At 41.1% G+C, this 288,358-nt stretch overlaps 11 protein-coding genes across 19 annotated transcripts in view; 4 read left to right on the plus strand and 7 right to left on the minus strand.

The window, feature by feature from the left end:
* Nucleotides 1-5,506: 5,506 nt before the first annotated feature.
* On the minus strand, nucleotides 5,507-6,727 carry LOC308086953 (N-acetyllactosaminide beta-1,3-N-acetylglucosaminyltransferase 3-like; the record flags this gene model as incomplete). Its single annotated transcript, XM_080430595.1, has 1 exon — nucleotides 5,507-6,727. One exon carries the CDS (start codon nucleotides 6,725-6,727, stop codon nucleotides 5,507-5,509), a length of 1,221 nt encoding a protein of 406 aa, XP_080286721.1.
* A 5,651-nt stretch (nucleotides 6,728-12,378) lies between these two features.
* On the minus strand, nucleotides 12,379-24,655 carry LOC308087687 (N-acetyllactosaminide beta-1,3-N-acetylglucosaminyltransferase 3-like). The gene is made up of 3 exons (XM_080431754.1): nucleotides 24,534-24,655; nucleotides 20,156-20,214; nucleotides 12,379-15,106 (listed from the first exon to the last, which is right to left on the minus strand). The coding sequence occupies exon 3, from the start codon at nucleotides 15,094-15,096 to the stop codon at nucleotides 13,924-13,926; it is 1,173 nt and encodes a 390-aa protein (XP_080287880.1). The 5' UTR covers nucleotides 15,097-15,106; nucleotides 20,156-20,214; nucleotides 24,534-24,655; the 3' UTR covers nucleotides 12,379-13,923.
* A 38,850-nt stretch (nucleotides 24,656-63,505) lies between these two features.
* LOC308087684 (N-acetyllactosaminide beta-1,3-N-acetylglucosaminyltransferase 3-like) lies at nucleotides 63,506-74,390 on the plus strand. Its single transcript, XM_080431750.1, has 2 exons — nucleotides 63,506-63,608; nucleotides 73,178-74,390. The coding sequence occupies exon 2, from the start codon at nucleotides 73,188-73,190 to the stop codon at nucleotides 74,385-74,387; it is 1,200 nt and encodes a 399-aa protein (XP_080287876.1). The 5' UTR covers nucleotides 63,506-63,608; nucleotides 73,178-73,187; the 3' UTR covers nucleotides 74,388-74,390.
* A 2,878-nt stretch (nucleotides 74,391-77,268) lies between these two features.
* LOC308087685 (N-acetyllactosaminide beta-1,3-N-acetylglucosaminyltransferase 3-like) lies at nucleotides 77,269-86,065 on the plus strand. 2 transcript variants are annotated; one of them, XM_080431751.1, is made up of 3 exons: nucleotides 77,269-77,668; nucleotides 79,574-79,664; nucleotides 81,753-86,065. In XM_080431751.1, exon 3 carries the CDS (start codon nucleotides 81,763-81,765, stop codon nucleotides 82,945-82,947), a length of 1,185 nt encoding a protein of 394 aa, XP_080287877.1. In that variant the 5' UTR covers nucleotides 77,269-77,668; nucleotides 79,574-79,664; nucleotides 81,753-81,762; the 3' UTR covers nucleotides 82,948-86,065. The 2 variants fall into 2 exon arrangements, with proteins under 2 accessions (XP_080287877.1, XP_080287878.1); XM_080431752.1 differs by having other exon boundaries at nucleotides 79,574-79,653; nucleotides 81,755-86,065.
* A 12,365-nt stretch (nucleotides 86,066-98,430) lies between these two features.
* LOC308087682 (low-density lipoprotein receptor-related protein 8-like) lies at nucleotides 98,431-139,755 on the minus strand. The gene is made up of 14 exons (XM_080431743.1): nucleotides 139,637-139,755; nucleotides 138,698-138,829; nucleotides 132,401-132,808; nucleotides 127,606-127,725; nucleotides 126,515-126,640; nucleotides 116,500-116,713; nucleotides 110,539-110,754; nucleotides 105,616-105,734; nucleotides 104,248-104,387; nucleotides 103,140-103,281; nucleotides 102,566-102,688; nucleotides 100,559-100,639; nucleotides 99,950-100,107; nucleotides 98,431-99,214 (listed from the first exon to the last, which is right to left on the minus strand). The coding sequence occupies exons 1-14, from the start codon at nucleotides 139,701-139,703 to the stop codon at nucleotides 99,176-99,178; spliced, it is 2,085 nt and encodes a 694-aa protein (XP_080287869.1). The 5' UTR covers nucleotides 139,704-139,755; the 3' UTR covers nucleotides 98,431-99,175.
* Nucleotides 139,756-141,951: 2,196 nt separating this feature from the next.
* Nucleotides 141,952-147,340, minus strand: ndufa7 (NADH:ubiquinone oxidoreductase subunit A7). The gene is made up of 4 exons (XM_080430356.1): nucleotides 147,244-147,340; nucleotides 145,587-145,636; nucleotides 143,996-144,133; nucleotides 141,952-142,149 (listed from the first exon to the last, which is right to left on the minus strand). Exons 1-4 carry the CDS (start codon nucleotides 147,292-147,294, stop codon nucleotides 142,059-142,061), a joined length of 330 nt encoding a protein of 109 aa, XP_080286482.1. The 5' UTR covers nucleotides 147,295-147,340; the 3' UTR covers nucleotides 141,952-142,058.
* A 3,074-nt stretch (nucleotides 147,341-150,414) lies between these two features.
* Nucleotides 150,415-152,124, plus strand: LOC308086954 (polypeptide N-acetylgalactosaminyltransferase 1-like; the record flags this gene model as incomplete). The annotated part of the gene is made up of 1 exon (XM_080430596.1): nucleotides 150,415-152,124. The coding sequence occupies one exon, from the start codon at nucleotides 150,415-150,417 to the stop codon at nucleotides 152,122-152,124; it is 1,710 nt and encodes a 569-aa protein (XP_080286722.1).
* A 1,188-nt stretch (nucleotides 152,125-153,312) lies between these two features.
* On the minus strand, nucleotides 153,313-205,775 carry kank3 (KN motif and ankyrin repeat domains 3). 2 transcript variants are annotated; one of them, XM_080431741.1, is made up of 15 exons: nucleotides 205,654-205,775; nucleotides 183,202-183,305; nucleotides 178,861-178,948; nucleotides 177,829-177,934; nucleotides 176,820-177,342; nucleotides 176,125-176,409; nucleotides 174,583-175,813; nucleotides 171,085-171,187; nucleotides 170,711-170,941; nucleotides 169,924-170,014; nucleotides 167,927-168,146; nucleotides 166,464-166,606; nucleotides 162,675-162,875; nucleotides 157,088-157,189; nucleotides 153,313-154,886 (listed from the first exon to the last, which is right to left on the minus strand). In XM_080431741.1, the coding sequence occupies exons 3-15, from the start codon at nucleotides 178,895-178,897 to the stop codon at nucleotides 154,824-154,826; spliced, it is 3,336 nt and encodes a 1,111-aa protein (XP_080287867.1). In that variant the 5' UTR covers nucleotides 178,898-178,948; nucleotides 183,202-183,305; nucleotides 205,654-205,775; the 3' UTR covers nucleotides 153,313-154,823. The 2 variants fall into 2 exon arrangements, with proteins under 2 accessions (XP_080287867.1, XP_080287868.1); XM_080431742.1 differs by lacking the exon at nucleotides 205,654-205,775 and adding an exon at nucleotides 188,316-188,417.
* Nucleotides 205,776-228,208: 22,433 nt separating this feature from the next.
* On the plus strand, nucleotides 228,209-233,503 carry LOC308087833 (angiopoietin-related protein 4-like). The gene is made up of 7 exons (XM_080432028.1): nucleotides 228,209-228,695; nucleotides 229,355-229,465; nucleotides 229,745-229,835; nucleotides 231,520-231,633; nucleotides 231,784-231,879; nucleotides 232,169-232,450; nucleotides 232,878-233,503. The coding sequence occupies exons 1-7, from the start codon at nucleotides 228,240-228,242 to the stop codon at nucleotides 233,048-233,050; spliced, it is 1,323 nt and encodes a 440-aa protein (XP_080288154.1). The 5' UTR covers nucleotides 228,209-228,239; the 3' UTR covers nucleotides 233,051-233,503.
* A 1,125-nt stretch (nucleotides 233,504-234,628) lies between these two features.
* On the minus strand, nucleotides 234,629-262,549 carry LOC308086550 (dipeptidyl peptidase 9-like). 2 transcript variants are annotated; one of them, XM_080430138.1, is made up of 21 exons: nucleotides 262,379-262,549; nucleotides 258,672-258,765; nucleotides 256,686-256,948; nucleotides 254,852-254,964; nucleotides 254,171-254,344; nucleotides 252,996-253,164; nucleotides 251,566-251,676; nucleotides 250,403-250,531; nucleotides 249,644-249,705; nucleotides 248,950-249,050; nucleotides 248,638-248,815; nucleotides 247,268-247,427; nucleotides 246,664-246,743; nucleotides 246,177-246,347; nucleotides 242,767-242,902; nucleotides 241,926-242,071; nucleotides 240,303-240,449; nucleotides 239,815-239,967; nucleotides 238,701-238,843; nucleotides 237,873-237,984; nucleotides 234,629-236,348 (listed from the first exon to the last, which is right to left on the minus strand). In XM_080430138.1, exons 2-21 carry the CDS (start codon nucleotides 258,728-258,730, stop codon nucleotides 236,256-236,258), a joined length of 2,700 nt encoding a protein of 899 aa, XP_080286264.1. In that variant the 5' UTR covers nucleotides 258,731-258,765; nucleotides 262,379-262,549; the 3' UTR covers nucleotides 234,629-236,255. The 2 variants fall into 2 exon arrangements, with proteins under 2 accessions (XP_080286264.1, XP_080286263.1); XM_080430137.1 differs by having other exon boundaries at nucleotides 242,752-242,902.
* A 2,170-nt stretch (nucleotides 262,550-264,719) lies between these two features.
* dazap1 (DAZ associated protein 1) overlaps nucleotides 264,720-288,358 on the minus strand; it is a 31,154-nt gene continuing 7,515 nt past the window's right edge. For 2 of the 6 annotated variants that reach the window (XM_080431749.1, XM_080431744.1), the window contains 6 exons: nucleotides 283,558-283,640; nucleotides 278,547-278,694; nucleotides 277,668-277,700; nucleotides 276,491-276,643; nucleotides 273,582-273,773; nucleotides 265,558-267,026 (listed from right to left, as the gene is read on the minus strand). In XM_080431749.1, the coding sequence (XP_080287875.1) occupies nucleotides 266,710-267,026; nucleotides 273,582-273,773; nucleotides 276,491-276,643; nucleotides 277,668-277,700; nucleotides 278,547-278,694; nucleotides 283,558-283,640 (926 nt within the window). In that variant the 3' untranslated portion in view covers nucleotides 265,558-266,709. Of the gene's footprint in view, nucleotides 267,027-273,581; nucleotides 273,774-276,490; nucleotides 276,644-277,667; nucleotides 277,701-278,546; nucleotides 278,695-283,557; nucleotides 283,641-288,358 lie in introns of all 6 variants that reach the window. The other 4 variants (XM_080431746.1, XM_080431748.1, XM_080431747.1 and 1 more) reach the window with 4 other exon arrangements.

Below are 288,358 nucleotides of genomic sequence, written 5' to 3' on the forward strand. Positions count from 1 at the left end.
TACATTTTACTATTTCTCATCCTACGTCTACTTTAGAAAAAGTTGCAACCTAATAATTAGACTCATTTATATTAGCTAATTTACATTTGGCTAAATGCTTAAGCCTGGTGACCTTTGGTTTTTCACAGTCAGTGACCACCCTCTGTTCTCCTTATCAAAGTAGTTCAGTTCTTGGAGCTTCATCAGGTGATGTACTCATCACACCTTTCAATGTAAATGTGAGAACTAGATTAGTCTTTTGTTAGGCAAACTCAGTCACTTTTTGCTGGCAAAGTAGACTTTGAGTGAGACATCAATTTATTTAACCTAGTTGCTTATTATTAAACCAATGTGTTATAACAAAAGAATCTGGTAGTAATATTATCATGTGTAATAACTACTTTTAGTCCTGGATATACCACACTGCTTTTAGTATTTGGGCATCAGACAGACTCATGAAATCCCCTGTAACATGGCCTAAAATGGAATGTCCTTGTACCATACACTAGAATAAGTGCATATATTTAATTGATTGTGTATTTGTTTTTTTTCGGGTAACACACATATGTTCAATTGAACACACACACACACACACACACACACACACACACACACACACACACACACACACACACACACACACACACACACACACACACACACACACACACACACACACACACAAATTACAACATGCATAATATAACATAAAAATGCAAAAATTTGTGATCCTTTTGTATACTTTCAAGGGTCAAATGAATATTGTACTTCAATTCATTCATGTAACAAATACGATCTAAAACTAGAAGTCCCTTTTTGAATCCTCTCTTCTATGCAATTATTAATTGCAGCATCTGCATTTTAGAGATTGCAGTAGTTTATATAGTTTAAAATCTTACATTACCAAAGCTGACGGTTTGCTTTAACCCATGAAGTCCATGCCAAGCACTTTCACTGAACAAGGGCAGCAGCGATGCATGTGCCATTTTCAAGTGTCATAAATAGAATGCGTCATTTGTCTACTTTGGAGCAACATACTGTACATGTATGTTAATTTTTAACTGAGCATGAACCTTCAGGGTTCATTTATTACAATTTGACAAGGCAGTGCACACAGTATAAAACACCTATAACGCCAACCTGGGCATTTTTATGAAGTAGGCACTGGAGAATTGGGCCTTTGAAGTGGGCCCTGTGCAAATCTATATGTATCTTTGTCATATCGCTTAATTATTAGCTATGTGTACATTTATTTTATTAACCACGGCACTTAAACCCCAGCATCCGTATTCTGGGGAAAACCTTCTACACCAATCTACAAGCTTACAACACATTGCGCTGCAACTCGTATTTTTGTTTGATTGATTGATGTACTTTATTTAGTAAGACATGAGAAACAGTACATGGAAGTACAATTCACAATACAAGGTCTACTAAATTGGATAACTCGTAAAGCACTAAGCTTGTTTAAAATGAGTTCCCACGCACACAAATCATGATGACAATTAAGAGACAGACAGATATACAATTCAATTCAATTCAAAGGGCTTTATTGGCATGAGAAAACATACGTTTACATTGCCAAAGCAGAATATACACTACTACAGAACGTCATACAATCAGTTTACAGGTTACTGGTATGAGACATAAGAAATATGTACAAAAGAAAAGAAGAAGAGTGGGGGGGGGGTTAGTTTAAGACTTTGACAGGGGCCAGTTTGGAATTGCAGCCTCCTGAAGGTGTTTCTTTAGGGCAGTTTTGAAAGTGAGTAGGGTTTTGCACTCCTTTACTTCTTTTGGTAGGGCATTCCACATTTTTGTTGCATAGCATGAGAAAGAGTTCATTCCCTTTGTTGTGCCAAATCTGGGTTGAACATGATCCGTGGAGCTGCCTCTGGTATTGTGATTGTGGACTTCATTTACGTTTTTGAAGTATTTTGAAGCTTTTAGATCGGCTATTTTCAGCGAAGGTATTTAATATAGAGCGAATACGAAAAAGTCACTAGTATAGAGCCCTGAGGGACTCCGCTCAACAACGTACAGTATGGAGTTTAAGTGGTTAAGCATCCTTATCTCCAGATTACACTGGAATTGAGTTTTGATGACATCTTGGCTCTATGACAAAGGTTCCCTCTTATCTTTGTCTAACTATGCTCTGATGTTCTACATTATTTGTTGGACACTATTTTAGTAAAACATGAAACATTTAATGCACATACACGTATGAGGATATGATGTTTGGTATTAGGCCACTTAAGAAGCAGTGCCATCTTCCCATCTATTAGAGAGTTACGCCAACTCTGTTCACTTCTTCGGGCCAGGTCTTCTACATACACATACATTGGCAAATAGTGACAAATCCCTAAACCGGAAGTTCATGGAATGCATTGAAGTCGACGGCTCCTTGTCACTATTTCCAGCTACATGAACCACGTGACCGACGCTGTTTCTGACCCCTCATTGGCGCAACTCTCTAATAGAAGGCTCTGTTAAGAAGTAAGTGGTGTGGGGGATTGATTGATTGAATACTTTATTAGACAGAAATGTAAACAGCACACGGTACAGTCAGACATTTGAGCTAAAAAGATAACACAAAAAAGTCCTCGGGACTTGTTTCCATTGTGGTCCTATAATGACTCAAATGAATAGTGCCTACCCCATACCATTCTCCCAACCATTCACAGGCAATTCATTCTGGGATGTGTGAATGACCCAGTTTAGCAGTAGTTAGTGAGGTGGTCTAATAATTACCTATGGAAACGGTTATATGACTCTTTTTCTTCTAACACAATAGCGAACACAGCTGCTAATGTACACGTTTTGTTAGTAAAGTATTAACAAAAAATATCGAATCAAGAATATAATTTTTCCAAATATGTATTTTGAGCTGAAGATTTCAATTCAACAAAAAAACGTTCATTTATAACGTTTAGTTATTAGGTAAATAAACAAAAACAGTAGACAAAAAATATATATATGAATATCAAATATCTAATTACTGTATCAAGCAACTTTAAAATTATGTTTGAAAATGAAATATCCCTTTAACAATCTGAAGTAAATATGCTATTAACAAGCGTAGATAATATTAAGTTAATAATAATATTAAGTTAAACCCCCCACTTAATAAATATTGCCTAAATATTTTATAAAATATAAAGAAGAAAAATGTTTTGGCACACAAGGCTTTCACAGATTCAGTTCTGCATGTAATATTAAGACACTCGAGTGGTTCAACCCCACAGGCAACGACCTTTGACCTCAATGTCAGAGGTTCAAATTTGGATTGTGAGTTGTTGATGTCAAAGCTCTCTCTCTCTCTCTCTCTCTCTCTCTCTCTCTCTTATTTTTTTTGTGTAGACACACTTCCCCTCCAATACACTAGCTGCCAGACTCGTCTTTTCATCCTGACTATGAAGAGTTTCAATGGGAGAGCATAATGCAACAGTGATTCATGCTACTGTTGCTGTATCTCCTCAGTTCCTATCCCTGCTGAATAACCACAACATACCAGTAGGGGGTGTTAGTGCAGCGGCAAAGAGCACAATCCACTGCGTTTTATATGGATCCACTTGCCAGTCTTGCACTCATGAAAGAAAACTGAAGGGCCTGTATGTACAGGTATATGTGAAAAATCTATAAAAAACTTGAATGATAAAAAAGGATACTTTCAGGTCACACATATACTGTACATTAGGCTGTTAGCCGGCATCAAACATATCCATCCATTTACAAGACAGTGAAGAGGCAGTTAAAATATCATTTGCCTAAACACTATGACACACATTATTAGGGATGTCAATGATATTTGTACAGTACCAACAGATGTTTCTCTTCTCCATAAACATTACATTTCAAACATATTTCACAGATAGGCTATTGAAGGTAGTTTTGTAACTACACCATGTTTGTGATCAAACCTTAGGGCTCAAACCTTAGGGCTGTGAATCTTCTGCTATCTCATGCACGATTCGATTCATGGGGTCATGATTCGATAAAAAAACGATCCTCATTTAAAAATGATTCACAATCAGTTTTATCAGTTGAATACCAAAATTCACAACAGTCATCTTGTTTTCATCTGGACTTTAACAACCAAGTGTAGCCTAGTTATTACAGCTCAAACAAAAAATGATATTGTACCAGAGAGGTTCGCTTGTAAAAATTCTTGGCTTTGATGGAATCTTAGATTAGGTGTAGTTCTATTTAATGCAGCAACACAACAAAATTGCCTTGATGCAAGCAACATTAACGAGTGTCAAGCGTCAGCTGGACAGTGACACACACACCTCAGTTGTGCTGAACTGAAAGTGATTGGAGTCAGTTTAATTTTTCCCCTAAAGCCCTTGAATATGACTGAAGATATGATAATGTTTACTGTGATTATGGTAAGATTTCATATCACAAACACCATGGAGTAAGAACTCCTGTAACTTTTACAATTTGGAAAAAAAATATCGATTGGGAATTGTTGATAATAGGAATCGTGATTTTTACATTTTTTTCCAACACCCCTAGTTATCATGATGTGTACTTTGTTTCTTTATATGAACTATGCCTTGTGCCGTAACATAGCCTAATCACTTCAGTTAAGTTCAACATTTAAGTTGTAGTAATATTTCTACATGATAACAAGTCCACAGTACGATATTTATCACAATATTTAAAATCAATAGATAGAATAAATTATGTTCCAAATGTTCACTTATTATGACGTGCTCATAATAGGAATGCTAGGGTTAATGTGATTAATGACATGCACTCAAATTTTTTGAGGCTTTGTGCCACTTTAGCTTATGTCTCTTATTGGTACAGAGCTGGCAGCACTGTTTGATACAGCTAATTTAGCTGTTAAAGCCGTACTTGGTAAGTCCCAAAATAACAATTTTTAGCAACCTCTGCTGGTCACTACCGTCATTGCAGGTCTTTAGCGGATTCTTGCATTACCCAGAATTCCATTTGTTTTCACCGGAAGGTGGAAGCGTTTCAAAAAGCGTTATTTTTGTTGTTTTATACTATCTGCGGATCGTTTCTCTTAGCCAGTGGAGCTTTAGTTACCGTGAGCTGTGTTTTATTTTGCTGTAGTTTTTCCATCTTCAAATCCTATAATGCCATAAAAACAGCGTGAAATTCCCTTTTGTTACTAGCACGGCAGGAAACCCTGCCCAACGATGATGTCACTGGTGCTTACCAGTGACATCATCAGTTTCTGAACTGTCCACAGCCCTCTTCTGAGACACAGACCAAGTAGAAAGAAATGCTACCATATTATCATGAGCATTAGTGAGGACCAATTATATGAAGATATGTAGGTAGAAAATGGGTGAAGTCGTCCTTTAATTTAATGCAAAGAATGCGCACGCACGCACGCACGCACGCACGCACGCACGCACGCACGCACGCACGCACGCACGCACGCACGCACGCACGCACACACACACACACACACACACACACACACACACACACACACACACACACACACACAGTACCATTCACTACAGCATAATTTACATTTCAAGAACACTTAAACTGTGAAATCAGAGGACCCACCACATTTTAGGTGAGGGTCACGTACTTGGTGCCACATGACATATATCTGAGGCGGCATGAACCTGTGTGCCAGCAGGATGTCCCTGTAAAAGCAGGGGTGATATGGATCGACAAGTTTCGAGGGAAAGTGCAACCCGAAAGTGTTAATTCCCATATGGTTAGCAGGTTTGAGCCCTGCTTCGGCCAAACACATCCCCATGTACACATCATCGATGGGATGAAGAGTAATGCTCTTGGACATGTTGTATATGACCGAGGCCGTGTATCCTGATAGGAGGAACCCCCCACCACCACAGTACGGAGGGTACGAGTTTGACTCCTGCACCTGAACAGGCACAAAGTATTTGCTCGATGGCGTCCGGAAAGGGACTGCACCCCTGATCAGGTATCCAACCAAAAGGTGTCTGCTGTTGCCCTCCTTGTCATCCATGGTGCCCAGGAGGTACTCCACCATGTTGTCTGTGTTGGCGAAGATGTCGTCATCCCCGTTGAAGAGGAATTGGACATGTGGACAGTTCCTGTCCATCCACTCCAGGAAGAGGACCTGCTTCAGAGTGAGGTTGAAGAGGGAGTCGTTGAAGTCCCACTGCACGATGTCTCCGTGCTCGTGTTGTTCCAGTTCTAGCATCTGATTCAGCCTCTGACGATCAAACCCACTGCCCGTTGTTCCAACAAGGAACACCCTACGGATCTGCTTGGCCCTCTCTGACCTCTCCTGTCCCCAGGTCTTACGCAGAACCTCTCGTCGCTCGTAGTTCTCTGGAGAGCTCTTAATGACAAGCAGGAGGAAGACGTCCCTGGATCGTTCCGGCCCCCCACATTTGTCAGGGACATCCAGCAGCAGTGGGAAATGACGGCAGTGACGGTAGTTTAGGAAGTCTTGGATGTGAGCGGGAAGAGAGGAGAAGCCCGATAGGTCACTGGCCATGGACGTGTTCCTCTGGCAGGTTGACCAGGAAGGTTGAGAGGACGTTCTGTTGTTGGCTGCCGTTGTGTTCTCGCCTGCCGCTTTGTTCTCGCCTGCAGATATGTTCTCTGATGCCGCCTTCCTCGGACCGGCTGTCATTTCTCCAGTTTCCACATCGTTAGGAGGATGGTGGACGCCGTCCTCTTTCTTGAGAATGAGGACCAAGCACAACGCCCCGAGCAGCACCAAGGCCATGCGCTCCACCCTGCAACACAGCTTCCATCTCATCCTTGACACTCTACAATGGGATGGGACAGACAAAACAATGTTCTACTGGCAAACACCACGCAGACCACAGAAAATAGATACATCTATGATTGGAGATTACTGACACGTTTCCACATGCAGTTGTCTCAATTGACAAAGAACGATCACACATGAAGGCATTGACATCGGAAATGTTAATACGAGCTGTTCACTCTATAGTCTATACAACATTTGACTAACTTACTGTAGCATATGGCATGTGGCAGATAGCCATAGGGAAACTGGCATTTAACCAAACATTCATAAACTTTTGTGTGCATTCTCTTTTACCCCATAAAGCATAATACCTCACCTGTACACAGGGCTACATGTTCAACAGCATGGCTTTCACTGGCTATCATCTGTTATCATGTATGAGCAAAGATCACATGTTGTGTCAAGACGTTTTAGTGGCTGCTGAAATGGAAACTCAGAGCCAATTAGAGGGTGGCAACCAATCAATTCATCAGTCATATCTGGGACGTTATTCTCGTGTACTGTACACATGGGTAACTTGTACACTGCGTACACTATGTACACTGTGTGTATGCCAAACTGTCAGATGTCAGATGATGTTTGGATGAGCTTTCATACACATTACTCACATCAGTCTACGCCACACATCTCAGCATGCAGGCACTACCCAACCCATTTCTAACAGCCGAAAGGTGAATGTACTAAGCCTGAATGCTTTGGGGAAAATATCCAATTGCGACCAACATTGTGATTGCGAATCTATTTATTTTATTATTATTGTCTCCGCCAGGCCGAAAGGCATGGCGAGAGAGTATGTTTTACCCCCTGCCCGTCCGTGTGTCCATCCGTCCGTGTGTCCGTCCGTCCTGTCCGTCCGTTACCAGCTAATCTATGCACCGTTGGCCCGGCCACTGCGAAACTGTGCACGCACACTCCCTGGATGCCAATTCAGAACCTCTGGCCGAAATCTGGCCTGTTATAGCGCCACCAGGAGGCCGATATGTGCAAAACACATTTATTGATACTACTCCTACAGATTTTGTCCAAACATCACACAAATCGGTACACAGTATCTCTATAGTCATGTGATCAACACGGATTTATCTGATTTCCCATATTCCATCCTGATTGCCTAAGATTGGCTTCCAAAGTTTGCAGGATTGGTCCGTTTGCCTCAAATCATGAACGCAGCTTGCGATTTCCGTGAAATTTCACACGCACATTTCTATTAGGCCGAGGAAGAAATGCCACCCTTTTCACATTGGCCTGTTATAGCGCCACCAGTAGGTCTAATTTAGCAAAACACATTTTTGGAACAAAATGCCTCAAATCGTGAATGCAGTGTCCGGTTGCAGTGAAAAGCCCTTGAACAAATGGCACCCTTTTCACATTGGCTTATTATAGCACCACCAGGAGGCCACAATAACGTACCTGACCTGGCGGAGACCTGTGCTCCGAGGAGCACTTTTTATAGTTATTATTATTATTATTATTATTTTAAGTCAAGTTCCAACTGTATTTACTGTTTACACAGTATAACTACCAGGGGTCATCAATGTGTCCATGGCAAATCTTTGATCAAAATAATGATAGTAATAATAATGTTTTTTCCATTATAATGTTCTTATTTTTTTCCTGTATTGTGTGATCAAAGTACTGACTGTACTGATAAGACCCAATTATTGAAACCCCAAACACAGAATAGACCATGCTGCATTGATGCCTATGTACAGTATAGCCATTACACGGTGGCTGACTTGCCAGTCTCCATATTTTCTTCATAATAGGTAGGACACTGATTGAATTAATACAGAAATAATATAATAATAAAATGTGCAGTATATTGGCATAGACTCTATGGCACATTCCACTAGTCCACTAGTTTTATACATGTAGGGCTATGTGTATCTGGTAATATTATTGACTGCTCATTTTGTATGTCCATGCCTGCCAAAAAATAAAGTTGGACGAAAATGACGACTAACTTCTATGACATTAGATACTGACAACATAAACTCATATTTAAAGGACAATAGTGTTATTTAACCCATTGATATAAGTATGTATATATGAAATTAAAAATACATTACCAAGGCTGACTTCTGTACAGAAACAGTTTGGTTCCACCACCCACAGTGTTTCCTGTTTGTTATGGACTGTTTCAAGGACAGACTGACACATAATTCTTACAAAGCATGTGCCATTTGCCAAGTGCCAGAAACAATGTATGAAGTCACTTGTCCACTTTGAAGCAAGAGTCATTTGTGTTAATTTTCAACAGACGGTTATCTGTTTAGCATGACACACGTTACAACAATCTGTTATCAGTAATGGAAGGTGTGCTGTATGTATAGAATATGGCCGTAAACGTTTTCTCAGTCTAGTGCGGTGGTTCCCAAACCTTTTAGCTCAAGACCCAAAAGTTACATTTGGTGTCTCACAACACGCTGCGATGCTATGCATTGTGAGCTTTTTTATGGAATTGTTTTTATTTATTTTTTTCTGAAATTCTTTTGAAATGTTTTTGAAGATTTTACAAAAACTTTTGAAATAACAATTTCATAAAATGTGTCCGTGTTTGTTTTGGGAAACACTAGTGTAGTGCACTCTACAGCCAACCAAGGAGCCAGCCAACAAGTGCCCTTACTCCCTGTGTGCCAGTGATGCACTGAAGATGGGGAGGCAGAGAGAATCAGGGACCTTGGAGGATATTTGTTCAACTAAAAGATAAAGTGAAATAATGTATTAACTTATTAACTTTATTAACTCAAATTGTGATCGTGGAGCTGGCAGAGGTCAGGTTCAGGGGTCATCAACATGTCTGTACATGGACAAACATGTCCGTGGCAAGACTTTTTTCCTCTCTTTTTTTCCCCTGAAAATTATCGCCTATACTTTTTCATTGCGATGTAAAAATCGAAATATTCACAATTTAATGTGTTCGAATACTTTTGGTGACTCATAAAGTGTCGGGATGACATGCTCATTAATATGTTGCAGGAGATTTGTGGTATTGTATGTGGTACACGTACATGATGATTGCATCACATGAGGACAACAAGATGTAATGTTTGCTGATACTGTAGCTTCCTTAATTCCGGCATGTCAAAACGTGCATTCAATCCTTTGTGGGACAGTATTTTTTATTTTTTAAGACAATGGATGATGGAATAGAGTGTATGAGGTGTGTCAGACAATGAAACAATTAATAAGTCAACGGTATGTGAGTGACCACAGTGAAAAATGGTGCAGGAAAAGAGCAAAAACGGATGGCATGTCATCTGTTGAGAAGGAGCACCAAGGCAAAGGAGGGTAGAACCAGACAAGTAAAGTCAGTTGAGTGTTTCAAAGTGTCCAATAATACCAATAACAACTATAATAACACTCCACAATCATAATCCATGGAAACCCTTGATCCACAGCCTCACCATCAGACCTCCTTTCTTCCTCACCTCTGATCAAAGTTAGGCACCTTTGTATCAGTATTGTGACACTGCATTCCTTTCAATCCTGTCACGCCCTTATTCAATTCAATTTAAACTTTATTCCAGACACACAGGGGGTCGATAGAGTACATACGAATCTTCAACATCACACAACAAATTAAACAATAAATAAAAAAACATAAAATCTTAAATAGAGGCTGACTCTCCAGTGTTTACGCAGCCTGGACGAGTACCCAGGATTGACTATAACCTCAATAATACTGTTCAGGGACTCAACCAGGCGAGACATGAATCCATAGAGTGCCTTAATAGAGCCTCACATGTGTGGATTCCACACGTTACAAACAAGTGAAGTGACTGGCACTATGCCATCTAGGGACCTTAAAGGGATAGTTCACCCAAAAAATGACTTATTTTCTATCAATTACACACACCATGAAACCTTGAATTCATGGAGATTTTTTTGTTTGTTGTTTTTTCCTAAGCCAATAATTTGATGACCAGCTGAAAGATGCTAATGTCTCCGGTAGGAGACTCAAAGTTGACACTTCCAGTGACAGTTTCAACTGCTGAACAGTGAAAAGCAGACCCCCTGATTGTCCCGGTCATTTTCTGATTTCTCATACTCTCTGCTTATGGGCCGAAGTCCAGACTGATACCGTGGAGGAACGTGTGAGTGAATCCACGTCATCAGTCTGGCAATGCCAGATTATCATTGTAGGCAACTTAATGTACATAATTATATGTTTTGACTTTCAAGTCTTTTTAACCACAACTATTAAAGATGACAAACAAAAAACTAGTTTAGCTGGTAGAACTTGATCTCCTCCTGTCCTCAAGTAACACTGTCCTCTGAAAAGCCATCTGTCTATATACTGTAATAACCATATTAAGTATAATACACACCCACTCACCTTTGCAGCTAAATGGCCCTTTTGCTCCAGCAATGTAAGATGGAACTGATAAGACCCAATTATTTAAATCCCAAACATGGAATATACTTGGACCATGCCACATTTGATGCCTGTCTCAGGACTTCCCCCTAGCTGCCAGTATATACAGTGGATGACTTCCCCGTCTCCAGGTTTTCTAAAGTGTGTATATATAGCTAACCACTTAAACCCTGACATCCCAATTTTGGGCATGCCATTATAGGCAAAAAAGAAAAGAAAATTATTGTGATGTGTTGTGAGCTTGTAGATTACTGATCACTTGTTTTGCATGTCCGTGGCAAAAATAAAATATTAATGGAAATGTCAATCACTAGCTTGGATGGTGAGGTCAGGTGAGGTAAAAATTTCTGAGCCCTGTACAAATCAGTCTCCCTGGAGCCCCTTCCCATCTCTGTACTGTACTGTACTAATAATAAGCCTGCAGATTGTAGTCTGCCACATTCTAGTCTTTTTACACAATGTGATGGTTTGTACTTGTTTTTTGCAGTGCAGAAAGCAAGCCTGCTTAGACTGCAAACAATCTAGCCTATACTGACACCAGTATTAGCTGAAATTAATTCAACTATTTACTGTATGAGCAAGCTCTACTTTCCTCTGCAAGAAAAGTGTCATAAGCTATTTTCCATCATTGTTTCTCATTCTTTACTTCAATTAAAGTTTTGGCTGTAATCTTGGGGAAGGGCATGTTTATGAGAAAGACGTGTCATCTAGCCCGCGCAGGCAGCATTTAACCCAGGGGTGGGCAACTTTGATGATGGAGAGGGCCACTATATTTCCACACTCACTCCAGAGGGCCACATTGCACATATACTGTCGGGTATTTTAACTTTTTTCGTAAATTAATGCTGTACTTTGCCATACTATGTCACACAAAAGTAGCAAAAATATATTTGCTATTTGCTATTTATGAATTGGAATCCTGCTTTTTTTGGGCTATTTTTTTATTGGAATCCTGAAAAGTAACATTTTTATTTAATTTCAAATGCATTTAGTTATACTTATGTTAACTTTATGAACTTAAATACAAATACTGGTGGACGAACAGTGAAAATACTTTGATCTAATCTCCCTTGTAGAAAATCTGCTTTTCTTACTATGGGGAGAAAATGGTCTTATGGACCCCCGAGGCAGCGGACTCATGTCCCTTATGTTGTGGGAGTGTTTTAAATCTGTCGCTAGTATTCGTTTCCCTGAAAGAATCAGGCGGTTTTGATACTGAACATGATATTTTTATTAGAACACTCAGTCAGAGAGAATTTACATTTTGTACATAAATGTGCAAATGTCTGTGCCTGTGGGTCCGGTGAGTGAGCTTGTGTACCGTGTCCGTGTACCTCCCGCTCAACCCGGTCCTCCAAACTGGGGAAAGTATTTTTTGCCTGACGGTGGAGCGCATGCACCGTGTGCATCCCGCTCGACCCGGCAGCCCCGTCCGGCGAAAGAGCACGGGGGGGCGACATTGTCCACTGTCGCCCCCTGCTTTTGTGCCAGCTATGTCGGCTTCCGCCTTCCCTGCTCGCTCTTGTGAGTGGCCTTGCGGCCCCTCTCCTGAGGCGCGACTCTGGCTTGGGGGCGATCAGCGGCCAGTGTAGGCACCTTTTATACAGTCTATGGTAGGCACTCGTTGGAGAGTCTTGTTGGGGGCGTTCTTCGCCTGTTTGAAGACGTAGGTCATGGACCCGCTCATCATGAGCGAGGAATTCAGGGTGCGTACCCCGGCGCCCATTACTGCATAGGGCCTCCACGGTATAAATACCGTCATCTAGACATAAGTCCAGTCAATCAAAGTATTGCCCGGAGTGTATCAAGTAATGCTTCTATGTTCACGCCAGAGGGCGCTCTCCCATATGCGAAACTTGAAGCGACCTATTGAATATAAAACCATAATTCTTGATACTCTAACAGTTCAGGTCCATAGGACAGGAAAAGGTAGAACAAATTAAATACAACACATAGATAGATAGACGGACAGGGGTCCAGTCCAATGCCAAACTTCCTGAACTGGCATTGTGGGCTAATGATCCTGATGGTGGCGCTACAGCAAGCGTCTGCATTTTACAACTTTTTTTTACATTTTACATTCATAGCAAAGCAGTATCACCTTGCAACTTTCCCCAAAATGTAGGCCCAAGTGAGTAGAAATGTGCTTCAAGCCGACAGGAATCGATGTACTCTCTCATGGTCCAAGGCTAAAAATAAGTTCCACTAAGCAGTACCATTCATTAGAGTGTATTATATTGTACAAGTGTGAAACATAATTGGAAGGTCCAGACAAGAACAAGTTCCTTAAGTTGGTTTATTGGATAAAAACAGAGCACAGAGTACATAAGTCAGCCTTGCTGCTACAGTACATGATGTGGCCGGTGGAAGGGGCCGCGCAACAGAGGCGAGGTTTCTTTGTCTTCACAGTATTTATATCTAGACTTCACGTGTGTGTGTGTGTGTGTGTGTGTGTGTGTGTGTGTGTGTGTGTGTGTGTGTGTGTGTGTGTGTGTGTGTGTGTGTGTGTGTGTGTGTGTGTGTGTGTGTGTGTGTGTGTGTGTGTGTGTGTGTGTGTGTGTGTGTGTGTGTGTGTGTGTGTGTGTGTGTGTGTGTGTGTGTGTGTGCGTGCGCGCGCGCGCTACATGTAACATAAATAGAGGAATGGTACGGGGGGGGGTTGGATGAACTCCAGATGTTTGTAAGTGAGCCTGAGCCAGTTATTAATTGTACCTGTCTCAATGTTCTACTCTGGCTGGAAAGTATTTTCTGTACATCGTGAGGCCTTCAGCTAAAGACAGTGTGTGTCACCAGTGTCCAGATACTACAAGAGCAACCCACATTTTAGGTTAGGGTCACGAATTCGGTGCCACATGACATATATATCAGCCGGCATGAACCTGTGTACCAGCAGAAATTCTCTGTAAAAGCAGGGGTGATAGGGATCGGTTCCTTCCGGGACCTTCAGCCCGAAAGTCTTAATACCCATGTGGTGAGCAGGCTTGAGGCCTGCTTTTGCCAAACACATTCCAAAGTACACATCATCGATGGGGTGAACGGTAATGCTCTTGGACATGTTGTATATGACGGAGGCCGTGTATCCTGACAGGAGAAACCCCCCACCACCACAGTAATTAACGTAAGTGTCTGACTCCTGTATCTGAACAGGGACAAAGTATTTACTCGCTGGCGTCCGGATGACACCCACGGCATCCATCAGGTATCCAATGAAGAGGTGCTTGCTGTTGCCCTCGCCAACGCCCTGGAGGTACTCCACCATGTTGTCTGTGTTGGAGAAGACGTCATCGTCCCCGTTGAAGAGGAATTGGACATGTGGACAGTTCCTGTCCATCCACTCCATGAAGAGGAGCTGCTTCAGAGTGAGGTTGAAGAAGGAGTCGTTGAAGTCCCACTGCACAATGTCTCCGTGCTCGTGTTGTTCCAGTTCTAGCATCTGATTCAGCCTCTGCTGCTCGTACCCACTGCCTGTTGTTCCCGCGAGGAACACCGTACGGATCTGCTTGCCACTCTCTAACCTCTCCTCTCCCCAGGTCTTACGCAGGACCTCTCGTCGCTCGTAGTTCCCCGGAGAGCTCTTAATGACAAGCAGGAGGAAGACGTCTTTGGATCGTTTCGCCCCCCCGCATTTTTCAGGGACATCCAGCAGCAGTGGGAAGTGACGGCAGTGTCGGTAGTACAGGAAGTCTTGGATGTGAGGGAGAAGATCGGAGAAGCCCGTCATGCTGTCGGCAATGGTTGTGTTCCTTTGGCAGGGTGACCAGGAAGGTTGAGAGGACGTTGTGTTGTCAGCTGCCGTTATGTTCTCGACTGCTATCTCGACTGTCTGAGGAAGACTGACAGTCTCCTGTTCTTCTGTTTCCATATCGTCAGGAGGAAGGTGGATGGAGTCCACGTTCCAGAGAAGGATGACAAAGCATAACGCCCCAACCACCACCAAGGCTATCCGCCCCACCCTGGAACTTCTCATTCTTCTCATCCTTGACACTCTGCAAAGGGACAGATAAAACACATCTTTTAAATATTGACAAACACCACGCTGACCACAGACATTTTTCAATGATAATCAGAGAGTTGTTTTGACTCTGCTCTGATCAAGCCTTTCGGTGCTTAATGTTAACAGGCCAAGTCAATGTCATTGACAAAATGTAGGAGCTGCCTTTGCCATCGCCTCAACACCTGACCCACTTCCTCGGTGCTCTATTTATGTCTTATCAGTCGAACAGTGACATGAAAGCCTGCAAGGCCACATGCAGCACTCTCCACTGTCTGTCCTTCAGATCTGGATACTGGCCTACAGGCCAGTGTTTCCCAACCTGGGGTCTGGGCCCCCCTTGGCGGTGCACCAAAGATCACAGGAGGGGCGTGAGGCCGTGTCTGTTTGGAGGTAATCTCTCAAGACAGATTCAGAGCTTCTTCTTTTTTGGGCCGATGGGTTCCCAGATTGGTTTGGAGGTAGTCTAACTTTTTAAACATGTTGCACACAATTTTTTCCAGAATAATCTACAAAAAGTATATCCAATCTTCAAGCTCACAACGTGTTCGTACGAGAAGTATAGAGCTTAAAGGAGTACTTCACCTAAAAAATTACTTCTTCTCAGCTTTTGTCCCATGTAAGAAAGGGGGGCTCCAAGGAAAAAAGGTTGGTAACCATGCACTGGCCAAGGACATTAAGACCTGAGGACACGATTCTACAAATGTCTGTGTGGTTCTCAAACTTTTTAATGTCAAGGACACCCAAAATTATATGTATTTGGCCACGGACCCCCATCTCAAAATAATTTGTTCCAGGGACCCCCAGAAGCAAAGATTTGGTTTAAAAATGTTCGCTTTAAAATATATATAAGATGTGCACACATTTTCACGATTTTTTAAAAATAGCCGATCTACAAGCTCATAGCGCGGCACGAAGTGACTGTAACTTATTCTTATCTAAACAGATAGCCTAACCTGTCAGAAGCCACTACAATACAGGGCGGCTACTGGTGTACACACCACTTTTATGACCGGTATGTTATAAAAGTTGGAAATGTTTGAACACAGATAGACCTTTATTGAACGTCGTGGGGAAATGCAGGTGTCGTAGCAGTATACCAGCAGTAATGAGTCATGGGTGTACAGTACATGTCGTGCACCCCCGTAGGGACATGCACGCAGTGGTGTAAAGTACATGTACTTGAGTACATGTACTTTACACTTTACTTTACTTAAGTACAATTCTGAGGTATTTGTACTTTACTTGAGCATTTCCAATTTCCAATACTTTTACTTTTACGCCACTGCATCTCAGAGGCAAATATTATACTTTTACTCCAATAAAATTATTTGAAAACTTTAGTTACTATGTAGATTTTGATTATCATTTCAAAACATTCATTAACCACTTCAGCCCTATATACATTTCGGCGATTTGAAAATAGCCGATCTACATGCTCCCAATGCGTAGTGATTGGGAGCTTGTACAGTAGATCTGCTATTTTCAAAAGATTTTTATGCATTTGAAAACTTGAAATGGGACATTCTGCTTAATGAGTACTTTTACTTTTGGTACTTTAAGTACATTATGATGCTAATACTTTTGTACCTTTACTCAAGTACATTTTGGATTCTGGACTTTTACTTGTAACAGTATTTCTATATTGCAGCATTGATACTTTAACTTTTACTTTAAGTAAGAAATGTGAGTACTTCTTCCACCACTGCATGCATGTGAGGGGTGTGGTGGGTGGTGGGGGGGGAGGAGAGGGCATGGTAGATTGCCAGTATGTCCACTTCTTAACTCTAAATATGTCCACTTCTTAACTCTAAATGGGGTCCTGTGACCCCCTGGAGTCCTTGAGGGGGCTCCAGGGGGTCCCCAGCAAAACGAGGAACAGTTTAAACATTTGAATCCCTAATTTATATTTTGGCTATCAAAACATATCTACAAGCTCATAGATCTTAAGTGAGCTTATAGATCTGCTATAAAAAAATAAAATAAAAAAAAGTCTGTTATAGGGGTTCTTGGCACAACATCTTTTTCAAATGGGGGACCACGGCCAAATCATTTTCAATTTGGGGGTCCTGGACAAATTTTTTTTTTAGAACAACGGCACTAGACTTCACCACTGCTTTCAATACTAAGGCTAAGATTGTCTGTCCTGATGAAGGTCTAACGACCGAAACGTCCAAATAAAGAGCTACATTTTTTTTGCAAGTTTCTGACAGTGTGCGGGTCCTCTTCTTTGGTTTAACCATCAGAGATCTCCTTCTGAATACTAAGGCCACAACATGGGCCTGTAATGTGACGCTCACACCTTTCTGAGCTTCCACTGGCTGTTTTACAGGTTAATGGGGCCAAGTTCCTATTTACAGTTAACAGCTTGTTAACTGGTTTGTTCAGTTTCTCCAGTTTCTAAATGCGAAACTATCCTATAATATTCCTGTTTTCTTTCATCTAAATTCTGCTCTGTAATGTTTTTGTTGCGGTTTATTTTTTTGTCTGCCTGTCTGTCTAATCTTATAATATGCACACTGCCAGAAGGCCACAGAAGTACCTCCACTAAATTTCACGTCACGTTTTATAAATGTTTAAATATTTAACTTCAATTTTATAATGGAAGTCAATGGGACTGTGAATGCTGAGTACAAGATCCATAGGAGCCAAAACTGCAAACTCAGAGTCCTGAGTTTCAATTTAAGCCCATGACCATGATCCAAGGGGATTGAACTCTGATCTTTTACCGGATGCCAGATGTGATTGATTGATGTACTTTATTTAGTAAGACATGAGAACATCAGTACATGGAAGTACAAATTCACAATACAAGGTCTACTAAACTAGGAGACTCATTAAGCACTGAGCTTGTTTAAGATGAGATCCCCATGCACACAAATACACACTACTATAGGGGCCGGGCAAAAGGCGTGGCCAAGCTTAGGCGGAAGTATTTCCGTTGGCCATATTAGGTGAGCTCCATAACAGTGTAATATCAGTGTTGCCATATTTTGCGAGAGAAATAAGCAACTAGGTCTATGAAAACAAGCCCAAAAGAAGTGGCTTAGTGACATCGGCTACTTGAAAATAGCCGATCTACAAGCTCACGTGAGCTTGTACATAGGCTATTAAAAAAACCTCTTGCAATAAAATAAAGAATATTTGGAATATTTTTTTAAACATTCTAACACAAATGCTCCCTGGCACAAAACGTTTTCATGAAAAGATTTGAGAACCACTGGTTTAATAAAAATAAAAATAAAAATTAAAGCCTAAATAAGCAAGTACCTAAATAAGCCTAAATAAGCAAGTACACTTTATAAATAAGCCACACAAAACTACTAATTTTACAAGCAACTTTACAGAAAAAGAAGCCCAAAGTCGCTTATAATAAGCCGACATGGCAACGCTGATGCTCGCCTTGCCCTAGCCTCCAACAGATATTAGTTTATATTTTTGATTGTGTGCTGTCATGCTCGTTTGAGCTTATATGTGTTTGGGAATGTTGTTGAAGGTTATGTTATTTCGTCAGCTGACACCCAAGCCATACTACATTTATTTGATATCTCCGACGTCCGAACACTTGCTGACAGACAGACAAGAGTCCCTTGTTTACTCAGCCACCGTGACTGTGAGCCACCCACGTTAGACAACGTTGCTCAGACTGGACACATAGAGAAACAATTTAGCTGTTAGCTCAATCTCATTGTATTTAAGATACCCAAGCCAAGCCATACGACGTTTCTTTGATATCTCCGACATCTGATCTCCAAAGCTTTTCTTCCAGGTTGGAAATGTATGCAATTTAACTTTTTTAATTTAACGTCTGAAACCTTGGCATTGCATCCGATAATGCAGCACTGTCCTACCATTGCTAAATTAGAGCAACAGACAAGTTGGAGATAGATATGTACACCGTCTACTTGCTGGACAACAAACACAGGACTACAGACTACACTACACTACTCTACACTTGTGGCAGCTGTCAATCTACTCACTCACTATGGCGGCGAAAGTGGGCTGATTTAACGGCGTCTCGACCCTGCGACGTCGCTATGCCCGGCCCCTATACAGAATGTCATACAATCAGCTTACAGGTTACTGGTATGAAGAGTGAAAAAAAATGTACAAGAGAAGAAAAATAAATAGGGGGGGGGGGGGGTAGGGGGGTAGGTTAAGACTTAGTCATTGTCTATTGTAGTAATGTTGTTTAACACAAAAGGTGACTGATTAGGTGGTAGGTTCTGTCTGCTCCCTCTGTGGATACTTACAATGGCAGCTAAAGGATTTTTGGGGCCAGTCTTTTAGATCTAAACCTGTAAAAAGCATTTAGAGCTAAACCTGTAATAATCACATTTTAGCCATGACATTTGTATGTGAATTCCGAGATTCAAATAATTTCCTAGTTTAGGTTTATTTGTGTGTGTGTGTGTGTGTGTGTGTGTGTGTGTGTGTGTGTGTGTGTGTGTGTGTGTGTGTGTGTGTGTGTGTGTGTGTGTGTGTGTGTGTGTGTGTGTGTGTGTGTGTGTGTGTGTGTGTGTTGCTTAGGTGCTAGGGTGTGCTTAGACTAGCATCTGCCCTCCCAAAAGTGTGTGCACCAGTGTTAATTTTGACAGCAAATTTTGATTAGGTTTTAGTCATAGTCCAAATCTATTTAGTTTTAGTCGTATTTTAGTAATCTGAAATGTTTTGGTTTTAGTCTAGTTTTAGTTCACTAAATATAAGATTTTAGTCAACTAAATCTACAGTTGATTTAGTCGACTAAAATGGATTTTGGTGGGCCGCATTGGCATCATAATATCGTATTTAAATACTTAGTTAGCTGCGTGCCGAAAATAGCCGATCTACAAGCTCACAAGGCGTCACAGGCGTCTTGCGAAGCTTGTAGATTGGCTATTTTTGGTCTGAGCATTAAAATGACTTGTCTTAGTTCTACTGGATATCTTCTCCACATTTTAGTGTAGTTTTTATTTGTTGATGAAATGGTCGTAGCTTAGTTTTTGTTTAGTTTTTGTCAGTGAAAAAAGTTGTAGCAGTTTCATTAAAACAGCATTATAATTACCTTGGGACATTAACAGGGACAGTTTCCTGGCCGTCATCTACTTGTCATGGACTGTTTCACTGAATAAGGACAAGAGACATTTGTGTTAATTCAGATCCGTCCAGCATGACTATCATTATAGAACAATATGTTGTTGTGAAGAATTGACATCACCATAATAAGAATTTTCAAGGTAATATAGGCCTACATCAATATACTATGACCTCAATTTCATATGAAATGATGATGATGATGATGATTATTATTATGGAATCTCTGGTTTATGTCCAGCTTAAAGGAGTAGTTCACCCCCAAAATGACTCAATTAAACACCCCATATGAAGCCTTGAATTCAAAGACATTTATTTTGTTTTTGTCTCATTCCTAAGCCAATGATTTGCAGAGTCTCCAGCAGACACCCAGTCATCGAATTATTGGCTTAGAAATGCGACAAAAAAACATTCCATGAATTCAAGGCTTCATGGGGTGTGTAATTGATAGAAAATAAATCATTTTGTGGGTGAACTACTCCTTTAAGGATTTCTCGCAGAATAATGGTTATGTGATGAGCTCTGTCCCGATCGGGTCCCTAACACTATAACTGCTGCCCCACAGATGTTAAACGACATCGTACAAGCTCACTGTGCAGCATTGTTTATTGATTGACACTTTCAACCACACCATTGTACTCAACAGGCTCCATAACATTGTCTTCCGGCGACCCCAAGGGGTCTTTGAGGGGTTTCCAGGGGGTCCTCAGCTAAAATAGCGACACTTGAAACATTTTAACACTATTTAATTATTATTATCTACAAGCTTGTAGATGCTATTTTTGAAAAATGTATACATTTAAATTTATAAATTTGAAAAACCTTAGTAGCTATTTAAAAAAGAAGAAAACACGTTGGACAAGTGGGTCCCTGGCACAATATCTCTCTTTCACTCTCTGCAGGCTGCTTTTCATGATCTAAACTCGGACAAAACAAAAGCCATGCATTTTTGTAAGACAGGCTCACTCACTGCCATGCGGCTGCTATGTATACGCCTCTGAGTGTACTACTGAACAGGCGCCCTTAACCTTTAAATACCTAAATACCTCTAAATACCACACAAATTGAACAAACTTCAGGACTCTCTGAAACTGGTTTGATTAGTCTCGATTGAGGCATTTAGGGTGCTTCTAGAGGACACACTATAGTACTACTTAGTGACTGCACCTGTTTCATGTAACCCTATTGTTATTGTTTTTCATTATTGTTGCTGTCAGGCAGAAAACAGCTAACGCTTTTTCATAAATCAGTGCTATTGAACTGGGCGTCCTTGAAAAAAATAGCTTGCTCTCAATGGGCTTCCCGGAATAGATAAAGGAAAAAGAAAGAAAGAAAGAATCTGGTTAGATGACAAGCTTACTTTTAAAATAAGCATTGATAATCTGTGTAAAAACGTAGGTTGATGTGATGTTGCACATCACTGTGTCTGCATCTGTATGACAGGGCACGGCTGACTTCATTATTCCATTGTAGATGCTTCATTGGCATTTTTTAAAATGTGTATACTGTAAAGCCATCATTGCAAAACTCCCTCGCTATTTAAATTGCCAAGTCAAATTCAGGTGTCAGGTTCCCTTTTAACAAAGTCCAATTTAGGCAGTGGTAGAAAAAGTACTAAAATGTTTTACTTAGGTAAAAGTATCAATACTGCAATACTGCTTTTGCTAAAAGTCTGTATAATCAAAATTGTAAAAGTACAAAAGTATTGGCATCAAAATATACTTAAATTACCAAAAGTAAAAGTATTCATTATGCAGAATGTCCCGTTTCAAAAGTTAACATATGTCTAAAATGTATTTTAAAAAATCTTTTGAAAATAGCAGATCTACAAGCTCACAACACGTAGCATCTTTAAATACTAGTCTACCTCGCAAGTTTAAATAGGGCTGAAGTGGTTAACGTATGTTTTGTATTAATAATAATCAAAATCAAAAGTAACTAGAAAATGTGCTCCTCGGAGCACAGGTCTCCGCCAGTACTGTTCCTGATTAATCCTGTCTTACCTGTCTTACCTCACTTCAAAAAATAAAAATAGATTTTTTGAAGTGACACCTATTTATAGGTTTGTATTTCGTCATGCGTCTCGCTAGCCAATCAAAAGCATTGGTGACAACATATTGTCACGTGTCACGTGAAGCTTGACCAATGTTAGCTTGGCTGAGACGGACGGACACACGGAAGGACAAGAACGAAAACATACTCTCCACCTCTGGCGGAGACAACTAGTAACTAAAGTTTTCAAATAAATAAGTAGAAGTAAAAGTACTGTAAATCGGAAATACTCCAGTAAAGTAAAAATGCTTCAAAATTGTACTTAGTTACTTTCCACCATTGAATTTGGGAGGATATGGCTTTTGGTTCTAATGCTCTGTGATCCAAAAATCAGCTCCAGAAAGACATTACTGGAGCCTTAATCCCAATATGGTGATTATATAAAGCTCTACTTCAGATGTTAAAAACTGAGGCCTGCAGCTGTTTTACCTGAGTTCATAGAACATTTGTGTTTTTGCTTTGTTTTATAGTATATTGACCAGATCAGAATGTTTGTAAACAAATGTGTAGAGTGGTATTCTACACAATATAAAACTAGAAAATGTGCTCCTCGGAGCACAGGTCTCCGCCAGTACTGTTCCTGATTAATCCTGTCTTACCTATTTATATTACATATTGTCACGTGTCACTTGACCAATGTTATCTTGGCTGATGGAAGCTCACTTCAAAAAATGCAATTGATTTTTTGAAGCACATGACCCTGTTATCTCCCCGAAAATAAGATTTAGGTTGTGATGACGTCATGATGATTCAGCCTATGTCGCAATTGACTAATCGCTGCTTCATGCATCACTGGCCCTTGTAAAAGAGATAACCATCTCAATGGGACCCACCTTAGATAAAGGAGAAATAAAATAAGATCCTCATTCCAGATCCTGTCCACTTACAGTATATACTTACACATCCTCATATTTTGTTAATCAGTCCTACATTCCTTCGCCCCTCAGCCCAGAGCTATTGCTCTCAATAGCTCTGGGGAGTGTGGTAACTCTCTAGTTACCACACTCCCATAGACTTAAACTAAACACTAAGAGTGTTCATAAAACCTAACTATCAATATTCAACGTCTGTGACGTGTTGTGAGCTTGTAGATCTGCTATTTTCGCTGCGTGACAGCCTTGTGAGTGATGGAACATAATTTAGGCATAACGCTGCCACTAGGCGACCAATAGTTCCAACTTCCAATAGTTCCAAACACTGATTCCTCATAATGGGTGTTGATGAAGCATGTGCCATACACAAAGCACGCGGTCGCAGCGTGGCGAGATGAGAGAGTGTTGCAACTCTCTCTTTCAACGGGTCTGGGCTGACTCAGCCTTTCCACATTCCACTTAACTGTCCATCATTACCTCTCAATGTAATCATACAATCACATTCTGTCTTCACTATTTCCCTTTGTATCACATTACCCAGCATTATCTTCTCTTCCTTGAGATGAGTAATAAGTATCAAGTCTCCCCTCGCAGCTCTGTCTGTGGTTATTTCCTACACTCTGACTTTTGCCAAATTCTGGGTTTTGAGGGTTGTATCTGACATTGTATCTGCCTGGATTTAAGACATTGTGTCTGCCTGGATTTAAAATAAACACTTGTTTGCCTGAACTCGCATCCTGCCTTTGTACTATGTTATTACGGTAAGAAATGTCTATGTAGTCTGAATAAAAATATGGAGCACATGTAAAAAAAACTAAACAAATGGGTGATCCATTTTTAAATTAATATAGATAATCGGAGCATGATGTGCTAATTGCTGGGTATAGTCTGGCTTCCCTTTTTTTTTTACAACCTTCCACTTTCATACAGCTTTGTATAAAAGAGGAAAGGTTTGGCCCATTGTAGTACACACACTGAACCATGTTCCCGTCCTGTTTACAGTATGTACCTGCGTGTGTATGTACCCAAACTACAAAACTTATCTTATGAGGAATCAGCTGTCAGCCTGACTGAACTACTGACTACTACCATTATTATTATTATTATGTTGATGTTTTCTCATTTATACACTGTAACTGTATGGACATTCATTCATTATTGCTATGTGAAAACCAAAACAAAATGAAAATGCACACACAGCTAATGTACTGTATACAGTGTAAGCCAAACAAAGAATGAGTAGCTGAACAGCAAGATAAACAGACTTTTAAATCTTATTTTCAAAATTTGTATTTGCTATAAAATGTATGGTTAAACACCACTGATACCTGACTAATATAACCTAATTTCATAAAATAATCACAAATGATGAAAAAAAGATTACCTTTAGGACTGACAATGATTAAATAAATGGATGTACTGTACCTTATTTGATGATGCAGTCAAACTCTTGGTATTGCTGTTGAGTCTAAAATGTCAGAATAATGCTAGAATTAGTATTGACCACAGTTGTGCTCCTCTCAACTCTTGTTGGGAATGACCCCTACTATTGGTTACAGTAGGCTTAAAACCTGTTTGTTTAAACAGGTTTTGACAACCTGTTTGCCGGACCATTACAGAGCTTAGTGTAGTGTAGTGTAGTTTCTGTAGCAGGAACTAAATTAGCATTGTTAAAGGATTATTGAAATTCTGGACATTTTACATGTTGTCCCTATACAGAACTGTAGATATTCTCAGTTTTTCAAAATTTCAAACATTTTTCAAAATAATTACATGAAATAAAAGAAATCAGATTAAAAGGAATTCCACAAATGTAACTTTTAAGAAGAAGTGAAAATAGCCAATCTACAAGCTCACAACGTGTTGCGGATCTGCTATTTTCACTAGTTAGGCCTTTAGGCCTGGCAGAGACAATAAAGCAATTAGAAAGATCACAATTCTGTGGAACATAAGCTGCCATTGGTTTCTGAAATACAGGTAAAAGGCTAAATAGCCTATAATGAATAGTCTGTACTCACAATTAAAAATTATTGTCTCCTTCGTAGCCTTTTCCACTGGTATTCTGCTGTTTATTTGTTTTTTATATGTATGATGTAGGCTGCTACTGATGAACTGGTCCCTCTGCCTGAGTGCAGGTGCTCTCTCTCAGGGCGTTGCTTAGTAGCGTCTCACGCCCAAGAGAGCCTGTTACACTGGAATTGGTTACCTAATGCCTACAGAAGTCGGGGACTACAGAGGTCACTGTTCATTTACAGTGGTGGAAAAAGTATTCAAATTTTTTTACTTAAGTAAAAGTATCAATACTGCAATGTAGAAGTACTCTGTTACAAGTAAAAGTCCAGAATTCTAAATTTACTTCAGTATAAGTACAAAAGTATTGGTATAAAAAATGTAATTAAAGTACCAAAAGTAGAAAGTACTCATTATGCAGAAGGTCCCATTTCGCAAGTTTTCAAATGCAACGCATTGTGAGCTTGTAGATCTGCTATTTTCAAATGATCGAAATGCATATAGGGCTGAAGTGGTTAATAATGTATGTTTTGTAATAATATTCTAAATCTACAAAGTAACTAGTAACTCAAGTTTTCAAATTATTGTAGTGGAGTAAAAGTACAATATTTGCCTCTGAGATGTAGTGGAGTAGAAAATAACAGAAAATTGGAAATACTCAAGTAAAGTAAGAAATACCTCAAAATTTTACTTACAGTACTTGAGTAAATGTACTTAACTATAGTTAATTTACACCACTGTTTATTTATGTATGACATTGTATTTTCCACTCCTCAACATAGTGCCACAAGAGAGGCCATGCACCAGTTTCAATCAGTAGAGCATGAGATCATGAGACTAATTTAAAGCTCCACTTGTTTTGGTTGTGAGGTTGGTTAATTAATGTGAACCATCAGGATGAATAGGTTTCAGAACAGGGATGTCTGAAATGGAATGGAGGGACCCCAAAACCTCAGAAACTCTGTATAATTATTCTTAATTCTACCCAATAATGGAGAATACTGACACTTTTATTCATTTATTTTAGCCATTACTGTCCGTTACTGTGTAACTTTTTTGCAAATAGATAAACGATTAGAGATAAACAATCTTTCAGTATCTCAAATGCAGTCTTGTAGTTATGTGTGACCATGTGACCATCATAAAAATGGGTATAGCGGTATTAGATTTTGTCTATGCATCTAATAAAGTAGCCTACAATCTAATCAAATCAATGTAATGACCACTGAAATAACTGACAATGGCTTTCAATATCAGAAATTTAACTTGAAAGGTGCGATCAGCGGGTACAAATCTCTGCCAGGAGGCATGCCCCAATATTAGTTACACTGTCTCATGCAGTAATGTCGAACTGGTCTCTCTCTCTCTCTCTCTCTCTCTCTCTCTCTCTCTCTCTCTCTCTCTCTCTCTCTCTCTCTCTCTCTCTCTCTCTCTCTCCCTCCCTCTCTCTGCTGTCTCTCTCTCTGTCCTGTTCCTCTCAATTGCTCTCCCTTCTGGTATGTTTCCTGAGTAAAGTCTACTTTAAGTTTAGTTCTTGTTTCTTGAGTTTTGCTTGTAGTGATCTCTCTCCCTCTATGTGATGTGCGTCAGTGGGATGTTGAAGAGACAGAGATATATTTCTATTCTCCACCAATATGAACAACAGTAGCCTACTTCCCTTTTTTTTTTGACATGCACAGATTATCAACTTGGAGCAAGTTTGGCATGGTGGCATTTCATTGTGGGTTCTTGGCTTGTAGTGCTTATCCCATACACCGGGGAGAAAGCTTGCATCCGAATGGGTAATTCCCCTCAATAGCCCAGCAGACACATAATATAGCCTGAGGGACGGTGGGTTTGAGATTTTGAATTCCCAAAAAAGGAGTGTATCTAGTGTGTTCCCTAAGGCCTATATGTTCCCTCGAAACTAACCCTAAAGGTGTCTCCCCACCAAACCGATGTCGGCGATGGTAAGCGTTGGAAATACCTTGTTGCAGAAAATCTGCTTAAGTGTAGATGTAATACAGAGGTAGAGCTCGCTGTAAATTTATTTTGTCAGAATACAATGCATACCCATGGTATAATAAATATTGCTACAGCTGCATGTGTGCTCAAAATGTACAGTGTAGGTACAAGGTGGGACTGTGCATACGCATGTGCGTGTGTGGCTCGTCTAAGTCGTCTTATTCAAACACCAGCTGCCAGCTGTCATAATTCTTGTCTGAAACAAAACTACGTGTATATGCCGTATCTTTAACTTATCAATCTCATAAGCACTTACTACTGCACTGAATTTCTTTAAGGCGAAAAAGGTCTGTAAAATCACTGAAGCAACCGGTGGTATATTCTATTTATTATGCTATATTGGTCATTAGTTGAAGCAAAATGATAATGCCGCATGGGCATTGTGCTACCGCTTGCTGCAGTCACGCAGTGTTTATTGTTTTAATTAACATTAAATACAAAATATATGATACACAAAATAGTATAAATACATATAACCTCGTGCCAATGCCCTAAGCACCATGCAGTGCAGTAGTTATCTTTATAATTTCTCAAATGATTTAAGTATGCACATGTGTTTGTTGTCGAAAAACGACATCAAGCCATAGACAATTCTTTAGCACCATAGCTCCTTGTGTCTGTGTCGGCTCTCAGGTGCATTCAGCAACTTCTTTTTACACCTTCCAACCAACTGATCTCCCGACTTCATTCGACTGCCAGTCTGTAGTAGTAATTTGTATCTGTATAGTAATTGTCTGTTTGGCCCCTAGTCCCAGCCTAACCCTAAACTGAGGGAAAATACTGTAGATATGACCCCCACAAAAATAACAAGGTTGTCGTTGACTGATTTGCTAAATATTCTTGAATTGAGTTCCTTGGTTGCGTGCTCAAGAAATATGACACTGATCTGTCTAGTAGTGTGCAAGATCTGTCTTGAGAGATTAGCTGCAGACAAACAGACAGACAGACAGACACCTGGAGGAGATAATGGTAACATAAACACATTATTTGTCTTCCAACACAGTCCCCTAGTGAATAACAACTTATATAAAAGGACAATAAAACAATAACAAGGGAGCACGGTGGCGGTAGCGCTGTCGCCTCACTACTAGAAGGTCCTGGGTTTGATTCCTGACGCTGTGGGCGCTGGGGGCGTGTTCTCCCCTCCGCGTCATCAGTGCCCATAGTTGGCGAAATGGCCTTTCTGTGTGGAGTTTGCATGTTTTCCCTATGTCCCCTAGGGCAGTGTCTATCAACCTTTTTTGTGCCAAGGCACACCTGGCATAGCCAAAAAATCCCAGGGCACACCTAGATATACGGTATATATAATTATATATATATATACGGTATATCTATATACACACACTAGGGGTGTGCCGATTTTCACATTTCACGAAACGATACGATACGATATTGGGCACACAACTTCGATACGATTTCGATACGATACGCACTTTTTTATCATGAAAATATATGGGGGAGAAAAAAAGCAAATGCAAACAAATATTTCTGTTTTTGCATTATTCAGACATGCAAACTTGTAGCTTTTCAGCTTCCACTAGCCGTTTTGAATCCAAATAGGGCAATAGTGTGACACCTGACCCGAAAAAAAAACAGCATGTTGTCACCCTTTTCACCTCGGGGCTGTTTGCATGCCTGATTATTATTATTGTTTAAAAAAAAAAAAAAAAAAAAACTTTTTTTTTTTTTTTTTTTCAAAATGATTTTTTTTCAAACCTCCTTCAAACGGCGCGGCACACCTCAGCAGTAGCCCCGGCCCAAAATTGGGACGTTTGCCAGGGTTGATATACACTGCCCTAGGGTATGTACAGTCACAAAAAAACATGCAGGAATCCAAGGAACTGGTTGGAATAACGTGTTCCTTCCACTACGTCCTACCGGGGAAACTCCCCCCTGTCAGGTGATAAGAAGCGGCCTGCTAACTCCTCGTGCACTGAAGGAAGCATGAGCTCAGTTCGGGGCTCTCCCCAGAGGTAAAGTAGCGCCCAGGATTACAAGCTTAGGCATTGGTACTGGGTCAAAATGGGTTACAAAATCGTGGGATAAAAACGTAAATAAAAAAAATAAAACTATAGCAATTACATAACATGCCCTCTACGTGCATGTACTAAGTATTCATAGCTTTTACTTACTGTAACCACGGGTTAATCAAAGAAATTGTGAAAGAACGGGTGACAATGTCAGGTAATAACGATCCCAATGCTATGTGTTCATGTCCTGTTTGAATAGTGGAAGAATAGAACAGGATATGGAGTGACGAATAAGGGTATTGTCTACTAACTGATATAATGTGGGACCGAGACAGAAGAGAGAGAATTGGATGGGATGCTGATGTGCTGGCTTGCTGTATTACCTAACTGCATCCTCCTATAATTTGACAAACTGGTGGTGTAGTGGTGAGGCCAAAATTGGTTCTGCCCGGTTCTTCTCAGTGGCTGGAGAAGTTCATCTGAATTTGCACACAGCCATTGACCATTACCATGTGCACGGAACAGCGAAGCCCGTTTTTCGATTTCATCAAATCTCAGCTGTTTATTAGCTTTTTTGTGTCAAAAAATTGTCGACATGGTTACGGCTGCCCAGCAGTGGGATCGCCCCGGGAGTTATGGCACGAATGATGTTGCACACACAGAACGTGCTTCGACCAACGTACGTGTGACTGTGTGTGTGTGTGTGTGTGGAGGTGGCTTCGCGACGCGACGTGTGCGCGCAGGGGGTGGGGGGTGAGGTTCGCGCCGCAACGGGACACGTGCGGGGGGGGGGGGGGGGGTTGGAAATTAAGAACTTTATTGCTGGTGGTCCTTGGCCATGCATTCAGAAAGGTAGTAAAATATATTTTGTTAAAGAAAAATAATAATAATTTTACATTTTAAAATGTTACTTTTACTTTTATTTGCTACTCTTGTTTCTTGCTTGTGAATAATTAACTTAAGTCGAATCTAACATTTCAAAAGGTCAAGTGTCCTCTTACGATGTAAACATCCAGTCGCTGCTAATGCGCATATAATTAGTTTCCAGCATACACGCGTGTACAACGTATTCATTGATTTTGCAAGTTTAGACTGTGGTATTGTACTTGGAGGTGAACTTGCAACTTGCTACTGAAGTTTATCCTGGGTGTAGCCTGTGATAAGTGAGTAACAAGTAAGAAAAAAAACAAATCTTAACCCATGGAATTGTGCATGAATCTATGATGGACCCACCGACACAATAGTGGTGGTCCCCAGGTTGCTCTTAGTCAGGATGGTGGTCCCTGGGTCAAAATCAGTTGAAAACCCCTGCCTTAGGTAATACCCAACATAGTGGCAGCTTGAGTGTCCGCCCTGACTGGGAGGTCGGGTCATACCAAAGACCAAAAATGGTTGGATTGGGGTAAGTCCCTGTAACATACTAGCGTCATGCCCAAATATATATTTTGGGTGGCCCACCGGCCGTTTGGCGGCCCGTAAATCGCGCGGCCGTTCTGGAATTTTCCCGAATTTCCCAGTGGCCAGCACGTCCCTGATTTTGTATCTGTATAGTAATTGTCTGTTTGGTGGGGAGCCACCTTAACCCTGACCCCAAGTCCCAGCCTAACCCTAAACTGAGGGAACATACTGTAGATATGACCCGCACAAAAATAACAAGGTTGTCGTTGACTGATTTGCTAAATATTCGGGAATTGAGTTCCTTGGTTGCGTGCACAAGAAATATGACATTGATCTGTCAGTGTAACATAAACACATTATTTGTCCTCCAACACAGTCCCCTAGGCCTAGTGAATAACAACTTATATAAAAGGACAATAATTGGGGTAAGTCCCTGTAACATACTAGCGTCATGCCCAGGGCCAGATACCCTGTGGGCCACATGGCTCAGCAAGGTTTACTTACTTACCTTAGGCAACGCTGACAATCCTTCCTCAGCCACCAGTAGCCTGCAGGGGACACTACAATGTAATCTGGTTTTATGTAATCAGACATCTGAATATTTCTGTAACCAAGTACTAAATACAATACTTACCTCAGGTAATGCTGGCAATCCTTCCAAGTACTAAATTACTATACCTTAGGTAATGCTGGCAATCCTTCCTCAGCCACGAGTAGCCTGCATGGGACGCTACAATAGCCTGATTTTATATAATCAGACACCTGAATATTTCTGTAACCAAGTACTAAATACAAGCAGCAGACATAATCCTAATTAACACGCTCCCGAAGGCCCATTTATAATGGCTTGCAGTGCCACTTCCTCATGTTCTGGGTGCGCAACTATAACAAACAAAAGCATCCATGAGAGCATGCAGTGCAGCCGATCCGCACGAATACAAAGTACAAAGGCGAGGGGGTGCTCCTGGTAGCTACTGTACTGTACCACTATCACCCACTGTGTGAACACATGGTAACACAAGACCCAACACATTCCCAGAGATGATAACAACGTAAATAAAGGGCAATAAATCGATATCAAATACAGAATATTCCCCCAATGCTACGATAGCATATTATGCACACTCACCTGTCCTGTCACCGGTGCTTGGCTGAAAGTAAACTCCTCTGACCTTCAGAAATATAATATTTAATCAGACACCTGAATTTTTCAAGTAACAGACATAATCATCATACCGGAAATGGCACGTCACTTCCAACCGCAAGAACAAACCTCCTCAAACGTACAGTTTTCAAGATTCAATAACGTCATAATAAAATTACAAAAGACTGACCATACTGTATGTCTATAACACACTGTATTTGACCTTTTTTTTATTTACATTTTTGTGGCCTTCTGATTTTGAATGCAATGATAATAGACAATTATAATGTATATTGTTTCTACTGCTACTACATACCTACAGTAGGTATATCTGATTGCACTATTTTAACTGCATGCTTTATGTCATGGATTGTACTGTAAATGGTACTGTATTGTCTTATGTGCTTTTGTGGGCTCCAGGAAGCTTAGCCGTTGCCAAGGCTTCAGCTAAACCATTTAATGAAAAATAAACAATGCAGAGGTCATAAAAACAGTTCACAGTGTGTGAAGTGATTAGGTATTAATTGCTACGAGCTGATTATCCCGTGTTGCATTGAAATTCATGACCAATCGAACTCACAATCGACTCACAATGTCAAAGGATTCTTTGTGAAAAATACTTGTTAGGTGTTTTGTGTGTGTGTGTGTGTGTGTGTGTGTGTGTGTCTGCGTGTGCGTGTGCATGCGTTATTTTTAGATGTGCGTGTAGACTCGCAAGATAAGCAATGTGTCTGCACACTATTCTGGAGGCACTTGTGGTGAAAATGTGTTAGTTCAGTTTATAAAAAGTTGGTTGAAAGTCTTTTTATAGTAAAACAGATTGTCTTTTTCAATAGCAATACTTTTGGTCTTGCTGTAAAAAGAGCCAGCAGTGTGTTTTTGCCTAAGAAAGCTGGCTAAGTTAGATGCAGACAGGTCCGTGATTATTTTGTTATATATCATTTACTATTGAGTCTTTGTTACTTTTTCTATTGACTGTTGCTAAGCTTATCTCAATCTGAAACAAAAAAATACATTAACTAAGTGATCAAGGTTTGCAGCACTATCACAGGTATTCAACATGCGTTGTGAGCCTGATGAGACTGATTTGCATGTTCCAGCATTAAGTGGCTCATTTGTGTGACTGATTGTGATGTGGTTGTGGTAGAACAGGTTTGGGGTGTAACACACCAACACATTCATCCTTTTTTGTGGTCAAAACTAAATCCAGGCAAACGTGTCATGCGTGTCAGATTCATATTTGTTTTGTGGAGTGAATTAACTCCCAACAATGCTTGGCTTTCTCTCCCCTAAATCCATAGCCACTTATTTTGAAGATAAATATCTGATAATACTGGCTTCAGCATGAATCTCTAATCACTATTGGCGCTTTGGCCTATAGTTTCTGTGGTATATCACCCATCCCTACTGAGGTAGCCTATTGCTCAGCATGCCTACTAACTGTTAACAAATACTTATTAGTAAGTGATTTACTAATAGCTTGTTCATAATCCATTAAATATGTATAAGGCATAGTTATAAATCATTAGCATAGAGTTAACAAGTCAGTTAACTAACAGTTTGTGAGTCTATTAACTATCTTTAACTAGCTATCTATAACTATAAGGCATATTTATAACTCCTTAAGTAGCTATTAACAAATGCTTAACAAGGCATTAATAATTCATTAACTAACAGTTTATGAATGATCTATTACTTTTGTACTTTTACTCAAGTAAATTTTTTATTCTGGACTTTTACTTGTAACATATTTCTTCTACATTGCAGTATTGATACTTTTATTTAAGTAAGAGTACTTTTACCATTACTGAGACTCACCTGTTCAAACAGGCTTTCACATAACTCTTTGTGATTATAGCTCTGTGTGCTGAGCACACACAATTCTGTATTGTGTCATCTTTTAACTATTTTGGTTGATATATGGCGATGGCTTTATTCTTGAGCTTGTGAAGCGCTTTGTGACTGTAAGGTCTGTGAAAGGTGCTCTACAAGACATTGTACAGTACTTACAACAAAACGAATAAGACGATAAAAAATACACTAACAATAAAACAAATATATATTCTAAAGTGTGGATTGTTTCTCAATGGGAATCAGTATTGGAAGTATTGGTAACACTTCCTCATAACATTGCAAATTCCTACACGTTATCAACACTTAATTAACACTTAACTAACACTTAACTAACGCTTAACGCATACATTCATTCATCATGAATTTATCATGAATTCATCATTAATTCCTGTTAATTAATGTCGAGGTCACTATGACTTAACCAAAGTTAATATCATTATTTAAGGACCACATGTGGTGGGTCTGTATATCTGCTTTTTTCGGTGGATTCTGTGCCCAATAATCATATTCTTTGAGACACACATCCAGGTTTTTGCCGGGCCAAACAAGAGAATCACGTGACGTTGATCCCCTTCCCCTATTCGCTCATACTAGGACATGACGTATGTGTAGGCAGAAGAATGGCTTAGAAGGGGTGCGTGTCTGATCAAATTAATAGGTATTAAATATCTAAACATTGAATCTAGCAAAGACATGAATCATTCTGCTTTAAGATCTCTGCTCTCTGGCTCAACAAACACACCCACGTCACTTATCATGACTAACCTGGAAAAAGACAATGGAACACTCAGGGGCTTTGAATCTGATGAGGATGCAGAAGTTACAGTTAAAAGAAGATCCGGGAGCTCCACTGTGTTTCTCCAGATTATAGTTCTATAACTCATTCACTGCAGGCTTATTTCAAACTTGTTGATCCCTGTACCAGGATTAGGCTATATATTTTACCTTTTCAATTGGTCACAGAATGTTTGTCTTCAGTGTGATTGATCCCCTGATGGTTGCTAATCACTGAGTCACCTCAGGTGTGGTTTCACAAATGTCAACGAGGTCATTGTGACCTCGTTGACATTTGTTTTAGATGTTTGAAAGTGGCATGTCTCACTCAGAAATACAGTGTTTACAATGGTAGGAAAAATGTGATTTTTCGGTGGGTCGGCCGGAGTCCGCCGGGCGCCAGCAGGCTGCTAGAGACACGAGGTCCACAGGCAGCGTCACGGCACGCACGGCACAGAGCCGGCTCCGACCTCCGCGGGCCCCGGGCTAGGGTGGCCGTCCGGGGCCCCCCCGCGAACGGGGGGACTGACCGGCCGGCTCCCCGCCCGGGGGCGAAGCGACGGCAGGGGTGACGGCTTCCCGGGCTCCGAGCCCCCCGAAGGAGGCCGGACCGGGCATCTCGTCTGCACTTGAGACGACGAAGGCCCCGGGGGGCCTGCGACGCTCCAGCCGCGGACGGCCCCCGCGGTCGGCCTCGCCTTGAGCCCCATCACGGGCCATGGAAGTTGGAATCCGCTAAGGAGTGTGTAACAACTCACCTGCCGAATCAACTAGCCCTGAAAATGGATGGCGCTGGAGCGATAGACCCATACACGGCCGTCGTTGGCCACGGAATGCCGCGGAAAAAGAGCAGATCGACAAGCCGAAAAAAGTTGAGATTTTCGGCCGTTTATTTTTTAACATTGAAGTGGATGGAGCATTAACTTTTTGAAAATCGTTTTCTCCTAGTTCCTTTGAGATAAAAAAAATAAAAAAATAAAATAAAGAATTAAAAATCTTATTTTGAAAAAAAAAATAAAATAATCGGTGACGTCAAAAGACGTCATTGGCACTAATGGCACACTGAAAACGGCCGTCAAAAGACGTCATTGGCACTCAATGAGTTTTTAGTGAAGTGTCTTCACTGCCCTGTCTGTTTGTCCAATATTGAGAGCACCAGGATTCTGCAGAAGCTGGCTGAACCGACATTTGAATTCTCGGGATACAGTTGAACAATTAATGTTTAGCTTTGCTTGTCCCTGGCTGACAATGGTTGAACGTGTGTGAACAGGTGACTGGACGGCATAGGTCCCTGGTTCATTTCAGCAAAACAAGAATGTGACAATTTCCACCAATAATGACATGCCCAAATCAGATGCCAGGTTGAAAGTGATTAATGTCTCAATGCTTAATGTTTTATGTAAAGCACATTGAACCAACGTCTTAAGGATGCTATTATACAGCTTGGTTACAAATGTAAACTGCTTGTGTTCATATTTGGAAGCCTCAGTAATGCAGAAGGAGCGAGTGCATTCTCCGGCAGCGGCAGCAGCCGCGGAACTGCCGCGGAACTTCCGGTGGAGGAGCGGCAGCTCCCGGCAGTGACTGCCGGCGGTGGAGCGGCAGCTGCCGGCGGAGCAGCGGAACTGCCGCGGAACTGCCGGTGGAGGAGCGGCAGTCGCGGAACTGCCGGTGGAGGAGCCGCAGTCAACTTCTTTTTTCCGCCGATAAAGTATAGTTTTGGACCATGACGGAGGCGCGCCGACTCAGTAGACCTTGAGGCCAAGGAGTCGCGCCCGAGCGCCTCCAGGCGCGAGTGCCCGCGACGACCGGCCGATGGTCTACTAGTCGACTAAGCGCCGTCCGAGTTATGTACCGATAGGCACAGAATCGTAAATAATATTGGTGGGGACTGCGTTACACAAACGCAGCACACTCCCAAAGCTGGCGCCGCCGGCAGCTCCGCGGAAGCTCCGCGGCAGCTCCGCGGCAGCTGCCGCTGCCGGAAAATGCACTCGCTGTCCCTCCAGTAATGTCTATAAATTAGTTGTGAGAGGCCTGCAGATTGCAGGAATACCCAAGCCGAGATCTAAGGCGTTGGCTAAATTCTGTTCAGTGTCTGCGATAATTGGCAGTCGCCATATACAGAGGAGGCGATGCTTCCTGTATCCGTGATCTGTATCCTGAAATACTTGTTGTTGAGTTTCCCAAGCATGTGCATACTATTCTTTGAGTTCAAGCATTTCTTGTTAAATGTGAACGCAAATAAAGATGTTAAACGTGTGTGTGTTGTGTTAATCCATAAGCCATAACTATTGGCTGCTTATGTTTTCATTAAGGTGATGGTTTCCTATAACTGAAAATAGATAGCTGTCTAGACTAGAGTGTGGGCACATTTAATAATAATAATAATAATAATAACTTGAATTTATATAGCACCTTTCAAAAACCCAAGGACGCATTTGACGTGCACACACCGTTGGCTCTGGCTGTTAAGCTGGCAGGGGGCCGTAGACTCCCGCCCTGAGAGCAGGAATGAAGATTGACCGGGAGATCGAGAGCTTTGCCTTCTGTCTCAGCTGTCTTTTCATCACAAGTTGTAATGAGCTGTAGGGGGTGCTATGGGGCCGGCGACCCCTTAGTTCTGGCGCTATGGGGGGGGCTGGGGGCCTGGGAGCTCCACATGCACGTGCGAGCACGCACCGTCAGCTGCGGTCTTTAACACCTTAAAGTTTAAACAATAGCCTCTCAAGGTTCGCGCCGTCAGCGGCAAGCCGTTCTCAATAGCGTCTACCTGGCTGCTTTGCATAACATTAGGCTACTCGAGAAAAGCCATGGACTTGAATGGAATGTGTACATTCCTCTCACAATGAGAGACACAAGTAAGACGTGCGAACGCTGGAAGCGAACGCTGCTCGAAAATATTGTGTATTTACGGACTTGTAATCCGTGTGTGTGTGTGTGTGTGTGTGTGTGTGTGTGTGTGTGTTTTGCAGGCTGTGTCTAAATTCCTGCACTCTGGCGCCCTCTGGCCCTCTACTAGGCAGTGCATGAACACAGACGGAGACACACACACACAACCCAAGCAGAGTTACATAGTAAGCTCCACTTGGTCGCGCCTCCTTCCGCGTTCGCAAACAGTCTCTGCACTGCAGAGTGTGAAGGGGATCGCTTAGAAGAGGACCCAGTTCTCTGAGACAAGACAAAGACAAGTTGTCTGATTATTTTAAGTAGGCCTACTTATGTGTGGGTGAGTCTATGTAAAGGGCTTTTATATAAAACTAAAAGGAAAATAAAATAATTAATTAATTGAAACAAAAATAAAAACAACAAATTAACAATGCAACTAAATAATAAGATATAATTACATTAAAAATCACATGTTGAATACAGTATTTCAACTAGCACTGAGCTGATTGGCTATGTGCACATGCGTGCACGTGCGCGTGCACGTGACGTCAGAAAATATAGCCCCACTAGTTCAAAAATCCACAGCTCATCTCACAACGGTGCAGAAAATAAAGAACAATAGCTCTCCCACTGCTCTTATTCTCTGACTGATCTCTCTTTCCTTATCCTCTCATTCATCCACTCGAAAACTAGACCCCGAGATACTGAAAACTCCTTCACTTAAAGGGATACTTCACTTTCGGGCCGGGGAAACATTTAAAAAATATATTAAAAATAAATGAAAAAAGTAATGGAAAATTCATGGCCCCCTCACGCATTAGAGTGTCCTATTAATGTGTGAGGGGGCCTTTATTTTGCCATAACTTCTTCCATTTTTTTTAAATATATATTTTTAATGTTTATTTTATGTGAAAGTGAAGTATCCCTTTAAGTCCTCCAGGTTCTCTACTTGACTTAAATCTTTGTCTGGTCTAATATATATATATATATATATATATATATATATATATATATATATATATATATATCTCACTCTCACTCTCACTCTCACGTTCCTTCCCGGTATCAGTCTGGACTTCGGGAGCGAGTATGAGAAATCAGAAAATGATTTTGATACTTTTCACTGTTGCACGGACAGCTGTTGAAACGCAGTCACTGATTGGCCCCATCGCTCCCTATGGGCCGAAGTCCAGACTGATGCCGGAGAGGAACATGAGAGTTAATCCACGTTTTCAGTCTGGCCAATGCAAGGCTAGATTTTACCTGCCCCCCCCCCTCCCCTACCAATAGCCTATAATTTAATAATAAATAAGGCTATTTCACAAACACAAATAAGTAGGACATTGTGTAAATTACAAAAGCCAAATTACAATTTACAATTTTGGCATTTAGCAGACTTACTGATTTACAGTAAGCAATCTACGATCATAGATAAACCAACAACCTATCATCAGTCTAAACATTATAATTAAATAATAATAAAAAATTAATAATATGTACATTGAAACTATACACACTATTAGGATGCCAGGTTAACAATGACCTGGCATCTGTCTAAGTAAAATGCTATCTAATTTACATTTTAACGTTCGCATATGAATGCATGGTCGTCAAGGCTAGAACATTTAAAACAAAACTATTGTATATTAATACAAATTGATTTGAATTGGGCGTTATAAGTAGATAGAAAGGTGTTTTATTATCTCCTGAGAGCAGGGACGCTGGAAGTAGTTTAGAGCAAGGGGAGCTGTGGAAGGTGGGGGTCTTGCACATTTCTTTTTGTTTATTTATTTTTTGTTTCCCACACAACGCCGTAACAATGAGCTGCAGACAGTGCACAAGCAGGCTGCATAGTTACTAGTTATTTACCATGCAGCACAGCACGTACACACACACACACACACACACACACACACACACACACACACACACACACACACACACACACACACACACACACACACACACACACACACACACACACACACACACACACACACACATACTACAAAGACAGTGTTCATGTGATTAAAAAACAAACACACACATCTATTTTATTCCCCAAAGTTGAATACATTATTGTTTTAATACATGTGTGTGTGTGTGTGTGTGTGTGTGTGTGTGTGTGTGTGTGTGTGTGTGTGTGTGTGTGTGTGTGTGTGTGTGTGTGTGTGTGTGTGTGTGTGTGTGTGTGTGTGTGTGTGTGTGTGTGTGTGTGTGTGTGTGTGTGTGTGTGTGTGTGTGTGTGTATATATACTTAAAAATATATATGTAACATAGTTCAATAGGTTGTAGTTAAAATCCCACTAAATGGGGAAACTACGCCACCTGCTGTTTTACATGCCTGCACCAAGCTTCATATTTGCAAGGGACTATGAGTAATCCTCAGTGCAATGGAGGATTCTCATGAGAAGTATTAATGTCTCTGTATGTCTGTGGACAAAACTAATGTTAACTATCTTGAAAAGCACTTAAAAGTTAATCTGGGTTAACTGACTGAATAACTATATTAGACTAGTTCTGTCACGTTTTTATTGGGTCAATCATTCATTTTGTGTATGTTTTGTTACTTGTAAAAAACGTCCCCAGTACAACTTGTACTGGGGACGTTTTTTACAAGTAACAAAACATACACAAAATGTACAAGTAGCTGACAGATTGTGTTGTTGTCTATCCAGACAGACAAGTGCTTTTGGTGTCCACATGTGCTGACATACTGTCTCCTATGTCCATTTATTGTCAATGCAGGTATGTTGTCAAAGAGTGTTGTAATTTCATTGTGCAAATGGTGCAATTCATGTTTGATGCAAATTCATGTGATTTGATAAATAAGCTAAAATAAAATAAAAATGGTAACAGTTCATGGTAAAATATACTACATGTATTGTATATGTTTGTATGTTATATTAAGAGGACAGTCTTGTTTTCTTTTGTTGTATTTATGTAAACTGTTTAAAAATCCACTATACGATCAGTAGATCAGTAAGAATACTGTGTATAGTATACTATGGTTAATCCTCAGTGCAATGGAGGATTCTCAATTTCTCATGAGAGACAGACAAGTGCTTTTGGTGTCCACACGTGCTGACATACACTGTCCATTTATTGTCAATGCAGAATAAACACCCTGCTGCTGAGCTGTTACCAGCACCTGAACTCCGAGTGTGTTTAATTCAGAGAGGAGACATCTAACATCGGTCACATATATATATATTATTATTTTTTACAAAAAAAGAATCTTCAAAAAAAAATTCCTCTTCCCCACCACCAGGGGGTGCTGCAGCACCATGAAATTAATTCTGCACTTATCTAGGGATGAATGCAGCACTCCTTAAATTATCTGGAATGCAACCTTCTAACAATACAGGTCGAGTTAATTGCATATTGAAACGGATTTGAAATGTCAAACATATCAAGCCTCGCCTCTGACGTTTTTAAATATAGTTCATCATGCAAAGCGTGTGTTCCGCCCTCAGATAACCCCTGCTCGCACACGCACACAGCTGACTCACTAATCAATGCACATGCAGCACATTCATTAATTTGTTGATCAACTCCGACAATGACTTCAAATGAAAGACATCCTGTTTCTTCAAATTACAGAATAATCGGCCGATTTTTGCAAAACCAAATATTTTGACTGTAAATCGGTACATAGTAGTCATTAAACGAAACAGGTCTCTCAGATTTTTCATATTCCATCCTGATTGGCTAAGATTGGCTTCCAAAGTTTGCGGGAGTGCTCCGTTTTGAACAAAATGCCTCAAATCATGAACACAGCGTGCGATGTCCGTGAAATTTTGCACACACATTCCCACTAGGCCGAGGAAGAAATGACACTTGAACATTTTCAAATCAGCCTCATGTGACGCTATAACAGTCCAATTCACGTTTTTATCTATAACTGCACCGATCTACGTAAAACTTCGTATGCACATTCCCTACAGGCCAAGGAAAAAACGTTGCCCTGCATTTTTCCCATCTGCCTTTTATAGCGCCACCAGGAGGCCGACTTATGTAAAAAATATATATATATCACTCCCTCAGATTTTATCCAAATTTCACGCAAATCGGTACACATGATCTCTATAGTCATGTGATCAAGACGGATGTGTTAGATGTTTCATATTCCATCCTGATTGGCTAGGATTGACATCTAAAGTTTGCAGGAGTGGCCCGTTTTTAACAAAATACCGCAAATCATGAACGCAGCGTCCGATTGCGGAGACACCTTGCACACACATTCGCACAACATTGAGGAGTTTCAGTTTCATTTCCAATCTTATCCAATCAGGATAGAGAACTCAATCAGGATATAGATTAAACAAGTGAAATTGGAAGTGATGACACTAAGAAATGAGCAGGCAAAATTGGAACTGGAACACTATAAAAATGAAGCTTAAAAATTGGTACTTTCTCCTGATTGGCTGTGATTTTGACACCTACCGGAAAATGTATTTTCTGTTTATTAAAGAGCTGGGGAGACTCCTGTTACTGAACAAACACTCTATAGCAATGATTACTATCAGAATATAGTGCTTTAACCTTTTAACAAAATACTTTTTGTTTTAACCCAAAAATATCACTTACCCTACCTTTAAAGCCCCACCCAAGAGGCCGATTTTTGCACAATTATTTATTTCATATTACTCCTACAAATTGTGTCCAAACATCACGCAAATCGGTACACATTATCTCTATAGTCAAGTGATCAACATAGATCTGTCCGATTTTTCATATTCCATCCTGATGGTAATTCCAAACATTGCTGGCCCACAATAACCTACCTGACCTGGCGGAGACCTGTGCTCCGAGCAGCACTTTTTCTAGTTTTGTAATGTGAAATCACTGGGCCACGGAAGCCAACACGGAAGTACAATTTTGTTAGATTTTGTTGTAACTTGTGTTTGTCAGGTTAGTGTTTAATTTACGATGATTAGGTTTATTTCCCTGAGTTGCTCTGTGTCATATTATGATATATTTTTTAAGTTTATTTAAGTTCATGTAAATATATAGTAAGTTCTAAATAAAAACGGGTTTCACTCCCACTTTATGTTGCGTCCCTTTTCCCCTAGACGGGGACGTAATAACATAATAGCCATTCTGAGTTTTATTAGCCTTTGGTCATGAGGTTAAACTGTAAACAAAGTTCTTATTCTCTTCATTACGTGTGAGAGTCGGCTATTTACTTTCTAAACGTTTAATCGTGTGAGGGACGCGCTTGCACTGACCTACAATTTGTCATGCGGTGCGTTGCGCCGCTTTGTCAGCTTGTAGATTTGGGGACGTGAAGCTTTTGAAGAGTGGTGATGTATTTAGTCAGTTTCTGGCCTTTTATGGTCTTAAATGGGATGCGTGGAGCACTGCAAATGACTCCACGTGAACGCGCCTCTGACTGTCAGACAAAAATGAGGAAGACAGGCAATACACACATATCAGAGATTTACACGCCGGTTGAGACGCACGTCCGTTTGTGCTTATATAAAAATAGAAATAGAAAATACGCACCCCTTTAGTCACTTTATTTAGGCACTATTTACGAACAGCTTCGTGAATCAGGCCCAAATATGTATATTTTTCAATTCTTAAAAAATAAAAAAAACTTAAATCTTGGCTTGGTGTGCACCCCCCCAGCTTAATGACTCCCTATAGGCAATTGCCTACTCTGCCTTGTGGCTGGGACGGTTCTGATTGTAGCCGCCTGCAAGTGCTCTTTTAGAGCGGTTTTGAAGGAGATTCACACTTTTTTAAGACGATGGGAAGGGGCGGAGTGAGGACTGGGCATATAATTATATACTCAACAGCCCACAGAGACTGTATGGTATAATACTCAATAGTAGTAAGTAGCAAGTAGCAAATACTACCAAAGTTCTTTGGTAGAAGGCTAGGGTAGCTGTTCAACTACTGAACATAGGGGAGGACGGGGTAAGATGAACCGGGTAAGTTGAACCACCCCCTGTATCTTTAAAACTATACACATGAGTTGTCATGTGACCTTAAAATCATTTCCACCTGGCTGTGAAGTTGAGAGACACATGGGCAAAGCATATTTGCCCATATTTCTACACAAAAAAAAATGTTTTTTGCTGGTCAAAGTTATTTTTTTACTTTTCTGGTATAATGATATTTATTTTAAAGCAAATGTACCCAGGTCTAAACTTATATATCATGCATGTTGGTGATATTCCAAAGTATAAAACCATGTGAATCATTTAGCCTGAAAGATTAGCCTGAAGCATTAAGCCAGCCAGGTTAGGTCAAAATGGTGGCCATGGGGCAAGATGAACCAAATGCCTTGGGGTAAATTGAGCCAATTATCCTAATATCAATCACTATTCATATTTTTTATTATGTCTTTGCTTCTCAAATTATGCTGTATGACCTTTCATTTGGATGAATACACTCATTTAAGAGAAGTTTTCAATATTGTATTAACAATTGCAAATATTAAAAGGTTCTGAATAACAAACTTTATTTAATCGGTTTTATATTGTTTAAATACCATTAAGAAAATAAAGACTATTTGCAAAAGGTAAATGTGTTATTAAATTATTGTTGATACGTGAATACATTATTTGTTCAAGTTTAAACTTGAAAATGCAAAATATCATATGGGTAAATTTACCCCTTGACTAGAATCAACTTACCCCTTACCTGGGGCAAGTTGAACCACATGACCACTTTTTTTTGAGAACCCATATTTTTACAACCATTTGTCATAGATGCACAGATTGCACACTCATTATTGTGGGATCGCTAAAGCGATCACACTAATGTTATTGCCACTATTTATTATTATTCCGCCCGTTTTTTGGCCCCTAACTAGTCCTTCATACTTTTAGCTACAAACTCCGTTCCAACTCTTCAACGTTTGGCCTACTCAGGAAATGTCGGCTACCATTTGAATTTTTGAAATAATTTGTACTTTTAGAGATATTTAACTTTTTACTGCAAAAAAAATCCCATTCATTTCAATGGGGAAATTCATACTTTTAGCTAGAAACTCCGTTCCAACTCTATAACGTTCAGCCTACTTAGGACATATTGGCTACCATTTGAATTTTTGAAATAATTTGTACTTTTAGAGATATTTCACTTTTTACTGCTAAAAAAATCCCATTCATTTCAATGGGGAAATCCTATTTAGCTACAGTGGAGCCTAGCAACTGCTTATTAGACCCTAGCAACACCATATTAGACCATAGCAACCACCTATCATACCCTAGCAACCACCGATTAGACCCTAGCAACCACCGTTTTACCCTAGCAACCACTAGTTTTACCATAGTAACCGCATATTAGACCATATAGACTGCATATTAGACCTTAGCACCCCCTTATTAGACCCTAGCAACCACCTGTTTTACCCTAGCAACCACCAATTAGACCGTAGCAACCACCTATTAGAACCTAGCAACCGGCTATCAGACCCTAGCAACTACAGTTTTACCCTAGAAAACTACATTTTACACTATTCAACACCGACAAACCTTTAGAACCGTAGACCTTTAAAACCTTTAGAACCTTTCAAACCTTTTGAACCTTTCAAACCTTTAGAACCTTTCAAACCTTTCAAACCTTTCAAACCTTTCAGACCTTTCAGACCTTTCAAACCTTTCAAACCTTTCAGACCTTTCAAACCTTTCAGACCTTTCAAACCTTTCAAACCTTTCGAACCTTTCAGACCTTTCAAACTTTTATAACTTTAAACCTTTCAAACCTTTAACACTACTAACAATATCAATACTCAATACCATCAACATTCTTGGCGATCCCACACTGTTTCTTCAGGAACAGTACTTTCTAGTTTCAATTGATAGAGACACACGGGGACTACAAATTTCACGCCCACTTTTGAGACAGCGCCGCTACTCGAGGTCCGTTAGAACGATGAACTGCAGCTGCCAATGCATTCCCTATGAGAGGATATGAAAGTTAGCCTACTTTTAAAATTATCCTGCATTAACTGAAGACGATATTGATTTAAATAAAAATATGTTTCCAAATGTATGGAGTGTCTTTGTCAACATATCTTCTTGTTTTCTTAATAGTTGATGTGTTTCACATTTCATTTGCCACTTTAACGAGTTACCCATAATGTTAACACAGCAGAGGGTAGACAGCAGACAGACAAGTTGTCTCATTTCAGTGACATCACTGTCTTTACGAGCGCCGAGCGCCAACCAGTGGCGTACCCACTGTAGAGGCAGGAGAGGCGGTCGCCTGCCCAACTAAGATCTCGCCTCCCCTAAAAAAAAAAGAATAACCCGAAAATGTGTCATTGCGTGCTTAATGTCCTCAAAGTCACGCATCCAACAAGCTTTGAACTGAGCAGATTGGACCTTCTGTTCCAGAGATAATGACCAAAACCAGTTTTCTGGGTATTGAAAACCTCAAGGGATGCGTCCGTGACGTATATACCATGCGACCACTTAAACTCTGGATCTCCGATGCTAGCGGTTTTGACATACTGATGGAGTATATTGTGGGTAGTATATCGAGATGAAAGATATGGGACATTAAAAAGGACAAATTAAACAAATGGGACAGATTATTAGAACACAAAAATAATCGCTACAGCCTCAGTAGTTAACCAGTGAAATGACGGTATTTTACAATGCCTCTCATAGAGATTGCATTGAGAGCTGCAGTTCATCGTTCTAACGACCCCGAGTGTCAAAAGTGGGCGTGGATTTGTAGGCCTTCCGCTTCCGGCGGTGTGTCTCTATAGAAGACATCTTCAAGTTTAAGTAGATGTTTAGATTTTACTTCCATCTCATTTTTCCTTGCCTAGAGGTCAACATAAGTAAAAAGTGGTTCATCTTACTCCGTTCTCCCCTACAGCCATGTTGTTGGTTGTTGTATGGTTCCAAAATTGAAGGAGTATGAATAAGAATGGCAACAACTAGATTGACCCATAAAAACTGACGTCAGCAGGCTTTCCTTGGTTTCTGCTCCAGTTACACACCAGCCTGATCCGATCTAGAACCTGTCTACTAGGCCTATCCGATAATTTGCACACACACATACGCTCTAGACCCAGACCAGATCAGCAACCTGCAAAGTAAATGAGTTCCAGTCTAATCACATAACAACAACTGCAAATGCACGCACACGACGCCATCTGAAAAACATCAGGGTTTGCAAACAGAAAAAGTTGTTTTTTTTGCACCTCAGCCCGGAGGGCTGAGGTGCAAAAAAAAGAATATTGAATATTGAATATTGATAAAAAAAAAGATATTGATGGGTGTGTGATGTTCTGTTCTATTGAGGTTGCAACGTATGCCATATCTTCATAGTTTTTAGTTTTCTGGCATGTGACACCGTCAAAGAGAGAGGGGAAGGGGGCAAGACCGGGGAATTCAGAGAATCGGAGGGGCGTTTCAGAAGAAAGATAAGGAGCTTGGTGACAGTCTCGTGTATATAGCCAGGTGATCAGAGATCTCCATCAACTGATATGTCTGGAGAAATCTAAATTCATTCATGGGCTTGGACAGAGACAACCAGCGCAAACAAACCTGGTCCTGTGATGCTGAAGCCAGAGCTGAGGTATAATGATTGTGAAAAAGTGGATTTGGTTCATCGCAGCCACAGGATTTAAGGCCCATAGAGCCAGTGATGAATATATATTTTTTTATAATATTAGTGATACTGTCTCTATGACTTCTTCCACCTTCATTATAAGCCTGCAATCCTGTGGCTGCAATGAACCAAATCCACTTTTTCACAAGAACCATTATCTCCATTAACCATTAACCATTAATCTATACAACCTTTTCAGAAGATCAAATCATTCTAGTTAGAATGCGTGCAAAGCCAGTGAGTGTGACAGATTCACTGGTCTTCATCAAATCTTGTCAAATCAAATGTTTTTGAAGCTTATCTATGAAAATCCTGGTGGTTTTTGGCACTCTGCTTTTCTCTAAAGCATTAATATGGATTTCTACCCCCTAAACTGGCCTTACGACCGCCCTCTCTGTGAAAACAGGTGTGGCACGTGACATGAAATGCAGGTATTGTGTTAATGTCATCTGGGACACGCCAATCAAATCCTTTTCAAAGGATGGATAAACACCTAACACGCATGCATATTATGCATGCCTAAAGTCAGCCGCCGATTGGGCAACATGCCAGCGTGGGACAGCCAGACTATCAGGGAAGGTAAATTATCTTGCATATTATCAGGAAGTAAATAGAACAGACGCGTGTGAAAGAGTAGTCGGCGCCTCACGGCTTCTCGCACGCGTGCGTGCGTGCGTACGTGCGTGTGTTCCGCTGGAAACAACAGATGCATTGCTTTACATCATTCCAGATTTTATGCTCACAACACGGATGCGACGCGTTGTGAGCTTTGATCGGCTCAATGAACCGTGCAGAGTTTTCCTTCTAGGTGCAGTGGCCAATGTAACGACATGACAGCATACCATGCTGTCATGTTTGCACAGAAGAACACAATATTTATTCTACCACTGCCTACATTGTAACATTATGGCAAAACTAGGTTGCTATATTTACATTGCAATTCATTTATAACTTTATAAAAAATAAACATAAAAAGTTATATTAAAATTGTTGTGCTCTGATAAGGCATAATTGAAATAAGTCTAATATGCCTCTTGCCATAGTGATACAGGTGTGTGAGGGAGTTTGGACGTGTGAACTGCAACTTTAAGTACATCTTGTCAATAGAATTACCATCTCTCTTTTTCGTCTCGTACTGTCTATACCGGGATTAACTCGTTTACCTTTTCTTTTCTTTTTTTAAATTTAGAGCAGAATTAATTCCTTTTAACCCCTTTTTCTCCCCAATTTAGTCGTTATGCCGATGAATTCCTCCCCACACACGTTTCTGTTTTGTCACTGCTGTTGTATCCTACTGACTCACCTGCCAGTGAGGAGCCCCCACCGGGAGGACGTTGAGCCTTCGTCCTTCGTCCCGCCCAACACTCCCGGCTTCCCTCCCCCGAACACGGGCCAATTGTGTTCGCATAGACGCCCGGCTGCACCGCGGCGGATTCAATTTCAAACCCCTAACCTCCGTGGTGGTGGGCAGGGACTTTACCACTGCGCCAGCCGAGCGTCTATCTCCTGTTTCTATTCACCTGTTTCCTAGGCTGTGTGTTTTCCACTTCCTGTCGGATGTCATTGGATATCATTAGTCATCTGACCAGTTTCATTGGATTTCATTGGATCAAATCGACAGGAAGTGGAACACACACAGGAAGTGAAAAGCCGAGGAAACAGGTGAATAGTGTGAGGCAGTTTGATGTACACCCCCTGGACATGACACTGGTATGTCGCAGGGACTTACCCACAATCCAACACTTGATGCTGAGTGCCAAGCAGGGAGGCATTGGGTCCCATTTTTTAGAGTCTTTGGTATGACCCGGCCGGGGAATGAACCCCGACCTCCCAATCTCAGGGCGGACACACTAACCGCAAGCTGGTCCTCTTTCTGTCTAGACTAGGATTAACTTGTTTAGCAGTTTTCTGAAAAGTGGTCCATGGCTCACCTGTGCTTCACTATGATCGAATTGGTTTGGTTGCTCCTCCCTGTATCAGCTGTACCTCATGCAGTCTTTAGGGCCTTGGTCGCTAAAGAGGAGCTGTCTCCAGTTCTCATGAACTCTCTCCAGCACCCTAGCAGACAACATCAGCCTTTTGTGTTTCTCTTAGTTTGTAGTTGTGTTTTCAGTTCAGTTATGATGGGTCTGGTTGTAAGTATGGTTTTGCCGTTTTTGGTTTACTAGTTTAGTTTTAGTTTAGTTTTGGTAGTTTATGGGAGTCTGGTGAGACTACGGGCAAGCACATAGTGCTTGACTATTTCTGCCTTGTGACCAGAGGTGGACAGTAACGGAGTAAATTTACTTGAGTACTGTGCTTAAGTACATATTCTGAGGATCTGTAGTTTACTTGAGTATTAGATTTCTTTGATACTTATTACTCTTACTCGTGTACATTTTCAAGAAAAATATTTTACTTTTACTCAAGTAAATTTCAAGGAAGGCTGAAAAGTACAAGTTACTTTTAGGTTTGCTGGTTGTTGTTTTTCCCCCTAAAATGCAAAGGAACCCTATCCAATGTTCCCTGTAGCGTGCGCCCACGCCCACACGGCCGAACGATTCGCGCACAGAAAAAAACAACCACTCAGTCTGTGTCAGTGCAGCCAGGACGGGGGGGGGGGGGTGTGTGTGTGTGTGTAAGTGTGTGTGTGTGTGTGTGTGTGTGTGTGTGTGTGTGTGTGTGTGTGTGTGTGTGTGTGTGTGTGTATTGCCTCGTTTAAAAAAAAGAATCCAGCAAACAGCCCAAACAAAGTAGTCCATTGAAGTAGATAGGGACAACTCTTGTTGTCGAGGTAAGCACAACATTTTAGATCCCTTTAGAGCAGGGGTTTTTAACAGGTGGTCTGTGGACCACTTGTGGTCCCTGAAGGTATTACATGTGGTCCCTGACCATGTTGCAATATGTTTCTTTCTTCTTGTTCCATGGAACAGTGCATATTATCGACCTGGTGACCTATGATGACATGTCAATGTTGTCAGTTTCTGGGAAGTAAAGTTTCTGGGAGGTCAAGAAATTCCACAGAAAAGGGAGTTAGAATCTCAAAAAGGGGAAGTCAGGCATGCAAACAGCCCCGAGGTGAAAAAGGTGACAACATGTTGTTTTCTTTCGGGTCAGGTGTCACACAATTGCCCTATTTGGGTTCAAAAAGGTGACTGTAGCTGAAAAGTGACACTTTTGCATGTCTCGGAAGTGTAACGGATTGCCTGATGGAGTCATCATTATTAGGAAATTTGGCCATATAATTGCATGTCTGTGTAGTCCATGGACCACTGGTTGAGAAACAGTGGGATGTATCATCATGGGATGTATGCATACAGTAGCAAGTGTTAGCAAAGCACTAATCTTAGCTCTAATCTCATCCAACACAACAGTGGTCCCCAGGTTGATTCTTAATCAGGGTGGTGGTCCCTGGTTCACAATCAGTTGAAAACCCCTGCTTTAGAGAGTTTAAAACTATAAATCTCACTGGAGTTTAGGCTAGCACTAGTATTTAGCACATAGCAGTGACATATGGTACTTTTTTGCCTTGAATATTCTTGAAAGGCAAAGAGTGACATGCTTTATTTTTTGCCTTGACAACAATGCATGCGCCTTGAATGGGGAAATGTTTTTATTTTATTAGGACTCATAGAATCACAAAATGTCCCTGGGCTGGGACCCATTCAAATGACCACTCGTGGGTCCTGACACCCACTATCTACATTGAAAACCTAACATCACTGCTACGGCTTAGATGAGGAGTTATTTTGTTGCATTGGCATTGCTGAGGTTTTAGACATTTTAGTTTGTTCAAGACAGTATATTTAAATGTATTTGTGGTTATTTGGTTATTTTATGCTGCACCACTAGGCTATAAAGATATTAATTTAGATTACCCAATGTGCCCAATATTGCCTCGTTTTAAAAAAAGAATCCAGCAAACAGCCCAAACAAAGTAGTCCATTGAAGTAGATAGGGACAACTCTTGTTGTCGAGGTAAGCACAACATTTTAGATCCCTTTAGAGCAGGGGTTTTCAACAGGTGGTCCGTGGACCACTTGTGGTCCCTGAAGGTATTGCATGTGGTCCCTGACCTTGTTGCAATATGTTTCTTTCTTCTTGTTCCATGGAACAGTGCATATTATCGACCTGGTGACCTATGATGACATGTCAATGTTGTCAGTTTCTGGGAAGTCAAGTTTCTGGGAGGTCAAGAAATTCCACAGAAAAGGGAGTTAGAATCTCAAAAAGGGGAAGTGTACCGCATTGCCTGATGGAGTCATCATTATTAGGAAATGTGGCCATATAATTGCATGTGTCTGTGTAGTCCATGGACCACTGGTTGAGAAATATATATTTTAGTTTATTCAAGACAGTATATTTAAATGTAATATTTTGTGGTTATTTGGTTATTTTGTGCTGCACCACTAGGCTATAAAGATATTCATTTAGATTACTCGTTTTGAACCAATGCTGCACTAATTTGGCTTGTGATTTAAAAAAAGCCATATAAAAATTACAGCAATTCATTGATGTGAAAAATAAGAATGTACTTTTACTTTTACTTGTACTTAAGTATTTTTAAAAGCATTTACTCTTGAATACGTAAGTACATTTAAAAGCAAGGACTTTTTTACTCTTACTTGAGTAATATTTTGACTGAGCTACTTTTACTTGTAGCGGAGTAAATTTAACCAGGAGTACTCTGTACTCTTGCTCAAGTACTGGGGTCGAGTACTCTGTCCACCTCTGCTTGTGACACTCTCTTATAAATCAAAGTTATAACACAGGCTTGATGAGGGAGGAGAAAGAAAGAGCAATTTATGTGTGCTGTTACATGTCATCACATTGTAAATAGTTTATTCATGTTAGGCTACTGCCTAAATACCATGCATTCTCTCTTCTACTTGAAACGTAATACAAATGTGGTCACAAAAAAAGGAGAGTTATGAACAGAGTGACATCTGAGTTTAATTTCTTAGTACTGATACAGCTCCATCTATGACAGTGTGTGTGTGAGTGTCAGCGTGTGCATCTGTCTGTCTTGCAGTTGTTGCAAACAAACATGGAGCAACTTTCTTGTGCATGCTCGAAGTATGTTTTAGACTCGAGACATGAGAGACTGGGAGATGAGACGTAGGCATTTTGAGGTCGGCAATAAATCTCTCAGAGAGAGAGAGGTGTACATTTCAAGTCGTGTAGGCCTACTTTGATTGACTGATGATAGAGGCATAACCGTCATTTAGGAATCAGACTTTTCAGATTACATAGACATTTGAATGATAGAAAAACGTTCAGTTTTATGCATGTTATTTATCTTATGAAACTGGGGACAGTGTCATGCGCACATTACAGTATTACATATTTTAAGTGTGTACAGTGCCCCATCAGAACATAACACATGTTGCTTAATAATAAGCCATCCCTATTACTTACACACACAGCAAGTCAAGACCAGTTTCTTCTTTATAAAACGATATAGAATATAGTATACATGAATGCATTAAAGGTAGATAGTGGAGTAGAAGTATAAAGTATAAAACAATGGAAATAACGTAAAACTGCCTCAGAATTGTACTTAAGTGGTAGTATTTAGTTACTTTCCACCAGCTGTTTTACACCAAAGACCCAGGTGATGAAAATGAACAGCCGAACCAGCAGCACCATCCTGATTAACCTTTTCATTCATTCATATTATAGGCCCCTGTCAACTGAAGTATAGTAGAGCACTTTTCACGGACATTGACAGTCACAAAGTGCTTCACAAGCTCAAGAGCGGAAGAACATCAAGAATCAGCCAATATGGGTTAAAGGAAATCACAATACAGGACATATCACATCCCTGGGATGAGGATCTGAGAGACCTTAGACCTAGATGAGAGTGCGAGCATTTGACCACATCACACCCACTCTCCTCCGTTCATTTCACTGGCTCTACATCACCTTCCGGACTGAATACAAGATCTCCCTTCTGACTCATCAGTGCGTGCATCTACGGCAATCCCCCCCCCCCCCCCACACCTCAAAGAACTTCTCAGGTCACATAAATTTGCAGGTGCCTGACCATGAAGCGCTCTGTATGTGATTACAAGAACCTTGAAATGGATTCTACAATTGACTGGGAGCCAGTGCAAGGAGTCCAGAATGGGGTCATGTGACATGAGCTCCTGCTGGTCAGTAGCCTGGCAGCAGCATTCTGGACTAGTTGTAAGCACTACAGAGAGCAAAAAGATGCAAGGAGCTCAACTACAGACAGGCAGTAGGGGGCGGGTGAGTGGGCTTGGGAGGGACGGATATAGCCCTTTCAAAACATAGTTACAAGGTGCTGTACAATAAAAACAATAAATGGTGTAGAGACACCGTCGGAAGAATGGACTAGGCCAGATCGGTTCATGTTCAAGTTCCTCTTTATTGTCATTCATAATAACTTTACATCAGAGATGCACAGCAGAGCAAAATTGCGTTGCAATGGCTCTCGTTAAAAACAGCAAAATTCAAGACATCAGCTAAAATAGAATAGAATAAATTGAACTTGTAACACCAGAAAAGAAGATCTGTGGAAAACTGCTGGAGAGGAATGAGTTGAACAACCAAAAATTAACGCAGAGCTTACAGTAGATCAGTCACCTAAAAAAACATGCAACGCACTCAGCAGTCGTGGCGTCATTCAAAGAAGTGAAATATTTTCCAGTAAGCCTACAGTATGTGTGCTATGTTGGTGAGCGGGTAATTCCAGGTTAAAGCCAGTTGACCTTGTATTTGGATCATTGTTCAAAGATCTGATAACCTGAGGGGGGGGGGAATGCACTCTCTGTGGTGGCTTTGTGGGGGTGGAATGAAACCCTCTGGGGAATTCTTACTGTTGAGCAGCTAATGTGATAATTATGACTAATAAGAAGAATATGTGAAATGAATGCCCTGAAATGCCCCAGTTGTTGTGCCGCACGCACGCACGCACGCACGCACACACACACACACACACACACACACACACACACACACACACACACACACACGATGTACAAAGTCAATCTGGGAACCCATCGTCAACTAAAAAGGAAAAACAGCTTATCTGTTCTTGAGAGATGACTTACAAGTAAACACTGGTAAAAGGTGCTGTAGATCAGTGGTTCTTAAAGTGGGGCTTTGTTATAGAGAGGTCCTCTCTTTTGCATAATGTATTTTTGCACATGTAGGCCACATTGTACCCTTATTGATTGATTGGATTATTGATATTTGTACAGCATGTTTGCACTTTGGTAATTGTCACAGCATAATTCGCACAATTATCTTTTGAACAGTTAATAAATGATTTTAAGAATGTATTGGAATTTGACTGAACTTGTCCTAACGTTTGTCCCCTGTCTAGCTGAATTGGCCACTCAGCCCTGACAAGTTCCACCTGTAGAGAGAGATACAAAACATTTGGTGGTGAATCATGATGGGCAAGTGCAGTACATCTAAGTGCAATATATTTATGGGCAAGTGCAATACTAAGTGTAATATGTTTGAGTGCAATGTAGAAGGAAACTACAATATATGTTAAGTTTGATAGATTGAATGCTTAACTGAATTGCTGTTTTTTGTGTGATTGGGCTGGACCATAGTATAGAATGGTAGAGGGGGCTTTGATGTGCTTTTTTGGAATTGATAAGTATATTGTTTGTTGTACTATTAGTAATGTGAAGGAGGAATCACTACTTGAGTGTAGTTCATTGAGATTTGTAATATACTTTTATGTGGGTTAAAGGTATAATTTGATGTATGTATTGTATGTTCTAGATCTAGAATACACCCCTTGACATGGTGGAGTCCAGGGTCATTAGCTCAGCTGTGTATAGAATGCTGCTAGTTGATGTCAGATAGAGCTGTGGCTGGAGAACTGGACACTATGCCATGCGTGCTGCAGAGTTTGCCTATTTTGGGGGTCCTTTTTGGTTGATTTGTGTTGGTGAATAAACATAGGACCACAATGTAAAGAAGTCCCCAGGACTTTTTTGTGTTGTCCCTTTTAGTTCCATTTTTGACTAATAAAGTATTAAATCTATCAATCAAAAACACACCTTTTGGATGCACAGTACCATGTCTCTGTACTAATTTCCAGCTGCTAATTGGGCCAGCCTTAACGGGGTCCACTCTCCAACAAAATGAAAACAGTCTAAGCACTTATATTTATTTTAAGCTCTTCGAAAATAGCCAATCTACAAGCTCACAATGCATCGTGATGCAACACGTTGTGAGCTTGTAAATCCATGCCATTTTCCGTTTTGATAAATTGTGAAAATGTGTAATCATTTTGAAAGGTTTTAACGCAAATCTGTTATGAGAGTCTCTGGCACAAAACAAATTCTGATGGGGTAGATTGCATAGATATTAGAAACCTAGATACCTCATTGGCCTCTGCAGTTCATTGGGGCGACTGGTATCGCAATACACGGCGGCTCTTCCGTCTTCCGCAGGGAACCTGTCACTCAAAGTGACTACTGGCCAATCACAGCGCTCACAGTGCGTTGACTACTGGCCAATCACAGTGCGTCTTTTCCGGGACTTGTCAGTGCAATGGTTCTCAACCAGTGGTCCGGGAACCACCAGTGGTCCTTGAGGGGGTTCCAGGTGGTACCCAGCTAAATGATGGAGAGTTGATAACCAAATGGACCCTTATAGATCTTTAAATCTTGAGTATAACATTTCACACTGTCAAGAGTCAAATTGTTAAACATCTGCATTACTTACTAAACAAGTACACAATTAGAGAACGTAAACAATTGTTATTTTGACAACATCTTATCGAACGATAACATATTCTACGTTTTGGGTGTGAGAGGCTAAAGCTTATCAAACGGTGTTCCGTGACTCAAATGCTGAATAAATAATGGACCTTGATATGAAAAAGGACCATGTCTCTTATTTGAATTTCACAAATAGAGTGTGGAGTTTGCCAAGTTCCAACTAACTAGATGCTGCGCACAGCTGCTGCCTCTCAAAGGGTTAAGAGCTGGGTTACAAAAAGACCCGCCCCCACCTGCCTCTGATTGGCCTACCGAACTTCCGCTTCTGTGACGCACACGACAGCCCTGCGGAAGCAGGAAGCGCGCCCGAGATACGAACGCTTCAGAGCCGAAGGAGGCGTCTACCTTTATATGTCTATGGGTACAGGTTCATTTCAGGTTCATAGCAGGTGAAAGGTTTTAACGCAAATCTGTTATGGGAGTCTCTGGCACAAAACAAATTCTGATGGGGTAGTTTGCACTACACCTGACCCCTCCACATCACAACACCTGTGTTGCTGGAAGTACACGACCCCTCGGGTGGGTACAGATTCATTTCAGGTTCATTGCAGGTTCATTGCACAACCTACATATTTTATGAGACCAGTCAGTCGCTCATGTCAAGGGATTCCTTTTAAGAATCAAGAGGGCTTATTTATCTATTACTCAATAGCAATTACATAACAGCAAGACAAGGATAACGATATTACTTGTTAAATAAATAAAGATGAGAATAGCACAGGTTAAGAAAGATGGGTAAGGGTGAAAACCCTTTAGAAGCGATGGGGAGTGTGTAGAATATGGAGGAAATAGTTTAGTAGACAAATATCGAATGTGAACTGCTATGAACCAATCAGCTTCTTGTGCATAAATGATTACCTCCACAGCTTTTTTCTTTTCTTTTTTTAATAACTTTAATTCATCTTATAATGGAAGTGAGTAGAGGTTGGATCGGGTGGAAACCTTGCCCAAATATGGAGTTATACATCATAATAGAGACTTTACGTCATAGACTGGACAGATGAAGTCAGAGATCCACATGGAAGCCACACTGTTATTAGACGTTTATTTGTTTATTTGTGTTTCAAAACATCTGACACAATTTCACCAAATGTATTGTTAATATACAGGTTCATACTGTCACATACTATTAATAATATTTTTATCTAATCGTTTAATTGATTATTTTTTTTGGTTTTTTTATCTGCTTTTAGGATTTGTTTTCAAAAACAAATGATTTTAAGGTTATATTTATGCTGAAATATTGAGAATCTGAGTATCTGGAATGCATCGTTCTAGTTTGAGAATGACTTGTTCTTGTGGTCAAGGGATCACGCACTGCAGCTCGCTGCTCTAGCTGACTGTAATCACGCACAGCTGATTAAAGTGCATGTTCCAATGAAAGCGGTTTTGCTCTTGAGTTAGCACATACCCCGTTAATGTGTGGCTGACCTGCTCGAGGTGCCTTCAATGACATAAAAAACACGGTGAAGCAGAATTCTGCTTCTACAGACCGACATCGTGGAATAAACTCCCATTACACCTAAGACAGGCAGCCTCTGTCGACAGCTTTAAAGCACAGCTCAAGACCTACTTCTTCACTCTTGCTTTTAGCTGATTTTTTGGTTGATTTTTAAATCTCTGTGTTGTTGTCCATGTCCTCACTGTATTGCCTGATTCACTGCCCTTTGCTATTATTTTAATGTTGTTTTATGCTTCTGCTTTTCTTTTTTGCTTTATTGTTAAATTAGTTGTAACTGTAATAGTATTATTGCTCTGTAAAGCACTTTGAGCTGCATGTCATGTCATGAAAGGTGCTATACAAATAAAGTGTATTATTATTATTATTATTATTACATTTTGACTTGGTTCCATAGATAAATATTGTGGAATCGCAACGCCTCGCATTGCGATTCCATTAATACAAAGTTATTAAAAGTCCTTAAATTGTCACTTTAGAAATGTGCAGATACCCTGTATGCACTTATATTGTATGTTTTTCTTTTTACTGAGTGAGAAAACAATGTTGCACATTAAGCTAATCATCTGGGGGCCCCCAAACTCTTTTGGGGGCCCCCTGGGGGTTCCAACCCACAGGTTGAGAACCACTGGCCTATTGAACTGGAATGGAATCTCACATTCCTGAAACTATTGTTTCATTTACTTTATTCACTCCTTATCAAAGTGGGGTGTTTACCTCTCAATGGCTGTGTGTGTGTGTGTGTGTGTGTGTGTGTGTGTGTGTGTGTGTGTGTGTGTGTGTGTGTGTGTGTGTGTGTGTGTGTGTGTGTGTGTGTGTGTGTGTGTGTGTGTGTGTGTGTGTGTGTGTGTGTGTGTGTGTGTGTGTGTGTGTGTGTGTGTGTGTGTGTGTGTGTGTGTGTGTGTGTGCGTGCACCTGTTTCTCTCAGTGGGTCTAAAGTTTCATCAGTGAACTTTTCCACCAGATGCCTCACCGCATTGTCCCAGCCTTAAAGGAAATACTAAACTATTGCTTTATTAGGGTTAGTCATGTTTTACAGTGCTCTCTCTACGACGGCCACTATCTTGATATTAAGAGTCTAAATTTCAACATAATCACATTAGGCTGTGTTTTTGGAAAGTTATTAATGTGGTAGAATGTGGTAGTGATCAAATGTCAGTGCTTTGGCATTCACTAATACCATGCCTGCCCCTCCCCGGCAAGTTCCAAAACTGTACAGCTGTATTTTTGAAAGGGCAGTTACAGAACATTTATAATTACGTTGGCAGCATACTTTATAAACACGTCACTGAACTCTAGTCATGGGAACACAGCTGCTACTGTACAGCTTCATTCAATTTGAGTACTGTTTATTGATATGTCTACACAGGTGATAAGAAAAACTGTTGTCACATTTATAATTTACATTCAAACATACAAGATCTGATAAAGTCCTGAAGTGCTTAGCGCTACTGTACTTTAGTTGTAAAGTCCTTGTTGCTTTGTGCTGCTATACTGTACTTTTTTCAAATCAAGTTATAAATAGATATAGATAACACAAGTTCAGGAGTGAAAACTCCCTCTATGTAACCCTGACACTCCTCGTTCACAATCAGCACCATATACACAGTGTACATGCACCTGTTTGTCCTGCTTCACAACCTCCACTTTCCTCTAATCTCCTTTCTCTTCAACACGCTCTCACTCTCCATTCCTCTCAAAGTAGAGGCTACAACTGACTTCTCCAGGGCTACCAGCTCCTGAGTCTCTGGAACAAAGCAAAGAGAGCACATCATCCTACTTTTGGTCCAATTGCATTGGTTACCATTGAAATACAGATGTTTTTTGTTGTTTTGTTTTTTTTACTTTATGTTTAGAAAACCATATTCTAAATAGACTAGCCAGCAATTCATACATCAATACATCTCTGATCTGCTAACTCCACTTTCTGCTCCCATGTTACTTAGGTCATCCGCTCAGCAACTCCTTTCAGTTCCCCATTGTCCCCAAACACGATTTCTGTCAGTTGTGCCATGTCACTCATCCCACATTAAGTCCTTCCCCACCACAACCGACAATTTAAAATCAACTCTAAAGACCCACCTTTTTTCCCATGCTTTTGGCTCAGTCTGAGGTTGGCCGTGGTTTTATGCTTCGTCACGCTTCGTGTTTTTTAATCAGCTTTAATCAGTTTTTTGTTTTGTTCAGTTTCTCTTTACTTAAAAAATGTGCCACTGTGTGTCTGATTTTATAATTCTGTGATTGTGATTTCTGTGTTCTACATTTTATGGCTTTTGTGTACCGTGATTTATTGCAGTGCTATATAAGTAAAGATGACTTGACTCACCCTTCATCCTTCACTTCACCTGCATTTGCACCTTCCATTCACACGTTAAAGGTTTCATGACGTTCAGTTTTACCACACATTAAAAGTCTTTGTCATGGTCCTTCAAACGTGTATAGAAAGTTTTAACAAAAAAAATCACTCCATTGATCCATGGCAGGCGTTTTTCTCTCACATTTCTAAAGCCTTTTCAACTGCATCTGTTAGGTGTGGCATACAGTATATTAAGGTGTAGTGGAGTAGAAGTAAAAAATACTGAGAATTAGTACAGTACTTGAGTAAACTTTACATCGCTGACAGAGGGTAGGTCTCAGGCAATGATATTTGTGTATAAACTCTTCCCAACTGTCCTCACTCAAAGGCTGTTGAGTTGCCCAACGTCACACAGAGAAATGCCTGTTGAACTATAGTGAGAAGGCTGTCTTCAACAGAATTCTTACTACTCATGTAATGGAATGCATTCACACATTGTGTACTTAGATAAGTGATAACGAGGCTTTTGGGAATTCTAATGGAGAGAGAACATTACAACACATTTTATTCACAAACAGATCAGCCATAAAGAAAACAGTGTTGTAATGTCAGTCAATGTTACATTATCGAAGCGTGCCGTGTAACAAAATGACATTTCTGATTTGTTATGGTTGGAAATGTCATTTTAGATTTTAGCGTTGGCTATTCAAAAATAGCAGATACACAAGCTCACCTCTTGCCGCGCTGCGAGCTTGTACATCTGCTATTGTTTTTTTTTTAACATTTTCGTTTCGTTTCAAAACTCCGGTCATCAAATTTAGGACTTAGGAATGCGACAAAAACAAAAAAATATGCGATTTACGGTAACTGGTAGGGTGTTGGTGGAATAAGCACAACTCAGTCAAGCCAAAACCATCTGCTAGCAGCACTCATATGGGAGAGACACCCATTATTCCTCAGAGATGGATCGTGAAATATGAGTGTAATTATGATGGAAAACATCACTAATGATGTCATCAACTCCTGCATGACAACAGCTAGGGAGGGTGGTAGTAGCTTAGTGGGTAGAGTAGAGAGGCCGTCTGGTAATCAGAAGGTCGCTGGTTCTTCTTCCCCTGCCCACCCAGTCTATGTGTCAAAGCGTCCCTGAGCAAGACACTTAACCAGTGGTGGAAAAAGTATTCAATTTTTTTACTTAAATAAAACTATCAATACTGCAAAGTAAAAATACCCTGTTACAAGTAAAAGTCCGGAATTCAAAATGTACTTGAGTAAAGGTACAAAAGTATTGGTATCGAAATGAACTTAAAGTAACAAAAGTAGAAAGTACTCATTATGCAGAATGTCCCATTTCACAAGTTTTTTTATGTATAAATTGTATAAGAATCTTTTGAAAATAGCAGATCTACAAGCTCACAATGCATCGCGATGCAATGCAACTTGTAGATTGACTATTTTCAAATGGCCGAAATGTAGATTTTCGAAAATCAAAATGTAGAGTGACAAATACCCCAACAACAACTAAAAAGCAGACTAAATCATCATCATCAATGGATTATTTGTGTTGGGATTACAATAATAATATCAACATTTCAAACAAGTTGTTTGAACGAATATGTGCATCAGTAGGCCTAACAAATCAGATAATAAGAATGCACAGTTATTTAGAGTCTGCATCTGCACCCAGAATCACAGTTATTACAGGTGTAGGTAAACCATACTGGAAACTTGTTTTGCAATATCGGTATCGGTCAATTTCACCATGCAATTAATCTATATTGACTATTGATATATTGTACATTTATGTATACATTTATTTACTGATAGAATATACATACATTAGATCAGTCAGATCAATGTCTAGTGTGTGCGTGCGTGCCTGCGTGAATAAATATTCATGTTTGTTCAGAAATAATCTCTCAAGACAGATTCAGCTCAGCAGCTGCAAATCTTTTTTTTTTTTTTGCAGATGGGTTCCCAGATTGGTTCAGTAATTTATTAATTTTTTATTTAACCAGTAAAATCACATTGAGACCGTAGTCTCTTTTACGAGCGTGCACTGGCCAAGAGAAGAGGCAAATAAATGTTACACAGCTCTGCCAGTAACAACAATACAGGACATGACAAAGACAAACATATGACATCTGTAATACCAAAAACCTACTACCAAGGGAGGCTCAGAGAGAGTCTAAATAGCACCAAATACAGACTATTAAAAGGCTAATATAAACAATACATCATGAAACTACTAAGCTAATATAAAACTAAGATCACAGCATTTGCACCTCGTCAAAGCAGGAGCAATGGCTGGAGAGTGTGCCCATGGCAATCCTCTTAAAAGTCACTAGGGGATCAGAGAAGCCAGTTTTAATCTGGTCTGTAGATCATTCCACGACCAGGGACCAAATCTGTGTCTATCTGTGTCAGCCAATTTCTCTGTCCTTGCCATTGGCACCTGCAGCACCGGCAGCTTGTTGTGTGAACATAGACAACAGACAGAAGGTCCAAAGGTCACCCCCCGCTGTGTATAAGCGCCTAAAGGCCGCACCAGCCCTGCAATGAAGATGAGGGCCCCATGCCACTTGCATATTTGACACAGTATACACACACTCCTTGGAAAGTACTTCAGTATTACCGAAACTCAACCGAAAGGTGTTTAAAGAGAGAGAGAGAGAGAGATTGATTGATTGAATATTTTATTAGGCAAAAAATGTAAAACAGCACAGTTACATTTAAAATACTTTGTCTAACAGGTCCGTTCATAAAAGTCCTTGTTTCCAATGAGGGCCTTGGTATTTAATTCATAGGCATATATAGTTAGCCTGGTAAACCCCCTCCCTCCGGAAATCTCATTTGCATTTGATTTCAGGGAGGTCTGGGATTGCGCAGGGAGTAAGCATGCCCGAACACTGCGTGTTCGAACCAATCAGCGGCTGCTAGGGGCGGGATCATCCAATCAGCTGCCTAGTAGCTTGAAAAAAAGAAAAACTGTCTGTCATCGATTCTGCGACCGAAGTCTCAGATGGGAAGTAGGCTGTGAAACAAATGTGTGTCGCAAGCTTCTTCCATTTGACGGTGTCAGGTTAATATATAGTGGCACCACAGTTCAAATATCATTACAAAATAAACAGCCAAAAAAAATAAATAACACTATGTACAACAAAAAAAAAAAAAAAGAGGGGGAAAAAAAATATGTACAAGAACAGGGGGGGGAGGGTCTGCTGTCTAACGGGAAAATGGTACTACCTCCACCTTTGGCCTCCTGAAAGGTGATTTTTTTAAGGCTCTTTTAAATGAGCCCAGCGAACTGCATTTTTTGAGGGATGGAGTTAGACTATTCCAATCCTGGGTGGCAGTGCTGTAGAAGGAGAATTTGCCCATGTTTGATTTATGGGTGGGTGGTACCAAATTGTTGTTAACGCTCCCTCTGGTATTGTGACTGTGGGTGTCGCTAACCTTTTGGAGGTATTTACTCAGATATGCGGGAATAGGGGGCATATCGGGCAAATTTGCATTTACAATTTTGAAGGCCAGTCCCATTTTTAGTTGTTTAACCCTGTCTTCCACCCTGAGCCAGCCTAGGCTGGCAAAATGGGTGGGAGAAAGGTGGGTCATGGGCCCCAATCCGAGGAGTAGCCGAATCAGTTTGTTTTGGGAGGTTTGAAGCAGTCTTCAGTGACACTGAGGTGTTGGAGTACCAGGAGGTGCAAGCATAGTCAAAAAGTGGTTGAATCAGGGCCCCAGAGAGGGTCCTGAGGGCCTGAGGGTTGACAAAAGAGGAAACTCTGCCCATAAATTTGGTTCTCTGGTTTACTCTTTTGACCACCTTTGTAGCCATGCTTTCACCTGTCAGGTATTTGTCAAGAACACAACCCAAATAGGTAATCTCTTCTTTGCTAGAGATAATTGTGTCATCGACTTTGACCTTGAAATCATTTACATCCATCTGTCTGAGGGAATGTTTGGTCCCAAAGAGAATGGATTCAGTTTTCCCAAGGTGTAGTGACAGTTTGTTATCGGTAAGCCAAGTACGGATTTTTGAGAGTTTGGAGCTGAGCGCCTCCTCAACTTGCAACTTGTCCTCTCCCGAGATCAGGAGTGCCGAGTCATCAGCGAACAGGAACAATTTGCAGTTACAGGCAGCACTCATGTTGAGAGAGAAATGTAATTTACGTCGTTGCCATTCACTTGGCTGTTGCTTGTGCATGTGTCATCATGTTATAACTTTGATGTACCGTGAATCTAATAAACCGGTTTATGCACATATCTAGGCGAGCTCTGGCTCCACATGCACACAATCATTAGGCTGACTTTATATCTATGCACTTACAGAGGAACAACACTTTCTGGACCACTAAACATTGTTAACAGTAAGGACGAGTTTCTTTACAACTATTTAACGGGCTATAATCTAGTTTAATCTGTCAGGAGAAGAGGCAGATTATGTTCCAATTAATTTGGAAAGGTGATGATGAGATGACGACAATTAATGAGGCTATTATGACTGTAGCTTATAATGATCTCTACAATCACACAATGTCAAAACAACATAATGTCAGTGTATTTCTTAAGACTCATTATTAATTGTATACAGCCGGAATTGACTTCTTCAAAATATACCTATATAGCCTATACCGTCTGATATTTAAAATATATATTATTTTGCAATTACAAATATTAAGGACAGGACAGTACGTAAGACTTCATGACATTTATGGAAAATAGAAGAAGCATAAATTAAGTTGTCAGTGTATGATGTAAAATTACACTAGATATGCATGGCCATGTAGCCTAGTTCCCGTTTTCTGCAGAAATGACAGCTCTAAGAAAGTTCAACTTGAGCCTCCAGTCCAGTCACGTAGGCAGTGGTGGAAAAAGTACGGAAATATTTTACTTAAGTAAAAGTATCAATACTGCAATGTAGAAATACTATGTTACAAGTAAAAGTCTGGTAATCAAAATTTACTTGATAGTAATAGTCTGTGAAAGCCATGCTGTTAAACAAGTCCACACGAACTGTAAAATAACTTCCTTGCAGTCTGTTTCGACAAACAGGTCTACTTCAGAAGAAGACCTGTCTGTCAAAGCATGAACAAACTATTGACTGGGATTAAGTTACTTTTACATCGTGTGTATTTTTACCTGCTTTGGTCACTTTATAGTAGATGTATCATGTACGAGCTCTTTTTCTTTTAAAAGTGAATGCACATGCACACAGGTTTACAGATGTTTGGTTAAAATGCCAGTTTCACCATCAAACGCCAACCCATTAAGACCGGGAACGCATCTGTCATTTTAAGATGTCTTTGGGCTATTTTTCGGAAACATTGTGAACATTTTGGGCAAATCTTTGAATATATATATATTTAAAGTGAACATTTGTAACTCAAATCTTTGCTTCTGGGGATTCTCCAAATGTCTTCTAAATCCTAACCCGTTTTTTTGATAATGTATTTGGCCGTGGACCCCCATCTCAAAATATTTTGTTCCAGGGACCCCCAGAAGGTGTAATAGAGTTAAAAAATGTTCGCTTAAAAATATATATTCAAAGATTTGCCAAAATGTTCACTATTTTTCAAAAAATAGCAGATCTACAAGCTTGTAGCGATATGAGCTTGTATATCTGCTATTTTTGAATAGCCAAAGAAATTTAAAAAAATGACACCGATGCGTTCCCGGGGGCCTGTTCCTCGAAAGGTGAATTAAATAAGCCTGGATTTAAGTCAAATCCAGGCTTGACAAAGTCGGGTCCGTATAGCCTGGTTTATTCGGTTCCTGGAACGCCAAGCCAGGCTGAAAAGGAGCGACTTGTCAAGCCAGGCTGTGTCGAGCCAGGATAATGAAGCCAGGCTTCACTTATTTCTATAAAAGACCATGAAAGTCGATAGCAGAATCCTTGAACTTGACCAATCATGGAGCCCAAAACCAGAGCGGCGTTCTTCTCTGTGGCTGAACAGCAGCACTGCAGCAGCTCATGGAATCTTACAAGGAAGTAAAATTTATAATAAGCAAGAAAGGAAACACGGCCGCAATAAATATAGATCCAGGGAGAAAGCGTGGCAAAGTATTGCCGACAAATTAAATGCACAAGTTGTCCAAAAATATGAATTAATTTATATACAAATCCATAAATATATAATTCAGTTAGGTTTAAACATAAGGAGTTTAAGTGAATGTTGGAATTATAATTATAAACACTTAGAATAATTTTCTAATTTCAAATTTCTAAAATCGAAGATCTACAAGGGAAAAGCTTGCCTTTTGGCGGCCGGGGGTCCACGGTCCACGGGGGTCAACGGGGGTCCGGGAGTATACGGGGGGCCGGGCCCCCGTGTACTCCCGGACCCCCGTTGACCCCCAACAGAGGTCTGGGGTATACGGGGGTCCACGGGGGCGGGGGTCCACGGGGGTCCGGAGGTCCATGGGGGTCCGGGGGTCCATGGGGGTCCGGGGGTCCGGAGGTCCATGGGGGTCCGGGGGTCCACGGGGGTCCGGAGGTACACAGGGGGCCGGGGGTACACGGGGGCGGGGGTCCATGGGGGGCCGGGGACCCCCGGCCGCCATAAGACAAAAACATTTCGGGCTTGTAGATCTTTGATTTTCGCATAAGAATTGAATAAGTGTAGAAAAACTCATTGGTTTATGATTGGAGTCATTGGACTAACAGCTACAGCTATTTCACAAAACTTGAAGAACAAGGCACTGGATTAATAAAGCTTGGTTAGCCTGCTCCTGACCAGGCTAACTTCACAGCTAAATTGCCATGGTAACTAAGCTAGGCTTGCTTCAATTCTCTTTTGAGGAATCGGATAAGGCTAAACTTAGCCAGGGTGAACTGGCTAAACTAATCTTCAAGATAGTTCACCTTTTGAGGAACCGACTCAGCTCTAATCCTGGCTAAATTAAGCCAGGATAGGTGGTAAAGCCAGGCTTTAGCTCTAATTCACCTTTTGAGGAACAGGCCCCAGGTCCCTTAATTATTGAAATTGCTTCCACATCAACCAGCTCATAATAGTCACACACATCCACAAAACATTATAAGGCTGGACCCACAAACGACATTAATCACTACAGGAAAGGTGAAGAATATTTACTATCATGTTCACACATATTTGTCAGTATTATCATATGTATATATTGTATTTTTTTTCTTATTATTATCATGTACTCAATATTACTATCATGTAGGCCTAAGGTTATTTTTATTATTTTCCCTCTATAAAAAGCTCTCCCTAAAACTAAATAGTACAAAAAGTAAACAATATAGATTGGACTAGAGAGCATATTGAACTACTGCAGGAAGGGTGATTAATCACTATTGGTAGCAGTAGGATCAATATGTATTTGTTAGTATTACAATTAATTATTCGTTATCAGCTTTTATTTGTTATTATTTCCATCAAATGGCAATATTTATTGTGCTTAGCTGGGATCTATTTGCTCTCTGTTTCTAACCCACAGGATATGGGGAGGAAATGTAGCCTAGCTTTAATTAAAACTGCTTAGGACTAAGATATGATTCTTCTTTTTCTAATCAATGACAACAAATATACATGATATTAGATTTAATTATTTTAGTTTTAATTTATTTTTTCAATTCATTTTTCTTTCTTTCTCTTTCTACATTTAAAGTCAATATAATGGGGAATTACAATACTTTTGCTAAATAAAGTCTTCCAATCGCGAAACATATACGTTTTGTCTTGCCCAATTAGTTATACGCCCTTATAGGGAAGGAATTTTTATTTGATTTATTAATTAACCTTGTACTGTCAACTTTAAGGGACTTTAAAATATAAGCTGTTTTCACTCACTTCCCTGTAATGTATAAGAACGATCATGTGCATACAAAAAAATAAAAAAAGGGGCTTTGGGCAATTTGGTTCTCAATGAAATAACTGTTTATTTAACTCTTTAATTTAAGATAGATGACGGCAGAAGTGGGGGGGTTTAAAATGGGGGGCAACACTCATGACATTAGATTACAGCATGGGGTCTTCCACTCAAATTTGGGCCACCTTTTTGGCACGCCCAAGATTCCTAAAAATAGACATGGAATCACTTAAGCAAACTAGTAGAGTTTGCTACCTATGGGAGTGATTGAGGGGTGTTTTACTGTTTTTCTGGATGCACGTTTTATTGTTTGTCACATGGTTGTTGACTCAAAATGTAATTGACTGCAAAATTGTCAAAGAAACAAAGTAGCTCAATAGGTATGCTGGTGGTGCTTAGGATAGCAAGAAATCTCTTTGACAGTTACCAATGAAACCTCAAAAAATGATTTCATATAATGTAAATGGACTTAACAACTTTATTAAACGAAAAAAGATTTTACAACAACTAAAAAAAGAAGGAGGGGACATAGCTTTCCTACAGGAAACCCACTTAAATCAGTTTGAACATGATAAACTAGGTAAAATGATATCAGGTCAAGTTTTCCACTCATCACACAGCTCATCAAGAAGAGGAGTAGCAATTTTAATATGGCCTCACTGTGCACTTCAGGTAGAACATGTGTCATCGGATAAAGAAGGGAGATATGTTATGGTTATTGGAAAAATTGACAATATTATGGTTTCCTTGATAAATGTGTATAATCCCCCAGAAGAAGGAACAGACCTAGTAAAAAAAGTATTGGACATAATAGCTTCCCAAAGTAAAGGAATAACTATAACAGCAGGAGATCTAAATCTTATTATGGATGCTAAATCTGATTCACAGGGTAATAAACGGCACAGCGGTGAACCCGCTGCTAGAATACTGAGAAGAGCAACAACAGAGATTGGAATTGTAGACGTTTGGAGAACTTTAAACCCTACAGTGAGGGACTATAAATATTCAAGATTGGACTACTTTTTTATTTCTAAAAATGACATGTTCAGAGTACAAAATTGTAAGATACATCAGATCACCCTTTCAGATCATTCCTTGATATCATTAACAATAGACATTGGAAGAAAAAAAAAATAGAACTTTGTGGAGACTTAACAATTCTTTACTACAAATGACAGATTTTTAAAACTAAAATAAAAACGGTAATCGAAGATACTTAGAAATTAATGATACAGGAGAAGTCAACCCAGTAATCATTTGGGAAGGCTTGAAAGCTGTCACCACAGGGGAAATTATTTACTTCTCATCACGGAAGAAAAAGGAAAGGGAGAAAAAAGTTGTAAACCTGGAGCTAAAAATAAATAACTTAGAACGACAGCATAAAACAAAAGGGGAGCGAAATGATATGATGAAAAAAAAGAATTAGATGGTCTGTTGACTGAGAGAGTGGAACGAGATCTGGTTTTCATTAAACAAAAATATTACGATGGAGGATCAAAATCATTAAAAATACTCTCTTACAAATTGAAAAAACAACAGACAAAATCGAATATTGCATGTATTAAGAATAATGTTACAAACAAGCTGTTAACAGGTAAACAGGAGATCGCAGAAGAATTCGCTGAATACTATAAACGGCTGTATAACAAAGAAGAAGAAAAAAACTCAAGAACAGTTAAGAGACTATTTACAACGTTTACATTTGCCACAATTGACTGAATCACAGGATGAAAGCCTCACCGAGTCAATCAGTATGGATGAAATATCTAAAGGGATCCAGGGATTAAAGACAGACAAGAGCCCAGGCAGTGATGGTTTCACGGGAGAATTTTTCAAAGAGTTTAAAGTACAACTTGCTCCTATTCTACACAATGCTTTCAACTAGGCCTTAACACATGGGATATTGGCAGATACAGTACATGGTGTAATTCGATAATAACAGTAATACACAAGGAGGGTAAAGACCCATCGCAGGTCGAAGGATATAGGCCTATAACTCTACTAAATGTGGATCAAAAACTGCTGAGCAGTATAATAGCAAACAGGCTAGCAAAAATCATGCCTGACATTATAAATCTAGACCAGACAGGATTTATCACAAACAGACAACTATCAGATAATGTTAGACGTACACTGAATATAATACAGCATATACAAAAAAAAGATGAACAGGCTCTTATACTTACCCTCGAGGCAGAAAAAGCTTTTGATAGAGTGTCTTGGACCTTTATTTTTTAGACCTGTAGAAGCTTTGGCTTTAGCAACATTTTTATCTCATCTCACAGTATCAGGATGCTGCAGACTATACAGTACATCAAAAGCTCAGGTCAGAGTTAATGGAACATTATCAAGCCCGTTGGAGATTAGAAGAGGCACAAAACAAGGGGACCCGCTCTCTCCACTAATCTACACTTTTATGTATTGAACCATTAGCAGCAAGTATTAGGAGAAACGAGGAAATAGAGGGGGTAGACCTGACAAAATTAGAAAGCACTCTTCCAGCATTAATGAAGAGCATTAAAGAATATAGCACAGTATCAGGATACAAATTGAACACGCAAAAATGTGAATCAGTTTGGGAGCACCTGTACCTGCAGAGTTTAAAAAGGAATACCCATGGAAATGGGACAGAGAAAAGGTTAAATATCTTGGAATAGAAGTACCTAGGAACATTTTTGTATAAATTTTACTACGATAAATTAGAAACTAAAATAAAACAAGACTTGAACAGATGGAGCCTAGTCCCTTTGTCACTAATGGGAAGGATCGATACTATAAGAATGAATGTACTTCCTAGATTTTTATTTCTGTTTAATGCACTTCCTCTGTATGTGAGCCCAACTGTTTTCAAGAGTTGGGACCGAATGCTACTTAAATTTACCTGGGATAGTAAAAAAACCAAGGGTCAAGATGAAAACACTAAAATTGGCAAAAAGGAAGGGGGGGCTGGCTCTCCCTAGCTTGCAGAATTATTACTATGCAGCTCAAATACAGACAATACAAACATGGCTAAATGAGGAGATACAGGTAAAATGGAGGTCTATAGAATTAGCTGAATGTAAAGATATGGAGAAGCTCCTCCCTTTCCTTACAAAAATTCCAAAACAAAATATAGAAAACATATGGCTTAGAAATACACTTACAGTTTGGGACAGAGTCAGGAATGACCTTAAGATTCATAATGAAATGCTGCTACTAAGAGAAATGAAGGAAGATCCTGATTTCGCTCCAAATAAAGATGACCGTACTTTCAAGACTTGGAATCAAAAGGGATTGAGGATATTTGGGTAATTTATAGATAATAAAGGAATTAAAAGATTCGAGTCACTGTTAAAAGAGACGATCTACCACACTCTCATTTTTTTTAGATATCTACAAGTTAGAAGCTACATCGAGAAAAGCACCAGACAAAAGAAAAGTATTACAGATTTTCATCCCATGACACAGTTCCTGGTTAAAAATTATAAGTGTGCGAGTGCCAAGCACCAAATCTCGGCTTTATATAACATCTTGGAAAGGCAGAACAAACCAGAAGAATTGAGAGAAAAAATAAGATGGCAAGAAGAACTAGATTTAAACTTGTCTGAAATTGAATGGGGAAATATAAGCATATCCTTACACAAGACAACAGCATCTCAGTTCTGGCGAGATATTTTCTTACACCAGTCCAATTAGCAAAATTAAAAGAATTAGCAACACCAAAATGTTGGAGAGACTGTGGAGAAAACCATGCCAACTACAGCCATATCTTCTGGTTTTGTCCTGTCTTGAAAAAGTACTGGGACAACATTGGTACGGAAATAACACGAGTTCTGAAAATTAAGGTAAATATCAGTCATGAATATATCCTGTTGGGTAAAATACCAAAGGGGATAGACAGAACTGAAGACAAGTACCTTATTAAAATATTAAGATTAACGGCCATCAAACTTATAACTAAAAACTGGCTTCAGAAACTAAGCCCTAGTGTACAGAAATGGAGGGAACTAATGGAACAAATAAAAGTAATGGAGCAGTTAACATATAAAATCTGAGGAAATCTTAGTAGTACGCTGTGGGCTAAATGGGAGCGCTACATGGAAAGTGTGGGTGTGGACGGGGGGGTGACCATAATGCAAGCTATGAGGACTTAGCACCTCAGCCTACCTAAAAGCATATAGAATACCATTGGAAATATATAAGGAAGAGTCAACAACCAAATGGGGGGAGCACTTTTAACACGGTACTGGTTTATTATCAGGCACTTGATGAAGGACTGACTTAATTAATGATCGTTTTGCTCTGATGTTTTTAGTTGGAGAAAAAGAGTGGTAAAGAATATGAACTTGAACATGGGTTAGTCTCTATGTGCCTCCGTACCTTGTTTCTGTTTTTTTGTTTTAGTTTTTCTCCAGTTTTTTGTCGTGTTTGTTTTTCTCGTTTTAGTTTATTTTTTCCCTGTTTACTGTCTACTCTGTGTTAATTTGGTGCCTTATTTGTTCTAGTTCTTTTTGTTTTGTTTTGCCCTGCTTTGTCCCAATGTAGTATTTTGTGTTGTCTTTGTAGTCACATGACTACTCACTGTAGTGCCCATATGAAAAAATAATAAAGTATAAAAAAGATTTAAAAAAAGGCTGGACCCAAGGGAACAATCATGAAAGAAGGTCCGCACATTGTAAATAAGAGACATCCAATGTAGTATCCAGGTGCAGGACAAACATTAACATTAAGAAAACAATAACATTTGCACTCGACATATGCTTCCACTGTTTATTGCAAGTTCAGCACATTGTAGCTTCCTTGTAGTGTAAAACCAAATCTCCATGTTCATTATGACATGACGTCAATAAAGATATATTTTGGAACTGATAAATGCAAGGCTTCTTCTCTGCCAAAACAATAATAAAAAATGGTCATCATCAAGCCACTGTTAAAAAAAAACATAATCTAGACCAGTGGTTCTCAAAGTGGGGTTTAAGGACCCTCAGGGTTCCTTGGGGGGGTTCCAAATTGACCCTTACATGTCTGTAACTCTGAGAGTGTACAAATGGAACCAAATGGACCTGTAAGGGTCCATTTGGTTACAGGTCCATGTGGTTCCATTTGTACACACTCAAGAGTTATGGGGGTCCTTGAAACTAAAACACCTAACTAATGAAGAAATACAGGCCCATAGCAACACCTCTCATTTTGATTCATTCAGCAGCATACCTGTATTACTACACCAACTGGAAAACCGGGAGGGACATTCTGGCAGAGTAATGGTTTGACTGGTAGATACTGGTAACTGATTTTAATCCTACTTAAACGACAGGGACTGAGAGACTACTTTGTGCCTATGAGGCCATTACAAATTTGAGCTGACAAAAATGACATGTCGAGTTCCCCAAGGCTCCATTCTGGGGTCTTTATCGTTCAACATCTATACATGTTTCAGTCTCATCAATGTCAAATTATGGAAAACAACAAAATACACAGCCACATTAAGATAATGACAAAGTCAGCTTACTATAACCGTAAGAATATATCAAGGACTTATGTTTGATTTGAGGAAAAACTTGACTGCAATGCTCAGTTGTTGAAGACTTTTATGTTAGACATTAGTTTTTGTATTACAGTATATATTGGAAGACCAGACAGACACACTGATACATGCTGTACGTTTCCCTTACATTTTATTTGTTTGTCACTTTGAATTGCCTTGTGGAAATTTACAATACAAATTAACTTGCCAAAGATTTTGTATTGAAACACGTAACACTGTTGATCCCTCACTGTGGCCATTTCATTTTCATATTAGCCTGCTATCAGATCAGTGCATACAGTGAATGGCTGTTAGTAAACTGGTATTTACATGTACAGTACTGCATTTTGACATTACAAATTTAACGTACAATGTCAAAGCACAGTACATGGCTGCATTACGTGGCTGCAGTGAGAACAGTTATGAGCGTGTTATTGGGTTGATGCATGGAATGCCTTCATGTGTGATGGTCCTCTGTCAGTCAACACAACCGCATATGGGAAAGTATCAATCTCCGATCACAGATTTATTATATATTTTTTTGCAGAACAGCCTTTTCTGTGGTGAGTGTGGTGTGACATTGTTTTGTCTGTCCCATTGTAGAGAGTCAAGGATGAGAAGGAAGCTGTGTTGCAGGGTGGCGCGGATAGCCTTGGTGCTGCTTGGGACGTTATGCATGATCCTCCTTTTCAAGAAAGAAGACACCGTCCAGGGCGTCCAACATCTTGCCATGTATGTCCAGGTGGAAATGGGACAACAGCCGACAGCCGCTCCGACAAGCATGGAAGCTGACAGCAGAACGACAGCCGGCCATAGGACCTCCTCTCAACCTTCCTGGCCAACCTGCGAGAGGAACAAGTCCATGGCCGACAACGTGACAGGCTTCTCCTCTCTTCCCGGTCACATCCAAGACTTCCTGTACTACCGACACTGCCGTCACTTCCCACTGCTGCTGGATGTCCCTAGCAAATGCGGGGGGGCCAAACGATCCAAGGATGTCTTCTTCTTGCTCGCCATTAAGAGCTCTCCCGGAAACTACGAGCGACGAGAAGTCCTACGTAAGACCTGGGGAGAGGAGAGGTTAGAGAGGGGCAAGAAGATCCGTAGGGTGTTCCTCTTGGGAACAACGGGCAGTGGGTTTGATCGTCAGAGGCTGAATCGGATGCTAGAATTGGAACAACGCGAGCACAGAGACATCGTGCAGTGGGACTTCAACGACTCCTTCTTCAACCTCACTCTGAAGCAGTTCCTCTTCATGGAGTGGATGGACAGGAACTGTCCACATGTCCAATTCATCCTCAACGGGGATGACGACATCTTTGCCAACACAGACAACATGGTGGAGTACCTCCTGTTCACCATGGATGACAACAAGGAAGACAACAGCAAGCACCTCTACGTTGGGAACCTAGTCTCGGGCGTGGGTCCCATCCGGATGCCAGTGAGCAAATATTACATCCCTGTTCAGGTGCAGGAGTCAGAATCGTACCCTCCGTACTGTAGTGGTGGGGGGTTCCTCCTGTCAGGATACACGGCCTCTGTCATATACAACATGTCCAAGACCATTACCTTTCTCCCCATTGACGATGTGTACATGGGAATGTGTTTGGCCAAAGCAGGGCTCAAACCTGCATCCCATATGGGTGTTAAGACTGCAGGACTACACGTCCCCGCACGAAGTCTAGATCCATATCACCCCTGCTTTTACAGGGAGACTCTACTGGTACACAGGTTCATGCCACCTCAGATATATGTCATGTGGCACGAAGCACGTGACCCTAACATAAAATGTGGGTCGGATTTCCCCAATTAGGTGTTCCTTAGTCCCACATGGTCAGACCCATGTCCATGTTTTACCAGTGAAAAACTCAGGTAAGCCTCTGATTGGCTGGGCTTTAATGGAAGTCTGTTGTTGGTCCATGGTTTGTCTTAAGAGGTCTGTGGTTGGTCAATTCATAGTTCTATCACTTTCTTTTCGGTCCTTCACCACTCTTCCATAGTTGTGCCCCAGATGTTAGATGTTATAATGTCCATCTAATAATCTGGCTGCTGCGAGACTAGTTGTTCCTTAAATGTAAGTGCAGTCGTTCTCAAAGTGGAGTCTGGGGACCCCCAGGGGTCCTTTAGGGGGTTCCAGGGGGTCCCCAGCTATGAGCCTCTGTGGCCTAATGCATAAGAGACTGGGTAAAGTTTTTTCACTCCCAACTCGTCACATATTGCAGCCCTGTAAAATCATCACTATAGAGTACTATTTGTAGCACAACAAACATTTGGTTACTGTGAGGTTAGGCATAGTGTTTTCTGAGGTTAAGGGTTGGGCAAAGAGAGTGTGTGTGTGTGTGTGTGTGTGTGTGTGTGTGTGTGTGTGTGTGTGTGTGTGTGTGTGTGTGTGTGTGTGTGTGTGTGTGTGTGTGTGTGTGTGTGTGTGTGTGTGTGTGTGTGTGTGTGTGTGTGTGTGCGTGTGTGTGCGCGTGCGTGCGCTTATGTGTGCGTTAGACCAGGGGTTTTCAACTGATTATGAACCAGGGACCACCACCCTGACTGAGAATCAACCTGGGGACCACATCACAAACATCACCCGACAAGCCCTGAAATGGAACCCCCAAGGGAAAAGGAAACGAGGTCGCCCCTGGAACAGTTGGAGAAGAAGTGTCGAGGCAGAAATATCAGAGAATGGGCTCAACAGGGAGATCTAGAAAGAACCTCTAAAAACCGAGTGAAATGGAGAACATTTGTCAACGGCCTATGCACCCTGGAGGAGCAAAGGGCAAAAGTCAAGTAAGTCAAAGTCAAGTTCAGTGGCCATCTTGGATTATGCAAATTGCCCAAATGGAAACTTTGGGCAACCAAGCCAAAATTGTTCTAGGACACCATATGAATACAAATCACCCCCCAAAATACGTCATAGGAAACAACTATTTCGGTTTAGTATTGAACACATGGGAGCATCAAAATTTTCATTTTGTTTGTGACATACAGTATGCAGGGTACACTTGCCTCTCAGAATAGTGTACAAATAATGATCATAGAATAACCCTATAGCATCACTTTTCTGGGCACTAGAAAAAAGTGCCCTTTGGGCGTTTTCCCTTTTATGCCCATATTTGGAGTTATGTGTCAGGCATGGCCAAATATGGAGTCTGGGCCTATCTAGGACATCATTTTGTTGACATCAGCATACTCCATATATGGGGATTTGCAGATTTCCCACTTTCCGCATCACAAACTTTGTGTTAGGAAGATTATGTCTGTTGTAACAATGCTTCTTGGCAATACCTTTAAGACCGTTGGAAAGCGTGAAAAATATTCTCTGCCATTGCCAAATAGATAGGTGCAACATATGCTTCAAGTTCTTGGCAACTCCATTCCTAAACTTAACCATGTTTCAGGAATTGCACAATAACATTAAGCCCTGTCTTACATTCTGTGTGCTGTTATGGGGACTTATTGGAACTGATGGCTCCTGCCTGCCTCTAAATCGGCCCATAGATTAGCTACCAGGTACATCTGCGTGACTGTGGGACTTATGACATGGAGGCACCAGCAGGGGGAGCCCGTAACAACATATTTGTAGCCATAATTTCATTCTGGGATGGTGGAGGAGCCAATTAGGCTCTAATGTTATTCTCGCCTCCCTCTGTGTGTGAAACATGTCATTAATTTAACTGCTAAAGTGTATGAGAGAGCAATTATTAAAAAGAACATTGTGGGAGAGGACAGATGCATAACAGCTACTGTAAGATGAGCTGTGAAATGGTGGTTGCATTCGATTGATAAAAATCTATTCTCATTAGTATCACATTATGGTCACACTAACGAACAAATACACCATGTCCTTTTCTTAATTTGTGTTAGTAGGCTATTCATGTTGTTTCCACTGAAAAAAAATTATGAGTTACATCAATTGACAATTTTTATACATTTTCAGAAGAGATTTGTTGAATTTTGGATGGATTATTAAACTTAAGGATGTTTTTGTTGCAAGTAGTTCAATGTTCAATAGAAAAATATCCCCCCCCCTAACGTTTTCTATTAAGTCTCATAAAATCACATAGGATTCTATATTTAACAAATATGATATTTTGAGAACAAGCTTGGCCGAAACCTCCTCGGGTCAGACCTGCCAACCCTTCTGTTCTCACCAGGAGACTCCTGTTATTTGACCCCATCTCCTGGACGTCTCCTGTTCTTCAATTTCTCCTGTTCTTATCCTGTTTTGGGGGATTCCAGCCTTTTTGTGTGGCCCCTCACTGATATGCAGCCATGGCCATTCATGTTAATTTGCTAGTTCCTTGAGTTATTGATATGCAAATCACAATGTCAGTCTCTCTCTCTCTCTCTCTCTCTCTCTCTCTCTCTCTCTCTCTCTCTCTCTCTCTCTCTCTCTCTCTCTCTCTCTCTCTCTCTCTCTCTCTCTCTCTCTCTCTCTCTCTCTCTCTCTCTCTCTCTCTCTCTCTCTCTCTCTCTCTCTCTCTCTCTCTCTCTCTCTCTCTCTCTCTCTCTCTCTCTCTCTCTCTCTCTCTCTCTCTCTCTCTCTCTCTCTCTCTCTCTCTCTCTCCCTCCCCCCCCCCCCCCTTCTCTTTTTCTGAGAGAATGGGAATGTTACTCTTTTACTGTCTGGATAAACTCCAGTCCAATGCAATTTTAAAGAGATAGTCATTTTTAAGTAATTAGTGGTTATTATTAAATATGGCTCTTTTATTGCTATGTTTAACTTTTTAATGGATCCTATGTAAGTAAAGGCTGATAAAAGTGTCAAACTCCCAAAATCCACTAGAATACTGGAAATTACATCTAGATGTCAGGTACAAATGTGCAATATGCAGCGTCACGTACATTTCGTGCAAAAAAATAAACACAGAGAAGAAAACACCGACCTCTGCTGTCACATTAATCGACAGGTCACCAACTTGAGTGTAACTTGTATCTTGTGAGTCGGAGGGCTACCAAAGCAACGCCCCGTCAGTACGTAGTTAGGCTTCAGTACAGCAGCCTGCTCATGGCTCCACATGCACACACTCATTATGCTGAGCACTTTATATCTATACACTTACAGAGGAACAACACCTTCTGGACCGCTAAACATTGTTAACGGTAAGGACGAGTTTCTTTGCAATTTAACGGGCTCTGCGGAAGAGGCAGATTATGTTCCAATTAATTTGGAAAGGTGATGATGAGATGACGACAATTAATGAGGCTATTCTGACTGTATAGCTTATAATGATCTCTACAATCACACAATGTCAAAACAACATAATGTCAGTGTATTTCTTAAGACTGAATTGTATACAGCCGGAATTTACTTCTTCAAAATATACCTATATAGCCTATACCGTCTAATATTTAAAATATATATTATTTAGCAATTACAAATATTAAGGACAGGACAGTAGTAAGACTTCATGACATTTATGGAAAATAAAGAAGCATAAATTAAGTTGTTATCAGTGCATGATCATGTAAAATTACACTAGGATATGGCCATGTAGCCTAGTTCCCGTTTTCTACAGAAATGACAGCTCCAAGAAAGTTCAACTTCAGCCTCCAGCCATGATATGGTGGAAAAAGTACTCAAATATTTTACTTAAGTAAAAGTATCAATACTGCAATACTCTGTTACAAGTAAAAGTCCAGTAATCAAAATTTACTTGAGTTAAAGTACAGATTATTGGTATCAAAATATACAAAGTACCAAAAGTAGAAACTAAAGTACTCATTATGCAGAAATTGCAGAATGTCCCGTTTCACAAGGTATATGTATACAATGTATTAAAATATTTTGAAAAATAACAGATCTGCAAGATCATGGTGTGAGCTGTAGATCGGCTATTTTCAAATAGCCAAAGTTTAAATTATAGGACTGATCGAAGTGGGTAATATGATTTGTAATAATTAATTAAATCTATAACTAAAGTTTTGCCTCTGAGATGTAGCGGAGTAGAAGTAAAAATATTGAAAATTGGAAACACTCCAGTAAAGTAAAAATTCCACAAAATTGTACTTAAGTGCAGCACTTGAGTAAATGTACTTAGTTACTTTACACCACTGCATGTAGGTAGTAGGCTATAATAACTATAATGTCCACTAATGTCCAATCACACTTACACTAATAATATGATGTGAGCTAGCCTATTTAATGCTGGGCATATGGCTGGATCTCGTTAAGAATAGATATTATTTCAATGACGATTGTAAGAACTATCAGTGGTTTGTGTGAATGACAAATGCTCAAGAGTATTATGTAGGGGAGTAGGCAACATAAATGTAATGAAAAAAAATCCTATTTGACATTTTAGACGCCCATGTGGTTTCCTACACCCATAGCTGTCATCATCGCCACTCCTAAACTTATAAAAAAAACAAAAATAAAAGTAATTTGGCATGAAATTAGGTGTAAAAAACAAAAAAAACATCACCTTATGTTCAATAAATCACAGCTTTACATGATTTCTTTGTTGTTTCCCCCCAGATATCATCTACAGACATGTAATAGTTCTTATGCAGAACAGCCTACAGAAAATGAAATTGAGGTTCTGCTGTCCATGTACTAATAGTGAAACTAACAATCCATTACAAGCAGGAACTAGCCTTTTGTGGGCGAAACCAAACTGCCAGTAAATCTTGTATTTGATAAAGTGTGTGTGTGTGTGTGTGTGTGTGTGTGTGTGTGTGTGTGTGTGTGTGTGTGTGTGTGTGTGTGTATATACACACACACACACACATACATACACATACACACATATATATATACTGTATATATATATATATATATATATATATATATATATATACACACACACTTTGTGACATTTTGGCTGTCAACTCTGGATTGGGGAGTGCCTGCATGCTGATGTGTGACGTAGTCAGATGTGTGTAGGCTAATGTGTATGAAAGCTCATCCAAACATCAAATGACGTCTGACAGTGTGTCATATACAGTGTGTACACAGTAACACCTTAGTCTAATGTACACTGGAATAACGCCAAGTTTCTTCCCCAGACATGACTGCATTTGATTTGTCGCCACCCTCCCATTGGCTCTGATTCCACCAGCACAAAGAAAACCCGCCGTTTGTTCAGGTGATAACAAGATAATAGTCTCTTTTTCTTTTAAAAGTGAATGCACATGCACACAGATTTACGGATGTTTGGTTAAAATGCCAGTTTCACCGTCCAACCCATTAAGACCGGGAACGCATCTGTCATTTTAAGATGTCTTTGGGCTATTCAAAAATAGCAGATATACATGCTCATAGCACGGCAACGAGTGCCGCACTATGAGCTTGTAGATATGCTATTTTTGAACATTTTGATCAATTCTTTGAATATTTATATATTTAAAGCGAACATTTGTAACTCAAATGTTTGCTTCTAGGGATTCTCCAAATGTCTTCTAAATCCTAACCGTTTTTTTGAAAATGTATTTGGCAGTGGACCCCTATCTCAAAATATTTTGTTCCAGGGACCCCCAGAAGTTGTAACAGAGTTAAAAATGTTCGCTTAAAAATATATGTTCAAAGATTTGGAAAATTGTTCACTATTTTTCCAAAAATAGCACATCTACAAGCTCGTAGCGCTATGAGCTTGTATATCTGCTATTTTTGAATAGCCAAAGAAATCAAAAAAATTACACAGATGCAGTCTTAATGGGTTAAGTTAGAATAGAATCAATGGATGCTTATTGAAATTGCTTCCACATCAACCAGCTCATAATAGTCACACACATCCACAAAACATTTAAGGCTGGACCCAAAGAGAACAATCATGAAAGAAGGTCCGCACATTGTAAATAAGAGACATCCAATGCAGTATCCAGGTGCAGGACAAACATTAACATTAAGAAAACAATAACATTTGCACTCGACATACTGTATGCTTCCACTGTTTATTGCCAGTTCAGCACATTGTAGCTTCCTTGTAGCGTAAAACCAAATCTCCATGTTCATTATGACGTGACGTCTAGAAAGATATATTTTGGAACTGAGAAATGCAAGGCTTCTTCTGACATCATCGCCAAATCAATAATAAAGAATGGTCATCATCAAGCCACTGTTAAAAAAATAATAATCTAGACCAGTGGTTCTCAAAGTGGGGTTCAAGGACCCTCAGGGTTCCTTGAGGGGGTTCCAAATTGACCCTTACAGGTCTGTAACTCTGAGAGTGTACAAATGGTCAATGTCCATTTGTACATACTCAAGAGGTATGGGGGTCCTTGAAACTAAAACGTTTGAGAACCACTGATCTAGACACCTCACTAATGAAGAAATACAGGCCCATAGCAACACCTCTCATTTTGATTCATTCAGCAGCAAACATGTATTACTACACCAACTGGAAAACCGGGAGGGGCACAGTACTGGTTTGACTGGTACAGTAGATACTGGTAACTGATTTTAATCCTACTTAAACGACAGGGACTACTTTGTGACAAAAATGACATGTCGAGTTCCCCAAGGCTCCATTCTGGGGTCTTTATCGTTCAACATCTATACATGTTTCAGTCTCATCAATGTCAAATTATGGAAAACAACAAAATACACAGCCACATTAAGATAATGACAAAGTCCGCTTACTATAACCGTAAGAATATATCAAGGACTTATGTTTGATTTGAGGAAAAACTTGACTGCAATGCTCAGTTGTTGAAGACTTTTATGTTAGACATTAGTTTTTGAATTACAGTATATATTGGAAGACCAGACAGACACACTGATACATGCTGTACGTTTCCCTTACATTTTATTTGTTTGTCACTTTGAATTGCCTTGTGGAAATTTACAATACAAATTAACTTACCACAGGTTTTGTATAGAAACACGTAACACTGTTGATCCCTCACTGTGGCCATTTCATTTTCATTTTAGCCTGCTATCAGATCAGTGCATACAGTGAATGGCTGTTAGTAAACTGGTATTTACATGTACAGTACTGCATTTTGACATTACAAATTTAACGTACAATGTCAAAGCACAGTACATGGCTGCATTACGTGGCTGCAGTGAGAACAGTTATGAGCGTGTTATTGGGTTGATTCATGTGTGATGGTCCTCTGTCAGTCAACACAACCGCATATGGGAAAGTATCAATCTCCGATCACAGATTTTTTCTCCTTCTTTTTAGCAGAACAGCCTTTTCTGTGGTGAGTGTGGTGTGACATTGTTTTGTCTGTCCCATTGTACAGAGTCGAGGATGAGAAGGAATAGCAGGGTGGAGCGGATAGCCTTGCTGCTGCTTGGGACGTTATGCTTGATCCTCCTTTTCAAGAAAGAAGACACCGTCCAGGGCGTCCACCATCTTGCCAAGTATGTCCAGGGACAACAGCCGACAGCCGCTCCGACAAGGATGGAAGCTGACAGCAGAACGACAGAAGGCCATAGGACCTCCTCTCAACCTTCCTGGCCAACCTGCGAGAGGAACAAGTCCATGGCCGACAACGTGACAGGCTTCTCCTCTCTTCCCGGTCACATCCAAGACTTCCTGTACTACCGACACTGCCGTCACTTCCCACTGCTGCTGGATGTCCCTGACAAATGCGGGGGGGCCAAACGATCCGAGGATGTCTTCTTCTTGCTCGCCATTAAGAGCTCTCCCGGAAACTACGAGCGACGAGAAGTCCTACGTAAGACCTGGGGAGAGGAGAGGTCAGTGAGGGGCAAGAAGATCCGTAGGGTGTTCCTCTTGGGAACAACGGGCAGGGGGTACGAGCATAAGAGATTGAATCGGATGCTAGAATTGGAACAACGCGAGCACGGAGACATCGTGCAGTGGGACTTCAACGATTCCTTCTTCAACCTCACTCTGAAGCAGTTCGTCTTCCTGGAGTGGATGGACAGGAACTGTCCACATGTCCAATTCATCCTCAACGGGGATGACGACATCTTTGCCAACACAGACAACATGGTGGAGTACCTCCTGGGCACCATGGATGACAACAAGGAAGGCAATAGCAAGCACCTCTTCGTTGGGCACCTAATCTATGGCGTGGGTCCCATCCGGACGCCAGCGAGCAAATATTACATCCCTGTTCAGGTGCAGGAGTCAGAATCGTACCCTCCGTACTGTGGTGGTGGGGGGTTCCTTCTGTCAGGATACACGGCCTCGGTCATATACAACATGTCCAAGACCATTACCTTTCTCCCCATTGACGATGTGTACATGGGAATGTGTTTGGCCAAAGCAGGGCTCAAACCTGCTTCCCATATGGGTGTTAAGACTGCAGGACTACACGTCCCCGCACGAAGTCTAGATCCATATCACCCCTGCTTTTACAGGGAGACTCTACTGGTACACAGGTTCATGCCACCTCAGATATATGTCATGTGGCACGAAGCACGTGACCCTAACATAAAATGTGGGTTGGATTTCTCCTATTAGGTGTTCCTTAGTCCCACATGGTCAGACCCTCTGTTTTATATCATCAATTCCAGTGACAGAGGGTCAGAATCACAAGTCAACATGTCCAGGTTTTACCAGTGAAAAACTCAGTTAAGCCTCTGATTGGCTGGGCTTTAATGGAAGTCTGTTGTTGGTCCATGGTTTGTCTAAAGAGGTCTGTGGTTGGTCAATTCATATTTCTATCACTTTCTTTTCGGTCCTTCACCACTCTTCCATAGTTGTGCCCCAGATGTTAGATGTTATAATGTCCATTTAATAATCTGTCTACTGCGAGACTAGTTGTTCCTTAAATGTAAATGATGATGAAGTGCAGTCGTTCTCAAAGTGGAGTCTGGGGACCCCCAGGGGTCCTTTAGGGGGTTCCAGGGGGTCCCCAGCTATGAGCCTCTGTGGCCTAATGCATAAGAGACTGGGTAACGCTTTTTCACTCCCAACTCGTCACATATTGCAGCCCTGTAATGTTTCCTCTCCAAATCATCAGAGTACTATTTGTAGCACTATCATTGGATAGTGCTTCAAATTATTTGTAGCACTATCATTGGATAGTGCTTCAAATTATATGTTGCACTATCATTGGATAGCGCTTCAAATTATATGTAGCACTATCATTGGATAGCGCTTCAAAAAACATCCAAAACTGGTTGAACAGTGAGCTGTGTGGCTCAGTGTGTGAAGACATTAGCTCCTGGTTCCCAATATCACAGGTTCAAATCCTTGGAATTTATAATTTTTTTACTCCAAAGCATGTCCCGAGTCACGACAAACATTTGGTTGCTGTGAGGTTAGGCAAAGTGTTTTGTGAGGTTAAGGGTTAGGCATTCGTTTTGTCAACATGCGACAGGCAACCTGTCATGTCAAACTTTAACGTGTAGGGCCAGTAATAGACCTGTAAAATATGACAGGCTGGAGACTGGGGCCTCTGAAATTAATAATGTGGAGAATCACTGCTGTAGTGAATGAATGGTACTGCTGGATGGCACTTATTGTTATCCTTGAACCATGAGCCGTGTGTGCGTGTGTGTGTGCGTGCGCGCGCGCGTGCGTGTGTGTTTATGTGTGCGTTAGACGAATGGTAATGCTCTCTTACAATCTGTTCGTGTGTGGTGAAGTACTGTAGTCTTAGCATCAAGTTAACCACATGAAGCCTAGTGTCCCTATTCTGGGACAAACATTTGGCAAAATTACCGATCTATACGCTCACAATGCATTGCGATGCATTGTGAGCTTGTAGATCAGATATTTTCCAAAGATATTTGATGGACAGGGGAAAAAAGTAGTTCCCAGTGGACTCTGGTCAATGAAGTATATAGGGTTTAAGTGAAATAAGAATGATTGCTCAGGGAGCAATTTAAAATTATGTTGTACCTTGATAGTTTACATGTTACGTTTAGTTTTTGTGCTTATATTTTAAGAATGAGCACAGGGCCTTTTCATATACTATCTTAATGTGCCTTAGAATGATCGACTACATGGTCAGTTTTGTGTGCACACGTTTTTTACTGTGAGAGGATGTTTTCTTTTTTTCAAATACTGTAAGAAGATAACTACAAATCTGTAGAAGGAAAATGGAATGCGTAACTAGGTTCGCTTCAAGCATAGACAATAACCATGATAACATCATGTAATTATAAAACTATCTTGAATCTCTGTAAAATCTTCGTTTTAATTTAAGTTGAAATGTATCATATATGTGTAATATATATTTGTAATGTATATTTCTGTATGGGGTGGTTTATGGAGCAGGGAATATCTGCTGGTACAAATATTATTGTCATCCATACTAATGAGGGTTTAGGTGAATGCTATTCTAACTGTGCATAGTTACTGTCTTGTAACTGAATAGTCACATGTTTGATCCTCGCAAATGTCCTTCAACATTCAAGTTTCAAGTCCTTTATTGTCATAATACACACAGAAAAAAGGTTGCACTGTACAATGCATTTCGGCTCCTCTTTCTATTACAACTAGAGTGAAATTACATCTAAAATTTTAATACATAACATTTTTCTAAAAACCTGCATATATATTCACTATACTGTACGTTGCTCTGGACAACTGTGTATGAGAGTTCAAAAGGTCAAAGGTCAAATAAATTCACATGAGGGAAATGAGTGAACATTCGGCCAAAATAGCCGACCAACCAGCCCACAGCGCGTCGCATTGGAGTGTGGCAGTGCTACTACATTCAGATGTTATTTAATTATTTTATGGGTAATTTCTGCTGTAGACTGAAAGAACGAGCCCAATCGATGGTCTTGAAGGGCGGATCCAAACCCAGCCGCAGGGATTCCTGCGGCGCTTCCTATTGCTTCACCAATCTATGTCCGCGCCTCCCCTCCCCCCCTCGGCCTGTGCACGGAGCACGCTGATGTCACAAAATTTAGAGCGACGCCCCTCTGCACTATGATTGGTTAGGAGATAACAAGGTCCTAAGACCAGCGTTCCTGCATGGTTCGCCCAGCCTTTTTTTTCTTAAAAAAAAAAAAAAAAAAGGCATGGGTTTCCGAGGCTATTTCTGCTGTGATTTCACAACAGAGTGCAGTGAGACAGAAAGCAGACAGAGCATAGTTGACATGCAACATGGGTCATGAGCCCAATTTTAACCTCTTAAACTCCTTTTAGTTTTTAGAACAGTGTATAAAGAAAGCAATGCTTCCTGAACGAGTGCCGTGAGACAAGTCGAGGTGTGCCTTATTGCAATATACTGTACCCAGCTATACAAAAAGTTAATGAAATGATGAACTTATCATATTAACTCTTGTATAGAAACAAGATACAGCATGTATCATGTATATTTGATTGTGTAAACATGTCAGTACCATTCTTGTGCCTGTGTACATATATACCTTTACACTTCATGCACCTTATTGTTATTATTTTATTTAACAGTCCGCTCCTTTATACCTGGTGTAAACGTGTGATGGGACAACTTGAAATGGGATTTGAAATGACAACTATTTTGATATTTACAGAATCATCTATGTTAACTATTTAAATTATTCTACATTTACATTTTGTATTCTGCATTTTCCCCAAAGAATTGTTGGATTTATTATGAGTCTGAACTGTTTTTGTTATTAAACATGCAATATCATTTTAAAAATGTTGTGTCTTTTTATGTGCGAGGTTTGATCTATCCAATATCTACATATTAGACAGGGAAATCCTCAGTGTTAATTTTAGGGGCAAAGAGGGTGGGGGGACGAGGGGAGGACGTCTATTCTAGTTTCATAGAAACCCCCCCCCAATCTCTGCCACACAAACACACTTTTGATAACGGTTGTGTGGCAGAGGGAGACTTCACCATGCCAGTCTAATTAAGGAGGGGTTTCCTAGACAGTTTCAGCGTGTCACGAGTCCCATAACAGACACTTGAATGTCTCCTCCGGAACCCAAACTTACAATACAATAATACTTTATGAATGAATCACTTCAGCCCTATTTCAAAAGTAGTGAAAATAGCCATTGCGACATGTTTATGAGATTGTAGACGTGTTCTTTTTGCTTCTTCTTTTCTTATGTAGTCCATTTGAAATTTCAAAAACCTAAATAGTTGTTTCCTATGACGTTTTTTGTTTTGAACTATTTTAGCTTGGTTGTTCAAAGTTGCCATTTGGGCAATTTGCATATTATAGAGCTGTACCGGCTAGTTCCAGCATACCTGCTTGGTTACATGTCAATAGTGAAGTGACGAGTGACCATATCTGCTGTCTTCTTGGATGAGAAAGTGTGAGATAGACCTTGTCCTGACTAGGACACCATATGAATACAAATCACCCCCCAAAAAACGTCATAGGAAACAACTATTTAGGTTTAGTATTGAACACATGGGAGCATCAACTGTTCAGATCTTTATTTTATAATTGTTTTGGGAAAAGAAAAATTCTCTCGTGACCCATAACACGGATCTGCGACCCAAAATGGGTCACAACCCTATGTTTGGGAAACACTGCTTTAAGGAAATAGGCCAGCATATCTGGGAAGGAAATAGGTACACATCAGGAAGTCATTTACAGTGTAAACTTGTGATGTGACAATAATGTTAAGCTTTGAAACGAGAAGTGAGATTAAGCTGTGTTGAAACAAGTGAGATTAAGCCGTGTAGGAAAAAGCGGAGTCAGCAGGAAGAACCTTTACTGAAATGGAAATCCAGGATGTCAAGGTTGTATGAATAGATTTTTTAAAATGGGGGGAGGGGGGATCAATCAATCAATATATATCTATTAGTGCTGTTAAACGATTACATTTATTAATTGCGATTAATCGCATGATTTTTCATAGTTAATCATGCAATTAATCACAAATAAGCCATCAGTATTTTATCTGTTTACAATGTACCTTAGAGGGATATTTTTCAAGTCTTTTAGGCTATACCCCAATCAACCTGAGTGGAAAAATATGCGCTTTATGCAAAAGTATGTTATTTATTATAGGAAATAAATTAAAAAACCCTAGCCTGGCTCCAGCCCGAATCGCTAGCCACGCCCATAAAAGAAAATTGAGTGAAAGGAAATGAAAATTCAGGCTGAGTGTCAGGCTAAAAGAAACCATCAAATGGTACCAACAGGCTGCAGCAGATGGGTATAATGATCTGCACAATTTACTTAGTAATAGGTAGTGCCCACCTTTATGCTTACCGGTATAAAGGTTAACTAAAATAAACTCCTTTATTTAAAAAATCTCAATCTCTCATGATCATATGCCCCTGTCATTAAGTAAGTACCAATGCTACCTGTTGGGTTGCACCCTAGTCTACACTGTTCCATTGCAACTGTTGTTTATTGTAAAAGATCTTCCATTGCAAAAGACTCCCATTGTATTCCAGGATTTATTAATATGCCAATCTTCTAGAATCAACATGCACGTGTATATCCGCGCGCACGCACGCACGCACGCACACACACACACACACACACACACAACCTTTTTCTCACTGTTTGGACCTGCTACCCCAATTCAAAAACGTCTCCAACCCCACCCTGGTCACTTTGTAACTCTGAGAGTATACAGATCAAATGTAACCAAAATGTGTAATGGGATTTGTTTTACAGTCCTAATCCTTATTTATCCAAGGAAGGCAGACTTGACCTCATCTATGATTAATTAACCACACCCTGCGTCTTGCTCATTCAGCTGCATTACAGTCACGTCTGGGAGCTGACCACTGGGTTCCCACTTTATTACGGAATAATAACTGGCTTGTTGTGGATGGACAGTATTTGTTTAGTGACATTTGTTTAGTAACATTTCGTGATTCATTGCAAAAGTTTTGCACCATCAGCCCCGAAGCCGATTCCACAAATGCCTTCCAAATCAGTTGTTCACTTTTTCATGTCAAGGACCCCGAAATTGCACGAAGTGACGCGCTGTGAGCTTGTATATCTGCTATTTTTGAGAACCACTGTTCAAAATCCTAAGAGTTTTCTGAAAGAAATATGCTATATACATAGCTAAAATCTAAAATGACAAAGATGCTTTCCCGGCTTTAATGGGTTAACCACAGAACAGTCCTCCCATTGATTTTGTATTATTTGAATCAATTGACAACATTAAAATAACAAGAGATCCATGTTTTTGTTCTTCCTTTTCAGTGAGTCTGATTTCAGTGCGTTTTTAGCCACACTAACGGCAGGAATCGAACCCTCTATCACACAGACGCACATAGTATGATAAGATGTCTTCAGTAGTTCATATTATTGTCTCCGCCAGGCCGAAAGGTAGGGCGAGAGTATGTTTTACCCCCTGTCTGTCCGTCAGTGTGTCCGTGTCCCCGTCCGTCCGTCCGTCCTTCTGTCTGTGACCAGCTAATCTCCGCCACAGTTGGCCCGGTGGCTGTGAAACTGCGCACACACACACATTTTTCAGATCAGCCCGTCATAGCGCCACCATGAGGCCGACTTTTGCGAAACCCATTTTTCGATATTACTCCTACAGATTTTGTCAAAAAAACACGCAAATTGGTACACAGTATCTCTATAGTCAAGTGATCAACACGGATCTGTCTGCAGGATTGGTCCGTTTTTAACAAAATGCCTCGAATCATGATCGCAGCATGCGATTTCCGTGAAATTTCACACGCACATTCCCACTCGGCCAGGAAGAAATGCCACCCTTTTCACATTGGCCTGTTATAGCGCCACCAGCAGGTCTAATTTAGCATATGGAACAAAATGCCTCAAATCATGAATGCAGTGGCCGATTGAAAGGTCTAAGAAGAAATGGCACCCATTTCACATATTTTCGTAATATAGCGCCACCAGGAGGCCACAATAACCTACCTGACATGGCGGAGACCTGTGCTCCGAGGAGCACTTTTTCTAGTTTTAAAATAGCACAATTTGAATTGATGCTGAAATGTTTAGGGCCTAAGCATTGAGGGCAGTTAGCATTTCAGTCTGGAGCATTATTAGCATATTAAAGGAGCTACACCATGAATTTAAAAAAAATATTTGATATTTAATATCATATGGTGTATGTCCCTCAAACCTTTTTCAAAAGGTTTGAGCCTAAATCATCACTCAGATATACTCATCCCAAGTCAATTGTCTCTGGCTTATACAGCACTTTCAGCTGCAATACCAAAACGTCCTATTGTGCAGGGGGGGGCTACTGAGCAATTATGTCTGTTAATAAAGAAAAATATTAAAAAACATTAAAAAAAAAAAAAAAAAGGAAAAATTCTGCATAAAAAGAAGCACCTAAGAAAAATACAAAATCGAAAAAAAAACACTTTGAACATTTTTGAACAATTCCACCAAGTGTTTGAAGTGTTTTCACCCACTTCCGGGGGGCGGAGCCAAAATCTGAGCCCGAAGTATTTGTTCGTAGACCCCCACTTAGGGGGGGTAGAAAAAGTTTCGGAGCGATTCGGGCACTTTTCATTTAACATTGGGTTTGCCATCATTAATGTTTGTGACATCATAAACATTTCCATTCTGAGATCGCCTGTTCAGACACGCCCATTCTGGAAATCCATGAAATGAGAAGGAATGACTGAATTAAAAAAAAAACTTTTTGGGGTACAAGAGACACTGGGGACCCCAAAAAATACAAAAAAACAAGAAAAAAGTGATTTTCATGGTGTAGACCCTTTAATGCATGCCTGTACAGCTGGAAGGACAGGATGGTTGTAGTTGGCGAATGGCTAGTGGAGATACAGTAAGCTTGCACCCAGTTGGCTAGTTCCAGTTCATAGCCTCATATCTTGAGAAAGTCCAATTTCATTATTGCAGTAGCCTACCTACACAAACACTTTGATTTTCATTTGGGTTTTAATAACTAATCTCTCTGTTATAAATATAATAATGTCCATCATGCGAGTTTGATTGATTGATTGAATACTTTATTAGACAGAAAAGTAAACAGCACAAGGTACAGTCAGACATTTGGACACAAAAAGAGCCCTGGGGACTTCTTTCCATAGTTTTTCGATTGTTTCCTAAAGTCAGTTTCATGAATTCCCCAGTAAACCATTAGCAGCTAAACCATCAGTGTGGTGTTTCCTGTAAGCTAAACACCACTAACTGACTAACCTCACAGACCTGTGCCGTGGGAGGAAGTTGTTGTCATGGCAGCACCGCAGTTATGACACACAGAATACAGAAAAGGAGATACAGCTAATAAATAAATATATTTATACATTTATCATAATAATAATAAAACCGGTTGTAACACACAGGGATTAGGAATAAAAGTATCAGAAACCAAAGGGTATAGGTCTCTGCACTTCGACTGCCCGGGATTTGAATTGTATTTATATTTATTAACAAATAAAAATATAAATGTAGTCACGGTGCACTTCAAATGTTCTACTTTTGCTGGGGACCCCCTGGAACCCACTTCCAGGGGGTCCAGAGAACCACCGACAAACAATCTAACCGAAGCAGTGTGGGTAAAAAAGAAGAACATAGTCAGTCCACAGTAGATATTGAGAAATAGTACATCTTGTACAATACATAGTCTAGTGGTGTGATGGTGGAAGGGGGGGTGCTACCACCACATACAAGCAGGAAGTCAAGTGCCCCCAGTGGTTTTCTTGACTTCTCTATTTAAAAACGACATCCTCTTTTCACAAACACCTGTTTCTGTTCATTGCACCTCCTGTTGTACCAACCCACACTTAATGCAATCATCATAACCATCGTGGCTCCAGTCCAGACTTGTTGCACAATGAAACTTGTTGCACAATGCAGTGGTTCCCAAACAGTGTTCCAAGGCCTAATGGTATGCTGTGAGACCAGTCCATGTGTGCCTTGAGATTTTGTGACAACCATTGTGATTTTGAATACTTTAGTAGACAGAAATGTAAACAGCAAGAGGTACAGTTAGACCTTTGAGCTAGAAGGATAACACGAAATAGTCCTGGGGACTTGTTTCCATTGTGCTCCTATGTATTCAATTCATCAACATAGCATAAAAATAACACCAAAATACAATATTATCAACAAATATGAAACACTATATGTACAAAATACTGTCCATCACTGTGATGTGACAATAAACCTGATTCTGAAGTAGAAAAAGTAAAAAATATATGAAAAAAGTGCCTGTGCTCCTTGGAGCACAGGTCTCCGCCAGGTCAGGTACGTTATTGTGGCCTCCTGGTGGCGCTACAATAGGCCAATGTGAAAAGGGTGTCATTTCTTCTTGGGCTTTTCACGGCAATCAGACACTGCATTCATGATTTGAGGCATTTTGTCCCAAAAATTTGTTTTGCTAAATTAGACCTTCTGGTGGCACTATAACAGGCCAATGTGAAAAGGGTGGCATTTCTTCCTCGGCCTAGTGGGAATATGCGTGCAAAATGTCACTGAAATTGCATGCTGCGTTCATGATTTGAGGAATTTTGTTCAAAACGAACCAATCCTGCAAACTTTGGAAGATGGAATATGGGAAATCGGACAGAATTTGTGTGATGTTTGGACAAAATCTGTAGGAGTAGTATAAAAAATGTGTTTTGCACAAATCGGCCTACTGGTGGCGCTATAACAGGCCAATCTGAAAAATTCGGGCCAGAGGTTCTGAATTGGCATCCAGGGAGTGTGTGTGCACAGTTTCGCAGTGACCGGGCCAACGGTGCCGGAAATTAGCTGGTCACAGACAGAAGGACACACACGCGGACACACGGACAAGGAGCAAAACATACTCGCCATGCCTTTTGGCCTGGTGGAGACAATAAAAAGCTGTAGCCAGAAAAGGGAGTTTCCCTCCCCTTTTGGCCTCCTGAAAGAAGAATTGTCAGGTCCGTTTTGAAGGTCCCTGGACCCACATTTGTTAAGGGATGGTGTCCGGGCATAACGCACTTGGTGGCAGTGAAGTAGAAAGAGAACTTACCCATGTTTGTTCTATAGGTGGGTGGTACCAGATCGTTGTCGCTCCCTCTAGTATTGTGGCTGTGGGTGTCACTCACTTTGGTGAGGTACTGAGGGTATTAACTGTGCACACACACTCCCTGAATGCCAATTCAGAACCTCTGCCCCAATTTTTTCACATGGGCCAGTTATAGCGCCACCAGGAGAACGCTTTTTGCAAAACTCATTTTTTGACAGTACTCCTACAGATTTTGTCCAAAAATCTGTACAAAGTATCTCTATAGATATTATACCAAACGGGTCTTTCCGATTTTTCATATTCCATCCTGATCGGCTAAAAATTGGCTTCTAAAGTTTGCAGTACTCCGTACAGCATGCAATTTCCATTACATTTTGCACGCACATTCCCACTAGGCCGAGGAAGAAATGCCACTTGAAAATTTTGCCCTGCATTTTTCCCATTTGCCTTTTTGTAGCGCCACCAGGAGGCCGACTTATGTAAAACAGCTTTTGATATTAAGCATCCAAATGTCACGAAAATCGGTACACATCTCTATAGTCATGTGATCAAGATGGATCTGTTTGATTTTTCCTATTCCATTCTGATTGGCTAAAATTTACATCTAAAGTTTGAAGGAGTGGCCCGTTTTCAACAAAATGCCGCAAATCATGAACGCAACGTCCGATTGCGGTGAAACTTTGCACGCACATTCGCACTACGTTGAGGAACCAATGCCACCCTTTTAACATTGCCCTATTATAGCGCCACCAGGAGGCCGATTTTTGCAACACTTTTCTTTTTTATATTACTCCTACAAATTGTGTCCAAACATCATGCAAATCGGTACACAATATCTCTATAGTCAAGTGATCAAGACGGTTCCGTCCGATTTTTCATATTCCATCCTGATTGGCGAATTCAGAACATTGCTGGCCCACACTAACCTACCTGGCCTGGCGGAGACCTGTGCTCCGAGGAGCACTTTTTCTAGTTGTCTTTGTTTTTTGATTCTTCATTCACTGTAAAGGAATGTGTTACAACCACAAATAATAATGATAATACATAGAATTTATATAGCACTTTTCTGAGAACTCAATGTCGCTTTACAAAACAGCAACACAATAAAAACAACGTTATTAGGAAAAACTAGTTAAAAGATTAAACGCTATAGAAGTAAAGGTACAAAAAGGGGGATTAGGATTAGGTAGGGAATGCAAGTCTGAAAACGTGTTTTTTTTTGGGTGGTTTTAAACATGTGGGGGCAGGGATCCAATATTGAGGAACCGGTTTTTATCACACTGTCAGAGCTGGTATGTGGACTTCACGTCTGCGATACAATTACAGTACCGAACAGAAGGTTCTCAAACATTCAAATTTCAAGGACCATCATAACTCTGAGTGTACAAATGGAACCAAATGGAACCGTTCCGTTTGTAAACTCTCAGAGTTACAGACCTGTAAGGGTCCATTTGGAACCCCCTATAGGTATCGTTAAAGGAAACCGTTAAGGAATCGGACCGTTAAGAGGGAATCGTTAAGAAACCGGAATCGTTAAAATCCTAAAGGATCCCGACCCTATAGCTAGGGATAGTTATTCAAGTTCAATTGTAATTTGCGGACAGCTGCTTTTTTTTAGGTCAGTTTTGAATGTGGATAGGGAATCATGTAAGACATGGTCACAGCTGCACACACATAATACTATATGCACACACACAGCTTGTGTGAGCTTGTAGATCGGCTATTTTCTATTAGCCCAAGTATATTAAACGGTGTGTGTATGTTTTGTATTAGTAATCTAACATCTCCAACTAACTAGCAACTAAGCTATCAAATAATCATACTGGAGTAAAAAGTACAATAATTGTGAGAGATGTAAAAGAGTAGTACTATATAAAGTGTCAAACATGTTAAATACTCAAGTAAAGCGCCTTGAAATTCTACTCAAGTACAGTACTTGAGTAAATGTACATATTTACTTTCCACCACTTGTCACTTTACACTTACAGTAACTGGACCATGCGTGAAGGCATGCCAATCCCTTTTTCACAATAGGAAATAACACACTAGTCAGCAGGACAGAAGGCAGGAAACTGAAACTGAACTGAACCATCTAGGAAAACACTAGTCACACCTGGCAAATCTCCCAGATACCTCAACCAGTGCAAAAACGTCCTGTTTTGCTTGTCAATATGATAATGTGGAGTCAAAAATAAAAGACCCAAAAGAGAAGCACACAACGTGTCGCTTCGCGTCGTGTTGTGAGCTTGTAGATCTGCTATTTACAGACCTGTAAGGGTCCATTTGAAACCCCCTATAGGTATCGTTAAAGGAAACCGTTAAATACTTTTGAAAAACGTTGGAATTGTTTTTAACTCTTTCACTGCCAGGAATTAATTCATTAATTCATCCGTCTAAGGTCACCTTGCCAGCGAAAACGCCGGTTTTACTGTACCTTTGAAAAATCATGGAACATTGTCCGTGACCGTGACCTCCGTCCTAACGGAGATCGGCTCGTTACACGCACGGGGTCCGGTAGTATAGGGGGAAGAAATTGGCCGGTCGCTATCCTCCATTCCAGACCTATGGCCGTTTGAATGTGGCCTGAAAACAACAGAAAACAGAGAAAAAAATATGTTTATAAATCCTTTAACATGAAAGGTGCCTAGATTAAAAAAAAAAAAAAGTCGTCATAAGTCGTCCTTGGCAGTGAATTGATGAAAAGTTGTGATCGAACATCAAACATTGTTATTAAACTTTAAAAAAAATCTTTTGAAATAATAAATATGTTTTAAATGTAGGGAAAAAATATATATATATTTACTCACGGCCCATAAAAATTGGTCCGCAACACAAAGATGGGTCCCGACCTACTGTTTGGTAAACAGTGATCTGGAGAGACGGCATGGCATGCCCCATCTCCTTTCCCCAGGGAGGCATCTGGATCAGCAGGCCAGGAAATCAGCACACTGGTCTAATCTCATTGGTTTGCTTCCTGTGTTAAACTATGCAGCTGTGTAGACTGTGTATGTATGTTATAGCTCCAAAAAGCAGACACTTCCTTGGTCTACTGGGAGTGTGCATGCAGAGTTTGACGGCGATCAGTCCAGCGGTGTCCGAGATTGGCTGTACATACACACACACAGACAGAAAACAACGGTAGTCTTTGCCTCCTGGCCTGACGGCCTGGCAAAAAAACAAAATTTTGGTCATGTGACAAAGTGACACCACGACCATAAGATTAAGACACAAAGTTGATTTTTAGGTTTTCAAGTAGGACGGAGGAACTACGTCCTCCCGGTGGGGGCTCCTCACTGGCAGGTGAGCAGGGTGGGGTAAAACAGCAGTGTCAACACAGAAAAATGTGTGGGAGGGCCAATTGGCATAACAACTAAATTGGGGGTTAATTGGCTACTCTATAACAAATTTCAAAAGAGCACAACATAGAATCATCATCAAATATAAAAATTGGGGGTTAATTGGCTACTATATAACAAATTTCAAAAGAGCACAACATAGAATCATCATCAAATATACGTGTACAGTTCAAATACAAATCAGCGTTTCAGGGACATGGATGGACAGGGACATGTATGAGGAAAGAAGCTGCTACTCATGGTGGAAGATATGGGTGCGGTCTGAAACCATCTTCAGAACCTGTCTGATGATACTGTAGTTTCATCAATGCTGCCTGATTACCATATTTTTCGGTGCACTTTGTGTTAAGCGGGTAATCTGGGCTTTCAAGACGGTGGTGGAAGTACTAAGGATATTACGTCCACTCTAAGATACCAGTGCCAGGAGGTAGAAGCAATTAAGCAGGTAAACTGCATGGGGAGAGGGAAAGGGTTTGTATGGCGATGTAGGCGGACTCACTAATGCCAAACGCGCTAGTCACACACACACACACACACACACACACACACACACACACACACACACACACACATCTAATCTTTCACTGAAGACACTCAAGACAACAATTCAACTATGAACCATGGTGGTACAGTGGTAAGATACAGATATTTGAAAACTTGAGACTGCAGACGTAGTTGGTTCAAATCCAACTTTTGTAAGATCGACATTTTTTATGTATAGTTGTAAACCCCACTCTGTATCTAAATGCTAAGTGCTATATACTGTAGCATCGTCAACACCCATAAAGAAATGTCATGTCAGTACCATGTCAGTATCATTGTCAGTACCATGATATTGTACTGACATACAGTTAATAATATACACCTTCGGCCGGCCGGAGACAATAAGTTACATATTATACATTGGACAGCCAGGGTGGGGAGTTTGACGTCAATCAGTCGGATGGCTCTTGAGATATGCAGAGGACGGAGACGCACACACACACACACACACACACACACACACACACACACACACACACACACACACACACACACACACACACACACACACACACACACACGTCATATTGTTGACCTAAGATGTGAAACTTGCTCAACTGTTGCTCTCCATATAATCCATCCTGGAGAAGAGTGTCAGGTAAATACACTTGGATGTGGAAGGAAAATGTTAGTCGTTAATTGGTATCCTGTCAGAGCTGAGTTAAGCAGGATCAAAGACCAGGAAGGTAAATAAAGGAATATGTTAGGTATGGTTTGTAAAGCTCATCCCTCACGGTCATGCTCTTCATTGTGGTCATACTTTTTGTGTCAATGCATGTACTTACTGTACATTGACATAAATAACTCTACTCACACTACCGTTTCTCAATGGGGGCGGGGGTGTACAAAGAAGTCTGGGGGGTCCTGGAAGCAATGTTTTTTAAAGGGGGCCAGTGCAACACTTTTCTTTCATTAACTCTGCAGTCAAATGAGCTAGGGTTCCTGGGATGATGATGGAATTTGGAAATCGATGACATTTACAATAAACAATAAAAATAAAGCTTACATTATAATTGGATGTGGGGGGCAGTAAGGGACCTGGATATTGAATAGGGGGCACTGGCCCAAAAAAAGGTTGAGTAACACCGACTTACACTGTATTCTATAAAATCACTTTTATCTTATCACAAGTAAGACGCGTGAACGCGGGAAGCGAACGCAGCTCGAAAATAACAATAAGAAGAATCGAAAGGAATGAGCAATTGTAGAGAAGTGGGTGGTACCGTTTTTGTCTTTTTTAAATTGTTATGTTTTTTTGTTTTTTTTTGGTAATGTTTTTTGTCTTTGTAGTTTTTGAAATGTGTTTGGTTTAGGCATGTTGCAGGCTGTTGTGCAAAGTGCATTGTAATCAGAGCATTGTCTACATTCCTGCGTTCTTCATGGCCAGGCGGATTTCAGCCACACTGTAGTGCACTCTGGCGGCTGCACACAGACAGTGCACGCACACAATACTGCACACACACAGAGCCACACACACACAAGCCGAGCACGGTTTCATAGTAAGCTCCACTTCGCGCGGAGGCGCGCCTCCTTCCGCTGCGTTCGCAATAATTGTATCTAAACCATTTTGTTTCCCAAATTAAAACAGTTGAGATGATACAGGAAATATAACTGGATGACTTAAACACTCATGCATTTTGACAATGTTATTGCTTTATTTGATTCATCTTAATCATGTCACCTTTTCAAGGACTTTAGCTACAGCACAATTCTTTTTACAGCTGCAGAACACCCAAAATGAACACAAAAATAAATAAAACAGATCTTCAAAAATAAATAAACTAAAAACTCAGCAGTTTCAAGTACATTTGTACCATGATTCTCTGGCAAATATAGCTCTGATACATCTTTATCAACATGATATAGACATTTTTTAAGTCAAAACAAGACAACAAAACAAAAGACTCCAACCAACCAAACCAACCAAGATATTAGTATGTATAAAGCATTACCAACACACCACATTCATACCAAATCTTCAAGTACAATCAAAGACTTAAATCTAACCATTATGTACAGTACAGTACAATATGTCCTGCACACTATCAACAGTACAAAAGGCATTTTGTTTGTGCTGTCTGGTTGATCTGCCCTCACTGACAGTCAATCTGATAGAAAATACTGATTTCTGAGTAATATTGATGCTCTGGGCTGCTAAAATACTTCACCAGTTTTGTCTGCAGTTATTTTGTGATCACAATTGTACAGTAAGTGTAATTGCACTTTTTCCCCCCCATCAGCAGGTTGACTACATTCAGCTACAGTGAAATTAAATATAATATGCAATATTGCAGGTATACAAGTATTCCACAATCCACCGAAATGGGATTGCGCAAACTAAAATACTGCTTTAGTGCTAAACTGAAAATAACGACACAAATGTTTCTTGAGATCAATTTACAAAACAGACCATAAACTTTAAACACAAAGAGCACTTGTTCCCAAAGTACCAGGACACTCAGGAGTTACAGCACCACTCCTTTCCTCTTAACCGACATCTTGTTAGCGTAATATTACGCCTGGATATCTGCCATGTGCTGGACAACAGTCCTGAGCACATCGTCAACTATCTCTGTGAAAATTTTAACCATTACCCCAATAGGAATACAACCCCTAACCCTGGCAGTGTTACTGCCTTGCTCTACCATTAACCGCTTAAACCTTAAACCCTTTTTCTTTTTAAATCAGGGATCCCCCCAAAGCTTCATGAACATTTCCCCCCAAAAAAAATTTCTTTAAATAGTGAAAATAGCAGATCTACAAACGCACAACGCAGCGCATCGCGAGCATGTAGATCTGCTATTTTCACTATTTCTGAAATAGTAAAAGTAGTAACTTTGTTTTTGCCACCCCCTACATTTTTTCTGAAATGACGCCTCTGACCAGAACGATAAGGGTGATGTTCCTGTCAATGGTCAGGCTGCCTCTGGACGCGGACACAGCTTGATGACAAACAGCTAGAGGACACACACACTGGCTCAGGAACGACACTCCAAGTCCAGCTTGAGCAGAGTTTCCTGGAGGGAGGACACGGTGCCATCAAGTTCAACCACTTAAACCCTATTAATACACCAGCCGTTCCCAACCTGTGGGCCGTCAGGATACACCAAGTGGGACCCCAAATAATGTATTGGCAAAACACTACGATTTTAAAGTTAATATAACAATATAAAACCAATTACAAAAATAAATAAAAAAGAGTCATGGTATTTTTTCTTTAAAACCTACAAATAAATAATAACTTACAATTACAATTTAGGCATTTAGCAGACGCTCTTAATCCAGAGCAATTTAAAGTATACTACGGTATTTCCATTGATCTGAGCCGGAACACAATCGATTTATGTCGTAAAAAAAAAGTACGGCACGTTGTTTTTCAGATGTTTTTTAGTTTTAGATTTTAATAGATTATGAAAGCGTAGATTAAAAACTTTTGAATGATATGTCATACACTGAAATCTGAAAACATTTGAAGAAGATACACTTATTTGAATGTTATAGCACTTAAATTAATGTCATAGCAGTTACAAGTTTAAGAACAAATTGTAACAATTTGGTGATCCTAAAATTAATGTTTGTATTGTTCAACATTTAAACTTAAAATATGGGCTTTTATCATTCAGATTGTTAACGTACGGATGGATGCACGTAATTGAGTGTGTGTGTGTGTGTGTGTGTGTGTGTGTGTGTGTGTGTGTGTGTGTGTGTGTGTGTGTGTGTGTGTGTGTGTGTGTGTGAGTGTGTGTGTGTACCTTGACAGGACATGTGTCCAGGCCCCTGACGGTGCCCTGGATGAGCGGGTCCTGGGACTCCTTGAGGTAGAAGCTCTGCAGGGTGAGGCTCCTGGAGGGAGTGCATTCACCTCTCCATCTCCACAGAACCATTCCCAGCAGCACCACACTCAGAAGCACTGACAACAATACAACAAAATGTTATAGAAATCAGTCATAATCAAGTATCTGAATTCACTCATTTGAATTCACATATTCAAATGTTGTCAACCAAAGAGCAGGGCCAAGTTGAATGCAAACATGATTATTGCATTTTGACGAAAATGATGCATAAAACTTTAAAGCTACAGTCCATACGTTTTATGCTCATTATATCCCTCTCAAGATTTCCAAACTACAATAAAGATGGAGTCGCATCTTCTTGCGTCCAATCCGGTCTGCTTCAAAAAACTTTATTGACATTGTCAACCAGTATGTTTCCTACCTGACACCAGGGTCTAAATGTTTCAATGGAAGAGTAGGAAGACCACCTCCAACCACTGACTCCAGATGTACTTTTCTCTTGTAGAATCAGCCTAAGGTCTTAATACAGGCTATTATTATGTTGGAAAATAAAGCAGTCAAACGCACCGACAAGAGAGAAGACTCCAGCAAATATTGGATCAGAGAACGATGACGCAGGTATGGTGTGGGAGACGACAGCACCAGAACCTGAAACACAATCACTTCATGTTGTTAGAATCTTCATCACCACACATGCGAAAAGTAGGGCTTGAGAAGCACATTTTCATTGATTTTATTTATTTTGACATATAAACAAATCAATGCAAAAATATTTGTTGTAATTGATTAGTCTTTTTAACCACTCATTAAAACCAGGAAAGCATCTGTGTCATTTTAGATTTTTGATTTGGCTATTCAAAAATATCAGATATACAAGCTCACTTTGTGCCGTGCTATGAGCTTGTACATCAGCTATTTTTAAAAAATCTTGAAAGTGTGAGAACTACTGATTTAGAAGGCATTTGTAGAATCTGCCTCAGGTCTTAATGGGTTAAACCATGGGTTTTCAACTGATTATGAACCAGGGACCACCACCCTGACTGAGAATCAACCTGGGGACCACTGTTGTGTTGGGAGGGGGGATATGGGCGTGGTGTGGGGGGAAAAGCTTGAAATTAAATAATGACTGTTAAGGCCTTAATTGAATTTGTTAATTCAAGGTGAATTAAATCAAGCCCTTAACAAACGTCATTATTTAACTGAGATATGCTAGTGTCCAGAGCTCAGAAAAGATTGAGAACCATTGATCCATTCCTTTCCCATGGTTGGTTGCCCCTATTCTGTTCTCTTAACCTTCCATATTAAACTCATGTTAACTGATTCATAGCAACATATGTATGAGCAAGCACATGCAATTGATATGGGCACATTTCCTACTAATGATGACTCAACCAGGTAAACCAAAACCGGTACAGTTTCCCTTGAAATTCTAACTCCCATTTCTGTGGAAGTTCTTGACATCCGACTTCCAAGTAATTGACAACATTGATGCGTCATCATACATCATACCGTTTCTCAACTAGTGGTCGATAAAATAAAATATAATACAAATCTTCACTTTCCTACATTACTAAATGCATGGTCAAGGACCACATGCAATACCTTCACGGACCACCAGTGGTCCACGGACCACCAGTTGAAAACCCATGGGTTAAACGATATTTTATATTTTGTCCTACAACAGTCACCAAAAACAGCAAAAATCTACACCGCCTCTGAACGCGTTGAGATCAGCAATTTTGGAAAATAGATTTGAATGAAATATCGATACTTTTTTATAATGAATTACTCTGATTAACTGTTGCACCCCTAGCGATAAGCCACAGCTGTTCAGGGTTACAAACCAGATGTTCACAAAGGTTGAAATGCCCAGGGCAGCTGTGTTATAGTTCATCTGAACTGAACAGATAATCACATTGTAAATATGAGTAAATACCTTTATTGATCCCGTGGGGGAAAATTCAGTTGCCAATGGTAGTACAGCAGTAAGATACAGAGCAGATACGGGAAGAGAAAAAAAAGGAACAGGTGCAGACAAGCCTCCAACTTAGAGCAATTGATTATGGTTCAACAGGTAAACAAGCCATCGACCAACACTGCTAAGTTGCAGAGAAATATGCCTGGGAAGCATTAGTGAAGGAGCACATAAAACAAGGACACGGTCACAGCGATATGACAGGTTCAGAAGGTAACAATTACAGCAGACATTCTCCTGTCCCTCAGACTTCCTATCATGGTTTTCATTAAAGAAATACCTAATGGAGTACACAGCCAAAACAGTCAGAGTAGACTGCCAAAACAGACAGAGTTGGCGACAGAGAAGGGACTGTCCCCAACTCATACGTAGCTATCCTCGCATGAATAGAGATTATTAATCCTTCAGAACACATCCATCATTGCCAGTTTGTACAACCAACACCCTCTCAGCAGCCACTGCAGGCTGTTTTTCTGGTTTGGAAATCTAATTTTAGCCTTTATCTCCAACTGTAGGTGTAGAGGGGACGGATTATCTGACGCATTGTCAGGCCATGCCGCGTGCTACAGCCATGAGAATGATTCCGCTTGAGAACTCACCATCATGTGCATTCTGTCTGCTTTTTGATGTGACATTGAGCGTGACGCGGGGACTTCCAGAGGCTAGGTGAGGAACGCACTCATGTTGACATGGTGCCACGGTGTCTCCGGAAACAGCTGGCCCTGAGGAACGCAGAGCACACTTTCACTACAATTATACATTTATGAATACAATTAGGCTCATTTCTGAAATATGATCATTGGGACTGACTGTCCACACTTTTGTTATTTGTGTCGGATTAGAATTTGTGTATTCAGACATTGCCGAAAATAGCTCATCTACAAGGTTGTTTGTAGATCGGCTATTTACGCCAGCTACATACAATGAAGTATAAATCAAGCTTCAGTGTCCCGATTGAAGCATCTTTAGAATTAAGATTTGAATCGCATTTCAAAGTACCTTGAAATGTGGTTCAAATCCATGTATTTGTTTACTGTTCAGACTTGATAAAAAACAATCTGGGCAAGAATTGGATTTGGGCTGCCAGTGTGAACATATACACATAATCCTGATTATTAAGAACAATTTTTTTATTTATTTTTTATAAAACCCTCCAACAGCGCTGAGTAGTACCGTTTGGCTGCAGCACAGGGTGTATGAGGACCAGACCCACTGGGGAAGTGGCGTGGGACAAGAGGACTCTAAGATGGCGGCCGTTGTGTTTATCTGCGCTGCAGATGGAGTCCGTGGCCTCGTCGCTCCAGTACACAAACCCCTGCGACAGGAAGGAAGAGTTTGTTTGATTGATTGATTGAATACTGTATTAACGGTTTAAGGTACAGCGGTACAGTTATACAATAATGCTAAAAGGATAACACAAAAGTCCCTGATGGCTTGTGGTTCAATTCATCAAGACTTAGACATACAATACTATACAATAAATCATCAATACGACGATCAGTTAAAGTATAATTACAGAAAAACAGTGGGGGGTGATCTCTTTTGGCCAGCTAGAAGACTTGTCTAGGTCTAGTTGTAAATTGTAAGCTTTTATGCTGGTTTTGAAGGAGGGTAGGGAGTCGCACTTTTTGATGGCTGTTGGTAAGGCATTCCACATTTTAGTGGCATAATAGTAGAATTAATTCCTCCCCATGTTTGTGCCAAATCTGGGGGAGAATGAGATCAGAGGAGCTCCCTCTGGTGTAGTGCCCGTGGGCGTTACTCACTCTTTTGAAGTAGTTGGTGACAGTGACAGAAGACAAACCATAACTCCATCTGTGACCTCTTTAGCTGTAGCTTCAGGACTAAGTCACATACCGTTGCCATCCAGAATTTAACATGGAAGCACGTTCCCGATGAGCAGCGGAAAACACCAATTTAAAAAGAAACGTTTTTTCCACAGTGGAATATCACGTTTTTACAACATACATCTGTAGGAACTTTTGACTACCTTTACATTTTTTATACGATGTTGGGAAATATACCGTTTCGCCCCAGCACCCCTTCTTCTGGATGGAAATGCTATATGACGAGTCCCGGAGCTACAGCGAAAGAGGAGGTCACAGATGGGGAACAAGCCTTTCTACAAGGGAAATTAACCACTTCTACACCAAATCCTTTTACCAAAAATTGCCGACCTACAAGCTCACAACGCTATTTTGCGCTTAACGTTCGTCCCAGAACGGGGACGCTAGGGTTCAATGATAAAGTTCTACTGTGTTTGAAATGGTCCATACAGTACCTCAAACACAGCCAGTCCAGAGGGTCGGTCCAGGTAGCCGTTGGACTCCACCACGGTCTTCCTGTGTCGGCCCGTCAGGCTGATTCTGGAGATGGTCCGGGTCCCAGCGTCAGCCCAGTACAACAGCTGCCGAGGCACATCTTAGAAGGACAAAAACACAACATTAATCACACATAAACAGACTCTAAGTCTGTCTATTAACTCTCTCAGTGCCAAGAACGAGTTATCCCGAGTTTAAAAAATAATAATATATATATAAACATATGTCACAGGGAAAATGGCATTCCAGGGAAATTGACAGGGGAGCGCTTGTTTTATAGGCACGGGGCGGTGCTGCGAGGCGGGGCTTTGATGCGAGGACGACGACCAGAACAACAACATACTAACCAGGAAGCTACGCTAGGGGAACGCTGAAAATAAAATGGATAATATGAGAGAAATACTCAAGTAAAGTACGAATACCTCAAAATTGTACTTGAGTAAATCTACTTTGTTACTTTGCACCACTAGTACAAGCCTCAGTGGCGCACTTCGATAATCATTGGACTCCCCACCCACTACCACTGGGAGCCGGGGTTTGACTCCAGCTTGGGACATTACTTTTTCAAACAACCGCGGACTACTTTTTTTTCGCTGATAAAGTATAGTTTTCGACCATGACGGAAGGCGCTCCGACTTAGCAGACCTTGAGGCAGAGGAGTCGCGCCCGAGCGCCTCCAGGCGCGAGTGCCCGCGACGACCTGCCGATGGTCTGCTAGTCGACTTAAGCGCCGTCCGAGTTATGTACCGATAGGCACAGAATCGTAAATGATGTTGTGTGGGGACTGCGTTTGCCCCAAGTGCCACTCACTGCACTAACATAGCCCACCAGGCCCGCCCCCTGGAGTGTGTGTGTGTGTGTGTGTGTGTGTGTGTGTGTGTGTGTGTGTATGTGTGTGTACACGCGCGCGTGTGCGCATGCGTGTGTGCGTGCTGGTTTGTGCATGCGTGCGTGTGTGGTGTGGGGCTCATGTCTGGCTTGCATTGCCCTCTAGCGTTGATTCTACAGAATTGCATGAGGGGCATGAAAACAAGCGTACCCCTTTCAATTTCCCTGGAATGCCATTTTCCCTGTAACATATATATATATATATATATATACATTCTTTTTTTTCCTTTTTTTTGTAAAATAATTTTCAGAACCTGAGATATCGTGATCCGAAGATTTGCTGCTCCATTCACTTCTTGTTTAACTTATTATAATGTTTTTACTGAGAGTGTTAAAATACATCATATAATGCCGTGCTATGGGCCATTTTATGGAAGTGAACCCTTGCTATTATCATTTAATAATACAGTATGTAGAAATAAAGAATTGACAGAGCCTACCCAGAGAGAGTGCGACAGGGTTACGGATCAGGGCCGTGACCAGGGCCATCCTGTCTTGACCATCCAGGCTCGCTCTCTCGATCTTCGGAGAGCTGCCGCTCTCTGTCCAGAAGAGAAGCCTACAGTAGGAGAAGAACAGTGATTTTGAAAAATTACAGTAAATAGTGGGAACGTGTCTAAGGTTAAAAGAGAAACCATCTCTTATGGAATAGATTTGAGTACGGTTAGGCTTTTGAAAGCAGGGTCACTATTTCAAATACCGCCCACTAGATATCCCGGTGGGTAAAATCATTGGTCACTCGACCCACACTAATTTTGGCAATGCTTCTCACCTGGAAGAACCATGATTGTACAATCCTTGTCACTTGTTGACCATCAAATTAGAGGTCAAAAATAAATGTCACACCCAGTTTACTGAACACTTTGCATAACATGTCACACATACTTGCTGCCAAGGTATGACTGGAAGGAAGGAGCGGCTGGAATTAAATATTGTTCTTTAAAAGTGCTTTAAAAACATCTGCCACGTTGCACAATGATTTAACCCGTCAGGTGGCATGCAGTGTTATGTTTGGAGTGTTAACATGGGAGAGACATCTGTGGAACGAGGATGTACTGGTTTTAATGTCTTCTGAGAAGAAAAAAAAAGGTTGTTAGCTTTCTTTTGTAATCTACCCCTATATACTTCCGCTTGATGCAGTACGCACCACTTTGTCCAGCTGTCCTCTCAGCTGACACGTTGGCAAACAACAGTTATTACATAGATGAGGACACTCCATGAAACTGCACTGTACTACTGTCTGGTACTGTACTGTCTGGTACTGGATATACAGTACCAGACCATTGGTGTGCTTTCTTTGGTATAGTAGTGGTGTTGTCTGCCCTTATTTGTTTGTCTGTCCGTTCGAGTTTCCCCAGACATATCTCGTGAACCGTCCAGTGCCAAGTGGGAAGTGAGTCGGATCGGCGGTTTCCCAGAAGCGATGCACAATGGATCCCTAAATATGATGATCAAGATCATGCAACATCATATTCTGACCTCCAAGTAATATGATAATGGATACCGCTCTGGTACTCTGGTAAAACGGGTACGAGTACAATGGGTATTGTGTAACCGGAGGGCCATGCATTCCCAATGGCCATCGGCCAAGTAGGATATTATAATAAGTTGACCTCTTGCATAGATGTCAGAGGCCTCTAATTAAAAGAGAGTACAGGCACAATGAAACTGCATCATCAACAGAACTGTTTGTTCAATATGAAAACTGATAAGGCTCTAGTACGCTGGAGAGATGTTACGTACTCTACCAGGCATTCAAACATTTTAATGATACCAGATGTCAAAGCAACAGGTCTGCAGTCACTCAGACAGCTTGGGTTGGGTTTCTGAGGCACAGGCACAATCCCAACTGACGTAAAACATGCCGGGACCTTCTGCTCTGCAAGGGACCAGTTAAATATCTCAAGTAAACATAGGGGCAAGCTCATATGCATAATAGATCGTGGCGTGAAGCCTTCTTACTGTCTTACCTCATGCTCCCAGATTAACCACTTAAACCTTATTTTGTTGAACGGGGTCCCCCAGGAGTCTGTGCTTGGCACAGAATCTCTTCGCGGGAAAATAGACGATGTACAAGCTCACACAACGTGAAGGGTTCAGAGCTTGTAGATCGTCTATTTTTGTCAAATGTTCACCCATTATGATATGCCCAGAATAGGAACGCTATAAAGGCTACGGTTCATGTGGTTAAGCCCTATGGCCCTATGGCGTCACCATGTGACGAGTTGTGAGCTTGTAGATTTGCAAATTTTGACATTAGCAAATTTCCGCCTACAATGACATGACCAAAATAGGGACACCAGGTGTCATTCCTGGTAGAATAGCATTTTCTAGAACCAGAAAATGTGACCATATCACCCCTGTTCTGGCCTCACTGCACTGGCCACCTGTGGCATTAAGAACTGATTTTAAAATATTGTTGTTTGCATTTAAATCACGGAACGGCCATATTGTGCGGTGGTGATGAAGATTCTAACAACTTGAAGTGATTGTGTTGCAGGTTCTGGTGCGGTCGTCTCCCACACCATACCTGCCTATATCCCTTCTGTCCCCTTTACATCCCTCCCTGCAACCTTAGATTGGCAGATCAGCCGTTACTCACAGCCCCCATGTCTAGGCTTGTAACAGAAGCGGATAGAGCAGTGGTTTTTGACCTTTTCATTTTCGAATTAGCCTCTCAGACCCAAAACGTAGAATATTTTAGATAAAGATAAAGATTTGGTCAAAATAACAATTAGTTATAGATAGATAGACTCGATAGATGGTAATGAAGAGCCTATGATACACTGAGCAGTTTTCACCTACAGTATGCAGCCTTTGTAGGCTGTGTCCTTCAGAGGATGCAGCCACTGAATTGGGACACAGCTAAGGTGTCACAGTGATACATCCTGCAATTAGATGGACATGATCTGCCTGAGAGGTCAAGACATCTCAACACATGACTTTACTCCATTAAGACCTGAGGCCGATTCTACAAATGCCTTTTAATAGCAATGTACAAGCTTGCAGCGCTGTGAGCTTGTATATCTGCTTGAATAGCCAATGGTAAAATCTAAAATGACACTGATGCTTTCCCGGTTTTAATGGGTTAAGTAACTTTTGTATTGTCAAACTCCAGAGCACTACAGTAGTTCTTGAAGGGGTTTCCAGGGGGTCCCCAGCAAAATGAGGAACAGGAACAGAGATTGTTAGTAGGCCTATTGCACATGGTACCTGTCCACACAATTGCATCAGGTGAAGACAAGACAGCTAAAGGAAATGATTGCTAATAGCTGCCTCAATTCTGTGAAAATAGCAAAATGTGCTTTAAAAAAAGGTAATATTACCAGAATCACATAGGCCTAGCCCTAAATATATAATAATGGACTCCTGATGTGCCATATTGTCTACTCTATTCCACAGCACTACACATTTTAAACCAAGCCACTTATCAAATTTAAAAAAGAAAAAATTGGGGGGGGAAGCCGATCTACAAGCTGGATTATTATTATCCAAATGAATCAATCACAACACATGTCACACAGCATGTTGTGAGCTTGTAGATCAGTAATTTTCTTATCTTTTTAGCCTATAATGGCATGCCCAAAATTGGGATGTCAGGGTTAAAGTGGTAGCTATACTTTCGAATACCTGGAGACTGAAGTTATCCACTGTATAATGGCAGGTGGCAGTCCTGAGACAGGTATTAAATGTGGCATGGTCTAAGTATGTTCCATGTTTGGGATTTCAATAATTGACAACTATAGTAACGCTCTAGGTCTAGGACCTCCTCCAACCTAAAAGTTAGCAAACGTCTGATCAAAGTTAGGTGCCTGCCTTCACATTAAACTATTGTGACACTGCATTCAATTAAAATCCTGGCATGCCCTTCAATAATCACTCATCATGTACACATCTTTTTGTCTCTCAAGTTTCGTCGTTCCAGTGGCATTTTATCCTTGACGTTTCCGTGAGAAGCATTTAACGAGAATTATACAACAGGTAGTTCCGACCAAGCAATCTGATTGGTTGAAATAGCTATCTAGCCGTGCTTCAAACCAGCATGATAGCACAGGCCTAATCACATTATAAATCACTCCGCACTGCAGTCCGCACCTGATTAGACCATATATGGCACAGCTGTGCTGTGATGTCACACTGTCCCACGGTAGGAAAACAAACAGACAGTAAGTAGCCTGACCCACCGCCACCACCGGTGAACAAACAGCTATGCCAAAATGGACTATGTATGCGAAAATAGCCGATCTACAAGTTCACAACGCGTCGCCATCGCGACGCGTTGTCAGCTTGTAGATCAGCTATTTTGGCCACGTGACACGGTCGTACGATGGAGCATATAGCTTACTGGAATCAGCTGTGTTGATGAGACGGTGACTCAGAGCGCTGCTACAGGGACTATTTAATGTCTCAGTCAAATAAACTCTTCTCTTTACAGGGAAACGGATAATAGCGAAACATTTTTTATTATGAATTGCCCCACAATATGAATACATTTGGATGTGTTTTGTTGGTAACTGTTGTATAATCGCAATATTACACTCGAGAGTGTGCTTTACCTACATTATTGTCACTTCAGTGATGCTTGCGGAACTCGGCTCCGCCTCGTTCCTGACCGCATCACTGGCGTGCCAATAATGACGGTAAAGCACACCCTCTCGTGTAATATTGCTTAAGCATTTAACATGTAATTATTATGTCTAATAAATCAAAACAAATCAAGTGTAGCTTGTAGGGTGCGTCTTTTTTCCATTGTTACATGTGCATGCAAGCATTTCTCATCAACGGAGAATACCTGATCACCTTAATGGAATCCACTAGCTACCGTACCTTGCCAAACCAAACCAAACCAAATAGTTTAGCTGGTAGAACTTGAGCAATCTCTATATTAGCCATATGATGTACAGTATAATACGCACGCACTCACCTTTGCAGCTAAGTGGCCCTTTTGAAGCACTGTCTGTACTGATGAGACTCAATTATTATTATCCAAAATAATTAGGATTTCATTTGTTGGTCGTGTGGCTCAGTGGCTCAGTAGTTAATGCAGACATATTGTTTTAAAATGTGCAGCACATTGGAATAGACCCTATGAGTGCATTAGTATACATTTAGGGCTAGGCCACTGTGTTTTTGGTAAGATGATTATTTTGCATGTCCGTGGCAAAAATGAAATATTAATGAAAATGTCCATCACAAGCCGCCATGGTGATGACCCCTGCACACAATCTTTTCATATGGGGGTCTGTGGGTCAAAATGCATACAGATTTGGGGGTCCTTGACATGAAAATGTTTGAGTGCCACTGCCCCAGAAGATGAACACCTGAATTCATCTATACCCCCCGAGCAGGGGTTTCATACCTACCCCAGCAGGGGTTCCACGGCCACAGCTGTGGGTCTGTCCAGGCCTCCGATGAGCAGCCGCTGTGCCGAGCCGTCCAGATGGCCCACGTTAACAGAACCAGTCTCTCTGTTGGTCCAGTAGAGAAGCTGGTGGATCCAGTCCACAGCCAGAGCTGACACAGAGCCTGGACTTTTCAGGACCGGGACCGGCACCGGAGGTTTCCTGTCCATGGACACCCTGGAAGACAGCAGAGTTCAAGTTAGGAATGCACTACCCATAGCAGGAATTGTGTGGCGAGAGGCAGTGGTGGAAAGAGTACTTTTACATTGTTTAACTTAAGTAAAAGTATCAATACTGCCACAGGTAAAAGTCCGGAATTCAAAATGTATTTGAGTAAAAGAACAAAAGTATTGGTATCAAAATATACTTAAAGAACAAAAGTACTCATTGTGCAGAAAGTTTTCAAAATATCTGATCTACAAGCTCACACTGCGTCGCATCATGACGCATTGTGAGCTTGTAGATTGGCTATTTTCAAATGGCGAAATGTATAGGGCTGAAGTGGGTAATGTATGTTTTGTAATAATAATCAAAATCTACAAACTGACGAGTAACTAAAGTTTTCAAATAATTGTAGTGGAGTAAAAGTATAATATTTGCTTCTGAGATGTAGTGGAGTAGAAGTAAAAGTATTGAAAATTGGAGTCAGCTAAACTTTCTTTTGTAAGTCGTCACACAGAGACATGTGTCGGGCACCAGTTTGTATTTGTCGCTGGCTTCTTTTGAAAATGGCTTGTAGAAGGGGCACGGTGGCGCAGTCGGTAGCGCTGTCGCCTCACAGCTAGAAGGTCCTGGGTTCGATTCCCGCCGGGGACGCTGTGGGCGCTGGGGGCGTGTCTTCTCCTCCGCGTCATCAGCGCCCATACCCTAGGTGGGGTTGGCGAAAGGGCCTACTCTGTGTGGAGTTTGCATGTTCTCCCCGTGTCTCCTAGGGTAGTTAATAACCTCACAAAAACATGTAGTAATCCTGGTCACTATACTGCCTCCCCCTGGTCAGCCGGGGCGCCTGATGGAGGGGAAGGGAACTGGTTGGAATAACGTGTTCCTTCCACGCGCTACGTCCAACCAGGGAAACTCCCCCCTGTCAGGTGACAAGAAGGTCAGTTGGCTCTCATGCATTGAAGGAGGCATGAGCTCGGCCCTGGCCTCCCTAGGCTGGTGGGGGGAGTGTAGTGCCCAGGATCACTTAGCAAATTGGCACCGGGTGAAAAAAAGGGTTACAAAATCGAGGGATAAAAATTATTAGAAAATGGCTTGTAGCCTTTCTCTTAGTCGCTGCTAGACATACCAAAGACTAAAAAAGGGTAGCCAATGCTTCCCAGCTTTGCACTCAGCATCAAGGGTTGGACTGGGGGTAAGTCCCTGTGACATACTAGTGTCATGTCCAGGAGATGTACATCAAGGTGTACATCAAGATACCTCACGATGCCTCACGATGCCTCACGCAACAGAAACAGGAGATAGGCTCCTGACCTACAGTATGGGCCACATATGGCTCTGGGACCATTAGCTCCCAAGGCAGTTTACTTATCGTCACCGTCGGGTGGAAACCTTGCATGTCCAAAACCGGTCCTTTTTTATAGTCATTATTTTCTTGTAGAGTCTACTGAAGAAAGCCGAATTTAAACGGTTAAGCAATTACATACCCATATCATCAAACACTTGTCACTTCATATGTGATATGTGTCCTGTCTCAACACAGCTTTGTGAAATGCATGCCCAATGCAGAATTACAGGAAACGCTCCTATATAAAGTCATGAGTCATATGAGCGCTTGAACAACACTTATCCAAGTCACTGTCACTGACAAGAATTAAACAAATTATTTGAGATCCCGTGTTGATGAACATTACATACAAAATGTCTTACATTAAATGTAGTCCCCATACAAAAAACAAGCAAGATTACAAAAGCACACAGTATAAACATTACAAAAGGGTACAAAACAGGAGAGAAAAACAGTGGGGGGAAAAAGGCCTAGTTTTGACCTCACAAAACAGTCTTTATGGGTATGTGATGTTAATGGTAATGGTTGTTGATAGTAATATAAAAAAAGCCTTAGTTAAAAACACTTAAACCCTATAAATGTAGTTGACCGGGGTCCCCCAGGGCTCTATACTAGGTCTGCTAGTATTTCCCTAGTGCACACCAAATCGATTCGCCGACAACAGACGATTTACAAGCTCACATACGTGTGTCCCGTGTAGAACTTGAAGATCAGCTATTGTCATCAAAGGGTTCAAGTGGTTATAGCTCAGTACTTCAAGGCTTTATCCCATTGTTTCAGTAAGTACAGTAAATATTTGATGTTGGCGTACAACTCAGTCTAGACGCATTCAATACAGCTCTACCGTGCTATGGCAACGATAAGGAAGTACAGGGCTGTATAGACATGGCAAACAAACAACAAATGTAGCAACCACAACGTCACAACTTCTTAGTTTTCCATCTGTTCAGTTATGTGCATTCAAGTTTAAGTTCTCTGTGCTTGCCAAACTACAGCCAGCACCAGGCAGTAAAATAGATTGATCCTGTCAGAAATTGCAAAAGTAAATATGATGTCTTACTTATGGTGTTTGTTGCATATTGTAGTGGTAGATCTCAGCTCAACATTGGAATAAAAAGTGCTCATGGCCTTGAAAAGCTTGGTTACCACTGGACTAAAGTAACACCTGCATTTACAGAAGTGAGAAATGAGTGTAATATGTAAGGGAAAACAGAAGAGCAACTCTTCCTCGGGTGACTGAGAATGTTAATGCAGGATATGATCAGACTGTGTCAGCAAGAACAGTCTGTTGAGAATAGAGAAGGATGTTATTACAGTAGGGTTGCAAATAAAGGCTAATGGAATTTTGAGAGTTAAGAGGCACTGGACCACAGAGATGTGGAATAAAGTCATAATGGTCCTTCACCACATTCTCCACAAGTTCGGTATTTTCTTATCATGGTTTGTCTCCGGTTCTTTGCAATTCAACACATACTTATTCTGGGTGGTCACCTTATCCATTGAAGAACCATTTTTATTCTGATGGGAGTGGTCTCTTCCAGGATGACAATGGCCCAATCCACTTGGCACAAGATGTCACTGAATGGTTTGATTTGATTAGTATTGAAATGATGTGATGTGATTGATATACTATGGCCACGTCACAGTCACCAGATCTCAACCCAACTGAACACCTACGGGACATTTAGGACTGCCACCGTTTCCCAAACAGTGGGTCGGGAAAATAGCCGATCTACAAGCTCACAACGCGTTTCGCAGAAATGCGTTGTGAGCTTGTAGATCGGCTAATTTCACTAGTTTGGATCCCGGGGAGACATCAAATTTCTCTTTTTGGTCACAGGCTAAACATTTTGGGAACCACTGTATAGACAGTGCTCTCTCCACCACATCGTGAAAACAGCAAATGAGGGAATATATGCAAATGAGGGAACGGTGTTCCATGGGGTGTCCACCTGTCAGGGTAGTGCAGGGGTAAACGTCCTAGCCACCACAGCGGGGTCTAGGAGCCCTTACCCCTTATGGCAAAACGTTCTAGGCATTTTTTACTATTGAAAAACAATCGTTCAACTAGCCGATCTACAAGCTCACAACGGCAACGCGTCAATGTAGATCGCCTATTTTAAAATGTTTTTCAAAATAGTAAAAAATGCCAAAAAAGTTTAGGCATAAGGGGTAAGGCAGAGCGCAAGATCCTCCACAATGCATCAGGCAGAGAGGATTATCTCTATCGCTGCACTAGCAACTCTACAGGTTGGTCAGGGCACCTGTTCTGTCGCTCGCTGCACTAGCAACTGTACAGGTTGGTCAGGGCACCTGTTCAGCATGGAGGGGAACCTATTTTAATAGTGTGTTCTTCCGAAGGGTTTACGTTGCATTCCTTCTGGTGAGGCTCCGTGAAAAGAAGGGACTGGCCAGTGGCCACGTCACGTGTATTGGAGATGACACGTGTTCATCCACACCCTCCCTCCCTAACGACCTAACCAGTAGGAGGAGTCAGTAGTGAGTGACAAGGGACTACAATGATCTGTTTGAAAATCTGGAGACTCCTGTCCAGGACAGGCTTCAGACACACCTCCTACAGGAGACTTGGCTCTGAACCCATTTGATTTGGCGTTGCTGCATGCCCTTGCAGACATCGACCGTGAGTAGGATTCGAACCCACGACCTTCCTCAAGAAAGCCGTATAATCTGACCACTACACTAGGGCAGGGGACTACAATACAAGGGGAAATAGACATTGGGAGACAAAGGGATCTAAGCCAAGAGATCTAAGACAAGGCGCAGTGAAGCTGTTCTGGCGGCTAGACATTTTATGTTGATTTTGACATTAATGTGTCACCCATATGACATAAATAGTGCAGGCAAGTCAAGTTTACCTGCAAGAATGTGGATGTGTCAGTATGAGGGAGAGCACAGTCGTGTGTGTGTGTGTGTGTGTGTGTGTGTGTGTGTGTGTGTGTGTGTGTATGCGTGGAGGGATGGGCAGGTATTTTGAAGTCTAAAAAACACGTCAGAGTGGCTAAATTTGGCCCATATATTGATGTGGTTTGATGTACTTTATTTAATTTGGTAAGAGATAGAGACAGAGAAACAGATTGAGAGATTGAAAGAGGAAACGCTTTGACCTATTTAGAGAAACAAAAGCACAAGGCACGAGACACACGAGACACGAGACACAAAAGCACAAGGCACGAGAAAAAAGCTTGCAACATGTTGCATCGTGATACGTTTTGAGCTGTAAATTAATCTGCACCACTTACACCACTGCTCTATATAGGCTCTTGAGTAGTATGGTAGTATTTTGTGAAAATTATGTGTTGCTTCATCTGACTGAAAGGTGACCATGGGGTGGTGATTAGAGAGGAGTGGTTAGGGGTTAAATAAATTAGCCATTGTTAACGCCCATTACCAGGGCATGAGAAGTGAGAAATTCTTCCAAAAGCTATTTTCTCTGATTTGGGTATTCTGGGTTAGCAAGTTTAAAATGGGCATATCTTCTTCAAATATTGCAAGATTCAGATTTCAATGAATGACATGTCATTTGAAAGCTTACATTCTGTACTTTCATAATCTGTAAAAAGCTGAAAAACATATACATATATTCTGTTACAAGTAGTACAAGTCCTGTATTCAAAATGTACTTGAGTAAAAGTACAAAAGTATTGGCATCAAAATATACTTAAAGTACCAAAAGTACACATTGTGCAGAATGTCCGATTTCACAAGAAAATGAAAATGTATAAAAAATATTTTGAAAATAGCCGATCTACACAAGATCTACATGCTCACATGCGCGACGCATTGTGAGCATGTAGATCTGCTATTTTCTTTTTGTTTTAAATATAATTTTTATCCCACGATTTTTGTAACCCATTTTTCACCCAGTGCCAATGCCTAAGCTGTAATCCTGGGCGCTACTCTCCCTCTGCCAGCCTGGGGAGAGCCCCGAACTGAGCTCATACAAGGAGAACATGCAAACTCCACACAGAAAGGCCCTTTCGCCAACCCCACCTAGGGTATGGGCACTGATGAGAACACGCCCACAGAGGGAATCGAACCCAGGACCTTCTAGCTGTGAGGCGACAGCGCTATCGACTGCGCGTGTAGATCTGCTATTTTCAAATAGCCGAAATATATACAGGGCTGAAGTGGTTTGTGTTTGTAATAATAATCAAAATCTACAAAGTAACTAGTAACGCAAGTTTTCATATAATTTTAGTGGTAAAAGTACAATATATACATATACTTTTTTAGATGTAGTGGAGTAGAAGTAAAAGTATTGAAATTTGTAAATACTGAAGAAAGTAAAAATAACTAAAAATGTACAAAAGTACAGTTACTTTAAACCACTGGCAAAACGTGTGACAGATATAAGGTTGATCATATTAGCATTAGTCCTAACTGTATTCCTTTACCTATAAATAGAGCCTCGTCCTCGCGGGGCCAAGTAAAGTGTTGGGTTGCCAGTCAGAGCAGCCATGGGCCCTGGGTCTCGGAGGTGGTTGCCAGTCAGAGCAGCCATGGGCCCTGGGTCCCTGAGGTGCAAGTCAAGGTCTCTGTACTCTGAACCAGTGGTGCTAATTCTCCCAACACCCACAGAACTGCTGAAAACCAGCTGGGCCACATCTCCTGGGAACACACAATACAAAAGACAATCAATATGGATGGATTTACCGTATCAAATTTACTTTTATTAGTGTTGGTTGCCAACACTATTGTGTTTGTTCACCTAGAGAAATCCCCAAAACTTGGCACACTACTCCTCCCACAGTTTTCACAACACACACACACACACACACACACACACACAAGTCATTATGTCGTATAATTGAATTTATATTAATTTATTAGTGAATTAAATGTTCCCATTGATATGAATGGGAATAGGGGACAGCTCACATTCAAGTATTTTACGTTTTTTATCGGAGTGGTTCACAGTCCAGTGGCCTATGCAGAAAAAAATATATTACACCAGTCGCCCTCATGGTGGCGCTATAACAGCCCAATTCACGTTTTAGTCTATAACTCTTGAACTATAGGTCGTAGAATCAAAATGTTCCTTGGATTCCTTGGATGATGACTCAACTCCCCATATAGGCCACAAAAAAATAAAAAGATTTTCCACCATTTTGAATTTTATTCAAAACACCTTTTGCTCCTCCTCCTACAGGTTTTGTCCAAATCTCACAAACATTGGCAGACATGATCTCTGGACCCATGTGATAAAAAAGGCATCAAACTGATTTTTGATAGTCCATATACCATTCAGCTGTAGTTGGCTTTTCTGACAAACAACAAATTTGAATCGCATTTCTAACACCATTTCTCACAGTGGACTCCCGAAGCGGACTTGGGCCAACCACACTTCCTTTCCAGTTATCAATTACAACAGTTTGTGGGACAATTATTCAAATTAGAAATACTGCATTGCGGTTGTATACCTGTGCCTGCCAGTTGCAGTTTGCATGAATCTTTGACTTTGAATCAGTTCATCCTTGAACTGAATTGCATGACGTTTTTGCCAAATGTCATGCAATTCCCTCGAGGCGTTCCTGAGATATCGCGTTCACAGTGTTGGGGAGACATAGAAAGTAACCTCACATATTATTATTAAATAATTTATCTTGATCCAGATTTCCTATCTATGGTCCTAAAATCTACTGTACATGTGACTTGGATGAAAAATGGTCTTAAAGAGCTCCGATAACACAAATACCACCACTAGAGCAAAGGTACAAAGGAGATGTAAACCAGTTTCAAATTAAAAAATGTTACCCAGTGCACCTCAGCACGCCTATTCTGGACATGCCATAATGGGTATCAAACTCGTATTGTGACGCGTTGTGAGCTTATTTAGCTCATTAAAACCAGGAAAGAATCTGTGTAATTTTAGATTTTAGCTTTGGCTATTCAAAAATAGAAGATATACAAGCTCACAGTGCATCACTTCGTGCTGCGCTGTGAGGTGCTATTTTTGGAAAAAAAATTAAAGTGTGAGAATTACTTATTTATAAGGCATTTGTAGAATCGGCCTCATGTCTTAAAGGGTTAGAGGGAAAAAGGAGGGGGCCAAGTTCAGACCCTTGGGAGATTAAGAAGACAACAAAGTATAGGTTTTAAGTGGTTAACCCTTCTTTTTGTAACACACAATTTTGAACCTGAACCACAAATGAACAGAACAGCTCACGTAAGAATCAGTTAACAGGCATGTGAATGAGGCTGGCTGGATCCTCAGAGGAGCAAACATCCTTCCAACACTAGTCATCACAGTAGAGTCACCTCTTGGCATCTAGTTTAAGGGCGGTAAACTGGCACCCTCAGCTGGCAACTACTGAGCGCAGTGTCTTTTCCAAGTTCCACACAGGCACTAATGAAATCTCTGCAATATTCCACAATGTGTTTATGCATATAGAATGCTGCTGTGAGCCTTTTAACTAAAACCAGAAGAAATGAACATACTGCTCTCATTTTAACTTCCCTACATTTGTTACCCGTCCGCTTTAACCACTTACCACTCATTTAGACAGACCTACACGTTGTTATACCTTTCAAGCTGGGAACGCCTCTGTGTCATTTTAATTGTTGCTATATATATATATATTGCTGTTGTCGGGCAGAAACCTCCTATCTCCATATTCTAACTTTGTGTTTTTTTTGTAAATTAATGCCCTAATTGATCATACTACAGCGTCACACAAAAACATCAAAAGTAGCAGATCCACAAGCTCGTTTTGAGATTGTAGATCTGCTACTTTTTCTATTTTAGAATTTGAATCCTGAAAAGTAACACTTTTGGACATTTTTGGAAGTTTACACAGACGATATATAGCAACATATTACTTTTTCTCAGAAAACTTAAATAGGATTTAAAAGTTTTTAGAATTGGCCTCAGGTCTAAATGGGTTAAACCCTATTATATACTTAGTTGACGGAGTTCCCCAGGGCTCTATAATAGGCCCACTTGTGTTTTCACTCTAGACTGAATATCTTCTCCAAAAATGGCCGATCTACAAGATTGTCCATTTGTTGCTGAATATTCACCCCAGAATAGGCTCCCTAGTGTTCGTGTGGTTAAAGCCTTCCAGTGCTCATGTTTAACATTACGTTTCAGCGCTCTACTGCCTGTATAGTAGGGGTGTGCCGATATATCGTCCCGCGATATATCGCGATACGTTTTCGTGACGATATGTATCGTTTTTTTTTTACAATAATAATAATCAGGCATGCAAACAGCCCCGAGGTGAAAAGGGTGACAACATGTTTTTTTTTCGGGTCAGGTGTCACACTATTGCCCTATTTGGATTCAAAACGGCTATTGTAGCTGAAAAGCTACAAGTTCGCATATCTGAATAATGCAAAAACAGAATTATTTGTTTGTATTTGCTTTTTTTCTCCCCCATATATTTTTCATAATAAAAAAAGTGCGTATCGTATCGAAATCGTATCGAAGTCGTGAGCCAAATATCGTATCGTATCGTTTGGTGAAAATCGGCACACCCCTACTGTATAGTTATGTGATCACGGTATGTGATTAAAAGATGTAGCATTCAGTGAAATGGTGTTGAATAACATCATCAACACCATGGGAAAAGCTCTTCCTCTTCCACTCCTTCAGATGAACACAATGGTTGTACCTTAATTCAATAAGCACTGCACCTGTACCAACAGTACAGTATGCCTGTGATGATACCATCATTTAAAACGATGGGGAAATAATTTATGCTCTCTTCATGTACATTCCCTAATCCTAATCTAACAATGTACAGTACACACTTTAGTCAAAACACATTGGTCGCTGGGGCGTGTTCTCTCCTCCGCGTCATCAGTGCCCATACCCTAGGTGGGGTTGGTGAAAGGGCCTTTCTGTGTGGAGTCTGCATGTCCTCCCCATAGTACCCTCACAAAAAAACATGCAGTAATCATGGTCTCTAATATACTGCCTCCCCCTGGTCAGCTGGGGCGCCTGATGGAGGGGAAAGGAACTGGTTGGAATAACATGCTCTACGTCCTACCGGGGAAACTCCCCCTGAAAAGAAGCGGCCTGCTCACTCCTCATGCATTGAAGGAAGCATGAGCTCAGTTCGGGGCTCTCCCGAGGCTGGCAGAGGGAGAGTAGCGCCCAGGATTACATGCTTAGGCAATTGGCACTGGGTGAAAAAAATGGGTTACAAGATTGTGGGATAAAAATGCAATTAAAAAAGAAAAACGCATTGGTCCTACTCACTAAAGTACATGACATACACCGGATAGCTTTTTAACTCTCTGCTGCTCCTAGTTGCTTACACTAGAGTGCTGCCTGCCTCACGGTAAGACCAACAAACTGTACATTCCCTTGTCAAGACAAATCAAACAAAATGGTGTGCTAACACTGAAAGTTGTTTCTAAATGGAGAGTTGATTCTTTTAGGTAGTGTATGTTTCAGATAACCTGGATTTATATACTGGGCGGTACTTGTTTTATGCATACAATTCACAAGTGTGAGGTCAGATTAAGCAAAGCATGAACTCTAGTTAACAAATGACAGGGTAAATAGTCAAATAAGTAGAGATGCAGTGAGAACAATTGCCTGAATGAAACTATGATACCAGGTAAATAATGGCCCTAGAATCTGTCTAAACAATATGCTACATTCGTGGTCAGAAAAAAACAAATCCATTTTTTTTTTTAAAGTGACTAAATCTGATTCTTGATTTTCTACATGCATTCACCAAACAGGTTATTTATCATGCTTATATTATCTTGCATATCCCCACCTGTCTTTCAACTACTAATTCAGGGCAAGTCATTCTACCTGCCCTGGGAAGTCTACATTCCTCCTGATGCTGATGCTGGTAAAGCTAGCACAGCGAGTTATGGCTGATTCACCTTCACCTACATTCACATTACATTTAACCTTTGCTTTTATGAAATTTCCGAGACGATTAGGGTTTTTAACATTGATTTAAAACGTTTCTATCGTTTCTATATCTTCTTTAGGTTATGTAAGATTAAGTTTAAACCTAGACAAAACCTGCCAAACCTTAGACACACAGCATTGAGGCCTACACAATGTCATAGCTTATAGTATACATACTACAACGTGACGTCCATCATCACCAGCAGCTCAGCTTTTACATTTGTTTTTTCAACGCAAATGCCATCACATAATTAAATACCCTGTTGAAATGTCAGTAAAAATAGATACCGCCCAAGCTTAACACACATACCAGCTGAACCAGTTGAACTGGGTATACGCTATTTTAATGACATCACGTGCATACGTGCGTCCAACCAGCATTATGAAATACTGTATAAATGTTTTGTTTGATGTTAGATACATTTTAGTTAGGTTTCCGAGTGCATAAGTAGTTTTAGTTAGAAGTTTAGTTAGAAATTTGTTTTTGTTTTGTAACATTTTCAAGGAATGCCTTTTTTTGTAGAATCTGAGAGGTAGGATAATAGAAAAACTAAAAGCAACGCTGATTACGGCAAAAACTATTCTGAAACTCACTTTTCAGCGGTAGACCTTTTTGAGTGTGTGTAACACACTCCTATAAACAGTCTGCAAAAAAAGGGAGGAGTTAGGGCATTATAAGGCATTAAATGGGAGGAGTAAGGGGCGTGCACTCACGTTCATATTTATACCCCTTGGAAAGGGGGCGTGTCTTTAAAAAAAGACAAGGCCCAGGCAGAGCCCGTCCATCGATTGGTTGTGATATTGCCCTGACAACCAACAACAACCAATAAAACCCACGACTGTCCCTTCGGGCTATATAATCTATCCTACTGACGGTCTCGTGTGAGCTTGTAGATCGCCTATTTTCTAAAGATTTTTATACATTTGAAAATGTGTGAAGCGGGACATTCTGCATCATAAGTACTTTTTACTTTTGGTACTTTAAGTGCATTTTTATACCAATACTGTTGTACATTTTTACTCAAGTAAATTTTGAATTCCTGACTTTTACTTGTAACAGAGTATTTCTACATTGCAGTATTGGTACTTTCACTTAAGTAAAAAAATGTAGTACTTTTTCCACCACTGCTCATAGTCAGAGATGGGAAGTAACGGAGTACAAGGATAAGGATAATTCCTTTTAACAGGTCGTTCATGAAAGTCCTTGCGGTCTTGTTTCCAATGAGAACCTGTGAGCAATTGGGGTTAAAGGAGAATTCCGGACAAATTAAGTGTTATCTTTCATGTCTCGTTACTCACCTAGCGACGTAAAAAGTGGCGTTCTTTTTTTCCATATATTCCCCTGTCGTCATTTTTTAAACACCCTCCGTTGTTATAATGGGAGCGCGAGGGTTAGTGAAGTTCGTCTATTATAACCGATGCAATGTTATTTTTTTCTCTACTACGATTCATTGTATTGTCTCATGATAGTCAAACATGCGCTGAAAATTCCTGCGAGCCTGCCGTTAATGGCGAACGATTTAACACTGGTTGCTTGTTTCCAGAATCTGGCAACACGAGTTGCCAGGTTCTGGAAAGAAACAAGCATCCAGTGTTAAATCGTTCGCCATTAACGGCAGGCTCGCAGGAATTTTCAGCGCATGTTTGACTATCATGAGACTCTACAATGAATCGTAGTAGAGAAAAAAATAACATTGCATCGGTTATAATAGACGAACTTCACTAACCCTCGCGCTCCCATTATAACAACGGAGGGTGTTTAAAAAATGACGACAGGGGAATATATGGAAAAAAAGAACGCCACTTTTTACGTCGCTAGGTGAGTAACGAGACATGAAAGATAACACTTAATTTGTCCGGAATTCTCCTTTAAGAGTCTTGCTCAGGGACAAATTTCATATCATCGGCACATATGCTGGGATAGCCTGGAATCGAACCTGGGGCAACCAGGGCCTCTGGTTCCCTAGGCGGGCTCACTAACCACTCAGCTATGGCCGCCACAAGTACTTTGTTACTGTAGAATGCATGCATATATTCGTGGTGCAACGTCAGTTACGCGAGTGACACACACCTACTTCCTGTAAATAGACTAAAAGATAAAACTAGTGTTCACTAATCATATACATATATTAGGCCTACAAGATATTAGGCCTTATTTTTGAAATCTTGTGTTTTTCATGTTTCATTTTGAAGTGTGTTGTGTTGATTCCGCTGGTCTGTTAACTGACCTCACGGTGAGGTCAGTTTACAGACCAGGCCAAAGTTCATATTTACGATATATGAAACCATGCTCCTTGACTTAAACCAGTGGTTCTCTAACTTTTTTGTGTCAAGGACCCCCAAAATGAATTGTATTTGGCTGCGGACCCCCCATCTCAAAACATTTTGTGCCAGGCACGAAGTTACACGCTATGAGCTTGTAGATCTGCTATTTTTTTAATAGCCAAGGTGTAAAATATATGGTTAAAGTGGTTAAAATGATTGTGACGCTATATTAACTAATATATAGCTGAATTATGTTAAAACTGCATTCATTTGATAAACCCGACCGACTACTTTACAATAGGGTCCACTATGTTTTTTTGTTTTTACAGCTGTACTCAGTGCTGGCCCTGAGGAATTTGGTGCCCTAGGCAGCATTTTACCTGGTACAAGAAATGTAATGTAACGTGCTGTACGGCACGTTGTTGCCATTCACATGGCACGTGGCCGTTGCATGTTGCATGCATGCATGCGCATGCAATTTTCCACTTTACTGTACCGTGAAACGAATAAACCGGTTTCTGCACATACGTAGGGATGAATGCATTTATCTGGAATGCATCCTTCTAACACAGATCGAGTTATTTGCATATGGCATAACATGTCAAGCCTCTGACGTGTTTACATATAGTTCATCATGCAATGCGTGTGTGTTCCGCCCTCAGATTTATCTTATGGAGGCCATCACCCCTGCCCGCACACACGTGTTAAAGTCTATGTAAATATATATTAAGTTCTAAATAAAAACGGGTTTCACCCCCACTTTATGTTGCATCTCTTTTTCCCCTAGACGGGGGCGTAACAATATAATATCCATTCCAAGTTTTATTAGCCTTTGGTCGTGAGGTGAAACTGTAAACAAACTTCTTATTCTCTTCATTACACGCGAGAGTCGGCTATTTACTTTATGAACGTTTCATTGTGTGAGGGACTCGCTTGCGCTGATCTACAATGGCTGCGGTTACATGGACATAATGTATTCATTCAGAATGAACTCATTCCGAATAGAGATTCATAATCTGTTCCACTCACCTGTTTACATGGAACCTGAATAAAAGTATTCCTCGTTTACATGACCCAAAGCATTCATTCGGAATATAACTTTTGACATGCGCAAAGTGGTTCCCTCCTACGCCCGGGCATGGACCAGGGGCCGCCCAGCTCCACTACCCGGAACGGAGCTTCCCCTGGTGGGCATGGGAGGAGGCAATAGCCCCCTTGTGCCTCCGTGGAGGAGGTATGTCGGTCGTAGGCAGGCCGGAAAGCAACGCACCTACTCCTGGCCAGGCAGCGTTGTATGCGGTTATGCATGGCTGTGTATGGAAGACATGCAATAATATCCTGCTATATTGTAACCTTGTCAATCACTAGAAAAACTATCCGACGTTCATCTACAGTACTGCTGATGATTGTAGAGTGGGCAATTAGACTGGAGCAAGCGTCAGATAAATTATATAAGTTGTAGTAGTAACTACTACAAACTATTCAAATCAAAACACAATGGTTTTTGCTAGTCAAAAATACACCCTTTGCCATGCACTTATTGCCATGCATATAGGCTCACATGTACACGTTTTGTCATTCATATTTATTGATGTTATTCACATTTTTAATGCTATTCATAATTATGCAATGTAATGTTTTCATATTGGTCAAGGTGCGCTGTCACAATGTTTCTGCATTACATCTGCATGTTTTTATAGTGTGTGCGTGTCCATGCGTGTTGCGCACGTGCACGAAAATGCGCGTGCACGTGAATGCGCATGCATGTACGCTCCCCCACTTCTAAAAGCAGCACTACTGAACACACACACTCTCACATTGGATATGTTATCCAATTAATTATTGTTTCTCATCCTAGCTACCTGTTCAGTAAGTCAGTAATGAACTCCATTACCCTGGCTGGAGAGACGGGTGTTGGGTTGCACAATCTGGTGGGGTGTGAAGTTCCATTAACTGCCGTCTATTGTTTTCCTTAAATACCAACAACAAAACTGCATGCTAGGCTACTACAGCGATAAAATGTATGCAAATCACCCAGGAAGGCATTCAGTTACACTGCTTAGCGGGCACGCAACCTCGCGGGTGGGTGCGTCGTGCGTGCCACTGGTCAAAAAGGGTGTACGTGTACATGATTCACCAGGACCCTGGATGGCTTGATTCTAGGCTTAAATGAATTGATATAAATATTTTTGGAAATGTCAATGGGAAAAATGCATTGAGTATTTTGAAGTGGAACCAGAAAATGGCCGCCACTGCTATGCCCTATAGCCGCGCATCCATAACACTAAACCACTGCCCTAACCCTTCCACTCCCTCTGCACTTTCTGTGAAACAAGCAGATGTACAAGCTATCCAGTTAACACAACATCAGGAAGGCAGCTGGTCCTGACGGCGTCTCACCCGGACCTGGGAGATGTCAGCTACAGCTTATCAACCAGCTCCTGTATACACTGTGAGATTCAACACAACACTGCAATTAAGCGAGTCCCATTCTGTTTTATAGTAGCCACCGCTGTGCCAGTTCCCAAGAAGGGCGAGATACGATAAGATAAACCTGTATTGATCCCCGGAGGGAAATGCAGGTGTCATAAGCAGCAACAGCAGTAAGAGTAAAATTAACTCTCATTGAGCCAAGATTCTGGCACTAGACATCTGCACTCGGTCTCTCAACCATATGTACAATCTATCAATAAATGCAAATGTACAGTCTATCAACAGTGAATATATGAATGAATATATCGGCAATTAATATATGAATGAGTACAATATACAAGGAGTGTATGGATGGATATATTCACATATCAACAGCCTATCAACATTTAATACATGAACACTGTCACAACAATTAGGGTTGTGATTATCATGTGCTGCCAATCGATCCGTCACACAGGTAATCTAATCGATCAGCATAATAGACAGACAGTCAGACAAACAGATGGACAGACAGATGGGCATTAATGTGTTGTGTGAGAAAGACCCCTTAACCCATTTAGACCTAAGGCCAATTTTAAAAACACCTTCTAAATCTATTAATTATTTTATATATCTTTTAATCTTTTAATATTATTAAAAGAGGGGGAAAAGGCAGGTTGGTGCCTTGCATGCTTTCCTCTGCCATTGGTGAGTGAATGTGTGTGTGAATGGGTGAATGTGAAATACATTGTAAAGAGCTTTGAAGAAAAGCACTATATAAATGCAGTCCATTTACCATTATAAATGCAGTCCATTTAACTTGTAGGTGTAACAGGTCAAGTGCTTCAGTTCCTCACCTTTGACCTTGCATTCCCCAGTGTTAGGGATCAGCTGGTAGCCCTCGTGGCAATCGCAGGTGAGACTGCCGTTGACTTCAACACAAAGCTGACTGCACACGTCAGTGTCAAGGCAAAGGTCATTTTCTGGGGGAGGGAAAAAGTGTTAATGCTGTTTGTTTTTTACTGATTTGCATTAGAATATGGTCACACATCTGCATTAGAAGCGCTGTAGTAGCCAACGCATGCTGAGGCATCAGACGCATCAATTTCCCATGTTGTCTTGTGGTTCGTGGGCAGTGCCGGTTTTCTGGTGTGTAGTTCGTTTGACCGACAGAGTGGTTGGCTCACTTAAAGACGACTACAATGGACCACAATGGAAACAAGCCCCCCAGGGGCATTTAGTGCCATCCTTTTAGCTTAACCTTTGACTGTACTGCCTGTACTGTTAAAAGGAGTAGTTCACCCAAAGAAATTACATATTTTCTATCAATTACACCCCATGAAGCCTTGAATTCATGGCGATTTATTTAGTTTTTGTCGCATTCCTAAGACAATAATTTGATGACCAGTGGAGTACTCAATTGGCCAGCAGTCACTTTGAGTGGCAGCTTGCCTTCTCTAAAATGCCGGCCGCGATACAGGTCACTCCAACGAACTGCAGAGGCCAATGAGCTATCTAGGTTTCTATATCTATGGAACTACTCCTTTAACAATCCTGATAATAAAGCATTCAATCAATCAATCAAAAGCCTGCCAAATGGGGTCAACCCTGGTCCCCGACGCTGGACACAGGTATTTAAATTATTTGAACATGATCCTCGTGAATCTATACCTGAACCTGAATCCATAGCATTTCCATACAGAATTATTCTGTAAGGCAATGCTATGCTATGTCACCGAGTCTCAGAGCCATGGCGAAGCGGTAGGTCACTGACGGGGCTAGTTCAATCCTATCGTTCTATTGTGACAACATGCAGTCAAGGACATGTGTTCTGCGTCCCAAGAGCTCACTTTGTAGGCCATGTAAAAACTGTATTTCCAACACCTTTGACAATTACCTAGTAGGTTTGAAGTGTGTAACAGCTGACCAGGCATGGCCTGCCACTCACCTTCACACTGGCTGTCCCCAATCAGGCGCATGTCACCGGGGCAGGTACACAGAAAGCCCAGCTTCTGGTCCACGCAGACATGGGAGCAGCCTCCATTGTTCACCAGACACTCGTTCTGATCTGACAAAACATTTCACAGGATACGATTGCTATGGTCATATTAGTTAAAGCAATAAAAGTAAAAGCATTCCTACTGTACCAGGAAAAGAAAGCCAAACGGTTGATGCATTCTACAATCTAGCATTGCTTTATTATAAAACACTTGATTTTTTTTACGCCGCGCTGTTATATAGATGTAATCTGAACATTCTTGGCTCAGTTTTTACAAATGTTTGCCCTAAAATATAGTCAAGATATGCTTGAATCTTAAAACCAATTTGAATGAATTCTTTGAGTCCAAATTGTATGGAAATTGTGTTGTATGTTGTATACTTCCAAATATTGACTATGTTTCCCTTTTGGGTTTGGGTAGGATAAGTGTTCATATAGGCTTAAAAATGAACCAGTGGGACCTTATCTCAGTTTGGTACATCGCAGAATCTTAAAAAAAGCACACTTCAAGGATTAAGAAAATGCAGTTAGTAAGAGAAAGTATTTATATGTGATCAGTTCGGCTCTGTTTTTTTGGTGCTGTTTTTGTCCTGTAGCCTAATAGAGTCAAGATGTGCTTGAATCTTAATAATATCACTTTCATTAATTCCTTGGGTCCAAATTGTATGGGATTTTTTTTATTTTGTCTCTGGTTGTGTCCTTCAAAAGTTGTGTTTTTTCTTTTTCTTCCATTTGTGTGTTCAGAATTATGTGTAATAAAGGGTTAAAAAGTAACCCCATGGGACATTATTTCAGCCTGCTACCTGGCAGAATCTTAAAATACACACTTCAAGGACGTGGAAAACATTCACCCTATGCGTGTGGACCCCACTTTCCATCTAGACTAAAATGGGACATTTTGCATTACGAGTACTTTTACTTTTGGTACTTTAACTATATTTAGATGCCAATACTTTTGTACTTTTACTCAAGTAAATTTTTAATACCGGAATTTTATTTGTAACAGAGTATTTCTACATTGTGGTATTGGTACTTTTACTTAAGCACAAAATGTGAGTACTTCTTCCACCACTGTGTAAATCTGTAAGTGAGCTTGTAAATCCAAGTACAAATAAACATTTAGTGAAAGCCAAGAGTTGGCCAAGAGAAAGACAAATTCTATGGAATTTAAATCCACTGTCGGCTAATGCGTCATCTTTTGTTATGAAGCGTCTTTGGCATTTCTTTGGTGCTGCTTTCATCACCTTTCCACACCCGTTTCTTAAATAGGGCGTCAAGGTGTAACACTAGTTAAACCTTGTTCAAATACAACTGACGTAATGTGTCACTGTCTTTAATAATTAATAAGTCAAAGCACATTGCAATGTGCATTGGACTGTCACGATCATGACATTTTAGTTGACATGAAATAAATTAGATTAATGATGTAATTGTTTTAATTTGGCATTGAACACTGGAACATATGAATAAAAGTTCCATTTGTGTTTGCCTTTAAGCTTGTAAACTGACAATTGACTATGGCAGATATGACCAAAAAACTAAATTCTCCAGCGTAGAATAGTGGACCCTTTTGTATTAATTCTTCATTAAAGCAGCACTATGTAGTTTGGGGTATCAGTGGTTACTTTGTGAGCCCATACTGCCCAAAATGCTAGGGTTCAGGTGTGGTTACGTGGTTTAATGCAGACACCATTAAAACATATGAGACAGCATATCTGGTCAATTAATTCTACATTAATCCAGACATTAGTAAAACTAGTGATTACAGCACAGCAGAGAACAGAATGTTCGACGCGGTATCCAGTTACCTAATGCCCCGCACTTTCCCTTGACTACAATGGGCACTGCTGAATGTATTCTTTAGTGTTTGCACACCTCATGTGAATGATTATCAAACATGAAACAAGAGCACGATAAGACTGCCATTCGACAGCAACTACAATGCGAGTGTGATTGTGCAGGACAAGACGTGAGTTTTTACTTGAGTAAAAGTACAAAAGTATTGGCATCAAAATGTACTTCAAGTACCAAAAGTAAAAGTACTAAAATATTTGAAAATAGCCGATCTACAAGCTCACAACACGTCGCATCGCGACGCGTTGTGAGCTTGTAGATCGGCTATTTTCAAATAGCCTAGATATAAAATAGGCTTAAAGTGGTTAATGTATGTTTTATAATATCATAATTTATATCTGAAAAGTAACTAGTAACTAAAGTTTTCAAGTAATTGTAGTGGAGTAAAAGTACAATGTTTGCCTCTGAGATGTAGTGGAGTAGAAGTAAAAGTATTGGAAATTGGAAATACTCAAGTAAAGTGCAAATACCTCAAAATTGCACTTAAGTACAGTACTTGAGTAAATGTACTTAGTTACTTTCCACCACTGGTTAGGGGTTCCATTTCCTGCGTAGCTCAAAGGTAACATGGCAACAACACCTTACAGCAGTTGTATACAAGTAGATACATCGTTGGCCGCTGCTGTTCATTGGAGCGATTTTGCCAACGCGCCGCCCACCACATTTGCAGAGGCAAGCTGTGCGTCCTAATACGTGTATGTCTATGGAATCAGATCTAATCACAATTCAAATCCTGATAATTCCCATTAAGGCCTGAGGCCGATTCTGCAAATGCCTTCTAAAATCAGTAGTTCTAGATCTTTCAAAGATGTTCAAAAATAGCAGATGTACAAGCTCGCAGCACGGAACGAAGTGACGCGCTGTGAGCTTGTAGATCTGCCATTTTTAAATAGCAAACGCTAAAATCAAAAATGACACGGATGCTTTTCCTTTTTTTTTGTTAATAAAATACTATAAATTCTTTTTATTAGGTTATATTAACTCTCTCAGTGCCAAAAACGAGTTATCCCGAGTTTTTTCTGAATGCCCTCAGTGCCAAGAACGAGTTATCCCGAGTTTAAAAAAAATAATATATATATATATATATATATATATATATATATATATATATATATTTATTTTTTGGAAAATAATTTTCAGAACCCAAGATATCGTGATCCAAAGATTTGCTGCTCCATTCACTTCTTGTTTAACTTATTATTTTGTTTTACTTTAAAAAAATTGCTGGCACAGTATGAACATATTTTTTTATTTCATCGGCAATGAGAGAGTTAAAAATGTGGGTTTTATTACCAAAATATCTTATGTAGATAGCAGTAAAAGTTACATCTCCAGGCACTGCACATGACTCAGGCATGTTTTGTACTGGAGTTATGGCAAGTTGACCAGACCAATATGGCGGTGACTTTATGATCTATCTAGCGGCCAATGTAGAATCTACATGATATCATACAGAATATCTAAGAATATCTCAGCCAGAGTTAACCCCTATATTCTTTGCTGCTGAGCGGGGTACCCCACGTTCACCGCCGAATAGGGACGCTAGGGTTCAAGTGGTTAAGGGTTCCAATTCCTTTGTAGCCGATTCTAAAAAACGCCTTCTAAAATCGTACATTCTTACATTTTCTGAAAAACCTATGTTGCTATACATCGTCTCTGTTGGGGGGATAACCTCCAAAACTGTTACTTTAAATTCAAAAGTAGCAGATCTACAAGCTCAAAACGCGTCGCGAGCTTATGGATCTGCTACTTTTGATGCTTTTTTGCTGTAGTATGATCAAGTAGGGTGTTAATTTACAAACAAAAAAAAAAGTTAGAATATGGAGATGACAGCGATATATAGCAACAACTGAAATGTCACAGAGGCGTTCCCTGCTTGAAAAGGTATAACAACGTATAGGTGTAACAGGTCTAAATGGCTTAATGACACAAACACCTCCAGCGCCATGTGTTCCAGGGCCACTCCGACTCGTATTAAAATTGCATGCTCTCAAGGTACTGGACACCACTTTGGATAAAAGCCTCTCCCAGCAGATGGTTAATGGTCATGAGAAAATGTACTTGTGAAGCCACTGCACAATGCACATACATTGTCAGCAGCCCTCTACTGCCCTCTGCTGCCTCACAGATCAAACAACAATCAATTATTTCTTCTAAAGACATTTTGTTTTTGATGTGAGACAAAATAATTGTGGGTGTGGTGGATATGGGAAGCTAATAGTTACATTTGACTGAAAACCGAAAAGTGTTAGCGTGATTTTGTGGTGCCACAGATAGAAATTTCATTAATTTTTCCCGTAGAGATTTCCAAAAATATGGCTTGCAGCCTGTGGCTTTGTCGCTGCTGGTGTAAAGTGAACGCAGCATTATAACCCACAGAGTCTATGCGGCGCCATGATTGCTGATAGCATAGCACCACAAAAAAACTAAACATAACAGCAGGCCCTGCTGCAGTAGAATTGCAGAAGACACAGGACTTGTGTAACCCTTTCCTTTCATGTTGTGAGTAGCGAAAGGCTAAAATAATAATAATAATAATAACATATATTTTTTAAATAGCAGATCTACAAGCTCATAGCGCGTCACTTCGTGCCGCGCTATGAGCTTGTAGATCTGCTGTTTTTTGCAATTATTTGAAAAAAAAGAAGAAAAAAAATATATATACAAAAAAAATCTTAAATCGTTGCTTCTGGGGGTCCCTGGAACAAAATATTTTGAGATGGGGGTCCGTGGCCAAATACGTACCATTTTGGGGGTCCTTGACATGAAAAAGTTTGAGCACCACTGATATAGCAACATAAGTTTTTCAGAAAACAGGTCTCAATAGGTGGAGCCATCGTAGTAAGCCATACATTTGTTTGTTTGTTTTCTTCCATATTGGATAACTCACCACAGTCGTCTTCATCGCTGCCATCAGAGCAGTCAGAGGAGTGGTCACATCTCCAGGAGTTGGGGATACACTGGCCGTCGCCACACCGGAACTCGGAGGCCAAACATGAGGGGGGCGGAGTCTGGGGTGGGGGCGCGGTCGAGTGCGCCGCACACCACAAGTCTCCGCCCTCGTCTCGCCCGTCGGGGCAGTCCGGCCTCCCGTCGCACAGCTTGGCTCCGGGCAGGCAGGGGGCGCCGTCGGGTCCGCAGGAGACGAAGAACGAAGAGGAGGAGGAGGAGGTGCAGTTGTGACAGGAGGCCTCATCGCTGCCGTCGCCGCAGTGGTCCACTCCGTCGCAGAGGAGGCGGGGCGAGACGCAGCGGCGGTTGTGACAGGGAAACTCATCCTTCTTACATCGCAGACGAGCTGGGGAGGAAAACACAGCTGCTGTCAACGCCTTCTTATATTAAGTTCTGCCTCCAATGTGCATTTATGCTGAATTCACACCAGCTTCCACATTCTGAGAAAGCTTTCAAATTGGCCTCATGGTGGCTTTCCCTGGATTCCTTGGATCATGACGCAAATTCCCATGAAGGCCTCGACCATTTGTGCCAAACACATTTTCCATATTATGAAAAACTTGATATGTTTTGTTAAAGGAGCTTTTGTTGTGGCAGATTTTATTTGTCAAGCTTGGGAGAGAAGACAGAACACTCTGTATAATTCTGAGATGTAATTGAATGTATTACCTGAATATATTGTAAAACATGTTGTAAACGTAAAATGGTGTCTTATAAACCCATGAGGGTTGGGCACTTGGTGTGCAGGACACAGAAATAAAATTATCTATCTATCTATCACACTCTGAGAATGTACAAATGGGTCCATTTCTACACTTAGTTACGGACCCATAATGGTCCATTTGGTTCCTAACTATCAATCATTTATCTGGGGTCCCCCTGGAACTCCCTCAAGGACCACTGGCGGTCCTCGGAACCCATATTGAGAACCAGTGGTCTATGATGTCTTTCCTGCTGTGGCAGGAGGTGGAGCCAGCAAAACAGCAGAGGCAAGGGTGAGAAAAGTTCAACTTAGCTGCTGTGGCAAGGCAGAGTGGCAGCCAACCACAACTGTGCTGTTGTCTATGAAACAGCGTGAAAGACGCCCCCATACTAGCGATCCATTTCCTAAACAATTAGCACAATATGTAAAATCATGATGTTTTCGTCTTATGGTTCTAAAACCTGTTCTACATATGGCCAACCAGTTGAAGAAATCACAGATTGAGGCTTTATTTAACCTTTACTTTTATTAAATATCCGAGACCATTGGGGTTTATGGAAGATGCTTTTCAACTATTGATAGTTTTACCACTAAAAATGCAATTACTATTATAATTACTTTAATATTTATTATTATTGTAGGGCAGGGTTCCTTCATTTGTTTTCCCCAAAGGCCAAATGATGTCACTAAGCCGAGGGCCGCAACAATGGGGTGGGAGGGGGGGGGGGGGGTTCCATCTTCTCTTAAATGTGAAAATACAGTTGTTGCTGCTCTTACCATCATAATTATTATCATTATTAGTGGTGGTAATACTTTAGGCCTGGGATTCTCAAATACTCACAAGAAAAACATTCACACTTCACACAAAATAAGACCAGAACCAACTTCATTAAAAACCATTTGCGTTGGCTATCCAAAAATAGCAGATATTTAAACTAACAGCATGTCACTTCGTGCCGCGCTATGAGCTTGTAGATCTGTCGTGAAAATGTGTGCAAATCTTTGAATATACATATATATATATATATTTTTTTAAAGCAATTGTTTTACTCAAATTTGCTTCTGGGGGTCCCTGGAACAAAATCTTTTGAGATGGGGGTCCGCGGCCAAATACATATAAATTTGGGGGTCCTTGACATGACAATGTTTGAGCACCACTGATATAGAAACATTAGAAGACATTTGTAGAATCGGCCTCAGGTCTGAATGGGTTAAAAGGTTTGGTTGTGGCCTCCGGGAACAGCACATCACAGGTTCGAGTCCCGTTCCGACACACTTTTCTGAATGTCTCTCCCCATCTCTCTCTCCCCGTTTTCTGTCCATATCCACTATAGATAAAGGCAGGAAAAGAAACCAAGTTTGGTTGTTACCGTCTGCCTGAGGAGTAATGCAGATAAACAGCAGCCAGTGGTACATGCAGTACTTAAACTCATCTCCTCTTCTTCCTACAGTAGACCTCTCCCCCCCATGTTCCTTCTCACTGCTTTTACAGTTACACCCCCCCCCCAAGAATGCGCACACACACACACACACACACACAAAAGATCAATGATGCGTACACTACAGGCCAAGCTTATAGATCGCCTATTTTCGTTGCACGACATCGGTGCCCCACTAAATATAAATAATCCTTTAGAGTGGGGGTCTTCAACAGGGGGTCCGGGACCCCTAGGGGGTCCTCAGAGTTACTACAGGGGGGCCACCAAATGTTTGTGTGATGGGAACCTTTTTTCTGAGGGGAACATTAGCCAAAAATAGCCGATCTATAAGCCCACAACACCTCACAGCGCAAGGCGTTGTGGGCTGGTAGATTGGCTATTTTCGGCAAAGAGGTTTGGTGTAGGGGGAAAAAGAGCAGCCCAAGTACAAGTTTTCTAAGTATTGAGGGTTTAAGTGGTTAACCGTCTGAAAATACACATTAACATGAAACGCTACACAATGATAGTACTGTCAAACAAGTCTATGAAAAAGTGTAATCTGCAACACAACTTTATACAATATGTAGTGGGGGGTCCCTGATTCATCTCTCTCACAGCTAAGGGGTCCTTGGCCTGAAAAACATTGACAACCCCTGCTATAGAGAAAGCCAAGAGTAAGCCAACTGAAAGACATGCCGGACTCTATGGAATCCAAGTGAATGAAATCAGTCATGACGACTGAGAACTTTGTACCCATGAAGGTACTGTACGCCTACATGTCTGCAGAAACAGGAGAGCCCGTCTCCTGTTTCTGAAGCGTGAGACGGCTGGAACAAGCATGTACGAGTACATCAACATGGATATGACGCTAGAATGTCACGGGGCCTTACCCTCAATCCAACCCTGGATGCTGAGTGCCAAGCAGGGAGGCACTGGGTCCCATTTCTAGTCTTTGGTAGGACTCGGCCAGGGATCGAAACGTCGACCTCAGGGTGAACACATTGATTGCCAAGATCGAGTTAACTCGTTTTTAGAATCCATCACTTGATTGCCAAGATCGAGTTAACTCGTTTTTGGTATTTAAAAAATTTTTGACCCAAAGACCAAGGAGATATGATTTTTAGAAGATTTAGACTCCTATCCACTTCATTGTTAACTTAAAACTAAAAAATTCTGTATCTCGGCTCCTGAGTACTTTTTTTTGTTCAATGTAAAAACCAATGAAAAAAATCTGAAATAGTCAATGTGTTAACAACAAGGCCACTGAGCTCAAGGACACAGGGTATGTCTTATTCACCAGATTTTCCCAGTCAGGATTTAAACCAAAAACATCACAAAACAGACAGGACTGGGACATGCTGCTTGTTACAGTATGTGCACAGCAGGCCGTAGAAAACAAATAACTCCGGAATTCAGGATTGTGATCCTAAATGACGTTACATAAGATTATGAAACTTATACAAAGGCATTCTTTAACATGGCAGAATGAGTGAGCCAAGAAATTAATCTCTGAGGCCAGTATTAAACTCATTATTTACAGTAAACAATTAAGCCTGTTTAAAAGTTTATTTGAAGAGCACATTTCAACAACAAGGCAATTCAAAGTTCTCACATAAAACAAACATTAAGACACAAAACATTATCCACTTTCGACCTGGCATCCCTATTTTGGGCAAATCAATATTGGTGAAATCTTTCAAAAATATTCATAATGTTTCGAAATTGCTCCAAAAATCTCACAATTTCAGATACTTTCGAAGATATTTAAAATTGACGATCTACAAGCATACGACACGTTGTGAGCTTGTAAATCGGCTTAAGTGGTTGAGAGAGAAAAATACACATTATAAAAGGAAATTTGAATATTACCCTCTGAGTTCCTTGGGGGGGGGGGGGGGGGGGGTTCAAATGGACCCTTACAGATCTAGTAACTCTGAGAGTGTACAAATGGAAACAAGTGGACCCTTACAGGTCAATTTGGTTGCATTTGTAAACTCTCAGGGTTATGGGGGGTCCTTGAAGTTTAAAAGTTTGAGAATCACTGATATAGAGCATGTCAGTGGAACTGCGTTGCTATGGAACATTCTGGGTCTAAGTTAATTTCCTGTCAGCTATGATGTTCACACCACAAACACCACAACAGGAAATCAACATGGACCCATTTACAATATTTAAGTTGTCAAGTGTGAAATGGTCTATTGTATTCTGTGTTCCATTTCATTGCGAAGGAATTCTATTTTAAAATTTATGACGGGCATTCATGTTATTAATATTATTATTAAGGTTGAGCAATGTTTTGTCTTGAGCGTAGCGAAGCTTTTAAAGGAGTAGTTTACCCCCCAAAAAAATGCATGGATTTGTTTTGTTTTTTGTCGCATTCCTAAGCCTATAATTTGGTGACCCGGTGTATTTCCGGTAGGAGACACAAAGAGTCTACTTTGTGTCTCCTACCGGATTACATTAGCATCTTTCCGCCGGTAATCAAATTATTGGTTTAGGAATGCGACAAAACCAAAAGAAATCATGAATTCAAGGCTTCGTGGGGTGTGCAATTGATAGAAAATAAGTCATTTTTTTGGTGAACTACTCCTTTACTGACCAAGATGCAATTAACAATATATCACAGCTTTAAATCCCCACAACCACTAGCCTGATGAAGATGCATTGAACGAAAAGCCAGGAATAAGCACATTAGACATTGGGAGCTCATTCTTTGGATATTCTTTCCTTTTGTCAATCTCTACAACAGCCGTGTGCTTGTGTGCGTGTGTGCGTGTGTGCGTGTGTGGGTGTGTGCGTGTGTGCGTGTGTGCGTGTGTGTGTGTGTACTGTGAAAGTACAAATGATATGTTCTGATTGCTGGCAAATCTTATCTGTTTCTCGAATACAATCTTTAGGACTGACTGATCAAACTGTTATTTGCAAGGGATCAGATCAGATGTGTGTATTCATTTCAGACATTGCCAAAATTGTGAATTTTGCAAAGATAGCGGAAATAGATGCGTTTTTAAATCAACTATTTTCAGTGAGTGATACCGTCGTAGGACTAAATATAAATCAGGCCCAAGTGTCCAGACTGAGACACATGCTGAATCGTGGCCCTCCACACTCTCCCGCCTAGCATCAGGGTGTTGAGCTCTGCAGTGTTGTTACCATTGTTCAAATTTCAAACCTTGGAATGTAGTTCCATTCTGATGTCTCAAAATCAGCTTATGTTTTTTACTGTTCAGAATCTGGACAGAACAAAAAATATATTTGGGCTGGCAGTGTGAACATAGCCTAATGTAAATACAATTAGGCTAGAGGGAAATCATAGCGGTCGGATGTAGTATAGAGACCTGGGGGTCCCTAGTCAACTAAGTATATAGGGTTTAATGGGCTAAACATCCGTTTGTACATCGATCGATAGGAGTTGTGCCCACTACACTACTCATCAGATCTGTCAATAAAGAGAACGGCAAAAGCAGAGTTCTCCGAAACAGCACCACAACAGCTGTCTATAGGCGCCTCTTGGTCAAGCCACTTGGCCAATTGGTCACGCCAGTCGGTGTGACCAATTAGACATGTCTGTAAATTAAATATAGCTCCTGTACCATTAATGTATCACTTGCACTGTAGCGGCACACACTGTACACTGTACACCCTGTACTGCAGGGTTTTCTATCCTACCAGGAAGTTAACACTCAGAAAATATTTACACAATAAGACTTTTGAAAATAATCACCAGTAATGCCTATATAATATCTAAGTGGGAAAATGCAAATAATAGAACAGCTAGAACAGTCATGCAGTTCAAACAATTACATCACCTTACTGTAATGAAGCCTTTACTATATTATGATATCCAAAATACAATATTTATCTAGTATATCATGATATTGATATTGTCAAGCCCTTGATGAGCATGGATCAGCCTTTACTAACTATACCAAGTGCATATGTGAAGCATCAAGGTTTGTGTCACTGCCGATGGGAATTCTAATAAAAAGAATTAAGCTGCAAGACTGGCAGCAAGGCCAGAATTCATCCAGAGATTACAGAAATCAGGTCTGCTGGTGTTTGGCACCCAGCCAATTCAATAAGATTGATAGATTGTTGACAGTATCATACTCACAACAGTGGAGCTCATCAGAAGCATCCTGGCAGTCAGGTTCTCCATCACACACCCTGAGCCCGGGGACAAACTGCCCACTGTCACATCTGAAGTGGGACTGCCGGTCAGCTGGCAGAGAGTGCCCTAAAACATCTAGTTTAAAATAAACAAACACAAATGTATTAGCCCCAAATCTATCTAACTAACTAACTAACTGAGACAGACAGACAGACAGACAGACACACATACACACATACATACATACTACATACATACCTTGGATCAAGACTATCAGATGTATTTTATCGAATCTGACTTTTACTTTCGTATCTGCAAATGTCAGAAGTCGATCAAATACATCTATGATAGTCTTGATCGATCAAGACAGACAGACATTTAATTTTCATGCAAGACACATCCAGTTCAATTAAAGGTGTATATTCCCATAGCAAGCATTACTAATAGTGTAGCAAATACTCTCTTAAAGCTATAGCTTTAACTTTTTAACACTTTTTGTTTTATTAAACAAATATCACTTCAGCACATTTAGAGAGAGGGTCATTCATTTAATTTGATTGCGAGACAGAGAAACATGCATAACAGTTTGAACGATTGTATAGCGTCACTGTCACTTCCCTTCATCGGTGTTCATTCATTGAAGTCCATTCATATTTTCGTGTACGTTGTTATAATAAGTACTCAGGCACGCTCTTAAAGCTAGTCTCTGGCACGTGAAGTTGAGTCAATTGGAATGAAATAAACCAATGTATTATTTGAGAAAAACACGTTATAGAACTTAATAGTTTGACATGATGACAAAACGGTTACAATGTAACAGCAGTTGCAACTGCTGTTACATTGTAACCGTTTTGCTCCCGTGCATCGTCAACAACCATAACAAACACCAAGACGTGCAGCATATGAATACCTAGCCATGCATAATATAGATACTAGTCTTACCACAGACATTTAGACAGGTTATTAATACAAGAATGTGGAGATAATAAAATCCTCCAAGGTGTCCCATGCTCAGTTCTCAGCCCGGCGCGTTAATATGACGTAGGATAGTGTTCTGTCAATGCACTTTATTTACTGAAGTGAAGTTGTGTGATGACGCAATGACAAGTATCACGTGTGTTCTGTATCATATGTAATGTGTAATGTTGGGTTCAAACGGACATCAGTCGGTTTCTACAGTGGGTGAGACCAGACGGTAACATGATATCACCCCTGCACTGTCCTTGAAATATGATGTCCACCTCCTGTAGTGATTGGTGACACATGACACGTGTGTTTTCTTAAAGGACTGTTGACCATAAAAACAAATACTGTGGAGAGTGGTTCTCAAACATTTTCATGTCAAATTGATATGTATTTGGCCGTGGAAATGTTTGGTGCCCCAGAAGAGAAGATTTATGTTAAAAAAAAAAATCAAGCATATTGTTACATTCTTTCCCCAAAAAAGCAGCTGGACAAGCCACAATAAGTACACAACAGAATAGTTGCATTTGGTATCAATATTGAGCAAAGTGTCCTGATAAACAGTGATCATATCTGTATGCTTATGTAGACAAGAGCGAATCAATACATGTACTTGTCAAATCCTAAGATATATTGATACACCTTACGTGACCAGGAGGAGATATGATTCATAACATATATAGAAAAGAATATAAAGTAACATGATGTGAATAAGTACATAACAAAACAAAAGTTGCATCTAGGTATAGATGTTGGCCAAACAGTGTCCTGCTAAAGCAGTGACCATGCTTCTTTTTATTCTTAATCTTTTCTATATCCCCTCCTCCTGGGTGAGGTGACCAGTACTATAATATTCTCTGTATTTAATCAACTTGTGGTTTGATAATACCTGGTGTCATCTTGTTCTTAGAGCTCACTGCTTGTTCAGCCATGGTTCTCAAAGTGGAAGTCCAGGGACCCCTAGGCCCTAGGGTTCCTTGACTGGGTTCCAGAGGGTCCTCAGCTAAATGATTGATACTTAGGAACCAAATTGACGCTTACTGGTCTGTAAGCGTCTGGGGTTCCATGGCCTAAATGCATTCCAAACTGGGGGTCCTTGAAATGTAAGATTAAGAGTTGCTGGTTTAGAGGAATACTTCAAACTGAATCATCATCACTCACCACCACCCATAATAAAAGTTTGCAGTACTCCTAGTCATTTATCTGGGGACCCCATGGAACCCCCTTAAGGACCCCTGGGGGTCCCAACCCAAACCACATGATAAGAACTGCTGTGAAGCTCAACTGATAAAACATACTGTAGAAGCCCATATTCAAGGTTCATTGGATTGTGATATGAAACAAAGAATATTTCAATATTATATCGTATATCATAGCACAAAAATGACATGAAATAATTGAGATACCGGGATTCTTTTTCTTAACCCAATCAATAATTAACTTGTCTACAGTACTTGGCTGAAATCCAGAAAGTCAAACTTTGATACCCGGTTCCTGACTGTCCCATATCAACTGATAATTAATCATATCATGTATTTTTATTACATCATCATATAGCCATTTTCAAAAAAAAAAAAAAACATTAATGGCAACTAGCAACCAATACAGCAGAAATGTTGTTGACTTGATTGAAATGCTGTGGTTCTGACAGAATAGTTTGAGTATCCATTTCAGAGTTTACATCAGTGGTTCTTAAACTTTTAAGAATCCCCAAATAAATATGTATTTCTCTGCAGACCCCCATCAGAAAATATTTTTTGCCAGGAACCAGGTTGTCAATGTTACAAAAACATTCCACAATTCTTGTATTTTTTCAAGATTTTTTGAAAACAGCCAATGTATATACAGTGTGGTTAAACTGATCTTGATTCTAATAAGCAAATGTAGCTGGGGACCCCCTGGACCCCATTTTGAGTACCACTGGTTTACATGACACAAAACTTTAATGCAAAGCACACTGAGTTTACTTTGACTTAAGTCTGTACATTTTCGCCTGTAATGACAGAACCAAAATACAATAGACACAGGATTGATTGTGGTTAACCCATTAAAACTGGGAAAGCATCCGTCTCATTTTAGATTTTATAAGTTGGCTATTCAAAAATAGCAGATATACAATATACGAATCTGCTATTTTTGAACATTTTTTTTAAAATCTTGAGTGTGAGAGTGTGAGAACTACTGATTTAGAAGGTATTTGTAGAATCGGCCTCAGGTCTTAATGGGTTAAAGGTGCTACACATAAAATTGACCTGACTGGGCAAACAGTGAAAATACATTACAAATGAATGCAATTTCTTATTTTTACACATAACATACTTTATTAACATTTTATGATACAAGATTACACCAAAACCTACTATGCTGACTATAATAGGTCTGTCTTTGATGGTATTGCTGTTCAGAGGTACGGCTGGTCCGTGGAGAGCGTTGGTTCAATGTACACAGAACCAGGAGTCACTGCTCTCTTTGCTGGGACTTCAGGAGCTTCACTGAGAGAGAGAGAGAGAGAGAGATAATAACATGAAACAAATATACTCTAATTCTAAGTGAAAAAAGTGGAAAAACACAAAGTCTGAGTTATTCTTCGTTGTGAATCGTGTCTCGCATCGTGTAGGGCTGTCACGATTACAAAATTAACTCATTGACTGCCAATGACGAGATTTCTCGTAATTTTTCCAAGGCTTTACGATAGAGGGCACTTTTCCGCAGCCTGTGAATGATTATGATGATGATGAAGAGTCCACCCAGAAATCACGTGATCACAACAATATGAAGCTGGTTTCGTTTAGTGTTATAGGATTTATAAAAGGTATAATTTTCTCTGCTTTCTGTTGTTTTTGGCAAAAGTAAGCCACATTCAACTGCCCATAACTATGGAATGGATTATCCCAACGGCACGCTTTCCCCAACAGATTCTCCGAGACCCTCCTACGTCTTTTGAGGCGATCGCCGGGTTGATCGTAATATTCTATTATTTTTTCAAAGGTTAGTAAAAACGCTCAAAATGTTTCAACTCAGTCAGTTAAAGAGTTAAGTTAACGATTAATTGTCATACAAATAATTGCGATTAACGATTGAATTGTGTTTTGGGCATTGAACATTTGAACGTAATAAATAAAAAGTTAGCCTTTTAGGCCACGTAATCAAAAATTGCACAGGGCAGATTATTATGACAAATAACTTAAATATACAAATAAATGACTGACATATTTAATCATTTTATACTTTTATACTTGTAAGCTTGTAGATCTGCTATTTCTGCTTTTTTAATATTCGAAAATGTTTGAACATTTTTCAACATGGAAACGATATTGCAAAATAATTGTGATTATCTCAAATAATTGCGATTAGACGATTATCTAATAACTGTGACAGGCCTACCGACGACAAGCAACTAAGTATAAATAAGGTATTAAAGGGATAGTTCACCCCCAAAATGACCGTCTCAATGGGGTGACTAATCGATAGAAAAGTCATTTTGGGGGTAAACTATCCCTTTAAATACTTTACACACCGTGGGCGGTGATGAATAAACAATACAAAAAAAGCCGGCGAGTATTTTGCATCAAACCTACAGTATATAGTTAGTTTATGCTTCTTTCATACAGGTTGGATGATACCTTTATTCGCGGTAGAAAATCAACCTCGCTCCCAATACAAATTACGCTGCTTTATTGCCACGTAATATTCACACCTCCCCTCCTCACACCAGCTCTATGAAGGTATAGTGATCTTGTGTATTTGTTTTTTGTAACAAACACTCTCTAGCAATGATTGCTATGGGAATATTGAGCTATTTAACACTTATTTTAACAAACATATCTTGACGCAACATTAAATATTACCTAAAATATTAACATAATGACCAAAAAAAGCATGCATTAGAACAATATCAGTCACTAGAACCAGGGACGTGTGTTTTCAGTTAGTCTAAAGTGGTTAACGTGGAGTTTGAAGTTGAACGCGCTTACTGTATATACATTAGGAGGGGCGGCTGATCAAATGAATATCAATCTAAATCTAAATATTGAATCAAGCTACTTAAAAACTGTCTGGGGTGCACACAAACGCCAGAGTAGACGTTAAAATGTTTCTAAAGTGAAATACCCCTTTAACCCATAAAAAACAGAAAAGCATCTGTGTCATTTTAGATTTTAACTTTGGCTATTAAAAAATAGCAGATATACAAGTGCACAGCGCTTGTACATCTGCTATTTTTGAACATTTATAAAAAATCTTGAAAGTGTGAGAACTACTGATTTAGAATTAGAACGAAGGCATTTGTAGAATTGACCTCAGGTCTTAATGGGTTAAGTGGTTCTTCCAGAACAGTACCTTCCAGCAGGGAGGGCTTTCTGTGCAGACATGATCACTGTGGCAGGAACAGCCTCCCTGCGTCCGTCTCTGGTGTAGTAGTAGTTGTCTGAAAACTTGTGGCTCGGCCCCACGGGCAGTTTGGGAGCTGGCTGGGTCCTTAAAAGACAGGGCAACACATCATTCCAACCACTCGAACCCTTGCGCCCCTATTCTGAGGGAGAACATTCGTCCACAAATAGCCGACCTACAAGCTTACAACGTGTGAGCTTGTAGATCGAGTATTTTCGTCAAAGGGATTTGGTGCAGAGGGACAAAAGGAGTGGTCCAAGTATAAAGCCTGGGGGGATCCTGGTCAACTGTAAGGTTTAAGTTGATTTGGAAATTCAACTAATATGAAAAAGAAGGAAAAAAACAGTAGGCCTATGTCATTACATTTTAATTAAATAGGCAGTTGGGGTGCTGGCTGGCTGGGTCCTTAACAAGCACAAAGGAAATCAGAATTGGCTACGCAGCGCCCCCTGGTGCAACACACAGTTACTGAACAGTAATTGGCATCAACCTAGTTGTTGTGACTTCATGGATCTGTGAGATGTTCAATATATTCTACGTAGACTGGGATCAACTCATTTTGCACATTTCTGATCCGGTCTACTATCTACTACTAGCGAATATCATCAGGTGGCGGAAACTAAAGTGGAATTCGATATAGACTGTGTTCTTTCAAATTGATTCCCTTGGCACAGAGACGTCATCATTTTAGGGCCTACCCATAAACAGGTTAGATCTGAAATAAAATAAAAGAATAACTATAAATGTGAGTGTACCGTTTTATTCTAACTAACTTATAATTGTGTCTCCTTTGCTTGATGTTTTGTGTAAAGCACATTGAATTGCTGTGTTGTTGAAATGTGCTATACAGTACAAATACAATTGCTACTGGTGAGACAAGGCTACTCGATTCGGCATTCATGTCGAGGAGCAATAACATTGCGGTGCCCAAACGGTACAACCGGATATTAGGGAATAGGCGTAGTAGCCTAGAACGGATCACACTAGTCTGTTCGGAACGAAAACCAGGCTTTCCGCAGTGTGGAAAGATGGCGACGCAAGGTTACATTGTACTGTATGTATGAATTACATGCAGTTGAATAATTGTAATGATGACAATAAATAATATGTCACTAATCATGGACGTTTGTATTTCTGCAGTTAACTTGGTTAAAAACGTGTTCATGAGCCAAAATTTGTCATGCAAATGTCAGACCAGTTGTGATTTATATCACTATAGCTCTGGACACTTGTTCCATAAGTCCCACTGACTAGATATTATTAGCTAAAGAAAATAGAATTAAACTGTATGGACCCCCGGTTTGATATGCGCCCGGTATGGTGCGTTCTTTTTCAGTCTACACCAAATCTCTTTGCCCAAAATAGCAGATCTACAAGCTCAAAACGCGTCACTTTGTGAGCTTGTAGATCAGCTATTTTTGGCGAATGCTCCCCTCAGAATAAAGATGCTGGGGTTCACAGAGAGAAGAGTGTAATACTATCAAACTTGATCCTTGAAATTAATAGGGCTGACTTGAGAATCTACAATAGGTATTCTTACCGCTTATGTATCTCTCCGTATCGTAGCTGAAGTTTCGCTTGAAGGTCGTGCTGAAAGGAAAGACGAAAGGATGGATTAGATTAGTGGTTCTCAAAGTGGGCTCTGGGGATCCCCCCCAGGGGTCCTTGAGGGGCTTCCAGGGGGTCCCCATCCAAATGATTTATAGTTATGAACTAAATGGACCCTACAGGTCTGAAACTGGAAGCATTTGGTTCCATTTGTACACTCTCCAAGTTAAATTAACACCAACTGATTCTAGATTGGGGTCCCACCAGAGATTTAAATAAAAAGAAATAGCATCAAACTGGTGGTCCTTGAAATGGTAAAGGCCGAAAATCATTGGATTATATAAGACGTGTAATTAATAAGTTTAGTACCACTAAAGTCAAAACAAAAGGTTAATCAACATTAGAGTAAATAAGCTGTCTTGACTGTAAGCTGTGTAACTTAATGGTATCTTTACTGTAGCTCTAGCCTTAAAGGTAAGGTAAGTGATATTTTTTGGTTGAAACAAAAAGTATTTTGTTAAAAGGTTAAAGCACTATATTCTGATAGTAATCATTGCTATAGAGTGTTTGTTCAGTAACAGGAGTCTCCCCGTCTCTCCAGCTCTTTAATAAACAGAAAATAAATTTTCCGGTAGGTGTCAAAATCTCAGCCAATCAGGAGAAAGTACCCATTTTTAAAGCTTCATTTTTATGGTGTTCCAGTTCCAATTTTGTCTGCTCATTTCTTAGTGTCATCACTTCCAATTTCACTTGTTTAATCTATATCCTGATTGAGTTCTCTAATCTATCCTGATTGGATAAAATTGGAAATGAAACTGAAACTGAAACGAAAATGCATTTTCTGTTTTATAAAGAGCTGGAGAGACAAGGAGACTCCTTTTACTGAACAAACACTCTATAGCAATGAGTACTATCAGAATATAGAGCTATTTAACACTTATTTTAACCAAAGAAAATCACTTACCCTACCTTTAATACAAGACTGATCCAATGTAGCCATGGATCCAAGACGGTCATCTGTCATGACCGTCATGGATGAACTTCAACATAGTGTTTGCACTTTCTCCCTATTTGGCCTACATAAACGTCCACATTTCAAATATAAAGTGCTTACCCCATGGCCACGGATGTTACAATTCTGTACGGGCCCCAGAAGTATCCGTATCTTCCGTATTGTTCAATAAAAAAGCATTTTAATCCGATCGGTGGCCATTTTCTAATAGAGTTATAATGTATCAAGAGTGCAATACACCTCCCAACCAATAGGGTCACGTAGTTGAAAGCATATGGAGAAAATGGACCCCTATCGGATTAAAATGCTTTTTATTGAATAATACGGAAGATACGGGTACTTCTGAGGGAACGTACATAATTGTAACATCCGTGGCCATGGGGGTAGCTCTTTATATTTGAAATCTGAACGTTTATGTAGATGTACGACTACGGGGCGAATGTTGAAGTTCATCCATGTCATATAATATATGACAGTCTTGTATCTTGACTGATCCAAGGCTACTTTAGCTCATGTGTTGGGTTTGACCGTTTGAAATACCCCCTTGTACAAGCTAATATATAAAAAATATATATTCAAAACAACTCTAGTCTTGAGGTTTGAAGTGTGTCTATGATTTGTAAATATAATATCTTACCCCGGACAATAAGTTTCGGAGCCTCTGAATGATTTTAGTGGCAGACGCCATTGCTGCTGTTGTTGTGTGAAGGACACAGCTTTGATGCTTCCGTAGTGTTAAAACAGCTTTCTCAGCACATTACTGTCCCCTGGCGGTCAGGAGTAAAATAGCTACATCAAGAAGAACATTGGGACAATGGTTCTCTAGTCAGGGGTCCGGGGACCCTCCAGGGTCCCTGCTGGCTGCTGGGGTGCCTAGCAAAATGTGTTGATATAGCATCAAAATCAGTTTAAACAGTTTAACACTATATTGGCTATTTGAAAATAGCCAATCTAGTTATTTGCTATTTTCAAAACATTGTGACAAAATGTGGGGGGGGAAAAAATATATTTGAAACAACACAAATCCCTGGCACAAAATCTTTTTCAGATGGGGTCTCCAATCATATACCCCAGGGGTACATAGATCGATCTAGGGGTACATGAAATACAGTATATCTGTGATATTGATATACCATCCCAAATAACACTTCCAAAAAATACCTTGGTCTCATTTCCAAAAATAAATGCATGTGTATCAACAAAATTACATTAACACAATCTCTAAAATGCAAGGAATAATATGCATAGAGTATTATTATAGGCTACAAAATAACAGACAGTGTGTGAATGGATTGAGTGCATGCAGGCATACAGTAGGGAAAGGGAATACCAAAACGGCCCAAAACACAGTCGCCCCGTGGCAAATGCACTGTCATTTCACTCTCTCTATCTCTCTTGCACTCACGCACGCATGCACGCACACATGGTGTAACCTAGCATCAGCTGATGACCTTAATAACTACTTTTAGAAGTAGGGGAGCACATCTACACTGCTTTTTACCTACTACACCAAATCTCTTTGCCAAAAACGCGTTGTGAGCTTAGATCTGCTATTTTTGGCTAATGTTACAGACAGAATATAGATGCTAGGGATCAATCGGTTAATTAATCCTATTTGTTTTAGTGCTGCGCTCCCCCTCCACTACACCCCTGCTTGTAGTTTAGATAGATAAAAATGTTATCTACACAGATGCTTTCCCGGTTTCAATGGACCACCATTAGGCACATTTAATGGGCCTAATGGTGGTCCATTGAAACCGGGAAAGCATCTGTGTCATTTTGGATTTTAGGGTTGGCTATTCAAAAATAGCAGATATACAAGCTCACAGCGCGGCACGAAGCTTGTATATCTGCTATTTTTGAACATTTCTGAAAAATCTTGAAAGTGTTTCGAGGTCCTTGGCACAAAAGAAGTGTGAGAAATACTGATTTACTGTAGAAGGCATTTGTAGAATCGACAGGTTAAATGGGTTAATCCCAAACCATATGTTTACAAACCACCAATCTGGGAACCCAGAACCAAATGAGAAGGATAAACAGCGCCCTCTGCTGTTTGTACTATCTCACTTGGCTCTGGGACAATGACGACGTAGCACCCGTGCGCAAGGAAACCGGGGTTTTGGTCTGCCTTCAGCGTTTCACTTCCGGTGGTGCGACTATGTTTTCATTCCCACTAACAATATTTCTACACGGAACACTAACACCACTTCTCCCAGAGAACATGGATCGTTTTGGTTATAAGCCCACTTGTTTCTATGATAAAAGAGCAAGTTAAAATGTAAATATCTTTTCGTGGTTTTGTCTGCTCCGCGGGCGCTATTGTTAAATTAGTTTCGGTTGGTGTTTCGAGTGGGGAATGATCGGCGGACACGTAATTCCCGCCCACTACATTTGATTGGGTAAAGCGCGGCCTGCTTCCTGATCTGAAGGCACGCCCACTTGTAGCCCAGTGTGTACACGTTATGACGAACCTTCACGACAGATTCCAACGCAGAGCAGAATCTGTTCTTGAGAGATTAACAAACCACTGACACAGAGAAAGAAATACTTAACCGTGTAGAATTTAGATGGATGGTAAACTAATAATTAGCAAATATCTGTGCCGAAAATAGTAGATCTACAAATTAAACTCACAAACGCATTGCGGTTGCAATGCATTTTGAGTTTATAGATTTGACATTTTCTGCAAATGTTCCCAGGGATGCTAGGGTTTAAGTGGTTAACATGGCATAACGTAGAAGAAAATGATTGTTCAAACGATTATGTTCAACTGCAAAGTTATGTCCACCTTTGATTGTTACAATGCCATTTCTACAGTACAGCTCTGAATAAACTATTAATGTATGATGCACTACGATTACATGTTTGAAATAAAATGCCAACTTTGCATATAACTTATGAAACTACTGTATCAATCTTGCCAATAATACATATGTCCAATGTACTTAGATAATTTATGTAACATTAAAGTTCATTGAGGCATTTTATTTGTCCTTTATTTGAGTTAAGGTGTTTTTTGTTTTCAGGCGGCATGCTGATGTCGGTTTTGGAGCTTGCCCCTCCTGCTGAGTTGGCTCTGTAATTGGACCGGTCTATACCAAATCTCTTTGCCAAAAATAGCCAATCTACAAGCTCACAACGCATTACGCATTGTTGTTAGCTTGTAGATCGTCTATTTCTGGCTAATGTTCCCCCCAGAATATGGATGCTGGGGTTCAAGTGGTTAAAGGCCTATACACATTGTGGTGAAATAGCAAGCCTGGTGGCTCACTGTGTTGACATTCATATTCTTGACTTCAAGAATATGAAAACCATCAGCCAAATGGTGGTCTTGACCCACAGCTCTCGTGCCATAGAGATATGAAAGATATCAGTGATAACTAAATACTTAAGCTTATAAGACTTTTTTGTTTTACCTTCCATCAGTTTGATTTGATGGCTGTTTTAGTTTTTATTTTATTTCATAGTTGTTTTAGTTGTTTATTGAGTTGAGTTTTTGAGTTTATTTTCCAATTTGTGCTGACTTCGGGCATGTCTAGTCCATTTATGGGCACATCATATGACGATTTTGCACTGACGTCACGCATGTTTATTCCATGTGCATATCTGCGCACCTGCCACAGACAGACCCATAGACAGGCAATCTTCTGAATGGTACAATCTCAACTTTAAATAGTGCAGGCAGAAATCGTGTTGATGAAAACTGAGGACTTCTCTCATCCATGCTAGAACCCCATATTCACAGCAGCATTTCAATGGATCCCTACTGCGATATCTCGTTTTGACAAAAGACATCGCTCCTCTAGTAATGGCTATATCAAGCCTCATCACTTTCAGATCATTTGTCCAACACCAGCTCATCCCTGGGTTCATGTTTCAGATGCGGAAGCTTGCCAACTTTAAGATGGTGCTAGTCTCCGCTCTATTGTGGGTGACGCTGGACATCATCTTCGTCCTGCTCTACTTCAACAAGGAGGGAAGACTGCGAGGCGTTAGGCTGCAGGGCCCTGGGGAGGGAGGCAAGCCGGTGGTTATACCCAAGGAGGACCAGGAGAAGATGATTGAGATGTTCAAGATCAACCAGTTCAACCTCATGGCCTCGGATATGATCGCTTTAAACCGGTCCCTGCCCGATTTCCGGCCGGACGGGTGTAAGAACAAGATCTATCCATACGATCTTCCCCGCACCAGCGTGGTGATTGTGTTCCACAACGAGGCGTGGAGCACGCTGCTGCGTACCGTCCACTCAGTCATCGACCGCTCGCCACGCAGGCTGCTGGAGGAGATCATCCTGGTGGACGATGCCAGCGAGAGAGATTTCCTGGAGCGTCCGTTGGACAAGTACGTGAGCAAGCTGGAGGTCCCGGTGAGAGTGGTGAGGATGAAGCAGAGGTCTGGGCTCATACGTGCACGCCTCAAAGGAGCATCTGTCTCCACTGGACAGGTGATCACCTTTCTGGATGCTCATTGTGAATGCACAACAGGGTGGCTAGAACCTCTGCTAGCCCGCATCAGGCTAAACAAGAAGACTGTGATGTGCCCTATCATCGACGTGATCAGTGATGAAACGTTTGCGTATACTTCTGGCTCAGGCATAATGCTCGGGGGCTTCAGCTGGAAGCTCGTCTTCAACTGGCACTCTGTATCTAAGAAAGAGATAGAGCGCCGCAAAGGAGACCTCACGCTGCCCTTTCAGACTCCTACCATGGCTGGTGGCTTGTTCTCCATAGACAGAGATTATTTCCAGGAGATTGGCACGTATGACGAAGGCATGGACATATGGGGAGGAGAGAACTTGGAGATCTCCTTTCGGATTTGGCAGTGCGGTGGAACGTTGGAGACCGCAGCGTGCTCTCACGTCGGTCACGTGTTCAGGAAGGCCACGCCCTACACGTTCCCTGGAGGACAGTCAGAGATCATCCACAAGAACACTCGCCGCCTGGTGGAGGTCTGGATGGATGAGTTCAAAAAGTTCTTCTACATTATCACTCCGGACGTAGCCACGGTAGATTACGGCAACATCACTTCTCGTTTGGCACTGAGACAGAAGCTCCAGTGTAAACCATTCAGCTGGTACCTAGATAATGTCTACCCAGAATCCCCGATCCCCAGACACTACTACTCCTTTGGAGAGATCCTTAACATTGAGACCGGTCAGTGTCTGGACGACATGGCCCGCAAGGCGAACGAGAAAGTAGGCCTCATCAATTGCCACGGCCGAGGAGGCAACCAGGTGTTCTCCTACACAGCCAACAAGGAGATAAGGATAGACACCCTGTGTCTGGATGTGGCCAAACGAGACGGGCCCGTCATGATGATCAAGTGTCACCTCCTCAAAGGCAACCAGATGTGGGACTACGATCCTGAAAAGCTGTCCCTGATCCACGTCATCACTAACCAGTGTCTGGACAAGGCGAGTGATGAGGACAGTAAGGCACCCAGTATGAGAGACTGTACAAATGCACACTCCCAACAGTGGCGTCTCCGAAATGCTACACTACCAGAGATCTTAGACTGATCACCATACACACACGCTCTCACACACAGCAAGCCAAAGCCATGGCGAAAGGGAGGGTACTTGAAGGGCACTATATTTATTATTTTCCTTGATTTGTTTAGTTTTGTGCCTTTTTTTTGTTTATTAAATTGCATTGCAGATTTTGGAAATGAACTCTGGTACAGGACTGTGAGAGCCCCTCTTACAGTCCTGCAGTGGCAGATGTTACCCTCTAGTGTTGGTCCTTGGTATTTCACCCTTACAGACTGCCCGGTCAGAAGAAATACCATGGCAGTGTTACACTATATGAAATCCCCATGAAGGACCCAACAGGAAAACAGAATGCAACTGTCCTCGGCACAGATCTAGAGCGCATTTTCAGACCTTTTCATTTCAAGGACCACTAGTTTAGTTGGTATGCATTAGCCACGGACCCCCATTACAGATCTTTAATAAGGCTCCATTTGGTTTCGACAACCAATAATTAGCTGGGGACCTCATTAAGGGCCCTGGGGGTCCCAGGACCCCACTTTGAGAACCACTGATCTAGAGACAAAAATAGTCTAATGGTGACAGATATCTTGAGTTTTTTTTTTTTTTTACTAGTCGTAGGCTTGTGTACTGCTGTTGTATTGTGAAGGTATTGAACATATACATTACAAACATGCACACACACACCAATGCATACTGTATGTAACCAGTATGAAATGCATAATGTAGTCCAGTGGTTCTCAACCTGTGGGCCAGGGCCCACTGGTGGGCTGTGAGGATATTGCAAATGGGATCCCAACTACTTGGCAAGAAACGAAGATTCTAATGACAAAATAAAAAATGTAATGGTATTTTTTTGTTAAAAATCGAGAGTTGTAATACCGATACATAGGGACTTAAAGTATGCTACGTTCATTTACATTGATCCAAGCCGAAACACAATCGATTGATTGATCATTACAATAAACATGCAATGAAAATGCATGTGGCCCACCCATCTGACCTTGACCACTTGTTAAGTGGTTAGATGAGTGGGCCGCGAACACTTTCAAGGTTTTCAAGTGGGCCCTTATCCAGAAAAGCACTGATGTAGTAGTGTTCAAAACATATAGGAACATAGTAACACACACGTATACTATTATGTACAGTACAGGTACTATGCTAGACTAGACAGCTCTTATGTAAATACAGTTTATTTCAGATATGAAAATAGATACATGAATATACAATGCATAGACCGTTAGTGCAGATTTGAACTGTTACGCTGTGGACACTGACAGGGTGGTTAGTTGGGGCACGATGGACTAAAGAGAAACACTTTTCCCATGAGACCATACAACACTTCTAAGAACCTGTCCAACTGCATTTCCATTTGCACACGGTTTGGCACGGAACTGGTTAAACTAGAGCCCGACCGATATATACGTTTGGCCGATATATTGGCAACGAGCTGTGAGCTTGTAGCTTTGGCTATCTTCTAAACATTTTGAATAGGGCTTAAGTGGTTAAACCATGTTCAGTTTATGTGTGTGTTTTATATTTACTTGCACTTTTCCCCCCACAAAATATTGGTCAAAACATCGGCAATCGGTGGTCTAGGACTCATCACTCACTCGCATCGGACCCAAGAATCTGGCATCGGTCTGGCTCTAGTTTAAACGTATAGGCGTTCATTGTTTGTTTTAGGCCCTGCGTTGGAGGACTTCCAATGTGTAACTAGGGATCTGGTCAAGGCATAAGAATATTGAAACTTTGATCAGTAATGGCTATATCAAGCCTGATCACTTTCAGATCATTTGTAAATGTTACCTCATTGCGTTTACGTTACGTTACGAGGCATGAACACTTTTCAGTTGTTTGCCAGACTGTGGCGTCTGTGGTTTGAGACCAATCTCGCACACACACACACACACACACACACACACACACACACACACACACACACACACACACACACACACACACACACACACACACACACACACACACACACACACACACACACACACACACACACACACACACACACACATTTCAGATATAACTGTGTAAATATCATCCTGCTGCACATGCCATTACATTTCAGTTTTATGTACTGTACAACTGTCTATGATGATGTCACTAGCCATTTGTTATGGTATCATGACTAACAGCCTACAAGAGTGATGTCTCCTATGGGTGCAACAGTTTATCAAACTAATCGATAATTTTTTTAATAAATGTGATTTTTTTACCAAAAAAAAGGAGAATAATCAAAATAATAATGCGCTTCTCGATTATTCCATTGATTAAAAACTAATTGGTAGTTGCAGCCATGCTTCCTACTCGTGATTCCAGGTCCATTGCTAATAAAAACACAAAGATAACCGTTGACAAAAGACGTTGGCCTCAGTACGGCCGTAGAAATTTGCCTTTTGAAACACATTACATGAGTGCAAATAAATGCAACAAGGTCTCATTTTTCAAATACTAGAAAAAACAGGTGCGTCAGATCAGACCTTAATAAGAGAAATGTTAGGAACGCAACATTAGTCAAGTATACATACTGTAAAGGCAAGTTCAAAGGCATTCATGGAAAAATAATGCTCTTATATCAACAATACAAATATATGTATGCCATAGGCCCATGATATAAATACATGTATATTTAAGTAGACAACATAAATTCCAGTGGAGCTCGTTAACGCTCAGTTCCAGTTATGTTTGCTTGTCCATCTCCATTAGTAGTGTCACTCTGTGGGCCACGTCTTGTGTGGGCTGGTCGGACTTCTTGGGTGGGCCTTTGTGCTTCCCTGAAACGCGAAAAGGTCAAAGGATATTTAATGTTTTAACCGGCCAATTCATTCCAACATATGTTATGTTGTTATTCCTCAGAATGACAACATAACAACATTCCACCCAGTGGTGGTGGAATGTTGTTATGTTATTGTTCAGAAGTACACATTTCAGCCTTCAGCCAGTTCCTTACGATCTCAGCTATTAAAGTATGTAACTTCACAGTTTTTTAACCCGAACCTTATCATTGCACTGCGAGGTACTCAGTACTGCAGTGCCCAATTTGTTCCCAGCTAGTCTTTAAGCCTAGTTCAGACCAAAGATTTATGACGAGATGAGTTGAAACTTGCAACAACTTGCAACAGAGTTCCCACAACTTTGGTTTTTAACATTCTAAAACTAGACAGTCCGGGATATGGGATATAAACAGCAGACTTTAAAACTGGATCAATGGGCCGAACCTAGATCGTTAAAATTTTCCACAGCACATCAACATACCTATTTATATTATATTATATTGTATACTCTTATATAAAAAATATGTAATAGTTACTGTATATGCTCTCCCTTCCTTCCTCTCATTCACTTGCTCTCTCTTTCTCACAGGCGTGTGCGTGAGAGAGAGAGAGAGAGAGAGAGAGAGAGAGAGAGAGAGAGAGAGAGAGAGAGAGAGAGAGAGAGAGAGAGAGAGAGAAAGGGAGAGATATGGGGTCAACATCTATAATTTTACAATGGCAGATTTGTGTTAGCAATGTCTTTATGTGATCAGTAATGTGTTTATGTGATGAGTAATGCGTTGCCACTTGTTGCTTGCAATTGGACCAGTTCAATTTTATGCAACTCAATCAGCCGGCATCAGCCGACCTGCAAAGAGGTAATTCAGTCCACTCAAGAGTGATTTTTCTTTGCAACGTTCTAAAAAGGTTTTGTCGCGTTGTAAATCTTTGGTCTGAAATAGGCTTTGGAGCTCTTTCTGAAGGTGCTGGAAAAACACAGCCAGCCAGTGAAAAGGTTTCCCTTTAAAAAGAGACCACAGTATCAGATAGCACTGAGAGGACTCAAACACAACTTCATGGACTGTGTCTTCCTTTACCCCCTACCTATAACAGACAATTAATCTAATCACACACGATACATCCATAAAATCATATCTCACAGAATACAGTCCAAAGATGATACACCACTGGTCTGGAGAGCTGTCAACTCAAACACATTAGGAAACTGTATGCTTTTGTAAAAACGACAATATTCGAGTGAAATTTGATCATATTCCTTCTCAAATTAATAAAAAAAGATTATAATTAAAATGTCAGCAGTAAATGGCCTTAAAATAGGCCACACACATGATACAGTTTGTAAAATGTAGGTATGTCATCATGTCTCAAGTCTGGTGTGCATTCCACCCACACACTGAATACTGGAGCACTGCCAGGGAACTGACAGTACCTACTTCAAATAGAACCATGATACAGATATGCTGTTAAAGCTGACCTGTACTGGATTCAAGGTCCCAGCTGAGACTCTCTGTCTGTCTGTCTGTCTGTCTGTCTGTCTGTCTGTCTGTCTGTCTGTCTGTCTGTCTGTCTGACTGACTGATTGAGAAGGAGGGGAAAGGAGGGCTGTACATTTTTTACATTCAAATATATTCAATTTTATAATGCCCAAATGTAGTCTATTGCCATGTATTTTGATAGGCTTATACCAATGCCTACGCAAACTGCAGGCTACAGGTATGTGGTTATGGTACTTCCTGTCCACTAGAGGGCAGTCCAACCCCTAAAACCATTGTTTTGTTGCAACATTACCAAATGACAATAAACACAAGTAGCAAATGATTAAGGCTTAGGCACAAAATGAATTATGTTCACGATGGGCACATTGCCAATCATAGCACAAAATTAGCACAAAATTAAGTATCTAATGCACTGCAATCCACCTCAATATGAAACTTACATATTTAAGTAACATCTACAATCTAAACAGGCTATCATTGTTCTATCCACATTTTCTGTATCTAGTCCAGAGCATTTTGTATTTACTATAATCCCAACTGTCACATTCAAATGGCAATTTGAGCATTCAAAGATGATTTTTTTCCCCCCATATACAAATTATATTCAACTTCCGAAATTCATTTCAACAGGGAGAGGAGAGGAGAGGAGAGGAGAGGAGAGGAGAGGAGAGGAGAGGAGAGGAGAGGAGAGGTAGTAGGACTCACCACAGCTGCCTGGGTCTTGGCATAGTTCATGTGGGCGTAGAGCAGTACAGCTGTGTCATTGTGGGACGCCTCCAGAGCGATGGACAGAGCGTTACTGCCATCCTGCAACATGAAAGAGAGAGAGAGAGAGAGAGAGAGAGAGAAACAGAGATTCAGAAGGAAAGAAAGACACAATGAGAGAGAACCAAAGAAAGTATCAGAGACAGAGCGAGACGGAGGAAACTTAAACAGGTTTGTGAACACATGAAGGCTTCTCTCTGATCAAAGCTAGCATCAGTTTAAACAGGATGCTCTGTTTAGTCCATCAAAGCAATAAATACTCTTCAGGGTGCCAGTTAAAAGGTTTTGATTTTAAAGGCCCAATCTGCAAATCCAAAACAACGCAATGCATTCCGTCACAGTCTCGCACTGTTTGTTTAAAACATAAACTCAGCTTGTGAGTGATGTTGTGGAGCCGTGGTCTCACTGAACAAAAACTCAATCTGCTGCTGTTCAAAATTCATGTTATTGTAATACTTGTACTGTATTACTGCAAGGACTTATGGATTGGGCCTTTAACATAGTGCAATACACACACAGACAGTACGCCTCCCAAATCTGGTGATTTAGCGGTTGATCGTGTAATTTCATCTGAAAAAAAGCAGAGATCATTTCCAAATCCTTTCCCACCCGCTCTCTGGCCCCAGCTGTGTTGTGCTGAAATCTAAGCCATGTGCTGCATGCATGGCCAAGTCATTCTGGGCCAGATGTCTTCTCTCAGATATCCGTGGGTCTGTCTGTCTGTCTGACTGTCTGTGTGTCGACTGCAGGGCCTTTGTAACCGACATGCAGACCGCTCCGCTGTAAAATCACTTTGGTGCGGCGCTACTCTGCAAGGGCGAGGGGAGTGGAAGTGACACGGACTGCCAGGATACAAGACAGGAAACGGCTGTGATCCAGTTTATCATTCGTTCCTCAAACAACCTGGTGTTTCCTTACAGAAGATCTTCCACCGTGGATGTCAAACAGACGACGGAGATCAGAAATCACACACATGCACACACACAACTTATTCTCTATGGTCTAATCCACTGTTGGATAAACAACATGGCTAAAACTATGGCTAAAAAACTATGGCTAAAACCTAAAACTAACCTTATTCCTAAACTTAACCTCAATCAAACTATGCCTAAACCTAGCCTTATTCCTAAACTTAACTTCGGTAAAACTATGCCTAACCCTAAATCTATTCCTAACCTTAACCTCAGTAAAACAAATACATGAATACAAGAACCGCTGGGGTCTGCGGAAAAAACGGGGGCAAGTGTGTTTTGGGGCGAGTGTTCCAGTTACCATTTGGGGTCGCGTATGTTTATTAGTTTTTTTTATTATTCCTTCAATTTTAATTTTCATTATTTTCCCCCCAAAACATTTTCAAACATTTGTGATCAAAATACCGTATTTTTCAAAAAAAATATAAATAAAAGCCAAATGTTTCAGAAATGTGTGAGCTTGTACTGTAGATTGGCTATTTTCACTCTTTTTGAAATATAGTGCTTAAGTGATCAAATAATCATGTACTTTTACAAGTTTGGGCCCCGGGAAGACACCACATTTCTCTTCTGGGTCTAGAGCTGTAAAGGTTTGAGGACCCCTGACCTAATCATGTCTCTAGTGTTTCTGAGGACTCGGCTTGTATCAGAGACATTCTCTGTCACAGATTTGGCAGATCATGTGATCTCTAGGGGTGTCACGATTACAAATTTGACGATTAATTGTCACACACATAATTGCGATTAACGATTTTATCGTGTCTTTGGCATTGAACATTGGAACATATGAATACAACTTAAAATTTTTGTTTGGTTTTTAGGCTTCATAATCACATATTGCACAGGGCAGATATGACAAATGACTTAAATATACAAAGAAATTATTGACACGTTAATATTATACTTTCAAGAAAATGTCAAAATAGTGGAAATAGCTTGTAAGCTTGTAGATCAGCTATTTCTGCTATTTTTGGAAAACGTTTGAAAATGTATGAACATTCTTCAACATGGAAACTATTATGACGATTATGCGAAATAATTGTGATTATCTAAAATAATTGCAATTAGGCGATTATGTAATAATTGTGACAGGCCTAGTGATCTCTTCTCTTTCTGAGGGAAAGTCAGGATTTGAGAGATTCTTTCTGACTCTTGGCGAAAGCCGCTTTGGTCCGTCCGGTTGAAATAGTGCACAGCTGCTCTGCTGCAGCTTGCATTCTGCCACACCAAAACTCTGTTGCAGCACAGAAATGTACGTCGTTTTGTTGTTGATCGGGAAATCTAATCCTGAAGTCACGATGACCTTTGACATTGGAGCAGGGGTAGTTATGGCAGTTTCCCTTTACAGGGCAGACAGCCCCAGTGCTATTACAGTACACCAGACCAGGCCGATGGGGGTATACTGCCGGTAAACACACTCAAAACTGAGGCTCAGGGTTTTTTAAATCGTCCCTTGGGGGCCTGTAAACAGTCCAGTGACTGTGTTTCCTGCAAAACGCTACTCATTAGAAAAGATGGCAGATGAAAGTCATTTGGTCCTGGCTCTCCAGGAGTAGCCAGAGGAGAGGAGAGGAGAGGAGAGGAGAGGAGAGGAGAGGAGAGGAGAGGAGAGGAGAGGAGAGGAGAGAGGAAATAGCAGAGGGGCCGTTTCCCCCCCAAGGAGGAAGCGTTTCCTGAATGCAGATTTAAGTTGTATCCCAGACTAACCACTTGAACCCCAGCATCCATATTCTGGGGGGGGGGGACATTAGCCCAAAAAGTTGCAGAGCTAACAAGCTCACAATGCGACACGTTGTGAGGTTGTAAGATCTGCTATTTCTGGAGAAGAGATTTGGTGTAGACAGAAAAAAAGCGGTCCAAGACAACAAGCACAGAGCCAACTCAGGTCCAGTTTAGAGGGTGGCTGATGGAGGAGAGCAGTGGGAAGAGATGTTTCCAGCAGCAATTGCTAAATCAATTCTAATCGATTTGAAAACACAAACACACAGTAGGTGAGTTTGTGGGGTTTCTTTTTCAAAAATGTAAAATAGCGCAAAACATTGTGAGCTTGTAGATCTGCTCTTCTGAAAAAGTTCTGAAAGATTTCACCTTTAATGACAAAATAGGAACGGCAGGTTGAAAGTGTTTACGAATCTGGACACATCAGCTGCATAGCTGCAAATTAACCCTCGACTGACCCCCGAATAATCACTGTCCCATTGGCATGAAATGTAAAACACATGTTCACAGGGTAAAGATACTTTAGAAAAACTGAGAAAAATGCTGTACAGGCGGCCTCATGTTTAGATAGAGGGTCCCGTAACAGAAAGGTCACAGATCCGATCCCGACAACGAGCATGTTTCTATCAATAATACCCAGAAGTAACTCAAAAGCGTCTGTGAGCAAGATGCTTTTAAAGGGATAGTTCACCCCAAAAAAAGCCAATAATTTGATGACCAGCGGACCGGCTATAAGCAGCAGTTCCGGTAGGAGACACAAAAGAGACTCTTTGTGTCTCCTAACGGAAACTGCTGCCGGCTTAGGAATGCGACAAAAAAATAAAAATATCCATGAATTCAAGTCTCCATTGGGTAACTAATCGATAGAAAAAAAGTAAATTTGGGGGTGAACTATCCCTTTAAGCCCTAATATTGCGCCGTACGACAAATAGTGAACATAGCCGTTGTACACACTCACAACACAATGCGTTGTGAACTTATTTTAGCTATTTTTTTATTTTTGTCCAAAATAGGGACAGCTAAGTGGTTAAACCTTACAAAGAGTAAACAGGTGCTCAAGGACATCTTGGCAGGACACTTCTCCATTATGGGACGGTCAGTCTAAAAACACTAGGCATGGCTGTCATGAGTACTAGACCTGTCTGAAACCCCCTGGGGGTCCCGACATGACTATACTATAACAACCGGCCAAACATTGGCCAAATTGTCAAATAACATAAGAAAAGAGACAATAATAGTGAAAATAGCAGATCTACAAGCTCACAACGCCTTGTAGATCTTCTATTTTCACAATATTTATCTGTGGATCCGAGTCAGAAACAAAATTGAATGCCTCAACTCCTACATTCCAAGTTCTGTCAGATAACTCACGAATAGATTGAACCAATATTATAGACCGAATATATTGAAACAATATTATATAATGAGAATACAATAGATTGAACCAATATTATAGACCGAATATATTGAAACAATATTATAGAATGAGAATACAAGTGTGGATGTAATATTTTATCTTGGCGTTTAGGCTCTGCTATATTTTGCTCCCTGCTCAGCACGATTCAGACAACCGTCATTAACCATTAAGAGCAGGGAGATAGATATCAACCCCCCATGGGGAACAGACCAATAGCAGAGCCTACTGGTGGTGCTGGGGTGGTGGTGGGAGCAAACGCTGCATGACAACAAGGCAGAACACACAAGTGGATGGAAAGCCTGATTCAAGAGAACTTAAATACCCGCCCTATTGGACAGCTGGTTGCCACGTCAGTGTATGACGTATGGATCTTGCATGACGCTGTAAACAGCCACATAGAATGAGCATGCATGTAACATCTCGAGTGTATGCTGCCAGAACCAACTCGCAGGCTACGTATAATTGCTTATCAGGATGGGGGGTCCCCAGTTCAAATATAATTATTTTGGGGGGTCGCGGCCTGAAAAGGTTGAGAACCACTGACCTAGACCAGTGGTTCCTAACCTTTTCTGGATCAGGGCCCACCTGAAAATCTCAAAAAAGTGTTCATGGCTGCCGTGTTAACCCATTTAGACCTGGAACACCTATATGTTGTCATACCTTTCAAGTTCTTCAGAAAACATAGGTCAGGATTTAGAGGGCGTTTTTACAATGGGCCTCAGTTGGTCAGATGCATTTTCAGAGCCTGTTTATTTTAATGATCCATCAATCGATTGTGTTCCAGCTTGGATCAGTGAAACTAACGCAGTATACTTTTAAGTTATTATTTATCCATATCGCAATGAAAACCCATTTTTCAAGGTTTTAAAGAAAAAATACCATGACATCTTCATATTCATTTCTTTTTACATAAATGTTATATTATCAATAAAATCTTAAAGGACGACTTCAGCCATTTTCAACCTATCTTCATATAATTGACCCGCACTAATGCTCATTATATGGCACCATTTTTGTCTACTCTGTCTGTGTCTCAGAGGAGTGCTGTGGACAGTTCAGAAAGCCGCCTACCAGTGACATCATCGATGGGGAATCCAAGCTAATAGAAACTACAGGCTTTATATTCCTGGAAAGTTAGCAAAGCAGCGCGTTAATAAAACGTTTTTTTATTTTTATTTATCTGCCTAATGATGATGTCACTGGTGGGTGGGTTTCTAAAGTATCCACAGCCCTCCTATGAGAGTCAGAGTAGATATTTTTTAGACCATTTTAGCATTAGTGAGGACCAATTATATGAAAATAGGTTGAAAATGGGTGAAGTTGTCCTTTAAGTGTTTTGCCTAATTATTCGGGGGCCCACTTGCAATATCCGCCCGGCCCACAGGTTGAGAATGCCTGCGGTAGACGTTCAGGAACCTACATTGTCCATGATGGATATGTCACACCCCGGCTGGTCCAGCAGCAGCGATACGATCTCTGCGCGGCCGTGTTCGCTGGCACACATGAGGGCCGTGGAGCCCTCGTCGTCCTGGACGTTGACGTCCGCCCCGCAGTCCAGCAGAGCGCGCACCATCTCCTGGCGGCCGTGGCTAACGGCTAGCATCAGCGCCGTCTGGCCCGCCTGGGAACATTACAGATAGATACTTTTATTGATCCCGTGGCGGGCAATTCAGGCGCCAGAGACAGCACAGCAGTAAACGGTTACAGATACAGGGCAAAGACGTTTAGACGTACAGTAGGTACAGAAGAATAACGTCACACAAAAAGACACCCTTAAACAAATATGAATAAAACATACAGAGGAATCATCAAAATATATGGAACCAAAAATGCATGTTTTTGTTTTTGTCCCATAGATCAGTGTTCTCAAAGTGGGGTCTGGGAACCCCCAGGGGTCCTTGGGGGGGGGGGGGGTTCCAGGGGGTCCCAAAATATAATTAGTGGATATAGCATCAAAATCAGTTTACGACTTTAACTTATATATTGGTAGATTAGCTATTTTTGATCTTCTTTTCTTATAGTTTGACAAAATAGGGACGCCAAGTTGAAAATGGTTCAATTGGACTGTGTGTTGTGTTGGACTGTGCGTTCATTTCCGCATCATGTCACTGGTCTGCAACATCTGCCAAATCGTTATCCAAACTTCTACTTAACTTTTACTCCCTGACTGAAAAAAAGAAACAATCCAAAAACCTCCTTAACACCACAGTTGCAAATCTGCACGATCCGTTGTTGTTCTCCCAAGCAACAATAAAAAGCAGCTGTAATTGGATTGAGAGTCAGCGATGCAGCCCTAGAGGCAATACAAATCACAGTCCTGTGACCTGGCGCTCCACACGGCTGTCAGGCGCCCGGGCCAAACACACAGGCTACTCAACTTGATTAGAGAGATACAAAAACACGCCTAAAAGTCATAAGATTCCTGCACATCATGCTCTGTGCACTGCACAATGCAGCTATTTCCTTTATTGGATCTAGGAGAAATCTATAGTGTAAGCAGGGCCGGATTAAGACTTTTTAGTGCCTAGTGTCTTGCTCAGAGACATGTCGACACATACTGTATACCGTGGCCGAGACACGAACCTGTTTCCCAGGCGGCCTCTCTCAGCTATGGCCGCCAATAGAGGCAGCAATGATAATCTTTTGATTCATTGAGTCATTCAGAAGCTTTTGAAAGGGGAAGTCCGCAAAGAGCAACTTCTTGTAGATGCTTGCTTAGATTTTGAAACTGCTGTAGCACACAACTCCGAAATGTGCACAACTGCCATCTGCAAACGCATCATTATGTCACAGAATGCTGAAGCGTCAACTCATTGCACCTTGACATGTTTTGTGTATCATCCTCACTTTCTGTGCTGTGAAGTGTCAGAATGATGTTTTGATAATTAATGCATACAGCTTTAGATGCATATGCATGAGCAGACCAGCGGTTGAGTCTTGAGTGTCAGGTACCAAGACACGAGGCAGGCATGGGATAGAGAAGGAAAAAGCGTTTGGCGCTCCGAGGGGTTTTGTGCCCCCCGGAGCTTGGTGCCCCTGGCTGCAACCCAGTGACCCCGTGCCGTTAATCCAGGCCTGAGTGTTCGCACTATGTGCCTTTATGAAGAAAAGGCGCTGCCTAGAGCGCTGAAAATGAAAAAAGCAGGGGTCGCGTAATGTGCATTTTCTTTACATAACATTATCAGCACGGAGTAGCGGCACTGGATTCGTCTGTATTTTAGGCAAATATCCTGTCGCCATCGTCATGTCGAATAACAAGAGGGGGAAAACTGAACTCACTTTAGCTTTTTATTTTTAGTCATAAAAGGTGGGATGTTGGTGGTAGTCGGGTGTGGGTGTATGACATCCTCTGTGGCCGACAGCGGGGCATAGAGAGGAAATACATCCATGATCGAGACCATCAGCTTGGACAAGCAGCTCTGCATTTGTCAGTGGTCGTGATCGGTCGGTCGATATAAAGCGGTCTGTATCATAAGCGTATTTGTGAAAAAGTTAAACTATTCTCAACTTTTGAAAGGGCTCAGCTCTGCAAAAAAAAGGCCCACTAACCAACCAATGAATAATGAAAGCGGCCACTATGTGCTCGCCTTCTGGTAATTTCCCATAAGGTTTAATTCTTTTTTAAAGGGGGTCGGGATAGTGACAGACTTTGTCATTTGGTGGTTCATGGAACCAAGGGCAACTTTCCAAATACCTGTCCAGAACATACATACTAGACATACAAGCTATGTTTCATTTAAGCCTCCTCTGACTACCCCCATCCCCACGAAGTGAATTCAAAACCGCTGAATCTCATCTACATGTCCAAATGTTTTTGATCATTTTGAGCTCTAAATACTCCCTTGTGACACTGAAAACACACTCTGGAGCAGTGGTTCTCAAACATTTTCCTGTCAAGCACCCGCAAATTGATAATTATGTATCAGGCCGCAGACCCCCACTTGCAAAGACAGGGAGAGACAGACCCCCATCAGTGAAGATCTTAGATTAGATTAAGAACAGAATTCTACTGTATGTAGGTGGGGAGAGAGAAACCTATTATCTGAATAATAGTACATTCTCTCATTGGATTACCTTCTTGCTGATGAAATTATAGTGAAATGAATTACTTATTTTGGACCTCCTGGAACCCCTCAAGGACCCCCGGGGGGCCCCGGATCACACTTTGAGAAGCACTGCTCTGGAGGAAAGCATTCCTGGGTTCCTTGCACACTGAGTACACCAGGAGGTACATTCATTCTGACTGGCTGAGTTCAGTCTCTTGGGAGTCATGTACTCAAGAACAAGCCAACAGGAGTCATTACCAGAACAGAATAAAATGTAAATCATGGATAAATAATGTCCACACAAGTGGAAAGTTTGAGAGCTCCAGGATCATTTTCATGGGGGAATTTGTTTTTATTTACACTGAGCATAACATTGAATTAACCCATTAAAACCAGGAAAGCATCCGTGTCATTTTAGATATCTTTGGCTATAAAAAAAAGCAGATATACAAGCTCATAGCACATTACTTTGTGCCACACAATGAGCTTGTGGATCTACTATTTTTTTTAAATCTTGAAAATGTTTGCAAATCTTTGAATATATATATATATTTAAAGCACTTTTATTTTTACTCAACTCTTTGCTTCTGGGGTTCCCTGGAACAATATTTTGAGATGGGGGTCGGTGGCCAAATACATATAAGTTTGGGGGTCCATGACATGAATACGTTTGAGCACCACTGATATAGCAACAGGAGGTTAGGATTTAGAAGATGTGTGTATCGGCCTCAGGTCTTAATGGGTTAAGGATGTGCTGTTTTTCGTTAATGTTATATGTTGTCCTTATGATTTGGTTCTAAAACCTGTAACCAATGTAGATAATAAGAAGAAAAGAGAACTATTTGCAGTTTCAGAGGAAAGTACAGATTCTTTATGCTGTATCAACTACTGTGAACTCTATATGGTTTGAATCTGTACACTGACTGGGAAAATATAAAAGGTGAAAGTGAGTGTGAAAGCTCACAATGCGTCGCAACGCGTTGTGAGCTTGTAGATCGGCTATTTTTGGCAAAGACATTTGGAGTAGATGGGAAAAGCGGTCCAAGTTACAGTTGTATCTCGGGTCCGTTTTGACTAAGAATAGAGTGGTTGAGTGGTTAAAAAGGTTGAGAACCAAAGAATTAAAGCCCTGTGATGAGCAGGGTTGAGGTGACAGTACTCGCCTGGCTGGCCTTGGCGTTGACGTTGCCCTGGCTGAAGAGCTTCTTCACCACGGCCATGTCGTCCTCCTCCTTCACAGCAGAGAGCGCTGCCAGCATGATGGCCGTGTAGCCTGCCTTGTTCTGCTTGTCCACACAGCACACACCTGCAGGGACACGTGGATTAAAGCAAAAATGAAATCTCACGTCTGAAAATGTTTGTATGTCCAAGTCCTAATGTGTGATTTGTGAAACAGTGTGAAAGGAGCCAACAACGTTCTTCCATAGAAGACATGCTGGCTTCTAATATGGAATCTAAATGACTGAAATCAGTCGTGGCGACTGAGAACTTGAATCCATGCGGACTTACAAGTGGTTACAAGTGGACATGCACACCACAGAGTCTGCACACACCTTTGGGACGACAGGTGCCCTAATGTAAAAAAAATATATAATAATAATATTATAATTTTCTAACTCAATAAAAACAAGAGAAGGACTACTAATCATTGAGTTTCCTGCATTATCTGTACCAAGCTCAGAGAGCTTGTAGATAGGCTATTTTCAAATAGCCAATGTATATATAGTTAGAGTGCTCATGTCATGTGGCCTATAGTCGTCTCTTTTGGGCTTGTTTTCATAGACGTGGTTGCTTATTTCTCTCGCAAAGTCTGGCAACACTTGAGCATTCAGTACACAGACCGACTCTTTGTCACTCACATTTACAGACAGACTTACATTTACTCCCTGTACTCCTACACTCTTGATTAAATGTGTTTAAAGGCAAAACATGTTGATTTAAGATAACAGTTTAGTGGAATTTAATTTGTCTGGTCAGAAGCCAGCAGAATACTAGTACTGTAAGTACTCACTGACATGTGTACACAACCTAATGCCTAATGACTTTCACAGCACGGGGGAATGCAGGGAATGCAGAGATGAAATAATGGTTCGTCAATCTCTTCTATGACTGTAATGACAGCGTTATAGATATACTGTTATAGCCAGGAGAGATTTGGGATTCATGATTCATGGGTTTCTGGGTGGTGCAAGGGGTAAGTACCTGGCCATGTGTATCGGAGGAGACACATGGCTGTCTACACCAGTGGTTCTCAACCTTTTCAGGCCGCGACCCCCCAAAATAATCATATTTGAACTCGGAACCCCCCAACCCTGATAAGCTTTTGGAATTGTAGGAGATGAGGCATTACATTTAGTTTGACTCACCCACAACGTGTCACATGGGCATGTACATCAGCTATTTTCACTATGAATACAAATGCCTTCTAAATCAGTAGTTCCTCACACTTTCAAGATTTTTCAAAAAAGCTCGCAGCACAGCTTGAGCTTGTAGATCTACTATTTTTGAATAGCCAACGCTACAATCTAAAATGACACAGATGCTTTCCCGGTTTTAATGGGGTTAATTGTCCAGCCCTAACCACTGGTGTAATAGTAGTGTGTTACTGCGATGTCTCTGAGCTGACCTGTGTCGAGCAGCAGTCCCACCACAGTGAAGTTGGAGTGGGAGACGCTGTAGTGCAGGGCGGTGTTGCCGTTGCCGTCCGTCATGTTGACGATGTGCTGCAGCAGCATGGCCGACACCTCGGAGAACGCCATCAGGTAGTCTGACACCCGCGGCGGCTGGGCCATCTTAGCACTGGAGATACGGAACCACTCCAACTGGACCAGGTGGGTACTGGAGAGCTGGGAAAATGGATCGGGTAAGTAGGTACTGGGTAATGTATCATCGCTGTCGGGCAGAAACCTCTTATCTCCATATTTTAACTTTTTGTGTTTTTTTTTGTAAATTAAAGCCCTACTTGATCATACTACAGCGTCACACGAAAGCATCAAAAGTAGCTGATCTACAAGCTCGAACAAGCTTGTGGATCTGCTACTTCTGATATTTCTGAATTTGAATCCTGAAAAGTAACTATTTTGGACATAGGAGGTTTCCATCCGACAGAGACGATATAGTATAGTACAATATAGTAGTACTAGCATAGCATAGGGCAGTATATCATAGAATATAACAGTATAAGTCTGGTTAACATAGCATAGGACAGTATAGTATATTATACTATATTACAACATATTAATATAATATGGTAAAGTACAATACAGTATAGCTTAGCATATGAAAAGACAGTATACAGTATTGTTTAACAGTATAGTCGGGTTAACATAGCATAAGAGAGGACAGTATAGTAAGTATACTGTAACTCAGGGCTACTCAACTTAAAGGGATACTTCACTTTCACATAAAATAAACATTTAAAAAATATATTAAAAATAAATGAAAAAAGTAATGGAAAATTCATGGCCCCCTCACGCATTAGAGTGTCCTACTAATGTGTGAGGGGGCCTTTATTTTGCCATAACTTCTTTCATTTTTTTTTAATATATTTTTTTAATGTTTATTTTATGTGAAAGTGAAGTATCCCTTTAAGATGGCTCAGGGGCCACTCAGCAAAATACCAAAAGTCCAAGGGGCCGCCAGCTAAAAATGACGGTCCTATTTTGGATTTTGTAACACACACTACACATTGTTATTGTTATAAGAAAATGTACTTTTTGACATCATATTGAAAGTGTACCTGTTTATTTTGTGTGTATGTCAGTTCAGCAAAAGCTAAGGTATGGCAAGGTTAGGGTTGCCAACTCCCAGAGATTTAATTAACGGACACCTATCCTGGGCGCGCGGCGAAGCCGTGCGGCCGAAAAAAATTGGGGGTCAAACCCCCCAAAAAACCCAAAATGCATAGAAAACTACGCATTATATCTGTAACAATTGACGCACCTGTATGTATGTCTGTCTGTTTGTTTTTGAAAAAAAAATTAGCAACACATATATTTGAACGGAAATGTATATTTTTATCCTGTGCTTTACATTTTTTTTTTTTTTTTGACCATGAGGGGCTGCCAAGACGTTGCGTTGGGGCCGCATGCGGGCCGCGGGCCGCGGGTTGAGTAGCGCACAGTGTAATTGGACCACTTTCAACCTGGCATCCTTGTTTTGGCCATGTCTTTATAGGCATTTTGCATTGTGGTTGTATGCCTCCACCGACTAGTTGCCTTTTACTGTACAATAGCGGTCAAGAGGTGCACGCACATCCACATGTGAATAAAGACTTTGAAGACATGTAATGAACATATTTTGAGAGATCACAGTGACCTTGGCCTTTGACCTCATACTAATCAGTTAATCCTTGAGTCCGAGTGGATGTTTGTGCCAATTGTCGTGAAATTCCCTCAAAGCGTTGAGGCTGAGTAATGCGATGCCACTGCAATTGGCACACACCCTCTGGTTCCTCTGGAAAATCACCACTTATCAATTAATCGATGATCGACCGATAAGGTGAACCAACTATCGATTAATGGTTTCATCGACAATTTGCTTTCCCAACAGTCTCCCATTAGACTGTCAAGTATAAAGTGTAAAGGACAGTGAATCAGATCAGTAGGTAAACATGACACTCACCACCTCTTTGCTCTTCAGTGTTTTCACGTCATCGTTCAGGTGGTTCTTCAGAATGAGACACGCTTCACGCATTTTAGCGCTCAGCTCAAACCTGATACAAACATGACAGGAGGAGGTTAGACATTTTATATCTGCTACAGTCAGTCAGTCATACACTTGTTTCTTACAGTGAACATATCATGCACTGTGTGCCAATTTGAACTCAGCAGCACTAAGTTGAAATTACAATGAGTCCGTTTTATGTCTCTCCAGATGGAGAGAGGTAATCGCAATGATGTCCTAACTACAACAAAGTTGGCGTTGCATCTGGTGTCCAATTCGGTGCTACATCTGCTTCAGTTAACTTTAATGACATTGTCAACCAGTATGTACAGGTCGGGCTCCCAGAGGGGTCCCCAAATTATTTTGATGATGATTACCGTAGCTTAATGTGCAAAATTGTTTTCTCACTCAACAGTAAACAAACCAACATACAGTATAAGTGTATACAGGGTATCTGCACATTTCTAAAGTTACAATTTAATGACTTTTAATACCAAATTGGGCAAATTGTCAAAGAAAGAGGCAAACATTGTGAAAATACTGTAGCCAATCTATTCAGGATAGCTTTTTCCCAGCTGAGATCTAGTTAAGATGTCTCCCCAACCCATGCTTATCCTTTTATCATTTTAATCTAGCACTGTCTTAATAAAGTTGGTTCCTTCCTTTTTTTTTATGTAAAGCGACTTTGGGTACTTAGAAAAGCGCTATATAAATCTGAGATATTATTATCATTAGTATTATTTACTTCTCCTTCACGGTGTCAGAAGCGTCCTTGCCCGCCGCACGCAGCGCCTCCTCGTCCGTGTCGCTCTCGTCCAGGTTGACGTTGCGCTCCTCGTCCGACGTCTCCTCCTCCAGCGCGGCCTCGTCCTCCTCCGTGCTGTCGGAGCACTCGCCTTCTCCTGACGAACTGCCCTCTCCTTCCACTTCCTCCTCCTCCTCCTCTTCTTCTTCTTCGCTGGACGTTGATTCATACCTGGGGGATAGCAAAGATATTCAATTATTAAAGATCCAACATCTTTATTACATGTGGCTGCACATTAAAACCCCACTGAGCTGCCCACCACCACCGTTTTGGTGAGGAAACGAATGTTGGTTTCCTGCTACAGTGCTACTCACCCTCCGTTGAGAATGCCCACGAATTGCAGGCTCTTCTTGCCGGTGGTTCGATTCTCCGCCGAGTCACTCCCATCCTTCCTCTTCATGATGGATTTCAACATGCCTGCGGACACAGAGGATGCACATGGACATGGGAGGGATTAACATATGAACCCTAGCGTCCCTATTCGGAGAACATTCTGCGAAAATAGCCGGACCCATGTGACCACTGTTAGTGTTAAGTGGTCCAGAAATGTTGACTCACAAATTTCAAATGCTTCCGTCATACAGTTCTGTGCAACGAAAGCTCTGAAAATGAGCGTGGAGTAAAGTGGATGTCTTTACAGTCACGCAAATTTGTCCTAATATAAATCAAAATAAGCAAAGCCTATATAGTTTACTGCTTATCAGAAATGGAAATTCTATTTTAAAGATGTTTAAAAATATATTTCCATAAACGGAAATGACGAACAGATTACAGCTTCCTTTCTCTGCTCTCAGGAGGTGTAGTTCCAGAGATTGTGCAATAGTAGTCTGGCTACGCGAGACTAAGCCCTGGGGGACCATAGTAGACAACGAACAAAGCAAAGCACACAGTTGTAGTACTTTCCTCAAAGCCACATGGCCTAAAACATGATTATTATCCATCATCAGGGACAGGAAGACATTTGTCAATACACAGGATGTGACAGCATCACTCTCCCTTCTGATGTTAAGGAGGAGGAGCTAGGAGAACCTAAAAACAAGTGTGTGTGTGTGCGTGCGTGCGTGCGTGCGTGCGTGCGTGCGTGCGTGCGTGCGTGCGTGCGTGCGTGAGAGAGAGAGAGAGAGAGAGAGAGAGAGAGTGAGAGAGTGAGAGAGTGTTTGTCAGATGTCTGACAGACAAAGACCTTCTGTGAAGGTACGTTTGATGGATGTGTTGACAGGGGATTCACCATGACATCATTCATACCTTCAAGCTGTGTGTGTGTGTGTGTGTGTGTGTGTGTGTGTGTGTGTGTGTGTGTGTGTGTGTGTGTGTGTGTGTGTGTGTGTGTGTGTGTGTGTGTGTGTGTGTGTGTGTGTGTGTGTGTGTGTGTGCGTGTGTGTGTGTGTGTGTGTGCGTGTGCGTGCTTGTGTGCCTACTATTATACTATACGTGAGGGCCAAATGTCCCCACAAGTAAAGTAGAATTTGAGAAATATACTGTACGTGAGGACAGTTTTCCTGGTCCTCACAAGAGAAATGCTTGTCTTTATGGTTAAAAAAGTTGTTTTGAGTTTACAATTAGGAAAAGATTCAGGTAGGTATTTAGAGGTTAGGTTTAGAGGTTAGGGTTAGAGTTATGGCTGATTTATACTTAGTTACACGCTGGTGTCACACACATAAAATAGAATGAGCTTGTTAGATCAGCTATTTTCGGTGCGTGACATGCAACAATAAGTATAACTGAGGCATGAGGGTTAGGGTTCAAAAAGACCCCAAAAAGGCTAAAAAATATATTTGTTTAAGAAAATGCAACGTGTGTATTTGTATTTATTTTTCTCACAAATGTCACGTAAACAAAAACGCTGGCTTCCTTTTCCAGGAAAAAATCAGGATAGCACAGCTAGATTTCTGCTTTAGAGAACCAGATACTTGGGGTTATATACCTTTATGCCTCACTTTCACTAAGCTGTGTGATGTCCATACTTCCGTTTAGTCCACTCAATGTGTTTGTGATAGTCCTAATTGCTAGTTGCTTACGGAATTTGCCTCGAGTACGTTGAAAAATATCTAACTTTTGTATTTTTATATTTTTTTATTTCGGAGAGCCTGCACCGTGTGAAACAGCAGAAAACACTATTTCATTCAATTCAGTTGCTTGACCATGTTAATAATACAATTGTTTCGAGTGCTTTTCAGGGTACTCAATTTGTACTTTACATTAATTGTTTTGATTCATCCGTACAACAAATGCATTTCCATTGAACAGTACACTAGAGGGAATATTGTGTATTATTAAACAGAATTAGACAGACATCTTGTGTGTGCACATGTGTTTGGAAAACACCCTGTCTTAAAAAAGGGACTCTTTCAAAACAACTCTCTCTCACCAGCTTCAAATACAGATGCATGTCCTGGATATAACCGCTATCTGTTGTACAACAAAGTATATAGCACTTAAGTGGTTAAAAAAAGTCATGCTGAATATGAATGTATCTAAATATAGAAGGTGGGGATCACATAGGTTCACTACAGACAGACAGACAGACAGACAGACAGACAGACAGACAGACAGACAGACAGACAGACAGACAGACAGACAGACAGACAGACAGACAGACAGACAGACTAGTGTCAGAATAAAGAGCACTCATAGAGAGCGGGGCTTGCGTGCGACAACCAGGCAATCACATATTATAACTTAATGGATTCAAGCAGTCATCAAGTTCTCACTCTACTTTTGGAAAAGGGGGAATTCCAACCAAAACGCAGAGGGTTTAAGTTGATTAGATGTCCAATGTTTCATTCTGCAGGGACATTAAACACTCAGCTGGACAATAACAGATGTGGAGTTGTGTGGACAGACGGAATCGACGTCCAAGCTGTCCAAAAAGATACGTGGTACTTTTCCACATATTACAGTATATTAATACAACTGCTTGTTTTTCAATGGGATGTATACAGTATTTGCCAGTTGTATGGAATGATTCATTCTTCATTGTTGTCTGACTGTCTCTAGCTGTCAACATGTGTCCAACCAGTCCGATTCTCTTACATGTAATGAATTGCATTTTTATAGCTCTTTTCCAAGTGCTCAAAGCGCTTTACAATGGTTCATTCATTCATACAGGGGGGACATTGGGAGGTGAAGCGGCGAACAGTCGACGCCAGCGTCCTCACTTTTCCCACATTCACACACCAATGGTGGCAAGCTAGCGCCGACCTACATTGGAGGCAATGTAGGGTTCAGTGTCTTGCCGAAGGACACTTCGACACTAACTCTGTACTACTGTATGTGATCCTATGTGGGGACCTGTCCCCACATAGGATCACATTACAGAGTTTAAGTGTCCCCACTTAAACTCTGTACACCGTTTACTGTACATCTGTTTACCGGGGTCCCCCAGGACTCTATACTAGTTCAGTTATAGTATTTTCCTCTACATCAAATCTCTTCTAAAATCTACGGTACAAACTCACATCACATCGCAACGTGACACATTGTGAGCTTGTAGATGTGCTATTTAAACTGCCACAATGAGTTTTATGAATTGCATTTTAATTGATATTTTTTAAATATATGAATCCCTCTCCCTTTCCAATTGCCCCGCCTGGCAGATCCCACTTTGAAACCCTGTGCACTGAACTGACTAGGTCAGGACATGCAGCCAGCCTGTATACTAAGCACCGCACTGTGATTATTGTGGCTTCGTTCACAAACTGCACAGATAGTAAGTAACTTACTATGGAGCGATGAATGGAGATTGAATAATTAGACTCTGTGTTGTTTTGGTGTGGTCACCCTAGGTGCTGTGAAGGCACATGAACACTCACCAGTCTTGGGGTTGCTGGGTGCGTTCACTTTGACCTCTTCATCCTTCTTCTCCGCACCACTGACCATCTCCTCCTCAGGAGACACCTGGTACTCAGCGATGGTCATCTGTCTCCTCTTTGGCACTATGGCGGCTGCAGCTACTTCCTGCTTTCCAACCACTTCCTCAAACACGTTTTCCCATTGGCTCCCGGTGCTCACCACGGCAACCGGAACCGGAACCGGCTCCGGCTCCGGCTCCGGCTCTGCCGGTTTCTCCTCGACGTCGGTCTGGGTGCTCTGCTCGTTCTGATTGGTCGGTAGATCGTCCCCTACACACGCGTCAGCAACGTCCGGGCAACATGAAACTGCTGCGTGCTGTAAGGTGGACTTGTGTGTTTCTACGTGTGCGTGCGCCATGTCTGGTTTGGCCAGAACCCCTTTGTCCAGCATGACTTTAGACTTTGTCTCCTCCACCTGGGCTTTTAGAGTGTCCATTTCTCTGTCCGCTACACTTAACCGCTCCTCAAGAGATCCGATGGACTCCTGTTGGAATTTGATAGTGTCCTGCAAGGTGTCTATCTCCCGCTGTGCCTCGCTGGTCAGACCAAGAAGCGACTCCATCACCCACACCTCGGCCTCCGCCGTCTCCACCCTGGCCTGTGTCCCCGCCTCCTGGACCGGCGTGGCCTCTGTCCCCGTGCATTTCTCACAGACCTCCACCTCGGTTCCCTCGGACACGTCCTTCACACCCTGGCTGTAGTAGAAAATGACCGAATCCATCGATCTGTCGTCCCCGACGGACACCGATTTCCTCTCGACGACAACCGCTGTGACTTTCTGCTGAACCTTTTCTGAGGGTCCGGCAGCTTTCTCGCCTTTGCCCTCGAATTTCTCCGTTAGCCTCTTGAGCTCCCCGGACTTCGCGGGGCTTTTGCGAGCAGGTGAGGCGGGGGGAGTTTTCTGGACCTTAGGAGCCTCTGCTGGCGTTAGCAGAGCCTCTGTAGTTTGGGTGGAAGACTCCGTAGAAGAATGCTGTTTCTGCTGCTGTTGCTGTTGTTGCTGCTGTTGCTGTTGTTGCTGCTGCTGTTGCTGTTGTTGCTGCTGCTGTTGCTGTTGCTGTTGCTGTTGCTGTTGCTGTTGCTGTTGCTGTTGCTGTTGCTGTTGCTGTTGCTGCTCCTGCTGCATCTGCTTCATCTGCTGCATCTGCTGCATCTGCTGCATCTGGGCCTGCTTCTCAGCCGCTTCCTTCTCCTGCAGTTAGGGATGGGACAATAATTGTTATAAAAAGCTTTTATAAAAAAGATTTAAATTTGTCGTGAAATTGTCGGTCGATGAATTCGCTTTTGTTGAGCTGTGAACTCAGTACCATTTAAACTCTCTATACTTGATAAAAATGGACCTGTAAAGAGGCGAACGTTCTCCAATATAGGAATGCTGGGCATTCAAGTGGTCAACAACAGTGGCATTTTAAGTTTTAAGCATATTTTATTGCGATAATATTGTTAATCGCAATACTTTTAGCCAAAATAATCGTGACATGTTTCACATCGTCCCATCCCTACCTGCAGTGACAACAGGAGCATGTCTTTCTCCGCGCGAAGCTTGGCCACTTCTCTCTCCAGTGCCGGAACACCCTTCACCCTCTCCTCCATCTCCTTCAGCTGCCTCAGAGCCGTGGCCATCTGCTCCCTGACCGTCTGCAGCTGGCTGGGTGGGAGTGTGGCGACGCCGGCGGCGCCAACGCCCGGAGTGTTGCGTCCGGACGTCTGCGGGCTGGGTTTGACCCAGCCGCCCTGAGATGATGGAGTAGCCGGCGTGGAGGTCTGCAGTGGCGCCGAGCCGTAGGGCTATAAACGATCGTGACATTTTACTTTTACGATTAATTGTCATACAAAAAAATCACGATTAACATTTTAATCTAGTTTTTTTTGCTTTGAACATTTAAATAGTTTTTTTTGTAAACAAAACTTTCACAGGTCAGACATGACAAATAATATAAACATGCACATGTTACTCCCGGTATAAAGACAATATGACCCGTACCAATAATCAAAACAGGCCCCATTTAATAATGTCATACTTTGAAAACTAATTGTAAATGTAGATCTGCTATTTCTGTTATTTTGCAAAATGTGTAAAAATGTATTAAAAAAACTCAACAGATGAATTCATACAGAAGGATGGAAACGATTTTGAGGCTCGTACAAACAAAATTGCGATGATCTCAAATAATTGCGACCAGGCTATTAGGCCTTACCGTGCCGTCCGCAGCGGTGGAGGCCCCACCAGGAGGAGGAGCAAGGACCAGGGGGGAGGTGGCGGTGGTCTTCAAGGCGGGCTTGGGAGGGTCCTGCAGCTGGAAGCGCCCTCCGCTGCCGTTGTGGTGCTGGTGGTGGTTCTGCTCCTGCTGCAGCCGGCGGCTGGTCTCCAGCAGGGTGCGCTCCACCCTGGGGTTGCGCTGCGGCGGAGGCGGGGGCACCTTGGCCCCGGCGGACAGCGGAGACGCGCCACAGAGGACGGTGAGAGGCGAGAGGGACTGGCCCTCGCAGGGGGCGGAGCCGATGCGGTTCCGGGGCGGCGGTGGAGGCGGGACCCGGCCATCTTCGCTGCCCCCCGGGGAGGACAGGGACTCGGTGGAGGTCCAGCCACTGGCCCGGCCCCCCCCCACGCTGGGGCTCTTCATGGAGGAGGAGGAGGCCTTGACCCCGCGGCTGTTCCGCCGGCCGGAGCTCAGGGGAGCGCGCCGGAGGTTGTGACCACTCTCGATCTCCTCCACATACCTGGAACGTTCACAAGCACCTTTTAAATCACAACCTCCATAGACTTAGGGCCCTATCTTGTGCCCCGCCTTACCCCTTATGCCTAAACCATTTTTTGCTAATTTCAAAATCATTTTAAAATAGTTGATCTACTATTTGAACTATTTTAAAATGTTTTCCAAAATGGTAAAAAATTGCTAAAAGTTAAGGCATAAGAGGTAAGGCAAGATAGGGCCCTTAGTTTCTACTGTATGTAACACTTTGGATTGTTTTATTCTCAGGTTCTTTGAATTTTTTATTCATTTAATTTATAACTGGATTTCTTTTGATTGTTGTTCAAATTGTTTCCCAATTTGAACTTCCTATTTATTTATTCAAGTATTTTTTTGTTTTTATGTATTTTTTGCATATGGCAATATGGCAATTTTGCATATTGCAAAATGTATTTTTATTTTCATACAGTAAAACAAGTACTATTATTATTATTATGATTATTATTATTATTACTTGAGGAAGTCCAGGTCCAGCTGGAAGCCATAGGGGGTCTGAACAGAGTAGGAGCCCTGCTGCTCTGTCTCCTCCTGGCTGGAGTACAGGAATGGAGCCCCCAGGTCTGCATGAGAACACACAGAGAACATAGACATTAGAGAAGGTCTAGAGACCAGTGTTTCTCAACCTGTGGGTCCCCACATGATTTTGGGGGGGTCCCCAGATGACAGTAAAGTGACAATTTAAGGACTTTTTAATATCCTACCTATTTTATTTTATTTTTTATGAAAAAAGACCATTGCTGCATCAAAAGTAATAAACTATACTATAAAAACTGGTCAAGCATTGGTGAAATTGTCAAATAATATAAGGAGGCAAAAAAAAAAAAAAGCCGATCTACAAGATCAAAACGCCTCGCAAAGTGAGGCGTTGTGAGCTTGTAGATCGGCTATTTTCACAATATTTATCTGTAGAACTGAGTCATAATAAATGTAATGCCTCAACTCCTCCAAGGGTCCCCAGTTCAAATATGATTATTTTTTGGGGGTCCCCAGTTCAAATATGATTATTATGGGGGGTCACGGCCTAAAAAGGTTGAGAACCACTTGTCTAGACTACATATCTAGACAAGAGAATCTAGAGAACATGCAGTTCTGTAAATAATAATAAACTTTATTTGTATGGTGCTTTTTGAAACAAGGTTACAAAGTTCTTTACAAACAATTACAGGAACATAACATGTAAGAGATAAAAGATCAAAAGTAAACAACAAAGAACATAGAAGACACAAAGAGAAGGTATAAATGAGGATAAACACAGAAAAACACAGAATGTCAATAAAATAAACAAAATGAAAAGGCCTCAACATAAAAGTAGGTTTTCAGAAGTGATTTAAAATATGACACTAGGTTTGTTAGCCTTAGATCGTCGGGCACGGCGTTCCACAGCTTTGGTGCCGGAAAAGGCCCAATCAGTTTTAGGAACAACCAAGGAGGACCTACAGTACCTGAGGATCTCAGGTTCATGAAGTGTCCTAATATGTTGACTTACCAGGCAGCTTTGGGGGCGCTTGAACAGACTGAGTCATGTTTGTGGAGAGGAAGCTTCAGCTGACAACCTGACGGAGTCAACTCAACACCTGGGACGGAAAGAACACAAACACACATTCACTACACATTCAGCTGTCGTTTTAAAAGTGCAGTACAGTTGACTTTTTAATTTTGTAAGACACAGTAAAAAGTGTTCATTTATATTTCTAAGACGGATAGTTCGAGTCCTTGCTTCTGAATGGCTGAATCCCGTTGTAAAATACTCGCTAGACACACATCTGAACCGCATGCATCAGTGTCAAAGCACCAACATCTTGTTTACAATATTCAACGCAAAGTTCCAAGGATCTATTACCGTTCGTAAATTACTTTTCCGTATGGCAAAGAGCGTTCCTTTTCGTCCTGTATATGTGCACATTTTTACAAATCTTTAAAACAAGGCAGATACTGCAACACGCACGGCTACAAATTGTTCTTGCAGTGAAATTCTTATTAAAACAGTTTTCATGTTGCCATATTTGGTAACCATTTTAGAAAAGTAATAAGCCACGCAAGGCTGTGGTTTAACACAATTTTAGTACAGCTATAGAGTTGGAGGCACTCCGTTCTGCATCATACTTGCTACGCCTCTTAGCCATACTAAACTCAGGTTATTGCATTAATTAGTAACTCTGATGAGGAGCATGTACAAATGTAAACAAATGGCACCTTAACGGGTCCATTTGGTTACATTTGTACACTGCTCAGAGTTGAATGAACACTGAGGATTTTACTGTGTAGCATTATAGGAGTCACATTTTCCAGATGTTATAGAGGTCTGGTTTTGGAAGCTGACTCCTCCAACACTGTGGAGGTACTAGAGACCTGCTAACACACACACACACGCACACGCACACGCACACACGCACACACACACACACACACACACACACACACACACACACACACACACACACACACACACACACACACCCACACACACACCCACACACACACACACACACACACACACACACACACACACACACACACACAGGAAACCTTCACTCTGAACGAGCTACAGTAAGTGGCTCTGCGCTCTCCTTTTAACAACGGATATAGAAGCTTCTTTACAGGAGCTGTAAAGCCACTACAAAGTACAGAAAGACCTGGACAACTTTATATGTGCTCTCATAGCTCGTTAGCCTGTGTGACACTTCGTTGGCTCCCAAAACAGACTAGTATACTATTCTCATACTCACGCTTTCCCCTTAAAGCAAATTACACTTTGTTAAAGGTTTAATTGTGTGCTTTCCTTTGCCATGATGTAACTCCAAATATTGGTGAGCTATTTTCAATATTTAGCTATGTTGATTAGAAATTGATATGCTAGAATACAGTATTATCCCTCATTGACTTACTGTACATTGCACAGTTAAACAGCTCTCCGAGTCGCTCTTTCAACGTGTAAACCAACGCAACCAAAGCAGATTCTGATAATTATGTAACATTGCAAAACCTTGACAGGTATTTTTACTTTACCGGAGTATTTCCGATTTTCAATACTTTTACTTCTACTCCACTATATCTCAGAGGCAAATTTTTAATTTTTTACTCCACTACAGTTATTTGAAAACTTTAGTTACTAGTTACTTTTTTGATTAGATTTTGATTATTATTACAAAACATACATTAACCACTTCAGCCCTATTTAAACTTTGTCTATTTTCAAAGGATGTTTATAAATTTTTAATGTATAGTAATCTAAGTATATTTTGATTTACGTTTGTACTTTTACTCAAGTAAATTTTGATTAACGGACTTTTACTTGTTTCTACATTGCAGTATTGATACTTTTACTTAAGTACAACATTACTAGTACCTTTTCCACCACTGGCCTTGAACAGTATAATAATAAGTGTACTGTACATACCATCGGTTGTTGTAACGTGTTTTATAGTGTCTCCAGATAAGACTATCAGATACATGAAAGTCAGCTCCTGTACTCATTAAAGGAGAATATTGTCTCTGTCGGGTGGAAACCTCATATGACAAAAATTGCTTGTACTTTTCATGATTCAAATTCACAAATAGCAAAAGTAGCAGATCTACAAGCTAAAGAAAACATGTCGCATCGAGCTTGCATATCTGCTATACTTTTGACGCTTTTGTGTGACGCTGAAAAAACACAAGAAGTTGGAAAATGGAGATAAAAGGTTTCTGCCCGACAGCAACAGATATGTTTAGACTGTCAGCTCCTGTATAGAGGCGAGTATATCATATATAAATGACTAACATGCTTCCTGTAGAGTTTGTACAGACGTACGTCTGACAGACAAAGAGGTTCTGTCAAGGTACATGTGATGGATGTGTTGACAGGGGATTCACCATGACATCATTCACACCTTCAAGCTGTGTGTGTTATTATGAGTGTATACAATATGTCCAATATGTACAACGTGTGCGTGTGTGTGTGTGTGTGTGTGTGTGTGTGTGTGTGTGTGTGTGTGTGCGCGTGTGCGCGTGTGCGCGTGCGTGCGTGCGTGCGTGCGTGCGTGCGTGCGTGCGTGCGTGCGTGCGTGTGTGCATGTGTGTGTGTTCTATTGTCAGGGCACTATGACCCTAACCCGTGCACTGATAGAATTTATATTCTTCTGTTACACTCATTGTAAGTAACTATGAATGCCTAAAAAGTCAACGTGGGCGGATACCTGTGTGTGTGTGTGTGCGTGTGTGTGCGTGCGTGCGTGCGTGCGTGCGTGCGTGCGTGCGTGCGTGCGTGCGTGCGTGCGTGCGTGCGTGCGTGCGTGCGTGCGTGCGTGCGTGCGTGCGTGCGTGCGTGCGTGCGTGCGTGCGTGCGTGCGTGCGTGCGTGCGTGCCTGTGTGCGTGCGTGCGTGCGTGCGTGCGTGCGTGCGTGCGTGCGTGCGTGCACACACGTACAACAGATGAAAGGCAAGGGAAATGCAGCCAAAACAATAGCCCCCATAAAAGGTTTTGAACTGGGTCCAAAAGCCACAAGGCCGAGTCCGACGTTACTTTTATCGAGAGGATCAGCCTGTTAACTGTACTGTAAAACCACTGTCCTCGTGACGCTCACCACCAGCGCTAAAACCTCCAACAGCTGTCTCACACACACTGGTTCACCAGGGAGAGAGAAGAGGCACTGGGAACGGAGTCATCTTGCCTTGAGAGCAAAATGTAGCCTTGTAGTAAAACTTCATTTACAGTGGAACGGGTGACTGAGTGCGTTTACGCTTTGAGTGTCTGATTACATAGACCAGTACACAGTAAAACCCTCCAAGTTTATTTATTTGTGGTGGCCGTAACTGAGTGGGTAGAGTAGAGAGGCCGTATGATAATCAGCAGTGGTGGAAATTTAAGTAACTAAGTACATGTAATCAAGTACTGTACTTAAGTACAAATTTGAGGATTTTTTATTTTACTGGAGTATTTAAACATTTCAGCACTTTTACTTCTACAAAAACATTGTACTTTTTACTCCACTACAATGATTTGAAAACTTTAGTTACTTTGTAGATTTTTGTTTATAATTACAAAACATGCATTAACCACTATCCCTTTATACTTATTTGAAAATAGCAGTTCCCCACTGAGCGCTCATCAAAAAGCCATCTGTGCAAGCCATCTGCTTGGTGAATGCAGAAAAGTTATGTCCCCACCGCTGGACGATACCTTTCCCTTAAAACTCTGAGTTACAAATGGATAAATTAACACTGAGGATTTGACTGTATATATGAAGTATGGGGTGAGTATACTGAGTAGAATGCACCAAACCGACATTAACTCTGAGTCTGACTGTAATAATATACTGCAATAAAGATCATAGCAGGAATTTTGAAACCAAAAGACATGTTTAAAACCCCCAAAACCCCAACGTTTGCAAAATTACTAATCGTCAGCTCTGGTTCTGGGATACACACTCTTCACAACACATCTGCAGTCTGCACACATACTGTACTGAACCTCACATGCTGTCACTGTATACAGCATATCGTCTCTGTCGGGTGGAAACCTCTATGTCCAAAGCTGTTACTTTTCAGGATTCAAATAAAAAAATAGCAAAATATAGCAGATCTACAAATTCAAAGCGTGTCAGTTCGCGCCGCACTTCGATCTTGTAGGTGTGCTATTTTTGGTACTTATTGTGGTGCTGTGTGTGTGTGTGCGTGCACGTGCACGTCTCTATTAGAGTTTACCTTTCTGCTCTATGTGTGTGTGTGTGTGTGTGTGTGTGTGTGTGTGTGTGTGTGTGTGTGTGTGTGTGTGTGTGTGTGTGTGTGTGTGTGTGTGTGTGTGTGTGTGTGTGTGTGTGTGTGTGTGTGTGTGTGTGTGTGTACGCACGTCTCTCTGGGCCTGGCGGTGACGGAGTCACACAGCTGTCCGATCTCTGCAGCTGGACACCTCCCTCTCTCTCTCCTGCCGGGCGTCACTACTGCACCCACCCACTGAGAGAGAGAGAGAGAGAGAGAGAGAGAGAGAGAGAGAGAGAGAGAGAGAGAGAGAGAGAGAGAGAGAGTCAGAACAGTCTAAACATAGTTTAGACCATTGTTTCGGGTCCTGGGTCGGACCCATGTTTGGGTCGCGGACCAATTTTTATGGGTCGCGACTCGCGAGTAAATAATCCCTTTTTTTGTTTCCTACATTAAAAAAAATATATACGTTATATTATATTTGATTTTTTTAATAATAAATCACAACTTTTCATCAATTAAAAACAATTCCAAAATTTTTCAAAAAGTATTTCATAAAATATTTTTGGTAAATAATTTTAAAAAAGGTTTAAGAAGAATCTACAAGCTCACACCGCGTCGCCTCACGCCGTGTTGTGAGCTTGTAGATATTTTCACTAGTTTGGGTCCCGGGCTAATCTCTCTTTTGGGTCTTGAGCTAAAAGGTCTGGGAACCACTGCTCTAGACAACGCAGACAAAACAAGATAACTTCAAGGTCGATGAGGCACGCTCCTCCCCGACACACATCCTTGTGGGGACGTCAAAAGCAATTTTTCATTAAGAACGCCATTTTTTTTTTACTTAAAGGTAGTGTAAGTGATTTGCAAAGTTTCAAATAATTGCAAAATGGGTCTATGTTCTGATAGTACTCGTTACTATAGGGTGTCCTGTCCATATAAAGAGTCTCCATGTCTCTCCAGCTCTTTATAAAACAGAAAATGTATTTTGTAGTTTTTTTGTTTTTTTTTGTAGTTTCATTTCCAATTTTATCCAACCAGGACAGAGAACTCAATCAGGACACAGATTAAACAAGTGAAATTGGAAGTGATGACACTAAGAAATGAGCATGCAAAATTTGAACTGAAAACTATACAAATTAAGCTTAAAAATGGGTACTTTCTCCTGATTGGCTGAGATTTTGACACCTACCGAAAAATGTATTTTCTGTTTATTAAGAGAGCTGGAGAGACAGGGAGACATCTGTTACTGAAAAAACACTCTATAGCAATGATTACTATCAGAATATAGTATTTTAACCTTTAAAAAAAATACTTTTTGTTTTAACCAAAAAATATCACTTACCCTACCTTTAACCTACTTGCCCCGACCTAATCTAACCCTCAAATCCATGTCCCTGACCCTAAAACTAACCTCTCACTCTAGCCCTAAACCTAATCCCTGAATTGCCTAATCCTAATCTCAATGTTTTACTAATTGAAACCTTTACTCTAAAAACCTTTCCCTCGTGGGAACCAAGAAACATCAACCCACAAGGTCAGTTTTGACTGGTATCCCCTTGTGGGGATTTGCGGTCGATCCCCACATGAACCACACACAGGCGCGCGCGCGCACATACACATGCGCGCACACACACACACACACACATTCTTCCCACTCGGTGCTCAGAGATACAGTGATATAAACACACAGCTTTGCTGGGTCAGATAACAAAGTTCACTGGTGCATCCAAAAACTAGAGTGTGCGGTTTCTAGTCTTTCTACTGTTTTTATAATAAACACACAAGATCATTCTTTTGCTTTCTTTTCATGCACACTGCGTGCATGAAAAGAAAGCGTGCACGCACACACACACACACACGCACACGCACACACACACACACACACACACACACACACACACACACACACACACACACACACACACACACACACACACACACACAGATCTATTGTCCATAGCCCAAGGCACATTCAAGTTGCAAGCTACAACAGGTCTGTACAATGTCAACAACAACAGACATACCAAGATACTGTCTCATCCTACTGGGAGGGAGGGGCTTTCTCCAACACACATTATACAGTATACTGCATGTATATAAGAGAGTATACAGTATATAAGTATATAATTTAGTATATACTGACATTGTGTCCTTTACTGCAATTGATTATGTACAGTGCAAGGCCGTTCAATGAAGGATAAAATCATAATTTGTTATTTAGTCTAACCATTAAACCATATATTTATTTGCCCGGCGTCCCACAGGGCCATTTACTAGGCCAACTGTTTTCCCTCTACACTAAATAGCCCACAACCCATCGCGTTGTTGTTGTGAGCTTGTAGATCGGCTATTTTCACCGAATGATGCTAGGGTTCATGTGGTTAAAGAAAAGAAAAACAGAAGGAAAGAAGACAGTGTAGCAGCAATGATAGAAAGTGAGAGTAAGATCAAAATAGAGATGGAACAAACGAAAGGAAAGCAAAGGAGTCACAGCTAGGAGTGTAGAGTGTTGTTTCTACTGTTATCAGCAGGGGAAGGAATCCACCTCTGCTTAATGTCACCATGTCAGCTGACCCCTCTGACCCCTGGGAAATACACCACACACACATTATAGAATCTATGCTGTTAGAACACGGTGGGTGAGTGTTAAAGTAAGTAACATAACAGCTGTGAGTGTCGTGTTTTTTTTCATTATAACAGCGGTTCTCAATTTTCTTTTTTCTTTTTTTAAGGACCCCCAGTTTGGTATAGGCCACCGAACCCCATAACTCTGAGAGTGTGCAAATGGAACCAAATGGACCTGTAATGGTCCATTTGGTTCCATTTGCTCACTCTCAGGGTTACAGATCTGTAGATTTTTCACTTGGTTCCTAATCAACGATATAGCTGGGGACCCCACAACCCTGAGTCTTTAGTTATATTACTCTACACAGCACACCTTTACACATAATGCAGAATCAGTAGTGTGGGAGATACCCCTCAAATAAGCACCCAGACAGCAGATCGGAACAAATATTATATCCATCCATCAATGATCCATCCATCCTCTACCGGAATCAGGTTCCAGCAGAGAATCCCAGACTTCCCACATTAGCGTAACGCTTAACTGAGGGATCCCGAGGTGTTCCAAGGCCAGCGTGGAGATATAATGACCCCATCTGGTCCTTGGTCTGCCCCGTGATGATATCTTTCCAGCTGGACGGGTGTGGAAAACCTCCTTATGGAAGGAGTCCAGGAGGCTTCCGTATTAGATGCCCGAACCACCTCAACTGGCTCATTTCCACAGTAATTAGCAGCAGCTCTACTCTGAGTCTCTCCCTACCCACCCACATCATGGACTGTTCACTGGGCTGCCCTCTGGCAAAAGGTTCCGCAGCATCCGGTGCAGAACAGCCAGATTTCGCAAGAGTTTCTTTCCCCAAGCCATCAGACTTGTGAACTCTAACAAAAAGTGCCCTAATACCCTACAAGAGCAATATATCCTCTATCCTTTCTCCTATATACTGCTGAGGACTCAAGGACTGACTGATTTTATTTGTGGTGATTTTAGTAGTATTTTAGTATTTTTTTAACTAGGAGCCATCTAGTGGAACGGAATTTCATTCAATTATGCATTTCCTGTACTGTATAGTTGAATGACAATAAAGCTATCTATCTATCTCTATCACTGATGACCGAACTCCTTAACCTATCCGTAAAAGAGAGATGCCAGCCACCGTCCTGAGAAACTTAAGTTCGGCCGCTTGGTCAACAAATATGTGTACACTATGGGTGTTCGAGGATTGACCAGAGAAGGCAATTGTGTGACCGAGCTTCCGTTTTTCTAGACCAAGGTAGGCATTTATTTTTTATTTTTGTATATAAATCAACGCAAGCTCAGCATTCTATCCATCAGACCGAACAACAGTAGGACTGGGACAGAATGTACGGGACATGTGTGTGAACAAGCAGTGTTCTCTCCTGCAGGCGCAGCCAGTGAGCTGGCAAACTGTGATTTGATTAATAGAGTGATGTCTCATAGATGCAGCGCTGGCAGTTTTATTGGACCGTCTACGGCACAAAGCCAGTTATTCATCTGGTTCACACAGCTGCTCAACTCAAACACTGTACTGATGCAGTGAAGAATGTTAAAATATGCCACAGAAAACAAAACACTGACCATGTATACAGTAGCACTGCGTGCATATAACCGGCCTTTCCACTTAGTTATATACTGTATATATCCTCATTAGTGTGTGTAATATATATACATATATATATATAGATATATATATGTATATATATTACACACACTAATGAGGATACATTGTCTATGCACACTTTGACTACCTGTTAATACCTCTGTTAATACTATTAATATACTTTGACTATATTTATACCTGTTAATAAATCAATGTTACGCTAATCCCAGGCGGTACAAGTGCAGAGGGCCAAGCAAGAATACTGTTGTTGTAGTAGCCTATACATACCTCTCCCTTTGTTTTTCAACTCTACCTGTATCTTTTTTCTGTGTCTGTCCTGTGTTTCATAACTCCAGTATTATCATGACGACAACTCAATAAAGGTCTGTCTGTCTCTCTCTCCGTCCATCCATCTAGCCATCTATCCACAAACATCTGTGTGAAGCAGCGTCTCTCCTGCTACCTAATTTTATCCGTCCTCACCCATCCTCTCTTCTTTCTCCTTTACTTCATCCACCTTTCCCTATGATCCCCCCCCATTTCCTTTATCGTTGTTCTCTATTGTGTTCTGTTCTCCTTTCCTCTCTTCTAATTTTCCTTCCTCCTCCACTCCCTCTCCCTCCTTCATAACTCCACTTCCTCTGCTATCCTCTGTCAGGGATGAAAGCAACCAAAAAAAGAAGATGAAAATCTCATGACTGAAAAGTTATGTTACGCAAAGTCCTAATTTGTGATTTGTGAAACAGCGTGAAAGCAGCCCCCCCACACACACACACACACACAACAACATTCTGTTTCCTAAAAAATTAGCAAAAATCAAGAGAATTTGGTTTTGGTATTATCCTTACAAACCTATGTTCCTGCTTCTCATAGTTATGGGGGTCCTTGACATTAAAACGTTTGAGAAACCACTGCTTTAGAGAGAAAGCCAGGAGTTTAGACTGGACTCTATGGAATCCAAAGGATTTAAGTCAGTTGTTGTGACTGAAAACTTTAATCCCTCCTCTCCTCTCCTCCTTACGCCAGCTTTCCTCACCTCCTCTCCTCACATCCTCTCCTCTGAGCAGAGAACAGAGCAACTCACATGTTGCTGTGGTGTTTTTTTTCCTCCCAGTTGATGACAGGCAGCAAATTACAGGGCGCAGGGAGGCCGCATTCCTCCGCTCGACACCCCCACTCCTAACCAGCTGAGAGCCACGCTGTCACACACACACACACACACACACACACACACACACACACACACACACACACACACACACACACACACACACACACACACACACACACACACACACACACACACACACACACACACACACACACACACACACACACACACACACACACACACACTCTCTGCTGGGCACGCGCGAAAACATGCGTAAACATGCAGAGAGATGCACGCACACTTCCAGATGAAAACGAACGCATAAAAATGCACACACAGGCACATGCAAAAAAAAACACAAACACACACAAGACACACATTCTTCAAGCAGAAGGCGCTCATCTCGTATACCCAACCGCAGAACTAAATGTCACATGATCCCTTAAAGACGGAATGAAAAATAATGTTCCCGGCTATGAGTTGATATAAACGTAATTACAGACATACCGCCTTAACTTTATCAAGCCCTCATTGGATGGATTCCATGGCAGAAAGACACACTACATTGTTTCACAACTACAGTACCTGCTTCTGAATCAGGTTTATGTCCAATTATCTTTACAAGAACTTCACTCATTTTCATTTGACTGCTCTTTGCTGCTGGATTCAAGGCTCCATTTACAGTTTGACTTTTAGCTGGAAGTGGAACTCCAGACAGATTTGTAAAGAGCAGCAGTAGAAGAAGTGACACACTAACACCCAGGATCGAAACCCAGGTCTAACACGTGTGTGGGGGGGGGGGGAGTATCTCATTCTAACAATCATCTATAACATAGGCCTACTCAATTCATTACAGTGTAACTGCGTTTATTAATAGACGGTATACTGTATTCACAAACGCGTTCAAACCCATGATTTTACAAGAATACTGTCAGACAACCCTTTCGACTTTCAGTTTCATAACGCGCCATTCGTGGGGCGACGATGTGTACATTAGCAATAATTCACAGAGGAGATTGTGTGCACATCTTGTATTTAAGCCAGGTGCTGGACATCAAGGCAAGAATCAAGGAGAAGGTAAAAACATCCGCACACACACAAGTGTGTGTGCGGATGCTTTTACTTTCTCCTACATTAGCAATAATAACTGGTTGATTGATTCCCTGGTTCAAATGGCCTTCAGTAACACACACAACCCCCCAGGGAACACTACACTTCCTGGACGACAACATACATGTATCATGTTATGTCCTACATGCAGGGACCCATATGTGACCTCATCCATCACTGTGAGCTCGGGACTCTGTCACATACCATAGCCATCCAGAATTGGGGTTAATGTTGGGGCGAAATGTTGCACTTTCGACCTATTTCTCAATGTCATGTCGCCAATTACCCCCCAATTCTGCATATGGCAATGCTATGCTATGCTATGTGACTGAGTCCTGAGCTTCAGTGATGGGCGAGGTCACAGACAGGGCTGTAGGACGAACAGAGCCCACCAGGCAGCTTCATTAGAATAGGAAAACACAGCGCTGGTCCCAGGCCCACTGTGTGGCCTCGCCTGAGGCCATACTGTGGAAAAGTGACCTCATCATCCCCAACAACACCCTTTTCCCGCAAAGGAAAACGAGAGAGAGAGAGAGAGAGAGAGAGAGAGAGAGATTGAAAGCAGTGTTGCCAGTTTTTGCGAGAGAAACAAGCAACCAGTTCTATAAAAACAAGCCCAAAAGAAGCGACTAGGCTACATGAGACCTTTAAATCGGTTATTTGAAAATAGCCGATCTACAAGCTCACAACACGTCGAGACGCGACGTGTTGTGAGCTTGTAGATCTGCTATTTTCAAAAGAAAATCTTGGGAAAAGTGAACCTTTTTGAATATTTTTTGAAAGTCTTGTATGGGGGTCCCTGGCACAAAATATTTGTATATGGAAAAATACATATTTATTAATTTAGGGGTCCATGACATGAAAATGTTTGAGAACAACTGGTTTAAACAGCATTTAGGAAACAAGCCCAAATAAGCAACAACACTTAAGGAACGAGCCCCAAAAAACCTGCAACTACCAATCATTTACAGCAATTTTACAGAAAAAACAAGCCCAAAGTCGCTTATAATAAGCGGACATGGCAACACTGCCCTTTTCCCGCTCTGCCTGACAAATGGAGGAGGCGTAGATCTCCACAACAGCGGATAGGACATACATACGGTAAACCAAACACAAGGATTAGATCTTTTTTTGTTGCCCTCTGTGGACCAGCCTCAAACATCCTCCCTTTCAGTCCATGTTGTACAGCTTTCACCATCCTGCTGCTTAACATGACAATGAATGCACCATTCACACATACATGGAAGCATGCCCACACGCACACGCACACGCACACGCACACACACACACACACACACACACACACACACACACACACACACACACACACACACACACACACACACACACACAGGGGCCTCTCAGCTGCTGGGATAAATCTGCAGTTTCCTCAAGGGAAGACCCCCCTCCCCACCCCCACTTCTTGAGAAGACCCACACAAACACAGACACACACACACACACGCACGCACTCACACACACAGAAACGTGCACACATACGTACATGGCACACACAACCCCATACATACATACAAACAAACAAACACTCACACACAAATACATATTAACACTTGTGATACTTTTAGGACAGCATTGAAAATGGCCAACAAATCCTGAATAATAGCAGATCTACAGCTATGAGCTTGGAGATCAACTATTTTCCAGTGTGTGACCAAGTAGAAATCAGGCACAACTCTAACCCCCAATCCCTAAATCTTAACCTTTGACCCCGACCTGAATCTTTTCCTAATAGCACGCCTTTAACTAATAATAATAATAATAATAATAATAATGCTCAAATCATTTCTAACCATGAAGCAACCATTTCTCTTGTGACGACGAGGACAATTGTCCTCACAATGTCTATTTATCAAATTACTACCATACTTGTGGGGAATTCTGGCCCTCAAAAGTATAGTAATACAAGTACACACACACACACACACACACTGTGCGCCCCCAGGGAGACCTCCCATTGTGTGAGTGGAGGAACTGGGGTCTGCTGCTGACAGGAAGCACATCGTCCTGGCCTGAAGCACAGCTTCCTGCAGGACACAGGAAAACACTGCAAACCTGAGAGCATGTACGCTTCACGCACACACACACACACACACACACACACACACACACACACACACAGAGGCTAACATCACATGATACATCATGCTGAGCTTAGATAACATGTCACTAGTGTGAGGCTGTGGTGTGTGTGTGTGTGTGTGTGTGTGTGTGTGTGTGTGTGTGTGTGTGTGTGTGTGTGTGTGTGTGTGTGTGTGTGTGTGTGTGTGTGTGTGTGTGTGTGTGTGTGTGTGTGTGTGTGTGTGTGTGTGTGTGTGTGTGTGTGTGTGTGTGTGTGTGTGTGTGTGCGCGTGTGTGTGTGTGTGTGTGTGTGTGTGCTGTGCGCTGACTGAGGCCCTGCATGTTAAAGGAAGTAACACCCTGCCACCTATAGTTCCATCTACATCTAGCTGTTATCCTAAGCTTAGTTCAGACCAAAGATTTGCGAAGAGACTAAATCCGCGACATGGTGTGTGAGCTTGTAGATTGGCGATTTATACGACGCTGTTGTACGCTGGGAGCATACAAGATTCCGAACGCTTCGGAAGAAAAATAGCGCCGGTCTGAATCAACATTTAGTTCGGCACCAAAACCCCAGTCTTCACTGGGACCGTTGTGCCGTGCCGCGGGGGAACAGACGGTAAAAACGTTTCATGTGGAAAAGGAATCTCAATGATTTAATTTTTTTTTTTTTCTTCATCCAAATCAGGTTGAAACTTCAAACAGCAGACATCACATGTGTCTCATATCCTCCAGCCCCTCCCTCCTCAGATTCTCCACCAGCCCAAACACAATCCGCCACATTCAGCCTCCACAATGAGGCATTATGCCACTTTTGGTCGGTGACGCTGTTTTCGTCAAGTATTTTGTGAGGCCTCCTTGTTTTCTTGAGTCCCAAAAAAACCCCAGCCCCACCCCCTCTTTAACTTTCCCCCTCTCCCCACTGAGTCCAGGTTCAAAATGTCACAAAGTGAATTCAATAAAGGCCAATGGGGGGGTCCACAGGCTTGATGTGCCTGTCATCAGACACATGTGACGACTCCGTCTTCAAAACACATGTCAAAAGACAAGCTGTGGCTCAGGAGGTATAGAGCGGCCGCTTGGGAATCGGAAGGCTCCCGGTTCGATCCCCGCCGGCTCCCCCTAGGTTAGTGTCGAAGTGTCCTTGAGCAAGACACTGACTGAACCCCTAACTGCTCCCGATGAGCAGGTTGGTGCCTTGCGTGGTTTCCTCCATGTGACGTCGGTGTGTGAATGTGTGTGTGAATGGGTGAATGTAATGCACAATGTGCCTTGGATAAAAGGCGCTATATAAAATGCGCCATTTACCATTTACAAGAGTCTCGTCCACATGAGTTCAGCTCTGGAGGAAGCTCTATTTGCATACAAAACGTGACAAAGGCTGCTATGTGCTTGCAAGCTTCCCACACTCGCTGCTAAAAGTGTCATGAACAAGCTGTTAAAGGTATCATGACATTCATGTTTACACCACATTCAGAGTCTTTGTCCTGGTCCTTCAAACGTGTACAAAAAGTTTTAACTGAAAATTCCACTCCAGTGATTCACTGTAGGTGTTTTTGTCTCACATTTCTAAAGCCTTTTCAACTGCAATGAAAAAAGAAATCTTTGCCTGCGGGTGTCGCTGGTGAGGGATTTTGCCTGTCAATCATCGCCTCTGCTCCGCCCCCCCCCAAAGGAAAGGATAGGGGAGGGGAGGGGCAAGGAGGAGAGTGGGCGGGATTAATCGACTGTGACCTCACTGTCGAAGGGCCAAGCTCAGATTACTTTTCAGCCTAATTATTCAGAAAACCCCAGACCACAGAAAATCCACTGAATGTTCAAAGTTCAGATTTTTTTAGTGTAATTGAGGTCATAAAACCCCCCAAAAAACATAATAAATTAAAAAAGTGAAAATGAATGTCATCGAACCTTTAAGGAGGGGGAGACGTAGGATCCTCATACAGCCTGTAGGAGTGGCAGACAGATATACGGGTCCACTTCCCTGTCATTGAACCTCTCTTAAGCGTAGCGAGTGGGAGCTGTTGAACTTGGATGCCAGGGTCCATTGACAACTTTCAGTGTCACGTGCAGGAACTGTAGAGATCCAAACACCATGCAGACTAGACTGGACACGAAGACATTCTTGTAGTGGGAAACGCTCGCTGGAAACAATGTCCTTTTTGTAAAAGGAGTGTGAGCAATCCCCCCCCCCCCCCCCCTCTCCATTTTTTTTTTTGTCTTAGCGGAGACAGAAAAAGATTACATCGAAGCAGCCGTGAGACACAGAAGAGATTTTTCGATTTTCACATGTCCTCACTAGGGTTGGGATCCGAAAGGATTTTTACGATTCCGGTTCTTCAACGATTCCCTCTTAACGGTCTTATTCCTTAACGTTTCTCTTTAACGATTCTTATATATTTAAAAATATATATTTAATTTTGACTTTCATTCCAATTTTTGGATAATGACAAATCTAATCATACATACACGGTATTGCAAACATATTATTGTAGTGGTTTTCAAAGTGAGGTGCAGGACACTTACAGGTCTGTAACTGTGAGAGTGTACAAATGGAACCAAATGGAACCGTAATACTCCATTTGTACACTCCCAGATGGTGGTCCTTGAAATTAAAAAGTTTGAGAACCACTGACAGTGTAATAAACCGGTTCCGGAAACGGTTCCAAATGTGATGCAACCGATTCCGGTTCCTCAACAAAATGTCAGGACTTTGACTCGGGATCCACATGGGAACGGCTCTCATGTGTGGATCTCGGACTTCATGTGACCACTGACCATGCCGTACGACAAAAAATTTGGGAAAGTATTTCAATACGATCTGATCCGAGAATTTAAGTTAAATATTTCAAAGAAGCACCTCTTCAGCCTGGCAGTGTGCACAATACACTTGGCACTGATTGGTCCATTTAGCAAGATTATCTTGTAGGAATCTTCAGAATACATGCTATGGCATCCATCCTTTATTCTTTATAGGCAGGTCAGAGTGAGACATGGCAGGGAAAAGGGATAACAAAGGATGGCACAGATTATGAACCCACGCTCAGTCATTGTTGTGTGGACACGACAAGAAGAAGAAGTCAATGGTAAGCAACCACCACTGTCAAAATAAGCAACGAAGTCTATGAAAAGTAAAACAAGCCCAAAAGAAGTGGAAAGGCCACATGAGCACTTTAAACATATACAGTACATTGGCTATTTCAAAATAGCTGATCTACAAGCGAGCTGTGAGCTGCTATTTTCTAAAGAAAATCTTGAATCTCAAACATTTTGAATACTTTTTGAAACATTTTAACAACACAAATCTGGTACGGGGGTCCCTGGCACACAATATTTTTTAGATGGGGGGGGGGGGGGGTCTGTGTACAAATACATAATTTGGGGGTTCCTTGACATGAAAATGTTTGAGAACCACTGGTTTAAACAACATTAGGAAACAAGCCCAAATAAGCAACTACACTTAACAAACAAGCCCCAGAAAAACCCAACCCGCAACTACCAATATTTACAAGCAACTTTACAGAAAAACAAGCCCAAAGTCGCTTATAATAATAAGCAGACATGGCAACGCTGGCAACCACCGGGAACATCACAGATCAACACTCTTGCAAAACAATCTGTGTTGCAGAAAGACACATCATCCCATTCTCCATAAAGCACTGATGATGTCCCATGCATCCAGTAACACATCCCCAGAGGAGCAGATGAAAAAACCCCACCCTGAAACAAAGATTTCGTTTTCCCCATTTTTCACCCATTAGCTGTTGTTTCCACTGGCCTCTGCAGCCAGTCACAGTCCAGGCTGTTCTGGCTCTGGTTCCCCGGCTGCAGGACTCAGAGTCACATTGCATTCTGGGAGCAAACAGTCCCCTGTTTTCATTTGCGGTGAGCCACACTTATGAAACAATATCCAGGCCTGTTGGTACCAGCGTCGCTCAACCGCCTCTACAAACTGTCAGCTGTATGACCCCAGAAGAGTGGGTTTTGTCTTAAAATGCCATTGGCCAGCTCCAAACAACACAAGCAAATCCTAATGCCAACCAAAACAGTCAAAAGCTGAGTGGCTTTTGAGATTGTTTTGAACTCACCAACACAAACTGGCATGATTTCGGGATACGTCTTTCTGTATCTTATCATTGTATGTCGTCCCATCTCCATATTTCAACTTTCTGAAGTTTCTTTTATACTTTTCCATAAATGAATGCCCTACTTCATCATACAACAGTGTCATGCGAAAGTAGCAAAAATAGCCGCTCACAACGTGTTCCAAAGCGGCGCGTTGTGAGTGTATGGATCGGCTATTTTTGAAAAATACTGAAAGTGTCTGTGGAAATATTTAACCAATGAAAAACATTAACAAGAGCTTGCAACTACATTGGATCAAAATTAAGTATCCAACAATTACAAAACAATTGGATCCACTGGAACACATTTTTTTTTCTTTTTCTGAAAAGTAAAGTTTTTGGAGATTTCTACACGACAGCAACGATATTCATTACTGTGCCTTTTCACTTTACCTCTGCATTTTGTGTAGCGTACATACATCAAAACAATCGAAACTACACAGCATCCGGAGACTCCAGCCCAGAACTCGGTTGGCCTACAACAAAGCAAGCATACAGTACAGCCGAGTCTGTGACCCATTTGTTTCCTTCACTACAGTAGCAATTGGTGCATCCAGATGTTTGATTCTCATAACTGCGTTCCAGATGTCAACCAGTGCTATTGGCTCCTCAGAAACTACTGAACTATACAGTAGGTGATTATTTGTCAGTTGTTTCCTCGGTGGAAATTATACTAATTCGCGAGCATCTCTTGGATTGAGAATGTCAGTTAATGACAGGGCCATGGGTCCATATCTTTAAAAATGGTTGCCCTACAAAGCGCCACAAGAACTATGCAAACTATTAGCCACTTAAACCCTGTATACTTACTTTACCGGGGTCCCCCAGGGCTCTATACTGAGGTCTGCCTGTCTTTTCTCCCTGTACGCCAAAATCCCCTCGACGAAAGTAGCCAATGTACAAGCTCAAAACACAGCATTTTTAGGCAAACAGGCCTAAAAATTTTACTTAAGTACAGTACTTGAGTAAATGTACTTCACAGTACACCACTGTGTACACCAAATCCCGAGAGTATAGCCGATCTACAAGGTCAAAACGCATGCGTTGTGAGCTTGTAGATCAGCTATTTTGGCCCAGTGTTCGGCCTCAGAATAGGGACAGTAGGGTTCACATGGTTAAGGTAAAAATACCCATCGGTAAACTATGAGGTCATTCACAATGTGGTGTGTGTGTATGGGTGTGTGGACACTCTAATATAGTTATACATAATGTGTTGATAATGTTAGCCTCACAGCTGAAGTGACTTAATTACAGACTCAGCCTGTAATGACTTAATGCTTCATACGCAAGTAACGCAACGCTGAATTCTTCAATGAACCTGTGAGCCGTGATGTGCTGTAATCAGCTCTGTGCTGTACGCGAACGGGCCTTTCCCACCGGATCGCTGTAACTCGCCCTGCAACGCCCCCTTGGCCTCACGGCCTCTCACATAAGCAGACCGCTTTAAATAACTCCCGAAACAGTGCAACACCAGATGGCTATGTGGCGTGCAACGTTAAGCGTTAGACTTCCAATCCCGACGCTTCGGGATTGAATTCCGTTCCCTGCGCTGCTCATACGTCTTGTCTAAAATGCGTTGCAAATTATTTTATTAGGATTAAGGTTAGGTTTAGGCATAGTTTTTGTCGCCCCCAGCGAGGCGGACCACTCAGCCCACTTGGTGAGAACAGACAACAACCCCTAATATTAAGTTAGGAAGTAGTTAGGCAAAAAAACTGTTACAACGACAGAGGCGCGCCGTCTCAAGACTTGAGCAGCGAGAGGCACCTCCGTCCGGGCACTATTTTCCACCACGGAGGAGGAAAGCCGGGCAGTGCTATCCTCCTGGAATGTGAGGCAGTGACTAGGGCCGTCACCAAGTTACAGCGATCCGGTGGGAAAGGCCCGGTCGTGTATTGTAATCAGTGTTGATAGATTTTGTGAGAGAAACAAGCGGACCGGTCTACGAAAAACAAGCCCAAAAGAAGCGACTAGATTGCATGATCACACACATCAAAATCAGTTGAACGACTTTAACCCTATATATATCGACTATTTGAAAATAGACGATCTACAAGCTCAAACGCGTCGCAATGTAACACGTCTATTTTCAAGGAATCTTAAATAAAATGTGAAATATTTGGAATATGTTTGAAACATTTCAAATACACCAAATACGTATGCATTTGGGGGTCCGTGACATGAAAATGTTTGAGAACCTCTTGTTTAAACAACATTAGACAGCAAGCCTAAACAAGCAACTACACTTAAGAAACAAGCCCAAAAAAACGCAACCCGTAACATTACAGAAAAACAAGCCCAAGGTCGCTAATAATAAGCGGACATGGCAACACTGGTACCAAACTGTGTGGTGTCACTATTTATTGTGCAGCATCACATTTCACAGGAATAGTAGCGAACGGCTTGAGAATGTCTTCTACCATGAGATCTCATAATTGAATGGGAATTTGGAGTGAGGAAATTAATAATGCATGCTACTGTACTGCAAGATTAAAAGTGCAGACAGCGGGGACAAGATTTTTACTGAGATAGCGGACAGAAAGTACAAACAAATGAGTGTGCTCTTTGTATTAATATTGTTACTCTTGAATACCTGGTATTAGGTACAATACTATCTCGTAAGTGCTTACAGCACAGCACTGCATACACACAATACATTTCTTTAAGGTTTTTAACTTTTTAGATCCAATTTCTATACTGTAGTTTTAGAGTAGAGTTGGAGAACTACAATAGGTTATTAGAGAGTAACAAATCACTGTGATCTCGCCGCAACGCGATGCTGTAGTTCATGAATCGCACGTCCTTCATCAATAGCCAATATTAGGATTCAACATGGACTAGTGTATTGGAACTATACACTAGTGTTTGGAACTATTGAGCGTTACTTCCACATTTTAACCAAGTCCCAAATCAACAATAATTGATAATTGAATAAATGATTAAATATTATATGAATATTCTTTATATCCATGAGAGAGAGAGACCTCTCTCTCTCTCTCTCTCTCTCTCTCTCTCTCTCTCTCTCTCTCCTGGACAAGAGAAACAACATCATCTCTACATCCTAAGGGGAATAATTATGTTTATTTTCCATCCGCTGCCAAGCAAATTTTCTGCTCTGTGAGTGATCCATAACAATTAATGGAGTTTCCATGATGCCGTGCTGTCATGAAGGCCAGTATTACAGGAAGTCTTTCTGAAAGCAGATTCTTTGGGTTCTTGTTGTGAGAAGATTTTGATTCTACTGGATTTCAGGGCACAGGGCTTGATAAGTGCCTCTTTCCCAAGCCATGTTAGCAGTTGACTTGGTGTGGTTATATTTAGCCCAGCATTTTTCAATCAGTATTTCTCATGCAGTCCAGAGCACAGGCAACCAGGGGAGGATAGAGAGATAGAGCTACAGTGACAACTTTCAAAGATGTATTATTATACAATGGGAAGTGGTGTTATTGACAACAGCTGTGTTCCCGTAAGGCCGTTAACGCCCATAAAGCACAGATAGCTGTGCTGCACTTTGTACATAAAGCATTATAGTAATACGTTAGTCCAGGGGTCTTCTATAGGGAGTCCGGGACCCCTCGGGGGTCCTCAAAGTTACTACAGGCGGGACGCCAAATCTTTGTGTGATAGGAACCTTTCTTTTTACATTAACCACTTGAACCCTAGCATCCCTATTCTGAGGGGAACATTAGCCGAAAATAGCAGATCTACAAGCTCACAACGCCTCGCAGCTCTCACAACGCCTCGCAGCTCTCACAACGCCTCGCAGCGCGAGGTGTTGTGAGCTTGTAGATCGGCTATTTTCAGCAAAGAGCAGCCCAAGTACAAGTTTTCCAAGTATTGAGTGTTTAAGTGGTTAACTGCCTGAAAATACACATTAACATGAATCCAACACAACACTGTCAAACAAGTCTATGAAGCTATCTATGAAAAAGTTGAATCTGCAACACAATTTTATACAGTATGTATAGTCCCTGCTTCATCTCTCTCTCAGCTAGGGGGTCCTTGGCCTGAAAACCATTGAAGACCCAGACCCCTGCCTTAGTCACAAATGGTCAATGGACTGCATTTATAAAAAAGCGCCTTACTAGTCTGTCCGACCCTTCAAAGTACTTTACACACACACAGACGAAGTGACAATGGAGGAAACCATCAGCCTAATGCTGGAGCAAGACATCAACCTGCTCATCGGGAGCGGTTAAGTTAGGGGATCATTGTCTTGCTCAAAGGACAACTTCGCCACACAGCCAGGAGGAGTCGGGATTGAACCGAGAACCTTCCCAATACTCAGCCTCAGCCGCCCCTACAGAACAACAACAGAGAAGTCTCTCCTATCATCACGGTAATACTGAATACTACAACACAAAAGTTAGAGTTCAGAAGACAGAGCTAATGATCTGATGCGTAAAGGGGGTTCCAGTGTGTGAAAGCTTACAGTAAATTGACACTGAGCCAGACAATGACTCCGACTTAAAGACAGAAACACCATCAGCCTGCATATCTTCCAAACTCTGAACTCGACTTCTGAAGGGCTTTTCCCTCTTTGAGGAGCAATTTGAGAAGCCACTCCAATCAGAGAAATCTGGCACCAATGCGGAACGTGGTAATTTCCATTTTCAAAGGGTGGGTGCCTGCTAATTATGGGGAAAGCCTTCAGCTATCAGCTTCCATGTAGGCCCCGACACTTAGCGCTAATTACTGCCTGAGAACAAAATGCTTTAACTTTAAATGATAAAGGCACCAGAGTGATTTTCATAGACCAGGCCATAAGTGTGTGTTTGGAATGTTTGAAAACACACTCCTAGATTTACTGTTGTGACTGTAATCAGTGAATGTCAGCTTAATGCTGGAGCAAGGAATGATTCCTTACAGCTGTTATCTCCAAGATTATCCTTAGAATAACAAACCATTGGCTCCAAATCAGACCGCAGGTTCCAGTGTTCACTCACTGAAGCATCACACCACCACACAGCGCTTTAAGGGACTCTCAAACCTGAGATGGTGAAATTAAACCAATGTGGCGTTAATAAAGACACATGGCTGCTTGTTTTCAGGCACTATTCAGGAGTCTTAGCAGCACTTGGCCAAGTCAGTTCACCTCAAACCAGGACAAGCAAAAATCATCTTCAAAATGAAGATGTGATCGCTATAACGCAGGAAACGGAATAGCATTATACTGTGCACCTGAATAAAGGAAGAATAACTTCCATTTTCATCTCACTGTGATCCTGAGTATCAGACTCCTACAGTCCCCCCCCCCCCCGTGACACCCCTCACTAAATTTACAGCAGTTCTATTTTTGTGAGGTCAGACAGTAAGTCATACCCCAGGGTACTGTTGCAGAATGAGCGCCACCGTTTCGCTGTCCCATGTGAGCTCATCAATGTTGTTGAAACGCTTCACGCTTGGACATGTAACAGGCGCTAAGTGTTTGGATTCGCTGCAATGACCCTCCCGGGTGATAGTAGCCTAGATAACATGACAGGAATTAGACGTGGGAGGGAGGGATGGATGGGAGGGTGTCAGGGGGCAGGACTGGTCTGCCTGTTTGCTCAAATGAGGACTTGGCTGTTTCGTTCCTGTGGCATATAGGGGATGATATTTAGTGGTCACCTCATTTGTTTAGATAAACTTTTTGTTACCACCGCACTCCGACTCCTATGGTGCAATATCCTCTTAGACCAATACCATTTAAATAAGTGACGGGTCGCACTCAGAAAGGACAAACGTTTTTGGCTAACCAGCCTTTGTCAGTGTCTGTTATTCTCATTTGTTCAACCACCTAAGTTTTATACTGTATCGTACAGCGCTGTTCGAAAATAGCCAATCTATGAGTTCACGTCTCGTGATGTGAGCTTGTAGATCTTCTATTTTCTTTGTAAAGCATTTTTAACATTTTGCCCAAAATAGGGATGCCGGGATGAGAGTGGCTCATTCTCTGCAGCCTACGTGTAATTTAGTTTTTAGAGTACGGTAGTTGGCTTTGGCACAATTACATCTGTGCTTTAAGTGCTCTGCAATGTCATGTCAGAAACAAACACAATACTCCTTCTAAGTACAATCTAAAAAAAACTTGCGACCATTCATAATCAATCCTGCACTTTATTTGACAACGTATCCTGTACTACTTGAAAGTAATACTGCACTTTATACACAATTCACTTTAGTACACACATATATTGCCCCCCTAAAACGCTATTTTCTTAGTGCAATAATATATGAGCCAAGTAAAAATGTATTTTAGATATACTTTGCACCTTTTGTACCTGTTTTGAACCTTTTTTGTTTTTGTATTTATGTATTATGCTTTGTTTTCCCTGTGTAATGTAATGTACTCTATTGTCTGCTTGTTTTTATGTTTTTCTTTTGTGGGGACAGCGGATGTTAAAGGTAGGGTAAGTGATTTGCAATTATTCAAATAATTGCAAAATGGGTCTATGTTCTGATAGTGCTCGTTACTATAGAGTGTCCTGTCCATATAAGGAGTCTCCATGTCTCTCCAGCTCTTTATAAAACAGAAAATGCATTTTCGTTTCAGTTTCAGTTTCATTTCCAATTTTATCCAATCAGGATAGAGAACTCAATCAGGATATAGATTAAACAAGTGAAATTGAAAGTGATGACACTAAGAAATGAGCAGGCAAAATTTGAACAGGAACACTATAAAAATGAAGCTTAAAAATTGGTACTTTCTCCTGATTGGCTGTGATTTTGACACCTACCAGAAAATGTATTTTCTGTTTATTAAAGAGCTGGAGAGACGGGGAGACTCCTGTTACTGAACAAACACTCTATAGCAATGATTACTATCAGAATATAGTGCTTTAACCTTTTAACAAAATACTTTTTGTTTTAACCCAAAAATATCACTTACCCTACCTTTAATTAGCATCTTTGCTAAATCCGGTGTATTTACATTACATTGATATGTATCGCTCATTAATATGCGGTGTCCCATCTAAATGAACAAACAAAGTAAAGTAAGTAACAATGTCCAGAGATATCATCTGGCTGTGAAAGAAGCAGCATGGGGGGGCCTCAACAACACACAACAACAGTCTTCATCAGCTGCATGGTTTGCTGATGTGCTGGCCTGCCTCATCCTCTCCTCCTCCTCTCCCACCTCTCAGAGACTTCTCACACGTCTACATCATACGCCAGTGACAGTTTATAAGTGTGATATTTTTACATCAGCACAGTTTGTGTTTCCGGTGCCACAGCCAACTTTTATTTGAACCGGGGCTATAATCAGTGACATGGCTGAACAACATTATGTGCACGAGGAGAACAACCAGAATGGCCATTTCATGAGGTAGGAAGCTCTTGTTGTGAAAGGTTGATTGGGACTGTGGTCGTTTGAGGCCAGACATGTCATGTGTCATCTTGTTCCCATAACTTGCATTGTTAACCACTTAAACCCTATAGCCTGTACTTTGTTGACCGGAGTCCCCCAGGGCGCTATACTAGGTCCGCACCCCCCCCCCCCCCCACGTCAAATGTCTTTGCTGAAAATAGCCGACCTACGAGCTCACGACGCATTGCGTGCTTGCAGATCTGCTATTTTCTCTGAATGTTCTCCCCAGAATAGTGTTGCAGGCTCTATCTTAAGGTCTGTCAGTGTTTAATCAATAATTAAAATGCTGTTTATTTCTGAGGTCGTTTTATCGTGTGGTACAGCACTTTGGTCAACCTGGTTGTTTTTAAACATGCTTTAAATTTACTTGACTTGACTATAGGGTTCAAGTGGTTAATATTTACATTTGTGATATAGCTCTTTCTGTGCTTGCCAACTTCATCTTTTTGTTTTGTTTTGTTTGGAGTTTCCTTCTATTGTTATGTGAGAGGATGTGCCTCTATCTTGGTGTGCTGGTGTTATGTAAAGCCAAGTGCAGCAGAGCTAAACCAGGACATGTGATAGATCAGAAGCAGTATGTGCGTAATGTAATGGAAGACAGTAAAGGGATGATCCATCTAAACCTGTCTGATGGATATAAGGATCACAGAAGTAATGCACCATTATATTAGCCAGGTTAGGACCAGTATTGCCATGTCTGCTTATTATAAGCGACTTTGGGCTTGTTTTTCTGTTGCTTGTAATAATTTGGTAGTTGCGGGTTGCGTTTTTTGGGGATTGTTTGTAAAGTGTAGTTGCTTATTTGGGGTTGTTTCCTAATGTTGTTCAAGTAAATGTTTTCATGTCAAGGACCCCCAAATTAATATGTATTTGTCCATGCGGACATCTGAAAATATTTTGTGCCAGGGCAGGGACCTCTGTACCAGATTTGTGTTTGTGCTTATTTCTTTTGCAAACTCTGGCAACACTGCTTAGGACATAAACTCACATGACATGACAGGGCAACACAGGGTCAGTTTGCAATCCACTGGATCTGCATTACAGTATGATCAACAACAATGAACTCTAACTCAGTGATTCTCAACCTTTTTAATGTCAAGGACCATCAGTTTGAATTAGATTAGACCACGGACCCCCATGCATTTCATTAGGAGCTGTGCTTTATAACTGTATAACCAATAGAATACACTTATTGTTTATGTATTGTTGAATGGCAAAGAAGTTATCTATCTTCAGTGTTAATTTAACTCTGAGAGTGTAGGCTACAAATGGAACCAATAGCCTATGGTTCCTAACTATCAATCATTGATGCTCTAACTCTCTAACTCTAACTCTGCACGGAAAAACACAAGAGAAACGAACAAACTCTATAAAATTGTGAGTCACTGTCCTGAATGACACAGAGAACCGCAGATTATATGGTTTAAATTAAATAAATAAAATTGAGCGGCTTGAGATAAATGTGCAACATGTAATGAAAGACAGGATTGACCATAAAGATGGGATGTCAGCGGTCAGAGAGACAATGGGAGGAGGGGGCATTCCCATCCTTCTATTGTTTTACAGGGGACATGTTTACTTTGTGAATACACACACACACACACACACACACACACACACACACACACACACACACACACACACACACACACACACACACACACACACACACACACACACACACACACACACACACACACACACACAACCACACACAACCACTCTGCTGGGCTGCTGTCCCACATCCAACATGTCATGTTACTTTTCAAATCTGCTTTTGGTCATTTATAGGCTACTGCTGTGCTGTATATACTTGCATGCATGCCAAAACATGACACAAATGTATAAATATGCGTTCCTTAAGCAGCCACAGATTCAACAGCCGACAATCTGTTTGACAGACCATAGGAGAATAACACAGAGACTAACAATAGCATAGTAGCCTATTGAATATTATTGTTTGTCATTAAATGTTTCAATGAATTGAATACATAGCAGATTAAACCTAAGAAAGCATGGCTTGTTTCCATTGGGGGGAAACAAGCCATAGTGCTTTCTTGGGTTTAATCCTTTTAGCATCCTTTTGTATAGAACTGTACTTTCTGTGCTTTTTTTTGGCAAACGGTTCATAAAGTATTCAATCAAAACATTATTTGTATTATTATATCTGCAAAGAAGATGCAAATAGGATGCCACAAGTTATGCATGCAAGGAGTTTGTTCTGATGTCAAAGAAAACAGCTGTAGGTTGTTATGAATAGGCCTAACTAACTGACACTTATCTAAAGAGGTTTACAAACTGTATAAAAGACAAATATGACACTGTAGGCTAAACGGATACAAACTATGACTGACTTTATACGGGGGTCTCGGACCTACCCGCGACACGAATAGAGCCTGACAAATCTAATAAAAACAAGACATGCTAATAACTAAATCCTTTCTACAGACAGATCCCTACGATACAGCAGCACAACACCGCAAATCACTCATTCATCATTACGCATTAATCTATATTTCAATTCATAGCCAAAGAGAATGAGAATCTTTGACAACTTTCCTCCAATAACTCTGGGAGCTCTAATGTGTGGATGTAAAAGCCTTGATCGATGCAGATGAGCCAGTGATCAATAGATGAGAGAAGTGTCTTACCTTGCGTCAGTCAGATGTGCGCTGACATTCTTGGGATCAGCGGTAATAAGGAGGTAATAATAAATTTGGGAGGAGGTCGGAAAAACACTGTCCTTCTTGCGCGACTTCTTGCCTCAAGTCTCTTCAAAACCTCACCGATTGGGTGACTGACAGCGAACTCCTCCAATGAGCAACGAGGGGGAGGTGCCGCAGCGTCTCTGACGTCAGAGGGGGGCAAGGACTATTCCTCATGTCAGTCAGATGGCGCCAAAATGACGTGTGTTTGCCTTCTATCAGTGGTTCTCAAAGTGGGGTCCGGGTCCCAGGGGTGAGGGTCCCTAAGGTTCCTGGGGGTCCCTGGCAAAATGAAGAACAGTTTCATTTCACTATTATTTCATAGACTAGTTAGGCCAATGGGATCAAATCTGACTGTTCTTCAGATCATATCTCTGTCCCACTGGTATCTGCCACCACCTACAGTCAGTAGACTGTAGAAGTCTGTATTAAATATAATCTAACAAGCATTTTCTCTTATGGGGGTCTCTGGCATAAAATGTTTTAAATCTAATATGAACCACTGTTCTATTGGATTTGATAGGATTGCACCTTACCCATCCCAGGGCGATACAGCAGCCAAGATCAGTGAAAAAGTAGGCTACTACATTTCTTTACTTAAGTAAAAGTATCAATACTGCAATTTAGAAACACTCCGTTACAAGTAAAAGTCTGGTTGTCAAAATTTACTTGAGTAAAAGTACAAATGTATTGGCATCAAAATATATAAAGTACCAAAAGTAGAAGTACTCATTGTGCAGAATGTCCCGTTTCACAAGTAGTCCATGAGCCAGAGCCCCAAAATTGAGCAATGATTATCGAAAGAGTGGGCAAAACCAAACCTATATTAAATTGTTCATAGGGTCAATACGAGTAAATAAATATATGATAACCTTTCCACAGGAGCAGCTTTTTCATGGTTATCACACATTTTGTTATTTTCCCCATACGTACATGACAGGTGAAAAAATTACAACATTTAAAAAAGAGTTATCATAATGAAACTTCCTGAGTTGATTACTTACATGAAGACAATGATTTATCGTATTACACGTTTTCTGAAATTGTATTTTTAAATATGCAAATTAGGCATTAGGAAAATATGCCCAAATTTGCATAACTTTCCAGAATCAACATTGGAACATTGGACAAAGCCAGAGTCAACATTCTTATTTAATTTTGTTAAGATGTTGGAGTCAAAGGTTTTTAACAAGGGAATATTCAATATCTGGCTCAATTTTGGGGCTCTGGCTCATGGACTAAATACCTAATTTGCATATTTAAATATACAATTTCAGAAAACTTGTAATACGATAAATCATTGTCTTCATGTAAGTAATCAACTCAGGAAGTTTCATTATGATAACTCTTTTTTAAATTTTGTCATTTTTTTCACCTGTCATGTACGTATGGGGAAAATAACAAAATGTGTGATAACCATGAAAAAGCTGCTCCTGTGGAAAGGTTATCATATATTTATTTACTCGTATTGAACCTATGAACAATTTAATATAGGTATGGTTTTGCCCACTCTTTCGATAATGAAATCTTGTCTGGCTCATGGACTAAAGGTATCATGTATAAAAATCTTTTCAAAATAGCTGATCTACAAGCTCACAACGAGTTTAAATAAGGCTTAAGTGGTTAATGTATGTTTTGTAATAATAATTCAAATCTACAAAGAAACAAGTAAAGTTTTCAAATAATTGTAGTGGAGTAAAAAGTACAATATTTGCCTCTGAGATGTAGTGGAGTGGAAGTAAAAGTATTATAACATTGGCAATACCCCAGTAAAGTTATTATAACTGAGGAGCTCCGTAAGGAAACAGAGCAATCACTAGATCTGCATCAATTTGCCTATGCAAGGAACCGCGGAACTAGTGATGCGATTTCTACACTAGCTCACTGTGTATTGAAGCATATAGAGCACACAAAAACATATGCAAGACTTCTCTTTGTTGATTTTAGCTCAGCCTTCAACACAATCCATCCAGATATTCTTCTCCGTAAATTAGCTGATCTGAAGGTGAATCCGTTTTTAATTAAGTGGTATTTTTCCTTTTTATCTAATAGGCCACAACAGGTGAGATTTAACTCGGCACTCTCTGATAAGGCAGTGAGTAGTACAGGGGCCCCTCAGGGGACAGTTAGCTCGTCCCTTTTGTTTACTCTATACACAAATGATTGTGTCAGCTCACAACCCAATCAGTATGTATTTAAGTTCTCTGATGACACTGTTATCCTCAGTCTACTCACAAGTGAATGTGACATCAGTAGCCATGCAACTGGAGTGGACAGGTTTGTAGGATGGTGTGATGAACACCACTTACAAATTAATGTAAGGAAAACTGAGGAGATTGTGGTGGATCCCAGGTCCATAGGAAACCACACCACGATCACCAAAAAAACATGAAATGAGCTGGCACACTCATGTGACAAGTGTGTGTGCAAAAATACACCAGCGCCTTCATTTTCTCCGTAGGCTTAGACTCTTTGGTGTATGTAGAAACATAATGCTGATCTTTTATAGAGCTAGTATAGAGTTTGTTGTCAGATATGGTATCACCAGTTGGTTCGGAAACCTGACGGTAAAGTATAAATCTGAGATCCTTAGATTAGTCAAAATGGCAGGGAAGATTATGGGTATGTCCACAGTCCACCATTGGGCTGGCTAAGAAGATTGTGTCGGACTCCTCTCATGTCCTACACACTGAGTATAGGTTACTGCCGTCAGGTAGGAGGTACGGGACCCATGCATTCAACTACAATAGGTACAAGTACTCCTTTGTCCCTATGTCAATTACACTCCTCAATGATGTCCTTGCGGTGGGCAGACGGCGGGGCAGAAGGTTTTGAGGTGTGCTAAGGTGTTGGTCTTATTGCACTATATACTGAATGAGGTGGCTATTATTATTATTTTTTATTATTATGGAGGGTGATGACTAGAAAAAACAGACTGTACATGTCACTGTGTGTTTATGTTTTTGTTTTGTCTTTGTCCTGTACTGTATGGTATGGTATTGTGTATGCTGCTGGTCTGTGTGTCCAAGACAAATTTCTCCCACGGGAGACAAAATAAAGTAACCTTGAACCCTTGAACCTTGAAAGTAAGTACCTCAAAATTGTACTTAAGTACAGTACTTGAAATGTACTTAGTTACTTTCCACCACTGGCCAAGATACATAAAGGTAGCCTACATGACGTGGCCAGGACACACAAAGTCCCATGCAAGACACACGGGTATTCCATTACAATAATAATAATAATCATCTAATGAGTAGGCTGCCTGTCACACATGATGCTACAAGCTCACGACACTTCTCAACACAACACAGTGTGAGCTTGTAGATGGCCTATTTTCAGCAAACAAATTTGAGCGAAAACATGAGTGGCCCTAGCAGTGACCACTGGGGGACTCCGATCAACTAGGTCAGTAACATTGATTGACCCCTGCTATTGTTTCTGTTGAAGCAAAGGAGTATGGAGTTGTGTCATATTATTGAGTTGTCCGTCTGCCTGTGTTAGCTTCATAGAAGTGTTGCCAAGTAGGTTATATAGTTGCTTATTTGGACTAGCTTCCTAATGTTGTTTAAATCAGTGGTTCCCAAATTAATATGGATTTGTCCCCAGACTCCCATCTGAAAATATTTATTGCCAGGGACCCAATAGCAGATTTGTGTAGTTAAAATGTTTCAAACATATTCCAAATATTAAAAAAAAAAGTTTTCATGATGTTTTGAAAATAGCAGACCTACAAGCTGACAAGAACTTAGATTTAGGGTAAGTGGTCAAATTAAGTGGTGATTTTGATGCTATATTAACACATTTTGCCCTGTGTGTGACTTCTTTTGGGCTTGTTTATGTAGATCTGGTTGCTTATTTCTCTTGAAAAATCTCGCAATACTGCTTCACAGTGAGGATTCATAGGACTAGAAGCTCAAATGCTTGGGATTGCTCTAGTCTAGTAAACACTAAACATTGCCCCAAATAGCCTAGTAACTGTAATTGCTTCTATCAAATTATTTACTCATACCAAATTTAAATTCCGAGCAGTCACAATGATTTAATTTAATATGGAGGCAAACAGATTTTTCTGTTTATGTTTTGCGAACTTTAACAGTGTTAACGTGAAAGACATGGTACATTCAGAGCCAGGGTTATGGCCTGAAGTAGGGGAAATATGTTCAAAATAAAATATCACAATATGTTTGACAAAATACATCTTGTGACAATAATATCGTATCGCGAGGATATACAGTACATTTTCTTTTTAAAAATAGCCAATTTGCAAGCTTGAAGGATCACCATTTTAGCTATCTTTTAACCACCAACATACCATTTAAACCAAGTATAAAATAAGCCATATGTGGTTAAAACCAGGAAAATACTTTTGCTATACTGAAAATATCTAGTCTTGTATCACAATATCAATGTAATATTGTTATATTGCCCAGCCCTAGCTTGTAAGAAAGTTACCAATACACTAGCCTCAGAAACCCATGCCTTTTTTTTTTTTTACCAATACACTGATAAGGTGGGTTTGAGTTGCCTGGTTCAGCCTGTGGTGTATAATCTGCAAAAGTATGTGTGGTGATATGTGTGTGTTTGAGTTCAGATTGTGATTAGGGGTGTAACAGTTAATCGAACTAATCGATTTAATGGATTATAAAATAATAGATGTTCCAAAATAGCAGAACTACAAGCTAGTTTACAATGTGTCACAATGCTATTTTTTGTGTCACACCACTGTAGGCCTATGACAATTTAATTATATAATAGGGTTTAAGTGGTTAATCAGACTAATACCTTTAGTTGAGTATAAAGATAACGGTTTACATGTTCATACACAGTATACAGTATATATATATACAAGTAAGACGCGCGAACGCAGCTCGAAAATATTGTGTATTTACGGACTTGTAATCCGTGTTATTTCACCGTGATGGGGAGAGAACATTGACATCGTGTGTGTGTGTGTGTGTGTGTGTGTGTGTGTGTGTGTGTGTGTGTTTTGCAGGCTGTTGTGCATTTTAATCAGAGCATTGTCTAAATTCCTGCACTCTGGCGCACTCTGGCGGCTGCACACAGGCAGCGCATGCACACAGAGAGACACACACACAGACAGACAGAGACACACACACCTCGAGCACGGTTTCATAGTAAGCTCCACTTGCGCGCCGAAGGCGCGCCTCCTTCCGCTGCGTTTGCAATTAAAAAATCCAAGCTTCTCAATTCTTTGATTAATCGGAAAAGTAATCGATAGAATAATCGTCAAGAAGATAATTGACAGTTGCAGCAGCCCTAGTTGTGATGACAAACAAGACTCGGCATGGTACATGCATCTGACTACATCAATATTTATAGACAGAAAAAGGTACATTTGTGTATGTGTGTACGTGTGTGAGGAGGTAAACGTTTGTTTCCATGTAGCTGCCCAGACAAGTGAAACAGAACAACTTGTATTTCCAGAACATTGTTTTCAGTGCTGGGTTCCTGCAGACTGCTGACCAGCACTCTGTTAATAATGACTCCCAGGGAAGCTCTGTTTTCCAGTCAGCAATCCACCTTTTTACTGTTCACCTGAGGGCAGTACTTCACAAGCTGGAAGGAGTACAAGCCCATTCAACTAATGAAAAAAATAAATACATTTACATATTATGAACATGTTACAGTACCATAACAAATACAGCCTAACTTTCCAACATGGGGCCCCCCTGCAATGGGAGTTAAACACAGTGTTAATTTTGACAGTAGGGAAGAACAGGGTAAGATGAACCACTTTTACTTATGTTGACCTCTAGGCAAGGAAAAATGAGATGGAAGTAAAATCTAAACATCTACTAAAACTTCAAGATGTTTTCTATCAATTGAAATAATGAGTGTGCATCTATGACAAATGGTTGTACAAATATGGGTTCATGGTCATGTGGTTCAACTTGCCCCAGGTAAGGGGTAAGTTGATCCTAGTCAAGGGGTACATTTACCCATATGATATTTTGCATTTTCAAGTTTAAACTTGAACAAATAATGTATTCACGTATCAACAATAATTTAATAACACATTTCCCTTTTGCAAATAGTCTTATTTATTTTCTTAATGGTATTTAAACAATATAAAACCAATTAAATAATGTAACCTTTTAATATTTGCAATTGTTAAAACAATATTGAAAACTTCTCTTAAATGAGTGTATTCATCCAAATGAAAGGTCATACAGCATAATTTGTGAAGAAAAGACATAATAAAAAATATGAATGGTGATTAATATTAGGATAATTGGTTCAATTTACCCCAAGGCATTTGCCCCATGGCCACCATTTTTACCTAACCTGGCTAGCTTAATGCTTCAGGCTAATCTTTAGCTAAATGATTCACATGGTTTTATACATTGGAATATCACCAACATGCATGATATATAAGTTTCAACCTGGGTACATTTGCTTTAAAATAAAAATCATTATAGCAGAAAAGTAAAAAATTAACTTTGACCAGCAAAAAACACTTTTTTGTGTAGAAATATGCTTATCACTTTGCCCATGTGCCTCTCAACTTCACAGCCAGGTGGAAATGATGGATGTGTCCTGATTTTAAGGTCACATGACAACTCATGTGTATAGTTTTAAAGATACAGGGGGTGGTTCAACTTACCCAGAGGTTCATCTTACCCCGTTCTCCCCTACATTTTGATTTAGTTTTAGTCATAGTCTTTTGAATAAAATTCCATTTAGTTTTAGTCACATTTAGTTATCTGAAATGTTTTAGTTTTATTCTAGTTTTAGTCGACTAAATCTAGAGTTGATTTAGCCGACTAAAATGTATTTTAACGGGCCGTGATGGCGTCGTAATGCCTGATTTATACTCAGCTGTGTGCCGAAAATAGGCGATCTACAAGGTCACAACGCGTCTGTGACGCGTTGTGACCTTGTAGATTGGCTATTTTCAAATAGACAATCTACAAGGTCACAACGCGTCTGTGACGTGTTGTGAGCTTGTAGATCGGCTATTTTCGGAGCACGACACCCGCGTGCAGCCAAGCATGAAATAACTTGCCTTAGTTCTACTGGATCTCTTCTCCACTAGTCCCTCCCTAACATTGTAGCCTAGTTTTTATTTGTTGACGAAATTGTCAACATATCTAGTCATAGTTTTTGTCATCACAGCTTGGTTTTTATTTCGTTTTTGTTTGGTTTTCGTCGGTGAAAAAAGGTAGTCGACGAACATTTTTCGTCATAGTTTTAGTCGACGAAATTAACACTGGTTAAACCTCTAACTTTAGTTATGTGAGTGCCTTTCTCTCAACATTGAGTTAAATAGGGAATAGAACCCTCAGCCAATGTAGACTTAATGCCTTGTCTGCCTTGAGCTACACACTGAGGGACCATAGCCTACAATGTGGTCAGGTTGATAATAGTCTCATGCATGTACTGTAGGCCCTACATGTGTGAGACTATTATCAACCTGATAGCTCTGTGGCCCACCAGTTGAGGGCGCTGTTGTTTTACAAATGGAAAATGTCTTCCTCAGAGCTTCTCAACAAAACCTGTTACTGGAGTGTGATTGTATTATAGTCTCTTTTTGTTGTAACATGTGTACCATTTTAACCAGAGGATGACAGCCAGCTGCCGTTTGTTAGATTTAGTTCTGTCTACTCAGCCTTGAGCAGTGAAAATGAGTCAACTTGAATGAACTTCCACATTTGAGACCTTATGTCAACCCACTGATTTGTTACAGGAATAATCCCAAGGTGCCAAATATACGATGCTCTGGCACACACACACACGCACGCACGCACACACACACACACACACACACACACACACACACACACACACACACACACACACACACACACACACACACACACACACACACACACACACACACACACACACACACACACACACACACACACACACACACACACACACACACACACACACACACACACACACACACACACACACACACACACACACACACACACACACACACACACACCACTCTGCTCCACAGACTGAAATAGGAGGATATCGGATATGCGATATAAGGTGCACATGCTGTACATAAATTAGATAGTCCAGTAAAACTATTTGATTTATAATGAATTTGACTGCTTGTGATCTGGCATATTGAACATACAATGAGGCACCGTAGAAACCTTTCTATGTGTGCCAGTCAGTGCCAGGCTTTCACACATGCACTGTAAACTGGAAGTTATCTAGACATTAACCAGTGGGAAATGGAGGAAAAAGTACTCAATTTCTTTACTTAAGTAAAAGTATCAATACCGCAATGTAGAAACACTGTCACAAGTACAAGTCCGGTAATGGAAATGTACTTGATTAAAAGCACTAAAAAATTAGCTTCAAAATTTACTTAAAGTACCAAAAGTAGAAAGTACTCATTATGCAGAATGTCCCGTTTCACAAGGTATATCATTATGTAAAATGTATTACAATATTTTGAAAATAGCAGATCTACAAGCTCACGTGTCACATGTTTATCCATTCACACTGTAGGTTCAGAACAGAATCAGGTGACAAATAATAGTAACAATAGTAACAATAAAGAGACAAAAGCCACCCAAATACTTAGTTGACCGGGGTCCCCCAGGGCTCTATACTAGGACCGTTATTGTTTCCCTCTACAAAACCAATCGAAAGATCGAAAGCTTGTACATCTGCTATTTTCCCCGAATGTTTGCCCCCGAATGGGGAGGCTATGGGTTCAAGTGGTTAACTGTTGGAGCAACAACCGTGGTGTTAGCTCTCTGGCCTTCAACCTTAATTCAGCTTCATCACAAACAAGAGCACATGCGTAGAAACATGACCTGAGCACAATGAAACCCATGCAGTACGTCAGAGCTGGATTCAGCACACATCCTTTAGGATGGAGGCTTTGGCCCATGGCAGCACTCAGCTCATGGTGGCCCCAGGGAACAATGGGACATTTGGCAGGTCTCCTTGACCGGGCCAGAGAGCATCACTGTGACACCATATAAATGGATCATAAATTAGCAGCAAAACACAAACAACCACTGGGGCAAAGACTGACATGAACCACAGGGGGCAGTACACTGGGGATTTAAAAAAAAAAAAAGTTACTTTGCAGTGCCAAGGAGAATGCTTGTTTTGTTTTTTTATACGACTGATATGCTATTTTCACAATTATTGTCTCTTTCTTATTTGAGATTTTGTTTTTATTTTATTATTATTATTTTATTTTATAATTTATTTGATTTATAAGATTTGACAATTTGGCCAATGTTTGACCAGTTTTTATATAGTTTGTTGATTACTTTTGATGCAGTAATGATATTTTTTCTTCTTTTTTTTTTAGGTATTAAAAAGGTCTTAAAAGTCTAAATTGTCACTTCACTGTCATCTGGGGACCCCCAAAATCACGTGGGGACCCCGAGGGGATCCCGACCCACAGGTTCTTGACTTGAGGTAGATTTTGTTGCATAAAATCATAAAACATTTTCCTCGACATTTCTAAACAAGTCCTCGCTTTCATCTATTGTCTCAGCTGTGTGTTCTCATTGTAATGTCAGTCCAACTCCTAATACTATATATCCTGTAACTGTAATTGTACTAGACAGTAATAACATTGTTTCATTTAAACATGCATGTGTGTGTGTGTGTGTGTGTGTGTGTGTGTGTGTGTGTGTGTGTGTGTGTGTGTGTGTGTGTGTGTGTGTGTGTGTGTGTGTGTGTGTGTGTGTGTGTGTGTGTGTGTGTGTGTGTGTGTGTGTGTGTGTGTGTGTGTGTGTGCACCCATGCCTTTACGGGTGGTAGAAACCCATGCTTTACAGCAGATCAGGCCATTTCCCAGAAATGCCCCCCACAAAACCGTATGTGAAAGTATGCATCCGTCTGCCTTGTAACTATGACAACACAATGTTTACTATTCAGTACTCAATGCCACTTGAATCAAAGTATACTGTAGGCTAGATACTCTAGGTCAAATATTGCTCCTCTACGAGTCCAAGTTGCTCAGTCAAATGTATTTAAATGATTCTATAAAAGATAGCTCTATATGAAGCCTGGTGGTTCTCTAGTATAATATAAAATTATGTTGAATCAATGTGAACGTTTTCTCAACATCTCCATTTATCAGTCCTCACTAATGCTCACTATAGCAGTGGTTCTCAACCTTTTCAGGCCGTAACCCCCCAAAACAATCATATTAGAACTGTGGACCCCCCACCCTGACCAGCACTTGGAATGTAGGAGTTGAGGCATTACATTTTGTTTGATTCAGTTCCCACAGATAAATATTGTGAAAATAGCAGATCTACAAGCTCACAACGTTATAAGGCGTTGTGAGCTTGTAGATCGGCTATTTTCACAAACTTTCTTATATTGACCAGTTTTATAGTACAGTTTGTTGATTACTTTTGATGCAGTAATTACTTTTAGGTATTAAAAGTCCTTAAATTGTCACTTTACTGTCATCTGCAGTCCGCCTAAAATCATATCGACCCACAGGTTGAGAACCACTTCACTATTAGGACCGTACTATTATGTGGACTCGCTCCATGTCTCAAAGGGGTTCTGTGTGCTGAGCTCCAACATTTACCAGCCCATGACATCATCTGCGGGCTTTATTTCAAGTTAATGGAAACTACAGCCGGTAGCTATACGGCTGTTACATACAACGTAAAAAATACAAATGTTTAAAAATCTCCACCAATGAGGTCATCATCACTAGTTAAAATGTTGGAGCTCTCCACAACCCACATTTGAGACACACAGAGCGGGTAAAGAAAAGCTTGTAGATGAGCTTTTTGTGATTGTATTCGTTTTTTGCCAAATCTTGAAAAATGAAGACTATGAATGAAGACCCCAAAAGCCAAGTTATGATTTTGTGCAACATGTTTGAAATATAACAGTTTATAAATCAGGGCAGTAGATGTATAGCAGATATGCAGCAGTGGGACCTGAAACAATGATGGCTAATTGTTGACAAACAAATCATAGTCATACCTGTATATGATGTTGTGCTTTCAGTGAGGGGGGCTCAAACAGCAGACATGACTCCTTAAATCGCACTGGTTTACACCCAGGTTTGTCCCATCTCAGTGGTGGAAAAAGTACTCAAATGTTTTACTTAAGTAAAAGTATCAACACCGCAATGTAGAAATACTCTGTTACAAGTAAAAGTCCGGAATTAAAATGTACTTGAGTAAAAGTACAAAAGTATTGGTGTCAAAATGTACTTAAAGTACCAAAAGTAAAAGTGCTAAAATGTTAGAAATTAGCAAATTTACAAGCTCTAGGGCTGAAGTGGTTAATGTATGTTTTATAATATAATAATATATATCTGCAAAGTAACTAGTAACTAAAGTTCTTAAATAATTGTAGTGGAGTAAAAGTACAATATTTGCCTCTGAGATGTAGTGGAGTAGAAGTAAAAGTACTGAAGAATGGAAATACTCCAGTAAAGTACAGTACTTGAGTAAATGTACTTAGTTACTTTACACCAATGTCCCATCTACTGTAGATCATTTAATGCTTTACTGGTTGTATCCGAGAGGTTTTTGATGAGAAATGTCTACTGTTATTGGATGACTACTTTATGTTAGAAGTCAACAACTATTAACATTCAGTAGCTGTGAATGCCCTAGTTTCCACTGCAGTAACCTGAAAGAGCCACTCACCTCAGTTACCTCCAGTCATTGACCTCCTATAGCATGCAGATGGAGGGAGGAAGTTGGAGTTGGCCGACAGCGGAGACTTTCCTCCAGGTCACCCTGACCTCCGGATGACAAGGCCACAGCAGGACAGATGTCTCCCAGGAGGCTCACACAGCCCACTGGGTTACTGCAGGACATCTGACTACACATCTGCAGTTGTCCTTATCTAGGTGGATTGAAAATGTACAATGACGGTCATTCATGTTATAAATTGCCATTTGTTTCTTCCAGAATTTCTTTCCTGCCTGAATGAAGCACAGAGGCATTTGCCACAATGAGCTAAATATTCATCCCTGTCTGTCTCAACACATTATGTTAATTGTCTGTTAAGTGACATTGTTGTAACGGAGTATAAATATTAAGCATTACTCTTTCCTGTTGTTACATCATTAAAACGGCAACAAATGCAGATAGGTTGAATGGCCCTGTCTTGCCCTAAGAGGACTGACCATGGGTAGCTACTGGGACGTAAGTTGGGGGCTTGATCAACCCCGGCTGGGTCACCTGGGCGAGGGTGTATGTTGCAAGACCCGAAACACCTGTTGACCCCAGGCTACAACACTGATGATACATCCCACGTGCATCCATGTGATGTTTTTCTTCATAATAATGAATAGATGTTGACACTTTCACTTTTGATGTGAGTCATAGTTTTGCCCCAGTGAGCTGTTATATTGGTAAACAGGACAAAATGAAACTACATGGCAAGGATTGGCTGTTCCACAGAAACCCTCTGGGATCTGCAACCAGGCTGTGGTTTAATTCTGTAACAGCAGGGGCTCCCAAAACCTTTCTGGATTCAGACCCAAGAGCATTTCTTTCTTCTGAAAATCCTAAAAGAAATGTTTGATAACTATTAGAAAGATTAATCAATTCAAATTTAAATTGAGAAAAAGGCTTTTGTGGCAATGGTAGAAAAAAAAAATGTTGGCTATTCAAAAATGGCAGATATACAAGCTCACAACTTCGTGCCGCGCTGCAAGCTTGTACACCTGCTATTTTTGAACATTTTTTGAAAAATCTTGAAAGTGTGACAATAACTACTGATTTAGAAGTCATTTGTAGACTCAGCCTAAGGTCTTAATGGGTTCAACATAAAGTCTAATCTAATCAAATCAAATACCCGTCTGTCAGTCCTGAGGAGACCAAAGTCCATAGACACTAGATAGGTTGACAGCAACAACATGTTTACATCACAAGGGCTCAAGGACCATCCAGACTGGAGGTCAACATAAACACCATGCTTTGGCCTGGTGCCAAGGTCACCCAAGAAAGAAAACCTCTCCCACTTTATCTAACAAATCACAAACACTCACAAACACATTCACACATCAAACTGAAATATTACTGCATTTATATACAGAACCAGATGAGAGAAAAACACTGATAACAATAATAATAACAACCTCTTACTATTACCTCTGAAGGTAATACTCCGGAGTGGATTGATTGATTGAATATTTTATTAGACGAAAACGCAAAACAGCACGAGTACAGTCAAACACTTGGTCTAAAAGGATAACACCAAGAAAGTGCTTGCGGTCTTGTTTCCATTGAATTGTATTCAATTCATCAACATATAAAACATAACACCAAAATTCTATATCATTACAAATATAAAACACTATATGTACAGAGTAGAACAAAAAAAGGGGGGGGGTCGCCTGTCTAAGGGAGAAGTGATAATTACCTCCCCCTTTGGCCTCCTGAAAGGTGAATTTTCAGGGCTGTTTTAAAGGATGCCAGTGAACCAATTTTTTAAAGGTATGGGGGTCAGGGCATTCCACACTTAGGTGGCAGTGCTGTAGAAGGAGAATTTACCCATGTTTGTTCTATAGTTGGGTGTTACCAGATAGTTGTTTACGCTCCCTCTAGTATTGTGGCTGTCGCAAATTCTTTGGTGGCATTTAGTCAGATATGCGGGTATTGAGGGCATTGAGGGCAAAGTCGCTTTGACTATGAAGGACTATGGAGGAGGGGGCTTCCAGCCCAGGACTCCTTGGTCTGTCCCCCTTTGGATCTGAAAAGCTCTAGACTCAGGAACTGAGCTGGCCTGGGGCATCAGGTACTGTATATAAGGAAGACGGGCTCCTCAGTGGGGATACAGTGGAGGGACATGGCCCCTTTATGGGCCTGGAGGATGTCGGGGTCAGTGCAGACCTTTCAGAACCTAATGTCTACTGGGTGTCTAGGCAGGGGTGGTGGAGGAGCATGAAAAAAGCTGATCTACAAGCTCACACGACGCTGTGTTACGACACTTTGTGAGCTTGCAGATTGGCTATTTTCAGTATGGAGAAAAAAAGGGGGTTGAAAGCGTTTGCCTATAATGGCATGCCAAAAATAGGGATTGAAAGTGGTTTATGAACGTATGGTTGCAGAGAAGAAAACATGCGTCTATACATGTGTATCCCATGTAGGCAGACGGGCGCAGATTGAGATGCACTCAGATTATTAAAATCTGATTATTCTAAAAAGAAAGAAAACAAAAAATAATAACTGCATTTGAGGTTACATTTCCAACACTAGGGGGTAGCAATTGCCATCCTCTGGGACCCCAAGTGAGGACCCTGAACAGTGGTGTAAAGTAAATGTACTCAAGTACCGTAATTAAGTACAATTTTGAGTTTTTTACTTAACTGGAGTATTTCCGATTTTCAATACTTTTACTTCTACTCCACTACATCTCAGAGACAAATATTGTACTTATTACTCCGCTACAATTATTTGAAAACTTTAGTTACTAGTTACTTTGAAGATTTTGAATATTATTACAAAACATGTACATTAACCACTTCAACCCTAAATATACTTTGGCAATTTGAACATTTCCGATCTAGAAGCTCACAACGCGTATCTTTGCGATGTATTGTGAGCTTGTAGATCTGCTATTTTCAAAATATTTGACGAACTTGTGAAATGGGACATACTGCACAAAGAGTACTTTTACTTTTGGTACTTTAAGTATATTTTGATGCTTTTGTACTCTTACTCAAGTACATTTTGAACACCGGATTTGTACTTGTAACAAAGTATTTCTACATTGTAGTATTGATACTTTTACTTAAAAATCAGTACTTCTTCCACCACTGCCCCTGAGTACAACTTCATTACACATTATTATGTAGTCTACCTATGGGGGGGGGGGGGGGGTTCTATGGTGTTTCTGGGTGAAAGTTGAACCTTGAGAGAACGTGAGTCTTCACAATGCTGTGACGTACAGTACATATGTACTGTACTGTATGGTATTCAGTAAGACACCCATGGTTCAATGAACCAGAGAACCTTATCTCACTCAGTAAACAACCATCTGAATCCGCTTGGCACTGAAGTGCAGCTCAATATTCCATGGAAAGGTCAAGCAGGGTTTTTCAGATAAAACTGACAGAAATAGAGAAGAGTTCAGAGTGGGCTAGACGCTCCAATCCAATCCAATCCACTTTCTTTATATAGCACATTTTACAATGCAAGGTTACCAACGTTCAAATGCCCAGACACCATCCATTAAATAATGTAAATAACTGGTTTCTTTCAAAACGACCCTGAAAAACCATCTATCAGGAGACCACAGGGGGAGGTAAATGCAATTTCCCATAGAAAGGAGGCGTCATTCACTGCCAACATATAGTGTTTTGTATTTGTTGATGACATGTACTTCTATCTATTTTCTATGCTATGCTGATGAATTGAATAGATAGGACCGCAATGGAAACAAGTCCCCAGGACTTTTTTGTGTTTTAGCCTTAATGTCTGACTGCACCTCGTGCTGTTTATATTTCTGACTAATAAAGTATTCAATCAATCAAAACTATCAAAAACTATAAAAAAAAAAAAGCTAAAACACAAAAAAACAACAACAAAGAAAACAGTAAAGTAAGAAAACTAAATAAACAACAACAAAAGGAAACATCACTATAGAATACAAGACGCAGCAGCGTCAGCGGACAGTGAATCAAAGCATGTTGAAGCATTGTCTTCTTAAAATACTAGGGAAAAGGTTAAATTAGGTTATCTAGATCTGCTATTTGCTTGACTCTGCTAAGTCTAGCAAAGATTGTTAGCAAAGATTGTTTTACAAACCACATTCAAATCCCCATTACTTATTCATGACGATATGAATATTAATAATTTCAAGATGGGTCTTTGACTCTTTTTAAATATATTTTTGTGTCTTTTCTGCCTTTTATTGATAGCACACAGTAGAGAGTGACTGGAAATAAGCAGAGAGAGACGGGGAGTGACACGCATCAAAGGCCGTCAGGCTCGGGAATCGAACCTGTGACTCTGTCAGGCTGCATTAGAGGCCATATGGTATGCGCCTTAACCGCTAGGCAAGCGGCGCCCCTTGATTAAAAATAAATAAATAGGGGAATTGGCTTGAGACATGCTTTGAAAATGGCACCAGTAACTTAAATTGGTAAATGGTTCATTTATACAGCACATTTATAGAAAGTGCTTTACAATGTGCATTACATTCACCCATTTACACACACAGTCACACACCGACGACAGTAGAGGAAACCATGCAAGGCACCAACCTGCTCATCAGGAGCAGTTAGGGGTTCAGTGTCTTGCTCAAGGACACTTCGACACTAACCCAGAGGGAGCAAGGAATCGAACTTGGAACCTTTCCGATTCCCAAGCGGCTGCTCTACGTCCTGAGACACTGCCTCCCCAAAACAAACAAAAACACTGAACTTAATGAATCGAACAAATCCCCTTTCTGTGTGTATATTACGTATGTGTATTTTCAGTCTGTAACCAATGACTCAATCCCTCCATGTAAGGAGGGATACTCCAGAAGTCCCTTTCTAGGTGAAAGTGCACTGCGAGCGGGAGAAGGAGGGGAGGGTTTGTTTAAGGCAAAAATGCCCTCAAAGCATGCAGTAACAGGACATACAGATGCAGCGCGTCTGGAATGTGGGTGAAGGTTCAGACAGATGGAAGTGAATGAAAGTGTAACCTTAAAGGATTGTAGATAACAGCTCTGCTTACTGTCCAAACTGAATCCCTTCCGCCAGACTGCAAGCTTAATCAGTATCACTGCTCTTTACTCACTCAGCTGTCTGCAAATAGTAACCCGGCCGTAAGTTACAATGTAAAACAAACATTAGTGATGTAAAGAGCCTATGATTCTATATCTGCTGCAAATGTTTCTCTAACTGCACAAGAAGCATTTCTACATTATTTCATACACCTTATGTATATTGGACATCCTTCTTGTTATAAGACTTTCATTCCCTTTGTTTCTTTCTCTAGTCTTTGCCCTTATGACTTTTTTCTCAAAACAGCAAACTGTTGGGAGCTTGTTGGAAAAACATTTCACCCCCTTTTACACCTGTAAACTTGTGATGTGACAATAAAGTTGAAGTTGTTCTTCTGCAAAATGGATAGTGTTTTGGAGCTAATCGTACAGTTTGTTGGCCCTTATTGACAGTCTGATTTGTTTAGGCTGGCTTTTGAAGAACATACAGGTAGACATTACTAAATAAGTTAAATTGGAAGTGATGACGCAAAGAAATTAGCAGACAAAATTGAAACCGGAGAAATATAAAATCGAAGCTGATAAATGGGTAATTTCCTGATTGACTGAGATTGGCAACCAACCTGAAAATGGGTTTTCGGTTTATTAAAGAGCTGGTGAACAAGCAATGATTGCTATCAGAATATAGAGCTGTCTTTTTCACACAAAAACCTTGTTAAAGCATCCCTTACCCTACAGTACCTTTAAGCTTGATTTATAGGCTTCTACGATGCGTGACACTGGTGTGCAACCAAGGATAAATCAAGCCTTTGTCACAACCCAGCCAGTCAACGGCTTGTCTCTAAAATATGTTGTTGTAGTTCTTAGCCTCAGGGATTCCATGTTGGGCCCCCATCTCCCTGTCTATGTCTCTCTCTCTCTCTCTCTCTCTCTCTGCGTCCAGCTGTGCATGTCTGATTAGACACAGAGACGTTGACTATAGTATTCCGCCTACAGGCCAGGCTGATGCACGTGACATGACATTCTCTCATCCTCAACCTTTCACACGCTAACCTGCTTGTGAGGCCAAAAAATGCCTGGTGCCCCAGGCTCTCCCTCCCAGGGAGAGGCACGTGCAGTCAAAAAGGATGCAGCGTGCTGTAGTGTATGGTACAAATAAAACGTGGTTGTAATCTATACAGCAGTGGTGGAAGAACTACTCAGATTTTTTTGTAAGACAATCCACAATATATAAACACCCTATTGTATCTATTGTACTGTATTAAAAATAGGACAAATGTATTGGCATCAAAATATACTTAAAGTACCAAAGGTAAAAGTACTCATTGTGCAGAATGTTCCATTTCACAGGGATGTTTTTTCTTCTGAAAGGTTTCGAAGAGCAGAAAGGGGGAGTCCCGCACACTGTCTTCACTTACAAAAATGTATTAATAGGGATACAATGTTTCGGTCACTCGGACCTTCTTATGCCTGATAAAACCTGATAAAACTTTTATGCTTGATGAAGGTCCGGGTGACCGAAACGTTGTATCCCTATTACACATTGAGTGCCAAAAACGGTCCGGACCGTTTTTCATAATCCAAACGAGGTGTGCCAAAAACGGTTATAACCATTTTTGGGGGAAAAAAAAAAAAAAAAAAAAAAAAATCCCTTCACAGCACCAGGAGATATCATTTTTCGAAGATTTAGACTTTAATCCACTTCCTGGTTAACTTATGACTTCAAAAGCCTGTATCTCGGCTCCAGTGTATTTATTTTTTGACTATGTATTTCCGACAATTTTCAACTGGCTGCAACTATGGAACGGATTACCGAATGTTTTTAATGTTTTTCCCCCGATTGTACGAGACCTCTATGTGTGTAATGAGGGGATCACCGTGAGGACGGTGATCACTGAAAATGTTTTGTGACTACTTGAAAAAGGTTCAAAAATGGTTAAAAATCCAGGCACTGACTGCACCCTGTTTTAAAAAAAACCTGGCACTCAATGTGTTAATACATGAGTGAAGACAGTGTGCTGGATTTCTGTAAGTGAAGACAGTGTGCTGTCCGTCTCCGTAGGTGTGCAAAAGGACTTTTTCTTCTCAAAGGTTTCAAAATGTCAAAATCTTTCAAAAGGTTTTCAAATATAACAATGTAGAGCTGCTATTTTTGAATAGTAAGTAAAAAGTAGTGAAAAGTGCAATATTTGCCTCTGAGATGTGGAGTAGAAAGATTATAATACTCAGGTAAAAAATAAGCCCTTGAGTAAATGTTCTTCGTTACTTTCCGCCACTGCAATACAAAGGCATACTGTAGGTGCTACAAAAACAACAATAATATAATGTTTCTGGATATTTAGTGGAGGCTTTGGTTCAAGGGGTGGAGGCAGATTGCTTCCCTCCAATTTATGGTTCTTTTATTGTCTCTGTAATTAAATCTGGTATTGAACCGTGCAGATAATGTTGATAAAGGTTTTCATGTGTTCTCTTAAACCAGATAGATGTGGTTTTGTGTTAGCTTATATTGGCTTGTGTTACATAATGGGGATACGTCTACTCTAGCAGAAATGTTTCTGTTACGCTATTATTGTAGATTTAAGATGGGGATTATTTTCATGCCTTTCAACTCAAAACCGGCTTATCGCGTCACCGTGGCTTTGAGGTTTTGTAACTTTTGTAAATCTTGCATCTTAATCGCACATTTATGCCAAGTGGACAGATATCAACTGTTAGTATATGCAACTTTCCATCCAAGCACAGCTGCATTGTCATTCTGAGCATCTGTGAGAGCAAGAAAACACAATGCTTCCTCCAGATGATGTTACAGTGCAATGCTTTAAACTCGACAAAGGTTCATGCGTCAGCACCATAGACTGTCAGGGTCAGCAGCACAACGGCCAGGACAGGACATTCCTGGAGGGAGTGGATGCATTATGGATGGATGTATTAACCCATGAAGACCTGAGGCTGATTCTACAAATGTCTTTTAGATCCTAAGATCCTATGGTGCTGTATCAGTGGTGCTCAAACCTTTTCATGTCAAGGGCTCCCAAAATGATATGTATTTGGCCGCCAACCCCCATCTCAAAATATGTTGTTCCTGGGACCCCCAGAAGCAAAGATTTGAGTTAAAAGTGTTAGCTCAAAAAAATATACATACAGTAATTACATATTCAAAGACTTGCACAAATTGTCACGATTTTTCAAAAATAGCAGATCTACAAGCTCGTAGTGCTGCACAATGAGCTTGTATATCTGCTATTTTTTAATAGCCAAAGTATAAAATAATGGTTAAAGTGGTCCAAATCTAAAATGACAGATGTTTTCCAGGTTTTAATTGGTTAAGAGAACAGTGAGGATATACTGTACGTGCGTAACGGGAGTGCACAGCCTTGGATATGTGTGTGACGTGAAAACACTGCAAGTACAAAGGACCCCACCCAATTACTCACACACAGCACGTCACTTGCACAACTTAAGTTGTGTTGTTGTTTGTCTGGACGGTTATCAGTCTGGGACATGAGCCCTGAGCACGTACAGTAGTCAAACCAATACACAAGGCTTTGCATGTGAAAAGAAAGCTAATTAGAGTGATTAGTATGAACAAAAACTAAAAGAAGCTTTTCCGCTCTCCATCTTCTATTTATAGCTTTATAACCACTTAAAAGTGTGTACCACTGAGAGTATACAAATGTAACCATTAGTACATTTGGTTACATTTGTATACTCTCAGAATTAACACTGAAGATTTTATTGTAGGCTACTATAGACACCAATCATTCACTTGACCATTGACCAACACACTGGTCAGATTATTGGGTGAAAACTACAGTGCTGTTGACACTAAACAGCCCAAGTCATGTTCACCAGGCAACAGGCATCATAGCTGGCTTATACCATAGATAGATACTATATTATATTTTGTAAGTGTCTAACAAAATGTCAATATCTTGGTAAATATGTAAAAGATGTAACCCTTTCCACTTGTATCTTACCTAATCTTGTATTTAATTGAGTTTTTGTTTACAGAGTAACAACATGTTCTATATATATATAGCCTCTAACCTAAACAGCATACCAGAGGAAAACAAATCAATCCATGTCCATGCCACAAGTTTACTCTGTGAAAGGTTACAAATATTTGGTTATGTTATCTGCACGTCATTAGCAGAAAATTTAGTGCGTGTGTGTGTGTGTGCGTGCGTGTGCGTGTGCGTGTGTGTGTGTGTGTGTGTGGTCACATGGAATGCCAGTCTGGTCTGGAAAAGGGAGTAAAGGTAAAATGTGTGGTGAACTTTCCTCTACTTCTCACAGTGGTTCAGAATGATCTCAGAGTTTCACAGCTTTCCTCACGAACAAGCTTTAACACAGATTTAGCTACAAACCTCTTTAATCCAACTCTGAGTGTGTACAGTATAGAACTTTCAACCTGGCGTTCCTATTTAGGGCATGTCGTCATATGTGGAAAGTGTCAAAGAATTCCTAAGAATTGTACCAGCTAGTTTCACTATTCCGTCGTATAGAATGAAGTATAGGTCTTAAAGTTCATTCAAATCCACGAGTGTAATGAATAAAGGACTTTGCTGTGTGTCTCTGTATAACCCAGTGGTTCTCAAACAGTTTGTGCCAGGGACCTCCATACAAGATTTGGGTTGTTAAAAATATTTCAAAAATATTCAAACTTTATTTAGATATTTCGAAAATAGCAGATCTTCAAGCTCAGAGCATGTCGGATTGCGATGCCTTGTGAGCTTGTAGATTGGCTATTTTCAAATAGCTTATGTATATAGGGTTAAAGTGGTTAAACAGATTTCTATGCAATATTACGTAATTTTGCTGAGGACCCCCTAGAACCACCCTCAAGGACCCCCGGGGGTCCCCAGCCCGCACTTTGAAAACGAGGTAAAACCTGAAGAATCGCTCACTCTGTATTTGCATTATGTTACTGTATTTGTACTGTACGTGTCAAGGTAAATGTAGGTTCAAGGTTGCATTAGTCACATTGCTCGAAAACGTGTGATGACCACACTGTCCACCACACTGTGCTAACATGTAATTAACTACGGTAGTACATTTAGTTACTGGTTACTTAAATTTAATACACATAACTATTTAGTACCTTACTTGTATTCTAACTCTAAGTGAAACTAGCTTGACAACAGGACATGTGGAGACATTTCCCACATTTCCTGTTGTCAAGGAAGTTTCTAAATGACCCTTTAAATCAGTAATACAGACAGCTGATTGCATCATTTTCCAGACAGGTAAATGCCTACATTTAAAGAAAATGTAGTCATTTACCGGTCTACATTTACCGTAACAAATGCATTGTATTGTAGGCTACAGTATTTATGTGAGAAGAAAATGGTTGTGTACTACAGCCAAGATAATATTAAAATAGACTCTGCACTGTACAAGGAACATGACTTCTTAATGGGACAAAAACAGTAATTAAAATACATTGCTTTTCATTTGGGAGAAAGTAAAAGTAATACTAGTGTTAGTTTATATTTTCACTTTATCCCAGATGAAAAGCAAAAGAAACATGATTACTTGCAAGAGAGAAATCAGGAAGAGACCGATTATCACTGCTCAAAATAGTAGGTTGGTTTGAAAATTTACTAAAATCAAATCCAACATTCAAGCCAAATCACTCGGTAATCACTCCGTTTACTCAGTAAATACAGACGTCTCGTTTGCATCATAGCAGCTCCTCTACTACCAGAGTGTGACACCCCCCTCTTTCAACAGCAGCCAATGACGGCGCTCTCTTCCCCCAGCAGCATGGGGACAAGTAGCCTATATAAGCACCTCCACAGCACCCAGCCAGGCAGCACCCAACTCAAACACTAACATCATCTCCAACTGACACACCAGTCCACACAGAGAACATGATGCCTTCGCTCGTCGTACTCACACTCACCATCATGGTCCACGTAGGAACAAGCTTCCCCGCGGAGAAGAGAGCAGCGGCGGCGGCGGGCAGAGAGAGGTTCGCGTCCTGGGACGATGTGAACGTGGTGGCCCACGGCATGCTGCAGCTGGGCCAGGGACTGAAGGAGCACGTCAACAAGAACAAGGTCCAGATGAAGGACATCAATGCCCAGCTGCAGCTGCTCAACGGCACGCTGGCCCAGCTGGCCCACGCCAGCCACCAGGACGGAGAGGAGGAGGCGCAGGGGAGGAAGGTGGAGGCGCTGGCCAGCGAGGTGAGGGCCTCGGTGGAGGAGGCCAAGGCGGACAGAGAGGCCGTTCTCTCCCGGATGGACAGGCTGGAGGAGAAGATCAACGGAGCGGTGCAGAGGGAGCGAGAGGCGGAGAGCAACGACAGCGGCTCCTTCATCCAGGTAAGAGAGGAGACATCTGGGGTTGCTCACTGGTCTGTGTGGGTGTTAAGTGGAGGAGAGATTATCACCTTATTAAAAATGTGTTCGGTTTGCACTCAAAGGACCACAATGAAAATAAGCTCTCAAGCTTTTTTGTATTTTATCCTTTTGACAGATATGTACAAATATATGGTCATGTACTGTATACCTGTATGCATGTTTGACAAAAACATAATTCAAATGTGAAGGAAAGGGTTGTTTTATCCACCAGCTTCATATAACGATACACTGATCACTAAAAATGCAGAAGAATCACCACATGATGGCCAGTTACTATTGTATATAAGAATAAAAAATCCACACACCAATATTGCTGCTCCCAAATGCACGTTTAAAAGGTCTGAGGAAGAGCCTGGTGGCTCCAAACGTTACACAAGTAAACGGGCATTTGGGAGCAATATTGGTGTGCAGACTTTTTATTCTTATATACCGTTACTGTTTTTGATCCAGTAGGTCTGGGATGTGCGTGTCTTTTGGCTGTTATCAGCTTCTTTCTCAGTTGTATTACATTAGATTAAGCAGACCTACTACGGTGTAGGGCAGGCAACATGATGCAGTTAGGTTGATGAAGTGACACTTGCTTCTGTGAAGCTCATGAGGTTTTCTGTCGTTGTCTGCAGAGAATCCTGGAAGCTCAGAACAAACAGATCGATGAGCTGGTGGAGAAGATCAGGCAGCAACAAGACAAGCTGGAGAAGAATAACCTGCACCTACAGACACTGCAGAGCAAGGTACGCACGCCACACCCACACCCACACACCCACACCCACACCCCCACACCCACACCCACACCCAGTTCTCATCCAGAACAATTTTGCAATTGAACGACACAGCACAATCCTCAAAGAAACATTTCACCAACATGTTCAGAGTTCACTTCAAAAAGACATATGGTAGTGTTTAATTCAACTACATTAACTATGGGGATGGACTTGTTAGTGATTCATTCAACTACATTAACTACTGGGGATGGACTTGTACAAAACGTGTGGTCGTTGTGTTGGTTTCAGGTGGTGCAGAGGAAAGTGAGACATCACCGACACAGAGATGAGGAGACCGTGCTGAGGGAAGACATGATGGAACACAACGAGCCAAAGACAGGTGAGAGAAAATGTTTCAATGCTTCAACAAGTAACGTTTTACCTTAAATCCACCAAAACATTAGCTGGTCTAACTTAACTAAAATATATAAATAAAAAAAGCTGTTCAGTCATACAGCAGCACTACTAGCAAAACCGCTTTATTCTGAGACTAACGGTAAGTCGAAGGAAATAGCCGATCTACAAATTCACAACAGGGGTATTTTTCGTGAAGATATTTGGTGAAGAGGGGAGTGGGCCTAGTAAGAAAGTAGGTCAGACTCGGGACTCAGGTCAACTAAGTGTAGGGTTTTTAAAAGTCCACCCCTAAGCGGCAAACAACCTTTCCCCTAGTTTACCTCCAAGCCCCCCAGCTAAACGCTGTTTTCTGGACACTAAACAGTCCCAGCTGTCCAGTTTTTGGAAGTGTGTTAGTAGTAAAACCTTTATTACCAGCAGCAGCGGTGCCACACGTGGAGTGCAGTATTTTTTGGGCTAGCCCACCATACTACCCAATTCTATAGATAGATACTCATGCTCTCAGCTATTGTACATGTTGAGCAAACAATGCAAGGGTAATCGTGTCGCTCATCTACACGATTATGCAAAAAAAAGATTAGACAATTATGTAATAATTGTGACAGACCCACACACACACACACACACACACACACACACACACACACACAAGTGTATAGATAACAAATATATTTAATACTCTTCTATAGTACATATGTTAGCATTTCTCCCTACACCAAATCTCTTTGCCAAAAATAGCCGAAGGTTTGCCCCAGAATAGGGATCCTATGGTACATTAAAATAACAGAAATCAGGTACTGTAAAATGATCTTATCATAGAAGGAGCAGTTTAGCCATTTACAAGCATTTCAACTATAGCACAATGTCCCCTGTTTTACGTGAGGTCACACCGTTCTACACTGTAAGCAGAAAGAAAACCAAGACCTTTGCTCCTCAGTTTACAATAGTTAACTTGCTGGCAGTGCAGCTAAAAGTCAGTTCAAAGTTTTTTTGGAAAGATTCCAACTCAAACATATTACCAACACTTTACACAATTCACCAGCCAACTAGATAAGTGATTTTCATGTCAAGGACACCCACCTGAAAAGATTTTGAGACAGATAAGAGAAGATTTGTGCAAACAAACAAACAAAAAGTCAAAATTATAAAAAAAGAAATGTGTTTATCATTTTCAGAAAATAGCCGAAGAACAAAATAGAGTTAAAGTTGTTTGACTTGATGCTATATTAACTCTCTCACTGCCAGACTTATTTCAAGCCAGGGCGTTATGACAATGATTTGTTATAAGTCGTTCTTGGCAGTAAGAGAGTTAACACATTTTGCTGGGACCCCCTCCCCAAATGTAGGGTGCTCGGGTGGCGCAGTGGTAAAGTATCTGCCCACCACCACCGCCCGCAGAGGTTACGTGTTCAAATTCACAGTGGTGCATCCAGCTTTGTCGAGCGTCTTATCTATACGAACACAATTGGCCCGTGTTTGGGGGAGGGAAGCTGGGCGGGGAGGGGTGGCTCTGCATGTATTTCTACGGGCTGGGGCGGAACCTGTCAGCAGGGAGTGTTGGGCAGGAGGAGTAGAGAAAAAAATTGCAAATGTGGTCATTGGCACTCAAACGGGATCAATTTGAGAGCCGTTCTGACGTCTGTTTGTCCTCTGTTTGGTTGTGCCAGGTTTGGCCAGAGACTGTCAGGAGCTGTTTGAACGAGGGCAGAGAGCCAGTGGTGTGTACACCATCCAGCCACTCCAGTCCCATCCCTTCCCTGTCCTCTGTGAAATGACCGCTGGTGAGTCCAACACACACACACACACACACACACACCTCATTATACACCCTTTGTCTCAAAGCTAAAATGTGTTTGTACGTTGGGCAGGAATCTGAAGCCTCAAAAACATATCTGACCTGGTCTTTCTCCTCTCGCTTTTCTTGCCTACAGAAGGTGGCTGGACCGTCATTCAGAAACGTCTCGATGGATCGCAGAACTTTAACCAGCTGTGGCTCCAGTATCAGAAAGGCTTCGGCAGCCTGAATGGTGAGTCTACATACATTCTAAAACCAGTGGTGGAAGAAGTACTCCGATTCTTTACTTTTAAAAATGTAGATGAATTTGGTGACCCATCTGAAAATGTATTTTCAGTTTATTTAACAGCTGAAGAGATGGGGAGACCCCTGTTAGTTACTGAACTAACACTCATAGCAATGATTACTATCAGAATATAGAGCTTTATCCATTTAACACACAAATATCACTAACAGCACCTGTAAGTGACCTCCGTTTCACATGATGTGACTAACCTGAATGCTTCTTCTTCACCTTGCAGGTGAGTTCTGGTTGGGACTGGACCACATGCACTCACTGTCCAAACAGGGCCAGTACACGCTGCAAGTGGAACTCTCCGACTGGACGGGACAGAAGCAGTCGGCTCAGTACCACTTCAGCCTGGATGGAGTAGAACAGAACTACGCCCTCCATCTGCTCCAGGATTCCTCCTCCTCCTCTCCTGGGTCTGTGGAGGCGGCCGGGGCTTCGGGACGTCCTTTCTCTACGTCGGACAGGGACAACGACCTCAGCGACAACAGCAACTGTGCCAAACTCCTCTCAGGTGAGAGAACCAACACATGCACATGGGCTCGTCACAACAGTGGGACGTTATCGTTTCATTGGGGGAGGGAAACTTTAACTGACATCTACAGACTCACAACGCATCGGAAGCGATACGTTCAAATCTTTTAGATATGCTATTTTATGTATTTTTGCATGACACCATTGTATGATAAAGTATAAAATATGTGGTTATGTGGTTAATAACATTAATCAAAAATTTTTTTTTTTGAGAAGCTCACTTCTCGATTATGCAATTAACCAAAAAAGGAACGGATAGAATAATCTCTAAAGAAAATACTTGATTCTACAGCTATATATTTTGAACTCCAAATCCAATTTAAACCCCTAAATATCATTCAAGATGCTGCTGTTGTTGGTTTTTCTACATGTTGAATGTTAAACATCGTGAACGTTGTGTTCTGCAGGTGGCTGGTGGTTCAGCAGCTGCGGAGAGTCCAACCTGAACGGCAGGTATCCCAGAAGACACAAGCAGGCCAGAGCACAGCAGACCATGTTCTGGAAAACCATGACGGCACGCAACAACCCCCTCAGAACCACCACTCTGAAGATCGCACCGGCCGCCATCAAACACCTTTAACCCCATATGGCTGAGCGGAGTCCCTCAGGGCTCTATGCTAGTGTATTTTCTGTTTTCTGTTATTGTGGGGAAAGCTGAAAATAGCCGATCGACAAGCTCACAACACGACGAGGATTGTATAAGGAATCATATTGCTAACTGCAATATGCAAAATATTAGTGATCTAAGCTGAAATGACCACTATTTATATGCTATGCTATATGTTATCTCACTGTCTCAGTGGAATAATTCAGTCTTACAAACTGCTGTAACATAATTCCCTTTATAAGGGCTATGTAGCACTTCTGAATCATTTGACGTGATGTTTTATGTTTATGTATTTTGTGTAATTATTGCCATAGTTTTATATTTACAAGCTTTGAACTTTTATTCAAACCAAGACTACTGTACAGTTGTTTTTATATATATATATTCACCGATTTGAATAGTAAAAAAAATAAAATCTTGCAAATCTTTGAGACACTACTTTGCTGTGCACTGTTTCAGTTGGTCCAAGCGTCAGTCGTAAACAATACAACAGCTCTCCCTAGTGGAGGTTGTCATGGGTTGATCATAGTCAAGAAACAAGTATATTAGTATTCATTTCATACATAGAAGCTAAACCCATTTTATAATACATATTTATATTTTATAATCCCCCTCCCCTCAAAAAAGGGGGCTACTTTATCTATTTGAGGAAATCATCACATACCATTGCATGAATGTAACTAAAAAAAAGTAATGAGACACACTAATCTTGAGGATGACATACGGTAGGCCAGGTGACAGTTTGTACCTATTGGGCTCCCTGAATCCCCTCAACAGTTTTCCAATGCGTTTTATCCCATAAGGTCTGGGATTAAATTGTCAGCACGGCCAAGTACAAAATAGGGCTAAGTGGTTCAAATGTTTTAACAAAAAAACATTGAAAAACTTTTTTCACAAAGCAGCTGCAGTTTACATTTTGTTTACATTGAAAGTGAAGGCTAATTTATACTTGGTCAACTAGTGTCAACAAATATACATATTTGTGGAGAGATAAAATGATAGTAGGCTTACAAATTTGTCGCATAAATTGCCCTCTCTCTATGTGGCCACTTAGCCTGAAAACCAGACGGATATGCCAGAGCCAAATCATCAAATGCCAGAGTTGTTTTAGTCTGGTCGTGCCAGGCTAGTGGCCTGTCAGTCAAATCCCCAAAAAACTGATAGGGAAAATGTAATAAATGAATCAAATAAATGTCTCAACTCACATCATGGGGCGTCAAGTGCCTCAAGAGTGGCTGCCTGGGAATCGGAAGGTTCCCGGTTAGATCGCCGGCTTCCCCTGGGTTAGTGTCGAAGTGTCCTTGAGCAACAGAGACACTGTAGCCCTAACTGCTCCCGGTGAGGTCTGTGTCTTGCATGGTTTCCTTTGCTGTCAGTATGTGCAATGCATGTGTGTGTGAAATGGGTGAATGTAAAGCACTTTGGAGAGAGGTGCTATATAAATGCACCATTTATATGAAAGTGTACTTACCACCTAGTGACCATGCAGGTAACGACAGCCAATAATGCAGACGGTGCAGCTAATAAAACACAAGATAGATTACATTTTTTTGGCAATTTTTATTTTATTAAGACAGATTATAGAGACAGTAAACTGAAGCCAGAGAGAAGGGAGACACGTGAGACATGATGACGGGAGTCGGATTCAAACTCGGGTCTTCTCGTCTCACGAGAAGCATGTGGTCCACGACGCACTGACTGGCTGAGCCACCAGAGGGCGCCCCATAAGACACTTTATAATGCGAGCGTTGTTTAACGTCACATTTCAAACAGATTCCCTGACTATTTGAGCAGGTCTGCAATGTCCTCTACAAGGCACCATCGTCTACCAGATGTTGCTTCCATTATATATGACCTAGGGCTGGGCCATACGGGCAAAATCTAATATCACAATATTTCTGACCAAATACCTCGATATCGTTACGATGACCCAACAGGTCAACTTGATGCAAAATTGGCAGCAAAAAAAAACATTGTGGCAAGATGTTTAAATAATTCAGCACTTCAGATGCACATGAGATGAAAGAGCTCAGAAACAACATTTATAGACTCGTGAAACAATAAGAAATCGATAAAAAATATTCTCTTCTTAATAATAAACACACTTAAAATATTTGAGGCAGCACATGGCCCGTTTTTCTTCCAAACCATTTTGCAACCATGATGGCACACTGCGTGAAAAATATATCGTTTGTCATCTTAACACAAATCAACTAACAGAGCAAAGAGGAAGCAGAGAGTAACTGTAAAGTGATTGCATGTTTACATAATTCTCTTTTATGCATGAAAGTAGCAAGCATCTCACACCCCACGCGTTGTGATTTTCATTTGCTGAAGGCTATCCTCCGTTTAAATCATCGAGTCGGTCCACGAAAACAACACATGACAACAATCCAAATGTAAACAAAAACAAACACCGTCGCCCTGATCCTTGGGCAAGGCATTCCATCGTCTTTTTTTTAAACGCACAGTGTTTTCCGTTTGAACTGACTGAATGAAGTAATCAGCAAGTCTCTAGTCGTGGTGGGCATGGCTGGCGTGGCTTGGCGTAGCGTACGGTACGATACGATTTAAATCTCTCATTATGCCAGCGGCGGGTGTTAACTGGAGCGACCCAGCGTGTACCAAAGACGGCAGCAGAAACCAAGACAAACAAACTGCGACCGATTTCCTGTATCCGTGTCTCGTGGGTTTAGGAGACCAGAAGTCGGACGTTATGTCTCTTAACTCCAATGGAGAAGTGGAGTGACCACGGCCACTCAGGAGCCCATTTGTGTACCATTTCTTACTCATGGCAAGGTGTGATACTGGCTATATCTTGGCATATCAAGGATCTTTGGATGCACTGCAGCTAGAGGACCTGTTGTTTTTGTTGTTGTTGTTGCGGACGACGATCACGGAGGATTTCCACGTTGTCGGGTATTTTCATCCGCCCCTGAATGTGGGGTTTACAGACACACCTTCTGTCTGTGTCTAACAGGACATGACAGCCGTGTTGGATGTCTCGCGTGTTGTCCTGATCACATACAGTACCTGATGGCAGCCAATGGGGACGAGACACGGACGACAGGGACAGGACAGGAGGAGGAGGAACAGGAAGGAGTGGAAGAGATTAATGAGGACAGGAGGAGTGAGGAGGAGAGAGAGCTTGCGTCTGATCAGTGTCGAGCAGCGGAGATCAGAGGTTCTGCTGCAGGAAGTGAAGGAGGGAGATCTCGTAGTGTTCCCCGGACTCTGGACAGCGGATGCTGTGTCTCTCGTTGGGGTAGATCTGGAGAAGGAGATGAGGGGTGCCAACAGTTATAGTCAAAGTATTCGATTTCCCTGTAGCTGGCCGTCTTCCTGACACTGAAACAGCTCAATGGGCACAGCAGTCAGAAAATAAACAGTGCACTACATCAGTGGTTCTCAAACTTTTCAGGACGTGACGCCCCCAAATAATTATATTTGAACTGGGGACCCCTCACCCTGATAAGCACTTGGAATTGTAGTTGTTGAGGCATTACATTTAGTTTGACTCGGTTCCACAGATAAATATTGTGAAAATACCAGATCTACAAGTTGAACTTCAAATCACGTGGGGACCCCCCTGGGGTACCGGCCCAGAGGTTGAGAACCACTGCACTACAGCACTCGTTTCTTCTGTGTGTCATTGCATATACAGCCACTTGGTGCCTACAGTGTTTTATACCACCGTTGAAAACAATGGGTGCTTTTGATGACGTCTGACACCTATAAGTGTCTCAGCCTCTTTAACCACTTACACCCCATATGGGTAACTGGAGTCCCTCAGGGCTCAATACTAGTGTCTTTTCTGTTTTATTATTATGGGGAAAGCTTTGGCTGAAAATAGCCGATCGACAAGCTCAGAACGGCACAAATCGGCATCAGGTCTTAATGGGTTGTTAACATGAGACAGCGTAGTACTGGTTCAGAACCCCGTCTCTGGACCCACAGCTCCCTCTGCTGGTCTGGGACCATATCACAATAAATGGTGCATTTATATAGAGCCTTTATCCAAGGCGCTTTACAATGATTGTGCATTACATTCACCCATTCACACACACATTCATACACCGATGCCGGAGGAAACCATGCAAGGCACCAACCTGCTCATCGGGAGCAATTAGGAGTGTCTTGCTCAATGACACTTCGACACCAACTCTGGGGGAGCCCAAGATCGAACTGGGAACCTTTCGGTTGCCAAGGGGCCACTCTACCTCCTGAGCCACTGCCGCCCCCATCTCTCCCATGCGTCTCCCATGCGCCCACGAAACTGTTTCCCTATCAGCTTTCCTACTACTGTATTTGATATTACATACAATATTACGTATTTGTATTAGATGGTAAACAATACATGTCCATTATGAGTGTTTTTAAATGTATTGATAGTATACATCTTTTTTTTTTTGTTAAGACGACCCAATAGCTGAACGATTAGGGCATGTACCACATGGGCTATAATGCCTGACAGCGAGTTCATGATTCGATTCCCTGGCCAGCCGGACCATTTGCTGCAGGTCACTCCCCTAGTCTTTCTCCCTGATTCCTTGTCCATCTCCACTGAAGAGTTCCCCCAAAAAATTAGCGCTTGGCTACAAGCTACAAGCTCTAGTAGCTTGTAGATCGATGTGTTCAAATAGCCGATGTGTATAGGTTTAAAGTGCTCATGTGGCCTATTGTTGTTATTATTCTCTCACAAAACCTGGTAACACTGATAGTGACATAATGCAACATAACATAAGGTAACATATGGCAACATAATGTAATGTAAGATAACATAACATAACATTACCTGCAGCTGGTAAGGCTTTCCAGCTCGTATCAGTTGTGAGACCAGGAAGTTGGTGTGGAAGAAATGAACGTTCTCATCCAGGAAACCATGGAGGATCAGCAATCTGTTAGGCCTGCATGGAAGAACACAATGTTTTGCATATTTATTTAATCTATCAATTCAAGGTAAGTGTAATGCTAGACCAGCAGTCTTCTGACATACAACCCAGGAAGCCTCTATTCAACAACCACATAGAACATTACCTCTAATACATGCTTAACAACTGGGACAATCTTTAGTACATCATATGGTACAGTGGTTCTCAAAGTGGGGTCCAGGGACCCCTAGGGATCCTTGAGGTGTTTCAGGGGGTCCCCATTAAAATGTGTTAACATAGCCTCAAATTTTAAACCACTTTGAGCCTCAACATCAAGCTCACAACATCGGCTATTTTCAAAACATCTTGAAAAAAATTTAAACATTTGGAATATTTGTTAAACATTTTAAAAACACAAATCCTGTATGGGGTCCCTGGCACCAAGTATTTTCAGATGTCCATGGCCAAATACATATTAACCCATTAAAACCGGGAGAGCATCCGTGTCATTTTAGATTTTAGCGTTAGTTATAAAAAAAAAATGGCACAAGCAAAAAGTGTTTGAAAAATGTATAATAATTTTGAATTACGAAAACATTTGAGAACTACCGATTAGCAAGACATTTGTAGAATCGGCCTCAGGTCTTAATGGGTTAATTTGGGGGGAAAAGTTTGAGAATCACCGATATAGTATTATACAGTGTATATATAGCTATACAGTATATAAATACATATATATATATATAGCGTACTCGTTAGGCAGCTTGTTGACGTGCAGAGCCACAGAGCCAGCCTCGTAGCCCTCCTGGTTGTTCTCAGGCGTGCCCATGTAGCGCTCCGTGTAACCCGTGTCGTACGCCATCCACAAGGTCACCGGAGCTCCGGCCACCGCCACCTGCAAACACACAGGATTGATTGATTGATTGAATACTTTATCAACAAGACCGTTAACAGTACAAGTAGTACAGTCAAAGGTTCTGCTAAAAGGATAACACAAAAGGCCTCGGTGGGCTTGTTAACACAGTGGTCCATGTACTTCATCAGTAATACATAAAAGCAATACATAACAGTAACACACACTCTAAAGCTGAACATTTAGCTTTTTCTTTCTTTCAATTTATTTTTAAATACTTTTGTAGCTTGAAGATCAGCTTGCACAAATTGTCACGATTTTTCAAAAATAGCAGATCTACAAGCTCATAGCGCGGCACGAAGTGACACGCTATGAGCTTGTACAGTATATCTGCAATTTTTTTAAAAGCCAAAGTATAAAATAGGTCATTCACGAATAGTGATTTTTAGCATTCGACTTATTCGACCTATAAGTATTCGAATATTCTATTCATCGATTTGATTATTAAAATTTAAAAAAGACTCTTCAATGTCAGGTCGGCATTGACGACTCGACTCAAGGAATGCAAGTCGACATCAGGCTCCTCGCCTGACCCGTCGACTTTTAGGGGACAGCCCTAGGCACAACCTCACATACAGTATGAAATGATTTGACAACAATCAACCATGAATGGATAAGGAAAACTACCAACACCAGAGCTCAGCTACGTGTCTGCTGTAGAAAAGCCACTAAATGTTTTTTTTTGTTTTTTTTCCAGAATAATCGACTTTGATGTACAGTGGTCAAATAGTGGTTTGATAGTCGAATATTCGAATTTTCGATTATGTTAATGCCCTAGTATAAAATATGGTTAAAGTGGTTCAAATGATTGCGACGCTAAATTAACACATTTTGCTGGGGACCCCCTGGTACCCCACCCTCTAAGGACCCCTGGCTGGGGGTCCCCGGACCCCACTTTGAGAACCAATGGTGTGTAAGAGCTTCTACTAAAACATTGTGTTTGTCCTGCTGACCTTGAAGATGTCTGGTTTGTGGATGAGGCCCATCAGAGACAGGAAGCCACCGTACGACCAGCCGTGGATGGCCACGCGACTCATGTCCACAAACTTGTACTTGTCTGCAACGTACTGGAGACCTTCCACCTGGTCGTCTACCTCTATCTTTCCCTAAAGACAACACAAGACATTACAGCAAATCATCATCATAAACAAAAACATTATATGGTGCTGCAAGTGATGTTCTTCTGGTTAAAACCAAGAATGTATGGTAAAAATTTACTATTTACTATTTTCAAAAGATTTGTATACTTTTGAAAACTGCATTATGAGTACTTTTAAATGTTGTACTTTAAGTATATCTTGATGCCAATACTTTTGGACTTTTACTCAAATCATTTTTGAATTCCGAACTTTTACTTGTAACACAGTATTTCTACAACACCAGTTTTGATACTTTTCCTCAAGTAAAAAATGGGAGTACGTTTTCCACCACTGATCATTACCATTCTGTTCTTCACAGCTCCTTCAAACTTCAGTCCTCTCTGACAGGAGCCTCGTCCATCGATGACCAGCACCACGTAACCCAGAGCGGCCAGCGTGTTCAGACGAAGGTACTTCACCCCTTTGTACGAGTTGTTCACTAACTGGACCTGGTACCCAACAGAGCACAACATGCAGATACTATTTAGATGAAGGTACTTCACTCCTTTAAACGAGTTATTCACTAATTGGTCCTGGTACCCAACAGGGCACAACATGCAAATCGTTGCTGTCGGGCAGAAACCCCTTATCTCCATATTCTAACTTCTTTCGTTTTTTCGTAAACTAACGCCCTACTTGATCATACTACAGCGTCACACAAAAGCATCAAAAGTAGCTTGTAGATCTTGTAGTTTTAGAAATATGAGGTTTCCACCCGACAAAGATGAAATACTATTTAGCGCAAAATAGAAAACAACAATATCTGATATTCATCACTATTTAAAAAATAATAGATTTTAATGAAATATTCGAGGGGGAAAAAAAAATCCTATTTTGCACGATACCGTTGTATGAAGGGGTATAAAATAGGGCAAAGTGTTCAGACTATTCGATTTGTCCATTATTTAACAAATTAATTCAAACTAGAAAAAGTGCTCCTCGGAGCACAGGTCTCCGCCAGGTCAGGTACGTTATTGTGGCCTCCTGGTGGCGCTATAATAGGCCAATGTGAAAAGGGTGCCATTGATTCTTAGGTCGTTCACGGCAATCGGACACTGCATTCATGATTTGAGGCATTTTGTTCCAAAAATGTGTTTTGCTAAATTAGACCTGCTGGTGGCGCTATAACAGGCCAATGTGAAAAAGGGTGGCATTTCTTCCTTGGCCTAGTGGGAATGTGTTTGTGAAATTTCACGGAAATCGCAAGCTGCTTTCATGATTTGAGGCATTTTGTTCAAAACGGACCAATCCTGCACATTTTTTAAGCCAACCTTAGCCAATGAGGATGGAATATGGGAAATTGGACAGATCCGTGTTGATCACATGACTATAGAGATACTGTGTACCGATTTGCATGACGTTTGGATAAAATCTGTAGGAGTAACATTAAAAAAATGGGTTTAGAACAAATCGGCCTCCAGGTGGCGCTATAACAGGCCCATATGAAAAATCTGAGGCAGAGGTTCTGAATTGGCATCCAGGGATTGTGTGTGCACAGTTTCGCAGCGACCGGGCCAACGGTGCCAGAGATTAGCTGCTAACACACGGACAGAACACACGGACAGGACACACACACGGACGGAGGGAGGGAGGGTAAAACATACTCTTTCGCCATGCCTTTCGGCCTGGCGGAGACAATTAGTTTGGTGTTGATTCATTGATTTATTAAAAGCATAAGACAAATTATCAAAAAACCTGGTCCTCGATCCTTAATTAATGAAATAATCTCTAATAAAATAATCGCCAGTTGCAGCCCTACAAAAGGTTTCTAAATACAATTGTTTTTCTACATTTTTCTATATTACAAAGACTTTGAAGGGTTTCACTTAAAAATCTAAGAAAACCAAAAAAGGTGTTTAAATAGTTTTCCTGAGGGGGTTGTTGAGTACAGACAGACATTATGAATGAACTTCAGTACTGTTTACCTGAGGCCCGCCGTAGACAAACAGGACTGTAGGGTGCTTCCCGCCTGGCTGCAGGTTGCTGGGCTTGTACAACATGCCATAGATCTGGAATCCCGCTTTCCCTGTGAAGTCAAAGATCTCTGGAGGGCTGTAGTCTGGTCCTGATCCTGGGACACACACACACATACCGAGCGAGAGGCTTAGATGGTTCTCAGTTTGCATATTATTTTGGGGGAGTTGATGCTTTAACCACATGAAACCTATCGTCCCTATGCTGGGGCAACATTCTGTGAAAATTGCATATCTACAAGGTCGGCACGTGACGCATTGTGAGCTTGTAGATCGGCTATTTTAGAAAAATCGTGAAAATGTGTGCAAATCTTTGAATATATATTTTTTAAAGCGAACATTTGTAACTCGAATCTTTGCTTCTGGGGGTCCCTGGAAGAAAACATTTTGAGATGGGGGGTCCACAGCCAAATACATATCATTTTGGGAGCCCTTGACATGAAAATGTTTTGAGAACCACTGATTATAGCAACATACGTTTTTTCAAAAAACTGTTAGGATTTAGAAGACATTTGCAGAATCCCCAGAGGCAAAGTTACAAATGTTCACAAAAAATATATATTCAAAGATTTGCACAAATTGTCATGATTTTTCTAAAAGATTGCAAATCTAGGTGCAGCGCTATGAGCTTGTATATCTACTATGTATGAATAGTCAAAGTATAAGATAGTGGTTAAAGTGGTTAAAATCGAAAATGACAGTGATGCTTTCATGGTCTTAAAGGGTTAAAACTTAAAGAAATGACATAGGCCATTATTTTATCAAGGTATACTGGTACCAGAGCGGTACACACCACTGGACTCCATCAAGCTGGTCCTGAACTCAGGCTTTTTGTGCATGGGGTCGTCATCGGAGCCGGTCAGCTTGAACATGTGCACCACAGGAGGGTCCTTCACGCTGCTGTAATGACTGATAAACAGGTCAAAGTCCTGAGGAGAAGAGGAGACACGGGTCAACACGTGGGAGAATACGGGCCAAATACATATAATTTTGGGGGTCCTTGCCACGAAAACGTTTGAGGTCCTTGGCACGAAAACGTTTGAGAACTACGGATTTACAAGGCATTTGTAGAATCGGCCTCAGGTTTTAATGGGTTAATACAGCTTCAAAATCTGTTGAATGCAAAGCTATTTAAAAAAGAAAAAAAAATGATTAACTGTTGCAGCCCTAGTCACAGGTGCCTAAAAGTTCAACCCAGACAAAACAGCTGTGGCCTGGCCGACACTTACAGACTCCTACCGACTGGCTGCTTACTGCATGAACTCACAAACAGAGCTAGTGGCGTTAGGTTCATATTATTACAGTAACAAACACAACAAAAGCACAACTAGTCATCGTGCGTGTGTGTGTGTACTGTACACACTATAAACCTAGAAGTGCACTAGTTTCCAGAACGCTGAATAAGCAGTAAAGGTGCAGGTGTACAGTGGAGGCTGTCTAACCTGCAGCCAACCCCATCCATAATACCCCCCCCCCCCAATCCCGCCGCACTCCCCCAAGGGCTACTGTCCTGCACTGACCTACATAAGGCTCGGGATCTGAAACTACACAAAATACCGACTGGAACGTGCTAAAAAACATCCTATAACTTTTACTTGAGTTATTGTGTTGTTGTTTGAGAATACATTTAGTTTATCTGATTGTATCAACCCATTAAGACCGGGAACGCAGGAAAAAAATAGAGAGTAGGAAAGTGACATGCAGCATAATGGTCCGGCCGACCTGGGAGTCAAACTAAGGACTCACTGTCAGGCGTTAGTTAGAGCCTAGGTGGTATGTACCCTTACCACTTGGCTATCGCGGCGCCCCATATCAGTTTTCACAGGATGCACATAACTCCATAGGACGTAGCTTTTGTAAATAAGTTAGGAGACCTCACTGTCCATGAAAAGATTTACAGCGGCGCCGGTCCCGACTCCAGAAAATAATCTTGCATAAACACTCTGAGCCAGATCTGCAATCTTATCGGAATAACTGTTAAAGCACTTGTTTAAAGGTAGTGTAAGTGATTTGCAAAGTTTCAAATAATTGCAAAATGGGTATATGTTCTGATAGTACTCGTTACTATAGGGTGTCCTGTCCATGTAAGGAGTCTCCATGTCTCTCCAGCTCTTTATAAAACAGAAAATGTATTTTGTAGTTTTTTTTTTGTTTTTTTTTAGTTTCATTTCCAATTTTATCCAACCAGGACAGAGAACTCAATCAGGACACAGATTAAACAAGTGAAATTGGAAGTGATGACACTAAGAAATGAGCATGCAAAATTTGAACTGAAAATTATACAAATTAAGCTTAAAAATGGGTACTTTCTCCTGATTGGCTGAGATTTTGACACCTACCGAAAAATGTATTTTCTGTTTATTAAAGAGCTGGAGAGACAGGGAGACATCTGTTACTGAAAAAACACTCTATAGCAATGATTACTATCAGAATATAGTATTTTAACCTTTTAAAAAAATACTTTTTGTTTTAACCAAAAAATATCACTTACCCTACCTTTAAATGAGTGAATGATTAAGCACTTAACTTATAACATTGCAAATAGGCTATGTTAGATTGTTTCCATATCGCTTAATTTTAATTGCTTGTCATTGTCACTTGGAAATAAAATACTTGTGCATGTCCATGTATGCCTTTATAAAATGTTTTATTTTCACAGGGATTATTTATTAGTGTTAGATATACATTTTGGACTGGATACATGTGTCCAGCCGTACGCTCAAGTCAAAGTCACGATAGATTGATAAATCCCGACAATTGCGGTGATCTCGGCGTACGCCTGTTTTTTGGTCTACGCCACTTTGATAAATCCCGGGAATTTTCAGACCTTTTCCCGGGCTTCCCGGGAATTCCTGTTAACGGGTTAAAAAAAAAGATTTGCCCACTAAAATTATACTAAATTAGGTAGATACTTAAATAGCCAATTTTACATCGAGGTGCCCAGATGTCCCTATATTGTGCCCACCTATCCTGTATTCCTAGTAAGCATTGACACTATCTATTTGCTATTAAATATGCAAGAAAATGATCAGATTTAGAACAAGATGTTCCATACCATATATATCGGGAGATGATTGGGGTAGCCACCTGTGTGACAGTGGCACTGGTGCTGGGGTGTTCTGTGTTTCTGACGTGATGTTACGTTACGGGACTGTTTGCTCTTGTTTTGGGCATTCTGTTTGATCAGACAGACCACCATGTGTTGTGCCGTTAACGCATTAACTTTAGCGTCCGTTTTCTCTTCAGTTCTGGAGATGTGGTGGAGTTAGTAGGCTTACTAAGCTATCATCGGTCTAAATACCCAGGTGCTGCGCTGGTATTCGTGGCAAAACGCTTGCCCCAAAACACAGTCGCCCCGGGGCAAATCCGGCGGTATTCACCTAGTGTTCCTAAACGTAACCTCAGTAAACTATGCCTAAACTAAACCTAACCTTTTTCCTAAATGTTACCTCAGTAAAACGGTGCCAAAACCTAACTTTATTCCTAAACTTAACCTCAGTAAAACTATATTCCTAACCTTATCCTCAGCAAAACAAATACAAGAACCGCTTGTCTGTGAAAGAAATGGGGGTGACGTGTTTTGTGGCAAGTCTTCCGTTTACCGTTTCTACCCGACAGTGCGCACCACCACAGAGCGGCGCAGACTGAACCTGTCCAACCTGGGTCCTACGACTCCTACGACAAACTTACTGGCCTTCTCCTTGTGTTTTTTGTTCATTACCGTTACATTCAGTGCGTCCCATATTGGTTCAAAACTGGACGATGGGGACCTTGGTCGGCAACGCGGCAAGTAACTTGGCTAATTATAATAGTAATAATTCCTCTGCGCTGTAGATAGGCCTTTCTACTAATTAGTAGTAATTTCTAACAAGAACCACTACAACATATATTAACCTCTTCAGCCCTCTATACATCATATAGAATGTAAGCAAAGCATTGTGAGCTACAGTAGTAGATCTGCAATTTTCAAAAGAATTTAATACATTTGAAAACTTGTGAAATGGGACATTCTGCATAATGAGTACTTTCTACTTTTGGTAAGTACATTTTGATACCAATACTTTTGTACTTTTACTCAAGTAAATTTGGAATTCCAGACTTTTACTTGTAACAGAGTATTTCTACATTGCAGTATTGATATTTTTTCTTAAGTAGAACATGTGGGTACTTTTTCCACCACTGCTTGTCCTGTGTGTTGATTACCTGGCTCACTGAGACGCAGTGGGAGAAGCCAGCCTTGGTGAGCCTGACGATCTCCCCCGGGGAGGTGTAGCTCACCACGTACAGGTGGTGCTCCAGGGGCGTGTCCTTGGTGCCCTGGAAGTACACCAGCTCAGTCTTCTCATCCACCCAGATGCGTGGCGTGGTCGAGCGCTGAAACCACCACACACACAATACTGGGGTGTCACTGTAATAGCAGGAGTAAGGGGCCGTGTCCACAGCGAACGCCTTATGAGCCAAGGAGTGTCGTGGATATCATGTCTATAGCGCTCACATGCAGCGTTTATTAACACCTACAATGTTCAAGCCGATCAACAATTGCTGAAGTAAGAATAGAAGTATTTCTCAACCACAGGAGTGGTACAGTATAGGCATTTATCTTGGAGAAAGTGGTGCATCACAACTACATCTTTTCAGGAACATAAAAAAACACAACAACACACACACACCAAGCTTCTTTCCATGTTACCTTTGCACCGTGATTGGCCAGGACCTCCCACTCTCCACTGGTGAGCGTCAGCTCCTCTTTGACTGGACACTTGAAGTCATCTGATGAGAGGAGAAGCAGTCATATTGTGTATGGATTTATTTGACCAAAGAGAACACATTGCACTTGCAGGTTTTACATCTATGGTGCCTTTCCACAATCCACAGTTAAGGTGCTCTTGAGCAGGGCAGTGAACCACACACTTGTTCATTTAGGGTTACTAGTACTGCCTTTGCCAAGCAATCTTTGTAAGTAAGTAAGTAAGGCTTGATGATACAATAAAGCAATACGCCTCAAAAGGCCATGTTTACAGTGACTTCAGATGTGTTGTTACCTTCAGTGTGTGTGTGTGTAACTGTGTATTGCGTTGTGTTACCTTCAGTGTGTGTCTCTTTATAACTTGCGTAATGGGGATATTTCTAAGTGTTGTCGTATTATCTGTAGCCTACAAAATAATTATCAATTTACCTTGCAGCTATAAATTCAGCTCATTTTATATATTTGACTGAGAACTTTAAACTTTAATTTAAGCGTGTGCATTGTGTTGCGTTGCCTTCAGCATGTAGTGTGTATTGCGTTGTGTTACCTTCAGTGTGTGTGAACGCAGGGGTCCAGGTGTAGCTGCCTTGTTGCAACTGGGAGGTGACTTTATACAGGTGACTGAATCCAGTCTTAGACTCGTTCACTGTGATGAAGGTGAACTCCTCTTCACTGGTTTGGATGAACGGATGGAAGATGTCATGAACCTGCAAACATTTTAAAATGGAAAACAGTCAAGAGTGCAAAAAGCAAGAGTGGAGTACTGCTGTCATTTTGTAAGCATCTGGTGTTAATTAAGTGCCTTGGTTCTTTAAGTAGGGTCCGGGAGACCCGAGGCCCGAGGGGTCTTTGATGGGGTTCCCAGCAAAATTAGGAACATTTTAATCACTTTTTAACCCTTTCAGCTATTCTAAAATAGACCATCATGACAAGAGCAATTTTTGACCCAAATCTTCTCTTATACATTTATTTTTTGGGTGAGGGTCTGTAGCCAAATACATGACATATGAATTTAGGGGTCCTTGACATGAAAATGTTTGACACACACACACACACACACACACACAGACATTTAGAACCTCTAACAGACTAAATCTTGCTCATTTATCAAATAATCGAGAAGCAGGTTTTATTTTCAGTTTATTAACACATCGACCGCCAGAGGTTAATCTCATAATGTACTCACCAGTGCCAAGGTGTTTTTGTTGTTTTTTTGTTTTTTTCATGTCGCCATAGATCTTGTTAAAATCCTTAAGATTGAGCTCTACACGGTCTGTTTACATCCGCGAGATCTCCCTGTATCTCCCAGTGAAGATCGCGTGTCAAACGGGGCATCCATGTTTGAGTTAGAGCGGATTACGTTAAACAGTGAAATGCGAGGAGAAAAAACTACAGGAAGAGAATTGAGTTTCAGTTTCGTCTGTAGAATGGGAGCGGGCGTGATCGTCAAAACCGGATCCCAAATAATTCTATTTCCGGTCATCAAACCGGAAACGGAAGTGGATCAAAAAAATTCCGAAAGTGCACCCGGACCGCGCATGCGCGAAAAGACCGCAGCCCGTAGGGCTACGGTCTCGGCGCTTAACAGTTGGATTTAACGGACCGTAGGACTACGTTCTTGGCGGTTAATGTGTTAATTATCTTTATATATCAATGAATGAAGAAATTCTGATTAACCACATAAACCCTGTATTATACTTCGTTGTAAAATTCTTGCTACAAAAGTAGCGAGCCCGTAATATTTGGTGAGAGAAGTATGAGGGCAGTGTTAACTTTTTTTAAATAATAATCGTTCATTAATTGTAATCAAGGCATAAGTTTCATATATTTGTGCAATTGATTTGAAGTCACATCCCCCAGCTCTCTCACACACACACACACACACATATACAGTATACAGGGTGTGACTTGACTCACGTTGATCCAGATGTCGGAGGTCTCCTCGTGGATGATGAAGGGTTGGACCCCCTGGGGCAGAGCCTCCAGACGAGCCGTCCTGCTGGCCTCGTCTTCACCCACAGGGACGAAGAGGGACGGAGGCAGCAGGACGATCTGCAGACGCTGCTGAGGTCTGTCCATCAGCGCCGCCCAGGCACTGGGACATAGAGACAGGAGGTGACACATCAGAACAGGAGACCCGTCAAGGGTCCAGTTATATTAACACTAAAGACGATGCCTATCAACTATTTTTGAAAAACCCTGGCAGTTTAAGAGTTAAGAGAGACTCACTATTTTCCGTCTTGTGTCCATCCAGCTCTGGAGATGTACTCTGTTCCAGGGAACAGGGTGGTGAAGGGTGCAAGCAGCTCCTTATCCTGAGTGCTCACAATCTGAGGACCCAAACAGCACACAACACAGTCAGTACAACGTTTCAAGCTAGGGCTGCAACAATATCCATTGTTTTCTTAGCGATTCGATCACTTTTTCAATTAATCGAATAATGGAGAAGTGCAATTTGTTTTATCATTCTTAATTATTATTAACTCATTTACTGCCAATAACGCATATATGCGTTCTATTGAATACATCACTTGCCTGCCAATAACGCATAAATGCGTTCTATTAAAAATCTCTGGCAGCCAACAGCTAAAAATCTGAAATAACTCTGGCAGCTAGTGAGTTAATATATGATTTTTTTTAATATATATGTCACAGTACGATTGGAAAACCAGACAGATTGAAAAAGGTGCACATATAGTGATGCTATTTTCTGTATTTCTAACCCTCAAATTTGTTTCCCAAAATCCGTTATTTTATTTAAAGAAAATATATTTTTATTGATGTCCAAAACCATTTAATTTTAGGGCATATTACCACCAAAAACACCAAGTGGACCGTAGTCATGACCGTAACCATTTAGCATGGCATTGACTGCTGTTTGCACTGTGTTCATGTATCTACAAAATAAAAGAGGTTTTCTCACTTTGCCCTGAGGGTCCGTTTTAACCTCCAGCAGTTTGAGTGTAATGTCTGGATTCTTGCTGCCTGGAAGAGAAAAGTATAGGCCAAAGTGATAAGCCAAAAGCATCAACGTTTCATAATGTTACATACGATTTGGATTAACACCAATATACTGAGTAGAAACAAGAATAACAATGTACCAAAGCACAGTGTGTGTCAGTGTGTGTGTGTGTGTGTGTGTGTGTATGTGTGTGTGTAGGGATTAAAGAAAAAAGATAATTATCGCGACTTTGGAATTCTTGTTACGCCAAAACCCAATCTGCGATTTGTGAGACAGTGTGAAAGAAACAATAAGTATAGCCCAATGTAAAATGTTTCAGTATTATCGTTCTAGACCCATGTTCCTGCCCATACTGTACAGCCAAGCAGTTGAAGAAATCAGATTTAGGCCTCAACCTTTAGGTTTATGGAAGAAGCTTCTGACCATGTATACTATTGCTAGTTTGACCAATTAAAACACTCTTTCATCTGAAAATAAAATAAAGTATACATTATTACTGTAGGGCTTGACTTTACTAGCATCATGGTGCAAAGCAGCAGTGTTAATGTTACAAGCCAGCCCAACATTACAAGCCAAGAGAAAGACATGCTAGCCTCTATATGCCATCCAAATGACCGACTGAGGACTTTAATCAATGTACGTATGTACGGTATGTACTGTACGTCTGTATGTACGGTATGTACGTACGTGTGGCATGTGTGTGCGTGCGTGTGTGCTGACCTGTGCGAGGGTATCTGTAGACATCAGTCTTGCGTTCCTCCAGGATGGGCGAGGGGACGTGAATGATCTCCACCTCGGTTTCATCCACTTCTTCATACAGGATCTGCAGGGTCTTACCTCCGTCAGAGTCTGAAACCCAAAGTGAACACATTCACTCATCAAACCCCCTGATTTGTCTCAGCTCCCTACCATCACTCTCATCAAAGAGCACAACAGTATCCATATTTCAACTCAAGTTATTCTCAAGTTAATGCAGTGGTTCTCAAAGTTTTTAATGTCAAGGACCCCCAAATTGGGCCGTGGACCCCCCATCTGAAAAAAGTTTTGAGCCACGGACCGCCAGAAGAGAAGATTTATGTAAAAATATTATCAAAATTATACAAAACTTTGATTAAACTTCAAATATTTGATATTTTTCAAAATAAATAAAAAATAGCAGATATACAAGCTTACTTTGTGTCATGCTATGAGAGCTTGTAGATTTACTATTTTTGAATAGCAAAAGTATAAAAATGGTTAAAATGATTGTGACGCAGTATTAACAAATTTAGCTGGGGACCCCCTGGTGCAACCCCAAGGACCCCTGGGGGTCCCCGGACCCCACTTTGAGAACCAACGAGTTAATGCTCTTCTTCATCGTGCAAGGGCGTCACGCAAAAGTAACAAAAATAGCTGATCTACAAGCTTGTAATCTGTAACAAACTCTCTTGTTTGTTTCGTTTGTTTCGTTTTTTTATCATTTATTCTGCACTGCAATTGTATCCTTATTATTGTGCTGTTTTTATCAGACTTATTATTGTACTCATAATAATCTATGTCTTTACATTTAATCCCCGTTGTTGAAATGTAATATACAAATAATCTTGCATTGCCTACAATAGGGGGGTGGTCTGCCAAAACTTCTTTTAGAAAAATGTATCTGCAGCTCATTAATCTGGTACAATGAAACCTTTTATGGATTTAGGGACTACAATATAAGTGAAAAATAACTTCTGCATGCACAACCATTCAGTTTAAAAGCAGGTGCGTATCAATCTTGAAAGATACATTGAAAACGTCTCTTGAACGTGCAAGTGGCAGTGTGCGGGTATGTCTTTCAAGATTGATGTCAGGGACTACAATATAGAAATGCATGTCTAGGAGAGTAGGATAAGCTTATTCACCTTCAGCATTGACCGGTGACCACCAGTAGCCTGAGAACCGATCAAACTCTTCCTGGATGACGAAGGTGGCTACGCCTGCAGACTTTCCATCATCCTTTATGTTTTCCAGCCCTGGAAAGAAGAACACGGAGACAGTTGGAAGCTTGACGTTATACTGACCATGTCATGTGATATGTGTCCTAAGGCTTGCGTTTGTATTTAGTAGGATCATATGAACACTTTGCAAATCAACGCGTCGCAATGCGTGGCGTAGTGAGCTTGTAGATCAGCTATTTTCTCTATTTTTGTACACCACAAAATAAGAATAGTACAATTTTCAACAAAGTATAATACATATATTATAGGGTTAAGTGGTTAATCAGACTAATCAATTTGATTGTTGATTGGTTGATAAATACAAAATAAAATAAAAAACGCCTGATTCTCAATTAATCAATTGCCCTACATGAGCAAGATTAATATATTTTCAATTAATTGCCCAGCCCTAGCCAAATTCGGCTTGTGGAAGTAGCAGTTCCAGCACAGAATCCCAGACTCCCCCTTTCACTGGCCACATTATCCAGCTCTGACTGGGGCATCCCAAGGCATTCCCAGGTCAGCGTGGAGATATAATCCCTCGGTCTGCCTGTCTGACTGGAAACCTCCTTACTAGATTCCTGAACCACCTCATCTACTCTGAGTCTCTCACGGATGTCTGAGCTTCTCACCTTATCCCTAAGGCCAAATTCCAATACTCAAATTTCTGCCTCCTCACTTCCTCCGTCATCTGTCCTCCAGCATGGCGGCGTTACGGTGAAATTGGTGACCATCTTGTGGACTTCACATAACTTACACGGAGGTCTTTAAATACGTAGCCTAAATACCGCTAGGTTGAACTCTGCTAATAAACAAACCGCCATGATTTACGTTCGGACACTGACGTTATGTGATGTCTACACGATTGTCACATATTTCGGCAGCTCACCAGTTTCACCGTTTCTTGCTGGAGGACAGATGACGGAGGAAGCGAGGAGGCAGAAATTTGAGTATTGGAATTCAGCTTAAGGGAGATGCTAGCCACCCTACTGGGAAAACCAGTTTATCGTGTTCTTGCGGTCATGGCCCACATTTCATGACCACATGCGAGAGTAGGAAGTAAGACTGACCGGTAGAGAGCTTTGCCTTCTGGCTCAGCTCTCTTTTTGTCACAACGGTGCGGTACAGCGAACACATTAGCGCTCCCGCTATTCCGATTCTCTGACTGATCTTACACATCCTTCCTCAGTAGAGATTAGAAAAGATTTGTTCTAAAACATTTAATAGAACAGAATAGTTGACTGATGGTTACTAAATTATGGAAACTTTGGCAGGTAAACAGCTTTAAGCAGGAGGCCGTTGCCTAGTGACAGTAAAACACGGTGACGTGGAGATTTTGCTGTTGTTGTTGTGACCTTTATGGCAGTGTGTGAGTCTCTTCTCCTCGCCGGTGTCAATGTTGGTCAACCAGATGTCCTTGCTGTGGATGAAGGCGATGAAGTTGGAGTCCCCTGGACAGATCTTGGGGTCCATACGGGTGCTTGTACACTGGCTGACAATCTCTGTTGGGTTCATCGGTTTAGTCTACATCACACACACACACACACACACACACAAATACTTTTATAGACAATAAAAAGGTAAGAAAGAGTGGTTGTCATCATAAATAATACCTGGCATAATACATTGTGTCTGTGGTTCTAATTACATACATCATTAGGTTTTATATAGCCTGGTGATATTTTCCATGCATGTCAACAACAAACAACAATCATCTACTCTTTTTACAAGCTCTGATTTGTGAGAGAGAGGAAAAAAAGTTTATTAATAGACTGGATTTGGCTTTGTCATCACCCAAAGCTCTTCTCAACCCAAATGGAAATGTTGATCTTAGGCCGAAAAAGTGTAATTGAATGCTTAATGTCCTCAAAGTCACGCATCCAATAATCTTTGAACTGAGCAGATTGGACCTTCCGTTCCAGAGATAATGGCCAAAACATTGATGTTTGAGTTTTGGCAGTTTTTTTTAAAACACGGGCTAGGAAGTTTGGACAGCGACGGACTAGATACCCAAGTAAAGTTCACTTTGAGCTGCATCCAACGCATTCACTGCCATTTCCATCTGCCTTACCGTTTTTTTTTTTTTTCACAGAACAGAATTTCGGACAGAATTTGAGAACTCTAGTGCGTGTGACGTAGCGCTCCACTAGTTAAAACATCCACAGTACACCCCTGACAGCTGCTGAAGGCAGGAAGAATACACGAATTGAGCTGAATTGAGTCTTTCAACATAGACAGGATCAGGTCTATGTATCCGATCATTATATTTAAAAAACATCTGTGACAACTATCATTATTTTCCTTTAAAATAATTGAATTCATTATCTCACATCCACCGTACCGCCAAGCTACACTGGACTCCCAACCGCTGATGTATTATTAATAGTTGATTATAATAATAAAAGTAATAAAAGTAACATCAGTGTTGAGGGTTGTGACCTGCCGGGCTGTTCGTGGTCACGGCAGTAGAACGGTCTGCTGTTATAAAAGTTAACACCATCATCAGTGTTGAGGGGTGTGAATCACTCACAGTGAAGGCGGGCTGCTCGTGGTCACGGCAGTAGAACAGACTGCTGTTGGCCTGGAACAGGAAGAGGCCGCTGGCAGCGTGATGTTCGTAGGATGTGATACCAAACACCCCTAGACGCTTCCTCTCTCTGAGCAGCTCCTCTTCTCTGGAGTACACACCATGGTGGGGGGTGGCCTGAGAGGAGAGGAAGGTTAACATCATCCAGTTATTGGTTTGCTTATCTTCTTCTTTTTTTTTCAGTTATTGGTTTCCTGCAGTCCCCTTGTTTTTAAAGGACCACTTTACCCATTTTCATATAATTGGTCCTCACTAATGCTCATAAGATGGCACCATTTCTGTCTACTCGCTCTGCGTCCGATTGGTGTGGGTGTGGACAGTTCAGAAACCATACTCTAATGACATCATCAAGGGCTATTGGAAACTACAGACTTTATCTTCTGGGGAAGTTAGTACGCTGAAATAGAAGCCTTGCATCAATATATATATGTTTTAAGTTTGAAATCTCATTTGAAATGACAACTGATGATGTCATTGGAGGAAACTTATGAAGTCATTAGAGTCAGGTTTATGAACTGTCCACAGCCCACCTCCGAGACACAGATCAATATATCTGATCTTATAATGAGCACTAGTGAGGACCAGTTTTGTGAAGATTAGGTTGAACATAGGTAGCCTGCTCACCTGGAAATGGTTCAGCAATGATTTCCATGTCAGCACCAGCAGGCCGCCTTTCATGATGAACTTAGGAACGTCGGAGTACAGTAATGTGTTTTCTCTGCTGTCGTAAGGCATTCCTGTAGGAGAGGACATTATAGGTTCTGTAAGTCAAGGGTTCCCAAAACTTCAGGCCGCGAAAATAATCATATTTGAACTGGGGACCCCCCAAAATAATCATATTTGAACTGGGGACCCCCCAAAATAATCATATTTGAACTAACTGGGGACCCCCCACCCTGACAAGTACTTTGAATTGTAGGCATTACAATTAGTTTGACTCGGTTCCACAGATAATTGTGAAAATAGACAAACTACTACGGCTATTTTCACAATGTTTGACTCATTCTTACGTAATATTTGACAATTTGTTATTAAAAGACATTAAAATGTAACTTTAGAAATGTGCAGATATACCCTGTATACAATTTTATTATATGTTGGTTTGTGATCATCTGGGGGGACCCCAAAATCATTTGGGGGGTCATTGTGTTCACTCCAGCAATACACTTCAGGTTGGGATACCAATTTCATCCACCTAGAGAAGATATAGGATAAACAACTGGCATTTTTAAGCTGATTAATGAGCTTTCTGGGGTTCTCTGAAGAAATGTGTAACCCACCTGAAGATGTACTTTTCAGGTTTAGGTTTCAGTTTAGGTCATGAGGTCAAGGCATATGCATCGCTACATCCCTGTGTTAAATAAATGATGATCTTCAAGGTGCTTGAGCTTCCTGGTCTGACCCGTACGAATTGATCATGGTTTTCCTCCTCTTCTGTATGTCGTTGCTAACCTCTAAACCTCTTACCTCTTATTGCCAGACCCAAGGGGTCGGGCTTACATGAGGCTTTGTACCCGTTTCGTCCATACATGGGCAGGGGCCATTTGTCCTCCGGCCCCAGCCAAAAAAAAGTTTGTGACGTCCCTTTCGTCACGAACTATTCATGACATCATGAACTTCAGTTATAAAGTGGTTTGTAGGTGTGTTACATACTAGGACTTCATTCTGGGTCTGGCAGAACCAGGTCTCCTGGTCTTGTTTTAACTTAAGTTCTTCAGTAAATTAATGGCCTACTTCGTCACACTGAAGTGTCACATAAAAGTAGCAAAAACATAAAATTTACAAGCTCAAAATGCATCTTATTGCCATGTGTTTTGAGCTTGTAGATCGGCAGTTTTTTTTTATTTGAATCCTGAAAAGTAAGAGTTTTGTACATGAGGTTTCCACCCGACAGCAACGATATTATGTCATTCGGTCGTTATACCGACAAATCTCCTGGTTTCTGGTACTCTTGTGTTTTCATAACTGCATGACGACTGAATTTTCTCAGAAGGATCAATAAAAGGTATATCCATCTATTCTGCATGGAAACCTTGAATGAATTAAACCTGCGTTCACTCCACTCTCTCCAGTACACATCCACCAACAAATTCAAACCGATAATAAAGACAGATACATAAAGACAGAGGAGCATTTCACTGTCCTGAGCGTCTGCTAAAGCGTTGTTACTGCCATCGACGTGTTAATTGTAGAGAGGAAATCAAAGTGATTTGTCACCATGGAAGCAATAGCCTCAACAGTAAAAGTTTTACTGTTGTTAAGGGGGCATTGCTTCCATGATGACCAAGTGCTTCTATTAAAACAAGTCATACACAATTCCAAAAGCATTTCCACTGAGGTGTGATGTTTAACCACATGAAGCCTAGTGTCCCTATTCTGGCCGGGCGAACATTCGGTGGAAAATAGCACATCACCGGCCCTAAGTGCACTCATGTGTCCGACCGTTCCAGAGACTCACCGAGGTAGTACAGGCGATGCGTGTGCTTGCTGTCTGCGTCTTTCTTCTGGACGAAGCGGAAGTCGTGCGGCGCCTTGCTGACGCTCATGCCAGAGTACTGGCGGCCCTGGTGGATGATCTGCCGCAGGTCGTTCCAGGCGTACTTCTCCACCACGTACGGCGCGGGCGCCACGTCCGCCATCTCCACCACCTCGGTGCTGTCAGAGAGCTCGTCGGTCCCGGTCATCACTGCTGCTGCCGCTGCCGCTGCTGCTGCTATGGAGCTGGACAGAGAGGCTATGCATTAGACCACCAGGGGGAATACTTCATCTATATTACAAAAATCACACCCTGTGTGAAGTGGGCGGTGTCTTGCTAGCTAATCACAATACTGAATGTCAACCAATCATGTACAAAAAATAAATACATTTATTGAAACACTCTTTATGATGGACGAAACCATAACTTGAAAAAAACAATTTATGTTTTTTTTCAAGTTATGGTTTCTTATATAGGGCTATGCACATGTGTCATGTGACACTGGCCAATCACAGTCCTGAATAGACTGTTTGGCCAATCACAGCGCAGGATAATTGTACAAATTTCCAAACCTCACTTATAGGGGCGGTTTCAGCGCAGGATAATTGTACAAATTTCCAAACCTCACTTATAGGGGCGGTTTCACCGCCCAAAAAAAATAGTGAAAATAGCAGATCTACAAGCTCATGTAAATCGTCTATTTTCACTATTTCTTAGTTTAATTTTTGGGCGGTGAAACCGCCCCTATAAGTGAGGTTTGGATATTTGTACAACAAATCCTGCGCTGTGATTGGCCAAAAATGTACCCCGCCTAACCCTGCACCGTGATTGGCCAATCACAGTCTATTCAGGACTGTGATTGGCCAGTGTCACATGACACATGTGCATAGCCCTATATAAGAAACCATAACTTTAAAAAAAACATAATTTGTTTTTTTTAAGTTATGGTTTCTTTCATCATAAAGAGTGTTTCAATAAATGTATTTCTTTTTTGTACATGATTGGTTGACTCCATTCAGTATTGTGATTAGCTAGCAAGACACCGCCCACTTCACACAGGGTGTGATTTCTTTTTTATTTATGGATTTATTTTTGTTTTTTTTCCTGAAATTCCTTTATTCCATTAAGACCTGAGGCCCAGTCTACAAATGTCTTCTAAATTTGTAGAACAGTTTTCTGAAAAAACGTATGTCGCTATATATCAGTGGTGCTCAAACTTTTTCATGTCAAAGACCCACAAAATGTATTTCCCGCAGACCTCCATCTCAAAATATTTAGTAAAAGGGACCCCCAGAAGCAAAGATTTGAGTTAATGTTTGCTTTAAAATATATATTCAAAAATTTGCTATGAGCTTGTATATCTGCTATTTTTAATGCTTTTAGCTAAAAATTAGTCATTTAAAGGGTTAAAGGACCCCCAATTTTATATGCCTTAAGACCAGGGTCAAAGAATAATAATACTTAAGCCATATTACCAAAAAAGTTAAAATAGCAAATCTACATGCTCATGTAAATCGTCTATTTTCACTATTTCTTATTTTTTTACTTTATTTATGGAATTGTTTAGATTTTTCTGAAATTCCGTATTTTAATTTCTGCCACTCTTTGCACGGTATGTCTAAACTCACAACTTTTATATATCCTGTATTCCTGAAGAGAGAAAAAAATGACGGAGCTTTGAGTTACACCTGTAACCTTTGGATTCTGACATGTTAATAAATAAAAAGAATCGCTAAAATCGCTAATTTCTAAAGTGGTTAAAGGAAAAAATCAAAAGGTCCAGTGAAATATAATATACATGATTGATTGATTTCTCTTTATTAAAGTGTCATGCTTCCAACGAAGCCCAGCCCTTATGGACTTAGAGAACGCTTTTACTATACAAGTGAATTCAGCTAAATCAAGCAAGCTCTACAATTGGATAAGCACAGGTGAACAACATGAACAAGCGATCTGTCTTTTCCGTACCTTTTCTGACGTCTGTCTTCCGTTTGGTCTTCTAGTTTCACCCTCTTTACTCTATGCATCAACTGGCCAACGACTCTGGACAAGGCTTGGCAACCTGTAGCATGATCATGTTAAAACATGAGACTCTGCCTTTGACCAAGTGACAAAATCAAACAGTGGTCTGACATTGCACAAATCTCTAAAATAAATAAATATATAATATATATATATATTTTTTTTTCCTTTTTAATAGCAGTGCCTTGGGACAACCGAGCCTGAACAAAGTCATTCATGACGCTAAATGCCGTAACAAAATAAACCGATAACATAAACCATAGATCAGTCTGAAGAATAGAGAAGAAATTAAAACGATCATGCACTCCTTATCGCCCACGTTATTAAAACAGATTAAACCAAAATCAGCATCCGCAAATTCTGTCGAAAAGCAAGATCATAACGCTAGGTGAACCGGTCAGGTTGTTTCTACCGAGGAAATAGCCATGGTGTGGGCAGCCGTCTCTGGGTGAGGCTCTGGTATTTAGAAGAACCATAGCTCCTCAGAACATGGGCGACCGGACTGCAACGGGTCTGAGGCAAGCAGCAGCCTAAGACCTTCTGTCAGCGCCACTGTCACAAGTATGACAAATGTTACGCCGATACTCCACATTTTACAGGCTGTTTAGAGGGAGTGTTCATCGTTGACATCATTGTTTGAGGCCTAAATGTGGTTCCTAGAAGTAGTAGTCCTAGTACATGTGCTGTTGTTGTTTGTCAGAATTAGGCTATAGTTAACAACAACACAGACTTGGAATGAGTGGTTGAACAGAACACTGTAGGTCTTTCTTGTGTGTCACGAGCAGGAACCTGGGAAGTGGGAAGGGAACATGTTTGTTTCTGCCTAATTACCTGAAAATGCAGTTATGCAATGAATTTATAATATTCATAAACAATTTAGGGCCTATGTAAAAGCGAGGCATGCAAACAGCCCGAGGTGAAAAAGGTGACAAAATGTTTTTTTTTTGGGTCAGGTGTCACACAATTGCCCTATTTGGATTCAAAACGGCTATTGTAGCTGAAAAGCTACAAGTTTGCATGTCTGAAAAGCAAATTGGACCAGGTAGGCAACCAGTGCTCACGCAGAATATAACAGAAATAAATATAACTGACTTTTATCAGAAATTATTTGATATTATGTCCACCTCCCACAATAACTTGTTTTATTCCTAAAAGTACTTGTACAACCACCTATAGACGAATCCACAGACGCGCTGCCTGTAGCTGCCTGTAGGCGGCCATTGCTGCGGTGTCGCGTCCGAGGAGCGTTGACACCGCAGCAATGGCTGCGCCCAGGGCAGCGCTCCGTGGATTCGTGTATAAGGCGACACGTAAAGAAGACATTCTGATGATTAGAATGAACACAGAACAGACAGATGACAGTCAAACTAGGTCAAACCAGACCCATAGAGAGAGTTATGACACGCTTTGATCTCGCCACAAAGCGGGCCGCTATGGGCTATAATTCCAAATATTGGAACTTCCTCATTGATAGAACGAGCATTTCCGCATTCCATTCTTACAATGGGAGTCAACGCTAGTGTCGTGTCGTCACTCTCATATTATATCACGCTGGGTCAAACTAGCTGCATGTGACTACATCTGGCTTTCAAAATAATAAAGGTGTTAAGGATAAAAAATACATATCGTTGCTGTTGGGTGGAAACCTTGTAACGGGATGTCCAAAACCTTTACTTTACAGAATAAAATAAATAAATAACCTGTGTTCCAATGGATCCAATGTGGTTATTATTTAGTCACAAGCTCTTGGTTCAATATTCATAAAACCCACACACTTAGCCACTTTCACTTGAAACAACTTTTTTTTAAATAGCAGAAATCGCAGAACTACAAGCTTCTGTGAGCTTGGAGATCAGCTATTTATGCTATATTTGTGTGATATGTATGTGCCGTATGACAAGGTAGGGCATTCACTTCCGAAATAAATAACTAAAAGATCTAAATATGGAGATACGAGGTTTGTGTGTGTGTGTGTGTGTGTGTGTGTGTGTGTGTGTGTGTGTATATATATAGCAGATTTTGGGTTACAAGAAAAATAAGCCTGAAAAATAAGCCTAATAATATAGTTCCAAACATTGGAACTTCCTCATTGAGGTAGAACGAGCATTTCCGCATTCTTGCAATGGGAGTCAACGCTAGTGTCGTCACTCTCATATTAGATCATGCTGGTAGACATTATTAGAACACTGTTTCCAAAACAGTGGGTCAGGACCCATGTTTGGGTCGCGAACCATATTTTAATGGGTCACAAGTAAATATCCCTTTTTTTTCATTTCCAACATTATAATTTTTATATTATTATATAAAATATTATATATATATTATTTTTTATAAAAGTTTAAGCAAAAATAATCACAACTTTTCATCAATAAAAAAAAAAACAGTTCCAAAAGTATTTCATAAATAAATTCAAGAAGTAGGCTATAAGTGAAAATAGCAGATCTACAAGCTCACAACGCAGTTCGAAGCAATGCGTTGTTTCTAAAACAAAAGAACTTTAATAGGAAAGTAACTAGTTAAAAGGGTAAAAAACAACAACTAAGCAAAACCAAAAATGTAAACCCCTATTTTATGCTTCGGCTATTTTTCAAAAGGAAGATTTTTGAACAATTTAGAATTTGTTTTACACAAATCTCTTATGGGGGTCCCTGGCACTGGGTTCGTGACCAAATGCATAACACTGTGGGGGTCCTTGAAATGAAAAGGTTTGAGAACCACTGGTATATGATGAGAGTGAAGTTATTTCATATTTTTGGTAATATCTCTTTTCGTTGCACTTTTCAGACGGTCCCTGCCTGCACCCAGGCAGCTGTGAGCAGTGTTGCCATATCTGCTTTATCATAAGTGACTTAGGGCTTGTTTTTCTGTAAAATCGCTCTTGTACATATTGGTAGTTGCGGATTGCAATTTTTTAAAGCTTGTTTCTAAAATGTAGTTGCTTATTTGCGCTTGTTTCCAATGTGGTTCACAAACATTTTCATGTCATGTTGTACCAGCTAGGGACCCCCGTAACATATTTGTGGTGTTAAAATGTTCCACATTTTTCAAAATGTCTTCCATATTGTTAAAATAGCCGATGTATATAGGTTTCTCATGTAGCTTAGTCGCTTATTTTGGGCTTGTTTTCATAGACCTGGCTGCTTGTTTCTCTCACAAAATCTGACAACACTGTCTGTGAGATGAGGGACCGTCTGACAACATCGTCCCTATGTGTACAGTGAAAACACATACATACACAGACCAATGTTATTTTTATAGCTGGTTTCGGTACAAATAAAACACCGTGTAATTTTCGCTGCATGTCGTCGCTACAAACGGGAAAGCGACGTCGTTGTGTGTTTGAACAACGTTAAATAATGAGCAACTGATCAGGAAATGTGTTAAATACTAGTTCTAACTTTATAAACCCGGAAACGGCCACTTCCCTTCTGCACAAAAATGAAAGTAACAATTTATAAAATATAGAAACTGTTCCTATCGCTGTAATGATGTGTTTGTACTAACTATTTTTAACACGTTTTTCTTTATATATTATACCGAATTTGCCTCAATGATACAAATAAAAAAATATATAAAAAAGTAGCTCCAAGTTGAACCGAAACTGAAATAATAACGAAACCAACAACACATTATTAATAATAATAATAACTTACCAGCTTTATAAGATGTTATGACGGTGTTCAGGTCCTGTAAATGTCACGGTGTGTAGGCTTAAAGAGAGACAGAAAACACACAAACAAACCCACAGTGACTGTCAGTTAAAGATGAATATTGTCTAGCGACTAGCGGAGCTGCTAACAAGGAAACAAACCACACGACCTCTCACCCGGATGAGATATGGCTGAGAGAAAACAAAGATCTACAGATCTACAACAACTCTCTAGTCTACGACACTGTTTCCCAAACAGTGGGTCGGGACCCACGTTTGGGTCGCGAGCCCATTTTTATGGGTCGCGAGTAAATATCCCCTTTATTTTTTCATTTCCTAGATTTTGTTTTTAATTAGCCTATTTAACATTTATTTCAAAACATTTCCCCCAAAAAATCTAAACTGTTCACTTTAAAAACAAATCAGATTTTTCAAAATAAGTTCATAAATAAATTCCATAAATTTGGAAACAAATGTTTAAGTAGTGAAAATAGCCGATCTACAAGCTCACAATGTGTAGCATCGCGATGTGTTGTGAGCTTGTAGATCTGCTATTTTCACTTTTTTGGGTCAGGGGGAGACATTAAATGTATCTTTTGGGTCTCGAGCTAAAAAGTTTGGGAACCACTGATCTACAAGCTAACTTGTAGATCTGTTCTGTGGCAAGCAGCAACTCCTTAACAGCTAGTTTGTTTGTTGTTGTTGTTGATGTTATTATTATTATTATTATTATTATTATTATTATTATGGTTAACAGCAGTGGAAAAACTATACTCAACCACTTAAACCCCATACGGTTGGCCGGAGTCCCTCAGGGCTCACTAGTATATTTTCTGTTTTCTGTTCTTGTGGGGAAAGTTTTCGCTGAAAATAATCGATCGAGCTTGTCGATCTGGTTGTCGATGTCGAGCTTGTCGATCTGATTTAAGTGGTTAAGTAAGTGAATGGTGTTAAAAACAAATAATAATAAAAAGTAGCCTACATGAAAGCTTACTTGAGTAACAAGTGAATGATGTTAATACAAAATAATAATAATAATAATACAAAAGTAGCCTACATGAAAGCTTACTTGAGTAACACATTTCACCTGTATGATGTCTCTCCTGATTGGATACAGGTAACCTCCCTGACCTGCATTTTTGGAGAGATGTGGGACCCAGTTATAAGTATAATTTAGAGAGAGAGAAAACAGAGAGAGAGAGAGAGAGAGAGAGAGAGAGAGGGAGGGTTTTTTATCTTTATTCATATTAATTGCATTATGTCTTATTTTTTTCTTTTAGTTTTTCTTTCTTTTTCACATCATAGTCAGTATTATTGGTGTAATTGTTGTGTTGCTGTTAGCAGTCTTAAAACTGCACTATGTAACTTTCCTCTTCTACCCCGGATTTGAACCTGGTTTCCTGCTCAAATGCTGACATTTTTACCATTGAGCTAATAGAGCCTGTCTGCTTGCTCAGGGGATAAATTGAATCTTGACCATCAGGTCAAAATTTGTGTCAGATCCTGTGTCTAGGTGAGACATGACCTTTGAGTGACACGATCGAAATGTCTCAATAGAAGAGCAGGGAGACAAAATACAACCACCCCAATTGTATAAGTTATATTGTATTAACAACATACTCTACCATACAGATTGGACAAAATTACATTTCATAAAACATTTTTACATAGTGCTGCTTTAATTGTACCTATTAGTGACAAATAAACCCTCGTTTCTTAATTCTTACAGAAAACTCCATATTATAGCAATGATTGCTATCGTAATAAATAGCTATTTACATTTTATTTTAGCAAAGAAAATATCACTTACTCCCCTTTCAATATCCCTAAACCAGTGCATATCACTCCACAGCTGGCATTCCATTCATGTAATCTGATATTGAGTGAAGAAACAGAAATATACAATCTATTAATACGTTTCCACTTTCCAGTACCTATATACATATAGGCCCTATTCACACGATGTCAGACAACTTCCGTCCGACTTCCCCGACTTCCGCTCTGTCAACCCACTGGAACAGCTTCATAGCACTGCAAAGCAATAAGCATCCTCTCTATAATCTCAACCATGTTTCAACTGATATCAGACCCCTCTTTAAATTTTAACGTATTATAACTAAATCAGGTCCATATAGAGAATTAACTGTAGCTTCATGTACTGTTTGCTGATGTTAGTGTGTGAGACTTTGTTAGATGCATGTTTGTGCAACGACCCAGGGTTGTGATGTAATGAATGGAAGGGTATGGTTTGTACGCTGTTACCTTTAACCTCAGTTAAAGTACTCCAAGAGAAAGCTAAGAAAAATAAACAAACAAGCACACAAAAAACACCAATAAAAGTGCCATATCTTTAAAACATTTAATTTGAAATAAGTTCTCCTTTCTTTTTGCATAAGTGCAAAATGCACCCAAACAGCCACCTGAGGGAAGTCTAAATCTTTAAATAAAAAACAAGCAAAGTGTACATTTATAGTACAAAATTCTCTTTTTAAAAAATTGCACAGTTTGTGTATAATATATATATATATTCATATTTTCCATTTTAAACAAACTTTAAAATAAAGGCTCAGAAAGTAAACAAAATCCACCAAATGAAAAATAAAAACTTTTTTTCCCTAGAATTTAAAGCTGAGGAAACGTTAGACACCCTGTTTTCATCTCTGTGTCCACCATAAATATACATATTTATATTTATATGTAAGTCTCTTTACATAATTCTCTGTGCTAGTGTTTGTCCAGACAATCAAAATTATTGCAAAGTAGTAAAGTTCTACTATAAAACATGGGGGGAGAGGAGGAGAAATAAAAGCTTCCTTCGCCTCAGCGCTCCATAAATAAATGCAGAAGAAAATCTGTTCTTTTATGCTTTTTTTTCCCGTAACAGAAGTTAGTTTGAATCCCTGGTTTCACAAAAAGTTTTGTGTTTTTCCATTTCACAAATTTGTGTGTGCATTAAATATTCCAAAAACAACAATCAATCCAGAGCTCCAGTTTTTCTTTTTTCTTTTTTTCCCCTTTCTTTTAAGCACAAGAACACACATTTCATTTCCTTTATCTCTCTCTCTCTCTCTCTCTTTCCTTTTCTGAACGCTGTGCGTACGTCTTGTCATTCTCAATGTTGTTTTTGGAGGAGGAGGTTGAGGTGTTGGGGTCAGCGTCGATATGGGTGGAAGCCCTGTACGTTGTGATTCTGCCCTCGGCCGAACGCGTTGGCGGCGTTCTGCGGGGGACCTGCGGCTTGTTGTGCTGTCTGTGCCCCGTACGCTGCCGCCTGCTGGTTCGGGTCCGCGAAAGTGTGGGTAAAACCACTCAGGTCCTGACCGTAACCTTTGAGCCGAGGACAAAATTGGATGGTAGAAAGGCAAGTGGAGGGTAAAGGGAGGTATAAAGTAGATTAGGGGAAGAGGGGATAGGGAGGTGTAGATGAAATGAAGAGGGGATAGGGAGGTGTAGATTAAGGGAAGAGGGGATAGGGAGGTGTAGATTAAGGGAAGAGGGGATAGGGATGTGTAGATGAAATGAAGAGGGGATAGGGAGGTGTAGATTCAGGGAAGAGGGGATAGGGAGGTGTAGATTAAGGGAAGAGGGGATAGGGAGGTGTAGATTAGGGGGAAGAGGGGATAGGGAGGTGTAGATTAGGGGAAGGCAGAAGGAGGGAGAGATAGGTAAGAAGAGACGTGAGGGCGTCTCATCGTCAGAAATGTCAAGACAACATATCAAGGACAATACTTACTGGTCTATGAAGAAATGTGTTCACATAGGATAAGATACATTTATGTATAATTCCAAGCCTTGATGTGAAGATTGAAATATTGTATTCCTTTGCATGAGCCCTTTTGTATTGACATTTTGACTAAAAATTAAGAAACAAATCCAGTAAAGTCTAAATGTAAAAGTAATTCAAGTATATTTGATGCATTGCAACAGGCATTCCAAATCAATAGAAATGTTGATCCAAAGGGCTTCATAAAAAGGAAAACAATGTGGAGATTATCTTGATTGAACAATTCTAACAAGCACATAAAAGTTATCATTTAGACACTAGATGGCACCAATTCCCTGCAAACTGAGACAGGGAGCAAGCATGACAACCAGGAGAGGGAAAAAATAACTTTCTCATCCATAGGTCAACATGGCCTAGTGTGGATCCCAATTACAATGTTCAAATTCAGCAGCTGCAGTCATTATTTTACCAGACAAACAGCTTTGTACGAATACCAAAGGAAACCCAGCTGGTGGCTGGAGAAGAGACAAACTTGCTTGCCTCTGTCAAAGACTAATGGATGGCATTAAATTCCCACCCTGGTGACATCCAGTGCCAACAAAACTTAGGAATTAAAATCTTTTAAGGAAATATAGTGGAGTAAAGAAAGTAATGAGAAAGTTAAATGATAAAGACAATAGAAAAAAAAGGAAAGAAAGAAGGAAAATAAAAACAAATAGCCTAGATATGAACATTTCTTGTGGGGTACTCAAAGAAGCACTCCAAGAATGAGAAAAAATAAGGAAAGCATAACAAGAATTCAGAACACAGGAACGTTCCCAACAGGAACACAGAAGAGGAATCTTTTCATAATAATAGGAATAATAACTGGGAAATTTACTGGCATTGAGTTGTCCATTATTTCTTCCTTTGACTCTGACCCCTTTGGCTACAATGTGGAAGACAGTTTATGGAGAAAAAAACAATGAGTGAATGGGCTGCCAACGCACAGAGACAACTGAACCGTCAAAACATTTTCCTGACAATTAGATCATCCTTTTATTACCAGCGAAGCAATGTGGAGGGCCGTAGAGTAAAGAGTGTGGACGAAACGGTTGAGGTCATGGTTCGTCTTTGTACAGTAAAACCAACAGCAACCAAGGGGATCGAGATGCTTGGAGCTCGAGAATGCCAATCAAGACTTATACATTATGAATAGTCTTTCATACACCTGAAGTACTATCGATTTGAATCCAAACCATCTCATGACCTTGAAACAACTCACAGCTGTGTCTTACTATACCCAGAGTACACACAGCACCTTGTATGTACATGCAAAATGTACATGCAAAATACATAACACAAAAGCACAACAGAAAACCAAAGGAAACGCAAAAGAACCACGTTGCAGCTATTATATATGTAAATATATAAACATATAACTCTACAGTACTGAATAGATGCTATTTTTGTGGTTGGAGTAGACAACTGACCATATTCACACAGCGGCCATTTTGCTCTCACGTCACATTTCAGTGTGGGTGGGGTTCCCGCACACCCACCCACCACAAAGTGTGATGTAAGAGCAAAATGGCTACCGCGTGAATATGGTCACACAGCAGTGGGAAACTCTAACTCGGGGGGTAGAGTTTCTCACCTGGAGTGTGACGTTAAGAGCAAAATGGCCGCTGTGTGAATATGGTCAATGCTGGCACCTACCTGCACTATATCCACCCTGCTCATCCTGACCATAACTGTGAGAAGGACGCGTTGGTCCGTAGGCAGAAGGGTCCTGAGGGTAGTTACCCAAGCCTAGCAGGGAGACGAGGAGACCAGGTTGGCTGAACCCAAGATACTGCAGCTGACCCCCCACTTCTTAACCACTTAAACCCTATATACTTAGTTGACCGGAGTCATCCAGGGCTCTAAACCAAATCCGCTCCTTTTCCCCCCACTACACCAAATCTCTTCGGCGAAAAAAGCTTGTAGATAGGCAATTTCCGCCAAATGTTCGCCCCCAGAATAGGGACGCTAGGGTTCAAGTGGTTAAAACCAAGGATTAGTTTATACTTCACCACATAACCCTTGTTATCGCGACAAGTGTCTCTCAGTGAAAATGTGACTCGGGTTTGGGTAATTTTTTTGTAGAGCAAAAGGGTCATGCGCCAAAATATAAGTTACCTACTTATGATACTTATTTCCTGGGTCTGCTCTATGTCTGCTAAACACACAACTGCTTATACTTAATTTGTGAGGTTTTCGTGGGTGAAATAGGTTTCTCTTGCTCCGGTTTCACACGCCGATAATAGCACATCTATAAGCTCATGACGCGATGATGTGCTTGAGCCTGTAGATCGGCTATTTCCGTCACGCGACACCGTCATGCGACAAAAGTATGAATCAGGCTTTATAGGCTTCACCTGGAGCTGACGTCCAAACCAATAGCGTTTGAATGCGTGGGCTACTTTGCTAAAGTTCCCCCCCCACCCCACCCAGCCTTTCTCCGTCCCCTTGGGCTGCCTATGCTGCTGCTTACTGGCACTAGGAGGCAGGAACAGGCAGCGGACACTCGATGCAAAGAGCAGGATGGAACAGAAGCACAAAGCATGGCACACTGAACACAATGGACACCTCTATTATCACAGGCACACAAGAGGAGTCACACCTGGTGTGGTGTGAGGCGGTTAATGAACCAGCGAGCCAACAGAGGATTGTGGTGCAAGGTCATCTCCCCCTTCTCCATCCTCTCTAGTGGCCCATGCACCACCACCACCACCACCACCACACAGCTACGCCAGACACAAAACGGTGCCACGTTCCTCAGTTGAAATTCTCCACTTATTAATGTTTTTGTTTTAGACTATTTAACGCTTTCTCACCTCAGGGAGTCATATTTCCCCCACGTAATATGACGCCTCGGGACGAGAGTGTGTTGATTAGCTTTTTAGGCATTCCTTCTTTCTTACTCTGAATTCACACCAGCAACTGCGAGCAAATGTTTTGAAGTGCGGACATCCGCAAAATGCAATAAATTGGGCGTGTCCGAGGTTATGAGTGACAGTCTCATAAATAAGTGAGTTGTGCTCCTCGTGCTCTGAGAGGATCAAAGCAGCAGCTGCACCTGGCTGGGGAGCTCACAGCACTTGATGCTCATCTCTGATAGCTTGTTTGTAAAGGATTTATACATTTTAGGTATCAAATAGGCCATGTAGTTGAAAAAAAAGGTCACACCTAAAACTGCAAGTTTAAACCCTTTTTTTAAAATAAATATACGCTACTTCCATACAGTGGCCAATATCTGTGGTGTCGAGTGTATATGCCTACTTCACGCCAACTTAAGGGCACAGCCCGCTTCTGATTGGCTTGCCGCTCTGCCTCAAAGCATCAAAGCTTTGAGGCTTTTCTCAACTTTGAGCTTTTCTCAACTTTGACGCTTGGCTTTTTGCTGACTCTACACCCACCAAGGCTGCAGTGGGGAAAGGTCGGTAGTCACTCCTCTCCATGGACAGTGCATTGAACCTGGCAGCTCTCTCAGAGCAGAGCAGAGCAGCCAAAGTCCGCTGCTGGTGTGAATTGACGGTTAGGCGGTACAGTGGGAGAGAGAGAGAATGTAAAGAAAAGGAGTTGACATGCAAAACAGGCCATGAGCTGGACTCCAGCCCACGATAGGACTAGTGGAGGACGGTCCTAGCCCATGATGTCATGACCAGATACAAATGTTTTATGTACAGACACTGCTTAAGCAGCAGGGGGCGCTGTAACATCCTCCATTCATTCAGCAGTTCTAAATAAGCCTCTCACATGGGTTGATTGCTGGAGGATTGGAGGGTGTAACAGCTAGGCTATTTCAAAAGGCATGAAGCTGCTGGACTTAAGGTTGTTCTTGTTTTTTGCCAATTCAAGCGTAACATGATCAAATAAAATAAAAAATAAAAAATATATACATAATCCCCTTCGTTGTCTCTTACACGCAAAGAAAACACACCAACACAAAACGTAGTCATTTCAGTTTTGTGAAGTTTGTTCAGATACCACCATTTCTAGCCAAGCTGCCCACAACACAAACACTTCTACACTTCTTCAAATATGTGTACACAGGATTCCCCCCACCCCTCCACCCCCATTCAGGTGCATGAGTGTTTTTTTTTTCACTACACAGCTGTCACCAACACCACACAGGTGTGTGTGAAGGATTGAATACTACTTCTGGATGCTGCTGACTCAACAAGGAGATGCCTATGGTCAGCGTGAGACAGTACTTTGCAGACAAATGACTTCAACATTAGGGATGGGACGATAATCGTTATTAACGTTTATCGTGATTTTAAAAAACGATCACAATAATTGTATCGCAGAGATTTAAATGTATCGTGAAATTGACCTCTGTCATACAATAGGATGAATTAGCTTTCGTTGAGCTGTAAACTCAGCACCACTTAAACTCTCTATACTTGATAAAAACGGACCTGTAGATTAGATTTCTACAGAATTCTACAACTGTCTATTAGACAGAAAGAGAGAAACCTATGATCTGAATAGTCATTCTAACACATTCTCTCTCATTGGGTTAACTTCTATCCGGTGAAATAAGAGTGAAATTAACCACTTTAAACCTGGTATCCCTATTTTGGGCATCATGTCATTATAGGCGAAAATATTTAATGTTTTTCAAACTTATTCAAAAATAGCTAAAATAGCCGATACAAGCTCACAACGCGTCATGATGGGACACATTATGAACTTGCAGATGCTATGTTTGCTATTTTTTCAACATACTGTAAGTTATTTTCTCGTGCTTATAAATGTTGGAGAAAACAATATGCAAATTCTTAGGATTTGCAGAGTTGGGATAAAATGGAAGATTTGTGAGCTGGAGCTTCTATACAGCAGCTGAATACCTTGTTCAGGAAGCTGTTTGTAATACCTTTCTCCTGAGAAAAAACTGCAAAGTCTAGCTGTTTAGAAAGTGCAGTGGCCAATAGTACCATTTCCTTTTGTTTTTTCAGATAAACCATGCAGGCAGCCGTGTTCGGTGGTGAAACAACTAACAGATAAGGTGCTAATCTGAATGGGTCAACCCTGGCTTCTATTCAACACTCACAGATACCGTTGACTGCTGAACTGTTGGCTGTTTTCAAGTCTTCTTTCTGCACCTCACAGTCTACAGTAGCCTGGGTTATTTGAGTTGACCTCTTCCATTTTGTGTTCCAACACTTCACTCAGTAGGTAGATTTTGGTCAAAAATATGTTAAGTTATATGAATAATTTATAATCTGTGCACCGTGTTTTTAGCTTGAAGATCGGGTCCCCTGTTTTTGCCTCTGCACTAAATATCTTTGCCGAAAATGGCAAGTGGTAGCGTTGTGAGCTTGTAGATCGGCTATTTTTGCAAAAATGTTCGCCCCCAGAATAGCGAGTCTAGGGTCATCAAAGGCTTATCAAAGTTTAGATTGGACATTATTTACGACCTCTGAAAGCCAGACTACTGGTCCTGAGAAGTAGTCCTAGTTGGGTGACCTTTGGCCATGGGCTTCCAGCCCAGATAAAAAAATCTTCATCTAGGCCCACCGCAGATCCCAGAAATTGTACTGTACAACCAAGCTAGTTCCACATCCAGCAGCGAGAAAGGAAGAGTAGAGCCTCTTATCCAAAACGAATAACAACAAGGTTACGGTTCATCGTCTTGCTCAGGGACACTTTGAAAGAAAACAATGTCAGTTGTGGGGGAAATGAACCTGTGACCTGCTCTTATATCTCTCTAAACACAAAGGCCACAAGGCATGGTGGGAGCTACAGATTGAGACTCATCCATCAAGCAGCTGATAGCCATTCAGTTAGCCTCCAGTGCAAACAATCTCTAGACACATTAGTCAATTCATATTGACAACAGTTATTGTGCTGGACTGTAACTATTAACCACTTAAACCCTCTGGACTCAGTAAACTGGGCCTGAGTCGGCTCTTCGCTTGGACGTTTTCTTTCTGTCTACAACAAATCTCTTCATCCGAAAAATTGCTGATCTGCAAGCTCACAACGCGTTGCGCTGCGATGCGTTGTGTGCTTGTAGATCAGCATTTTTTGGCTAATGTCCCCCTCCCCCCCCCAGAATATGGATGCTGGTTTTCAAGTGGTTAATGGTATGCACATCCAGGGAAGAGGGCCAAATGTCACACTTCACAGCCAAGCATCTAACATCGATGACATCACATCCATGCAAGCCCTTTCTTTCTCCCAGGAAATGGGAGGAAGCTATTGACGGAACACTTGACAGGCGTGGACACGGCCAACTCCACAGATAAGTCCTTATTGGCACAACATTGTCAGACTGCCAACACCACAGCAACAACGCCAACAAGTCCTCAGCGAGGGGGCACGAGCCAGAGGAAGAGTGGGCTTTTTTAATGCTGCAACCTTTCACAAGATTTGAATGAGAATTCCTGTTTTTAAAATTCTATTAAGGTTTTTTCTTTGCTATTGGTTTGCTTCTGTGTGCTATCATTGGACATATTCTAATATTTGAGTGTTCAGTGCAGGGAAGTGGTTTCAAACTCCTCTTAAATAAAAATTGTAATAAACAACAACACAACAACAACAACAACAACAACAACCACAACCGGTAACATTGCAAGGCAGGATGATCTAATTCAAACCTAGGAATAATCATTAACAATCCTTAGCAATCCACAGCCTCACTGTCTCAGAGACAGTCTTGGCTGGTACACAGTGAGACAGTGAACCTGATACAGTGGACTGCTGTAGAGACTCCTCACTGGATGGACGCGCTGGGAGGGTCCTTCCAATAGCATCTTCATCACGCGCCAGCCAAAGGGGTTCATGTACTGTTTTGTACAGTATATGTAGGTAATAATGTAGGTATATTTGCAACAAGCATGTATGGATGTGTAGCAGGTTAAAAGCTAAAATGGCAACAAGAGCAAGCTCCTGCTCGTCTGAGGGTCGTACGTAATGCACTGAAACCAGCTGTACATTGCACCCAATAAAAGGTCCGGCGAGATATACAAGCTTCAAGGTGTGAATAAGGTGGTGTGTCCACTGGGAACCTTTCCTCTAGGACTTAGTTGGCTTCGTTTCATAGAAAAGGCCAAACCTTGCATATTCCAACAGCGTGTCTTTAGGGCTGAGAGGAACCAAGTGTTAGCCACCTGAGCCCTATATACTAATACTACAGTATACAATCTACAAGCTCATAAGGCATCACTTTGTGAGCTTGTAGCTCTGCTATTTCCTGATGTTTTTTCGTCTATAATAACATGCCCAAAATAGGGACACCAGGTGGTAAAAAAAAATGAAAAAATGTTTACAGCAACTTGCTTCAAATGTGTTCAACACTTGCTTAAAATAATAGAGACACTTTCTACCGAGAGAAAATTTTGCACAAGTAGCTCCGGTATTTGCACGGGTTGCCCAATGGACACAGAGGCTTAGAGTATAAAGTGAGAAAATGAGGGGTGCCGACTGCATTGTGCAATGGTTCTTTACTTACCATACTGGCTATAGGGGAAGTCAGGCTGCCCAGTGGGGGCTTTGCTTAAGTCCTGAGTAGGTGTGGTTGCGGGTGCAAAACCCAGGGGTGCCGCTCCTGGAGTGGTGGGTGGGGGAGGGACTCCCGCCGGTGCGTACTGGTCACCTTGGGGTGTGCCAAAACTGTAACCTGAACCAGAGCCAGTGAAGACGGCTGTTAAAAGAATATACTGACTGTTATTTATTTACTTGGTTACATCTCTGCACTTAATTACAATTCTAGAGACACACAGGGATAGTCGTTAGGTCTGTTTTTATCATACTGTGGCCCAAAGGACCACAATGGAAACAAGCCTCCAGGCTTTAGGGTGTACATGTATAATCCTTCTGAATTCTATGTGTGTACACCAGTGGTTCTCAAATGTTTTCATGTCAAGGACCCCCAAATTGAAATGTGTTTGTCCGCGGACCCCCCATCTGAAACGTGCCAGGGACTCCCAGAAGAGAAGATTTATGAAAAAAGTAAATAGATAGCAGATGTACAAGCTCGCAGCGCGGCACGAAGTGACACGCTGTGAGCTTGTACATCTGCTATTTTTAAATAGCCATGGTATAAAATATGGAAAGAGTGGTTAAAATAATTGTGATGCTGCATTAACACATTTTGCTGGGGACCCACTGGAACACCCCCAAGGACCCCTGGGGTCCCCGGACCCCACTTTGAGAACCAATGGTGTACACATACTTTTGATGCATTGTACACTCACACGTTTAATCAATATTTCAATCAATCAATCAATACACACCAGAATTTGCCCGAAGATATTCAGTATATTTTCTAAACTGCCGTTTGTGTCATGAGTACATTTACACTGAATATTACGCAGCCGTAAAGCAACGTCATTTTTTACTTGGAACAAGGACGATTCTTCTGAGCTTCCGCACCACGAACAAGTATGAATATTTTATGAATATTGAATATTTTATTGCTAAATATTCGCTACTGAGTATTTCACATTTTCAAATTGTTTATTCCTCACGCCCACCAGTGTGACCTTTCAACTGACAACATACAGTAGATATTAAAGGAGTAGTTCACCCGAAAAAATACTTATTTTCTATCAATTACACACCCCATGAAGCCTTGAATTCATGGAGATTTTTTTTGTTTTTTGTCGCATTCCTGAGCCAATCATTCGATGATGGGGTGGCTGGTCATGAAATGATTGGCTCAAGAATGCACTTTTTAAATGTCACCAAATAACTGCAGGCAGACCGATATCACTTTGGTCGATATATCTGCCATTATGTGACATTTTTGATTACATTGCTACTGGCAGTTAAGCAGCTGATGTGTCCCGATTTTTTACCACTTTCGACCTGGCATCCCTATTTTGGGCATGTAATTATATAGGTGCAAATGTTCTTAGAGCTTAAGTGGTTAAATAAAATAAGTTCAGTGCATGTGTGGGTTTTTTTTGTTTAGTTTTTTATCTATCAGAGTAATTTGTGTTTATAAGTTGAATGTTCTCAAATAGAAATTTTAATCAACTAAGTTTTTCAAATTGATTAGAAAACTGCACTTTTTTGGGGTCAAAACATCTAGAGTTGGGTCTCAATGTCTAGGACTACCTAAAATCGTGATCGGCATCGGACCGAAAAATCGGGCATTGGTCGGACTCTACACATAACTGGTTCATAGAACAGAACTCAGCTCCACTGAGTGCTGTTTGTTACCTGTCAAAGTAGCCGCTCAGGTAGACACATACACCAGTCATAGCCAAATTTACCAGGTCATATCTGAGCCTGATAAAAAGCCTCTGAAGCCACTAACCTACAATATACATTTACTTTCCTGCTACCCATGGACAACTAGCACGCTCTGTATCTAATGTTACGTTAGAAGACTTGTGTCTTCTTTCTTTCAATCATTTTATTTTAATTTTTTACATATTTCCACATACATTTACTGATACATGACTCACATATATAAAACAAATAAAATGTGTGTTAAAACAAACACTTGTGTCTTCAAGGAGTGCATGATATGTTTTTGTTTAAAAATATATACGTTGTTTTGTTAAAAACCCATAAGGGTCCATTTGGTCCATTTGTACACTTTTCAGAGTTAGATTAACACTGAGGAATTTTCAGTGTAATAACTATCACTAAGATAGAAGAAGCACTGAGTAAGCATCTGAGCTACCCGCCTCCTCCACCCACACACAAGTAAGAGATAATAAACAGCAAGACGGTCATGTGAACTGATAGGGTGATGCTGAGGCAGAACCTCCATGCAAAGTGGAGGAGGGGTCTTGAATCACCCTCACAGAGTTTATTTAGCAATAATGAGGATTTTGCAATAATGAGCGGTCTGTTATTCATCATCATACCGCTTATTACACAGTTACTCACTAATGAAAGCAATAATCATCATTCAGTAGAACCCAATCACAAGTCCCAAAAACATACCCTGTTTTATCATCAAATAAAAAAATTCATGGGACCATAATTTACAAACACGCATATCTGTTGAAGACTTGAAAACCAGTGGTGGAAAAAGTACAAAAATGTTGTACTTAAGTAAAAGTATCAATACTGCAATGTAGAAACACTGTTGTTACAAGTAAAAGTCTGGTAATCAAAATTTACTTGAGTAAAAATACAAAAGTATAGGTATCAAAATATACATCAAGTACCAAAAGTAGAAGTAGAATGTCCTGTTTCACAAGTTATCATATGTCTAAAATGTATAAAAAACCTTTAGAAAATAGCAGATCTACAAGCTCACAATGTGTCGTATCGCAAAGCGTTGTGAATGTACTTAGTAAATGTACGTAGTAAATGTACTTAGTTACTTTCCACCACTGCTTGAAACTAGCGATTCAGCAATTCTTCCGTGCGAATGAATGTGTGAGCATCAGTACTGACCGAACTGAGGTGTTGTGCTGTATCCCTGCGTTGGGTAGCCCTGAGGTGCTGCGAAGCCCCCTGCCGGGGAGGTGGTCACCAGGAATGCGTTGAACGGAGACGGAGGCTGGGCAGGGGTCCCTCTGCCTGCTGTTAAAGGTGGTCCGTACCCGCCTGAGGGAGCAAACACAGAGGGGAAAAACAACAGTTTCATCATGGAGGTAAATATTCTGCTGTCTGCTGCTGTGCTAATTATTGAATGGCTGATAACTGGCTGGAGGCTACATGTATGTAAACACAAAGCAGGCTACCTCGGGCATATGCACCTTAAAAATCCTCAGTGTTGATTCAACTCAGCGAGTGTATAAATGTAACCAAATGGACCCTTATGAGCCCATTACGCTCTCGGAGTTACAGTACAAATGGATAAATTAACGTGGCATTGAAATTATTTCAAACAGATTTTCAACATATACTGCTGATATTTCCAGGTAATTTTATGCAATAAAAAAAAACACTGTAGAAACACCATAGAAATGTTACATATTGCACATTTGAAGATACTGAATGATAAAAATCAGGTAATGAGTTTTGTAGCGAGATGCTCGGCTGAATAAATTAGACCAACCACATACAATATGTTTGACTTAGTTGATTGCCTATAACAATACACAATTTTGAGTTCATGGTAATGGATTCAACATCTTGGAACCCTGGAGGAGTATGGCAAATTCATTCAGATGCAGACACAATACAACATTGTTCCTTTTATCACTGGGCTTGTGCACATATTTCTTGGGCAAGTGCAGGACATTTTAGCAAAGCTACTGGGGGTTCAGTTGGAGGTAATGATATGAAACCTAGCCGAACCACAGCGTAGGGAGGGGAGGAATCATTTCAGGACTGCCATCTGTCCCAAGCAGCAAGTTATCAGTGACCTCAGCCATTGCAAATTTAAACTGATAACACGTCTTGTTTAACTGACAATACCTAGCTGGCCATCGCCGATACAGAACACAGAGGCAAGGCAATCTATGACACAAGACTATTCAGATAAGTGAACAACACATGACAAAATACATAGATTTGCAACCCATTCAAGCACTGCCCAGTTGAGTTACACAAGACATACAACTTAGTGAAAATTATAAGAAGTGGTCCTTTGGGACGTTTAACATGCAGAGGGTACAGTACCTACCTATTGGTTGACCTGTAGTGGACACCCAGACTCCTTGAGAAGGAGAGGAGACAATAAAAGCAAAGGAAAGGTTAAACTGAGGAAAAACAAGCTATATACAAGACGGCCCCTTATTCAGGTTGGACATCTACAAAGTCACTGACCCAGATGTTAAAACAGAGTTTAGTATATTTAACCACATTAACCCTGGTGTCCCTATTCTGGGCAGATCTGCAAGCTCACGGTAGTAAGCTTGTAGATATGTTGTTTTAGCTATATGTCATATAACATAATAAGTACATAACATGGCTATGACTAGTCTTATAAAACTCATAACATGATGACAATTACCAAGACTTTAACTGGTTTCAGTGGACTCGCTATATTCTAACCAGTAACCACAACTACAAGTTTTAAAATCACACTTTGTAGGGAATGTCTGATGGCTCAACCAGTTAGCACACTGACCATAATGTATGCTCTATGTGAGTCGCACGTTTGAATCCAACTCTCATCATGTCTCGCCTCTCTCTGCCCTGTCTCTCTACAACTCCCCTATCTATAATTAATGCATAAAGAGTGGAAAAAAAGAGAAACGACTAGTTACACAATTGTGTCGTTAAACCCTACACAGTATGTCCTTCACCGACCGGAGTCCCCCAGGTGTCTATACTAGGCCCCTCCTTTTTCCCCACCTCTACACCAAATACCTTTGCAGATAATAGCCGATCTACAGGCTCACAGCAACGCCATGCGCTGTGAGCTTGTGGATCTGCTATTTCCGCCGACCCGTTCTCCCTTGAATAGGGATGCTATAGGGTTGGTGCGGTTAAGAGAGAACCAGCCATGCTGTTTTGCTGTTCTCCATTCCATTCGGCTCTGGGAGCCGGTCCCACTCACCCTGTGGCCCGTACGTCTGTTGCCAGGCCTGGGCAGGCTGTGCCGTCCAACCATTAGCTGCGCTCAAGATGCCTCTGGGTCCCCATTGGCCGGGCCCAAGCTGGCCGGGAGCTTTGCTGTCGCGCGGCTCCGCCTTCTTCACTTCAACCTGGACAAAGGACAATGGAGGGGGGACAGTTTGCCAGACCCGTTGACAGTCTCTCCAATCCATCTCCTCCACCTAACACACCTGCCCTAGCAGACTCAAATTTTTTAAATGTCTCAACAATTTGGGGGGAGAGGGGGGAAGGTGGGCAGCTTCAAAAGCTTAAACTTTTCTTATCTGGTATAAATGTAGGACGGCTATTTAAATTAATATTACTGTAATGTAGCGGAGTTATGTTGCTATGTTTCTCAGGTGCTGAATTACTACTTTAATATGTTTCTCGTTTGATAATTAGTATTTGAATGAAAATACATACACATTGCTAAAAAGGTGGTGTAATAATGGTCTCCAGATCAGTGTGTGTACTGTAACTGTACCTGAGAAACATAGGATTATATATTTCCTTGAAAGAACTAGCCTATATCGGATAAAGATATCTAATGGAAGGTCAAGACTTACCTTTCTCCGGCTAACGCTTAGAGATAATTTCTATTTTACTTGAAAGTAGAATTTTAAAGGGGGAAATGGATGTAGAGACAGAATTGCATCTCAGATCTAATATAATAAATACAAGGAAACATGCAGATAAAACAAATGAACAGTCTTATAGTCGATTCAAAATCAAATCTTCATACTGTGTCAAGGATGGGTAAATCTTTTTCAATGAAGACCAATTGAATAATAACCTTTTATTACAATGAGATGGACACATAACAGGAGGGCACAGTTTCTATACAGTTACAAGCAGAGATATTGGTAAAGCGAGTAAGAGCTTCTTTTTTTTGTGCCGTTATTGTTTAAACATGGAGGTCAGACCAGCTATCAAAAGCTTACAGCCTATTTTCTGACTCATCTTTTGCTTGTGTAATCCAAGCTGATTCAACAGCTTAACCTCAGCTGAACCTAATTGTTCCATTATTACAGCTTTCCTTTTTTTTTACCGTATTATAAATGACATAATATGATCTATTCTACAGTTATACAGTTTTACTGTTGCATCAGTTTGTTGTGATATGATGATATCACATGATGACGCATTATAACAACCCCATCATGAACAGGCTGTCTGAGTAGAAGACAAGGTCATTAATCACCTTCAACCTGGAGTCCTTATTTTGGGCATGTCATTATAGTTGAGAATTTTCAAAGAACAAACAAGAAAAGAACCCCCCCCCCCCCAAATAATTAAATCAAATTCAATAATAGGAAACATAGCTATTTTCGCTATTAGTCGTACAACAAAGTATAGAAGGCTTACGTGGTTAAGCACATGCATCCATACAGTTGGTTAGTGGTTTAGCTCTACTGCAGGGCTACAGTACGTGCTTATCATGGTGCCCCAGTAAAGATAAGTTTCCTGGCAGTAACCAGAAAAGAGACGGTGGCAGTTAACCAGAGCAGAGAAACAGGCTGCAAACTAAAGGGGAGCCAACCAGAAATAGACCAGCGGGGTTGAGTTATTGGGGTCACCTTGCAGGAGGAAAAAAAACGAATCGCAAATTCTTCCCCGTGCTTTAAGGTGGTGCCACTTCCCCCGGCTCCCCTCTTCCTTCTCTGTCGACCTAATTACGCGCACATGCTAGCGTCAGGCGGGGCTACCCTCTCCCCCCCCTCCCCCGTCTCCGCCGGCATCGCGAGCGAGGCGAGTTACCTGGGCTACTTCTCCCGTGGGCATCGCCGCTACGCGAGTGATGGATACCATGACTCCTGTACACTCCCCAACAGCAGAGCTGGGATTTGTTCCACAGTTTGATGTGCTCCAATTTCTAATTTTGTAACTTATATCTCCCTGCCTCTCTCAAGTCCCAGCGCGAGGTAATGTCAGCTCGAGAACAATGGCTCAAGTCGAGACTTCGATTCCTGCTGGAAATCAGGCCGGTCAAGGAGATACCGTCGCTGTCAGGCGGAAAGCTTGCATCTCCAAAACTGTTACTTTTCAGGAAATGGAAATAAATAACCTCTGTTCCCATGAATCCGATGTAGTTATAATTTTGTCTTATTTAGTTATTATTTAGACTTGTTAATTCTTTTCATTGGTTAAATATTTATAAAACCCACAGACACTTATGCACTTTCAATGAAAAAAATAAATAATTATAATTATGTAGCAACTTAAGTAGCAACAATAGCAGATCTACAAGCTCACAAAAGGTCACAGTGTCTTGTAAGCTTGTAGATGAGCTATTTATGCCATTTGTGCCACTTTTGCGTGACACTTGTACAACAAAGTGGGGCATTCATTTACGAAAAAAAATAAAAAGTTGAACTATGGAGATACAAGGTTTCTGCCTGACAGCAATGATATGCTAGTGGAGAAGCGTGGATGGAAGGACGGATCGCTTACATACTAAACGTTGTTTGGCGTTAAAACCGCACATAATTTAATATGTACATTGGTCCATTCCTGGCCATATTTCTACCATTTTACAAACCCGGGAAAGCATCGGTGTCATTTTAGATTTTAACGTTGGCTATTCAAAAATAGCAGATCTACAAGCTCACAGCGCGTTACTTTGTGCCGCGCTGCAAGCTTGTACATCTGCTATTTTTGAATATTTTTGAAAAATCTTTAAAGTGTGAGAACTACTGATTTAGAAGGCATTTGTAGAATCGACCTCAGCTCTTAAAAAAAAGAAACCTAATGACATAGTGTTTTTTGGGTGCAGGTCTAGGATCAAGTCCTCCCTCCTGTCTTGTCTCTCCTCTATGCCGTCTATGCTTTCCTACGGTCTGCCCCTCTCTCTTTAAAAATGATAATAATATATGCGTGGAAGAAGGTCTCGTGTAATGTGTAGGGTGTGTTTGCTTAATGGTTCTCTTATACCCACAAATCATTACCGTCTGCTTGGAGGGGGAGAGAGAGAGAGGTTGTACAAGGTTCTCCTCGGATATCTCTAGGGAACTGATATTAATTATCTCTACTGAGAGGACAGAATGAATGAATAGAGTGGTTTGAATTGGCTTTTAATACAGTGTGTACAGATGGACCCTGAGCACACTTTGTGCCAAGGTATTTGCAAATAAGTGTTACGATGTTAAAACCGCACACTGCTCAGGTACCTGTTGGGTGAGGTTTGCCACATTGCACGACTGGAGAGCTAGAAAGGTTAAGACAATCACAGGAATGCATTTCAAAGTCATTAAGAATACTTTCCTGTGACCGACAACCTGTCTGACATAATCGACGCAAGTCGGCAAACCCCACTCACCTGGTACTAAAAAGTAGGTTAACACCAAACAGCATTAATTATTTGCAAATACCATTTCACCAAGGGTTGACGCGAAAATAGTCCTTTGGGAACGGCCCTTCTGTTTTGGTTCTCAGAATTGATCGACACAGTATGGAGATTTTTCAAATGAGGTCACTTAATTGAGATTTTTCTTTAACTTTAAAAAAATAAAAACATGTTGGCGTATAACTAAAAACATAAGTGACCTTCCAACAAAATAACAGAACGTAAATAAAAACAGAACTGATAGACGAGACCAATCCTTTAGGTGATTTTGTTTTGGAAAGAAATAAAGATATTGTGTTATCTTGTTAAATTAATCATTTGCGGCCCCCATCAATCGCCAATATCAGAGAATAGCTTAATGTACAGCGAACAGTACCAGCTAAGTTTAGAGACAACCTAAAGGAGAGGTCAATTTAAACAAAGCCTTGGGCGACTACAAAATCTGTACACAGAATTTCAGCCTAATGAGTCTTTTCTGGACAGAAAAGCATAGCTATACATGTGAGAACAAGAAGGGTTAAGTACTAGTAAACTAAGTCAGTGACACGGTTACACTTGTAAAACGTTATAAGTTGTCAACTAAAGAGGATTTTGTTAAGGGATCAGCTGTCGTATGAGGGATGGGACGATAATCGTTATCGTTTATCGTGATAAACAAACGCTCACAATAATCGTATCACAGAGATTTTAATCTATTGTGTAATTGTCCTTCGTCATACACTGGGATCAATTCACCTTTGCTGAGCTGCATATCCGGTACCACTTAAACCCTACATAATTGCTAAAAACGCGCTCTAAAGAACGTACTTGATACAGTCTTTTTTTCACTCTACCAAATCTCTTTTCCAGAAATAGCAGATCTACAAGCTCACAACGTGTCGCGCTGCGACGCGTTGTGAGCTTGTAGATCAGCTATTTTTGGTAAACATTCTGCCCCAGTGTGTAAGGATACTGGGGTACAACTGGTTAACAAAGGTGTCATTTTAAGAGTTTTAAGCGAATATCGCAAATCGCAGTTATTTTGGTCACAATAATCGTGACATGTAATTTTCATATCGTCCCATCCCTACGTATGAGAGAGCAACGCTGTGTTCTTGATACACCTCTATATCGTTGCTGTCGGGCGGACCACATATGTCCAACACTTTTGAGGAAACGGAAAAAGGACCTGATCAAATGTTGTTCCATTCCAATGTAATACTTTTGTTTTCATTGGTTATATATATAAAACCAACAGACAGACTTAACCACTTTCAACATCCCTATTTTGGGCATGTCATTCTAGGCAAATATTATTTTTAAATAGCAAAAATAGCAGATCTACAAGCTCAAGACGCCTTGCGATGTGACGTGTAATGAGCTTGTAGATTGGATATTTTCGCTACTTGTGCTTGACACTACCATACGATAAAGTATAAAATAGGGTATTAAATTATGAAGAATAAAATCATAAAAAGATTAAATATGGACAACGATTCTGTCCGACAGCGACGATTTTAAGACAGAGGCGACTGATGTATGGCCATCAGAAAGCGTTTCACCTACAGTAAAGTTTGGATCAGTAATTCTCAGTGGGTCGCCCAAGCCTCCGTGTGATCTGGAGGGGTAAAATAAAACTACAACTACACACTTTTTTGCCCATGATGTCGTGAAAATGCATGTTGACAGCCTGGTCCACTGATTGTTCGGCCTCGAAAGTAATAAATCCAAAACCTAGCCAACGACGAAGAGTGAATCAAGGTAGCAGGGAGGGGGGAGTTGTGACAACACAAGATGAAGAACAGTATTGGGATTCAGCAAAGTTAGGATCCATCAAGGCTCGAGCTAGAGGCCCCTGGGGTTCAGATGATGTCGCAGGCTTTAGAGTACAACACAAGTCTAAGACTACAGGCTTTAAAGCATGGATGCATTTTATTGTGCTTGCATACCGCACAGCAGAATACTGCGCATGGGAACGCATATAAAAAGAGAATGCCTCTTCACATCTATAAGACTACTTGCCTTAGAGGTCCATAGGCACAAATTGGACCAATGGTATGCTACTTAATGCTGTTTCATCCAAACCCCGCCTTGATTAGTCCCTTGGAATATTGCTGTGCAGCACACACTGGCAGCAGCCAACTGTTAATGCATAACAAAAATATGGAGAAACAGAAATTGTACAATGCCTAAAGCTTTCTCCAAGCTTTCCCAAATTTGCTATTAGACTTTGAGTCAGCCAGGATAAGCCTAAAATGGAAAAAATTACAATATTGCTCACAACAGCAGCACAAAGATATAGGCCATTTATTGGTTTCCAAATGTGCTTGGCGGTACTTATGTTGCTGTAGAGTTAATATGGTGAATAGACAAAGTTCCCATCAGAAAGAAACACAATTTGGTCTGAATCAACACTTCCAAATCCAAATGCAAACGATCTCATACTATACTTACTACAGCTTAATCATATAAAGAGGCATTTCACCAGTGAAAGAAATACAAGAGAACTGTAATTTGTCCCTAACTTCTGTGTCACTAAGCAGCTCAGTAGCCTTGCGGTTTGAGTGTCCGACCTGAGATTGGGGGTTCGGGCGTTCGATCCCTAGCCAAGTCATAGCGAAGACATATAAAAACGGTACCCAATGCCTCCCTGCTTGGTGTTCAGCATCAAGGGTTGGATTGGGGGTAAGGCCCTGCGACATACTACAGTCATGTCCAGGAGGTGTACTTGTAAGTACATCATGGCTGGGACGTACTTTTTCATCAAGCTGCCTCACGCTACAGAAACAGGAGATAGGCTCCTGAACTAAGGAATGCTACTACACGTGTTTCACCTCCATTAGTTATTTGATAGTAAAGCTTTGTTTTGATTTTAATTCCTTAAAAGCCCAAATCACTGTACCGATTATATAAAGCAGCTTAGTAATTTGAAACGTATTGCTTCCCCGCAGCATCCCTCAGCGAGGTTTGAGGCCATGCTATTTTGATCAATCCACCGAGCTGTATATGATACTGTATATGTTCGCCTGATGACATCTCTGAGAGGGCAAATGAGTGATGAGTTTCTGCGTGACGCTTAATAGTATTCGCCCCTTATGGGTGACGTTATGTGGAGCATAAATCAGCTGCGCGGGGAATACCCTTTTAACTAGTCATGATTAACCACAGCTGAGGATCCAGTGGGCCACTTCATCTGGCTATCAATTATGGCCAACGGAGGCTGGCTATTCAGAGCAGCTGTGGTCTGCAGCACAAAGTGAACCACTGCAGTGATCCACTTTCAATTGGATTCACTTTACTCCGTGGCAGAACTGGGTTGTGAGCACATCTCCACTTGGGGAGCTAACCTGATTCCAATTAAGTGTCCTATGAGAGAGAGAGCACTGAGAGTTTTTTGAAACATTCAAATACCAGGCCAGGCATTCCCAAGGCCTTGCAAACTACTATAAATATCATCAATCAATGACCTGTCCTTAATCGGAATTTAAAAATAAGATTTGCCCGTTTACGACTTTGACGCGTCTCACCGAAGCCTGATTCCAACTTCGTCGCACAGCGGCATCGCACTCCGATAGTTGTGAGCCGGTGGCTCTTTTCTTTTATGATGGAACTTTGTTAACACCACATTTTTTCCAATATATATATATATTTACATATTTGGGTTTCTTGTTTAGTTTTTGGGAGTGGGGGGGGTACTTTTTGCATCTGGCCTGTACCTCTGTGATACCAGTCAATGCACAATAACCTACAGGAGAAAAGACAAATCTTAAAGAAAGACACGGTTAATCACGTTCAAACCATTCACAAGGAAAAGGGGACAGAAAAAGAAAAGTAGAAAAAGGCTTACTTACAAAAATACTTAACTTTCTACATATGGGAAAACACACACTACTATGCCATTTAAGATATAGATATCAATTAAGTCTACGTGACAATAAAGAAAACTTATTCAAATGTTGAAATTCTAATGATTTTTTGAAAAAGAAAATCTAAATTGTTTATACTATCATAAGATTTAAGTAATGGTTGTGTTACTGGTGTAAAACATCATGTTAAATTCCAATGACAAACTATTCCAGTTTTATCCCAAAAGAGCCTGAATGGGACCCTGATGAAGGCCCCTGAGCCGAAACGCGTTGGTCACCTGCGTTTTAAACTGCCAAGAAGCAAGCCATGACAAAATAAAGGCTTTTTAAAAAAACTCAACTGAACGGAGTGCCTTAATCTTTCTTAAGTTCACCTGTTTCTCCACACTTGGATGTCAGCCCACTACAAAGGAAAGGAACTTAAATGTTTTTTGACCTACAATTGAACCCTCTCCAAAGAGCACTTTTCTGATAATTACGGACCCACGCAGCACTTCCTCGTCTCCTAATTCAACAGAGCCTGAATGGGTGTGTGTTTGAGGGAGGCAGTGCGGTACGTGACTGCTGCGTGAGAGGAGATGAAGCAGCCTGCTGCTGGTTCAGACGCTTAGCGTACGTACTACGGACCACATGCTCCTTGTGAGTCGCGATGGACCCGCCGTGTGAATCCGGCTTCCTGTCATGTCTCACATGACTCCCTTCTCCCTGACCTCAATTTCCTGTCTCTCTACACCAGTGGTTCCCAAACAGTGGGTCGGGACCCATTTGTGGGTCACGGTTCCATTGTTATGGGTCGCGTGTAAATATCCCCCTTTTTTTTCTTCATTTCCTACATTTTGTTTTTAATTATTTTTTTATTTTTTTAAATAGTTCCATATAAATGCAAAACATCCTAGAAATTGGTGAAAATAGCCGATCTACAAGCTCACAACGCGTCACTGTGAGCTTGTAGATCGGCTATTTTCACTAGTTTGGTTCAGGGGGAGACATGAAATGTCTCTTTTGGGTCTCCAGCTAAAACGTTTGGGAACCACTGATCTACACACCACAACCTAATGAAGCAAATAAAAAAATCATCTTGATAAAAAAAAGAAACGAGTAGATGAAACAAGCGTTGACATATATCTTTAACTGTCAAGGAGCAGGTAGCTCATCATTTAGCAGATGCTTAGCCACATGAAGCCTAGCACCCCTAACTTTCAGTGAAGAGATTTGGTGTAGAGGGAGAAAAAAAGGAGTGGACCAAGTAAAGAGCCCTGAAGGACCACGGTCAACTATGTATATATGGTGGTATAAGTGGTTAACCATCAATGTCATTATTCAAGGACATCTTCACAGTTACCGGTAGATATTGAAAGACAAATGGCTAATTAATAAGTTAATTATTTATAAATCTTGATTGAAATGAAATGCAGAATTTTATACAAATGTCTGCATTTAAAACTGCAAAAGCTGTCTCAGATCTCATACGTTAGAGGGTATTTATGCAGCCAATGTCATCATCTAGTATGAATGAATGATGACACGACAGTGATGGGCCAGACTGTCTACAACAAAGAGTCTGCCTACAGAGACAATTACTCATGTGATGAAAAACGCTCAGCAACGCCTGTACTGGTTCTGTCATCTGAGGAAGTTTAAAGTGGGCCCGCATCCTCAGGTTGTTCTACAACAGCACCATCGAGAGCATCCTGTGTTGGGCAATGTCACCTCCTGGTCCTGGTATGGGTACTTCACCACCTTCGAATGGAATTCTCTACAGAAAGTGATGCGGACAGCCCAGCGCATCGTGAGAGGTGAGATTCCCTCCCTCCAGGAACTATACAAGAAGCGATGCGTAGTAGCGAATCATCAAGGACACTCACCACCCCAGCCACAACCTGGTCATGCCGCTACAGCGACCACAGCCAGGGAAGCTCTACTTTAGCATGAAGGACTGTACCACCAGATTTCTTTCCTTTCCTGAAAACTACAAATGATGGGAGCTTGTACAGAAAATAATTTCACCCGCTGTTTCACATGTGTAAACCTGTGATGTGACAATACGGTTGAAGTTGAAGATGAACCTCTACTAACTAGCGAACCATCAGCATGGCAAATACAATTTATGTACCATAATACCAGTTTATGGCATATAATTATGGCCGCTACAACACAATACAGCCAGATGGAATAATAAAAACAGCTGATGCAAAACAACTGGAATGAAACTGGGACTAATTCTGTCCCACAAGGTCATGAAAGGACAAGGTCATGTTCCACGTACCAACATGCCTGCATGACCGAAGCTCTTGTCTACGTTAAAGTCCACTGCAACCTTCACGTGAATGATACGATGAACACACCGGGGTGGCTACGCCAGCACACGGACCATATGCTTCTGGCGAGCGCAAGGACCCAGGTTTGAATCCGACTCCCGTCTCTGCCTCGCATATCTCTCCTCTCTCTCTCTGCCCTTGGTTTCCTGTCTCGCTACGCTGACCTATCTGATTGAAGCATGCCAAAAATAAATCCTGAAAAATTACGAACGAGATGTTCCCAGCCGATATGACTCATAATATTACATTATCTGAGTTTGCATTAGGG

The sequence above is a fragment of the Gymnoscopelus braueri genome, assembly GCF_963280865.1.
Source record: "Gymnoscopelus braueri genome assembly, chromosome: 6".
Classification (NCBI taxonomy): Eukaryota; Metazoa; Chordata; class Actinopteri; order Myctophiformes; family Myctophidae; genus Gymnoscopelus; species Gymnoscopelus braueri.

Excerpts from the sequence above, each read along its gene's own strand:
- LOC308087687 (XM_080431754.1), bottom strand. The coding sequence starts at position 15,096 with ATGAGAAGAATGAGAAGTTCCAGGGTGGGGCGGATAGCCTTGGTGGTG.
- LOC308087684 (XM_080431750.1), top strand. The coding sequence starts at position 73,188 with ATGAGAAGGAAGCTGTGTTGCAGGGTGGCGCGGATAGCCTTGGTGCTG.
- LOC308087685 (XM_080431751.1), top strand. The coding sequence starts at position 81,763 with ATGAGAAGGAATAGCAGGGTGGAGCGGATAGCCTTGCTGCTGCTTGGG.
- LOC308087682 (XM_080431743.1), bottom strand. The coding sequence starts at position 139,703 with ATGGGACACCTTGGAGGATTTTATTATCTCCACATTCTTGTATTAATA. Across the intron at positions 116,714-126,514 it reads TGGGGAATGCAAGGTCAAAG|GAGATGTGGCCCAGCTGGTT; the intron begins GTGAGGAACTGA and ends GTGTGTTCCCAG. Across the intron at positions 104,388-105,615 it reads CCCTGTCGCACTCTCTCTGG|ATGTGCCTCGGCAGCTGTTG; the intron begins GTAGGCTCTGTC and ends TGTCCTTCTAAG.
- ndufa7 (XM_080430356.1), bottom strand. The coding sequence starts at position 147,294 with ATGGCGTCTGCCACTAAAATCATTCAGAGGCTCCGAAACTTATTGTCC. Across the intron at positions 145,637-147,243 it reads TCCGAAACTTATTGTCCGGG|CACGACCTTCAAGCGAAACT; the intron begins GTAAGATATTAT and ends CTTTCCTTTCAG. Across the intron at positions 142,150-143,995 it reads AAAGCCCTCCCTGCTGGAAG|TGAAGCTCCTGAAGTCCCAG; the intron begins GTACTGTTCTGG and ends TCTCTCTCTCAG.
- kank3 (XM_080431741.1), bottom strand. The coding sequence starts at position 178,897 with ATGACTCAGTCTGTTCAAGCGCCCCCAAAGCTGCCTG. Across the intron at positions 170,015-170,710 it reads TCTGACACCGTGAAGGAGAA|GTTTGAGCTGAGCGCTAAAA; the intron begins GTAAATAATACT and ends TGTTTGTATCAG. Across the intron at positions 166,607-167,926 it reads GGGACTGCTGCTCGACACAG|GTGTGTGCTGTGTGGACAAG; the intron begins GTCAGCTCAGAG and ends GTGTCCCTGCAG.
- LOC308087833 (XM_080432028.1), top strand. The coding sequence starts at position 228,240 with ATGATGCCTTCGCTCGTCGTACTCACACTCACCATCATGGTCCACGTA. Across the intron at positions 228,696-229,354 it reads ACAGCGGCTCCTTCATCCAG|AGAATCCTGGAAGCTCAGAA; the intron begins GTAAGAGAGGAG and ends CGTTGTCTGCAG. Across the intron at positions 229,466-229,744 it reads TACAGACACTGCAGAGCAAG|GTGGTGCAGAGGAAAGTGAG; the intron begins GTACGCACGCCA and ends TGTTGGTTTCAG.
- LOC308086550 (XM_080430137.1), bottom strand. The coding sequence starts at position 258,730 with ATGCATAGAGTAAAGAGGGTGAAACTAGAAGACCAAACGGAAGACAGA. Across the intron at positions 254,345-254,851 it reads CATTGCTGAACCATTTCCAG|GCCACCCCCCACCATGGTGT; the intron begins GTGAGCAGGCTA and ends CTCTCCTCTCAG. Across the intron at positions 253,165-254,170 it reads ACGAGCAGCCCGCCTTCACT|ACTAAACCGATGAACCCAAC; the intron begins GTGAGTGATTCA and ends TGTGTGATGTAG.